The sequence below is a fragment of the Patiria miniata genome, unplaced genomic scaffold (assembly GCF_015706575.1).
Source record: "Patiria miniata isolate m_02_andy unplaced genomic scaffold, ASM1570657v1 HiC_scaffold_14, whole genome shotgun sequence".
NCBI lineage: Eukaryota > Metazoa > Echinodermata > Asteroidea > Valvatida > Asterinidae > Patiria > Patiria miniata.
The window spans coordinates 5,787,584-6,013,784 of record NW_024037052.1 but is presented as its reverse complement, the minus strand read 5'-3'; the positions used below and the strand labels follow the sequence as shown (position 1 = coordinate 6,013,784).

Genomic DNA, 226,201 nt, shown 5'->3' with positions numbered 1-226,201 from the left:
TGCACAAAAACGCAACTGGGGCATTCATGCACCTACGTCTGGGGCTCACTCCAAAAGTTTCAAGTCTGAAGCCTTGCCGATTTGTGCAGCCGATGTTGAGCCTATTCTTCCGCTATCACCAAGTATAGTTTGTCAAAATCCATCCATGTTAAAGGTACCTTTAGACCGCGATCATGAGAGCCATGTCGGCTGGCGCTGACAGCCCTTGCTATGGGACTTACTGCACAAAAACGAAACTGGGGGCATCATCTGCACCTACGTCTGGGCTCACTCCAAAAGTTTCAAGTCTGAAGCCTTGCCGATTTGTCAGCATGTTGGCTTTCATCCGCTATCCACCAGGTATAGTAGTTTGTCAAAATCCATCCATGTTAAGGTACCTTTAGACCGCGACTCATGAGAGCCATGTCGGCTGGCGCTGACAGCCCTGCTATGGGGACTTACTGCACAAAAACGAAACTGGGGGCATCATGCACCTACGTCTGGGGCTCACTCCAAAGTTTCAAGTCTGAAGCCTTGCCGATTTGTCAGCATGTTGGCCTATTCATCCGCTATCCAACAAGGTATAGTTTGTCAAAATCCATCCATGTTAAGGTACCTTTAGACCGCGACTATGAGAGCCATGTCGGCTGGCGCTGACAGCCTTGATGGGACTTACTGCACAAAAACGAAACTGGGGGCATCATGCACCTACGTCTGGGCTCACTCCAAAAGTTCAAGTCTGAAGCCTTGCCGATTTGTCAGCATGTTGGCCTATTCATCCGCTATCCACAAGGTATAGTTTGTCAAAATCCATCCATGTTAAGGTACCTTTAGACCGCGACTCATGAGAGCCATGTCGGCTGGCGCTGACAGCCCTTGCTATGGACTTACTGCACAAAAACGAAACTGGGCATCATGCACCTACGTCTGGGGCTCACTCCAAAAGTTTCAAGTCTGAAGCCTTGCCGATTTGTCAGCATGTTGGCCTATTCATCCGCTATCAACAAGGTATAGTTTGTCAAAAAAATCCATGTGTTAAGGTACCTTTAGACCGCGACTCATGAGAGCCATGTCGGCTGGCGCTGACAGCCCTTGCTATGGGACTTACTGCACAAAAACGAAACTGGGGGCATCATGCACCTACGTCTGGGGCTCACTCCAAAAGTTTCAAGTCTGAAGCCTTGCCGATTTGTCAGCATGTTGGCCTATTCATCCGCTATCCACAAGGTATAGTTTGTCAAAATCCATCTATGTTAAGGTACCTTTAGACCGCGACTCATGAGAGCCATGTCGGCTGGCGCTGACAGCCCTTGCTATGGGACTTACTGCACAAAAACGAAACTGGGGGCATCATGCACCTACGTCTGGGCTCACTCCAAAAGTTTCAAGTCTGAAGCCTTGCCGATTTGTCAGCATGTTGGCCTATTCATCCGCTATCCACCAAGGTATAGTTTGTCAAAATCCATCCATGTAAGGTACCTTTAGACCGCGACTCATGAGACATGTCGGCTGGCGCTGACAGCCCTTGCTATGGGATTACTGCACAAAAAAACGAAACTGGGGGCATCATGCACCTACGTCTGGGGCTCACTCCAAAAGTTTCAAGTCTGAAGCCTTGCCGATTTGTCAGCATGTGGCCTATTCATCCGCTATCCACCAAGTATAGTTTGTCAAAATCCATCCATGTTAAGGTACCTTTAGACCGCGACTCATGAGAGCCATGTCGGCTGGCGCTGACAGCCCTTGCTGGGACTTACTGCACAAAAACGAAACTGGGGGCATCATGCACCTACGTCTGGGGCTCACTCCAAAAGTTTCAAGTCTGAAGCCTTGCCGATTTGTCAGCATGTTGGCCTATTCATCCGCTATCCACCAAGGTATAGTTTGTCAAAATCCATCCATGTTAAGGTACCTTTAGACCGCGACTCATGAGAGCCATGTCGGCTGGCGCTGACAGCCCTTGCTATGGGACTTACTGCACAAAAACGAAACTGGGGCATCATGCACCTACGTCGGGCTCACTCCAAAAGTTTCAAGTCTGAAGCCTTGCCGATTTGTCAGCATGTTGGCCTATTCATCCGCTATCCACCAGGTATAGTTTGTCAAAATCCATCCATGTTAAGGTACCTTTAGACCGCGACTCATGAGAGCCATGTCGGCTGGCGCTGACAGCCCTTGCTATGGGACTTACTGCACAAAAAACGAAACTGGGGGCATCATGCACCTACGTCTGGGGCTCACTCCAAAAGTTTCAAGTCTGAAGCCTTGCCGATTTGTCAGCATGTTGGCCTATTCATCCGCTATCCACCAAGGTATAGTTTGTCAAAATCATCCATGTTAAGGTACTTTAGACCGCGACTCATGAGAGCCATGTCGGCTGGCGCTGACAGCCCTTGCTATGGGACTTACTGCACAAAAACGAAACTGGGGGCATCATGCACCTACGTCTGGGCTCACTCAAAAGTTTCAAGTCTGAAGCCTTGCCGATTTGTCAGCTTGTTGGCCTATTCATCCGCTATCCACAAGGTATAGTTTGTCAAAATCCATCCATGTTAAGGTACCTTTAGACCGCGACTCATGAGAGCCATGTCGGCTGGCGCTGACAGCCCTTGCTATGGACTTACTGCACAAAAACGAAACTGGGGGCATCATGCACCTACGTCTGGGGCTCACTCCAAAAGTTTCAAGTCTGAAGCCTTGCCGATTTGTCAGCATGTTGGCCTATTCATCCGCTATCCACCAAGGTATAGTTTGTCAAAATCCATCCATGTTAAGGTACCTTTAGACCGCGACTCATGAGAGCCATGTCGGCTGGCGCTGACAGCCCTTGCTATGGGACTTACTGCACAAAAACGAAACTGGGGGCATCATGCACCTACGTCTGGGCTCACTCCAAAAGTTTCAAGTCTGAAGCCTTGCCGATTTGTCAGCATGTTGGCCTATTCATCCGCTATCCACCAAGGTATAGTTTGTCAAAATCCATCCATGTTAAGGTACCTTTAGACCGCGACTCATGAGAGCCATGTCGGCTGGCGCTGACAGCCCTTGCTATGGGACTTACTGCACAAAACGAAACTGGGGGCATCATGCACCTACGTCTGGGGCTCACTCCAAAAGTTTCAAGTCTGAAGCCTTGCCGATTTGTCAGCATGTTGGCCTATTCATCCGCTATCCACCAGGGTATAGTTTGTCAAAATCCATCCATGTTAAGGTACCTTTAGACCGCGACTCATGAGAGCCATGTCGGCTGGCGCTGACAGCCCTTGCTATGGGACTTACTGCACAAAAACGAAACTGGGGCATCATGCACCTACGTCTGGGGCTCACTCCAAAAGTTTCAAGTCTGAAGCCTTGCCGATTTGTCAGCATGTTGGCCTATTCATCGCTATCCACCAAGGTATAGTTTGTCAAAATCCATCCATGTTAAGGTACCTTTAGACCGCGACTCATGAGAGCCATGTCGGCTGGCGCTGACAGCCCTTGCTATGGGACTTACTGCACAAAAACGAAACTGGGGGCATCATGCACCTACGTCTGGGGCTCACTCCAAAAGTTTCAAGTCTGAAGCCTTGCGGATTTGTCAGCATGTTGGCCATTCATCCGCTATCCACCAAGGTATAGTTTGTCAAAATCCATCCATGTTAAGGTACCTTTAGACCGCGACTCATGAGAGCCATGTCGGCTGGCGCTGACAGCCCTTGCTATGGGACTTACTGCACAAAAACGAAAACTGGGGCATCATGCACCTACGTCTGGGGCTCACTCCAAAAGTTTCAAGTCTGAAGCCTTGCCGATTTGTCAGCATGTTGGCCTATTCATCCGCTATCCACCAGGGTATAGTTTGTCAAAATCCATCCATGTTAAGGTACCTTTAGACCGCGACTTATGAGAGCCATGTCGGCTGGCGCTGACAGCCCTGCTAGGACTTACTGCACAAAAACGAAACTGGGGGCATCATGCACCTACGTCTGGGGCTCACTCCAAAGTTTCAAGTCTGAAGCCTTGCGATTTGTCAGCATGTTGGCCTATTCATCCGCTATTAACCCATGTATAGTTTGTCAAAATCCATCTATGTTAAGGTACCTTTAGACCGCGACTCATGAGAGCCATGTCGGCTGGCGCTGACAGCCCTTGCTATGGGACTTACTGCACAAAAACGAAACTGGGGGCATCATGCACCTACGTCTGGAGCTCACTCCAAAAGTTTCAAGTCTGAAGCCTTGCCGATTTGTCAGCATGTTGGCCTATTCATCCGCTATCCAACAAGGTATTGTTTGTCAAAATCCATCCATGTTAAGGTACCTTTAGACCGCGACTCATGAGAGCCATGTCGGCTGGCGCTGACAGCCCTTGCTATGGGACTTACTGCACAAAAACGAAACTGGGGGCATCATGCACCTACGTCTGGGGCTCACTCCAAAAGTTTCAAGTCTGAAGCCTTGCCGATTTGTCAGCATGTTGGCCTATTCATCCGCTATCCACCCAGGTATAGTGTTGTCAAAATCCATCCATGTTAAGGTACCTTTAGACCGCGACTCATGAGAGCCATGTCGGCTGGCGCTGACAGCCCTTGCTATGGGACTTACTGCACAAAAAACGAAACTGGGGGCATCATGCACTACGTCTGGGGCTCACTTCAAAAGTTTCAAGTCTGAAGCCTTGCCGATTGTCAGCATGTTGGCCTATTCATCCGCTATCCACCAAGGTATAGTTTGTCAAAATCCATCCATGTTAAGGTACCTTTAGACCGCGACTCATGAGAGCCATGTCGGCTGGCGCTGACAGCCCTGGCTATGGGACTTACTGCACAAAAACGAAACTGGGGGCATCATGCACCTACGTCTGGGGCTCACTCCAAAAGTTTCAAGTCTGAAGCCTTGCCGATTTGTCAGCATGTTACCTATTCATCCGCTATCCACCAAGGTATAGTTTGTCAAAATCCATCCCATGTTAAGGTACCTTTAGACCGCGACTCATGAGAGCCATGTCGGCTGGCGCTGACAGCCCTTGCTATGGGACTTACTGCACAAAACGAAACTGGGGGCATCATGCACCTACGTCTGGGGCTCACTCCAAAGTTTCAAGTCTGAAGCCTTGCCGATTTTCAGCATGTGGACCTATTCATTGCTATCCACCAAGGTATAGTTTGTCAAAATCCATTCATGTTAAGGTACCTTTAGACCGCGACTCATGAGAGCCATGTCGGCTGGCGCTGAAAGCCCTTGCTATGGACTTACTGCACAAAAACGAAACTGGGGGCATCATGCACCTACGTCTGGGGCTCACTCCAAAAGTTTCAAGTCTGAAGCCTTGCGGATTTGTCAGCATGTTGGCCTATTCATCGCTATCAACCCATGTATAGTTGTCAAAATCCATCCATGTTAAGGTACCTTTAGACCGCGACTCATGAGAACCATGTCGGCTGGCGCTGACAGCCCTTGCTATGGGACTTACTGCACAAAAACGAAACTGGGGGCATCATGCACTACGTCTGGGGCTCACTCCAAAAGTTTCAAGTCTGAAGCCTTGCGGATTTGTCAGCATGTTGGCCTATTCATCCGCTTTTAACCACAGGTATAGTTTGTCAAAATCCATCCATGTTAAGGTACCTTTAGACCGCGACTCATGAGAGCCATGTCGGCTGGCGCTGACGACCCTTGCTATGGGACTTACTGCACAAAACGAAACTTGGGGCATCATGCACCTACGTCTGGGGCTCACTCCAAAGTTTCAAGTCTGAAGCCTTGCTGATTTGTCAGCATGTTGGCTATTCATCCCTTTAATCCAGGTATAGTTTTGTCAAAATCCATCCATGTTAAGGTACCTTTAGACCGCGACTCATGAGAGACCATGTCGGCTGGCGCTGACAGCCCTTGCTATGGGATTACTGCACAAAACGAAACTGGGGGCATCATGCACCTACGTCTGGGGCTCACTCCAAAAGTTTCAAGTCTGAAGCCTTGCCGATTTGTCAGCATGTTGGCCTATTCATCCGCTATCCACCAAGGTATAGTTTGTCAAAATCCATCTATGTTAAGGTACCTTTAGACCGCGACTCATGAGAGCCATGTCGGCTGGCGCTGACAGCCCTTGCTATGGGACTTACTGCACAAAAACGAAACTGGGGCATCATGCACCTACGTCTGGGGCTCACTCCAAAAGTTTCAAGTCTGAAGCTTTGCCGATTTGTCAGCATGTTGGCCTATTCATCCGCTATCCAACAAGGTATTTTGTCAAAATCCATCCATGTTAAGGTACCTTTAGACCGCGACACATGAGAGCCATGTCGGCTGGCGCTGACAGCCCTTCTATGGGACTTACTGCACAAAAACGAAAACGGGGCATCATGCACCTACGTCTGGAACTCACTCCAAAAGTTTCAAGTCTGAAGCTTGCAGATTTGTCAGCATGTTGGCCTATTCATCCGCTATCCAACAAGGTATAGTTTGTCAAAATCCATCCATGTTAAGGTACCTTTAGACCGCGACTCATGAGAGCCATGTCGGCTGGCGCTGACAGCCCTTTCTATGGGACTTACTGCACAAAAACGAAACTGGGGGCATCATGCACCACTACGTCTGGGCTCACTCCAAAAGTTTCAAGTCTGAAGCCTTGCCGATTTGTCAGCATGTTGGCCTATTCATCCGCTATCCACCAGGTATAGTTTGTCAAAATCCATCCATGTTAAGGTACCTTTAGACCGCGACTCATGAGAGCCATGTCGGCTGGCGCTGACAGCCCTTGCTATGGGACTTACTGCACAAAAACGAAACTGGGGGCATCATGCACCTACGTCTGGGGCTCACTCCAAAAGTTTCAAGTCTGAAGCCTTGCGGATTTGTCAGCATGTTGGCCTATTCATCCGCTATCAACCCATGTATAGTTTGTCAAAATCCATCATGTTAAGGTACCTTTAGACCGCGACTCATGAGAGCCATGTCGGCTGGCGCTGACAGCCCTTGCTATGGGACTTACTGCACAAAAACGCAACTGGGGGCATCATGCACCTACGTCTGGGGCTCACTCCAAAAGTTTCAAGTCTGAACCTTGCGATTTGTCAGCATGTTGGCTATCATGCTGTCAGTTGCCTATTCATCCGCTATCCACCAAGGTATAGTTTGTCAAAATCCATCCATGTTAAGGTACCTTTAGACCGCGACTCATGAGAGCCATGTCGGCTGGCGCTGACAGCCCTTGCTATGGGACTTACTGCACAAAACGAAACTGGGCATCATGCACCTACGTCTGGGGCTCACTCCAAAAGTTTCAAGTCTGAAGCCTTGCCGATTTGTCAGCATGTTGGCCTATTCATCCGCTATCCACAAGGTATAGTTTGTCAAAATCCATCTATGTTAAGGTACCTTTAGACCGCGACTCATGAGAGCCATGTCGGCTGGCGCTGACAGCCCTTGCTATGGGACTTACTGCACAAAAACGAAACTGGGGGCATCATGCACCTACGTCTGGGGCTCACTCCAAAAGTTTCAAGTCTGAAGCCTTGCCGATTTGTCAGCATGTTGGCCTATTCATCCGCTATCAACCCAGGTATAGTTGTCAAAATCCATCCATGTTAAGGTACCTTTAGACCGCGACTCATGAGAGCCATGTCGGCTGGCGCTGACAGCCCTTGCTATGGGACTTACTGCACAAAAAACGAAACTGGGGCATCATGCACCTACGTCTGGGGCTCACTCCAAAAGTTTCAAGTCTGAAGCCTTGCCGATTTGTCAGCATGTTGGCCTATTCATCCGCTATCCACCAAGGTATAGTTTGTCAAAATCCATCCATGTTAAGGTACCTTTAGACCGCGACTCATGAGAGCCATGTCGGCTGGCGCTGACAGCCCTTGCTATGGGACTTACTGCACAAAAACGAAACTGGGGGCATCATGCACCTACGTCTGGGGCTCACTCCAAAAGTTTCAAGTCTGAAGCCTTGCCGATTTGTCAGCATGTTGGCTATTCATCCGCTATCCACCAAGGTATAGTTTGTCAAAATCCATCCATGTTAAGGTACCTTTAGACCGCGACTCATGAGAGCCATGTCGGCTGGCGCTGAAGCCCTTGCTATGGGACTTACTGCACAAAAACGAAACTGGGGGCATCATGCACCTACGTCTGGGGCTCACTCCAAAAGTTTCAAGTCTGAAGCCTTGCCGATTTGTCAGCATGTTGGCCTATTCATCCGCTATCCACCAAGGTATAGTTTGTCAAAATCCATCCATGTTAAGGTACCTTTAGACCGCGACTCATGAGAGCCATGTCGGCTGGCGCTGACAGCCCTTGCTATGGGACTTACTGCACAAAAACGAAACTGGGGGCATCATGCACCTACGTCTGGGCTCACTCCAAAAGTTTCAAGTCTGAAGCCTTGCCGATTTGTCAGCATGTTGGCCTATTCATCCGCTATCCACCAAGGTATAGTTTGTCAAAATCCATCCATGTTAAGGTACCTTTAGACCGCGACTCATGAGAGCCATGTCGGCTGGCGCTGACAGCCCTTGCTATGGGACTTACTGCACAAAAACGAAACTGGGGGCATCATGCACCTACGTCTGGGGCTCACTCCAAAAGTTTCAAGTCTGAAGCCTTGCCGATTTGTCAGCATGTTGGCCTATTCATCCGCTATCAACCAAGGTATAGTTTGTCAAAATCCATCCATGTTAAGGTACCTTTAGACCGCGACTCATGAGAGCCATGTCGGCTGGCGCTGACAGCCCTTGCTATGGGACTTACTGCACAAAAACGAAACTGGGGGCATCATGCACCTACGTCTGGGGCTCACTCCAAAAGTTTCAAGTCTGAAGCCTTGCCGATTTGTCAGCATGTTGGCCTATTCATCCGCTATCCACCAAGGTATAGTTTGTCAAAATCCATCCATGTTAAGGTACCTTTAGACGCGACTCATGAGAGCCATGTCGGCTGGCGCTGACAGCCCTTGCTATGGACTTACTGCACAAAAACGAAACTGGGGGCATCATGCACCTACGTCTGGGGCTCACTCCAAAAGTTTCAAGTCTGAAGCCTTGCCGATTTGTCAGCATGTTGGCCTATTCATCCGCTATCCACCAAGGTATAGTTTGTCAAAATCCATCCATGTTAAGGTACCTTTAGACCGCGACTCATGAGAGCCATGTCGGCTGGCGCTGACAGCCCTTGCTATGGGACTTACTGCACAAAAACGAAACTGGGGGCATCATGCACCTACGTCTGGGGCTCACTCCAAAAGTTTCAAGTCTGAAGCCTTGCCGATTTGTCAGCATGTTGGCCTATTCATCCGCTATCCACCAGGTATAGTTTGTCAAAATCCATCCATGTTAAGGTACCTTTAGACCGCGACTCATGAGAGCCATGTCGGCTGGCGCTGACAGCCCTTGCTATGGGACTTACTGCACAAAAACGAAACTGGGGGCATCATGCACCTACGTCTGGGGCTCACTCCAAAAGTTTCAAGTCTGAAGCCTTGCCGATTTGTCAGCATGTTGGCCTATTCATCCGCTATCCAACAAGGTATAGTTTGTCAAAATCCATCATGTTAAGGTACCTTTAGACCGCGACTCATGAGAGCCATGTCGGCTGGCGCTGACAGCCTTGCTGGCTATGGGACTTACTGCACAAAAACGAAACTGGGGGCATCATGCACCTACGTCTGGGGCTCACTCCAAAAGTTTCAAGTCTGAAGCCTTGCCGATTTGTCAGCATGTTGGCCTATTCATCCGCTATCCACCAAGGTATAGTTTGTCAAAATCCATCTATGTTAAGGTACCTTTAGACCGCGACTCATGAGAGCCATGTCGGCTGGCGCTGACAGCCCTTGCTATGGGACTTACTGCACAAAAACGAAACTGGGGGCATCATGCACCTACGTCTGGGGCTCACTCCAAAAGTTTCAAGTCTGAAGCCTTGCCGATTTGTCAGCATGTTGGCCTATTCATCCGCTATCCACCAAGGTATAGTTTGTCAAAATCCATCCATGTTAAGGTACCTTTAGACCGCGACTATGAGAGCCATGTCGGCTGGCGCTGACAGCCCTTGCTATGGGACTTACTGCACAAAAACGAAACTGGGGGCATCATGCACCTACGTCTGGGGCTCACTCCAAAAGTTTCAAGTCTGAAGCCTTGCCGATTTGTCAGCATGTTGGCCTATTCATCCGCTATCAACCAGGTATAGTTTGTCAAAATCCATCTATGTTAAGGTACCTTTAGACCGCGACTCATGAGAGCCATGTCGGCTGGCGCTGACAGCCCTTGCTATGGGACTTACTGCACAAAAACGAAACTGGGGGCATCATGCACCTACGTCTGGGGCTCACTCCAAAAGTTTCAAGTCTGAAGCCTTGCCGATTTGTCAGCATGTTGGCCTATTCATCCGCTATCCACCAAGGTATAGTTTGTCAAAATCCATCCATGTTAAGGTACCTTTAGACCGCGACTCATGAGAGCCATGTCGGCTGGCGCTGACAGCCCTTGCTATGGGACTTACTGCACAAAAACGAAACTGGGGGCATCATGCACCTACGTCTGGGGCTCACTCCAAAAGTTTCAAGTCTGAAGCCTTGCGGATTTGTCAGCATGTTGGCCTATTCATCCGCTATCCACCCAGGTATAGTTTGTCAAAATCCATCCATGTTAAGGTACCTTTAGACCGCGACTCATGAGAGCCATGTCGGCTGGCGCTGACAGCCCTTGCTATGGGACTTACTGCACAAAAACGAAACTGGGGGCATCATGCACCTACGTCTGGGGCTCACTCCAAAAGTTTCAAGTCTGAAGCCTTGCCGATTTGTCAGCATGTTGGCCTATTCATCCGCTATCCACCAAGGTATAGTTTGTCAAAATCCATCATGTTAAGGTACCTTTAGACCGCGACTCATGAGAGCCATGTCGGCTGGCGCTGACAGACAGCTAGTGCTATGGACTTACTGCACAAAAACGAAACTGGGGGCATCATGCACCTACGTCTGGGGCTCACTCCAAAAGTTTCAAGTCTGAAGCCTTGCGATTTGTCAGCATGTTGGCCTATTCATCCGCTATCCACCAAGGTATAGTTTGTCAAAATCCATCATGTTAAGGTACCTTTAGACCGCGACTCATGAGAGCCATGTCGGCTGGCGCTGACAGCCCTTGCTATGGGACTTACTGCACAAAAACGAAACTGGGGGCATCATGCACCTACGTCTGGGCTCACTCCAAAAGTTTCAAGTCTGAAGCCTTGCCGATTTGTCAGCATGTTGGCCTATTCATCCGCTATCCACCAAGGTATAGTTTGTCAAAATCCATCATGTTAAGGTACCTTTAGACCGCGACTCATGAGAGCCATGTCGGCTGGCGCTGACAGCCCTTGCTATGGGACTTACTGCACAAAAACGAAACTGGGGGCATCATGCACCTACGTCTGGGGCTCACTCCAAAAGTTTCAAGTCTGAAGCCTTGCCGATTTGTCAGCATGTTGGCCTATTCATCCGCTATCCACCAAGGTATAGTTTGTCAAAATCCATCCATGTTAAGGTACCTTTAGACCGCGACTCATGAGAGCCATGTCGGCTGGCGCTGACAGCCCTTGCTATGGGACTTACTGCACAAAAACGAAACTGGGGCATCATGCACCTACGTCTGGGGCTCACTCCAAAAGTTTCAAGTCTGAAGCCTTGCCGATTTGTCAGCATGTTGGCCTATTCATCCGCTATCCACCAAGGTATAGTTTGTCAAAATCCATCATAAGGTTATCCATCTTAGGTACCTTTAGACCGCGACTCATGAGAGCCATGTCGGCTGGCGCTGACAGCCCTTGCTATGGGACTTACTGCACAAAAACGAAACTGGGGGCATCATGCACCTACGTCTGGGGCTCACTCCAAAAGTTTCAAGTCTGAAGCCTTGCCGATTTGTCAGCATGTTGGCCTATTCATCCGCTATCACCAAGGTATAGTTTGTCAAAATCCATCCATGTTAAGGTACCTTTAGACCGCGACTCATGAGAGCCATGTCGGCTGGCGCTGACAGCCCTTGCTATGGGACTTACTGCACAAAAACGAAACTGGGGGCATCATGCACCTACGTCTGGGGCTCACTCCAAAAGTTTCAAGTCTGAAGCCTTGCCGATTTGTCAGCATGTGGCCTATTCATCCGCTATCCACCAAGGTATATAGTTTGTCAAAATCCATCCATGTTAAGGTACCTTTAGACCGCGACTCATGAGAGCCATGTCGGCTGGCGCTGACAGCCCTTGCTATGGGACTTACTGCACAAAAACGAAACTGGGGGCATCATGCACCTACGTCTGGGGCTCACTCCAAAAGTTTCAAGTCTGAAGCCTTGCCGATTTGTCAGCATGTTGGCCTATTCATCCGCTATCCACCAAGGTATAGTTTGTCAAAATCCATCCATGTTAAGGTACCTTTAGACCGCGACTCATGAGAGCCATGTCGGCTGGCGCTGACAGCCCTTGCTATGGGACTTACTGCACAAAAACGAAACTGGGGGCATCATGCACCTACGTCTGGGGCTCACTCCAAAAGTTTCAAGTCTGAAGCCTTGCCGATTTGTCAGCATGGGCCTATTCATCCGCTATCCACCAAGGTATAGTTTGTCAAAATCCATTCATGTTAAGGTACCTTTAGACCGCGACTCATGAGAGCCATGTCGGCTGGCGCTGACAGCCCTTGCTATGGGACTTACTGCACAAAAACGAAACTGGGGGCATCATGCACCTACGTCTGGGGCTCACTCCAAAAGTTTCAAGTCTGAAGCCTTGCCGATTTGTCAGCATGTTGGCCTATTCATCCGCTATCACCAAGGTATAGTTTGTCAAAATCCATCCATGTTAAGGTACCTTTAGACCGCGACTCATGAGAGCCATGTCGGCTGGCGCTGACAGCCCTTGCTATGGGACTTACTGCACAAAAACGAAACTGGGGGCATCATGCACTACGTCTGGGGCTCACTCCAAAAGTTTCAAGTCTGAAGCCTTGCCGATTTGTCAGCATGTTGGCCTATTCATCCGCTATCACCCAGGTATAGTTTGTCAAAATCCATCCATGTTAAGGTACTTTAGACCGCGACTCATGAGAGCCATGTCGGCTGGCGCTGACAGCCCTTGCTATGGGACTTACTGCACAAAAACGAAACTGGGGGCATCATGCACCTACGTCTGGGGCTCACTCCAAAAGTTTCAAGTCTGAAGCCTTGCCGATTTGTCAGCATGTTGGCCTATTCATCCGCTATCCACCAAGGTATAGTTTGTCAAAATCCATCCATGTTAAGGTACCTTTAGACCGCGACTCATGAGAGCCATGTCGGCTGGCAGCCCTTGCTATGGGACTTACTGCACAAAAACGAACTGGGGGCATCATGCACCTACGTCTGGGGCTCACTCCAAAAGTTTCAAGTCTGAAGCCTTGCCGATTTGTCAGCATGTTGGCCTATTCATCCGCTATCCACCAGGTATAGTTTGTCAAAATCCATCCATGTTAAGGTACCTTTAGACCGCGACTCATGAGAGCCATGTCGGCTGGCGCTGACAGCCTTGCTATGGGACTTACTGCACAAAAACGAAACTGGGGGCATCATGCACCTACGTCTGGGGCTCACTCCAAAAGTTTCAAGTCTGAAGCCTTGCCGATTTGTCAGCATGTTGGCCTATTCATCCGCTATCCACCAAGGTATAGTTTGTCAAAATCCATCCATGTTAAGGTACCTTTAGACCGCGACTCATGAGAGCCATGTCGGCTGGCGCTGACAGCCCTTGCTATGGGACTTACTGCACAAAAACGAAACTGGGGCATCATGCACCTACGTCTGGGGCTCACTCCAAAAGTTTCAAGTCTGAAGCCTTGCCGATTTGTCAGCATGTTGGCCTATTCATCCGCTATCCACCAAGGTATAGTTGTCAAAATCCATCTATGTTAAGGTACCTTTAGACCGCGACTCATGAGAGCCATGTCGGCTGGCGCTGACAGCCCTTGCTATGGGACTTACTGCACAAAAACGAAACTGGGGGCATCATGCACCTACGTCTGGGGCTCACTCCAAAAGTTTCAAGTCTGAAGCCTTGCCGATTTGTCAGCATGTTGGCCTATTCATCCGCTATCCACCAAGGTATAGTTTGTCAAAATCCATCCATGTTAAGGTACCTTTAGACCGCGACTCATGAGAGCCATGTCGGCTGGCGCTGACAGCCCTTGCTATGGGACTTACTGCACAAAAACGAAACTGGGGACATCATGCACCTACGTCTGGGGCTCACTCCAAAAGTTTCAAGTCTGAAGCCTTGCGATTTGTCAGCATGTTGGCCTATTCATCCGCTATCCACCAAGGTATAGTTTGTCAAAATCCATCCATGTTAAGGTACCTTTAGACCGCGACTCATGAGAGCCATGTCGGCTGGCGCTGACAGCCCTTGCTATGGGACTTACTGCACAAAAACGAAACTGGGGCATCATGCACCTACGTCTGGGGCTCACTCCAAAAGTTTCAAGTCTGAAGCCTTGCCGATTTGTCAGCATGTTGGCCTATTCATCCGCTATCCACCAAGGTATAGTTTGTCCAATCCATCATGAGGTACCTTTAGACCGCGACTCATGAGAGCCATGTCGGCTGGCGCTGACAGCCCTTGCTATGGGACTTACTGCACAAAAACGAAACTGGGGCATCATGCACCTACGTCTGGGGCTCACTCCAAAAGTTTCAAGTCTGAAGCCTTGCCGTTTGTCAGCATGTTGGCCTATTCATCCGCTATCCACCAAGGTATAGTTTGTCAAAATCCATCCATGTTAAGGTACCTTTAGACCGCGACTCATGAGAGCCATGTCGGCTGGCGCTGACAGCCCTTGCTATGGGACTTACTGCACAAAAACGAAACTGGGGGCATCATGCACCTACGTCTGGTGCTCACTCCAAAAGTTTCAAGTCTGAAGCCTTGCCGATTTGTCAGCATGTTGGCCTATTCATCCGCTATCCACCAAGGTATAGTTTGTCAAAATCCATCATGTTAAGGTACCTTTAGACCGCGACTCATGAGAGCCATGTCGGCTGGCGCTGACAGCCCTTGCTATGGGACTTACTGCACAAAAACGAAACTGGGGGCATCATGCACCTACGTCTGGGGCTCACTCCAAAAGTTTCAAGTCTGAAGCCTTGCCGATTTGTCAGCATGTTGGCCTATTCATCCGCTATCCACCAAGGTATAGTTTGTCAAAATCCATCCATGTTAAGGTACCTTTAGACCGCGACTCATGAGAGCCATGTCGGCTGGCGCTGACAGCCCTTGCTATGGGACTTACTGCACAAAAACGAAACTGGGGGCATCATGCACCTACGTCTGGGGCTCACTCCAAAAGTTTCAAGTCTGAAGCCTTGCCGATTTGTCAGCATGTTGGCCTATTCATCCGCTATCCACCAAGGTATAGTTTGTCAAAATCCATCATGTTAAGGTACCTTTAGACCGCGACTCATGAGAGCCATGTCGGCTGGCGCTGACAGCCCTTGCTATGGGACTTACTGCACAAAAACGAAACTGGGGGCATCATGCACCTACGTCTGGGCTCACTCCAAAAGTTTCAAGTCTGAAGCCTTGCCGATTTGTCAGCATGTTGGCCTATTCATCCGCTATCCACCAAGGTATAGTTTGTCAAAATCCATCCATGTTAAGGTACCTTTAGACCGCGACTCATGAGAGCCATGTCGGCTGGCGCTGACAGCCCTTGCTATGGGACTTACTGCACAAAAACGAAACTGGGGGCATCATGCACCTACGTCTGGGGCTCACTCCAAAAGTTTCAAGTCTGAAGCCTTGCGATTTGTCAGCATGTTGGCCTATTCATCCGCTATCCACCAAGGTATAGTTTGTCAAAATCCATCCATGTTAAGGTACCTTTAGACCGCGACTCATGAGAGCCATGTCGGCTGGCGCTGACAGCCCTTGCTATGGGACTTACTGCACAAAAACGAAACTGGGGGCATCATGCACCTACGTCTGGGGCTCACTCCAAAAGTTTCAAGTCTGAAGCCTTGCCGATTTGTCAGCATGTTGGCCTATTCATCCGCTATCCACCAAGGTATAGTTGTCAAAATCCATCCATGTTAAGGTACCTTTAGACCGCGACTCATGAGAGCCATGTCGGCTGGCGCTGACAGCCCTTGCTATGGGACTTACTGCACAAAAACGAAACTGGGGCATCATGCACCTACGTCTGGGCTCACTCCAAAAGTTTCAAGTCTGAAGCCTTGCCGATTTGTCAGCATGTTGGCCTATTCATCCGCTATCCACCAAGGTATAGTTTGTCAAAATCCATCCATGTTAAGGTACCTTTAGACCGCGACTCATGAGAGCCATGTCGGCTGGCGCTGACAGCCCTTGCTATGGGACTTACTGCACAAAAACGAAACTGGGGGCATCATGCACCTACGTCTGGGGCTCACTCCAAAAGTTTCAAGTCTGAAGCCTTGCCGATTTGTCAGCATGTTGGCCTATTCATCCGCTATCCACCAAGGTATAGTTTGTCAAAATCCATCCATGTTAAGGTACCTTTAGACCGCGACTCATGAGAGCCATGTCGGCTGGCGCTGACAGCCCTTGCTATGGGACTTACTGCACAAAAACGAAACTGGGGGCATCATGCACCTACGTCTGGGGCTCACTCCAAAAGTTTCAAGTCTGAAGCCTTGCCGATTTGTCAGCATGTTGGCCTATTCATCCGCTATCCACCAAGGTATAGTTTGTCAAAATCCATCCATGTTAAGGTACCTTTAGACCGCGACTCATGAGAGCCATGTCGGCTGGCGCTGACAGCCCTTGCTATGGGACTTACTGCACAAAAACGAAACTGGGGGCATCATGCACCTACGTCTGGGGCTCACTCCAAAAGTTTCAAGTCTGAAGCCTTGCCGATTTGTCAGCATGTTGGCCTATTCATCCGCTATCCACCAAGGTATAGTTTGTCAAAATCCATCCATGTTAAGGTACCTTTAGACCGCGACTCATGAGAGCCATGTCGGCTGGCGCTGACAGCCCTTGCTATGGGACTTACTGCACAAAAACGAAACTGGGGCATCATGCACCTACGTCTGGGGCTCACTCCAAAAGTTTCAAGTCTGAAGCCTTGCCGATTTGTCAGCATGTTGGCCTATTCATCCGCTATCCACCAGGTATAGTTTGTCAAAATCCATCCATGTTAAGGTACCTTTAGACCGCGACTCATGAGAGCCATGTCGGCTGGCGCTGACAGCCCTTGCTATGGGACTTACTGCACAAAAACGAAACTGGGGGCATCATGCACCTACGTCTGGGGCTCACTCCAAAAGTTTCAAGTCTGAAGCCTTGCCGATTTGTCAGCATGTTGGCCTATTCATCCGCTATCCACCAAGGTATAGTTTGTCAAAATCCATCCATGTTAAGGTACCTTTAGACCGCGACTCATGAGAGCCATGTCGGCTGGCGCTGACAGCCCTTGCTATGGGACTTACTGCACAAAAACGAAACTGGGGGCATCATGCACCTACGTCTGGGCTCACTCCAAAAGTTTCAAGTCTGAAGCCTTCGATTTGTCAGCATGTTGGCCTATTCATCCGCTATCCACCAAGGTATAGTTTGTCAAAATCCATCCATGTTAAGGTACCTTTAGACCGCGACTCATGAGAGCCATGTCGGCTGGCGCTGACAGCCCTTGCTATGGGACTTACTGCACAAAAACGAAACTGGGGGCATCATGCACCTACGTCTGGGGCTCACTCCAAAAGTTTCAAGTCTGAAGCCTTGCCGATTTGTCAGCATGTTGGCCTATTCATCCGCTATCCACCAAGGTATAGTTTGTCAAAATCCATCCATGTTAAGGTACCTTTAGACCGCGACTCATGAGAGCCATGTCGGCTGGCGCTGACAGCCCTTGCTATGGGACTTACTGCACAAAAACGAAACTGGGGGCATCATGCACCTACGTCTGGGGCTCACTCCAAAAGTTTCAAGTCTGAAGCCTTGCCGATTTGTCAGCATGTTGGCCTATTCATCCGCTATCCACCAAGGTATAGTTTGTCAAAATCCATCCATGTTAAGGTACCTTTAGACCGCGACTCATGAGAGCCATGTCGGCTGGCGCTGACAGCCCTTGCTATGGGACTTACTGCACAAAAACGAAACTGGGGGCATCATGCACCTACGTCTGGGCTCACTCCAAAAGTTTCAAGTCTGAAGCCTTGCCGATTTGTCAGCATGTTGGCCTATTCATCCGCTATCCACCAAGGTATAGTTTGTCAAAATCCATCCATGTTAAGGTACCTTTAGACCGCGACTCATGAGAGCCATGTCGGCTGGCGCTGACAGCCCTTGCTATGGGACTTACTGCACAAAAACGAAAGGGGGCATCATGCACCTACGTCTGGGGCTCACTCCAAAAGTTTCAAGTCTGAAGCCTTGCCGATTTGTCAGCATGTTGGCCTATTCATCCGCTATCACCAAGGTATAGTTTGTCAAAATCCATCCATGTTAAGGTACCTTTAGACCGCGACTCATGAGAGCCATGTCGGCTGGCGCTGACAGCCCTTGCTATGGGACTTACTGCACAAAAACGAAACTGGGGGCATCATGCACCTACGTCTGGGGCTCACTCCAAAAGTTTCAAGTCTGAAGCCTTGCCGATTTGTCAGCATGTTGGCCTATTCATCCGCTATCCACCAAGGTATAGTTTGTCAAAATCCATCCATGTTAAGGTACCTTTAGACCGCGACTCATGAGAGCCATGTCGGCTGGCGCTGACAGCCCTTGCTATGGGACTTACTGCACAAAAACGAAACTGGGGGCATCATGCACCTACGTCTGGGGCTCACTCCAAAAGTTTCAAGTCTGAAGCCTTGCGATTTGTCAGCATGTTGGCCTATTCATCCGCTATCCACCAAGGTATAGTTTGTCAAAATCCATCCATGTTAAGGTACCTTTAGACCGCGACTCATGAGAGCCATGTCGGCTGGCGCTGACAGCCCTTGCTATGGGACTTACTGCACAAAAACGAAACTGGGGCATCATGCACCTACGTCTGGGGCTCACTCCAAAAGTTTCAAGTCTGAAGCCTTGCCGATTTGTCAGCATGTTGCCTATTCATCCGCTATCCACCAAGGTATAGTTTGTCAAAATCCATCCATGTTAAGGTACCTTTAGACCGCGACTCATGAGAGCCATGTCGGCTGGCGCTGACAGCCCTTGCTATGGGACTTACTGCACAAAAACGAAACTGGGGGCATCATGCACCTACGTCTGGGCTCACTCCAAAAGTTTCAAGTCTGAAGCCTTGCCGATTTGTCAGCATGTTGGCCTATTCATCCGCTATCCACCAAGGTATAGTTTGTCAAAATCCATCCATGTTAAGGTACCTTTAGACCGCGACTCATGAGAGCCATGTCGGCTGGCGCTGACAGCCCTTGCTATGGGACTTACTGCACAAAAACGAAACTGGGGGCATCATGCACCTACGTCTGGGCTCACTCCAAAAGTTTCAAGTCTGAAGCCTTGCCATTTGTCAGCATGTTGGCCTATTCATCCGCTATCCACCAAGGTATAGTTTGTCAAAATCCATCCATGTTAAGGTACCTTTAGACCGCGACTCATGAGAGCCATGTCGGCTGGCGCTGACAGCCCTTGCTATGGGACTTACTGCACAAAAACGAAACTGGGGGCATCATGCACCTACGTCTGGGGCTCACTCCAAAAGTTTCAAGTCTGAAGCCTTGCCGATTTGTCAGCATGTTGGCCTATTCATCCGCTATCCACCAAGGTATAGTTTGTCAAAATCCATCCATGTTAAGGTACCTTTAGACCGCGACTCATGAGAGCCATGTCGGCTGGCGCTGACAGCCCTTGCTATGGGACTTACTGCACAAAAACGAAACTGGGGCATCATGCACCTACGTCTGGGGCTCACCAAAAGTTTCAAGTCTGAAGCCTTGCCGATTTGTCAGCATGTTGGCCTATTCATCCGCTATCCACCAAGGTATAGTTTGTCAAAATCCATCCATGTTAAGGTACCTTTAGACCGCGACTCATGAGAGCCATGTCGGCTGGCGCTGACAGCCCTTGCTATGGGACTTACTGCACAAAAACGAAACTGGGGGCATCATGCACCTACGTCTGGGGCTCACTCCAAAAGTTTCAAGTCTGAAGCCTTGCGATTTGTCAGCATGTTGGCCTATTCATCCGCTATCCACCAAGGTATAGTTTGTCAAAATCCATCCATGTTAAGGTACCTTTAGACCGCGACTCATGAGAGCCATGTCGGCTGGCGCTGACAGCCCTTGCTATGGGACTTACTGCACAAAAACGAAACTGGGGGCATCATGCACCTACGTCTGGGGCTCACTCCAAAAGTTTCAAGTCTGAAGCCTTGCAGATTTGTCAGCATGTTGGCCTATTCATCCGCTATCCACCAAGGTATAGTTTGTCAAAATCCATCCATGTTAAGGTACCTTTAGACCGCGACTCATGAGAGCCATGTCGGCTGGCGCTGACAGCCCTTGCTATGGGACTTACTGCACAAAAACGAAACTGGGGGCATCATGCACCTACGTCTGGGGCTCACTCCAAAAGTTTCAAGTCTGAAGCCTTGCCGATTTGTCAGCATGTTGGCCTATTCATCCGCTATCCACCAAGGTATAGTTTGTCAAAATCCATCCATGTTAAGGTACCTTTAGACCGCGACTCATGAGAGCCATGTCGGCTGGCGCTGACAGCCCTTGCTATGGGACTTACTGCACAAAAACGAAACTGGGGGCATCATGCACCTACGTCTGGGGCTCACTCCAAAAGTTTCAAGTCTGAAGCCTTGCCGATTTGTCAGCATGTTGGCCTATTCATCCGCTATCCACCAAGGTATAGTTTGAAAATCCATCCATGTTAAGGTACTTTAGACCGCGACTCATGAGAGCCATGTCGGCTGGCGCTGACAGCCCTTGCTATGGGACTTACTGCACAAAAACGAAACTGGGGCATCATGCACCTACGTCTGGGCTCACTCCAAAAGTTTCAAGTCTGAAGCCTTGCCGATTTGTCAGCATGTTGGCCTATTCATCCGCTATCCACCAAGGTATAGTTTGTCAAAATCCATCCATGTTAAGGTACCTTTAGACCGCGACTCATGAGAGCCATGTCGGCTGGCGCTGACAGCCCTTGCTATGGGACTTACTGCACAAAACGAAACTGGGGGCATCATGCACCTACGTCTGGGGCTCACTCCAAAAGTTTCAAGTCTGAAGCCTTGCCGATTTGTCAGCATGTTGGCCTATTCATCCGCTATCCACCAAGGTATAGTTTGTCAAAATCCATCCATGTTAAGGTACCTTTAGACCGCGACTCATGAGAGCCATGTCGCTGGCGCTGACAGCCCTTGCTATGGACTTATACTGCACAAAAACGAAACTGGGGGCATCATGCACCTACGTCTGGGGCTCACTCCAAAAGTTTCAAGTCTGAAGCCTTGCCGATTTGTCAGCATGTTGGCCTATTCATCCGCTATCCACCAAGGTATAGTTTGTCAAAATCCATCCATGTTAAGGTACCTTTAGACCGCGACTCATGAGAGCCATGTCGGCTGGCGCTGACAGCCCTTGCTATGGGACTTACTGCACAAAAACGAAACTGGGGGCATCATGCACCTACGTCTGGGGCTCACTCCAAAAGTTTCAAGTCTGAAGCCTTGCCGATTTGTCAGCATGTTGGCCTATTCATCCGCTATCCACCAAGGTATAGTTTGTCAAAATCCATCCATGTTAAGGTACCTTTAGACCGCGACTCATGAGAGCCATGTCGGCTGGCGCTGACAGCCCTTGCTATGGGACTTACTGCACAAAAACGAAACTGGGGGCATCATGCACCTACGTCTGGGCTCACTCCAAAAGTTTCAAGTCTGAAGCCTTGCCGATTTGTCAGCATGTTGGCCTATTCATCCGCTATCCACCAAGGTATAGTTTGTCAAAATCCATCCATGTTAAGGTACCTTTAGACCGCGACTCATGAGAGCCATGTCGGCTGGCGCTGACAGCCCTTGCTATGGGACTTACTGCACAAAAACGAAACTGGGGGCATCATGCACCTACGTCTGGGGCTCACTCCAAAAGTTTCAAGTCTGAAGCCTTGCCGATTTGTCAGCATGTTGGCCTATTCATCCGCTATCCACCAAGGTATAGTTTGTCAAAATCCATCCATGTTAAGGTACCTTTAGACCGCGACTCATGAGAGCCATGTCGGCTGGCGCTGACAGCCCTTGCTATGGGACTTACTGCACAAAAACGAAACTGGGGGCATCATGCACCTACGTCTGGGGCTCACTCCAAAAGTTTCAAGTCTGAAGCCTTGCCGATTTGTCAGCATGTTGGCCTATTCATCCGCTATCCACCAAGGTATAGTTTGTCAAAATCCATCTATGTTAAGGTACCTTTAGACCGCGACTCATGAGAGCCATGTCGGCTGGCGCTGACAGCCCTTGCTATTGGACTTACTGCACAAAAACGAAACTGGGGGCATCATGCACCTACGTCTGGGCTCACTCCAAAAGTTTCAAGTCTGAAGCCTTGCCGATTTGTCAGCATGTTGGCCTATTCATCCGCTATCCACCAAGGTATAGTTTGTCAAAATCCATCCATGTTAAGGTACCTTTAGACCGCGACTCATGAGAGCCATGTCGGCTGGCGCTGACAGCCCTTGCTATGGGACTTACTGCACAAAAACGAAACTGGGGGCATCATGCACCTACGTCTGGGGCTCACTCCAAAAGTTTCAAGTCTGAAGCCTTGCCGATTTGTCAGCATGTTGGCCTATTCATCCGCTATCACCAAGGTATAGTTTGTCAAAATCCATCCATGTTAAGGTACCTTTAGACCGCGACTCATGAGAGCCATGTCGGCTGGCGCTGACAGCCCTTGCTATGGGACTTACTGCACAAAAACGAAACTGGGGGCATCATGCACCTACGTCTGGGCTCACTCCAAAAGTTTCAAGTCTGAAGCCTTGCCGATTTGTCAGCATGTTGGCCTATTCATCCGCTATCCACCAAGGTATAGTTTGTCAAAATCCATCCATGTTAAGGTACCTTTAGACCGCGACTCATGAGAGCCATGTCGGCTGGCGCTGACAGCCCTTGCTATGGGACTTACTGCACAAAAACGAAACTGGGGGCATCATGCACCTACGTCTGGGCTCACTCCAAAAGTTTCAAGTCTGAAGCCTTGCGATTTGTCAGCATGTTGGCCTATTCATCCGCTATCCACCAAGGTATAGTTTGTCAAAATCCATCCATGTTAAGGTACCTTTAGACCGCGACTCATGAGAGCCATGTCGGCTGGCGCTGACAGCCCTTGCTATGGGACTTACTGCACAAAAACGAAACTGGGGGCATCATGCACCTACGTCTGGGGCTCACTCCAAAAGTTTCAAGTCTGAAGCCTTGCCGATTTGTCAGCATGTTGGCCTATTCATCCGCTATCCACCAAGGTATAGTTTGTCAAAATCCATCCATGTTAAGGTACCTTTAGACCGCGACTCATGAGAGCCATGTCGGCTGGCGCTGACAGCCCTTGCTATGGGACTTACTGCACAAAAACGAAACTGGGGGCATCATGCACCTACGTGGGGCTCACTCCAAAAGTTTCAAGTCTGAAGCCTTGCCGATTTGTCAGCATGTTGGCCTATTCATCCGCTATCCACCAAGGTATAGTTTGTCAAAATCCATCCATGTTAAGGTACCTTTAGACCGCGACTCATGAGAGCCATGTCGGCTGGCGCTGACAGCCCTTGCTATGGGACTTACTGCACAAAAACGAAACTGGGGGCATCATGCACCTACGTCTGGGCTCACTCCAAAAGTTTCAAGTCTGAAGCCTTGCCGATTTGTCAGCATGTTGGCCTATTCATCCGCTATCCACCAAGGTATAGTTTGTCAAAATCCATCCATGTTAAGGTACCTTTAGACCGCGACTCATGAGAGCCATGTCGGCTGGCGCTGACAGCCCTTGCTATGGGACTTACTGCACAAAAACGAAACTGGGGCATCATGCACCTACGTCTGGGGCTCACTCCAAAAGTTTCAAGTCTGAAGCCTTGCCGATTTGTCAGCATGTTGGCCTATTCATCCGCTATCCACAAGGTATAGTTTGTCAAAATCCATCTATGTTAAGGTACCTTTAGACCGCGACTCATGAGAGCCATGTCGGCTGGCGCTGACAGCCCTTGCTATGGACTTACTGCACAAAAACGAAACTGGGGGCATCATGCACCTACGTCTGGGGCTCACTCCAAAAGTTTCAAGTCTGAAGCCTTGCCGATTTGTCAGCATGTTGGCCTATTCATCCGCTATCCACCAAGGTATAGTTTGTCAAAATCCATCCATGTTAAGGTACCTTTAGACCGCGACTCATGAGAGCCATGTCGGCTGGCGCTGACAGCCCTTGCTATGGGACTTACTGCACAAAAACGAAACTGGGGCATCATGCACCTACGTCTGGGGCTCACTCCAAAAGTTTCAAGTCTGAAGCCTTGCCGATTTGTCAGCATGTTGGCCTATTCATCCGCTATCCACCAAGGTATAGTTTGTCAAAATCCATCCATGTTAAGGTACCTTTAGACCGCGACTCATGAGAGCCATGTCGGCTGGCGCTGACAGCCCTTGCTATGGGACTTACTGCACAAAAACGAAACTGGGGGCATCATGCACCTACGTCTGGGGCTCACTCCAAAAGTTTCAAGTCTGAAGCCTTGCCGATTTGTCAGCATGTTGGCCTATTCATCCGCTATCCACCAAGGTATAGTTTGTCAAAATCCATCCATGTTAAGGTACCTTTAGACCGCGACTCATGAGAGCCATGTCGGCTGGCGCTGACAGCCCTTGCTATGGGACTTACTGCACAAAAACGAAACTGGGGGCATCATGCACCTACGTCTGGGGCTCACTCCAAAAGTTTCAAGTCTGAAGCCTTGCCGATTTGTCAGCTTGTTGGCCTATTCATCCGCTATCCACCAGGTTATAGTTTGTCAAAATCCATCCATGTTAAGGTACCTTTAGACCGCGACTCATGAGAGCCATGTCGGCTGGCGCTGACAGCCCTTGCTAGGGACTTACTGCACAAAAACGAAACTGGGGCATCATGCACCTACGTCTGAAGCTCACTCCAAAAGTTTCAAGTCTGAAGCCTTGCCGATTTGTCAGCTTGTTGGCCTATTCATCCGCTATCCACCAAGCTATAGTTTGTCAAAATCCATCCATGTTAAGGTACCTTTAGACCGCGACACATGAGAGCCATGTCGGCTGGCGCTGACAGCCCTTGCTATGGGACTTACTGCACAAAAACGAAACTGGGGGCATCATGTACCTACGTCTGGGGCTCACTCAAAAGTTTCAAGTCTGAAGCCTTGCCGATTTGTCAGATTGTTGGCCTATTCATCCGCTATCCAACAAGGTATAGTTTGTCAAAATCCATCTATGTAAGGTACCTTTAGACCGCGACACATGAGAGCCATGTCGGCTGGCGCTGACAGCCCTTGCTATGGGACTTACTGCACAAAAACGAAACTGGGGGCATCATGCACCTACGTCTGGGGCTCACTCCAAAAGTTTCAAGTCTGAAGCCTTGCCGATTTGTCAGCTTGTTGGCCTATTCATCCGCTATCCAACAAGCTATAGTTTGTCAAAATCCATCCATGTAAAGGTGCCTTTAGACCGCGACTCATGAGAGCCATGTCGGCTGGCGCTGACAGCCCTTGCTTCGGAACTTACTGCACAAAAACTAAACTGGGGCATCATGTACATACGTCTGGGGCTCACTCCAAAAGTTTCAAGTCTGAAGCCTTGCCGATTTGTCAGCTTTTGCCTATTCATCCGCTATCCAACAAGCTATAGTTTGTCAAAATCCATCCATGTTAAGGTACCTTTAGACCGCGACACATGAGAGCCATGTCGGCTGGCGCTGACAGCCCTTGCTATGGGACTTACTGCACAAAAACGAAACTGGGGGCATCATGTACCTACGTCTGGGGCTCACTCCAAAAGTTTCAAGTCTGAAGCCTTGCCGATTTGTCAGCTTGTTGGCCTATTCATCCGCTATCCAACAAGCTATAGTTTGTCAAAGTCCATCCATGTTAAGGTACCTTTAGACCGCGACACATGAGAGCCATGTCGGCTGGCGCTGACAGCCCTTGCTATGGGACTTACTGCACAAAAACGAAACTGGGGGCATCATGCACCTACGTCTGGGGCTCACTCAAAAAAAATTCCAGTCTGAAGCCTTGCCGATTTGTCAGCTTGTTGGCCTATTCATCCGCTATCCAACAAGTTATAGTTTGTCAAAATCCATCCATGTTAAGGTACCTTTAGACCGAGACACATGAGAGCCATGTCGGCTGGCGCTGACAGCCTTGATTCGGGACTTACTGCACAAAAACGAAACTGGGGCATCATGTACCTACGTCTGGGGCTCACTCCAAAAGTTTCAAGTCTGAAGCCTTGCCGATTTGTCAGCTTGTTGGCCTATTCATCCGCTATCCAACAAGTATAGTTTGTCAAATCCATCCATGTTAAGGTACCTTTAGACCGCGACACATGAGAGCCATGTCGGCTGGCGCTGACAGCCCTTGCTATGGGACTTACTGCACAAAAACGAAACTGGGGCATCATGTACCTACGTCTGGGGCTCACTCCAAAAGTTTCAAGTCTGAAGCCTTGCCGATTTGTCAATATGTTGGCCTATTCATCCGCTATCCACAAGTTATGTTGTCAAAATCCATCATGTTAGGTACCTTTAGACCGCGACACATGAGAGCCATGTCGGCTGGCGCTGACAGCCCTTGCTATGGGACTTACTGCACAAAAACGAAACTGGGGGCATCATGTACCTACGTCTGGAGCTCACTCCAAAAGTTTCAGGTCTGAAGCCTTGCCGATTTGTCAGCTTGTTGGCCTATTCATCCGCTATCCACAAGCTATAGTTTGTCAAAATCCATGTATGTTAAGGTACCTTTAGACCGCGACACATGAGAGCCATGTCGGCTGGCGCTGACAGCCCTTGCTATGGGACTTACTGCACAAAAACGAAACTGGGGGCATCATGTACCTACGTCTGGGGCTCACTCCAAAAGTTTCAAGTCTGAAGCCTTGCCGATTTGTCAGCTTGTTGGGCCTATTCATCCGCTATCCAAAAAGCTATAGTTTTTAAAAATCCATCCATGTTAAGGTACCTTTAGACCGCGACACATGAGAGCCATGTCGGCTGGCGCTGACAGCCCTTGCTATGGGACTTACTGCACAAAAACGAAACTGGGGGCATCATGTACCTACGTCTGGGGCTCACTCCAAAAGTTTCAAGTCTGAAGCCTTGCCGAATTGTCAGCTTGTTGGCCTATTCATCCGCTATCCAACAAGCTATAGTTTGTCAAAATCCATCCATGTTAAGGTACCTTTAGACCGCGACACATGAGAGCCATGTCGGCTGGCGCTGACAGGCCTTGCTATGGGACTTACTGCACAAAAACGAAACTGGGGGCATCATGTACCTACGTCTGAGGCTCACTCCAAAAGTTTCAAGTCTGAAGCCTTGCCGATTTGCCAGCTTGTTGGCCTATTCATCCGCTATCCAACAAGTTATAGTTTGTCAAAATCCATCCAGTTAAGGTACCTTTAGACCGCGACACATGAGAGCCATGTCGGCTGGCGCTGACAGCCCTTGCTATGGGACTTACTGCACAAAAACGAAACTGGGGGCATCATGTACCTACGTCTGGGGCTCACTCCAAAAGTTTCAAGTCTGAAGCCTTGCCGATTTGTCAGCTTGTTGGCCTATTCATCCGCTATCCAACAAGTTATAGTTTGTCAAAATCCATCATGTTAAGGTACCTTTAGACCGCGACACATGAGAGCCATGTCGGCTGGCGCTGACAGCCCTTGCTATGACTTACTGCACAAAAACGAAACTGGGGCATCATGTACCTACGTCTGAGGCTCACTCAAAAGTTTCAAGTCTGAAGCCTTGCCGATTTGTCAGCTTGTTGGCCTATTCATCCGCTATCCAACAAGTTATAGTTTGTCAAAATCCATCCATGTTAAGATACCTTTAGACCGCGACACATGAGAGCCATGTCGGCTGGCGCTGACAGCCCTTGCTATGGGACTTACTGCACAAAACGAAACTGGGGGCATCATGTACCTACGTCTGGGGCTCACTCCAAAAGTTTCAAGTCTGAAGCCTTGCCGATTTGTCAGCTTGTTGGCCTATTCATCCGCTATCCACCAAGCTATAGTTTGTCCAAATCCATCTATGTTAAGGTACCTTTAGACCGCGATACATGAGAGCCATGTCGGCTGGCGCTGACAGCCCTTGCTATGGGACTTTCTGCACAAAAACGAAACTGGGGGCATCATGCACCTACGTCTGGGGCTCACTCCAAAAGTTTCAAGTCTGAAGCCTTGCCGATTTGTCAGCTTGTTGGCATATTCATCCGCTATCCAACAAGCTATAGTTTTCCAAATCCATAGGTTAAAGTACCTTTAGACCGCGACACATGAGAGCCATGTCGACTGGCGCTGACAGCCCTTGCTATGGGACTTACTGCACAAAAACGAAACTGGGGGCATCATGTACCTACGTCTGGAGCTCACTCCAAAAGTTTCAAGTCTGAAGCCTTGCCGATTTGTCAGCTTGTTGGCCTATTCATCCGCTATCAAACAAGCTATAGTTAATCAAATCCATCATGTTAAGGTACCTTTAGACCGCGACACATGAGAGCCTTGTCGGCTGGCGCTGATAGCCCTTGCTATGGGACTTACTGCACAAAACGAAACTGGGGGCATCATGTACCTACGTCTGGGGCTCACTCAAAAGTTTCAAGTCTGAAGCCTTGCCGATTTGTCAGCTTGTTGGCCTGTTCATCCGCTATCCAACAGGTTATGTTGGTCAAAATCCATCCATGTTAAGGTACCTTTAGACCGCGACACATGAGAGCCATGTCGGCTGGCGCTGACAGCCCTTGCTTAGGGACTTACTGCACAAAACCGAAACTGGGGGCATCATGTACCTACGTCTGAAGCTCACACCCAAAAGTTTCAAGTCTGAAGCCTTGCCGATTTGTCAGCTTGTTGGCCTATTCACCGCTATCCAACAAGCTATAGTTTGTCAAAATCCATCCATGTTAAGGTACCTTTAGACCGCTACACATGAGAGCCAGTCGACTGGCGCTGACAGCCCTTGCTATGGGACTTACTGCACAAAAGCGAAACTGGGTGCATTATGTACCTACGTCTGGGGCTCACTCAAAAGTTTCCAGTCTGAAGCCTTGCCGATTTACCAGATTGTTGGCCAATTCATCCGCTATCCAACAAGCTTTAGTTTGTCAAAATCCATTATGTAAGGTACCTTTAGACCGTGACACATGAGAGCCATGTCGACTGGCGCTGACAGCCCTTGCTATGGGACTTTCTGCACAAAAACGAAACTGGGGGCATCATGTTCCTACGTCTGGGGCTCACTCCAAAAGTTTACAGTCTGAAGCCTTGCCGATTTGTCAGCTTGTTGGTCTATTCATCCGCTATCTAACAAGCTATAGTTTGTCAAAATCCATCCATGTAAAGGTGCCTTTAGACCACGACACATAAGAGCCATGTCGGCTGGCGCTGACAGCCCTTGCTTCGGAACTTACTGCACAAAAACTAAACTGGGGGCATAATGTACATACGTCTGGGGCTCACTCCAAAAGTTTCAAGTTTGAAGCCTTGCCAATTTATCAGCTTTTTGACTATTTCATCCGCTATCCAACAAGCTATAGTTTTTAAAAATCCATCCATGTTAAGGTACCTTTAGACCGCTACACATGAGAGCCAGGTCGACTGGCGCTGACAGCCCTTGCTATGGGACTTACTGCACAAAAGCGAAACTGGGTGCATTATGTACCTACGTCTGGGGCTCACTCCAACAGTTTCAAGTCTGAAGCCTTGCCGATTTGTCAGCTTGTTGGCCTATTCATCCGCTATCTAACAAGCTATAGTTTGTCAAAGTCCATTTATGTTAAGGTACCTTTAGACCGCGACACATGAGAGCCATGTCGACAGGTGCTGACAGCCCTTGCTATGGGACTTACTGCACAAAAACGAAACTGGGAGCATCATGCACCTACGTCTGGGGCTCACTCAAAAAAAATTCCAGTCTGAAGCCTTGCCGATTTGTCAGCTTGTTGGCCAATTCGTCCGCTATCCAACAAGTTATAGTTTGTCAAAATCCATCCATGTAAATGTGCCTTTAGACCGAGACACATGAGAGCCATGTTGACTGGCGCTGACAGCTCTTGATTCGGAACTTACTGCACAAAAACTAAACTGGGGGCATAATGTACATACGTCTGGGGGCTCACTGCAAAAGTTTCAAGTCTGAAGCCTTGCCGATTTGTCAGCTTGTTGGCCAATTCATCCGCTATCCAACAAGCTATAGTTTGTCAAAATCCATCTATGTTAAGGTACCTTTAGACCGCTACACATGAGAGCCAGGTCGACTGGCGCTGACAGCCCTTGCTATGGGACTTACTGCACAAAAACGAATCTGGGAGCATCATGTTCCTTCGTCTGGGGCTCACTCCAAAAGTTTCAAGTCTGAAGCCTTGCCGATTTGTCAATTTGTTGGCCTATTCATCTGCTATTCAACAAGTTACACTTTGTCAAAATCCTCTATGTTAGGTACCTTTAGACAGCGACACATAAGAGCCATGTCGGCTGGCGCTGACACCCCTTGCTTCGTGACTTATTGCATAAAAACGAAACTGGGGGCATCATGTACATACGTCTGGAGCTCACTCCAAAAGTTTCAAGTCTAAAGCCTTGCCGATATGTCAGCTTGTTGGCCTATTCATCCGCTATCCAACAAGCTATAGTTTGTCAAAATCCATGTATGTTAAGGTACCTTTAGACCGAGACACATGAGAGCCATGTCGGCTAGCGCTGACAGCCCTTGCTATGGGACTTACTGCACAAAAACGAAACTGGGGGCATCATGTACCTACGTCTGGAGCTCACTCCAAAAGTTTCAAGTCTGAAGCCTTGCCGATTTGTCAGCTTGTTGGCCTATTCACCCGCTATCAAACAAGCTATAGTTAATCAAATCCATTCATGTTAAGGTACCTTTAGACCGCGACACATGAGAGCCTTGTCGGCTGCCGCTGACAGCCCTTGCTATGGGACTTACTGCACAAAAACGAAACTGGGGGCATCATGTACCTACGTCTGGGGCTCACTCCAAAAGTTTCAAGTCTGAAGCCTTGCCGATTTGTCAGCTTGTGGGCCTGTTCATCCGCTATCCAACAGGTTATGTTGGTCAAAATCCATCCATGTAAAGGTACCTTTAGACCGCGACACATGAGAGCCATGTCGGCTGGCGCTGACAGCCCTTGCTTAGGGACTTACTGCACAAAACCGAAACTGGGGGCATCATGTACCTACGTCTGAGGCTCACACCAATAGTTTCAAGTCTGAAGCCTTGCCGATTTGTTAGCTTGTTGGCCTATTCGTCTGCTATCCAACAAGTTATAGTTAGTCAAAATCCATTCATGTTAAGGTACCTTTAGTCCGCGACACATAAGAGCCATGTCGGCTGGCGCTGACAGCCCTTGCTATGGAAACTTACTGAACAAAACGAAACTGGGGGCATAATGTACCTACGTCTGCGGCTCACTCCAAAAGTTTCAAGTCTGAAGCCTTGCCGATTTGTCAGCTTGTTGGCCAATTCGTCCGCTATCCAACAAGCTAGAGTTTGTCAAAATTCAATCATGTTAAGGTACCTTTAGACCGCGACACATGAGAGCCATGTCGACTTGCGCTGACAGCCCTTGCTATGAGACTTACTGCACAAAAACGAAACTGGGGGCATCATGTACATACGTCTGGGGCTCACTCCAAAAGTTTCAAGTCTGAAGCCTTGCCGATTTGCCAGCATGTTGGCCTTTTCATCCGCTTTCCAACATGTTATAGTTTGTCCATATCCATCCAGGTTAAGGTACCTTCAGATCGCGACACATAAGAGCCACGTCGGCTTGCGCTGAGAGGCCTTGCTATGGGACTTACTGCACAAAAAAAGAAACTGGGGGCATCATGTACCTACATCTGACACTCACCCCAAAAGTTTCCAGTCTGAAGCCTAGCAAGATTTGTCAGCTTGTTGGCCTAAATATCCGCTATCCAACAAGCTATAGTTTGTCAAAATTCGTCTATGTTAAGGTACCTTTAGACCGCAACTCATGAGAGCCATGTCAGCTGGCGCTGACAGCCCTTGCTATGGAAACGTACTGAACAAAACGAAACTGGGGGCATAATGTATCTACGTCTGCAGCTCACTCCGAAAGTTTCAAGTCTGAAGCCTTGCCGAATTGTCAGCTTGTTGGCCTATTCATCCGCTATCCAACAAGCTATAGTTTGTCAAAATCCATGTATGTTAAGGTACCTTTAGACCGAGACACATGAGAGCCATGTCGGCTAGCGCTGACAGCCCTTGCTATGGGACTTACTGCACAAAAACGAAACTGGGGGCATCATGTACCTACGTCTGGAGCTCACTCCAAAAGTTTCAAGTCTGAAGCCTTGCCGATTTGTCAGCTTGTTGGCCTATTCGTCCGCTATCCAACAAGCTATAGTTTGTCAAAATCCATTCATGTTAAGGTACCTTTAGACCGCGACACATGAGAACCATGTCGGCTGGCGCTGTCAGCCCTTGCTATGGGACTTACTGCACAAAAACGAAACTGGAGGCATCATGTACCTACGTCTGGGGCTCACTCCAAAAGTTTCAAGTCTGAAGCTTTGCCGATTTGTCAGCTTGTTGGCGTATTCATCCGCTATCCAAAAAGCTATAGTTTTTAAAAATCCATCCATGTTAAGGTACCTTTAGACAGCGACACATGAGAGTCATGTCGACTGGCGCGGACAGCCCTTGCTATGGGACTTAATGCATAAAAACGAAACTGGGGGCATCATGTACCTACGTCTGGGGCTCACTGCAGAAGTTTCAGGTCTGAAGCCTTGCCGAATTGTCAGCTTGTTGGCCTATTAATCCGCTATCCAACAAGCTATAGTTTGTCAAAATCAATTGATGTTAAGGTACCTTTAGACCGCGACACATGAGAGCCATGTCGGCTGGCGCTGACAGGCCTTGATATAGGACTTACTGCACAAAAACGAAACTGGGGGCATCATGTACCTACATCTGAGACTCACTCCAAAAGTTTCAAGTCTGACGCCTTGCAGATTTGCCAGCTTGTTGGCCTATTCATCCGCTTTCCAACATGTTATAGTTTGTCCACATCCATCCAGGTTAAGGTACCTTTAAACCGCGATACATGAGAGCCATGTCGGCTTGCCCTGACAGGCCTTGCTATGGGACTTACTGCACAAAAAAAAGAAACTGGGGGCATCATGTACCTACATCTGAGACTCACCCCAAAAGTTTCAAGTCTAAAGGCTTGCCGATTTGCCAGCTTGTTGGCCTATCCATCCGCTTTCCAACAAGTTATAGTTTGTCCACATCCATTCAGGTTAAGGTACCTTTAGACCGCGATACATGAGAGCCATGTCGGCTGCCGCTGAGAGGCCTTGCTATTGGACTTACTGCACAAAAACGAAACTGGGGGCATCATGTACCTACATCTGAGTCTCACTCAAATAGTTTCAAGTCTGAAGCCTTGCCGATTTGCCATATTGTTGGCCTATTCATCCGCTTTCCAACATGTTATAGTTTGTCCACATCCATCCAGGTTAAGATACCTTTAGACCGCGATACATGAGAGCCATGTCGGCTGGCGCTGACAGGCCTTGCTATGGGACTTACTGCACAAATACGAAACTGGGGGCATCATGTACCTACATCTCAGACTCACTCGAAAAGTTTCAAGTCCGAAGCCTTGCCGATTTGCCAGCTTGTTGACCTATTCAGTCGCTTTCCCACAAGCTATAGTTTGTCCAAATCCATCTAGGATAAGGTACCTTTAGACCGCGATACATGAGAGCCATGTCGGCTGGCGCTGACAAGCCTTGCTATGGGACTTTCTGCACTAAAACGAAACTGGAGGCATCATATACCTACATCTGAGGCTCACTCCAAAAGTTTCAAGTCTGAAGCCTTGCCGATTGCCAGCATGTTGGCATACTCATCGGCTTTCCAACAAGCTATACTTTTCCAAATCCATAGGTTAAAGTAAGTTTAGACCGCGATACATGAGAGCCATGTCGGCTGGCGCTGACAAGCCTTCCTATGGGACTTACTGCACAACAACGAAACTGGGGGCATCATGTACCTACATCTGAGGCTCACTCCAAAACTTTCAAATCTGAAGCCTTGCCGATTTGCCAGCTTGTTGGCCTATTCATCCGCTTTCCAACAAGTTATAGTTTGTCCACATCCATTTAGGTTAAGGTACCTTTAAACCGCGATACATGAGAGCCATGTCGGCTGGCGCTGACAGGCCTTGCTATGGGACTTTCTGCACAAAAACGAAACTGGGGGCATCATTTCATCCGCTTTCCAACAAGTTATAGTTTGTCCACATCCATCTAGGTTAAGGTACCTTCAGACCGCGATACATGAGAGCCATGTCGGCTGGCGCCGACAGGCCTTGCTATGGGACTTTCTGCACAAAAACGAAACTGGGGGCATCATGTACCTACATCTTAGGCTCACTCCAAATGTTTCAAGTATGAAGCCTTGCCGATTTTTTAGCTTGTTGGCCTATTCATCTGCTTTCCAACAAGCTATAGTTTGTCCAAATCCATCCAGGTTAACCCTGCGCAGCGTTTACAAAAAAAAGTTTTAGACTACGATACATGAGAGCCATGTGGTTTTGCGCTGACAGGCCTTGCTACGGGATTTACTGCACAATAGCAAAACTAGTGGCATCAGGTACTACATCTGACGTTTTCTCCAAAAGTTTCAAGTCTACAGCCTCGCCGATTTGCATGCTTGTTGGCCTATTCATCCGCTTTCCAACAGTATAAAGTTTGTCCAGAACCATCTATGTTAAGGTAACTTTAGACTACGATACATGAGAGCCATGCTGGTTGGCGGTGACAGGCCTTACTATGGGATTTACTGGACAAAAACGAAATTAGTGGCATCAGGTACTACATCTGACGTTTTCTCCAAAGGTTTCAAATCTAGAGCCTTGCCGATTTCCATGCGGGTTGGCCTATTCATCCTCTTTCCAACAGTATAAAGTTTGTCCAGAACCAGGTACCTTTAGACTGCGATACATTAGAGCCATCCGGGTTGGCGGTGACAGGCCTTACTATGGGATTTACTGGACAAAAACGAAACTAGTGGAATCAGGTACTACATCTGACGTTTTCTCCAAACGTTTCAAGTCTAGAGCCTTGCCGATTTGCATGCAGGTTGGCCTATTCATCTGCTTTCCAACAGTATAAATGTTGTCCAGAACAATCCATGTTAAGGTACCTTTAGACTGCGATACATGAGAGCCATGCGGGTTGGCGCTAACATGCCTTGCTGTGGGATTTACTGCACTAAAAGGAAATTATTGGCATCAGGTAATACATCTGACGTTTTCTCCAAAAGTTTCAAGTCTACAGCCTCGCAGATTTGCATGCTTGTTGGCCTATTCATCCACTTTCCAACAATATAAAGTTTGTCCAGAACCTACCATGTTAAGGTACATTTAGACTGCGATACATGAGAGCCATGCTGGTTGGCGCTGACAGGCCTTGCTACGGGATTTACCGCACAAAAGCGAAACTAGTGGCATCAGGTATTACATCTGACGTTTTCTCCAAAAGTTTTAAGTCTAGAGCTTTGCCGATTTGCATGCTTGTTGGCCTATTCATCCACTTTCCAACAATATAAAGTTTGTCCAGAACCTACCATGTTAAGGTACATTTAGACTGCGATACATGAGAGCCATGCTGGTTGGCGCTGACAGGCCTTGCTACGGGATTTACCGCACAAAAGCGAAACTAGTGGCATCAGGTATTACATCTGACGTTTTCTCCAAAAGTTTTAAGTCTAGAGCTTTGCCGATTTGCATGCTTGTTGGCCTATTCATCTGCTTTCCAACAGTATAAAGTTTGTCCAGAACAATCCATGTTAAGGTACCTTTAGACTGCGATACATGAGAGCCATGTGGGTTGGCGCTGACAGGCCTTGTTGTGGTATTTACTGCACAAAAAAGAAACTAGAGGCATCAGGTACTACATCTGACGTTTTCTCCACAAGTTTCAAGTCCAGAGCCTTGCCGATTTTCATGCGGGTTGGCCTATTCATCCGCTTTTTAACAGTATAAAGTTTGTCTGGAACTATTTATGTAAAGGTACCTTTAGACTGCAATACATGAGAGCCAGGTGGTTTTGCGCAGACGGGCCTTGCTACGGGATTTACTGCACAAAAGCAAAACTAGTGGCATCAGGTACTACATCTGACGTTTTCTCTAAAAGTTTGAAGTCTACAGCTTCGCCGATTTGCATGCTTGTTGGCCTATTCATCGGCTTTCCAACAGTATAAAGTTTGTCCAGAACCATCCATGTTAAGGTACCTTTAGACTGCGATACATGAGAGCCACGCGGGTTGGCGCTGACAGGCCTTGCTATGGGATTTACTGCACAAAAACGAAACCAGTGGCATCATGTACTACGTCTGACGTTTACTCCAAAAGTTTCAGGTCTAGAACCTTGCCGATTTGCCAGCATGTTGGCCTATTCATCAGCTTTCCAACAGTATAAAGTTTGTCCAGAACCATCCATGTTAAGATACCTTTAGACTGCGATACATGAGAGCCTTGCGGGTTGGCGCTGACAGGCCTTGCTATGGGATTTACTGCACAAAAACGAAACCAGTGGCATCATGTACTACGTCTGACGTTTCCTCTAAAAGTTTCAGGTCTAGAACCTTGCCGATTTGCCAGCGTGTTGGCCTATTCATTAGCTTTCCAACAGTATAAAGTTTGTCCAGAACCATCCATGTTAAGGTACTTTTAGACTGCGATGCATGAGAGCCACGCGGGTTGGCGCTGACAGGCCTTGCTACGGGATTTACTGCACAAAAACGAAACCAGTGGCATCATGTACTACGTCTGACGTTTTCTCTAAAAGTTTCAGGTCTAGAACCTTGCCGATTTGCCAGCATGTTGGCCTATTCATCAGTTTTGCAACAGTATAAAGTTTGTCCAGAACCATCCACGTTAAGGTACCTTTAGACTGCGATACATGAGAGCCTTGCGGGTTGGCGCTGACAGGCCTTGCTATGGGATTTACTGCACAAAAACGAAACCAGTGGCATCATGTACAACATCTGACGTTTTCTCCGAAAGTTTCAAGTCAAGAACCTTGCCGATTTGCCAGCATGTTGGCCTATTCATCAGCTTTCCAACAGTATAAAGTTTGTCCAGAACAATCCATGTTAAGGTACCTTTAGACTGCGATACATGAGAGCCTTGCGGGTTGGCGCTGACAGGCCTTGCTATGGGATTTACTGCACAAAAACGAAACCAGTGGCATCATGTACGACATCTGACGTTTTCTCCAAAAGTTTCAAGTCTGGAGCCTTGCCGATTTGACAGCGTGTTTGCCTATTCATCAGCTTCCAACAGTATAAAGTTCGTTCAGAACCATCCATGTTAGATTGCGATACATGAGAGCCATGCGGGTTGGCGCTGAAAGGCCTTGCTATGGGATTTACTGCACAAAAGCGAAACAAGTGGCATCATGTTCAACAATTAAGAGGTCAAAAAAAATTATACATGGTAGGCCAGTTCTACATTGTTCCATTCTCGGAGACATTCTTTATAAGGAATTCACATGTGAGCATTCCATACCTCCACAAAAATCCAAAAATTCGCCTCAGACAACAGCAGAGGGACAAAAATCAATACCCTGAGTCATGTTAACAAGAACATTACACTTGGCTACAGAAAATAGATTTTTGAAGCTCATTAAGCTAGTTGATTTTAGCGTGCAAAATTTGGACAAACTTGGGGTGACCTCCCAGTTGGATCATGCTGACAAGAAAATATATATTTGGCTACAGCAAATAGATTTTTAAAACTCAGAGCTAGTTGATTTTAGCATGCAAAATAAGGACGAACTTGGTGTAATACCTTTAGTCAAGCCGACAATAACATTTGGTTGTAGAACATAAATATTTTAATCGCAGACCATGTTCGATTTAGCATGCAAATGAGGGGCAAGCCGGGGTCCGGTAATACCTGAAGTTATTTTGACAAAATCATTACGATTGGTGACAGAAAATAAACATTTGAAGCTCAGAGCCAAATAACGTTAGCTTGTAAAGCAGGAGCAAACCTATATTACCCTATATGAAATTGAATGTTACAGAGTTGGTGAATTTGAATCCAAAATATTTTGAAGTAGCCGGGAAAACCTTTACCTTGAGTTATGTTCACAGGAACGTTACATTTGGCTACAGAAAATAAATTGGGGAAAACACGGAGTAGTACCTCGAGTCATGTTGACAATATCATTACATTTTGCTACAAAAAAATATATGATTATTTGAAGCTCAGAGCCCATTAATGTTGCATGCAAATGATGAGCGAACCTCGGTCATCTGGAGTAATAAATAAATAAAGAAATACATTTGGGGGAAACACGGGGTTATATACCTCGAGTCATGTTGATAAAAAATTACATTTGGCTACCAAAAATAAATTTTGGGGCAAATTCGGAGTAATACCTTGAGTCATGTTGACAATATTATTACATTTGGCTACCAAAAAAAGTACTTGAAGCTCTGAGACAGACAATGTTTGCATGCAAAGGAAAAGCAAATTTTGGGCGAATGTTGATGGGAACATTACATTAGGCTCCAAAAAATTACATATTTCTAGGGGCAAACTCGGGGTGAAACCTTGAGTCATGTTTACAGATCATTACATTTGGCAACAGGAAATAGATTTGTACCCCTAGCAAACTCTTAAGTAGGAAAAAGGGACTACATGTCTTCATTCTTCTATTCTTAGAGACATTCTTGGAGACACAGGTGATAATTCATTTTACTTCCAAAGAAATACCCTTCAATTCACGTGGGGGGGGGGGGGCGGAACCATATTTCAATAGGGGGCGCTGTTCAAATTCGATGATTATTAACACTAGATTACAGAATGGTGTACCGTCTTTTGAACAGGCAAACATTATACCAGTATAACTTTTTGTGGGTGTCACAGCGAGGGGGGGGGGGTTCGACTTATTTTTTAAGAATTTGTATGGAAAAAAAATTGGCAGAGTTGGGGGGGGGGGGTGTATAATTTATTTGGAAGTAAAAGGAATGGAAAGATTCCCATATTTGGCCATCACTTGTCACCCTGTGCACAAACCCTATGAGACTGGTCTGAAAAAGTGTTTTCTCAGTAAATACTTTAATATTTTCCCTGCTAAATTTGAGTTTTTAGGAAATTATTATCACTTTTTGATGGCTGACAGGTCACTGAGGGGTAAAATTAGTGATGGCCAGATATGGGAATCTTTCCAAAGGAATCATCACCTGTGAATTCCTCGCAATTAGAAAAAAAATGTTGCAACCTGACGCCCCTTTTTTCCTTCATATATCATCTCAATGAAGGTCAGTCATACACAATCGCGGAAGTGGCGTCAGGTTGCAACATTTTTTCCGAACCGATTTCTTTAAAGCAGTATACCAGCTTAGACTTTTAAAATAAACACAAAATCTTGTCAATATGGAAAGAATGTTGCAACCCGACGCTACGTTTTTATTCATATAATATCATCTCAATGAAGGTCAGTCATTGCAAAAATGACGATAAGACATTAATCTGGGACTGAGAAACATTTCCAATTTTGTTAAAAAATACTTCGAAAATTTTCTTGACTCTCCATAGACTTTGTACACAACCGCCGAAGTAGCGTCAGGTTGCAACATTCTTTCCCAATTATGTCCTGCAAATATGTAAAACTGCCTTTATGGTTTTCACTTACCTCGCATTAATCTTTGACTTACCAAATGTCGAATTATTAACTTGTCAAGCACAGACATTCACCATCGCCCAGATCACTCGACATATTCCACAGCAGTTAAACAAGAGATCTATGACTCTTTGAGTTGGAGTTATTCCTCATCCCCTTCAGAATTCAACTATTGTGTCCATTTCAGTTCCGTGGAAATTAAAGAGTTCAGTTTTTCAAGTGTTCCTCGCTCTTTGAAACAGAATGCACAGTTTGTTGCAGGCAAGCCCACTACAGAGTTCGGGATTCTGGCAGTTTGGTTTATTTTCTACATAGTTTGCTAAAACTCCAGTTATTTTGCCACAAAGTTTGCTTAAAAGTTCAGGTCATATTTCTGTTTCCATCCAAGATTCACTCGCGTAAATTCCGTGGACAGGTCCGACAACGTCGTCGTATCTACGGCAGCAACAGCATGGAACCCGGGCGTCGCTGAAAGCTACAATGCATATGATCCGTCTGCGAGGCTGTCTCTCCCGTGTACACATGTTGAAATGCGGCGTCTCTCCGGCGGCAGAAATACCTCACTTAAGTCCACGACTCGATACTGACGTTTCACACATATTGTTCCCTTCGAGTGTTTTGTGCATTATAAGAAACCACAATAAGATGTCATTTTTGTGGACAAAAGACGAGTGCCAGCCATACGTTCCGGATTTTGAGCACATCATTTTTAACTTGGCTCACGCCCAATCGCAGAAACAGCTGACAGGAAATGAAAAGGCTAGGTATGCATTTTCAACAATGTCGAGACGTACAGACGTTTTCATTCGCGGATGGATTTTACTGCTAAATGTGACGAACTTAATAATTGTAACACTGATTTAACACAATTTTAACCTTTCATACTCTTCAATGAAAAAGGTCCAATTATTTGATTGCTTTTGACAAAACAAATATTCTGTTTTTTTTTTTTTTTTTTTTATAAAATAGCCTGACCTATTTTCTTAAACGTGGAGAGATATCTAGATGCGAGAGGTCACGAGAAGGTCACGCGCTCCGCGTCCGAGAGCGGCTCCTATTGGTTTGAAGTGGAACAATAATCGCTTTGATTCACAGGTGCGGACTGCGCTTGTTTACATGGTTTTTTTTTTCATTTTTTAAAATCCGGCTTCGTTCAGGTTCGGTTTCCATCTGCCTCTGGCTTCAGAATTATAGGTTTATGTAGAGAAATGGAAAATTAATCTGAAAACTTTGCCTGATCAGTTGTAACAGATTATTGACGAACCCCAGAGGATCCAAAACTTTTTTTCGAGGTGGGGATGGTAGGATTGTGGTGGTGGTGCTTTGGGGGTAAGGGGGGGGGGGGCTGGACCTCATTAGATGCTAGGGACATTCTTTAGAAACTAATTACCTAGAGTTTAACCAATTTGAGAAAACAAAGGAAGTGTATCTAGATCTTTTCTGGTCCTTAGTGGACTGTTGGATTCGTTACAATAGCAACCTCGTCCCCTCGTCCCATCATGCGTAGCGCGCTAGCTGCATGCGAAGGTCAATCTGTACTTCCTTCACAAGATTCTGTGAAGCTCATCAGCCCTTACCAGCACCCTGTTTGCAGGGCGGGGGGTACGAGCGAAGACGAATTGATGCTGTTTTTACCCCAGACACCGCATACAAAAACAAACGCTAATGTAACACACATGCAGGCACCAGACTATTCCTCATTTGCATACGTGTTCAAAAATCTTGCTCATGCAAATGATCCAATACCAGGGCGAGAGAGCAGGTAGTGGTGGGCGCATACTGCTCGACACCCTGGGGACGAGGTTGTTACAATAGGACATTTGTCATTTTCTATTTTGAATTGTGTAACTTCCCTAAAACAGCATTCGGGACTTGATTATCGCATGTATTGGTTGCTTAATTTTCCGGTAATTATAAATGTTCCGGCGTGACTTGCCTAAAAACTTGCCTACATCATTCATATTATACATTCATAAAGAAAAAACATAACATGGCGGAATCTTCTGACAGAATTCTATCAATTCAAAGTATTTAATTGGTGTACAATGTACGTGGAACATAACACATAACGTGGAACATAACACATAACAGAATAATTACAATGTATTTGTTTTACTGTTACAATGCATTTATTTATCATAGGAATTAAGTCTCGTTTAACTATACAATGTAATATAACAACTCTTCTTTACTACGATGTGCCAGTTGTAATGGTAGTCATCCCTGATGGATTTTAAAACAGGAGGGTGTTTCACATAAAGAATTTGTTGATAATTGTTGTTAGTTTATTAGTTTGATATATGTAATGTATAGATGAAAAAAAATCATACATTTCTTATTAAATCTTTTGATTGTTCAATATCAACTTTACAAGGGTAACCCTGACGGGGAAACTTTTAATCGATCAATGGCTAAACAAAGAAAACTGACTAAGGTGAATTAGAACCTCCAACCTTCTCAATGCTGAACCTGTGCTCTACCTTTATGCAACCCATTTATAGCAGTGTAACCATTTGTAAATGTTAATATTTATAAAGTTTAACAAAGAAAGCTGACTGAAGTTGGATTTGAACCTGTGACTCCGGATTACCATACCAACAATGCAACGTTGCAGGTTCAAGGGTGGCATCGGCGGCTAGTGTGTAAAGCACTTGCCTCTCACCATTGTGGCCCGGGCTCGATTCCCGGCTCGGACCATATGCAAGTAGAGTTGTGCTTTGATTCTCTCCTGTGCCACAAGAGTTTTTCTCTGGGCTCTCCACTTTTCATCCCTGTGCTAATATCAACACTTTCGATATCTAGCTGTGCTCTGTGGTCAGACATGGTTTGTATGGCGGCAGCCTAAGGTGCCTTTAAATGCCTTCTGCTCGACCACGTTGTAGCCACGTCCTTTGCAATTTAGCTTTTCAGCTGCAAGTAAGGATGATTAGGCGCCCTCCCCCCCCCTCCCCCCCCCCCCACCACCAAAAGTCCCACTCCAGTCAATTTCTTTGTTCAACCTTACAACTATTATGAACATGTATAATGCACCTAGTCAGTTTCCCTGTGTGTTTTTCATGACCTGTAATTTCTTTTTCCTTGGGCTTCATTAACAGATATGATATATTAATAGAATATCATAAACAAAACTGAGAACAAATCCAAAAGCAAACTTTTTATATGTTTTTTTTTATAAATGACATCCCTAATTTCCAACCAAAAAAATAAAATAGTTTCTCAAGAAAATGATAAATAAACCAATCTTGGTTATCATTCAGCAACAAACATCACAAATCCACAAAAGCATTTGTAACTGTGTGCAGTGTTTCTATCAAGGATGAAATGATTTAACACTAAAATAATTATGGCAATTATTTGAAAGCATAAGTATAAACTGATGAACAAGTTTCCAAATAAAAGTGACAAGTTCGAAGAAAAATAGCACAAAGCCAAAAGTATCCTGAACAACCTGGGCATGGGTAGGTTTTGAGCTACAAATAGGACTAAAGCACATAAAGTACAGCAATTAAAAGCATGTACCAAAATATAAACCAAGTTTCTTCAAACAAGGTTCTTGCTTGAGCAGTACGATAGTAGATACATGTATGCAAGAGGGTGACACACCATACACAAAACTGCTCACACAAAATGATTGAACAAAATCAATTGTGAGCTGTCACACCAGTACGATCAGAATGAATTTATAGTACAAAATTTGGCAGAGCACATTTGTACAGATAAATACAGTACACGTGAATGGTCCATATGTTTGATGTCGACCCTTATCTCATCCTCTTAAAATGTAACTGAGCACAATGTTCATCTGCAATCCTGATACTACGTGAGATATGCATAACACAGGTACATCACCACGCATGTGACAAACATGCCTCCAAAGAGAATCCACTTGTCCTGTGCAGTCCTCTTCTCAATGAGTCGCATGACGGTATTACTCAGTCCCAAAACATTGGCTACATCGAGGATTTTCCTTTGGGTGCCCTGCCAGAGTATAACAAAGTTGTATACAATTAACCTCGTTTTCCAATTCCATACTTCAATTTGATTGAAAAATTACTTCACGTGGGCATAATTTCTCTTGAATATTTACATGTAAGTATGGACTCCAGGGGCCGATTTCACAAAAGTCATCTTATCTTGCGACTCATCTTAGGACTTAAGACGAGTCCCTACTCTAAGATCGATCTTAGTTGAGACGCGCCCTAATACCGATTTCACTAAACCCATCTAAAGTACATGTATCTATTTGATTGCTGTTTCATGTTTGATTTTACCGTTGGACGAAAGAGTCTTTGAAAAGAAACGGGCAACACCAACTCAATAGAGCATGAACTTTCACCAGAAATAGTACTCAACTCAATCAATTTCACACGCAAGATAGTTCTACACAAGATACAATCAAGTCGTTCTCGCTCCCTGTTTCATCACTCTATTTTAAAAAAGTCGACTAGGTGTCGGCGTTTAATCAAATTTTGGAAATAAGCTATTTTTATTAAAACTATACCTACATGTACGTATCAGAAATCTTTTCAAATCTGTTTCTACAGCGGTTTTCTTCCTCGAAACTATAACCCTGGGCCGATACTCGTCTCTAACGGCAATGATTTCCAGACGATATACAAATTATAATACCCCGGCATTAATGACATTAGACCACCCTTGAACAGACCTGAAGTTAAGACGAGTTCAGCTGCGTTTCTAAGCAGTTAGGATGTGTTGAACGTGTCTTAACATGCTTAAGTTTGGTGAAATCGATCCTAGGACGAGTCGCGAGTTAAGGCAAGTTACCCTTCCAAAGACGCGTCTGAGCGTTTTCAGTACCTCACTGGTACCCCACAACATTTACAAAGGGAAAGTTTTTGGGGGGGGGGGAGGGGGAACCACTGGTAAGGGCATTTAAACGCAGTGCTGACAGGACCTGACATTCACCCCAAGATGGAGAGGCTATTTTAGCAGTGCATAATGGGATTATAAGTTGACGTCAGTTTGTAGATATTTCAGTTTCTTTGGTTTGAGGTATCAAGGACTTGGCAGTTTTACATTTCCGCCTGTCCCAACTTTGAAATGGATAGCACACACTTCTCACCAAAAGGGCAGAACAATGAGAGAAACAAAAGAACTTCTTAGTGTGTGTTCAGAGGGAGGGTGCAGTCTCAAGCCCAAACAAAAAGATAGAATTTTTGAAAATCAATGACTTATTATTAAAACTGCACACGTGATTAGGCCACAAACTGTACACCAAACATTGTTCAGATAAAATCCTAAACATTCTTAAATCCTAAATCCTAAACGTAATTACCTTTAAGAGTCCCCTTTGATTTCGTAGGTTCTCGATAGTAGCCGCACCTGCCCCAATTAAATCGTCCATTCCTCGATGGGCATCATGAAGCGATGAATTATGACTTAGCTCTTGGTCGATCAGAACTGAAGTATTGTCATCCTGGAAAATGCAATGTATAATATACATGGAGAACATTTGATACGGGGACTTTTCTGTTTAGCCCTGCGCAGACAAAAAAATATTTGCCACAACAGACCGGCATTTTGGGATCCCTTGACTTAAAGGTACTGTATACCATTAACAAACAGTCAAATAACAAAACTTATCTTCAAGCAAACTTGAATCCTCGATCCTGATTGGTCGATCCATGGCAACAAGCCGTGCTACATATAACCATACCGCACGGCCACGGTCCATACCGCACTCCGCGTATTGTGCTATTCTAAGCCTACGTGATGCGATTAGTGCTGCACAATTCACTGTGAATTCAAAAGTTGCGCGTAGGTTACACAGCATGCGTGTTCCAACTTTACTGTGCGTCAAGTTTGCTTGAAGATAAATTCGTTATCGCGCTCGTGGAACACGGAAAATGTAGTGCGTCTGTGTCCCACATACTTCGGCCTCGTGGTATGTGGGACACAGACGCACTACATTATACCGTGTTCCACTCGCGCTCGCAAGATAACTAATATAAGCCAGTTCTGTATTTCAACTGCGTATGCGCACAAAGATAAAGGTCATGGGTCGTTCAAGATAATAGAATGCTCATCGAAGGCGCGTGAACGCGCAAGGAGACGTTCGCACGACGCTCATATGTTAATTACGAGCAGAATGGGCATGCGCATAACTTCGCGTAACGTCGTATCAGCCATGTCAGCAATTTTATCCTGAATGACCTCTGACCTGAACTACTGCATCGAGATACCAAACTGGCTTTTTGGTACAGCACACATACATGTATGTAGGTGCAACATGTGCATCTATGTCACCACACAGCAAAACAAAATGCTCAATTACTGATTGTCCACTTTTATTTTGGGCGTATCACTTTCAATAAAGCACCTTCATCGAATATAAATGCAAATATGAAAATAGATGTATATACATGTATGCCGTACACAATTTAGAGTTTTGCCTAAAGTTGTGCACAAACATGAATGGGCCCAGCAGGCTACATTGCGTACAGCAAGTTAGTGCTAGAAAGTAATATCCATGATAAAGCTCTATGGTTTTCATTCATCAATTTGAAGTCTCTAACATATTTTTGTATATACTCGCGGGCTAGTCCGAGTTACTAGGACTCTACAAATTATCTTTTGGTAATGATTGGCGAGTCCAAGGACGAATCAAAATCCCAAACCATCAGATGTTACCCAAAAACAGACCCCAAAGCACCAAATACGCCACCTCGGGATCCGGTAGAGATCAGGATTTAAGATGGTGGTACTTAGGTTAACGTCGCGCTATGATACCTACGTTCGGTCGGACAATTTTCTAAAGCGGGGACATTATCTTCTTTTCAGCATGTGCCAGCCATGCAGAGTGACCGCAGTACTACATGTACCAAGGTATCATCATGATACACGCGCCCTCTATGGCTGGTGCACGCTGGAAAGAAGATAATGTCCCCTCTTTAGAAAATGGTCGAACCAAACTTATATCAAAACGCAACATACATGTATCGCAAGTCGATGCTAAATTGAATCACAACAACAGCAAGATGGCGACTGCAAGCACAATTTGAACGGGAAATTTCTCTTGTCTTCCAAACAGTAAATTTAAGTACCACCATCTTAATCCCCGGATCCCAAGGTGGCATATTTGACACTTTGGGTCTGTTTTGGAGGTAAAATCGGATGGTTTTGGTTGGCAATGAGTGTGCGATGATGTGTTATTGCAGCTCAGGACTGATTCGCCCTCGGACTCTACTATCGCCAGATCATGACAAAATGTTACAAAAGGCAATTTGTTGCTCCTAGTTACTCTGACTAGTCATTTGCACGGGCTCCATATCTTACATTGGCTACAAATCGTCTTGTGAGTAGTTCGTCTCTGTCCTTCAACTCCTGTTCGTGCATGTATCGGCGGTGCTGGATGTTTCTCAATGCTGCTTGCAGATGTTGACAGTCATACTTCAACTGCTCTAATCGTCTGAAACAAAAGACCCAATAAATCTATTTCTGTGGCACTGAACCAGGGAAGGAGAATTTATTTTTTGGTTCATTTATGCTTATTTGTATATTTTGTAAACGAGACAGTGACAAGACTAAAACTGGACTTTGATTACAGGGCCCAATTTCATGGCACTGCTTTACAGTAAGCAGAAAAGTTGTGCTTAATATAGCTGGAAACAGTGCTAACCTTGAGCACTATTTCATGGAATAGATGTGCTTACGGTTGCACGTGCACAGTGATTTCTACTGTTACGTCAGGGATTTAAGCAATTTTTCATCTGGCATTTTAGCATGCTTTTGCTGACATGCTTACTGCTTACGGTCTCCATGAAATAGATGAAGGCTCTGCTAGCAGAAAATTATGTGCTTAGCAGCGCCAAGAAATTGTGCCCAGGTTTATTTGCTGCTACACTTTGTGGAATCACAGTCTTCTGAGATGAGACAAAGAGAAAAATCTTGAAGATGCAGGTTCAAATCCTACGCCAGTCAGTTTCTTTAGATGTCCGACCTTGAAGTGATTGAACCTACATGAAGTCAGTGCCCATTCGTGGTTAAATGGAAGATACATTTTGTTTATTTACAGTGAATGATGAAATGAACTTACAGTCTGGCATTCTGTTTCCGTGTGGCCGGTTCTTTGTTGACAAGGATGTCAAGTCTCTCCAAGTTACTAACAATTTGGTCGATCATTGCTTGCACTTCATTCTCTGCCACTTCAAATACAAATGATCAAGAAGTATCATGGTAAGAGTACAGTCTGTCTTTGAACTAAAATGGCTCAAAATGTTGGTGTTTATCTCCAGTTCTTTGGCATGACAAAAATTAAAATTCAGTACACTCTGGCTAAGACGGCACTCTCGAGACCAGAGAATTTGTGACGACTTACACGAATGTCGGTTTCTGTTGCAAGTCGTCATTTTGCCGACTTACACAAATACACAAATTGAATCACGGAGTGAAATCATGCAAACAAGATTCATGGCTAAAATTCAAAGGCTTTGATTTACCCTGGTTTATTTCTACATCCATGGTTGATTCCAGCAAATATATCCTCAATGTTTATCATCACAAACAGGTTGTGGTATTGATCACAGAAAGTCATGCATGTACATGTACGTACGTACGAAGCAAGGACGGCGCGCGCCGGCTAGCGTTAACAGTGGTATGATATACAGATCGCTTGCATACTGTACGTCCATGTAGTGTACATTGTGCACATATGTACGTACGTGTACAGTCACGAATTAAATGTGTGCATGGTACTGGTACAATAAGGGGACCCCCAAAATGAACAGAGCGCATGCGTGCAGTCGAGAGGGGGTACTGGTATTGATGTGCTATCGGGAAAACTCCTTTTTGATCACGCACGTGTAAGCGAACGATGCACACAATGTACACTGCTGGCCGATGCATCAATCACGGGCCGTGCCATTGATAAACAGATGTCAGTTAGCAGTGTGTGGGACATTTCACTCGACACTTCTTGCAAACCGCAGAGCACGATGCCGACTTATAAAGAGGAATTTTTGTGGTTTTGAGGAAATGGGACTGAAAGTAACACGCCGCCATAGGCGAAATGGCGGCTTACAAAGGCCGTCTTAGAAATGAAAATGTCAATGGAAATGCATTAGAGACAATCGGGACTTTCGTCAGACGGCCGATTTAAGCGATATGACGGTTTATACAATGTTGGTTTAGCCGGAGTTTACTGTTGTTTTCTTCCCTTTTGAACAGAAATTTTCCCGTGTGGCTCTGTCCGAATTAATGGAAGTGGCTGCAGCCACATTCCATTGACCCGTATGTTATTTCCAGCCATAGCCAGATAATTCAGACACAGCCATTCACACACAGAGGTCATGATCACGTGACCTCTAAAAAACAACAGTTTATGTATGTCCGGATGTATCAACGAGTATTTTGTGAAATGGTACAAGACCCACTGCGGCTACATTGTCCTTGCGCACTAGCGCCTGTATCGTAGCCACTGCGCAATGCGGTCTGTACCATTTCACAAAACAAGTTTTTGTACAGGTCATGTGATCGTGACCTCTGTGTGCGAATGGTCCCATCTAAATCATCTGACTATGGCTGGAAATAACAAACAGGTGAACGGAAAGTGGGTGCAGCCGCTTCCATTAATTCAGACACGGCTCTTTCGTTCCAACATGGAGACAGACTGTGCAGTACCGTGATTGTGGAAACTGGCCAAATTCCATCGATTTGCAGCTCCAAAAATGATCGGGAGTACCATTGAAGCCCCAGTAGTTTGTCTTTGACTTGTTAAGAAGCAAGTAGGTGCCTTAAAAGGTATTTTTGTCAAGTTTTTGCCGTGATTTTGGCAACTGTTTTGAGCTGGGTGTTCGTGAAAATACTGGATGACAGTTATTTCGATTTGCTGTCTTTGGGGAGCTAGAACAACCGACCAAAGACAAAATTTGGGGGGAAAAAAGAGTTCTAGCACCCCAGTTAGTTACTGGGTCTTAGTCAGATGTTGAACAGAAGTCACATGGCACACATCCAAGTACTTCAAGACACATTTTAACTAAGATTTTGTCACTTACAGTACTTTTTCTCTTGGGAAGCCTGCTCAACTCGAGATAGGCCATTCTGCACCTCATGAAGCAGCCTGCATGATGAGACACACATTTCAGACAAATTTATCCAGGAATTAAAACTTGCGATGAACATTTCATCTGAAACTGTTGCAAAATTAATTTGAGACTGGTATGAGTCTGGTCTGCACTAACAAAAAGAACTTAAAACTTAACCCTAACTCCCTAGGGGGTGTGCAAAATCGTAATGAAATTGGACGATTCAGGACTGTTAGGGCTATAAAACTGTTTAACTTAAAATGTAGCAATACATGTACATGTAGGCCATTCTGCACCTCATGAAGCAGCCTGCATGATGAGACACACATTTCAGACAAATTTATCCAGGAATTAAAACTTGCGATGAACATTTCATCTGAAACTGTTGCAAAATTAATTTGAGACTGGTATGAGTCTGGTCTGCACTAACAAAAAGAACTTAAAACTTAACCCTAACTCCCTAGGGGGTGTGCAAAATCGTAATGAAATTGGACGATTCAGGACTGTTAGGGCTATAAAACTGTTTAACTTAAAATGTAGCAATACTATGTATTCTTTGTAAAGGGGCAGACCTACATGTACATGTAGTAATCATAAGAACCTGTATTATTATTACAAGCTTTGGCTGACCTCCCTATACTATTATTCCCAGTTCTGATGTTTTCTTCGTATGTTACTGGCCATATTACAAATGTAGTATGGTATGGAAATAAACCAGCAACCTGACACCTGAAACATACTAAATCATATGATGAATAGGCAGCAAAAAAATCAACAACTGCATGTACATACATGTACATGTACATGAGGGCTCAAGAATATAAAAGACAAGTCACACATGAACATATTATCACACAAGTAACTTAAGTCTTTGTTGTTGTTGTTGGGGTTTTTTTGGGGGGGGGGGGGCAAGTTCCTGGTCTCAAGATGTTACTCACTTGTTTGTTTCATGGTACAACTTCTCCATTTCTTTTCTTAGGGTGGGCACTGATGTTTTCCAGTCTAAGTTAAATGTCTCTCTGTGCTGTAAAATTTAAACAGTATAGCGTTTGTGAAATATCATCATTAAAACACACCTTTTCAGAGTTTTCAGTATTATCAGTTATGAAAATACAGTAACACTTTTTCACTTTGTACTTGCTGCTATGGAGGCTGCATGTACATTGTACTTAATACATGTACCTGGTTAACAACCAGGAAAAAGTTCTCTAGATATCTATTTTTCGTGTGATTGTTAGTGGAGTGCATTAACCTGTAGCGCGGGAACCAGGTACCGTATTTAAGTAAAACACAGGTGCCCGCAAACTTTAACGCTACAATTGGAGACAAATGTTGGGGCTACATTGTACGTACACATGTTGTAACAGTTCCCGTCGTACTGGCAAATGGAACTGCAGTAGCTTGAAATATCCATCGCACTACACTCATGACAATTGATTTCTACTGGCAAATCTCCCACTGCCATGAGCCTAGTGAGCTGGATATTTCAAGCTGCTGTTAGTGTGACAGTTCCAGATCACTTTTTATACAAACCGCTGTACACCTACTAATGTTCAGAGTTTCTGTGTCCGAGTGACGTCATTTCATAGTAAAATTCCTCCTCTTCAAGTTAAAACCAAATATGTCCAAACAGACTCAACTAGTTAACCCTAACTCCTGGGGCTCTTTTACTAGAAAGTATCCTGAATCCACCAAAATCCACCAATTTTGTCATGCAAAAATTGCTGGTATCCTGAATCCATCAGAATCCCCCAGTGTAGATTCTGGAGGTATCCTGAATCCGCCAGAATCCACCAGCAAAAGTCTTGATGGATTCTGGCGGATTCAGGATACCATGGTGGCATAAAAAAAAATACAGCATGTTTTTCCATAGAGTCTTCAAAATCCATCACCTAAATTTCTGGTGGATTTTGACGGATTCAGGATACCATGCTCGCATGAAAATTGTGATGTGTGTTGTTGCATAGAATCCGTCAAAATACACCAATGCATGGCGACCCCAGCATGGATCAGTACCGAAGTGAATACGTCTCGCGCACAAAATTTGTGTGAAAGACATAGCGCATGTTTCAGCCCGTAAACCATAGATATAGAATGAAAAGACTAGATCGGCAGCGCGTCCACACGCGCCCAGTCACTGTGCGATAAATCTCTGCCATTTTGGTTGTCTCTCATAGACGCGCAACAAATGAACGTAAAGTAATGGAGCTAAATGTATCTTTCCTCCAGCACGTGACCTACATGTAGCTCAACATGCGCTAAGCAAGAAATGCGCACCGAGTATTTACGCGATGCGCACACATAATTATTAGCGATGCACATGGTGTTCTTTGCGCGTAAACGGCGTTGCGTTCGTCACGTTTTCGCGCATTATTTGTATCTTTCCTCCAGCAAGTGACCCTCCATGCAAGTCCACCCAGTACATGTGTGTACATGTTTGTACAGTACGTGACAGACTTGGCAGGGCTAGTGCCAGCAGTATTTACTTGACCACAAACATTGCAAAAGAGTTAAACTGTTGAGATCCTGAATCCATCAAAGTCCCCCAATAGCTCAAAATGGAGGTATCCTGAATCCATCAAAATCCGCCAGTTCCGCTAGGCTTCGAATCCTGAGTCCATCAAAATCCCCCAGTTTGTTCAATATGGAGGTATCCTGAATCCGCCGAAATCCCCCAAAACAGGGGGGTAGATTTTGATGGATTTAGGTACGTTAGGGTTAGGAAATAAATCATGGCTTTTGAAAAGACTGAACCCGACAGTTGGGGATCACTTTCAACAGTTGAGGATCACGTATGCAGCGCCACCTACTACATGCAATTCATCATTCACGGCACGCTCAGCGCGCGTCGTGTGTCACACCTGCCATGCATGTATTATGTAATACAGACCGCACACAAAACAAAACCCATGCATCGTGTGCATGGGTGATCCGCAACTGTCTCACGTGGGGATAAAAATCTGTCGGCGAATACGGCAATTACGTTAAATCAAACACCATTGTAATTTTACTCTGTGACACTTGAAATCATTCCCTCACAAGAAAGCCTCATTTTTACTATTATGGTCAAGAAAAACCTATTAAAGTTGACTACGTAGCGGAGGAAACCAGAATATTGCCTCTCGGCTAGGGGTGTAAATTTACGGGTAGTACAGGAACCGGGTACCCAATTGAAAAAAAATATGGGTACCCGGGTACCCCTTAAAGAAATCTAAGCCAAAAATTCAAATTTGGGAAGTTGCTCTTCAGATTGTTCATAAAGCTCCGCATGAAAATACTACCACACTGGTGCGGCAATATGGCTAGAAAAGACGTATACAGTGAGCTCTTTAGCTACATGTATGTGGCGAAAACTGCAACTTGTGCAAGCATCATAAAACGTGACACTGGTTTTGGTTTTCCGTGTATCCTGTTTTTCATTTTGAAATTGTCCCACTGACATTTGAAGCATTTCTTTTTCATTGACTGAGAAGTTACTAAGTAATATGTAAAGTTGGTTACGGGTACTCGATTCCATAATCTGGAACCGGTTCCTGACATTAACCCTTACCCTACTAGACCCTCCAACGCATGCCAATATGTGCCTCAAGAAAATCTCCTATGTTTTTTGCATGGCCCTCCAATATCTGCCATGTCATTTCAAGGGTAACTGGACAGGCACTCCAATACATGCCACAGAGAACAATGAGAGTCCTCTGATAACAAAGTGAGTGCCCCCAGCTGGTCAGTATCAGGCACCCTCCAGGGCCTCCAACTCCTGCCAATTGGAGCCTTCACTGCTACATCAAAGTATCCTCCAATAAACTGCAGCTGGAGGGCATTGGCATAACCAACTGACATGCAGTAAACTACCCTCAGAGAGTAAGGGTTAATGGTTGGGTACTCGGGTACCCGGTTCCGATGCACAGCCCTACTCTCGGCGCTTCTTTTCACAGGTCAGTTTACAAATTGTGCAGATATTTCGCCGAACTGGATCGATCAGTGAGGGTAATGTTTAAGCGATTTACACAATTTCTTTTTTTTCCAACAATTGTAAAATGATGTAAAAAAAAAAAAAAAGGTTACACTTGCATTAAATTCTTATTTAATCAAGTAATCGGGATCGGAATTGTAGATGATCCGGTGTAGTGTGAATATCCGAGTCCATAAATATGGACTCATTGGTCGGGTAGCCGCAAGTACAATTATAATATTTTTAGGATCATATCCGTGAGAAGAGTGACCTGTCACGTGCGAGGGATTAATCAATAATAAGGAAAAGGAGTCAGATTTTCAATCCTAGGAGTCCAATTTTCATATGACACCGGAACTGTCGCACTCACTACTACTTACATGTAGTAGGCCTACTAGTACTAGTAGTATGCTAAAGTTCTCAGCATGCATCAGTTACACTACACTATTAACGGCAATCGTGAAGTGTAGGGCCCCTGTTTTGTTTTGATCAAATTAGAGTCAAAATTTTTTTTATTGCTCAAAAATCACCTTTGCTCAGACTTCTCTCAATTCACCCGTTTTGCAATTTTGAACAGATCCTTGGTATAGAAATCACAATTTTCCTGCGCGGTTTGTGCCTTGCGATTCAGCGCGCCGTGCATGCTCACGGTACATCGCACGGCCAGTGATTGCCATCTTTATTTTCGGGTCGCATGTTGTCGCCGCGCTGTCATCGTCATTTTACCCCCAAATTTCCCTCAAAAAATCAAAACCCTGCCCTCTATCTATGACATACCAGTCATGCCTGTATTTTGAGAATGTCGCCAACTAGTTTGGTATGGCAGGTCCAATAATTTTAAAGTGGATTTTGTTCCCTTATACTATAGGAACCGGACCCTACACTTCACGATCGCCCTCTAGGCCTACACCTGACACTGAGTTAGTGCTAACACTATCAGTAACACTTAACATGACTTAAAGCTATAGTCCATCATTTGCAGCCATCCGAAAAGTAATTGGCGTAATTATTGTTGAAAAACAAACTTGGTTGAAAGATATTAAGGGGACTAAACTCCCTGTGAAATTATTCTTTCTGGGAAGCTGTCATTTTGAAGTAGGCCCTAATCAACGAAAGAAGGCATTTCCAACGGTGATTCTTAAGAAGCACCGTAGGAAAATTTAAATTAGTAGTTCGTTTTGTTATTCAGCGCAGCGCGCACAAGTATTGGAACGACGCACACACGCGCGCGGTTGTTAGAATTCGTCAGATCAGTGCGCGACGTCGCGTATAGCTGCAATTCAAGATTCAGTAACTTTTGATTTGAAATTGAGATCTTAGAATGCTGTTTTTCTCGGAATATACGGGTCGCACTAAAAAGCGTCAACACAGCGTCAACACATGACAGAAGCGTCAACACATCCAAAACATATCCAAAACACATTCTGAATTGACAAAAAAGGTATATAATTGTAAAGCATACATGTAGAATAAAAGAGAATTTCCATTGGATTGAGTTTCCATTTTGTTGTTAAAAATATAGTATTTTCACGCGAAAAAATGACCTTTAACTTGCTCGGCCGTTGTCCGCCATCTTGACTTCGCACAAAGCTTGGACTACACCATTTCAAGTAGGGGTGTGTAGGTAATGACATTATCTTATCATAAACAACAGTGCATTCTGATCTGTGAGAGACTGAGGGACTGAGGTTTATTGTACAACGCTATCACCCTTTAGCATAATGGAATGGTCTGCACTGCCACTGAGGCAGCCGATCTCAGAGCGGCACGGAGAGCCAATTTTCTTGAACTGAAAATCGCAATTTTCAGACGTTTAACCTATTGAATTTAAGCCAAAATCTTGTTTCTGTCCACACTCTATGGGTTACATACTGCTTGTGTCAATTTTAATGCATTTTGGATGTGTTGACGCTGTGTTGACGCTGTGTTGACGCTTTGGAGTGTGTTGACGCTGTGTTGACGCTTTTTAGTATGACCGGAATATACAGCTGAAGCTGAGCTGAAACTTCATCAGGTTAGTTGTTCAGTATCCTTCATTAGATTTTGAACACGTTTGTTGCTTCAAACGAACAAAATGCACTAATTACAAATGATGGACTGTAGCTTAGTTTAATCATGATCTTCATCGATAAATTTCCACGAACACAAATTACCGTTCGGATGTGGCCGGCCAAATAACGTCTACTAAGATTAGTCCCAGGCTCAGTAACGAAATCAGTTGTTGCAATGTTTCTCACATTCCATTTTGCTCATAATCTACTTTGAACTAGTAGTAGTAGTAAAGTCAAAGAGAATGAAAAAAACCCTGCCAGATTGTACACTCCTCTGATGACTCTGGCAGTGCATGCCCATCGGATACACGTAATAATTAACATAGCGCCCTCAAGTGACAGTGAGGGCGAGACACATGACAGTGGCACCAATTTTATTGATGATCGTGATGATATGTGTAGGCTACTGACAGAACCGTGAACTTTGGAGCGAGGGCCGATAATAAGTTAATAAGTTTTGTATTTAATCATGTTGTCTAGGGTTTTAGTATAGATTCAGTCCTTGCATTCGGTCCAACTGCGGTATAAACATGATAAACTGTGATAAATTTTCAAGATAAATAAATATACCTTTGATTTCTTTTTGTCCTCATCCGTGCAGTCTTGTCATGGCAGTAGCACCTAGGCCTATTTTAGTATTTATATTTGGCATGTAATTCTTTGGTGGGCATATTTTTTGGCATTGAGACTATTGTTAACTTGAACAGGTGAGCAGTGGGTTGAAAGAAACTCGAACCAATTTCTGTAAGGGGTGACTGGGAAGTAGGCCTATATAGTTCTCTGACGGAGAGAAGCCTTGCTGAGATTAGAAGTTCTAATTCTAGAAGTAACTGGGAAGTAAGCCGTTTTGAACTCCAGCTTAACAATAACATGCTCATCAGGAATTCACATGAAACATGTGAATTCCTGATGAGCTTTTTCAGCTGGAGTTACTCAAGCTAAGACTAACTGGAGTGTTATAATCCACAGTCTTGAGACCCATGAAAGTGGCATTGTGAACATTATATTTATATGGCCACGGCTCATGCATTGTCGTGGTTGTCGATGTCATGCATATAACGTACCGCTGTCTTCCAGACACTTCAATCAGTTTTGACCGGCAGCTTCAACTTAGTTCTGCACGACGTGTGCATCCAAAATGTACTCTAAAAACACATTTTTCCTAATTTTTTTTTCGCATTTCCAGAGCTTCCTGGATTCCCCTTGGGTGAAATCACAAGGTGAGGTGAAAATTGATGTGTTAGGGGGCAGGTAAGTTGGTGCTCCTGTATGGATTTTTTTTAATAGTAGTTTTGAAAACCAAAAGGAATGTTGTGGAAGAGGGCAGGGGTTTCGAATATGGTAGTCGTGTGTAGTTTAACGTCCCTCCCCCACCCCCACCCTTTCCATATACATGATATAATTATAAGAGAACAGACACTTTATGTTACTTGGAATAACATTTGTTTATTATGTGTTTGGACAGTTCGCTATATAGTCCCATGTTGAATTTCTTCTAACTTGAACTTGTGGAAAGAGGGTCAGGTTTTGATTGATCATGTTTAATATGAACGGAACGTGATAAACAGAGAGATATCCTAAACTACACGATTACCTCCGTTATTTAACGGGAACTTTTAGGGGGGAAGAATGATGAAGAAGATGACAAAATATGATGACCATCCCCTAGTCCGAAAATTTGGGACTCTCAATACTGTGTATGAGAGTCCCAAAACTTAAGGTATCCATATCGTGCAAAACTTTGTGCTGCATGATAAAACCAGTGTGAATCAAATTTGCAAGCTTCTTACTCACTACAGTTTCTTCAATAATCCCCGAAACTTCTGCCTAGGAAAGTTGCTGTTGTGAGCATTGCATCACCAAAATTTCAGCTTTTAATTCTAATTTTGCAGAGAGTTATCGAAATCCATACGTGAGACATCACATTGATGTGTACTGCAATGCACTGTGCAAAAAGACTCCTCAGCTATATAACATTTCCATCGTGTAAATAAAACAGCGCCCTCTTGTTGATCTGAGTGAATGCAAAATGTTTCATTTTTTAGCAGAGGGCGCTATGTTCATTTGGCCATTGATTAAAAAACAAGTAAGCTGCAAGGCTCTTCCTACACCTACCCAGAATACATTGGGAATCACACACCCATTTCCAGAGCATGGAGATTGACGTGGATGGTTTTTGAACTGCCAAAACCTTGCCTTAAAATTGGATTTAAGGTCTCAAATTTTGCAGGTGACATGCTTGCAACTATAGCATTTTGATGTATTGTTGTGTGGGCATTAATTAGCCAAATGGTGAGTAAAAAAACGTCAGTAGTAATTTTGCACGTTTTTATGCACTCACGGTCCCAGTCTGACCATCCCCATGACTAGCTCAATAACGTGTAGCTCAAATACTGGATTTCCTCCGCATGTGAGCCACAACACTACACTATTTGAGGGGAAAAGTTGATTTTCAGAAAATCAAAATCCAGACTGTTTTTTTTTTCACCCAAGTTGATGTGACCTTTGATTTTCCCTACATGTAGTTATTAACCATGTTAACAGGTACATGTAGGACCCCTGTAACAATATGGACATGATGCAGGAAGTCCAGTATTGAGCCACATTATATTGGGGCTACCCAGCCACGACGCTCCACAAATGCACCAAATTATGATCGTTTGCATGGCATATGCTGTAGAATCACATTTTCTGCCATGTCTTTGTCTGCCAACAGATAAGGTTTAAGTTATGCCTAACAAAAAAGTTAAAAAGAAGATTACTTTAAGGTTGCAGATGTCGTTTTTTATAACTTTTTTTTGTTTTACATTTTGCCACTACATGTAGTAATAGCCGTTGAATAAGCAGAGATGGAAGACACAAGTGAAGTCAGAGCAAAGCATCGCTTCGACGAGAACAAGCTGCACGCATTCTTGAGGAGAAACGTGCCAGGATTTCCTCAAAGTTCAACTCCACTCCATGTGCGGCAGTTTACGTGAGTTAAACTTTCACTTCAAAATGATAAATTATAAGTTTACAATACCCATACGCATCCCATAAATGTATACAATAAAGATTTATGTACTGTACATAATGTACATTACAAAATGCGCTACCCCTGTTGACAAATTTAAGCCGTATTGTTATCTAGTATTTCTTGGAAGATGAATCTAAATGGTGGGGATGAAAGGTACAATACATGTATAACGATTTTTGATGCATAAAAGCTGGTCCTAGCTCGTAGATAGTAAATATGAGAAACTTGTACATTGATTTCATGACAATTTATCAAAAGCAAATTATCGCTCAGTGTATATATGCATATGCATGGGGTACAGAACAACCCCCCCCCCTCCCCCAGAGACTTATTTAGAACAATTTAAACTTAAAAACATTGAATTTTCTTTTGCTGTGATATAGGTCTGGTCAGTCGAACCCTACTTTCTACCTAGCCAAGGATGGCTGTGAGTATGTCATGCGCAAGAAACCGCCGGGCACATTGCTGAAAGGAGCTCACCAGGTAGTTTATAATGAACATAACTTTTGACAGTGCCTCACTTTGTGATAAACACAAGAGATAAATATGCTGAAGTTTATGAGGATAGTGGTATCTGCGAAGCCTCATAGTTATTATAAAGTGGAACAAAGAAATTGACTGGAGGGTGATTTGAACCTGCAACCTCCGGATTATCATACTGGTTTTCTACCAACTGAGCTTTCCAACCCTATGTTGGCGGTTTTCCGGGCTTTTCACAACCCGGCCTGCATCTGGGTACCGTAAAGTCAGCTTGCCCAATTTCTGGATGCCACCGTTTTTAAATTTCGGACTAAATTTCACGACACTGAAGTTGTTAACAAAGCTTCAATAGCTAGCATTATTAAGGTGAAAGTACCAGTACTCACGTTTGGAAATGAATGAATTTGAAGTTTGTCAGCAAAGACTTATGGCAACACTGCATGAGGATAGTTGAGGGAAACATGGAAGTGCGCCACGTTAGGGGACTCCACTTAACTGGCACCTAGTCAGTTTTCCGTTGTGGTTTATGTCATTAAATCAAATAGCACTAAGGGGCCGTTCACAATTATCAACATTTTCACAAGTGTACAAAGAGTACACTTTTTCAAGACCCCCCCCCCCTCCCCCCTAAAAGTGTACGAAATTTTTTTTTTTTTTTTTCACACAAGTCTATATATAGACACTTGCATGTGATTTAAAGGGTTTTTATAACTTTTGTAGATCAAGTTTTTGTACTATACATGTACATGTACATACAGTACATTTTCATGTACATGTACATGTACGTGTGTAGGACAATGCTGCGCATGCTGCACACAATACGTTCATGGGATGCAATGCGGGGCCTGGCGCGGGGCGCGACCGGCTCGGCTGTGGCGACGGGCGAGAAAACAGATCGACATTTAAAAAAAAAAAAAGCGTTAGGCGGGCATTAACGGGCGAAAAAACATATCGACATTTAAAAAAAAAAAAAAGCGTACGGCGGCCATTAACCCCCTCCCCTCCAGCGTACGGTTTGTACGCACGTGAAAATGTTGATAATTGTGAACTGCCCCTAAAAAAATGAATGAATATCTTATTTTTCTATGCTGTTGTTAGGTTGACCGTGAGTACCGAGTCCAGCAGGCCCTACACAGAGCCAACTTCCCTGTACCCACGCCTCTAGCTTACTGCAGTGATGCATCGGTCATTGGTACTGACTTCTACGTGATGTCGTTTGTGAAGGTTTGTAAACGCTGCACGGAATCCTCTACATAACAAAATTAAATCAGGACAATCAATTAAGAAAATAATAAGAAGGTGTTTATGATGTGTGCACCATGACATGACGTGGGGCGCTGTGGTCCAATGGTTATGGTGTTCGACTCGTGTGCCGTGGTACACGGGTTCGAGTCCTGACCGTGGGAACATGGTGCTTGTGCTCTTGAGCAAGGCACTTTACCATTATTGCTTCGTCCTTCGGATGGGACGTTAAGCCGTAGGTCCCGTGTGTTGTGTAATGCACGTTAAAGAACCCAGTAACACTTTGTCGCTAAGAGAAGGGGTTTGCCCCGATGTTTCTGGCAGTGGCAGCAATTATGCGCCGCAGCACCTTGTAAACCCTTTTAAGGTGCAACATAATGGGTCTCATAAAGTTCATATACTTCATTTACCTGGCTTGGTTGCATTCTCCCCAGCGCTTTGTATCCTCTGGCAAAAAGCGCTATATAAATACAGTTATTATTATTATTATTATTATGACAGAATGCCTCACATGGTGAAAAAAAAATTTGATAAATTATAACTCAAAATAGCCACACACAAAAATGAAAAAATATATAAAAATACTTTAATAGTGGCGTTTTACCATTGGATCTGAATTTTTGTTAGGTGAGGTTGTTTCTAGTGTTCCAACAGGAAAAAGGGCGTTTCAGTTATTCCCTTGGACCTATATTCAAGTACGCAACTTTTCCTCGGATCAGTCGATTTCCTTGTTTTTCACCTCACACTTATGCCATTAAAAATTGGAAAAACACTGTATAAAATCTTGAACTGCTTGGAATTTCCTCTTTCTTAGGGTTACTTCCCAGCACACCTGTAATCGCAGCATAGGGTTGTAATACACTACACTGAGTTGAGTTGAGCAGGGATAATAAAATGGATAATGGCCACACTGAGAGAACCTGTTTGGTTGATATGTGCCCTGTATAAAATAGTACTTGTGTTTTAGGGTAATGATATCTTTATATTGCATTCTTGAAGGGTCGTATATTCCGAGATGTCACCCTGCCTAACATGAGTCCATCCGAACGCAAGCAGATCTACAATGCCATGAATTCTACCTTAGCTCACCTGCACAGCTTGGACTGGAAGCAGCTCGGTCTGCAGGGCTTTGGCAAAGAGGGCAACTATTGTGGACGTCAGGTACAGTGTGCTTTACCATTGACTGTGCAAATCCTGGAGTTGTAGAGTTATGAATTTTATATTTAAGATTTTACCAGCCTACCCCAGCAAGCTTTGTGATCGAGTGGAAAGACGTCTGCACCTGTGAGCAGAAAGTCTTGGGTTCGAGCCCCAACTGAGCAAGCTTGTGAATTAATCCTCCTGGTGGGAAGTCGATATTCAGAACAATATGTAAAACCCTTTAAAATCATGCAGGTCAGTTTCAGGTGAAGGGACATGAAATGTTTATTAAGTACATGTAACTGTGTCACACAGAGAGTCACTGCACACACACAAAAACCAGAATTGTGGAGAGCAGTGAAGTGTGATCGAATCTGCCTGCTTGTCCTGAGCTCAACCCCACAAATGAATTGTGCAGGGTTTTGAAGTGCTATCCATACTCCACCATGACGAAAACGGCCCTCTTAAGAAAGTTGCTTGTTTCAGGCACCATTTTGGACCTCTGTGGGGCTCCTTAAGTAAACAAACTCTGATCCCCAGTCTACTGTCCCACATAAATCACTTGAAGGTTAAATGAACTACCACCTGTTATTAGCCACACTGCTTTCTGGAACTGCAAGTTTGGGGACGAGAGTCAGCACAAACGGCCACAGTGAAAAGATCGTTCTCGGCCATTTATTCACCGATTTTCACAGTTCAAAATATAAAATAAGTCAACATTTAAGGTACATCATTATGATAATACTTTTATCGGCAGACAGATTGATTTCAGCAACAAAGTATTATGCTTGAAATCTTGATATGATGACAAACATCAAATAATGTAGGGTCTATGGTCATGTAGCCATGAAACACCATGTCACATGGTTTCTGTCGACAGATAAACACCTGGGCCAGACAATTTCAGGGTGCCACTAAGTTAGCCTCTTTACCAGACGACCCCACAGCTAAGCAGCTACATGAGTGGTTAGTAGACAACAAACCAACGGCTGAGGAAAAGACTACCATTGTCCATGGAGACTTCAGGCTTGACAACATGATCTTCCACCCAACACTGGTGAGGAATTACATTTGTTGGCGTTTTTTGTTTTTTGGTGTTTTTTTTGTGATTTTTTGTTTTTTGTAAAAAACAAAACCCAAAATTTCATTTTATTTGAGATCCCGTCAGAGGAGCTCTGTATTTTATTATTATGCGAAAATGAGCAAATATGATAAAAAAATTGTGGCCTATGATAAGTTTATATAGAGGAAAGACATCTATCCGCTCCGTTCACAAGTACACCCTCACCGGCAAAGAGAGTACAGTTGGGGGTGACCGACCGACGCCATCTTGCCTGACTGCAATTCATTTGCCGCTAAGCGCGGCCACTGCGTGTACATAGAACAAATCCCCTGGTGTACGTGCATCACACAGAAGAAACGGTGCGCATCAACCAGCGAAATGTCCCGCCCATGGGACGTCGTTGCTAGGTAAAAGGGCGCTCTTTTTTCGGCGCAAGGAGCCCATCCACATCATTACATTTTTTCCCTGATTTCAGCCCAAGGTTATCGCCGTCTTAGACTGGGAGTTATCAACTCTCGGTGAGCCACTGACTGATCTTGCGTATGCTTGCATGCAATATCACTACCCTGAGGAGATGCCTATTCAGCTTATGAACCCTAAACGTGAGTATCTGTTGTTCCTAAGTCATTTTCTGGAGATAATATCAATTCGTGCGTACTTCACACTTTACTTGCGTGAGCCAGTGGTGTTGAGTGCTCGCATGAAGTGTGTCCCTCCAAAGGAAAATTTAAAAGTGGTCGAAAGGCGCCATCTACTGTGCATGGGCAAGCTCCATTGTCCATTCTTACATTAGGCCCCCCCCCCCTCCCCCCCTTAAAAAAAATGTTGTGTTTCCAGTAACCCGACCGGACATAGAGTCGGCGATGATTTTTTTTAAATTTTTTTTTTTACCAACATTTACCAGTTGACCAGTGGCCGTTGTGACTCACGTTGAGAATGTTGGTTAAATTCTCCATTATTCTTAAGAATCATCAACCTTAAATATATTTTTATATTAATTGAAGCAAGTGTTTGTGTGTCAGTGTCAATAGCCTTCGTGGCACAAATGAAATAAGTCAGGAATTCCTCCATGGTGAAATGAAGACGGGCACTAGCAGTTGCTCTCTACACCAGAGAAACAATCTTAGCATTTTGGAGTTTTACGGGCATATTTTAGCCACTTGCTCCCCATTAATTTCGGAGCCCTGATAAAAGTATAAAAAGTCATTCTTAGGACATTCTATATCTTTATATTACAATTTAAAACATACCTCAGTGGAAATACATGTATGCAAAGACTGGCATTGATGCACAGGTACATACAACATTAACCCTTACCCTACTTGACCCTCCAACGCATGCCAATATGTGCCTCAAGAAAATCTCCTATGTTTTTTGCATGGCCCTCCAATATCTGCCATGTCATTTCAAGGGTAACTGGACAGGCACTCCAATACATGCCACAGAGAACAATGAGAGTCCTCTGATAACAAAGTGAGTGCCCCCAGCTGGTCAGTATCAGGCACCCTCCAGGGCCTCCAACTCCTGCCAATTGGAGCCTTCACTGTCAAGATAGTTTATCTGCCAATATACTGCAGCTGGAGGGCATTGGCATAACCAACTGACATGCAGTAAACTACCCTCAGAGAGTAAGGGTTAAAAAACAAAATTCTCAAAAAATAATAAAATCTCGACCAACCGACCCTTAATTGTTTTGGCGATATTGCTGGAAACCCAACATTTATTTTTTTTTGGCAAAATGTAAGAAATGCAATGCTGCAATGTTTATTCTCACCTGAATGTGCTCATTACAGAGGAGGTTTTCTCCCCACTGGAGAGGGTTCCCGGGATCCCCAGGGAGGTAGACTACATCATGGCGTACTGCCAGCGCAGAGGCCATCCCTACCCCCTCCCGCACTGGCACTTCTATCTGGGCCTTTGTCTCTTCAAGATGGCTTCCATTTGCCAAGTATGACTTACTATGTTTGAAAGACATTCTAGTTTGTAAAGAACATCCTCAATTTGTTTTTTCTTTTCTTTTTAAGTGTGAACCCTGAACATGAAATAATTGGATTGAAACTTGTCAGTTTTAAAATTTGATAAGTCACAAGCTTTTAAATAAAAAAAATGCCCCAAAATAACTTTACAGAAGGGGATAACAGAGTGATGGAGCAGTGATAAACATGTGGGTTAAAACCGCATAGGGGCCTGGCCGCAGAGGATGGCCCAAGCCGAAGGCGAGGGCTATTATCGGTGACGGGGCCCTTAACCGGTTTTAAACATCACGTTTAAAACACGTGGAGCGCAGGGTCTCACGGCCAGTTTTAAACATCAGTGTTTTAACACTGACTGGTGTTTAAAGGTATAGTCCATCATTGGTAATTTGTGCATTTTGTTCGTTTGAAGCAACAAAAGTGCTCGAGATCTAAAGAAAGGTGCTGAACAACTAACCTAATGAAGTTTCAGCTCAGCTTAACCCTAAAGGGGCCGGGTTATTTTGACCATCTCTCAGCCGGGGGGCGGATTCCGCCCCCCCCTAAGATCTCGGCCATCGAGTGACGAAAAATTTTGAAACTCAGCACATGCATAGAGCAACTCTTCCTAAACATGCCCAAGAAATTTCATGACTATAGGTCAAAGGGTTTTGGAATTATGGCTAATTAATTATTCATATGTATGAATGGCAATTCTGCTCGGCGTACACGACGTATATGCGAAAAATCAGTTTTCACGGCGCGTAGCGCCGGAAAAGTTTTCGCTACGGGCCAACCCGTGGTCCGATTTTTATGTTTTTGGTATCAAAAGATGCGCAAAGCCCGAGGCTAAAAAGTCATAACAGCTCGGGTCGCGAAAAAATTTTTTTTAGAAGCTATCGCGGAAAATGTTGAGGGGGGGGGGCGGATTCCGCCCCCCCGGCCCCTTTAGGGTTAATTCAGCTGTATATTTTGAGAAAAACAACATTACAGGTTCTTGATTTCAAATCAAATGTTGCTGAATCATGTTTTGAATTGGGCCTGAATTCAGCGTCCGAGACACGTTCTCACTGAGCTGATTGCAGCTACGCGATGTCGCGCACTGATCCGACGAATTATAGCAACTGCTCGCACGTGTGCGTCATGCCAACGCCAGCCCGCGCTTCGCCGAATAAAAAAAACGAACTACAGTCAAACCTGTACAGAAAGACCGCTGAAGGGAAACAATAAAAGCGGTCTTTATAGACAGGTGGTCTCTCTGTACAGGTTGGAAATATTTGCCCTCCCTTTGGCTTCCCTAACTTAATGCGGGGGGTCATTACAGTCTAAACCTGCCTTATCCAAAAGTACAGTCAAACCTGTACAGAAAGACCGCTGAAGGGAAACAATAAAAGCGGTCTTTATAGACAGGTGGTCTCTCTGTACAGGTTGGAAATATTTGCCCTCCCTTTGGCTTCCCTAACTTAATGCGGGGGGTCATTACAGTCTAAACCTGCCTTATCCAAAAGTACATGTATGTTCTTCTTTCTTTTAGTTATTTGTTTAAAACATAACTACACTGTTTTTCTTTTAAACAAAATAATGAAATTAAAAGTCATAAATGTGAATGATTTCAAAAAGTGTTTATTATTTTATGTTAATATTATGTGAGAATCAGCTGTACTGGAGCAGCAATACCTGCACAACCACAAGTAAAAGTAGGGTCCTACAAGAAAGGGGAAGTTTCTCTTTCCGAGATTCTCAACGATCACACGATCAACTTAAGTTATGACCTCCATTTTCATTTGAAGTGAAAGCTAACTTCAATAATACCTTCCAGGATTCGGGCTTGAAGAATTTGGAGCCATATTCTTTCTTTTTCAAAAGCAATATTGGAACAAACTCGCTTTATAAATGACAGGGCAGATGCAATCTACGCGATGTTGTGTAAACACAATGTGCAAAATTGCACATGCTGGCAAACTTGCTGAAAAGCTCAAAGGTCGATCAAGAGCACAAACAAATTTAAATCTTTTTTTCACGATTTAAAAATAAAGTTGATCAATAAACTTGACAACAAAAATACTTGAGTATGTTGTTGGTTTTTGTTTTTCAGAAAACTTGTAAACGAATTTTAATTTAATTTATTTTAATGATAACAAAAGTATGTGAGTGGACGAGACTGATACTGATAGGTCACAAGTCATGCACATGCCTAGTGCATTTTGTTGAATGGAGCTCAGCTATCCAAGCTGCTGCACTGACAATAGGGGCATTGTTGATGCGACCACAGACCCAGATTAAGCTTGAAAATGTCCTGGAAATCCTGTGGTTGAGTTACTAATCCTCTGAAGTGGTTTATGTGGCTCTTGCTTTTTCTTTTGAGTAAGGAATCAACCATTGTACAGAAACAAGTGGGCATTTTGTGGTCGCTTTTCATGGCTTGCGGTCGTTCTGTACAGACTTAAGCATTCCTAGGGAAGCAAAATGTGCAGTCGCTGGTCGCGTTAAGCAGGTGGTCTTTCTATACAGGACTTAAGTAATGGGATTTGTCAGCGGGGACTTTTAAATGGTCGTTACGGACAGGTGGTCTTTCTGTACAGTGGGTCGCTAAGGCAGGTTTGACTGTACTAACGGAAATTTCCAACTGTGCCGTTGGAAAGGCCTTTTTTCGTTGATTTCTTCAAAATGACAGCTTGCCAGAAAGGATAATTTCACAGGGAGTTTAGTCCCCTTACTATCTTTCAACCAAGTATGTTTTACCACAGTAATTACGTCAGTTACTTTGGATAGCTGCAGATGATGGACCATAGCTTTAAAGGCAGTTTAAGACCACCATCGTGATAGGCTTTCGACCAATACCAATGGGTAAACTGTCTCTGGTAGTTATGAACCTGTGAATTCTGATTTCAATTCTTATTAAGTTTTTTTAATAATGTTTTGGTACTTACAGTTGCTCCATTATTTCATTTCAGGGGGTGTATTGTCGTGCCCTTCTTGGTAATGCAAGTTCTGAGTTTGCTAGCAATTATAAGGAAATTGTCAACTTGATGCTAGGCGTGGGACTAGAACAGATCAAAAGGTAAATACACAAACTTGTTTTCCAAATTTTAAAAACAAATTTCAAAACAATAAACACAATAACCAGCTTAGAATAAACACTGTATGCTGCACGGTAGTTCACCCAGACTGTTGAACAGCACGTGCATAGTTCTCACATATTAATCATAGTACTTCTCCCAACCTTAAAGAAAAGTTTTCCTACCCTTAATTTTGCCACCACTTCGGAATTCCCCCCCCCCCCCGGCCTCCCCCTCCCCCCCCCCCCCCCCCCCGGCCTCCCCCTCCCCCTCCCCCCTCCCCCCCCCCCCTCCCCTGGCCTCCCCCTCCCCTGGCCTCCCCCTCCGATAAAAATCTTGTATAATATCCCATTTCAATTACTGTTGGATCAACAGACTGGTACCGGAGGGCCAGTTTACAATCTTCTTTGTACCTGACTCATGACTCACTGAGTCTCTTGTAAAGTATCTCACCGACTGATTGTCACTTGTGAATAAGACTAGTTACCTATCTCACTGACTGACTGTCACTTGTGAATAAGACTGGTTACCTATCTCACTGACTGACTGTCACTTGTGACACTGGTCTGGGAGCAGCTTACAAAGCTGCCTGTTTATCTCCAGCACTAGTCTTGGTTCCAAGACGTCCTTAGCTGTGCGATGTTTTAGTAAGCACAGGTTATTGGACTGGGCAGTGATTCACTGAAGCAGGAGCCCTTTACACACACGCCAACAGTCCGCAAAGTACTTCTTCGGAGTGTGCATTTGCATGCGTGCGTGACATAAGCATGTCTGGTTTCTGTACTTACATGTACTGCAGTTTTTCAATCCAGGCATGTTCAGCTTGCAAGCGAGCCTACATGCGTCATGGATAGAAAATGCCCACCATGTGGACAAAGCGATAAATTTGGCAGCAAAGAAACTGAGCCTTTGAAGGCTAAATATCAGTGCCTTTCATCAATTTGGATGTGGGCATGATTCGACCAAACAGTACGGTTGACCCGTCAGCACCTAGTGCCATCGATTGCACGTGTATGTACGGTATGTCGAACTACCCCGTTAAGAACGTCTTGCACCAAGTCAACTACAGCACATTTGCATTAGTCTGGCGTTGCTTGTTTTTGTGTACTTTCATGATACATGAGTAGGCAATAAGTCAGGTCTTCATAAAACAGGATTTTCAATTCAATTACTTTACCAGCACAGCATATATTCTACAAACTTTGTAGCCTTTGAATCAATTGAATGGAATTTTGTGTGCTTCAAACCAGCATTACCAGGCATACCTTGCCTTGTTACCTTTACACAGGGCTGAAGTAACTGGCAGTCAGACGTCCTCTATCATTCTGGAGATGAAACCAGTGCTGGAATCTCAACCGATATCGGAGAGAGCGAGCCAGATTCTGCAGAAAGTCAAAGACTTTATCAAGAATGAGATCCTACCTGCTGAAGAAGTAAATGTGATGATGTTTCATTAGCACAGAGCACTCTCAATCTGATTGCAGTGCAAGGCTTGAAATATTCTCATGATGGCTGGACCAAGTCCAGTGACCTAGGCCACTGATTTAACATTAAAGCTTTCCTCTATATGAATAATAATTGTAATGCTTATACAGGGTGGATTAAAAAGAATGAAACTGAGATATTATTGCTAATTGGAACAGAAGTAGGGCACATGTGAATCAAAGGGAGATATCCTCTGTTAGGGTTGAATCTCCTCTTTAAAATGACACCCTGATCATGTCCTTACATTCACAGTTGACTGAGCAATGACCAATTTTACGAAAGGGTCTATTTAGAGAATTGCGCCACTTTTCATGGTGAAATCTTTTTTTTTTTTCCACCTGCCTTGATGGCAACCATGGCCTTTCACTCTGTGACAAATGACACCACAAAAACCACAATTGAAAAGTGGCGCAATTCTCTAAATAGACCCTTTCGTAAAATTGGTCACTGCTCAGTCAACAGTGAATGTAAGGACATGATCAGGGTGTCATTTTAAAGAGGAGATTCAACCCTAACAGATGATATCTCCCTTTGATTCACATGTGCTCTACTTCTGTTCCAATTAGCAATAATATCTGGGTTTTTTTTTTTATCCACCCTGTATAGTGCTTGCCATCATTTCAAAAATCTCAAAGCGCTTTACAATTACTACCATGTTCATCAGGCCATAAGACCATGCGGCAGCTGATATCAGCGCACATTCTGTCTCTACCCTCACAAGTACCCATTCATACTCATGGGTGGAGAGAGACAATTGTAGTTAAGTGTCTTGCCCAAGGGCACAAACACCATGTTCCTGGTAGGGTTCAAACCCAGGTGCCATTGTACATAAGTCAAACAGTATGACCACTGGACCATGGCATTCTACGGACTCTCTTGCCAGTATTGGTCTTGAACCCTGTAAGTCCTGTATCATCCCAAACTGCACTGACTGTTACTTCCTGCGCCACCCGACTGTATGGTTTTATGGTTTCATCAGAGATTAAATACAATGTAATACAATGTATTACAGGTGCTAAGGGTTTAACTTGATATTTATCTTGGATCTTAGATGTACTTTAAGCAGGTGCAGAGTGCTGATACCATCTGGTGCGTGCCACCCATCATGGAAGAGCTCAAGGCCAAAGCCAAGGCTCAGGGACTATGGAACCTGTTCCTGCCAGCCCAGAGTGGCCTAGGCCAGCTGGAGTATGCCTTCATGGCGGAGGCTATGGGACAGTCACCCATCGGCTCAGAACCCTTCAACTGCAGTGCGCCAGGCATGTACTGTTAAGCTAGACGCATAATAAGTGTTACTGTATATGGACTCAATGCACGAAATGTAAATACATTTGTTGCGATTTGCGACCACTTCCCAGAGTGCCAGTGGGAGGGACGCACCTGTTTGCGCGTTTGTGGTGCAAAGTACCCACAGGTAATTTTATGCTGAATTTGCACGAACGTCTTCTCATGAGTGCCTGGTGCCATGGGCACCTGGTCCTGGTCTCCCCTAACTCTCCATTTGTAACCATTGAGGGGGTACTTGTGCACGGAGTCCGTATTGGCCATAGTGTTTTGCCTCAGGTTGCCATTTGTTTTGAGGATGGTAAAATGGATATGGATGGATATAATGCACACACATATCCACCAACTATGTGCTCAATGCATGGTGCATCATCGTTATTATTACCCCTGCTCATTGGACCAATGAAAACATGCCAAAGATCATCTCGGCTCCCAGGGGAGTATACAGCTTGATGCTGCTGCATAGGCGCAACCGGCTTTAAATCAAACACAACTACCTCTAGTATCTGCCCTCAATGGGACCCATTTTCCCCTGAGTGGGGAGACACCATTGATCTCCATTAATAAGACTAGATAGGTCACAGCGCCTTCCATTTTGTGCACACACGCGTAGTCATCGGTGAGGGTTTGAAAGTTTGAAATGCGTTCACACACGCGTTTTCCGAATCTTCACCGCGCGCAAGTGTACGCTTGTCCTACCCAGTCTTTATGGAAATCAATGGGAGACACGTTGAGTGCAAAGTGTCTTGCACAAGAACACACACACTACAACCCTAGTCTGGTTATTATTGACTACAAAACTTTGTGGGCAAAATATCCGCTTCTCACGCCATCAAGTCTTGAACAACTCGTGAACACACACACCCAGTCTGTAAAGAACTCAATGTGAAATTTCAGGACCCATCCTTACAAGTATCAGCTGCTGTAAATAACTCAGCTGCTGTAAAGTAACTAAGATTAGCTCAAGTTGACCTGCACAGGAGATGACATGTTGTATCAACTCAATGTCAATTCCTCATTATTCCACTTTATGACGGTAATAGATTACTCATTAAAAGAATTCAACAATTCAAAATTGGACTTTTGGAAACATATTTGATCACATCCATCATTGTATTAAAGTGAAATATTCATTTCCCGCGGTTCGCAGTATAGCGGGAAATATTTGTATTAGAGTTTCGGACAATGCATAGTGTGCATTACGAAGCCAGGAGGTATTATATAATAGGGCGTTGGCAGTAAGGTTTAATAGAGAGGTATTGTGACAATGAAGTCAGTTCTAGCGAGCACTCCATAGTGACAACACTATTTTCGAAATAACGTTTATAGAAACATATTTGGAAAAAAGATTATTTGTGGCAACATAATATAATACAAGGTGAAGTCCAACACCTTCACGGAGGAGAGCGTTGAATGTTGTTGGGCACAGGTTTTCAGAGCATTTTAACAATTTTATCTCTGTTTTTTCCTGGACGTCGCGTTCTCCGATGATGTGTTATCTAAATCATGCATAATACAACATGGTATATTTAAGATGTGAGACTAATTGGTATTCTAAAGTCTTGATAATGGGTTTAATGTGACCAAACTTGCAATTTCATTTTGGTATTAGAGTGCAAACTGTCAACTTGTTCATTTTGTTAATGGTCCAAAAGGATCTAGTCATTGGAAGGGCAAACAGGCTTTGCCCATTTTGTTAATTGTTAATTTTTAATGTATAATTTTGTTATCGGAGGGCAAACAATCTTTGCCATCAGCAATAAACTGCGGGAACAGGCGGCGCTCAAAGTGCTCTGCTTTCGCCTAATATAAAATATGTGTTATATTAAGTGTGATTTATGTCATTAGTATAGATAAGACGAGTTAATATTGTATGCTTTACTTGAAAAGCATATTTTTCCAAACATTAATCGTACCTAATTGACTTCTTTTGTTTTTAGATACTGGCAACATGGAGGTCTTGCATTTGTATGGGAGCCCAGAGCAGAAGACAACCTGGCTGCAACCTTTGCTGGATGGGAAGATACGCTCCTGCTATTGCATGACAGGTATGTGAGTAGTCGTAACAAGTTTTTGAAACCGGGACAGAATGGTTTTGATCGATGTCTCGTTCAAAAGCAATTAACTTTGGTATTTCTAGAAAAACAGCAATGTTTTAGAAATCATAAAAAAATAGCATGGCCAGTACATATGATTAACAGTGGAATATTGTAGCATTGGAAGGTATTTTTCATAAATGCATAGTACCAGAACACCTCCATTTCAGCACTAATCCGCAGAATTTTTGCTTGCAGCTATAAAGCATATTTGTAATTACGGTAAAATCTTGGGGTGGTGGGGGGTGAAAAAGACTGAAAGGTGACCATCGCATGATCATTTGTTTCTTTAGAGCCAGCCGTTGCGTCAAGCGATGCCACCAATATGGAATGCTCCATCGTGAGAGAAGGGGACAGCTATGTCATCAATGGCAGGAAGTGGTGGAGTAGCGGTAAGTCGATTGTTGCAATGAATTTCAAAATGAAGGGAATAATAGTTTGCTCCAACACACTATTATTTCCTTTCATAAATACATTTTTGGTCAAAAACTTTAAAAAGTCGAAGTATTGACGAAATTCTGACTTAGGTTTGTTCAACAATTTACTCCATGGTCAGGCCACTGATGTGCGCATCGCACTCGCGTGGTTTTCTCAAAGTTTTGTTCTCCGTATATGGAGATCATAATCAGCTGTTCTAAAGCACCTGTTTATAGGCGCATGCAGCCCGTACTGCGTACATGTGGCACGGAGAGTTTCAAAAGTCATTAACCTTTGTGTAAACCGCAGTTTAAGACCAACTATGTGATGGGCTCTCGACCAGTAGGAATTGGTAAACTGTCACGATATTTATGAATTAAACTTAAGTGGTTATAAGGCACAAAGAAAAAGAAAAAAGCTGTTCCAAAAGCTCTCATGATGTTTCATATGATCCATGTCTTTATTAGGTGCTGGTGATCCCCGTTGTAAGGTAGCCATCTTGATGGGATTGACTCCCAACAAGGATAAATCCAGGTAGGTTCGCAAATTGAGCACTTGCTGTTTTCAATGTTTATTTATTTCTGCACTGTCCACCATCATTTGCTATCAATGTATTACAGTGGAACTCTGCTATAACGAACACAGCAGGATCCACAGAAATTGTTGGTAATAGGGATCATTCGGTTTAGCGATTTTAAGCTGCCGGTGTTCCGGTACTCATTTTTCATTAAATAGCGCCCTTCACAACTTCACCCTGCAGGAAGCTTTGGTAGTTACTGAAAGACGACGTTGAACACGTGCCGACTATTGAATTATGTAATTGCAGTGCTATTGTATATGATTACCCGTAAAGAGCTAAACCCAATGTATACACCGGATGCATGAAAAGACTTTCAGTGAATAGCCATTCTGAATCATTTGAATGTAGATTCAGAATGGGACCAGCTTTGCTACGCTAGATCTCATATCAACTGATGCAGCCATTTGAACTGCACACAGAAGTGAAGATTTTATTGTAGTTGCGCAATTATTCAGATGTGCTTTGCGTTAGACTGTAAACATACAAATGATTTCAACTTTCTTCAATAGACCCTTTACATTCAGCAGACATCTTGAGGGTTTTTTAATTCAGTTTAAGTAAATGCATATCCCTGTGGAACAAAAGCATACCTTCAAGATGGCTAAAATGAAAAGGATAAATAAGAAACATTTGATGACTGATAAGATCTCTTTTAATTGGTTTAAATTTTTTTTTAGGCACCAGCAGCACAGCATGATTGTAGTCCCAATGGATCTGCCCGGTGTTAAGAAGATCAGACCACTAATGGTGTTTGGTAGTCCAGGTACATGTATAGACTAATGTTTTGCAAACCCAACCCAAAACTGACCCGACCCAAAACCGCCTTCGGTTCGGGTCTGGTCGGGCTGGGTTGGTTTTTCTATCATTTCAGTCGGGTCAGGTCGGTTTTTGCGTTTGCCATTTTCAGGTCGGGTCGGTTCGGTTAAGCCATCTTGTGCAAAACCCGAAGTTAACCACAGTTTGGAAATTCACACATTGCAATATTGCAGAGTTAGTGTGCCCGGTACAACCATTGCAATCCACCACTCAAATGTGATTGTGGTACATGTATGCGGTCTATCACGCACAGTCTATAACGTGTAGGCCAAACAGTAGGTAACATATGAGTCTTCATAGTACTGTATTCATATACGGTGTGATTCTTTACCGAGAGACAACAATTTTCATGCGGCGTGGCTATATAAGTTCAGGCACAAAAAGCGGACACAGTTGTCCTAGCCAGATATTCGGTTGTTTTTTTTTCGGGTCGGATCAGTTTCGGGTTGGTTCAGGTCCATGTTCCTTGAATTTTAGTCGGGTCGGAGTTCAGATCGGTTTCGTTTCGGATTAGCTCAATATCTATAATGCATAGGGTCAGTTTGGCCTGGTCAACCTGACCCGATGCACATCAATAGTATAGATTAATCCGGCCAACAACAATTGAAGTCTTTACTGGGTGGGAACTACATGAAGGCACACATGCATGTCACATGCGATATTTTGTTATATCTTGTGCGCGGCTACTGTAATTTCATTGGTCTAGGACGGCCACGTGTCTGGACAATAAAGACGCATGTCACACACTGAAGGTGATATCGTAATGCCTTCATTGCACGCATTGCACGCTCGTGTGGAACCTGCCGGCGTGCTAGCTTTGCGCATTAATGAGAACTGCAACGTCAAATGCTCAGTCTCATGTCTGGCAGGACATCAAAACCTTTAGTTATTAAAGGTTACATCGCAGTGATTAATTTATTTCTCACAGTAAGTTTATACAACCATATATCCTTTTGAGTTATTGACACGATATAACAAAATTATAAGATGGAATTTTGCGTCGGGGTGATATAAATCAAATTAGGTTTTGCCCTTCACCAATGTTTAAACACTGTATGCTCAGTGTGTTACCTCCCGAGTGAAAGTTGGAAAAAATCACTCGGGTGGGACTTGAACCCACGACCTCCTGCTTTCTAGTGCAGATGTCTTACCACTCGACCACTGAGCTAACGGGATCGGTTGGCTGGTTTGAATCGGATGTACATAGCAGCAGGTACCGCATAAACTATTATAAGATGGAATTTTTGCGTCGGGGTGATATAAATCAAATTAGGTTTTGCCCTTTACCGACGTTTCAACGTCGGTGAAGGGCAAAACCTAATTTGATTTAACAAAACAATTGTTGACTGCTGTGATGTGGGGTATGCCGTTTTTAACCCCCTCGGGGCGCATAGCACCCTCGGCTTCACCTGGGGTTCCAGATATCATGCTCAAAGTCAGGATGCTGTGTGATGCAAGCCTTAGAAATTCATCAGGCATTGATGCAGAGGACGCAGCTTTCAAATAAAAAATTCTATGATTGTAATAATTTTCAATAACACATGTTCTTTTGTTCGCAGATGCCCCTCACGGCCACTTTGAGGTTGAATTTACCAACGTGCGCGTGCCGGCCACCAATATGATTCTTGGCGAGGGGCGTGGCTTCGAGATTGCCCAGGGGCGTTTAGGTCCCGGCCGTATCCACCACTGCATGCGCGCCATCGGTCTGGCTGAGAGAGCACAGCAGATGATGTGTGACCGTGCCATTAAGAGAAAGGCGTTTGGAAAAGAGCTCGCCAGAATGGTAAGAAACGAAGGCAGTTAATGACTCGCCAAAAACACTTTTATTTTTTTTTTTTATTATTATTATTTATTATCAAACCCTTGCGACCAGATGGCCGAATTGCGGTTTAATGTACAATAAAATGATTTTGAAAAGTTAAAATAACAGTTAAAATCACAGTAGTCATTACATTAGAAATATATACTTTAGAAATACATTAGAAATTTTACCATTTCTAATTTTACATTAGAAATATATAAACTTCAAAGGCATGTATAGGAACATTGGTTATTAAAACGGACCTATCAACTTTATGAGAACAAAACTTGCTGAAAGTGAAGAAGGACCAATATCAAGTGCCCATTGAAATTATTTTGCCTGATGAAGATATCGTTAGAAGAAAACAAAAACTGAAAATGTGACCCCTTCCACAAACAAGGTATTATGTCACAAAAAAAGAGTGAAATTGACGTATAGACATGGTTGGATAGCCCACAATGTATGCTTTCATTTCGTATATGATAGAGCTTCATAGCTTTCACCCATGTGGAGATATGAGGTATTTGCATGTTAAGTACTTCCTTGGAGTTCGAATTACACCACTGAGAAAACAGGCTTCGAAATACCTGTAGCTGGCTCTGTTGTAGATTTGGGCGCGATGCACTCAAAATTGTAGTTTTTTCCCACTTCATTCATCGAAATCAACATTTCTGTGAATGAACCCTAAATCTTTAGGTATTAAAGATGTCATTCATAACAAAAGAGGAAAATCAGATTTTGAAGAAATTTTCGAGGGCATTACACGATAATGCACAGCGTGTGTGGAGCGGGTCACAAATGGTTTTAAAGAATGTGCCGGTGGGCTTGTAATGGCACTTTAAGCACATAATTTTTTCATCAGTGCAGAGTTCCTTGGTTAGCAGAGCTATGACATTGGGCCCAGGCGTCTTTTGTTACAAACAGCTTCTTCATTCCATGCCACTAAACTCTAGCCCTTCTTTATGCCATCCTGCTTCTGTAGGGTGTTGTTCAACACCAGATAGCTGAATGTCGTCTGGAGATAGACCAGGCCAGATTGCTGACTCTCAAGGCGGCTCATACCATCGACAAGTACGGGACCAAGAAAGCTCGCAAACAGGCAAGTTTGTCTATCTACCTTTACATAGGGAATTATTTTTAGAACAGCTTCAGTATGGTCTCCGTGCGCGAACAAGAGGGAGCGTTTGTTCAACACTTTCAAGGGCCCCGTGGTTTGGACACACTGTGTGTGCGTACTGGTCCCCACGCGTATAGCGCGAATTAAAGTATGCACAACTTATTTTATGCTGAATGTGCACATAGCATCTTCTGGTGAGCAGCAGCCGTCATCAGCAGTGTGTTTGAATGTCTCGCCCAATGGTCTCCCCCAACTCTCTCTTTCTTACAGTCGAGGGGGTAGTTATGCACGGGGTCCATACAGTGTATGCAAAAGTACTCACATGACTACCCATAATCAAAAGCTCATATACCGAGACCACATTGCCAAGATTTTCTGGCCTAATTTGTACGCCACCACCTTGTATTTTAATATACTAACACTAGTAACAGACTCCACATACTACTAGACTACAAAAGTAATTCCAGTGAGAGCCATCTAATAAATAATTTGGAAAAAGTTGCAGGGAAAACTTTGCCAGTATCCAAAAGAAACTCTGGGTACTTCAGGGAATCTTGCGAGAAAACCTTGATAGTAGCCATGTGTAGTCTTTGGAAAGTTTCATTGGCCCAATGATCAGGGGTAATAATAATGTAAAGTGCTTTGATCTTAGTTAAAAGCGCTGTTTAAGTACCCGTTATCATCATTCTTAATTGATTGAACAGAAATGATTACATGGCAAGTCCCCGATGTTGCTCACTGACAAACAGCAGCCAATTTTCCATGAGAACTTTGGAAAGGACTGCTAATTTTTGCGGGCCTCAGAGAAGGCTGGCCTTCAGTTCTCTGCGTACCATCTGACAAAGTTATTGACTTACTGACTCCCTGACTCACTGTGACTTGTGAGCTGGGCAGTGCTATCGTGTAGGAATACCAGTGAGTGGGTTAAATTCAGCCCATTGTGTTGAGCAGATGCATGAAAAGAAGCTTCCAGTCAAAAGCCAATCTGAGTCAATTGAAAAGAATTCTGTGCACTCTGGGACCAATTGTACTATTAAAGCTTGCCTTGTCTTGGTGTTATAAACTTTTTTGTTTTTGCCCCTATTTCTGTGACCAGGTGGCCATGATTAAAGTCGTAGCTCCACGTATGCTGACCCGCGTCATCGATCAAGCCATTCAGATCCACGGAGGTGGTGGAGTCTGCCAGGATTTCCCCCTCGCTGCCTTCTACGCCGGGGCCCGTAGCCTGCGACTCGCCGACGGACCCGATGAGGTCCATCTGACCAGCATTGGTCTGCAGGAGCTCAAGGAGCAAGCGCTTAAATCCAATCTCTAAGCAGCTTGGTAGGGAGGTGTACATGTGCGGTCACTGTTAGACCAGCCTGGTATTTTTCTCGGAATTTGAATATTTGAATCATTTTGTAAACTTTGAATGAAAGTATTACAGTCAGCATATGCAATGGTCGGGGTTATGGCACCCTCAAAAACTAAATCTCAAATTGAATTTTGATTTGATACATCAGATAAGATACAAACTTTCTAATTTCTTTTCTAAGTTTGAGAGTCAACCGAACTCGGATATTACAGCATCTCATAATTAAGTTATCAATTTTCTAATGAAAACCTTGTTCAACAAATTAGGCACATGTTATTCTGTGCCACACCGCGCAGCATGCGCTAATCTCAATATAAGGATATTTTTATTACTGTCCGCGAGAGGCACATACCATAAACATAGCTAGAGGCGTGTTTCACAAAACATGAATAAAATTGTTGGAAATATATAATTTTTGACTTGCTTTGACTTTCTGCCCGAAAAGGTATTTTATAAATCACTCTTTGCTGAATTTAAAGGGAATATACATCATTTGCTTTTGCTGTAATTTTCAGAAATGGATGGAATTGGGGGGTTGGAAATATATAGCAAATATAGTTACAATTACTTTTTTGAGGTTTTGGGTTCGAAAATGCTATAAAAACCAAGAAAAACGATCATTTTCCTGTAGTCTGGTTCCCTAAACTCCATATAAGAAGAAACAGAGCAGTTTACATACATTGGGGAATTGTAAGGTCAGGGAACCAGTCTAGCTGGCTTGTACCCGTTCATAGGTGTGTAATCGATTGCAAACAAGTGCGATGGTCAATTGGGGCCAGTATTTGAAAAAAAGCCAGTTTTTCCAATGCTGATCGGCCGATCAGCGTTGGAAATTGATACAAAAATACCACTTTTCTTGAATATGACAGTATACCAGGTGCCATGATTTTACAGGATGCTTTACACTGTCATTCACTAACAGTCCAGCAAGGTATTTCAAAATGATTTGGTAGTTTTATTTTTTGATGTTTGCAAATGTTGTATTTTCCCTTTAATGAGATGTCTTCTCGGCAAGTCTATTAAGTATGAACTCTCAGTCTAGCTTCTAGTCTTAATTTTGCACATGAGGGAAGTTTCCAGTAGTTCTGTTCATTCCTGTAGTTCTGTTTATTATTTCCATCTTACTTCATTTTGTTCCGTGTACTTTATAAAATGTGAACGCAACCTACATGGCTGATGGTATTTCTTTCACAAGATGAATGTAGTTGTAGCTCCAAATCATGTTGAATCAAGCATCCTGTGTTGCTAATCTGTTTGTATAATTCTTATCATGCTCTTTTCGGAGTCACAAATTATCGTTTATAGATGTTTATCTTGGAAATAAAATATTCAAGTGAAAAGAAAAAACAAAAACAAAAACAAAAAACAAAAAGAAAGAAAAAAACAACAATAAAATGAAACGTATTATTTTAATAAAATTTTTCCTTGAAACATTGTCGTATTTTCCATAGATGTATATTGTTATGAAATAATTGTTCATAAATAGAAACATTAATGAATGCTTCAGAATCTCACACACAAAACTAAAATGAAATGTTATGGTACTCTCTAGGTTTATACTAGTCCCTAACAGTTTTTGCTCTCAATTTTTAATGAATCATTTTGAAACTGGTATTGGTGCAGTAGTGTGAGTTTGGCCTACTTATAATGATAACAGTTGCAATAAGGTAATGAATGCTAGCATATTTTAGTTTCTGGCATTGTTAATATCATGCACTTTGATTGCATCAGCGAGAACAGTTGAATATATTTCCATTTATAGTATGTTTTCTTTACTTTCGTAGCCGTCACCCACCTTCAATCATTCGCACTTTTGATACATTGACCTCTTTTTTCTTAAGTTGCAGAATACCTATTGGTTAGTAGTGCATTACCTCATACAATTATGGTATTGATGTTTATTAATTTCTGGGGGATGTATTAAAAATGTTAAATTGTGGGTCCCTAACTTGTGAGAATTGGAGGACCTGACGCAAATTGTGGCGCCAAATATTCTCTTAAATTTGATGCGTAATACCTGATAGCAAGCACTGATCTACGAGTTACTCGTAATCTTACGCATTGAATTATTTAAAAATGTGTTATGAAATGTACAAATCGGAGAAATTTTTATTTTTGAATTGAATAAATTTTAAAAATTGAAGACAAAAGTGCGATTTGTGTATGTTGTTTCATGCCTTTACGGTACCTGCCATGATTTCTTTAAGAGAAAAGAAACCAAGGAAGGCAAAGTAAATCAGATGAAAATTTGTCAGTTGCCGCCCTACAAAGTGTATCCAGGCACAAGTTTACCATTTTATCACAAGACAATGCAAGCCTTGTAAAGCTGTTCGCCGAATGCACAAACGGTTATTCAATGGTTCACGCTACTCACTGGAAGTCTTTTCGTGCATCTGGTCCACACAGTGGGCCGGATTTAGCCCACCCAATGGTGTTATGGGGTAATCCTCATGATATGACTGCTCATGTCATAGTGACAGTCAGTCAATCAGCCAGTCAGTCAGCCAGGTAGTCGGAGATATGTGTACAAAGAGGACACTAAGCTGGCCCTCTGGGACCAGCCAAAAAAATGTAAATGAGTTTGAGAATCTCAAATAGTGGACTGCAAAAATGGTCGATTTTTCTTAATTTAATTGGGCTTTCGTCGACAGGCCCATCGACAAGGGTGTGCCTGGTGGGGCCGGGCCCCCCTTGGCGAGCAATTCCCCCCCCCCCCCTCCTCCCCATTGGCAAAAGCCATACATGTGTTTTTTTTAATTATTTTATATAGTAGTGGGCCCCCCTAGTTGGTTTCTATGCCCCCCCCCCCCCCCCCCATGATGCTTAGGGCTGGCGACGGCGCGCGTCGACTGGGCAAGCATTGGCAATTGCCAGATATTGGTTTTTCCACAGTATTTAGCTATAGCACGCAAGGCAATGTCATGATCACCTCTGCTCGTAAGGCATAGGCCTACAGAACAGATTAGTTCTAAAGCCCATTTCCCTCGGTAGTGAAGCTCGATAGATGCTTTAAGTTCCGCGCAAGCGGCTTAAAATCTAGGGTTGCTGAATACTTGCAATATGTAATCTGACTAACGGAGGAAAAAATGAGGGATGCCCAATGATGTATCCATCATTCCATATTACCCAATAGGCACAGTAGGCGCCGTGCCTAGGGCTTAAGAAACATTTGGGGGCTTACGAAAAATTTGGGGGCCTACGAAAATACCGCAGTGTGCCATAACTGACGCTCAACATGTATGCATTTGCCCTACGTATAAAATGTACGTGTTAAGTCTGTCGTTCTGAGGCACGGTGCCAACCATGGACGTCGATCGGTGTGGGGGAAATTGATAAAGAGCGTCCCAGTATAATTTGGTGTCCAGCCCCCCCCCCCCCCCCCTCGAATGTCCACGGCCGGGCAACCTCGTCTCCAGGGTGTCGAGCAGTACGCGCCCACCACTACCTGCTCTCTCACCCTGGTATTGGATCATTTGCATGTGCAAGATTTTTGAACACGTATGCAAATTAGGAGTAGTCTGGTGCCTACCTGTAGGTTACATTTGCGTTTGTTTTTGTATGCGGTGTCTGGGGTAAAAACAGGATCAATTCGTCGCAGTGCGAGCATGGCGTGAGTTACGAAAACATGATTTCATCTTAATTAAACTGTTACAATCTTAACGAGACAACATGCAATATCACATTTCATATTAATATTAACAAATGAAAAGGAAATGAATATTTTCGAGAAGGCGTGGACGAATGATCGCGAAAACACGTAGGCCTACTGCACGTTGTGAATAACAACACCAAGTACACTATATTAATCCATTTCTAGCCAATTGCAGTATCGAATCAGGATGCAGGAAGGAAGTTTCCTATCCTGGGTTTACTATTGGAAACAACGTTGGGAATAAAGTAAGCATGATGGGGACGAGGTTGATGGCCGGGCAATTTGGGCGTTTCATGTGCCACCAAGAGTTCGCCACGGAGAGTTCATTTTTCCTAGTGCATTGTGGGAGATGCTTGACAAATTTGCAGCGCGGGACATTTGAAATTGTTAGTTTTTTTCCGGTCAGTAGTTTCGTAAGCGTATTATTCGAGTACAAATTTGCCTTTTTCTTTTCTTTGTATCAATATGGTGTTTTTAGTAAGGCGGCAGAACGCTATACCCGAATTTATAACCACTTAGCTAAAGTTGTTTAATGACAATCATTCAAATGGGCCCTGTTTTGTCGACCGTAATTTGAAAAACTGACTCTCCATAGCAAACTCATGGTGGCGTACTGCATTGTGAATCACCCGAATTTCATGATTTAGGTTATCCCCCCCCCCCCCCCCCCCCACTCGCCAGCACAGATTTACGCCACTGGACGTCATTGCACTTGCGTGGTCACGATTCTAATCTTGCCACCGGCTGACGTTAATGTGACATTGTATTATAAAGGCATCATTCCCTAGACTTAGCGTAAGTAGAAGAATAGATGAAGTTTTCCAAGCTGGCTAAGGAAGCTGAATTAGAATCAGACAAACAACATTCCCTCGCAAAAATTTGTAAACGGGTCAATAGTTTGATATAAATATAATGAGGTAGGCGAAACTTGCTAGAATTTCTCTCAATTATAGTGACATGTCAGTGCCGGCCGAAAGACGCGCGACGCGAAACAAAAATTAATGAGACAGAATAAGGATGAGCTTGGTAAGGTTAATTGCTCGTAGTGACTCTGAATAGTCAACTGCTCGGTACATAAGAATGATTGTAGAAAAGAGTTACGTAACCGCATTCATGTGTATAGCACGATGCTGATGCATCTTTCGTGCAGCTATAAAACACAAAGTAACTCTCCCACTGCGGAAATAAGGATTTTATGTTTTAAACGCAAATAGAAAGCACGTACTGAAACAGCCTAGCTGTTAAGCTGTCTGACAGCGGACCCAGGGTTAGGGGTTCGAATCCGCCTGGTGTCATTTTTTGGTTTTCGATGCCCTCGGTTCTGTCATTTAAGAGTATTAATTTCCCGTCGTCATTTACCAACAGCAGTTAGCTCGGTCGGTCGGTAAGCTGACTCACAAGTTGGGACTGTCTGCGAAGTCCAGGTTGGCATCTGCGTATAGGTACGGGGTTCTTTTGCTGACTCGGCAGCAAGGCTTAGGGTGCCACCTCGTTTCCTCCCTTTATGGTGCCTGACTTTCGAGTTACATGGATGGACAGGGAAGGAGGTGTGGTGGGCCGGGTACCGAGTCCCGGAAGAGTTCTATATGGAAGTCGGTAAGGGGCTCATTGAGTTAGGGTCATAAGTCCGACTCCTGAAGACTTGGCCATCGCCACATAACTTTTTGTTTTATTTTTTTTCTTTTCTATCGGAGGACAATTGCAAGAATGATTAATTTGTTATATTGAGAGCTAGTACTGTTATCGTTCGAAATTAATTGTTAAAATTGCTCGAAAATACAAAATTCAATCCAGCTATAATGTTTTTATTTCATTGTAGCAAAACTGCATGTACATGTTCAGTACCTTTGCGCATACCTTGTTCAGGCCTGTTCCCTGATCCCAGACTGCAGGAGGGGGGTCTTCAAATCCTATGGTGGATTTTTTTTTATATTTTTATATTTTTATATACACAGCTGCAGCTGTTAACCCCCGTATAAGCGACTTCGCGCGGCAGCTTGTGCCGACATGACAGAATGTACAATCTTTTGACATGGGTTTCAGAACCGGATTTTAGCTTCGCGGAGTTTTGAGCAGCGGTGTTTATTATTTACATTCTCCACTTTGTTCTTATTCCCTCTTCCTTTCCCCTTCCTTGTCTTTTCTTCGGAACACTAGTGCCTAGGGCATACGAAACACTGAATCCAGGCCTCTATCATTCCACGGTGATTTATCTCGGAAATGCGAGAACAGGGGGTGTCATTTTGTAGTCCCTGCATGGAGCCAATGCCATGTGATGGCACTGCTTCACCGTTAGCAGAAAAATTGTACTTACTACAGCAGAAACAAATAGCACTATTTCACGGATGTGCGCGCTAGGATATTTCAAATGGAAATCGCGTGCTCACAAGCGCCATGAAATCTGGCCCTGGCCAAATTTCACATTTTTTCTTTCACGATCACCCCTCGCTGAAACAAATATATAATTGTCACTTGTTTATTAGCTTTGCACCCAGATGATGAAGGCTTTCTGAAGCACCTTAATGAAATCTGCCGTCTTCTCTGCTGCCAGACACTGATTAATGAGACAGGAGGGCGGCAAATGTGGGCACGCCACAAGATGTCATGCGAACATACAAAGGTTCTCATAAACTTGTCACTGACGAGCTTCACTTAATGAAATCCTGTGAAGAATTGTCCCCACCCGGTTGGGGAAAATTCTTCACAGGAGTTACTGTCGCATTTATTTAAGTGTCAGTATAAGTTTTCGGATTTTCTGCTCAAGCTTTCATTCGTGTTCTATTTTCTAAACACCTCACGTCTTGTTCGTTTGTTATATCCATTTCTTTCCCTTGTACGGCTATTGAAAATAATCATGATTCCGTTTCCCTGAGTTGGGTAGCTGAATCCTGAATTTATTGTTACCTAATTACCTGAAGATTGAAAGCCATGTATTTTGTAGTCACTAGCCATTTGTGGAATAGGCTCAAAATGTCCTGATTGGTCAAGAGTTACAATAACTGCTACAGAAAGATCAATTAAAAAAAAAACAGTTTAAGGATGAATGAGCTGTACAACGTTTAACGTTTGGTCTTTGTTCTAAAAAAAAAAAAAAAGCGTATTTAGGGCCTACGAGATTGAAAGTTTTAAAATTTCAATCGGAAAATCAAGTGAATATCACGGATTGATCCCCAATGAAAACATTAATTCAAGGGCAGTGGTGTAAAACGCAAGGAAGTTGGGTTACTCTATTTGTAGTACGCTTAAGGCCAAAAAATGTCTTCGGTTTCTGGTATGGAGCTTGCCCCATAAAAGGTGCGGCGACGCGGCTTTCTAAAAAAATTTCCCTTCAAATGTCGGCTGATGACTTGCAAATGGTGCCCGACTAAATTTAGTGCAAAATGTATGGGAGCCGAGAGAGGCCACATAAAGCTTATACTCGATCGTAACCCCATCTAAAAACACGTTAAATATTGTGCCGCAGCAGGATTCCAGTCAAACCAGTGATTTTGGCAGTTTTGAGACATCATCTTACATTGAAAAAAAACCTTTTTAATTATGCCGACGGGCATGGCTACGGTGACGCGCGCGCAGACCAGAAACTAGCCTTTCGCCAAGGCCATCGTGGCTAAGAGCGGCGGAGCTGCGAAAACACGTAGCGACTGGAGCAAAGATTAAGTCAGCACGCACGAGTGGCGAAGCCACGAGGCCTTTTCTAACTCGATTTTGTTGAATTATTCATATTTTTATGCAAATAAGTAGAGTGCTGAAAGGTTAACCAATCACAATGCGGATTTTGCCTATAGTTGCTTCCATTTGTGAAAGAAGGGTAGTAATGGAAAACGTGAGAGGAAATAACTATAAGTTCGCCGCTTTGTCTAATGCTGGCAAGTTAAGCCACGATGGCCTTGGTGAAAGGCTAACCAGAAACTGGAGCCATTTTTGGCCTACTGTAGTAAAGTCTAGTAGACTAATAGGCCTGAACAATATTCATATTGTCAAAATGTTAACGGTACATGTATTTGCATTTTTTGTAGCGTTTGGCACCTTTCAAACTGTTCGGTCCGCACACGTTTCGTTGATACTGGGTTGTAAGCATTCAGTTTTAAAATTAATTAATGGTCGGTTCAAACACTATATACATGTACATTCCCTTTTATTTTAGGCTCGACCGGGTAAGACTAATGTGTGTTCGACATTGACTAGGGGTAGCACATTTTAAGTCTACGGATGATAGAGACCACATTTTGTGTGTTAACATGAACTTGTTTTGAATTGAAAAAAATCCACAAAATATAGAAAGGAATTACGGCATTCCTCCCCTTTGCTTTGACTGCGTTTAATTATTCAGTAAAACTCGTAATGTGATACTAAAGGCTGCTGCGGGTGACAGACAAAACAGAACACGAGACAAGGTAGGGTGTTAAACACAACGTCAAAGGGTTAATAAAACAGAGCATACACTTCATTCAAGTCCGATATGAAATTATGTGCGTGTAGCCTAAGCAAGTCGACGGACGTACAGATGAAAATCGCCCCATTCATCAGGGCTGGGCTGAGTATGCCCGGCCTTGTCACGGTATTAATATCTCACGTGGTTGTACATGGCAATGTTTACTCTAGGTTACCTAAGCAGGTACACTCAACAATTATGGTTTCCCTTGACAATAATGGAAGTTCCTGTTATTGTTAAATATTATCAAAATTACGTATCGTGTGTCGTATTATGCCTATCATATTCCAGAATGAGCATAGCAGCTAGGTTACAGTGTGCAGATGGCACTTGAGCATCATTTTCTTAAACTATGGGACATTTGATTGGTTATAAAGAATTAAAAGCTGCGTTTTGTGTTTTCCAAATATTTAGGCTCGGGGGGGGGGGGGGGGGGGGGGGGGGCAGGCCTCCAGCCGGGCCCGTACAAGGGCGGATCCAGAACACATTTTTTGGGGGGAGGCCACAAAAAAAATTGGTCCCCAAAAAAGTGGGCCCAAAATATTACGGCGTGGGGTTCGGGGCCCGTTTAAGGGGCCCGACATTTTTTTTTTGCATTCCTTGATGCTCTGTGGTGCGATCTGAGGCAACTTAAATTAACCAATTTTTTTTGTTGAGGAAAAGTTGGTGGTGTACACAGTGCCTGCCTTTATTGCGACGTAAATGAGTTGGGTTTTTTTTTTTTGGGGGGGGGGAGCCCCCCCCCCCCCGATCCACCCTTGGGCCCGTAGGGCGGTGCGTTAGGCCTCCCCAAATTATGCAAATGAGAATGAGGCCTATACCATACCGGTAGGCCTATATCGGTGGCCCCCATCTGCGGAAGTTCAGTTGTTTGGATGTTGATGCACGGTATAAACTGAGCGTCGAGATTCTTATTCCTCGGTATACGTATTGTAAGCGCGCCTCAAGGAAATACGATGCTTTTTAATTAATTTCATGTAAAGGATAATAGATTACATGATACGTCACTGAAATACTTTGTTTTGACTGAACATCCCAAGCCGGGGTATAATATTATCTGCATTCTTTGCGCTCTTAAAAAAAAACAATCCGTATCGACATGGTCGCCCTTTAATCGATATGCGATCGCGACAAATCCCTCGCCCTATTCTGCCGCGGTAACGCACATGACGACTCATCAGACTATATTTTCCCATCAGAACGGCGCGACCAGCGCGAAAGAAAAACATTCATTTGAGATATTGCCAACAAAGCTAGAGGCAGCCTCGACGGGCACTTACATGTAGTGTAGAGATAACGGTATGCTAGATCGTTCTTTTTGTGTTTTTTAATCAAGATTGCGTGCGTTTCCTGGGTAAGCATTTGCAATCCTGAACTGCATCGTTTCGAATTTAAGCTATAGGCCTATGAAAAGAGCAGGTTTGCTTGGGAGTATAATCGCACGTGAACAGACTCATGGACATTGCCGTTGAACTACCAAAGGAATGTGTCGGGGCATTCGAACCTAGTTTGTACAGAGGAAAGGACGCGCTCTTTGAACATCTGTCCAAGGTAAGGCTATATACATGCAGATAGTTCTAATCGATATGTCTGCTATATATTTTCACCATGAGGGTTTCAACTACGGTCATGTTGCTTTAATTTTTAAAATGCCTATATTCTTGCAAATTAAACTTAACAGTCCTTTACCTCAAATGTCACTATGATTTTTCAAACACTCTAGAATCTGACGCGCGTGTAATCAAGTCTACACTGTGAAAACATTGGACTTTAAAAACACACCAGGTGTGTTTTTAAAGTAAGTCATGTTCGCTGTGAATGCAGTGCAGTTTGTTGGGAAGTGCACAGTGAGGAAGACTGAAGGAGATGTTTGGTCGAGCAGGGCACATGAACTCAGAGCTGTGATCGAATCTGTCACAAGTCAGTATACACTATAATTTGAAATCTCAGGTCAAAAGTAACAGGGGATGAACTTTGACGAAGGATGTGGGCTTTGTCGAAGCATACTGGAGAGCTAACTGCTTGACTGGACAGAAAACTTACCATTGACTTGTGGCGACATGTGAATGTGATGACTTGTGATGACTTGATCAAAACTCTGTCAGGGATTTTCAAAAAGATTCACGAAGACGTATATATGTGAATAATACATTTGTTATTAGAATGGCTAAAAATAATTCACTTACAAGGAAAATAAACATCCAAATACGTTATACAAGCCCCCTTCCTTTACGTGTATAATGGAAGGGTTGCAACATATTATTGTGCCCACTTTACGTCAGCTTCCTGCCCTGTTTAAGATTTTAAGTGCATTAGGGGACACAAGTAGATCATGTGTTTAGTGGGGATTCTGGAGAGCCCTGTAGCCGTAGTCAACGTCTTGGAGCATGGAAATGTTCGGAACATGGATATATAGCCTACACTCGCATCTCTCCTTGGTGGAACTAACCAAGGCTATGGCTTGTGGCGGGCTTTCTTCGCTCTGTTTCTTGCTCCATGATGCTCCTGGCGACTTAGGAAATTTCGTTAGCTTAAGTAGATTATGGAGCACAAACCTTCAACATGCTTCATTTGTTCCACAGGGCCTAGAAGGAAAATGATCGTTTCCATTAAAGCGCACAATGTAGGCCTTTATCGATATCAAGATATTTTTTAAATATCGTTTTTGTTGCTTGTACGCATTTCTGGTTACGGCACTTCAAATGTTAACTTCAACATTTACAAAGTATTGTTCTTGTCAAATGAGCTGCTCCTTCGTAAAAGATTTTTGAATAACAAATGAAAAGGTACACTATGGCTTTGCCATGCTGTTCGCTTAATATAGGCCTAATCACAGTTAAATGTACATATCACACCAACGACTGTTTCAGGTCTGATTTGTTGCCTGTAGAAAGGGTAGGACCATTTTGTTTTCTCAACTGATTTTCCTTATCCAACCGGTACAATTTATTTGTCATGTTCTGCATTGGTATATTAATAGTATTCACCGGGTAGTATTCGAACGAAACCTGTTACGTCAAAGCAATGCAACGTGCGTCATCTCAAAGATTAAAAGGTTTGTGATTGTTAACATGCTGAAAGTGTCTTAAACAGGCCTCCGTACATCATAAGAAAACCTACAACTATTATTTTACGATTGACAGATTTATCCTTCAATTTTACTACAATATTTACAAGGAAGTTGAAAAAAATCCTCATCACTGAATTTTTTGGGATGGTTTATTTAATTATTGTTGGCCCCACTAATCATTCGTCAGAGGTGGAACTCTTTTATTACAATCTGACTTCTCGATGATAATGTGCAACATTAATGAGTACCTGTACTTGAGATATGCTCATTAACCCCCAAAATATCGATTCAGCATTGGTGATTTTTTTCTCGATAATCTGTAACAAACGATCGGCTGGATGGATATTATGATTAAAATACTAAACATATTCTGATCTTGAACATTATCATTTGGGCCTTCAGTTGCCCCACTTACTGCGTCTACCAAACTATCAATAGGAATTTTTTACATAAAATGAAGGTCCGCTCAGTATTATATACATTTTATTTTAACTTCACGTGATTTATATATCATACGGTTAAGTCGAGTTTATGTCAAAGTAAATTTATTGAGGAATTTTTGTGCAATATGGTTTGTTACTATTTGCATAGAGTGTACGATTTGTTTTTGTATCGTTGGTGACAACACACAAAGAGGGCAGTACATGTATTAGGCCAAATAAAAAAAAAACATGTTTAGCATCCTGCCTTTTTGAAAAAAAGGAAGCGGGAGGCTCTTTTTTTAATTCCCCGCCCCCCTCCAAAATGGCCGCCCAACCGGGCATTTTTTTCAAGATGGCCGCCATTTTTTTAAAATGGCCGCCATTGGACTCAGGAAATGACATACCTGCTTTATTTATATAGGGCTAGATGCAACAGATATGAGGCCAAAATGACGTCACTGTTGAAAATTTATCATTTTTTTCCCGGTTTAATAACAAAGGAGGTGGCCTCCAAAAAAGGAAGCCGGCGGGGACGCTAAACATGTTTTTGTTTTTTTCATTTGGCCTTAAGCAAAGTTTTTTTCTGAAGACTAAGGCCCGTGTACATTTAGATGAGATATTTCTGGAAAGTGCGTCTATATAGTCTCATGAATGTGTGTACAGAACTTAACCGGAGGGTGGTATATTCTTCAAAGATAGGTCCAATTTTGAATCTGCAACAAACACAATTTTGGACTTCTTCAGCATATAATTTGGGGAAGTTTAAGTGTAATTTTGAAGATCGTCCCTTGGATTTATATGCTAGAAAAAAACTGCCTGTCAGTTGGAATCACGGCACATAAATGTCATATCTCTGTTTTTTAATGAAACTTTTGAAGTATTAATGATGATAACCATTGATGAATATTTGCCTAATTGCTGCAACAGATTGTTGCAATACAAATGTCACTGTGAATTAATTTGTGACCGACGTATGTGGCTTTATAATTTAATAACCATATACATTCTCCCAGGCCCCAATTTCCCCGTGGTATTATACAGAAGGTCACGGGACAGCTTCACAGCAAACGTGCGAGTCACGTTCAGTAAAGACAACATCGTTAATACATGCACACGGCTACTGCGTCCTCAACAGTAGACGTGCATATATGGGAAATATTTGCTGAGAACCGTCGCAGCAATTATTGACATTAATTGATTATATACCAAGGGCCAGTTTCATATGGATCTGCCAATCACAAAGTTGGTTCAGTTAAAAAAAAAAGCTAAGCAAAACAAGGTGAGCCAAATATTTTGCGATGTACGTGGCTTGTGATTGGCTCTCGGCTGATTGTGCTTAAGGCATAATTTGCTAACTGATTTTTGTTTTTGTTCAGTGACAGCACCATGAATTTTGGGCCTGGTATTCACTGCATAAGCCTATGCGATGTGCAGATTTGGTTGAACGTTCACAACCCATATCTCTTGCTATGGAATATAAAAACAAAAAATGTGGTGTAAGTATCAAATTCAAGCTATGGAATGACATAATTTGTACATTTATTAGACACCGCATGACGTACTTCAGAGCATGTATAGAAGTGCCTTATTAATTTTGCGTTAACTTTAGGTGCTTCCCAGTTCGTCGTCAGTAGACAATTGATGAACGATCTCTTCGGTCTGTTTATCACTCGATTTGAACAGATGCAAACTGCAATGAGCTGATGAATCCCATTTGCTCAAATTAATGAAGATTTATTCGACAACAAGTGCACAGAGGATTACTCGCACAATGCTGTTTGCTTGACCCGAAAACAAGAAGTCTGTTGAACCAATCGCTTGAAGGGATCTCTTGCGATTCACACGCATTTGACAAAGGGTTTTAATAACTACATGTGTATCATTATAGAATGTATACTTTGTGTACCCCATTTCTTGCCTACCCCATTAAGTCAAGATAGCTTGATCCTTCGTTTTCGCGTACACCGCTTGAAATAAAAGAACAAAGGCTGGTTACAACTGATAAATTAGTTACCAACGGATAATGTATCACCAACCGATAATGTCACATAAATTGACCGATACTGTATCACCAACCGATAATGTAACACAAAATTGAAAAATGTACTACACTATCAGCCAATTCAGTGTTGTTGCATTATCGGTCTTAACCAATGATGTAACAACAATTAACTGATAGTGTAGTAACATTTACTACGGTATCCGTCATTTTTGTTACTTTATGGGTTAGTGATATAATATCGGTCAATTTGCGTGACATTATCGGTTGGTGATACGTTAGCAGTTGGTTACTACATTATTAGTTGTAACAAGGCTCCATGTGCGCGAACGCAGTATGGCGATGATGGCTACTCTGACGTCACGAACATGCCAAATCAATTTCAATTCCAAATCAATGACATTTTAATCGCGTTGACTTTGTGTACATAAAGGTCAACCCCAGACAAGTTATTCGCGATATGCGATCCCCCTGCAGCTATAGAAGAGGCCCCCTTAAAGTAAATTGCATTATTCATTGGGCTCATCGCGGGGAAAGGCAGCGCACTGGGGGCAAGATGGATCAAGTATACTTGCCTGGCTGCCGGCTTGTTGATTGCGGGTAATCTACGGTTAGGATTTGCCGGCGTCTAGCTCATCAATTCAACGGAACGCGAGAGTGCCCGGAACTGACTCGCCCTACGTGTGTTTATAGCCCGGCTGGCTTCGCTAGTTTGACATTTCAATTCCGTGTTTATTGCCAGAAAATTGGATTTGTTGCGCTGATGCTTTGGAGGGAAACTGTGTCAACAAGACCCTGGAAGATGAGGTCTCTGGACTCGCTTTAATTTCCGTTTTACGATATACAAGTTTTGTAATGACAAGCTAGAATTATCAGATTGCCGGAAGGCCCATGGACCGCGTATCTCAGTCATTGTATCATAAAGGGACCAAGGGCGGATCCAGAGCACAATTTTTTTTGGGGGGGGGCCAAAAAAATTTTGGTCCCCCAAAAAAGTAGGTCCAAAAAATTACGGCGTGGGGTTCGGGGCCCGCTTAAGGGCCCCGAAAATTTTTTGGATTCTAGATGCTCTGTGGTGCGATCTGAGGCAATTTCTGACCACTTTAACCAATGTATTTTTTGATGGTGGTGTACTCATTGCCTGCCTTTATTGCGATGTCACATAAAAAAAAAAAATGGTTTCGTTTTTTTTTGGGGGGGGGGCCATGACCCCCTTTGCCCCCCCCCCCCCTGGATCCGCCCTTGAAAGGGACCTATAGTGTATGCTCTAATTATCCACTGTCCACACCGTGAAAAAAAGCCAAGATACGGGCTTTTGTTGAAAATCAAAATAAGACGTTAAATGAGAATCACGAGAATCATTGAGGGCTGGATTTTGCGGAAGCACCATGTATCTTCTTGTTGTGTGTGTAGTGTGTGTACAGTTCTTACAAAAACTAGTTTCGATGTGTGCTTGTTTCCTTGGAATCTAACGGAGCATTTTGCCCTAAAGTTCAAGTTAACCGAATGTTATTTTTAGAAACACACAACTCGGCAAGAGAAACGGGAAAAGATGTACATAGTACAAGTACCACAAATCATTCGTATCAGTGTGTACACTGCTTAAGTATCGGTAACTGTCGTATAGTACAGACTTATGTTGAGGGTCAACTTATAGGAGTAATAAAGTTGCAGTTTTCTCCTAAAAGTTATTAAAGCAGCCCTACACTGTCCATGTTACGATTACAATCATTCCCACATCTCCAATTTAGGGGAGTTGAGCTGCGTTGTAGAAATAAAAAAAAATGTGTCTCTTCAAAACCGTTCACAACTGTAATTATGTACCACGCACGTTTTCATATAATTATTTTGAACTACATTTCTAGGCTGATTTTAGCGCTTATAATTTTAGGCACTTTCCCTTTGATATTGCGTCTGAGTTAATCGTTTCGAGAGCCATATATTATAGTCGAAGAGTTGTCCCCAAAACGGAGTGACTCTAAAGGCACAGTGCATGTTGTTATATAGCTACCGGGTGAGTCAAAAAGAAAGTGACCTAAATTAAAAATAATACTTTACAAAATGTGGCTCTCTCCATTTAATAAAAAATATTATTGACTAAAAACTGTGAAAAAATGTTAGGTAATTTGCGTACAATGTTCACAGTTTATGTCTATTTTCATACACACATCACAAAATTTAGCTATCCATCAATGAACATTTACCGTATTGGAACAAGGGCATTTTTCTGTCATTAGCTTCATGAATGAACAAAAATTTACACAGGAAAACAGACACAAATCGATATTATTTCAGAAAAAAATGCCTCATATTCAAAACACCAAATCTGACGGTAAACAAAATGATGTTTCAGTCTTTACACAATTATAAAAATAATTTGTATATGAATAGCTGTGTGTAATCTCTGGTTTTTACCCAGCTCAATAGCTTCAAATGGCATTCAATGGACAGCTGGAAAATGGATTATTTTAGTAAAATATGCATAACTTCCCATAGCATGGATCAATAACAAGTAATTGCTTTTTCTTTTCAAATGAGTAAAAACAAAACATGCTCGTTGAATATATGCTTCGTTGATGTGTCAAATTTAATTGGGCTTTTTTCAAAGGGAACCTATTTAATCCAGGTCACTTTCTTTTTTGACTCACTGTATACCTATGCATTTAAGATGATATATATAGGGCCGTTTTTTTCACACGGTCAGTCTTTAAAGTCTACTTCTACTTCTATGCAGCTACTCGTTTACAGCCTTTCCAGCAGCTTAACGAGGACTCAAATGGTGAACACTTGTGCAAGGTGCTCTGGTATGTAGAACGTTGGTGCAAGCAAAAAGTCAGCTCCTATGATTTGGGCGCTGATGGCTCCCTTGAACTGCTCCACAGTGGGCAGCTCAATGATGTTTTTGGGGGAGCGCATCCCAGTCCCACAATGTTCCTAGAAAGAAGCTTTGCCTGTAGTTGTCGGAACGGGAGCTGAGTCGCATGAATCTGTGTTGATGTTGTTGCCGTGTCGTACGGAGTCTTGGTTGGATGTAGTCTGGGATTGATAAAGCTGTTTAATTATTGACAGCTTCGTAGTCCATGATAAAGCGGGCTTGCCTACGCCTCTCCTCCAATAGTGGGAGCCCTAGATCTTCTCTCATTCTGGTAACGCTGGCATCACAATGGTAGTTTCCGCATATATAGCGCACTGCCCTTCTCTTAATTATTTTCGAGATGGTCAATTTAACTTTGTCTGTAGGGATCCCAGGTGATGGAGGCGTATATTCCAGTTGCGACCTTACCAAAGAAGTGTAGGCCTGTTGTTTGATGTGTGATAATCATTTGCTGATGTTCCTTCTTAAAAAATCCCAGTGTTCTCCCTGCTTTAGCTGTCATTGTTCGACGACAAGTTTGCCTAAATATATTTTCATAAGCCCCGTCCCTCGGAAAACAAATCCAGAAAGTGCAAGATGGCAAATTAGACTTTATTTGCACGTGTTTCTTGACAAGGAGTGTTCCCCGATTGTCCCTAATCTGATATGAACTATGACCCTTTGAGGAGGTAATTTTGCTCAACATCTACTTCTGGCAATCTCATTCGAATACACTTTCGGCATGTACCTCCGAATTTTTGGTACAATGTTTCCCGAATGAATTAATAATTTGAGTGTTAAACCAAATGTACGGAATAATGTTGTATCCCCTTTTAACTTTTTGTTGAGAGTGATATCATTAGATTTTTTAAAGGTTTAATATCGATGTTAAAGGAAAATAATTGACATGTAAGCATCGCAGGGATCGTCTGCTCGAGTATGATGATGTATGGGCGCAAATACTTGCCCAACTCGCTCATGAGAAGCCTGCGTTTAAGTCCACATCGTTGCCTTGTGTACACACAAACCCATTTCCAAAGGCACGGCAAAAACAATAAGGGCAATGGCTGAACGGCTGCCATTCAACTCTTCCACTGGCAATCTGAACGAGTTGAAATTAAGGCAAGCTTTTACATCTCCAGTGCAGCGCCTTGATTTAGACAAACACAGTTTATTGTAGGGGAAAAAAAGGCAAACTATAACAAACAAAAAAAGGGGAAAAACATTTTTGGCGCGAAAAAAACGATAATATTAAAAACAAAAAACCCTTTGTAAGCTTAGTAACTAGGCCTACATGCCAGCGAACTAATTCAACCGGGCCATGAATTCGAAACCAGTAATTCCTCAAAATCACGTGATATTTTAGAATTATTGGTTATATTATGGTGATAATCAGCAAGTTCATGAATATCTTATACGTTTAATACGAAATGATATTACACATTGGAAAGAGAATTTAAAAGTAGAATATTAACATCCACACAACCATCCTTTAGAAATTTGCAATTTTGTTGCTATTCTTGCGAGAACGAACCTCGGGGGTCAAACTTTTTACACTTAAAAATCGAGCCGTTTGGGTGCTACTCGCGATCCCAGTCGCACATGTTCCACCACCCAACCTTACACTTACATACTTGTGGGGAAGAGCTTTATTCCCACCTTTGGTTATACCCGATATATACCGTACACTGAATCGTCTGACCTCATGGACACGGGGGCAACGTCCAAGAAGGAGACATATTTACGGCTGTCCGCCGCCGCGCCAGAGGTAAACAACCAGAGACTTTATTCGTCTTTTCTTAGGAACAGTACGATGTTAGGTTAGTTTCCTTTCAACCAGACCTTTGAAATAGGATACAAGGACAAGCAAATGATGTTATAAACATAACAATATCGGTGTTTTCAGGACTATGTTCCCCTTTAAGTCCTGCAGATGTAAAAAAAAAAAAAAAAGATTTTCTAGTCATGGACAGAATCTCTTGTTCATTAATAAAGCTTTGACGCGTATTTCTTAACCCGCTTTTGATTGAATAGTGTGTATATTCCTTGTGATATTGCAAGGAATAAATTTGCCGGATTTGATAATGGAACGCTATTGAACGCTGATTTTTAATATTCCTTTTAATGTGTCTATTTTTGTCTGATGAGACCAACCCCAACGGTTGTGTACCGTGAGTGAATCTCGATAAATGAAAACAAACAGGTCTCAGAGCAAGTCTCAAACAAACTAAGTGTACATGGGGTATACTGCCGGGCATACTCTTTCGAGGGAAAAATTCCTCCTTCATGGGGAACCGTGCATCACACGCTGTGGATTAAAATACAATTTCAATCGATTGAATTATGTAATTTACAGACTACATCCAAACTGCATGAACTACTGGGTTGTTTTTGTGTTTGTTTTTCTCGAGCATCCAAGAGCTTCACAAAACAACATGTCCTCAGTACTGGCTGAGTCGGTGATGGAGTATTGTGTTCATTATTGACCCCTTGGGAATCAGACGAGACGCGATTTGCTCCATTATGTCCCAGCTCTGTCTCTTGCCCTTTAGAGAAGCATCGAGCTAGAGTTGCCGAAAATTAATGCGGAGTCCACTTCCCAAGCTCCCGTGACATTTTCGATGCTAGCCCGGGCTTGGCTGGAGGAGAGCGTCTACACGCGGATCAAGTAAACATTATGCTGCATTATATCCCGGTCACTCGTTTGGAATTTAGCTGCCTTAAGACAAAACCGGCCAAGTCACACTGTATACACACCCTCAGCCAACAGACGGAGATATTTCAACCCACCGTCTGAATGAGTTATTGAAAGCAATGACGATAACTCATTGACTAAAATAAATTGTCAGCGATACGTGTGGGGTGGGGGTGAGGTGTGGTGGGGATGGGGGTGGATGGGGTAGGCACATTTCAATTGGAGTGGGTAGGAGTTGCCTTTATCTTGTTATTCCCTGCTGTTTACACCACAGAGAGAGATTGTAGCGGCCTGTCCTGTGAAAAACATGCGTAAGGAACAGTTATAAACGTTGACATCTCGGGGTGTTTTTTGGCTCAGAAAAGAAATTATTCTTTTGTTTCCCTGGTATTTACATAAAAATTCACTATGTTCTACTGATTGTGATAAACAGAACAATAGCTGTCCTTCTGCTGTATAAATGACGAGCCCTATTAACGGGCGATTGTGTGTTGTCGCATGTGCTGTAACCATGACAACGAGTGCCTTATGACATTATCAATCATGTAATGTAGCAGCGTGTACTGAATATGCAATTGCCTAAATGGATTTCCAGAAAATAATGCATAACATGGGCTAATAACTGTATTCAAAGATTTGTAGATCTGCTTGAAACCTTGGAATTGACAGAGAGCTCTTTTCTTCTTTTTTTTAATGAAAGTTCCAGGTTAGGGCTTACCATAAAAATTACACCTAGCTGTCGAGGTATATGACGGTTCGTATAAAGAGAATGCTGAATGTGGGACTCACAGCTCACGACAAGCCTTGGACGTGCGAAACTTGTAGTGTCCACGCAATGTTCAGAAGATCATAATTTTGTTGTTCATTCTCTATCAGTATTATTTCACAACACATTCTCATTCTCCATCTATAATATTTAATAATAACAGCTATCTGGAATCTCGAATTCGCAGTGCCTATAGACTAAACACTGTCGAAAATCAAACCAATTTTATGCGCGGCATGTATCGTCGCCTCGCCTTTTTGTTGTCCAAAGATGCATTTCGTTGTGCATAATGCACACGGCAACTTTAAGTCATTCTATATTTGGGAAGGAAAAGCCTTTTCTTGTGCGTCAAAAATATCAGTAAAGCCTTTCCTTTAAAGGATTATTGCTTTTTTTTTAAGTACTAAAAAATCCGTACCAGCATCTATTTCTGCGTAAGCAGGTGTCCATTGAGGGTCATGTATGCCTCAGCGGTCAAAATTGATTTTCCAACGAGTCGCATTTTCAGTAAACAATCGACTCCCCTTTTAAGTATGACGTGCGATCGGTTTTTCGTCTTGAACGATGTCAAGAAAAAAAATCATCCGTCGCAAGATGAATGATGCTGGAGCTGTATCCAGCCACCCGTTCCGACCGAGAGGAAATTCTGAACGGATGTAGCAATTCGTGCATGAAATAGGTTGCTGAGTGAAAGAAAATAATAGACAGTTATAGGGCTTTGGGCAGAAAATCGTTCAAGGTGAGCGTGGGATGTGTGAGGCACTATCTACGATAGTCAGTTTGAAATTACAGCTAATCATATAAAATTTCTTGTACATGTGCGTGGTTCCTTATGGGGTAGAAAACACAATAGAATATTAGACCCCACAAGGAAGTCTTCAGAAATTTGTCTGCCCCATAAGGAAAATGCTAAGGAGTTTGAAATGTCAATAGGAACAAAGGAGGACAAAAGAAGGGAAACAAAGGTCTTGCCCACAAGTATAAATTATGTATGTAATTGTAAGGCTGTGTGCTTAATATTTGTGTGTAGTATTGCGGGAAACAGCTGCACAGAATTAAGTGGCGTGATGTATTAGATATTCAAATATGGGCTAAGGAGCATCATTTACAAAAAGGAGTAATGCAAATTAGAATTCGCCCCTAAAGTCCTAACGAAATGACTCCTTTGTACATGACGAATCTTTTCACAACACTAAACAGATTCGTGAAACAAGACAATTTTTTAAACATAGGATTGAAAGTCCCTTTCGCCAAAAAGGAATGCTACATGTATGCCAGAAGTTTCGCTATATATATGCGTGATGCGATATGGAATAATTTGCCCGAACAACTGAAAACTGTACATGAAAATCAGAATTATAAGTTATCAGTTAGTGATATGTCCGCCAATAACACAACTAGTTCAAAAATGCGTTGATCTACGGAGTTATAAACTTGGTTGCTACGCGGGGTGTTGTAGAAGCGTACTGTCCGTTAGACTGACAGAGGCCTAACCAACGTTTGAATTCCCAGTAGGTCGGGAAACATTGTCTTCTTTTTTCTTTTTAATCAGTTCATCTTCCACAAACATATATTCACAGCAGGAATCAGGAAGCAGCGTTTCTGTTTCAAATCATGGCGTTGCCATATGTCTTACGATTCTCCTGAACCAGAAGGTAATCGTACATGTATTACAAATTATTTTGTTGGAATGAGAGTTGCTGTGTGCTTTGACGTAACACTCAATACTTTGTCGTTATTTTTCGAAACTTCCCTCCCTTAACGAAATTTGCTCGGCAACAGTTCCTGTTCATCAATTCCATGAAACACGTACTGGTTTTCCCCTCTCTATTAGTATGTGGCATATTCGGGGCATCAGCTGTTGACGCCTCGGAGAAAATTACCGCGTCGGGCAGTCACATGCGCTGACACGACAGCGTCATTACTGCATATTATACATATTTCATGGGAGGTTTCCAGACTTCATGCTGTATACTGCTCCTAGCCCATGCATACATATAACCACAGGCGACAACGTGTTGCATTGGATTGTTCGTCTGCCCATGTTTTGGCGCCAACTCCTTCACTGCGAGTTTGACGCAGTAAAAAAATGTATGACTGCAAACGTATTCCGTATATATGGGCTGTCGACATGCACTGCTCCTGAACGTGGAGTGAATTCTTGAGGTAAAAAAGGAAACTGTGTCTTTCCGATTCTGTGACAGTATCTTTTTTTTAGTGCCTCGGTAACACCTCTACTCAAGCACTAAAAAAACAAAGAAATCAAAGCTTCGTCATTGTGCCGTTTTGCGACTGCTATTATCGCCACAGGCCCATGTAAAATCGCGCTGTACTTTTGTGCTGAACATTGTTATTATGACCTTTATGCAAACTACTATTAATTGGATCTGTACATTTGGACAAAATGAAAGAAGCAAATGAATAGAAGGGAAAGAAAATATAACATGGGATGTAATCAAGTAAAAGTAGAAAGATATGTTTTCCCGTGTTGATGGCAAACGTCAGCAGTTCAGTTTCATTGGAAAAGGAGGCTCTCAAGCATCATGACACACGAGCCCGGATGTTTGCACTCCGTCAGTACACCGATGTATTTACCCTTGTGGTGTATTTGTTTCAGCGTCAGAGCCTAGATAATCAGCAAGTTCATGAATATCTTATACAGTTTGAGCTATTGCTCTGTCAGGCACAACGATCCGTGCATGTAAGCAACAAGGGACAGGTTGTTTTTCTTTACCAAACATCGGCTCGGGCTCTGGTTCGGCTTCACGAGATTCAGCAGATCCAGAACCAAATGGATGCAACCTCGTTCTCATGCTCTGCCTCCAACCTTGAGACAATAATATAGCTCCATCTTGCTTCCTGTATTTTGATTCGATCCAGCAATCACAAGTAATGGATTTGTATCGAATGAAAGCCTTTAAGACAGAGATTCGCAGATAACCTGCAACTTTTAAATTGGTCAGTTCATTTCTTGAAGAACGCGGGCAGTACATCGTTAAATGCTTCTCAATTATAGTGGAGCAGTAGATGTAGCCGAATTCGCAGACTAGTCCGGAGACCAGTCCGAGGTTTGGCAAGTCCCCGTTTGTTCGCTACATGGTTAAGGCCGCGTCCGAATGTCTTGACTACGGCTATAGCAACAACGCATGTCTGTGGGAAAGGGCTACAGATGCTTCCATACGCACATGTGCGATTGTCGGCCGTAGCCAAGTGATACGGACTCGGCCAACATAAGGTTCTTGCACCGCATAGAAGAAAGACGATTGAGGTATTAGGGAAGTGTTGAAGTCTCTGTAAATCCTGAGCAAGACAGCCCTCATCTCTTTTGGCTGGCGGTGTGGGCCTCTTGAGGTTTGCCGTGCCTCGCACTCGACTTGACATGATCTCTTGATTTCCCCGGGCCAACCCCTTATTATTAGAGCAGGCGAGTCTCTCCAGTTAACGTGCATGCCTTTTTTGGTACCAAAAACTGACTGGTGTATAGTCACAGACTCCCGTATCTCCCTTTCCCCTATAGCAATGTGCATCGGTTCATCGGAAATTGAACGTTTTCATGTTATTGTTGCCATCGATTTGCAAGATTGAAAATTGCAATGTTTTTTACACGGAATTTATTCATTGCTTCTGAAATGAGGCCGGTCATCAGGAAGCAAAATGGATTTTTTTTTTAAATAGGGGATTGCACATGTTGTACCTCCTAAACAATGTTCCCGGATTTCTTGAATTCACGTAAAAACTCGCAGGTTTTGAGGTCCACTTGCAGGCTCTGTATGCTGTGTTTAATTTAACACAGAACAGAACACGCAACCTTACAGATGGGAGTTATGGGGTACTTGTATTGCTCTCCCTTTAACCCTCTTCTTTGGAATTTCTCTTCTGCCATACCGTTTTTAAAAGGCCGTGGGGTACCATTGTAGCTCTCGTACAAGCTTGTTGTACCATACAAGTATGGTCGTCTGTCCCTCCAGTGTTGTTTTGACTATACGAACGGTATTGCACCAGTCTGTACCGTAGTGTTAGACTGACAAATTCATTGTTTGAGAAACGTTCAGGTGACGTATTTCCAAACATTTTATTATTTGGAATTGGAGCCTGGAAACAATTTAATGTGGAGAAATATCATGTCTTGAGTTTTGCCATTTTTTTCACGTAAAACGTGCAAGTGATATCGACTTGTAACGTCAGTACGGAAGTAGATTCGCTCTTGTAAGATGTTTACATTTTGCTTTCTGGATCGTCGGATACAGGAAGTGAATGACATTTAGATCTTAGATTATACTCTTCTTCACATGGTGATTGATGTAAATACCGTAAACCTAGTGTGATAATTCCCAAAGGATACTTTGCCGACTTATTAAAATTCAGGAGCATATTCAAATAAGTGGCATTTGCATGCGCAAAAAAACAAATTAAAATCACTTGTCTTTTTAGTCACATTGTCTCCATAATAACAATAGTAAATCTTTCTGAGTAAATAACAGTTAATCAGTCAGAGCTCTTGATAAAATGTTAATTAAAAACTCAAGTTATTGTCCTGTGTTTACCCTCTTTTTAATAACACCTCCGGGGAGCATAGTCATATATACATGTACTCTTCGAGATTAGATGACAGTCGCGGTGGCGAAGCCAATTTTCTTAAAAAGACTCCTCGTCTTGGGATTTTCTGATAAGAAAAGCTTCTCCTCTGGACATTTTTTTCACCTTCCCTATTGGAAGATTAGAGTTGTCATTCTCATGTCTAAATTCCTTGGCGCCGCGAGGAAAGACGACGGCAGAAAACGGCAACTGTATGCTTTTCGATGGATTTAGCGTAGATAAGGTGTTAAATTTTAATTATGGTTTTGGATTTCACTGGCTTCACTTTGAATGAAAGCAGTTATACTCATTATGATGTCCGACATTAAATAATTATGTCATTAGCTTGAAGTTGGTTTTATCTTATTTTGGTGGGTTGGAAGACCCGTGGCACTGTCTTATAATTGTCTTATTTTTTTCTTTATACAAAACAAGGCCAGGCAAATAACCTAGTGAAATCAACCTAGTGAAACGTGTCCCAGAGCCAACACAATTGTATTTAATTATTCAGAATGGTTTTTAATTAACTGGAAGTCTTGTTTTGCATCTGTTTACACAATGGGCCGGATGTAGCCCTTTTGTTGACGTGTAACGTCCGATGGGATTTTGCAAAATTTTCCTCCGTGTGACCCAGACCTTTGAGTAAAGGTAACTATACAATCGAATACATGAAATGTTAAATCTAGCCGGCGAATGTGCACCTTTTAAAGTAGCAGAAACCAGTCTTTCTTTCAACCCAACTTTGAGCACATACTGGCTAAGTATCATGGCATGTGGTCTTAAAGTACCAGCATTTACAAACTAGGGCCAAATTTTGCATTTTTTTCATATTTTGTGCCGTTTTGATACTTTTCAGTTTTCTGATCGTGTCCCGGTTTCCTGTTTGTACGAGGTTATTTTGGTTCGGACTTTTAGTTGCATGCGGGTCTCGATTACAGATCTTTTATTGAGTCAGCTCGTTAATTAAATCGTTACGTCTGACGAGATCTATATAACCTATTTGTGGAGAATTAATGAGCTATACGGACGTCAGAGAATCAAAGTGTTGCGTGCTCTAGTCCAAATATAGGGCCTTTATCTTTTACTCCTTGATAATGTGACGACTTCTTTCAACTGAAATCGTCAGACGGCATGTTGAGCTCGAACATGCAGATTGGGCGCAAATTACACGGTGTGAACGGCTCTATCTTGAAACCAGACACGTCCTAAGGATTGGCGACACAAGCCCCTCAGACTCTCGCCTCACGTTGGCATGCCCTTCACTGCAGATGTATACGTGACCCCTAACATAGAACCATTTCAATATCACTTGTCTTTCGTCCCAATGCGGCCTGCATCTTTCCCGTCGTGACATCTTGGAGCTTGCTGGATATAGGGTGTCGTGTAAATTCTTGGTACGAGAGCATACGTGCCGTTTTACCTCGTGCAAGACGATGTTTGTACACGCGTGTCACAGGCCACGAGCACATTATGATATTTATTTCAGAATAAACAAAGCCACGTTTTCATAAATCCAGTTTGGTAAATAGACAAAGCAGCTGCTACAGTCGAGTCAGCTGTCGAGAGGAACTCGGCGTTTCATTTCTAATAGTTTCTGTACGTGTGTGATCGAAATGTTTGGTATACTTGGTGTATGCGTGTCAGTTGGTGTTTTTTTTTATATATAATATACTGTATATCTGTATGGGAGCATGTTCATGTGTATGCTTGCATGAGGAACGTACTATGCTCAGTTAACTATTTCTTAGGGCTTTCCTTGCAATGTGTTGATATACAGAATATAGTTTCACGTAGTCTGTAAGGCAAACGATGCACTCGATGATATACCACCCTAAAAGAATGCTGGTGAACCCATGACTTACCGTGGTTGCCTGATTTTATTGTACATTTCATCAGTGCACTTGCATAATTTTTATTGCATTTTATGACTGCAAATGCTTTTTATGATTCCACGACATACAATACTTCAAAATAATTTTAGTGTTGGCCTTTTTCAACATGATGATATTGCGGAGTTGTTTTTTTTTGTTTGTTTTTTGGAACCAGAGATAGGCCTAAGCTGCCTGCAGACGGCTGTTTTGAAATAGAACGATAGTTCTGTGTGAATTAAACATTATGCATGTATACAAGCCATAACTTGCGAGGACCTTTAACATCTTGTTATCGTGAACGAGTTCTGTTGATTTGTGATTGCAATATATTTTTCCAAAACTTGACTGATATTATAAAGACTTTTTTTAAATTCTTTGATTTCAAATTAAAGACCATTTTAGCCGACGTTTGCATAAAGATATAGCTAAATGGCATTTCGGTAAATAAGGACAAAGTATACCAAAACAGGAGCATTGTATTTGGTACAACTAAAACTGCATAATGTGTTCTGTATATCTGAAATACAGATGTCCAATTCCAATAGAAAGGATCCATTTTTGTAGCCCATTGCTACATTGCTTTCATTTTGTCTACAATTATAATCATATTTAACGGACAGTTCCACATAATACGCCGTGGGCTCGAACGGAGACAACACTACGGAATGTGGCGCAGGATTCAGATATTTTGCCCTGTATAGTATTCTACAAATCTCTGCCAATAAAAAAAATATTAATCAGATCACGGGCCATGCCGGCAACAAACGGTGAAACTGTAACACGAGGTCAGGCGAGGATTATTTATTGAATCAATTCCATTGATTGTATCAAGAAGATGCCTTAATCCGTGTGAACTTGGCGAGAATGTGCTGGAAGGTATAGACATGGCAATCCACGCTGAAAACAGCCAGCTGTTTGGTGGGTGTCTCTCCCCCCCCCCCTCAATTTCCAGGCACTGCAAACTTGAATGGTTTGGACATTACAGCAGCTGTTATTCCTATATTTTTCATTTGACCAAGAGACATTGTTCTTGTGATTTATTTTTAGCTCGAATGGTTTCACGAGTAGATCAGAACAGAATTTGGAATATTGTTGTGTTCAGGAATTCACTGTGTAATAATGTTTATAATTATTTGCATGTTTGAACTTGTCTGTTCCTTATCCAGTATTGTTTTAATAGTGTGAGGTAGTTGCAATGTTGAGATTCACTGCCAGCTTCAATGTGCTGTCAATAATCAATAATCATATCAAATGGTAATCAATCAACCTCGTTTTCAGGGTCTAGGCCTAATTCATTTCAACCTTGGACTCAAAAGGAGACACAGGGAGGTTATCTGCCGCATATGTTCTGATTGAGTACCACAATAACAAGCATGTATGGTGATTTCACTTTTCAACATGTGGGACTATTGCGTGTCTTAGTTTGATTGATTATCTACAAACAGGCCCGTCGCCAGCCCTGAGCGTCGGGGGGGGGGGGGGGGGCATAGTACCAACTAGGGGGCCCACTACCATAAAAATACAAAAATACACATCTATGGCTTTTGCCGGTTGGGGGGGGGGCAATTGCTCGCCAAGGGGGGCCCAGCCCCACCAGCCCCCCCCCCCCCCCCCCCTTTGGCGACGGGCCTGTCTACAAATATTACCAAAATATGAGCAATCTATCTAAATGTGTCCTAAATATAATCGTGTATTGGTGATTTTTTGTGTGCCTGTTTCGACGTATGTCCGGCATCTTCCGCCCCCCCCCCCCCCCCCCAGCAACTCTGCCTTCTCCATTACTTTAGTGTAATCGGGGAGGGATGGGTGTACTCAAAAGTCTGCAATCTTGCACAACAGGCATGCTCAATCTGGCCTTCTTATACCCATATGTGCGCTTCTTATGGTTGCATGCCAGTAAATAGGCCCGAAATTGCCTCCGCCGACCAAATCACGATTTGCATGCCCTCGGGTATTAACTGCGTGACGAGTGTGTGTTGTGTGGTCAAGAATATGAAATAGAGGTTTCATGCTACAACTTATGTCCAATTCCTCCCCCTGCCCCCCTCCAAAAACAAACAAACAAACAAACCGTACACAGCGAACTATTCATGCCAAACTTCTCGACAATGTTGTTGACATGGGATTTGTTGTAGATACCTTCTTTTTGGCCAACGAATTACTTAACCTTTGCCCCATCTATAGAATGAGTTTTTCAAACATTATGTCAAGTGCATTAAATGTTCCCTACAAATATGTGAAGAAGCATTGAAAATATCTTTTAGCAAGCTTTTGTTGCAAGGAATATGCACGTGTACAATAAAAACACACACACCAAGAAACACTTCTAAAATGGCCGCTGGATGCCCAAGGTTCTTTCCAATGCGGATCATTTGCCTGAAATAATGAAGTATTCAATCGTCTTCACTGAACTCTTGTTTTGACGGCGCCGCAGGAGAGCCAAATTTGAAGACTTTATGCCCGTGAACACGGCCAACAAAGGCGGTCACAAAGCCTTGACAAATTAATGCACACTGTAAGCCGTTTGTGATTTATGCATGTTTAAGTATATGATCCGAACTGCTGTCGTCAGTTCTTTTTTATCTGTCTTTGTAAATTCTTTTTTGGTCCATGTGCCATAAGCACCGAGCGGGATGATCGCAATCAGCCCTCGGGATGTTTAGCAATTTCCCCCCTGGAGGTGTTGATGAGAAGAAGAGAGATGATGATGTCTTGATGAGACCGCCATCAATCAGTAGACAACCCCGTTCTCCCCTTGGAGACCAATTTTCCACACACGTGGACCAAATAATCTAGAGACGGAAGCCTCGTCTGAATTCAACAAGTCATTAGAATCCTCGTGTAGCACCAAAGTTCTTCGTCAGTGTGTTTTTCCCCCCGAGGGTTTGGGTTTTTTAAAAGGATATACCAAAGTTCGCTCTGTCATGATCAGCGCAGTGTCAACACCCAGTGTTGAATCCGTTCGCGCCGTGTAGTGTTCGCACGTCATTGCTGGAAATGACTTGCAAGCTTTTCTCATTAGTGCACAAGCTGTTCACTCGAACGTTACTGGTCTGTAAAAAAGTGAACTCAGACAGATATCATGACATGGCGCGCAAAATAGAAACAGTTGCGAAAGTTTAGATGCTTAAATCTTTGATGTTGAAAAAGGCAGCCCCCACTTGTAAAACTCAGGCCTGCGCCTTATTTGCTAAGATAGTGACTCTAATATTTTACGTGTAAGTTTAGATGCTTAACAATTGGTTAGAATCTATCCAGCACCCTCCCCTCCCCCCCCCCCTTAAAAAATATCATGGCCTCAGAGAGCGCAATTAGCGACTCGTAAAATGTATATATTAACATGATACGTATGCCTATGCCTACATTTTGGAAACGTCTGTTCTTGGGCACATTATTGAAACAAGTGGTTAAAGCTGTGTGCAACACCGAAGCAACGCAGGCCCTAGCCCTCTGCCGATTTTTTTCCGATTAACTCAACTTTGAGAGGGCAGATTGACAGGACTCGAACAGAATTGAATTGAATTGATTCTGGAACAACACAGCTGTCACTTGAAACAATGTCCCCGTTTCTATAACACTAAACTTGGGGAAGTGAGGAGATAATTTTAATAGCCAAGTTATATTTCTTATTAGTCTTACAAGCGGTTGTGGTACCGAGTGACACTAGAGGGCGGTATACTATGTCGTGACAGGTCTATGCGTCTGACTGTGGATTGGCCACAAGGACTTTATCAAGTGTACTTCAGTTATTCACAACTTAATAATTCTTTGTTTTTCTATGTGCTTACTTGCAGAACAAAACTGCTAAACCTTCAGTAGGCAACGCGATGTTTTGAACAAAGACTCAGCTCAGACTCAGCTTTTCTTCCTCTACTTCAGTTTTCACTGGCCGTGGCTGGTTGATTTAATTGGTTGAGGATGGCTACCGCCATGGAACCCATGGCCGACAGTGACGAGGACCTGCTCAATGACCTTCGACCGAAGTCCCCATACGGCGAACCGCTGGGCAAATTCCACTTGACCACGGAGTGGCCGCAGCCCCTGCCGCGGTCCCGCCACGCCCGCCGGCCTCGAGCCGACGCCCGCTACCGCACGCAGCCGGTCACTTTCGACGAGATAAGGGAAGTGGACGAGGATGCCAGCCAGGCCAGCAGGCCGTCCCAGGAGCTGCTGGGCCCGCGGACGGCTGACCCCACTGCCGCGGCTGCTGCCGATGAAAGCAATGACCAGTGGCGAAGGATCTCGGAACTCAAGTGCCCAATTAAGCTGGAGGCGCTGAATGCAGCCATCGAGAAGATTATGAAGAAGCCGAGCCCGGCTGCTGCTGCTGAGGCCGCAGAGAGCGACAAACTGACCCACATTCACAAAAGGCCGGATGCGGCAGAAACAGTTTGATGAAAACTATCTCGAGACGGTCTGCCTTCGTGTCATTATTACGAGGCCAGAGAGTCATGAATCTCATATTTCTTCACAATGTATATTGTTGCTATCATAAGCGTTTTGTGGCGCCCCTCCAAATTTCACAGGAGTGTGTGCTGATCGGAGTATAGTCTATGGAATAATCCCTTTACACAGCAAGGGTCTATGATATGCGAGCAGATTCGGCGATTAATTGTGCAAACAAGACTGCGTCTTGACCTCGAGTTTCTGACCATTAATTGAGCGGGTGCCTTTTATATCGGGTCTTTGGTAACCCGTTGGTGTGTTCCAAAAACATGGCATCTAAATAGACCAATCATCAGCTAGGTCAACATTTTTGATCGAAATGACATCATAATTTGTAAAGTCAACTCTGATTGGCTGGCGCGCGGTGTTAGACATATCAGACGTTCGACCGTCACGGTGGCCTGCACACGTGAATGTCATCCTCGGACTAATGGGATATCGTACCAGCGAACTTCTTGCAATGACCGAGATTGGTGGTCAACAGAGGGCGCTACTTGTAAAAGCAAACCGTCAAGTCAGTTCAGTGGCGTAACCAGTAGGGGCGCCCTTTACTAACAGTGACCTCAAGTTTGTGGGATGTGTGAACGTGGGCGATATTGTGCCACCATGAACAGATAGTGCCCATGATCGTCCGCTTTGAACAGCTTATAGGGTTACGAGGTTCAAAAATTTCGTCGGCGAATTTTAACTCTTTCATCAGCACATGTACACTTCGTGAGCTTGAAAAGAATCACGCTAAATATGCTTTGAATTGCTGGCGGCTATGAATTACCGGGGTAATATGTTGATACTTTTGGGATGAGGCCAAAAAAAAAGTCTCCGGTTTCTGGTATGGAGCTTGCCCAAAAAGTGGTGCGGCGACGCGGCTTTTTTTTTTTTTACCTGATTGTTTTGCTTCAAATGTGGGCTGATGACTGCAAATGGTGCCCGACTAAACTTAGTGCAAATATATGGAAGTCCAGAGAGGCCACATAAAGCTTATTCTCGACCATAACCGATCTAAAAACACGTTAAAATTGTGCAGCAGCAGGATTTCATTCAAACCAGTCAGTTTGGCGGTTTTGAGACATCATATTTCATTGAATTTTTTTTCTTTCATTTTGCCAACGCGCATGGCTACGGCGACGCGCGCGCATACCAGTAACCGGAGACTTTTTTGGGGGGCCTTAGGTAGACATTAAGAAACATGAGATTGACTGAACATGTGATTGAAAACAGCAAACAGTGGGAGATGGTCAATCAAATAATAATTGACAGGACTTCTTGCTTGTTTCTAGAGTAAACTTTTGAATTAATTATTGTCATCATCATGCCGATTTTAGGGCCAAATCTTATATTCAATTATCTCCATATTATTATACTGAGGTCCATGCGACAATTCTCGAAGCATTAGTATCCGAAATATAGACCAATCATAGCATTCTTTTTCTGTTAACGGCCCCCCCCCCCCAATGGCGAAAGCATTGCGTTTACTTAGCGTCGGTCATTGTCAGGAAAGCTAATCTGATTACGTACTAAGACGCTGTAACAGAGCATTGAAATTCGTGATCCCCCCAAAACATGGCCTTTTGAACGTTGTGTTTCTCAGAAAATTTGCTTGGTATAATTGAAATGTTACATTTTAACTGAAGAGGAAATCCTAAACTTCATGTCAGTGAAAAAAATCGCCGTCGTCCATGCCGAAACGTCAATACTGGTTACTGTCCTGCAAATCTGGAAGAAATCGTTCGAAAACTTCCCCAAGTGTATGTTTTATCCTAATTTCTAGGAATTTACCCTAGTTGTTATTTCACGAGTAGTTGAACACTTATATTATCTAAGTATACTCCGAATCTGTTGTTGCGGACGTTAGTGTTACACTTTGAACCATCTCTAAGGAAAATTTCGAAGATAATGAAAAAAATTATTTGCCGACCCAACCCATGTGCATTGTTTCGGCCCGGTACACAATGATTAAGGGCATATTAGCATATTCATTAGCGTCACTCGGCGTGATTTGGCGTGGGTATCGGTATCGACCAATGTAAGCCGGCAAAAAGGGTGATATTTGTTAATGAACAACTCGTGAAGGAGGCTTTTATGCAATTGTTTACTACACACCGTAATGGATAGGAACCTCGGCTTGAAAAGATTGATATATATTGCGCACGCCAGTGTTACAATTTTCAAAATTTCAAAAAAAGTAATCAACATATCACAACGACTTTAGCACATTACTTGGATCATTATAGGGGAAATAATTCCTGATGTTGCATGAAGATACGGTCTTCCAAACGGGAGAAATTGGTTTTCAAAGATTTCACCCGCCAACGTGAAATGTAGTTTCATTCAAAATAAAGTGTTACGTAACCTTTAGAAATCGCCCTTCGCAATCATATGGCTCTGTTAAAGATGATCCTTCATGGGGCAGTTGCTTTGTACAATATCTGGCACTTAATGTGCAGTAATGCGCCTCGAAATGGTCCTTTGAACATTTCTAAAAACCGCTCGAGCGATGTGAGCCTGGGTGTAATGTGCACGCAACATTTCCCTCAAGAGTTAACAGGAGTGATATGCCAATAACAGCGAGAATAAGGGAAATAATGCAGAGCAAACGGTGGAGAGATTTCGTCAGCAAACTCGGCGGCCTTTTTATTAGTACGTTTTAATCCTTTTTTTTTCTTAGTGCGCTACACGTGCCCTCATTAGTCTGGCCCCCTGACCAGATGTTACTCACGTCTCACAATAGATGATAGGTCAGGTATAAATCTGAACACAGACTCAAAATGGCAGGCCAGTTAAGTCTGATATTGGCCGTCGCGTGGGACTGTACAAAATGACAAATGACGTATAGGGGTGAAACTAATTTATAATAATTAAATCTAAATGTATCTAAATATTTCTAAATATAGGCCCCTATCTCTATATAAAAAGTAGTCATTGAGACATCTGGATGAGCAGACATATATGACTCTCTGTCTAACATCCCCTTATCTACACAAAAAAGGGAGACGGATTGTGGGCAAGCCGAGCTGAATACAAACTGAAGATAGAACGGATGGCCTTTGACCTTGTTCATAATGTTATTTCATAAGGGCGCTGTACAAAAATGGCCCTATTTCATGGCTCTGCTTACCATTGCCGAAAAATCCCTGCTTACCGTAGCAGAAAGTTCCGTAAGCGTATTTCACGGTTTACTGAGAAATGTTGGCATCTGCGCATGCGTACATCCCGTAACTAAGGAGTCTGTGATTACAGGGTTTAAGCACAGAAGTTGTCCGCTAGCGCGGTTTGCACAAAATGGTGATCGTAAGCACGACAATCTGTGGTTAACAGAGCCATGAAATTGGGCACTGATCTGCTTGCTCTGTAAAAGGCGTGCAACACGAATTTCTGATGAATTTCAAAACAGTTTTTGAAACAAAGTTAACACCTTTTTATTAACTTATAGATGTTGGGGTCTTTTAGGTTTTAATCTGGGCCAAGGATTGATACATTAATCGAACCAAACTGATCGTAATGAAGATTTTGACGAATCACATGTGTTAATTAGTTTGTTCACCAGGGGCTGGGAGGTCTAACTTTGACATGTACAGTATGAAATAGTAATTATCGATGACAATGGCAAGAAAGATGCATTTTCGAATAAAACATTCATTGTTGTGTATATCCTAGTCACTGAGTTTTGCAATAATCCCAATGATTAATTGTTTGATTCTCGTTCACCACAAACAAGTTTACTGATTTCCACATGAGTAGAATCATGCATCCAGAACCCGCAGACTCACACGTGCTTAATTCCAGTGTATTTCAACAGCTTCTTTCCGAAAATAAGAAAACACATATTGTAGTGTGCATGGGCTTGGATATTTCTCATTTGATAAATTGCGCACCTGATCACCCAAAGAATATTCAGCTCAAATTTAGTAATGGTTCCTTTGGCCCCCCAAAAAGTCTCCGGTTTCTGGTATGGAGCTTGCCCAAAAAGTGGTGCGGCGACGCGGCTTTTTTTTTTTTTTTACCTGATTGTTTTGCTTCAAATGTCGGCTGATGACTGCAAATGGTGCCCGACTAAACCTAGTGCAAATATATGGGAGTCCAGAGAGGCCACATAAAACTTATTCTCGACCATAACCCAATCTAAAAACACGTTAAAATTGTGCAGCAGCAGGATTCCAGTCAAACCAGTCAGTTTGGCGGTTTTGAGACATCATCTTTCATTGAAAAAAAACTTTTTCATTTTGCCGACGCGCATGGCTACGGCGACGCGCGCGCATACCAGAAACCGGAGACTTTTTTTTGGCCTTATTTACCGTTGAGCACCATAATGTCATTTCAAAGGAAAATCCAGATTTGGTGTCGAGAAACGATTCATATGAATTCAAATCATGATCATTTAAAATAAAGTACAGGGCGAGTCAAAAAGAAGACATCTTGACTAATAAAAACATTCTTCAAAAGCGCTCAAATTTGACACAACAATGTACGTCGTAAAAGAGCATGTCCTTCCACTCATCTAAAAATCGAATAACTGGAACTGATCCATTCTGTCCAAAGATGCATAGTTTTTTAGCCGCTATTTTATTTCTCCATGGTCAATGTTTAACTTGATTAAATGGCAGTGAATACCTTGATAGACTATAACGGAACAAGTAAAATTATCTTTCGATTTACTTAGAGTTATTTGCCTAAACATTTTGGCACGCTTGCCATAAAACGGGGCACGCTGGCCCCTCCTTGCCATGCTTGGCATCACTGGGCCCACAACCTTGGCACGATTGCCAACCATTCACTAGCCCCACCAGAACAAATGGGTGCTAGCCAAAGTGTTTTTTAGTTTTGTCACGTGACTTGAATATACGTGACATTAATAAATTGGAAAAGCACCCCGAATTGGTCCACCGCTCGTACATACTGTCGGCATGCCCCATCAGTACAAATGGGTGCTTGGCGTACTGTTTTTACGAAGCACTAAACACAACCTGTTAAATGTTTAACGTCCAAATTCCAAGTCTTACTTCAGAACTAATTACCCAACTTGTTTATTTAGTTTGCATTGAGGCACTGCCCGTCGCTCCCGGGACCTTACTGCCATTTATAAATTTGTAAAATATGGCGGATGAAGGGGAGGAGGTGGGTTTATTTTTGATGTAGCGGTCTCAAAAAGCTAAGCCGAACTGGCCTTTCTTGCCCCATATTATGCACCTAGCGCGTCAGTGGGCGTGCGTGAACTTATTACATTTGTATCAACTTAGAAAACATCAATAGTTATGCCCAAAACATCGTTTTTGGCTTCATGCCATCAAGGGGCGGCTAACTGCAATTAGGACAATCGATATGTTTACTTTTGTTTATACTTTTCCTACACCATAGCAACCAACTGATAAAAGAAAGTGTAGGACTCAACTGTGCGTTTGTGGAGAATAATGTATTTTATCTTTCAGTGATAAAATGAAATATGAGTTGTGTGGGATTTTTTAATCGACCGTATACCTGAAAAAAAATTAAAATACGTTTCGATGCCTTTACAGAAAAGAAAAGTTTGTAAAAGACCATACATTTATTAAACCACTGATTAGATGTTACAGCAATTTAGACTACAGCTAAAGTCAATTGTGTGGACGTCTATTGTTTTCGAGTCTAATATGACGATTTAACACTGTATTTGTTTCTCCAACTAATTGCTTCGTAAAGTTATCAAGAACTAATCAAACGAAATTATTTGAATATAGGCCTAGAAGGATCTGCAAACTCCCGCATGACCCTCCACTACACTCTTCCTCTGAGTATCGAGCCTACGTTGTGTATATATCCAACTTTGGGTAAAAACTTTCATCCAAAGATGATCGCCTCTAAAAGTAATGAAGCCCATCGCCATTTTGAACCCAAAAAAACCCCACTCCACTGCAGAATAGAGCAGTTTAAGGGTCCAATTTCATCCAAATTTCGCAAAGACACAATCTCACAGTCCGAATCACGGCTCCAACCATAGTTTTTACAGACCATCATGTTCATGGCCCACAACATGTTTCACATCAGAAACAATTGAGGTCATGCAAACCGTGATTTTACTGGCGCATGTAATTTTGGGGCTAACATGCCTGCACCTATACAATCCTCTGGTCAAAACGTCCTACATACTGTTGAATAAAATTCTGAAGTGCTCAGGGACGGCGGACACTTTGAAAACGCTTAGAATTTGTATTCTCCACAACAAAAGACATGTAAGTCAGGCGATCCATCAGATGAAGGATATCAAGGAGACGACAGTTACTCGAACGTCTCTGTCCATTCATCCTACGGGATCTTCCAGACAGTTCAGTCCCTGTACGGGGAGCCTGTAAGCTACGCTCGCCGATGTGACCATGAGCACTTGAGCTTTAATAAATGTAATCAGAAAATATCGCTTATTTTTTTATTTATGCGCCTTCAGAGTCAGTCATAACTAATATACATTGACCAACAGTTCGACTTGTAACACGCGTTTGTTTAAGCAATGTGTCAAGTATATTTTCATTTCATTCATTTATTCATTTCTGTTTTGTTGTTAAAAAAGATGGTAGATTGTTAAGCATTACATACATGTAAACAGTAAAGCTTGAACGGATAAAAAACAAACAATAATAGTAGTCCCCGCGTATAATACGCGTCCCCGCGTATTTTCAACGGGCGTGGACTTAGACCTAGCTCTATAGACGATTGATTGTGTCATGTTGTCAAATGTCCCCTTTCCGGCTCGTGCACGAAACTTTACCCGAAACCATTTGTTTCTGTAGCTCCACTTCGCATGTCTGTCATCACGCGAGGAGCCAGGCGCGAGTAAGCCGGGGGGGGGGGGGGGGGGGGGGGGGAGTAATCGACCACACTCTCAGCGAACAATTGCACGGTATGTATACACGCTTACTGGAAATACACACAGACACAAAATCACACAGTCCGTTCTCAAAAGGTTGCAAGTTAAAAGTTACCTTAGGAGAACAGTCGAGAATACCTTGCGCTAGAAGGCAGCCGTCGGCTGTGATATCTGTAAAACTTCACCTACGAACTTGGACGCGAGAGCGCGTGCCAACGCACGACAAGTTTACTGTTCGATTCATACCCGCTCCAATTCAAGTTTACCTACTCCAATTAAACAACCGCGAAAAACTCAAGCAGGCAAACAATAATAAACGGCCATACCAAGAGAACAATAATGTTAATTGAAGATTAACTGCTGCTGACGAAACAAAGCAAAATATATAGACTTTTTTTGTATAACAAACTCGCGACGTCACGATTTGTCAATTGTTGCAATCATCATAGCTTAAAGAGGTAGACTCTTCTGAACGTCAGGACTTCATCAACTGTTGTACATTACTCTTTCTATCGGTGGTAAGTAGGCCTAAACTGACATGTTACGAGGAGTCACAGTTTCCTTGGCCGTGGCGGTCCTCTTGGTGTCGGGGGGCTTTCGCGGCCTGGTCTCGGCGCAGAGGGACAGTCAAGCTTCGCTGGAGCTTGTGGACGGGGGCTACGTGAATCTGCTGATCGGCATCAGTGACAGGGTTCCCAACAATCCAGCTCTGCTAGACCGCATAAAGTTAATCTTCACTGAAGGCTCCAAATTCCTGTTTCAGGCTACCAGGTAAGTTGAAGTGAGGATTTTTTTTCGTATAAATGTTCAAGAGAAATAAGAATTATTTTCTTCTTAATCTGTTTTTTTGCTTTTGTTTTAATTTCTTTGCTTTTATTCTGCCCATCTACACATTTCTTTGCATACTTTACTATTTTGAGTGTCTTCAGCCCTGTAAAAGACGACTTCCATTTAAAACAAAACTCGCGAATTCGCTTGGGTAAAAGCGATCGTCAGAATGAATCAGTTTATTAGGTTGTTGATGTCATGGAATTCGCTTCGCTTTCGTGTGGTATGAACTGGCCTATACAAACGACAAAGTATACAAACGTCAAAAATATATTTGTTTTTTAATGGATAAAAATTATTAAGTATCTTCCGTATGCCGCCATTACCGCGTGCATATATTATGTGAAAGAACTTACAAAGTCGGTGCTGAGGAATGTCAAACGTTTTCTAAGTTTATTTACACGTGCTTTTTGCGTGTGGCACATTGAAAAATAGATTTACATTGATTTGATAATTTCCTACCATTGCATTAGTTATGAATTTCCAATGAGACATCGAACGACGAATCGGCCCACGACAAGTATAATCATCCAATTAATGAATTTAAGTGAGAGGAAACGACGCAAAAGTAGCAGATATTCCGATAAAACGTAGGACTTGTAGTGCAACCAAGTCGGCCTGGCTGCACGTATACCTTTTATGAACGTGGAGCAATTTCGCAAACTGGCCCGGCGATTATCTCGTTGATCGGCGGACCAAGCGAATGCAAAATTAACATAGATAATGTATGAGCTGATACGTCACTAGATATGACTATTTAAAGCATTTCGCTCAAAACTTTCTGAATTGGAGTGCACCATTTTAAAACTGTATAAAGGCCTGCAAAAACAGACAAGCAAAGTTATTTGTTATAGGACATTACATTCCTTTAAATTTCGTTCGGAAAAGGAAATCGAATAGTTACTCCCAAATCATTTGCGCACATAGCTAGCTGCAAAACTCTGACGGACAATAGTCTGAGACAGACAAACCAGTTGTTGTTGAGTTTTGACAGTGAAATTAATCTGGTCTGCAATGCAACAATTTTTCCTTAACGAACAGATCAAGTAGGGGTTGAAATCGCACAAGGCTTGTTGTTTGCTTTTTCTTTGAGTCGATTTTATTGGTCCTTTAAGGTGAGGTTAACGTGTAAAGAACTATCAATTGTTTTAGAGTAAAATGGTATATGGTTCAGGCGCGGATCCAGAGGGGGTTTTGGGGGGTCAAACCCCCCAGCTCTGTCAAAAAAAAACATCTCATACAAATTCCTATAAAAAAAAGTCGAACCCCCCCCCCCCCCCTGCTGTGACACCCCAAAAAAATTATACTGGTGTAATGTCCAACACCATTCTGTAATGAGTGTTAATAATCGTCGAATTTGAACAGCGCCCCCTATTGCAATTGGTACCAGCCCCCCCCCCCCCCCCCTCCCCCAGTTTTTTATTTTACGGAGGACAAGTGTCCGGAGAAAAACACGTGTGAACATTTTCAGATTTTTTTTGGCTGATTAAAACCCCCCCTGCGAAAATTCCTGGATTCGCCCCTGTGGTTTTGAGATGTTGAAATGAAGTTTCTTTTTCATTTAAAAGTGTCAGCTATCTTCTCCAGACAAACGCAGCACTTTGTCTCAATGCTTATTTATACAATATTACACATGTTAAACCACAATACCACAGGTGTGGACTTGAACGATTTTGCGCTTACTGGTTATATTAGAGAATCCACGAATAACGGCGATCGAAATGTAAATTGGGATGTTAAAGGTACTGACACAACAATGAATCACTTAAGAAATTACAATTTACGACTGCGAAATATCAACAATTCTAACAACTTCTGGTGCTGAATTATGAATATGGAGATTCACATTTTCGATTTAAAAACAAAAGCACCAAAATTACAAATACAAAGATGTTTACCAGGTAAACATTTTTACAAACTGATAGCAGGAAAGTGTTTCGAATTGTGTTAACTCGGTAACACATTTTGTAGATCAGGCAATTATCCACACAGAGGCAATTGTAGGCTACCTTTGTCCCAATGCCTGAAATTGAAAACTTGGTCCCATATTGTCATAACTCTGTCAACAATTATCAGATTTGGACGTTTGATGTCTCATTTTAAAGTGGAAAAGCGTGTCTTTCAAACCCTATCTATATTATCTGTGTTGGTTACACATTCTACTCCTAGCATTCCCTAATATTTTGATTGAATTTTTGATTTACATATTGTACATCTGTCTCCTTTGGTAACAAATAATCATGGACTCAATTGAAAGCGATTTTGCAACATTTTTTCCTCATTCACTTCGATAGTACATTTTGCAATTTTTTCTTCTCAAGCGTTCTACAGCCAATTCCTTGTCCTGTCAAATTGGACACAGCACACCTCTGTTTTTGGCAAAATTATAGCAACTTAAAAGGAATGGAAATTCATGTATTTGTCTCACAAGGCGAAAAAATAATTGCACAAAAAGTCGTAAAAACGAAACTAATATAGATTTTTGAATCACAGAAACAAATAACGGAAAAGCACATCGGCATTATTTTGGGGCACGTAATGTGTTGTTCTGTTCGCAGAGGAAAATTCAGGGACAGTCCCGTGTTCAATTTGCACAACAGATAGGTTCAGAATACATGGCCAAGGTTGCGCTCTTTCACCCCCTCTGATAAATAATCCCAGGCAGAAAGGGTTTGTATGTGCACCTGTTGCAAAGTTCGTACGATTTCAGATACTTATAGTGTACAGCAGAATATGATTCGGCCTAAGTTCCTACTGGCAACTCACGTGATGTGAAATAATGATCCCGCAAGTTCATGTGCCCAGGCTCCTTTTGGCTGATACTATCTGTTTGTTCAGTTCCTATATTTTATGGTTTCACCTCCACTTTCTGAGAAGCAGTTACAATCAGTACAGTCCTAGTCTAAAACCAAATCACTTTACTGTTAGTGATTTTAACATTTTTAAGCAGAGTCTGCAATATTTATATTCATATCTAATTGAACTCTTTCATTGAAGTTTTAAAGAAGTGAACCTGTCTGTACTATTAAATTGTTTAAAACAAATTCCTATATTGTCGTGTGAATGGAATGTTTGTCTTACACCCATATGGATAATCTTATCAAAAGAACCATACTGGCATTGTCTGATCTTTAAAGCACTCGCTTCTTAAAAGTGGCACAAGAGTTTTTTTTTTTTTTTTTGCTTTGCGGTTATTCAAACATATCTCTAGATAAACAAAAGCAATCTTAATTAAACAAACGGTATTCTCAAGCTAAATCTGTAACCTTGAAGATCTTGTAAACATTTGCAGCAGTAAATTCCGGTTGTAAATTGGCGAAAATGGCGGGGTTTCCATGCACCATTATTAAAGAGAAATATTTTTTCTACCAAGGCGTTATTGAAAAAGAACATGAATGCCTTTATCATAACGGTAAGGAAAATATTGGAACCTTATTACCCCTCTATCGAGTTTATTATGTTGAGGTTTATAAAAACTGATTTTTAAGCAAGGCGGCCCTTTTTTAGATTAATAGCCTCCATTACGGCTACAGAGAACACCATACCCTTTTTAAAAAACATATTATGCATCGAACACGCTCAGTTGTTAGATTCAGTACTCGAATTCTAAGTAAGCAGCAAGCCGAGCTGTCAGTGTTAAGCCATTGTATGACATAAAGCCCCTGTCACACCTTTGCGTATCCTAATTCCTTATAAGTTCCTTATCAAACATTTTCAATACGCAGCCGTACGCTCAATTAACGTCGAAATGTTTTGATCACTTTGACTTATGTGCTACGCACATCTAGCGTACAAGTAACGAATTCAGCGCATCCATTGCGTATGAGATGTATATGAGTTCCGTTTGCAGTACACAAACATTATTTTTCGAACTGCGAATAGGTCAGTATGTAGTGCGCATGCCGAGCGTATTCCGGACGCACCCGACTTATGCCGACCTCATGCTTGACGCACTTCTGAGCGTATTTAAAACTTATGACCTGCGTAACAGCGTACGCAGCGTAGTTTTGTGCATGCCCAAAACTATCCTGCGTACTGGGCCGTACCATGCGTATGCCTGCGTACATAAAACCTACACAAAACGATAGAGATGCATATGAGGTGCGTATAGTGCGTACGACTGCGTATGAAAAAAATGTCAATGCGCAACTCATAAGGAATTAAGATACGCTCAGAAGTGCGTCAAGCATGAGGTCGACCCGAACTTTTGCGTATCCTAATTCCTTATGAGTTCCTTATCAATTTTTTTTCAATACGCAGCCGTACGCTCAAACGTCGACATTTTTTGATTACTTTGACTTATGTGCGACGGCACATCTAGCGTACAAGTAACGAATTCATCGCATCCATTGCGTATGAGATGCGTATGAGTTGCGTATGCAGTGCACAAGTACGCTATCTGTGCGTTTCTCATAAGTTACGAATAAGTACAATGCGCTGCTCGCTCGCAGGACGAGCGGTACTAATTCGTGCAATACGTAGGCATTCGCTATGAGTTCGTTCAGCGTGCGTTGTATCTGCGCTGCAAGTACGCTATGTATACGTCCAATACAGGCGGCTCATATGCTGACGAGGTGCGTCACGAACACATAGCGTACTCGTAACGCACTCGACCGATGCGGGACCGATGCGCTGCGTATTTATAACTTATGACCTGCGTAACAGCGTACGCAGCATAGTTTTTTGCATGCCAAAAACTATCCGGCGTATTGGGCCGTACCATGCGTATATCTGCGTACATAAAACCTACACAAAACGATAGAGATGCATATGAAGTGCGTATTGTGCGTACGACTGCGTATGAAAAAAATGTCAATGCGCAACTTATAAGAAATTAGGATACGCAGAAGTGTGACAGGGCCCTTAGGGACCTCCTCACATTTAAGCTGTGGCAGGAGCTGCTACATGTCACTTGTCGGTCGGTCGGTCCGTCGGTCAGTCTGTCTGTCTGTCCCCGGACAATTGACCAAAAATAATTGACTAATTAACCAAATATTAATGCCATGCAGTCGTTATAAAATGCACTCTTGCCGACGGTTGTCGAAACACCGGTTTTGTTCCGATCGATGCGATCTGGGTTGCGCTCGGTCTGTATTTTATAGCGCAAACGTGTACGTCAAATATCCTATAGTGCCGTAGGCGCTGTACACGCCATACAATAACGCGCCCTCATGCGTCACATACATGTTATTTACACGTACATGTTATTTTTATGTGATGCAGCTGACTTTTGCACCACATGTATGCACATAATACGCGTGTTGTACAATGTACAGGTGCGCGCATTGTAATACCGCACCCAAGTGGAACGCTCGCTTTTTGTTGCTTTGGAAAGATGTAAACTAAGTGATTTTTGTGATTTCTTGATTTCTTTTTTTTTTTTTTTTGAGGTACCGACTTAAAGTAATTCCAACTTGAGTCAAGTCTTCAGTCGGATGTTCGTTTGGGGAAAACAATCGCGCTCAGGCCGCAACTTGCCACGAGCCGTCCCACGCGCCCTCGAGGCCTCCCAGGCGAAAAATCACGCTGCGCTAATCTGTCCCCGAAAATTGAGCAAAATAAGTCTTTCATATAATACTGCGTGTTTTTTTGCACGTATTATAGCACGCTGAATACAACGTTACTACAACATTTTTGGACATTATCTTGTCTCCATTTACAAATTGTCATGAATAACTTCACGAATTTCTTACACTGAACAATTTTTGCGAAGTATTTAAATTAATTCGTTTGGTTTGGTTGTGAAAATTAAAATTTGGTATATTATGGGAAACTAAGGGGGCGCGTTTTTGGTAAATATTCCGAGGACAATATATCCATCTATTATAGGTTTTCCCGGACAATTTGGAAAATGTGTACATGAATTTGTAAAAGAAGCATTCGTTTTCGTGCGAAATAGAATGAACGTTCCAAATTCCTGTTTCTATTTAACAAATGATAGTTCTATTTCCACTGAGGTGCAATTCAGTCGTAAAAAATAGCGTACGATTTCCCGAATGTGCACTGAATTTGGTGAATTAACATTTCATTTTAGCGCGAAATCGGGAAGGCACATCCGCAATCCTGTTTTCCTTTTAATTTACCATCAATCTATTTCGCTTAATGTGCAGCCATTTTCCCACGCAGCGTTATTAAACGTATGCCTGGTAAGCATTGGAATTAATTAATGTGTTCACAAAAGTAACATATATATGAGGAATGTTTGATTAAATGTTTGAATGTTTGAATATTCATGATGATTGAACTGAACCATGCGGTGTAGTCTTTTGAAACATACCAACTGTTGTAATAAATTCAATATAAAAACCTAAGCTGAAGGCAATCGTTCTTATTTTGCTCAGCATTTGCCACAATCGCATCATTGCAACCAAGCTATCGAAATGATAAAATGAGAGAGAACTTTAAGAAATGCAGAAAGACATTAAAATACAGATAAGACAAAGAACCAACCAAAAAGTCCCCAGATCCGATGTAACATGCCACGTGATGTTTCCCTTTACCGTCCAAATGATAATAGCCTGCAAGATTATTTTGATGGATTTTATTTTCGTAAGATTTATATCTTTTTAACATTTCTTTTGCCTATTTCAATAGGCCTTTGTGTATAAGAACAAACACATGATCAAATAGGCCTACAATACATTGATTAATTAATTAATCAATCAAAGCTCTATCGTGATTTGTATAGGTCTGTATACTTTCTTTAATTGAATGCACAATATGTGAATTCAAATTATAACAAATGAACAAGAACGTTCAATTTAGCCCTTGTCACAATTGGATTTTCTGCCAATTGGATTGCACATTCGTAATACTCGGCAACGCATCCTTCAAACCGAAAGCTCACGTATTTGTAATCCTTTAAATGAAACGTTATGCACAATTATTTATTTGAATGATGCAAAATGAAATCGAAAGCTAGTTATTGCGAAAATGAAACCAGGATATACGTCGCTCTCAAAAACAAATTCCAATGCACATTTTCCAAAATTGTCCGATAAAACCTATATTTTGACGGTGTTCCTTTTCAGGAAGCGTGTCTACTTCAAAGACATTCACATCCTGGTTCCGGAGAGTTGGGAAGACTCGGCAGAGTATTCCAGCGTAACTTGGCAGCGCTTCGACCAACGTGACGTCCTCGTCGACAGACATTCAGGAGACGTTCCGTTTGTGCGCGGTTTAAAAGAGTGTGGGGGATCCGGGCAATATATCCATCTAACGCCAAAATACTTCCTATCGCAGGACTCTGAAAGCCGCTTTGGACCTTATGGAAAGGTGATTTGTTTTTCTTATTACAATTGTGATTTTTTTTCTTTTTTGATTCTTTGTTAAGGTTACTTCGCTTTGGGGGTATTTCCTCGCTTAATTTACATAAAGAGCGATTTGAAGCGTTGCATGTTCGACAATAAACATTGGTCTAAACCTTTAGAGAAGTTTGAGGATATGCTTGGGAGTAACTCTCTATTATGGAGAGGTTCTATAAAGAAGAACCAGAGATGCTGACTCGACGTTTCGGTCAGTTTGCTCAGATCGTCACGCATTTGCATATTATTAAGGGAATAAAAGTGTATCTCACAGTGCATCAAACGTGACAGCACATGTCCAAGGCTTTGAATGGCTAAGCCGTCTATTAATTTTGAGTGAAGTTTTCATAAAATTAAAAATGTCGTGATATCCGAGAACTGGATCTGAGGTTAAACCCAGCCGGGTTGGGATTGTTCACAACGTGGAGTCGTTATTGGTATCCAATGAAAGTTGGGTGACTACCGGTATACCCGATTGTTGGTCGCGCGTAATTAAAGGTGTCTACGTTTAAGAGGCAAGACACTCAATTAACAGATATAGTCTTTTGATATTGGCAGTATTGTTTGTTGAATTTCTATATAAACATGTAAATTTCAAGAAAGAACTAGTAAAAGGACATGGGTATTGTAATAGAATGGTACCATTAACTTTGTCATTTTGTGTCGCGTTATAGGTTTGAAAAGGTGTTACACAAGTGCTGTAATTTGCGTTTTGCAGTTTACAGCAATACACTGAAAAACAAATTACGGTGAAGGCACCGCCAACCAAAAAAAACCGTAAAATTACGGTCAGTTACGGATTTCCTAAAATCCAATGACCGTAATTTCAATACGAATTTTCCGTTAATTTAACGGTAATTTGCCGTAAAGTAATGGAATACAAAGTGGTGTGGCGTCGGGGCTTTGTGCAGGGGTAGGCAGGAGATAGGTTCCAGTTACGGCAGCTGGGAGTACGTTTTACAGCTTAAGAGTGGTTTTCATATCATTTTAGGTAAAATTATTTTTAAGTTGTCACAAAACTTGTATATGTAAGCTATTGTGTAATTTTCAATTACAACTTTTTACTGATTCCGCAGAAAGGGGTCGACCTATTGCTGGTCAACACCGCATGATGAGCGGCTTGGCTTTTCGAATCCTGCAATATCACAGCCGTATTACAGCTTTAACAGCATACTGATCAGCTGTGTATTAAACACGTAGTGAACCTTGCATGTATGCACTACCTGTGTATAATACAAATCACAGCTTTTCTAAGGGCAGCTTTTCGGTTGTAAAAGTTTAAAAGGGGGAGAGGAAATGAGTACAAAAGCATTGCGAATCCCAGCCTGCATCAGCAGCCAAATAATTGCGAAGGCGAAGCGAAGCAAAGCTATTCCGATAACGTACTTAGACGCTGTAACAGAGCAGTGAAATCCACAAACCCCAAAAACATGGCCTTTCGAACGTTGTGTTTCTCAGAAAATATGCTCAGTATGATTGAAATGTTAAATTATAACGGAAGAAAAATTCTAAACTTCATTTCAGTGAAAAAATCGCCGTCATCGATTCCGAAACGTCAATCATGGTTACTGGGAAAGCTGACTTTCAAGTCAGGAGGAAATCGTTCGAAAACGTTCCAAAATATATGTACTTATCAAAATTATTAGGATTCTACTCAGTTGTTATTTCACGAGTAGTTGAACACTTATATCATCTAAGAATATTCCGAATTTCAGTTTAATCTGTTACAATTTGAACTATCTCCAAGGAAAATCTCGAAGACGATTTTTTTCCGACCTTACTAACGTGCACGGTTTTCATAACGCCGTAGGCGCTACGGTTGACCAATTTCGGCCCGGCAGCACAATGACACAGGGTACATTAGCAAATTCATTAGCGCCACCTGGCGCGTGGGTCTCGGTATCGACCAATGGAAGCCGGCAAAAAGGGTGATATTTATTAACTATTTAACTCGTGAAGGAGGCTTTTATGCACATTTTTACTACAAACCATAATGGATAGGAACATTACTAATATTCAGTGAGGCTTGAAAAGATTTAAAGATATTGCAAACGCCTGCAGTGTTGCAACTTTCAAAAATGCACTTAGCCAGGCCTATTTTCCAATTTCAACGAAAAGTAATGAACAACGATTTTTAGCACATTGGATCATTTATAAGGGAACTAAACATGGAAATTTGCATGAAGATACGGTCTCCCAAACGGGAGAAATTATTTTTCAAAGATTGCGCCCGCCTGTGTGAACATGTCTGTGTCCATGTAGTTTCATTCAAAATGAAGTGCAACGTAGCCTTTGGAAATCGCCCTTCGCAACCACATGGCTATCAGGGCACCAACTTTTACGGGAAATTCACGTAGCACGTTCTTTCTTGTGACGGTTCGAGCAATAACGGCAATAAACCATAACAATTACGGGAAATGGACAGCGTTTTTACGGGTTTTGCTGTAGGCCCTGTCGTTGACAATTTTATACAGAAACTTTTTCCCGTCGTTACTTTCAACTAAATTACTATTTATTTCAATTCCTAATTACTGTTTACAGTTAATTACCCACGAATGGGCGCACTACCGGTGGGGTGTGTTTGACGAATACCCGTATCCGAAAGATGTTCAATTCTACGCTCATTCCAATGGGAATATCGAGGCTGTCAGGTGTGTCCTAAAAATAACGGGTAAGTCTAAGCGTTCCTTACAAAATTTTACGGCGAGTATCTGAATATTGAAGACTTTAGCTGAGTAGATAATCAGGAACATGAACTAACTATTTACACTTTTCCTTTATTATTATTTGCTCCCGGAAATCACTGGGCGTGCAGTCTATGAATACATACGGCAAAATGAACACTTGTTAATTATTTATTCACCCAGTAATTGAACAAGACCAGCCAAGTCTTAAAAGATGGTCCCGAGCCACTTTGGTCTATAAGGTCTTGGTAGTCATTTGAGCCAATGTTGGGGCCAAGGTGGGGGTTAAGCAAGTTAAATCACAAGTGCCGATCAGTCAGAATCACAATTGAGGGCATCTCAGACCACCACCAACCCCCCCCCCCCCTCCCTCATGGCTGTCTATGATACTTTCGCGGTACAATAGTATCACAATACAAACAATACGATACGATATACACCACGATGCATAACTTCACTTGTCACTGGAATCAGTGAATTTCGTTTTAAAAAATACTAACGATACTTTCGCGATGCAATACGTATCATGCGTACAAAACCATGATACATATATCGTGAACTTCACTTGTCACTGCAATCGGTGAATTTCATTTTTAAAAATACTATATTAATGATACTTTTGCGGTACAATACGTATCACAATACAGAGAATACGATACGATATACACCACTATACATATATCGTGAACTTCAGTTGTCGCTGCAATTGGTGAATTTCATTTTAAAAAAAAACTAATGATCTCTCTAATTTCAATTTACCTCACATGCACAGGTCGTCGGGTGCTCCCAAACAAGCCAAATGAGTGCCAGGAAGACGAAAACGGGCTGCCTGAGCCTGCATGTCAGTTTTGGGATGACCGCCGCGGTACAGATTACACCGGCTCCCTCATGTACAAGCAGTTCTTACCCGCGGTAACAAATCAAGTTCTCTTCTTTTTAATGGACCACTGAAGATGAATTTGTTGTAATGTTTTAATGACAGTTTCGGATATGAACTCCTAAACTACTTAATAGCTTTGGCTATGTAAATCACACAACACCGTTTGGCAACAAAGCCCAGTTGTTGTTACAATCATATCCCGACTTATTAAGCAAATTATGTTCGACATTTTGGCCGTTTTGAAATCCAAGATTGCCTCCATATGGTCGATTGGAAAAAACAAGTTTCCAATTAAATTTGAACTTAATAGGAAAGTAAAACTATCAAACAGACATTTCTTCTTTTGCAAAAAAAAAAAAAAGAAACATGATCCCAAAAGTATATTTCGGCCCAAGGTACAGTGTGAAAAAAAAAACAGATTGGGTAAAACACCATTTGGCAATGTTGTTTGTATGAATACATTGGCATAAAGTGACTTTATTGTTGGTTAACTATATTAATTGAAAATAATTTGCCTTAGAATTTCGGCAGTTTGTATGTTGACCAGCATTGGAGGACAAAATATAAACCCATTTGCTTAATGTTTGTTCCACAGTAAGGCATGTAATATGTAGATATGTTATTGCCAATGTTACTGCCAATATTAGCAGCCTTTCTACGGGTCCTATCTTGGATCCGATTATCTCCCTTGAAAAAGCACCATTTGAAAACTTGAATGTCCTTAATCCACGAGAAAGAGAGTTGCAGTCCTGCATGGACACAAGGTGTTGGACAATTTTCACCGTCGGAATCGGCTAAAATCTGCTATGCAAATCATGACCTGAAACCTTCTGCCGAACCTGAGATTTCAAAATTGGCTCCAAAATTGGTTTAATTTTTGATTTATTAAAATCAACATAGGCCTAGGCTTTAACCTCCAACTTATAATGGCAATATAAACGTTTCTTTTTAAAAATGAACCACTTTATATAGGGTTGTGCGTTTTATTAAAATAAATTTTTTTAAACACTGTGTCCTCCCATCTCCAAACATTTGAAATTGATCATTTTCAAGTATTGAGAGTGTTCCGTTATTATGTCAACAACGCTGTCCTTCTATTTTGATTTACACTATCTTCTTCCCATAGAAATTTTATAAGCTTTATTTTAATTTCTGAGGAACAGCCTTAGGCCTAACGTTCTTATGAAACTTTTCCGAATTAAGGTTTCCACCTTTTGTGAGAAAGCGGCCAACGGGACGCCGGAGGGGAACGTGCACAACAGGGAAGCACCCAACAGGCAAAACCGTTTGTGTAACGGGAAAAGCATATGGGAGGTACGCTTATAACGAAATAAGTATAGAACATTTCGGGTCCCAGTTTCATGGTTCTACGTCAGACATACTTCTGCCCTTAAGGGCCCAGTACATTCACACTGTGCTTTGAATGCTTGCATCATTATCTCAATACGCTCAAGCACAGAATCACAGGGGTATTGCTTATCCGTGAATTACGGGAGTATTTAATATTAGTAACGTGCTGTAGTATTAGGCCTCCGCCTAGAAATTTATGCTGGAAAAATACCACCTCGCCCCCCCCCCCCCGCGACGCCCATGTCATAAACCCAATGTTTTTAGTTTTGAATACATACTAACGCTTTTTGGCAACAATTAAACGTTTTAGCACATAGCCTAAAAGAGCCAGTTAAGTGTTGCATCTGCACGACGGGATCAAAACACAATAGCAAAGGATATCCACTGTCGTTTAAGTGTCGTCAAGAAGCTCAGTTGAATTGTGCGTCTTTTTTTAATTCTCTTTGGTTAAAAAAAAGGTTATGCTCAAACATAGCGACTTTGCTTCGGGGAACAGCGAGAACGACATTAACGTCGAAACCGTGCCTGAATTTACTGTGGTCAAGAAGCGACCAAGCCACATCGTTCTGGTCGTAGATACCTCTGGTAGCATGCGGGGACAAAAACTACTTCAGCTCAAACAGGTATAAAATAATCATATCTTAATCTCCCAATCCTTTTAAAATTGTAAGGTACAACATTGTGAAAAAAGTCTCTCCCTTCAACTTTCTCGTACGTACCGGTACGACTCAACTCGTAGGTACGCCCGGGAATCATGGCTCGTACGTACGCCTTATAACTCGTACTTACGACTTATAACTCGTAAGTACACCTGATAATGTCCGTACGACTTACGAACTGTAACTCGCACGCACGACTTATATCTTGTTCGTATGAGTTACAAATCTTACCTGCGACTTATGAATTGTAACTCGTAAGTACGACTTAATATCACGTACGATACGACTTATATCGAGAACGTACGACTTAATTATGAATTGTAACTCGTACGTACGATTGAGGTTGTACACGAATGACTTAAGCCGACCTCACGTCGACCTTGCGACTGACTTTACAAGATCAAGCTGCGTCTGAACTACGACCGTCAGGAACAACTCAGTCGCCGATTTTGTGCGACCTGAGTGTAACTGCGACGATATTAAGACAATCAGCATCAGTTGGCGCTCAAAAAAATCACCAGTTGCAGAACTTCTGCGACGTGCTCCGCGACAATCACACGATTTCTCAGTTTTGCGATCTGAGTGTTATTGTTCTGCTTGATGCCAACGGTTCCGTCGTGGCGCGAGAAAATCGCGGGTCGACCTAAGGCCGGCTTTAAACAAATTTTAAATTACGTGCCATACGCAACAACTAGTGCATTCGGCACTTTCTAGTCTTTATATTGAAGCATTTAATTCATTATTTTAAAGTTTTCTTTGTGGTTCATTTGCGCATTTAATTCAGTTAAAAAGTAGCAACGTCACAATTTACTGATCGCAGTTACTGGCCAAGTATTACTATTATTGCTATTGTTATTGTCATTCTTTCAAATTATGTAATAACAAACTCATAAAGAATTAGGGAATGCCGCAGTTTTTGATTTCCATTGTCAACATTAACCTACTTCTAAATATACCCGATAAACATGTTTTTCTAAATGTACGTGCTCACTGTTTTCACGTTTTTCACTTATGCCCGGCGCCCCAGATACCCTTGAGGGAAAGTAGTGGTTATTATTTTATTTAATGTATTTTTTGTAAGAGGCTGCCGTGATTTGTATGTTATTTCTCATTTTCTACCCTTAAAATAAAAGGGCTGTGCATCAAAACTGTAATTCGATCGGATTCAGTCATTGTGTTTTAATTTGTGTAAAAACTCAAAATATGAGTTATATGCGAAGATAAGGGCCTGAACAAAAAGACTGAAACAAATCTGTGTGCTGCAAGGGTCCTAACATAAAGAAATATAGTGATGCACAAGTTTTATTCCTTTAATGATTTCCTGGTTTATTGCGTTCAAATAATCAGATCATTGAAACTCCAGATAATTGGATCTTTCATTCTTAAGGATCATCATTTACATGAGTGAATACATTTAAATAATAAGAGTTAAGTGAATAGAAATATGTGCACTGGCCGTGGTGATGAGTATTTAGTGCAAGGGTTGATCCAAAACCAAACTTTTTGGGGGGGGGGCAAATGTTTGAGAATTTGTTCATGTAATCTGTAGGGGGTGATAAGGAGGTGGGTTAAAGATGTGGCGTTTTGGGCAAATCAAAAAAGAAAGTTGAAAATAAAAGCATTTTTGTTTGCAGCCACATACTTTTTAATTCAGTGCTCAATACAATTTTTCCTTGCAATCGCTCAGGATTACAGCTTAAGTTTTCTCCTAAACGGTATATGGTATATGAACTTGTAATTTTCAACATATATCAATCCTCATCCATAGTGGTGTATGCATATTACTCTGACGTCATGATAACGTCATCGGGTGTCAAGTTTAGCTGGAAAAAAACTACCAAATACTTTCACCTATAACTATAAAACAAAAAAATCATTGATGTTTGTATTCTGTAATCAGATAGACCATTAATTGATAAACATATTTTGTCGTGTACGTGAACTCACTTGACCTTTTCTTCCGGGTCTACCGGAATATCAAAGGTATATAGGTGAATTCAAAAGGAAGACTTTAGCCTGAAATCAAAACGAAAGCAAACTTTCTTCCAAACGGTTTGCGGTATGATCATAAACCTAGTGTGAACTTAAACCATGGTACGAAAATGTTATAAATTTTGTTACGCCATGATAACGCCATCGGGTATCAAATTACAAGCGAGTTAAGGGCAAATTTTGACAAAATAGTTTGTGCTATATCTTTGAACTTAATAAAGTATTGTATTCGTTTTTTCGTGATGTTGTAGACTATGCCGTGAAAAATATTTCTTGTCCACGGATACAAAACCGCTTGACCTGCACTTCCGGTGTTACCTGAAGTGCAATAAAAACAGCATATAACTCAAAAGCGGGAGCATTTTACTACACACATATAAAGTATGAAAGTGTTAAGTGGGGAATGTCAAACGCAAAACACAGTGTGATGACGTCATCATTTGAAAGGGCGCCCCTAGCGGCACATTAAATAGTGTTTGCTTTCTTTAATTTGAAAGCCATCCGTTAAAATTTAACCAAATCGCCCCTTGATATTTTCTGATTAACCACGGATAACTTGGCAAGGATTTAAATTCATGACGTCATCAGACCGGAAGTTTCGTTAAGGAGAATTTGAAAAGGAACATATTTTGAATTGAATTCTATCATTTGATCCCTGTCATATCTTCGTAGTCCAAATAATGATATCCATTGCAATGTTCACCTTTGGATCTCTGACACCGTGACGTCATCAAACCGGAAGTAAGGTGTTATTAATACGTCATCAAACCGGAAGTTAGGTGTTGTTAGTACAAACAATTATATTTCCCATATTTTCATACGTTATTTTAACTTCACAATGAAAATTTATCCTCTCCGAACTTAATGTATGCACTTACCGTTTTAACTTATGACGCCATCAAACCAGAAATTACTTTTTTGCGTACATAGAATGTTTACTGAAACATCCCCAGGATCCGCGCCTGTTGACGTTCCGTCCCATTTCGTTCTGTTCCGTTACCACCATTAGTTACGAATGATTTCACTGGCATTGAGGCCGATTCATACTTCACATGAAATTTTTTGGGCAATTATATAGTTTCAACCTAAATTGCTATTCCTGCGAAAGAAAGTAAACATTTTAAAAGGGAAATCACAAAAGGCTGCCGATATTTAGTTGTGGAATAAATACTTTTCGATTCGTTTGGAGGAAATATCGGCAACCTTCTCGTGGTCTTCTCTGTAATCCCGAACTTGTTTCTGGGGACTACTGCCGATGACACGAAACCAAACCAAACGTAGGATGGAAACTCAGGTCCGCCGCCCCGAGCGGGCGGCAGCTGTCGTCGAAGGCGAGGGTGCCGCGATACTGCAGTTGAACGTCGAGGGTCTCACCACCGCCAAACTTACCATCATCGAACAGCTTGCATATACCAACAAAGCCTCTGTTATTTTGCTGCAAGAAACACACTGTGAAACGACGGAGAAACTAACAATTCCCGAATTCACACTAGCTGCATACATCTTGAACAAACACCGCGGCCTCGCCACCTTTGTCAGACAGGACACAGAGTGGTCCTTGGAGGCACAATCCGCAGATGACTCCGAACTGGAATGGCTGGCCGTGAAGGCTCAGGATGTAACTATCATTAACGTGTACAAGCCACCCCCAACACGCCTGACCAAAGCATCCCTACCAGCGGTCACTCACCCCTGCATCTGCGCCGGCGATTTCAACTGCCACCACACTGAATGGGGTTACTCCAGATCCAACAATGACGGAACTTGTCTTGTAGAATGGGCATCTGCCAACAACCTGACTCTTCTATACAACCCAAAGGAGCCCGCTAGCTTCCACTCTGCCCGGTGGAATTCAGGTTCGAACCCAGACCTAGCTTTTGCTAGCAGCACAAAAGTCCAACCACCCCTGGTTCGTCGAATGCTGGAGAAATTCGTAAGGTCCCAACACCGACCATCACTCGCCACACCGGTACCACTCGTTGCTCCTACCTCAAGCAAACCAGTGAGACGATGGAACTTTCGAAAAGCTGACTGGGACAGGTTCAAATTGCTCACCAACCAAGCCAACCAGAACCTCCCACCACCGGACAGCACAGACCTGGATACCTCATACAAGGCATACTGTAACATGCTCACCAACGCAGCCAAGCAGTCAGTCCCCCGTGTATACCAGAGGAACTACATCCCATGCTGGGACGAAGAATGCCAGAAGTTGTACGAAGATCACACAGCAGCTACATCCAAAGAGGGATCTGATGCCACAGCCAACATCCTGATGAAGCGCCTGGATGAGAAACGCCAAGATCGTTGGACAGAGAGAGTTGAATCCATTGACTTCACACACTCCAGCCGAAAAGCCTGGCACACGATCAACCGCCTCACGGGAAGGAACACATCTAAACCTGACAAATGCCCCGTGAGTGCTAATGCAATAGCATCGCAACTACTTCAGAATGGTCGTTTACCAACCCAGACCGAGACTTCTCAAGACAGGTCGGAAAGGAAGTTGCTGAGCTATGGAAGGTTGACGGTGGTGACGTGAACATCACCAACCCCTTCACCACAGAAGAACTGGTCGAAGCACTGAAGTCAATGAAGGCGGGTAAGGCCCCAGGACCAGACGATATCCACCCAGAGTTCCTCTTACATGCAGGAGATGCTGCAACCGAGGGGTTACGTTGGTACTTGTCCACCTCGATGGAAAGATGCAAAATCCCCAAAATCTGGCGCAAGGCAACTGTCATCGCCCTCCCAAAACCTAACAAGCCCAGGGACGACCCTAAAAGCAACAGGCCTATTTTACTCCTGTGTGTTCCATACAAGCTGCTTGAAAGGATGATTCACGGACGCATCAATCCCATCATTTATCCCCAGCTGCCCCGAGAACAGGCTGGCTTCCGCAAAGGACGATCCACCGTGGATCAGGTTACCCTGCTCACTCAGGACATCGAGGATTGCTTCGAGGCCAAAGAGACAGCTGGCGCTGTACTCTAGACCTGACCGCCGCGTATGACACTGTATGGCACCGTGGGTTGACTTTAAAACTTCTACGGATGCTGCCAGACAGACAGATGGTACACTTTATTGTGGAGCTGATCTCTAACCGCAGCTTCGTGCTCAAGACCAGCGACGGGCAACAAAGTAGACCACGCCGGCTCAAAAATGGCGATCCACAGGGATCCGTCCTGGCTCCAATGCTGTTCAACGTGTACATCCATGACCTCCCTGATACATTCTCTAAGAAGTACGGATATGCCGACGACCTGGCCATCCTGACAACACACAGAGAGCGGAAGATGATTGAAAGCATCCTGAGCCAGGACATGAGCACCTTGGCCCTATACCTGAGACAGTGGCGACTGAAGCTGAGTGAGGGTAAGACAGTCTCTACAGCCTTCCATCTGAACAACAAGGAAGCAAAACGTGAGCTGGATGTGTACATCAACAAGAGGCGCTTGGACTTCCAGACAACAACCACATATCTTGGTGTCAAGCTGGATAGGACACTCTTCTACCGACAACATCTTGCCGGACTCCGAGACAAGGTCATGGCACGCAGTGCTCTCATCCGTAAACTCGTGGGCACAAGATGGGGAGCAAGTCCATCAACACTCCGCACCTCTGCCCTGGCACTTGTGTACGCGCCAGCTGAGTATTGCGCACCAGCATGGAGTAGGAGCAGACACACCAGCCTGGTAGATGTGAGCCTTAACTGCACCCTGCGCACAATCACTGGATGCTTACAATTTACACCAGTTGAGCAGCTCCCTGTGCTTGCAGGCATCTCACCAGCTGAGCTCCGTAGGCAGGCAGCAAGCATGGCGCTGGCCCGACGCGCCATGGATCCAGATCACCTCCTCCACCAAGCTATCAGCAGGGAACAGACACAACCCAGACTCAAATCCCGGCGCCCCAAATCCCGGCGCCCCTTTGCCTCAAGTGGAAAGGATCTATTGTCAACTATCCAACCCACAGAGTCAAAGGCCCACTGGATGGCCAGGATGTGGACACAGAAGTGGCAGTCATCCCCTAACCATCTGCATAGATACATTCCTGTACCATCCAGAAGTTGCCCAGGATCTGATCGCCCACGACAGGCATGGGTTAAACTAAACAGGCTCCGCACCGGAATCGGGCGTTTCAATGCTGACATGTGGAGGTGGGGCCTATCCCAGAGCCCAGCTTGCGAATGTGGAGCGGAGCAGCAGACTGCTGACCACATCATCTCCGAGTGCCCCCTCTATCGCCCCCCAAATGAGTACCAAGGCCTGATCGATGTTGATGTTGATGCAGCAACCCGAGAGTGGCTTCTCAGCAAGCACCCAGAGATCTATAAACTACCTCTTTGTTTTGGTTTTCACACGCAAGAAGAAGAAGATTCATTTCGTTTTAATTGCGACCCGACAACAATTAAGGAGAATAATTTTGTTCTGTGCCAAAGCAAATCAACATACATGTATATTTCTTTCCAGAGGGTTACAGACGCCCAGAGAAGAACAATGGTGTGTCAATACAAAGTGTATGTCAATTGCAAAAGACGTTAGGCGAATAAAACGCGAATGTGTTGAAGAACCATTGGAGAGCAACTTCAAAGTAACTGGTGTCCCTCCATTTCCTCACGTTAAAAAAATTCTTCTCGCTTTTGTTTTAACGTCAACTCTGAATTGGGCTAAATTTATTGACATTGGTGTATTTCTTGTCTGCTATCATCTGCTATTCTTTCCAGATGTTACAGCCTTCAGTTCGTTTTGTATGTTGTATCTTCAACAATTGCACTATTTTCGTCCCTTGGTGTTTCGCAGGCATCCGCAAGGCTTGTCACTGAAATTCTGGAGGATGGAGAGATGTTAGGCCTTGTTGCATTTGCGGGAAGCAGTCGTATCGTATCACCACTTCGAACCCTCAATGACGTGAATCGAGATTCACTCCTCGTGGGCATCAACAGTCTTGTTGCCGATGGATCGACTAGCATTGGAGCAGGTAGGCTTATCCATTGCAAAATAATTGTTTATTCCATTTTAAAAGGCATTCATAAATACCTCAGACAGTTTAGCCATTCCTATTGGTCGAGAGCCCGTCACGTGGCCGGTATTAAACGGATGATAAAGACATGGCTAGCTGGTCTTAAACACTTTTCCAGTGTCACAATAAAATGTGGACTCCTAAAAATCCAGTGCCTCTTATCGTTTCATTGGTTGAACGTTCACAATCCTCACGTAGGCATGCGCAACACTACCAGGGAGTTAGAATTTTATAGTTCTAAATTCAAAACGAAACGCGCCAGGTGCGTTCTGCGCGACATCGCATAGAACATGATACGCGCGCGTCAATCTCCATAAAAGGGTTGTTTTCATCTTACTCGCCAGCTGAACACTCCATTATTTTGCAGGAGGGATGATTCAAAAAGCATAAAGTGAATTTGTTGAACAAAATCGAGATGTTTTGAACGAATTATATGATTTTTTTTTACCGAAAAGGTATTTATGAATGGGAATAAATATGTACTCCGTCGGTATTTATCACTCTGTTTAATACCACTTAGAGTCTGGGTGCTGATAATTACCCTCGCCTCCGGCTCGGGTAATTATCAGCACCCAGACTCTAAGTGGTATTAAACAGAGTGATAAAAACCTCCGGAGCACACATTTATTCCCTTATTAAAGAAGCCCCTCAAGAAGTATTGAACGTATAACTTCTGCTCATTTTCTTGTCGGTTAATGTTACAAGTTCCAAATTTCAAATTCATCGTATACTATAATAAATCCAATGTCTCCCCCCCCCAAAAAAAAAAAATGCAAAGAAGCAAGACTGTTATAAAGACCAGTGGGACTAAATCACAAGTGAAAGTCATTTCAGTTAAAGTCAGTGAGATATAATAGGTATACCATATACAATGTGAACACTTTAGGTTGGCCCTTCTCTCTAAGACCACCATGTGTGCTGATTGGCCCTGTGTTACCAACTTAACCACTGTACCAGGCTGAAGCTAAATACAGGATTTCAGGCCGGGACTTCAGACCAGATTGGGCAATTTTCAAACCGTAGGGGTTGCACTTATACCGCCCATGATTTGAGGCACAGGGTGACGTATCTTAAGTGTCCCTGTACCCTGTAGACAGTATAGAGGTGCACACCTGTAAATAGGCCTTAACCCATCCGCTGAGCTCATTACTAAAAGATATACCCTCAACAAATATTCTATATTAGAGAGTTCTGAGAGCCATACAATTGGGGAATTAAAGAGATATGGCAATGAACCTCTGGCCCGGACATGGGGCTTCAAATTCTGAGGATTGTGGATGCAATTAGGCTCGAAAGTGGCGCTATTTTGCCATGTTATGATCGTTCATCAAGATGGCTACTTTTCCGCTTTAGGAAATAGGAGAATTTCTCGAAAGAGTCAACAGTCAACCCACCAAAAATTGAAAAGAAAATTAAAGATGACATGTTAATCATCATTTTTCTGTGCAGTTTAAATACCTGTGAGACTTTTGAGTATTTAAACAAGAATTTGAAGTATGGGTATAAATAGCACTGGTGTCTATGTGAATTTTATTACAGGGGTGCAAAATGGCTGCGCGCCGCGCTCATGAATAAAAGTTACAAACTTAAAATATTCTGCATTAGAGAGTTCTGAGAGCCTTACAATTGGGGAATTAAAAAGAACCTCCGGCCAAGTCTTGGGGCTTCCAATTCTGAGCCTTTCAAATGCAATTAAGCTCAAAAGTGGCGCTGTTTTACCATATTGTGGAGGGACCGTTTTTCAAGATGGCTACTTTTCCTATTTTTTTGACAAAAATAGGGTCTTCTTCTATGGTCGGAACTTATCGAAAGTTTTATGGTCAACCCACCAAAAATTGAAAAGAAAGTTAAAGATGACATGTTGATCATCATTTTTCTGTGCAGCTTAAATACCTTCAAATCTCAGCTTAAATATTAAAAAGAAGTTTACGTATGGGCATTAAGCACTGGCGTCTATGGGAATGTTAATACAGGGGTGCATCCCTTGACTATGATTTTACCTGACACATGCCCTTGTAGGCCTAGATATCTGAAATCCTGAGATCCGGGAACAAAAATAATGACCGACTAAAAAGAGGGGGTTCGCAGCACGTCGCATATATCTAGCTTCATAATCTAATCAAACCGAACATGTAATTTTCACAAATGCATTTGAAATTTTCTTGGCTTTTTAGGAATCAGACAAGGTATCCAGGTATTGCAGGGTGTTTCAGGGAATAGGGAAGATGCTGCAGGAGGAAAGATCATAGTAGTCACAGACGGTGGAGAGAATAGGAGCCCGTATATTGCAGATGTTCTACCATTGGTAAGTTAGGGCGAGAATACGGGCGATTCCCAATAATGCGCCTCCAAGAGTTTGCAACGCGTTGGCCAATCACAATGCGCGAAATCAGTCGACCTTTTCCAAACGCGCATTGGGTCGACAGATTTTGCGCATTGTGATTGGCCAACGCGTTGCAAACTCTTGGAGGCGCACTATTGGGAATCGCCCGTATTATAGTGACTTTTTTATTCGGTCATTCAGCGGAATATGCGAGCATTTAGACGAGTATTTGAACATTCAGCCGAATATCTAAAAAAAAATCCTAATTGATTATTGGCCTATGAAAATGTGAGAGGTCTCGAGAAGATGAAGAAAAATGCTTAAATGTCCTTGTTTTCTTTTGTCAAATACCACATTTTGTTGACAGTCACAATTACTTTAATTGACTTTATGCAAGCAAGATTTCAGTTTCCGTGAAGAATATTAGGTCTTGCTTCTTCAAAAGTCTTCTTCAAAAGTGAGCTCATTTGTTAATTTTCGACAGGCCACGCGCAAATTCCGAATGGCAGCAAATTTAAATTTCTGATTAGCGCATGCAATAATTTAGACTTGTAAAACTTTACTCACTCTTGTAAAACTCGATCAGCTTGCTTCGACTTTCGAATGTTAGAATTTTCCATTTTTAAAATATTCTTATTGTGATCATATATCTCGATAATCATGGTCATAATTACGACAAAATGTAAACATGGTTGGATTTAAATAGTTTTGATAGTTATTTAGATTTGCCATAATTCTGCAAGGTCGGATCCACGGGGGCCAAAGGGGGCCATGCCCCCCCCCCCAAAAAAAAAAGGAAACCAATTTTTTTTTTATGTGACGTCGCAATAAAGGCAGGCAATGAGTACGCCACCATCTTTTCCTCAAAAAACATTGGTTAAAGTGGTCAGAAATTGCCTCAGATCGCACCACAGAGCATCTAGAATCCAAATTTTTCAGGGCCGCGAACCCAACGCCGTAATTTTTTTGACCCACTTTTTGAGGAACCAAAATGGGTTTTTTTGGCCCCCCCCCCAACTGTGTTTTGGATCCGCCCTTGTAATTCTGTTTCCATCCTTTGCTGTTCACAGGCCGGAAGTACATACACGTTTTTGTATCGATATCACTTCTACATTGTCAAGCATTTCTATGATGAGTTATGCAGCTACAGCTCGCAACAGAGATTCATCTTTTTTTCATTTAATACATCTTTTCTTCTCCCATCGATGACTTCTTTGTAATTTTCGTTTTCAGGTGAATGGTCTAGGCGCAACTATAGACACAATTGCCCTTGGTTCACAGGCTTCACAACACCTTGAGATGTTATCGACCTCCACTGGTGGCACGGCCTACTCACTCGAGGAGGAATCAAGCTCACTCAGTGATGTTTTTAGCAAATCATCTACAACGGAAAATTGTAAGGACAAAAAGTTTTACGGTAGTAAAGTGATAATTTTGTCAGTGACTTTTGTTATCCCCGTAGTGTCAGTGCTGCATTCTTTGATCCCTTAGACACATGTTTAACAGAGTAAGATCTAATTTGAATCTGAAAAACATATAAACAACAAATTAAGTAAATGTTAAAGAACAGCAATCGCACAAGCGGCGGTTCGAAATGAATTCCGAAAGAAAAAACATAAAGGAAAAGTATTTAATTTCTTACTAAACACATTTAATTTCTTTTTAGCCGTTACATCAGTGCCGATCACCTTGTATTCAGAGTTCATCCAAATTCCAGAGGGTCAAAATTTCACCGGCGCCGTCTACATAGACCCCTCGATCGGTCGTGATACCCAATTCGTATTCGGGCACAGCCAACCAGGCAGCATAGCAGTGCGTATGACGGGCCCAAATACGACCCTGATAACGGAGGGCTCGCCCGAGTATGACGCAAATTCTGCTTTCCAGCGAATCCGCATCGCTATCCCGGGTGATGCACAGGTATGTGGTCAAAGTACTTCCCAAAATGCTGTGAACTATGATAGGGAAACCGTGTAGTTTGACCATATAGACACCGACGCCACTGGAAGGGAGAGCAAAAATTCCAGAAGACTTGTTAGTTGGCAAAATCGTGGCACCGTCAGCAAAGGCCAAGTTCGGGCAAGGCCCATTAGTCGACTAGTGGTTGATTTGTGACGTACCTTACGCCTACGCACTAATAGCAACGTGTGAACGTCTCTAGTCGATCGCTGGTCAAAATGTCATTGCAAAACGTCTGGATCCTGGCTCCCTGCTGTACTTTTTGAATGCGCGCGGCTATGGTTACCAGCGATGCAACCAGCCCCAGTAGGCTGGTTCCAAATAGTCGACTAGCGTAGTCAACCACCGTCGACTAGACAAAGTTCGGGCAAGCGTTAGTCGAACTATGGTTAACCATTGGTCAACTATAGTCGTTGCGCGAACTTGCCCAAATATGGATGGTGTCGAGTCCCGTCTGCAATGAACAGCGCCCCCTTAGGGCCCTGTGCCAAATAATGTTCAGCACCCTTCGCCTCCCCATCATAGACAAATTTCAAATTGGCACTGAAACAGTAGGGCCTCAGTGTTGTCGTTTGTTGGGAAGATTTAAAAAGAAAACTCCTCATTGCCATACAGTGGCTTCGGACCGAGTGCCTCCAATTTGAAATTCGCCCATATCACATAACGTTGGTGTATAGAATAAAGTTCGTTTCATCTCCGATAGAGCCTCCACGTGTGCGGTAGAGCCTCCACGATGAGGGATTAAAATCAAGTACACAATAGTCCTAGCGAAAGATGGAATTCCAAACCTACGGGTAAGGCCCCCATCACACCAAACTAGTTCTCACTACGTTCTTAAAATCCCCCCCCCCCCCCGGTCCTAGAATAATCATAAAATAGGTTGTGGTCGGGGTAGTTTGGCCCGATGATGTCTATAATACGACCCCAGTTCGTTCATGAACAGTCCTCAAAACGTCCATCTCGTCTGTGCCCCGTCCACAGTCAGTTCATATCAAATTCTGATCGGGTAAATTTGCCGCTTCCAAGCGGTCCAAGCCCGTCCATAGTCAGTTTAAATCCGTTCTTAACTAGTTCTACCTGGTTCCAACTAGTTTATAACCCGACCACCCCGTTCAGAGACAGTTCAACTCGTCCTAATCTCGTTCTTTGTCCGTTCGAACGCGCTCCTAGTGCGTGTACAATCCCGTCCTGGCTCGAGGGCTATAAAAACCCGGCGCGTTCTTCCCATTCCTCATTCCCGTTCGACGCTTCAAGATGTGAAGATCAAGACATTCAGTTGCCTCATGTGTTTCATTATGCCGCCAAAAAAGTGACAGAAAGACTGGCCGTAGGAAAGCAGCCATTAGTTTTGTTCTACCCAAAGATCCTCAAGCCCCAGCTCCTCTGAAGGCCAGTCAGAAAAGGCCCAAGTTGAGCCTCCTGAGCCTGTCTCTGGACCCTGTAGATTTCCACACTCTGCCTCAGTAGATGGTGGAGAGCTGCAGCAGAAGTCCCTGAAGAAAACCAGAACTTACACCCATCTCATACTCATCCCTGAGCAAGAAGAAGCCATGGTAGAATGGCTCAAGGCCAATGAAGCCCTCTATAACACTAAAATGTCCCCAAAAATCCTTTTTTTGTGCATAAAACTGCCATAAAATATTATTTTATTCAAATGTAATTTACGTGAAAAAATGTTTTTAAGCTTCTATGACATGAACTTGCTAAAAACAAAAGTGGTCAATGCCTTGTGGGTTGCATCAAAAGAATCATGAGCATGATAAGTAGCTCAAATATGTGAATATGTTATATGTCAAACATTTTGTATGTATTACTTAAGAGACATGTAATACAATAAATATATATTGACCTTGATTTATTCTTGTTTTATTCTTTTCAAATACAAAGTTACATATCAACATGATTATCAGACTATTTTCTACTTTGATTAAATTGGAATAAACTTGATTTCCCTCTATAGAATATAGGAAAATGCCCATTTTTGTGGATCCATTCACATGTGAAGTAATAGTGACTCATTTGGCCTCTATATTAAATAACATAATCATCATTTTCCTTGCCTATTTATTTCAAATAGCAGTTTAACTAAATAAAAATAAAAAATTATAAACAGTCTTTACCTAAAATAAAACATCAAGCATTGTTCTTTCATCATCCTCTTTATGGCACTCATCCATCAATTATCCTGCCCTGCCATGGCACACGTCCTGCTGGGCTGTTGAAGTAATCTCTTAAATAATCCCTTTGTCTCTTGGCCAAAACTGTGTCCCGGTTTCCTCCCTGTGGAACGTCCAAGTCTGGCAGGTTGGCATCTTGTCTCCAAGCACCAGGGATGAGGTTGTGTTCACCATCTTCAGCACTTAGTTGAATGTTCTGAATGGCTGGGTTTCGGAGACGGATAAAGTTGTGAAGGCACACACAAGTTTCAACTATGATCTGTACATTCACTGGCATCTGTTGCATTGTTGACAAGAGGACTTTCCATCGCTGGGCCATAATGCTAAAGGCATTTTCGACCACACACCTGGCTCTAGAGATCCTGTAGTTGGCAATCATTTCTTCTCTTGTCAGGTGAAGGCCTGAGTATGGCTTCAAGAGGTACGGGCGAAGGCCAAAAGCGTCATCTCCCAGCATGAAATAGGGAAAATCCTGGACATCATTTGGCAAGGGTGAAGGTGGAGGGAGTTCAATGGAGCCATCTTCTCAGCATTCTTTTAGTTCTGACTTGTTGTAGATCTGGGCATCAGACTGGCTTCCCAAACCACCAACATCTATCCACATAAATGTGTAATCCGCATCTACCAGAGCCATTAAGAGTATTCAGAAGCCTTTGTAGTTGTGATACGTGATTCCAGTCTTAGGAGGCTTTCTGATGGCAATATGTTTCCCATCCAGGGCACCGCAGGCGTGTGTGACATTCCAGCGCATCATGAACTCCTCAGCAACTTCTTTCCAAGTGTCTCTGTCAACAGGGCAGGTGATGACATCATTCTTGAGCTCCATCACCACGGCATGACAGACTTCTTTCACCAACAAGCATAATTGTGTTTCTTGCTACCCGGAAATCATATTGCAGGGTTGCATAGAAATATCCTGCTGCCAGATGACGCAGTGTGATGGCAAGCTTCATCCCCGGTTCCTGAGCCCTCCTGTAATTGGATTCTTGTTTTTGAATGAAGGGGGTGATGAGTTCAAGAAGTTCGTCAAACATGGGTGGGGTGATTTTCAAGAAATTGTAGAAGGACTCTTGATCATCCAAGCGGATCGAGCTCCTCCATTAACTGATGATAATGTCCCACGGCTATTCTCCTCTCAGGTTTCAGCCAGTTCCTCACCCAGTAGGTTCTTGCCTTTCTCCTTCTTCTTCCTTGCTCTACCATCTCATTGTACTCTTGCTCTGCTTCCAACAGAAGCTGCATGAAACCAACATTCAACAGGTTAAAAGCTGCAAATTTATCCATGGTTCTGTTCAAAAATTTCCTTGGAAAATCTGGAAGTCAATAACAGATGTGCACTGCAAGAGATCTCGAGCCAAATGATGAACCAGTGAGGAAATATCCTGTATTTATACCCTATCTTGTCCGAACGTACTGCAGACGGGGTGGAGGTAGTAAGAACTGGGTGATGAACGACAGAAACGTATTCAAAACGAGTAAAACTTACTGGGAACTACTAGGAACATATAGAAACATGTAGAAACGTGTTGCCAACTCATTCAAAACGTGTGAATTTGTTTTGAATGTACTAAGGATGTAGTGCGGTCGAGTTGTGACTGTTTGCCAACGGATCCGGTCGATCTACAAACTGACTCGGTCGTACTGCTAATTGATGCTCGACCACCATGACCACGTCACGTTGTAACACGTCCCTAGTAGGATCGAAGTACGGCAACCCAGTTCGTAGTACGTCCGTCTCGTTTTAAGTACGTTGTCACGCCGTCTAATTTCAGGACGGGGAGAATTTTGAACAGGCTCAAGTTCTAGAGCACCCTTCCCGTCCAAGCCAGTCCGAGCCCGTCCATGAAGTTCTTAAACAGGTCGTAAACAGTTGCTACTACGTTTACTCCGTTCGCACACAGTTTGAGCCCGTTTTGGCGACATTTTCCAGAACGTAGTGAGAACTAGCTTGGTGTGATGGGGGTATACTCATAACTATCATGAGTAATGCTCTGATCTTGTAATAGTCACTATTAAACTTCAGGTCGGCCGATGGCACTTTGAGGTCAGCAACAATCCTCAAGGTGTGGAGAAGGTGACCGTGTTGGTCCAGAGTCACGCCCGGGAGAACCAGGAGCCCATCCTAATCGAGTCAGACTGGGGGCACGGGACTGTCGTTCCACCACAAATACAAGCCCTCTACGTGTCCGTGGGGCAAGGTAAAATCGCACAGCTGTAATCAAGTTTTGTCACAAGTCATCACAAGTTGTCAAAAATAATCACACTTTATTGTGATAATTTCTGAAAACTTGTCACAAGTCATCAGTAATGACTTGTGCACAAGTCATCGCAAGTCATCGCAAGCCATCGCAAGTTATCACCCGGCCTTGTATGTAAAAACGTTTAAAACGTTAAAGATAATTCATCAGCCAGGGCTTGCGAAACAACATGAATGTCAATATTGTAGTTTGATTAAAGACTGGACACGGTCTCCTGCAGTGGAACCGACTGTTTTATTAACAAACTTTACATTTCTTCAGCCCGTTGGACTTTAGTCATCGGTTGAGGTAATGTAGAGGGACTCGGTTGATGTGATTGTTGCACACAAAATTAACTGGTTAAACATTCAACGAGTCCGAAACAGTCTCAAATAAATAAATAAATAAATAAATGAAAAAGTCACTTTATAATGTTCCTTAACCCTACAGAACCGGCTATATAACTTTCACTTTTTAATGAATCCTTGCATACTTGCATTGTATTATTCAGGATATACACCAGTTGTTGACGCCGACGTCAGAGCTGTTGTTGACCTCCCCTGCGGAAACGGAAAAGAGACAATGACTCTGCACCCTAAGGATGATGGGATAGGTGCTGACATCACGAAGGATGATGGCGTGTACTCGTCGTATTTCACCGAGTTCTGTGGCAAGGGTAGATACAGTGTCAATGTGAGAAATGCATTTTTACTATCCAGTAAAAAAAAATGTGAACGGAACAATAGTATATTTTTCACAAAGCAATTTCAAGTTTTGCAGTGATATTCTTGCAATTAAAGCTGTATATTTCTTGAAAGTACCAACAATGCTACAAGTAGAAGGCATTGGCAGAAAATCTCAGCTATGGTTGACGCCTCTGTCACCAGTACATTTGCAAAGATTTCCCACCACACAGGCATCTAAGATTCTGGAATTTCGGATTAAAGCTTCATGCAATAATAATATTACAAAGTAATAAACATGTCTTGCGTTAAAAAACAACAACTGAATTACACATGTGAACATTCGATCTTTGAAAATATATACTATTTAAAATAAAATATGATCAAGTATAAAAAGAACTCAACCTTAAAATATATATATACACTTATAATCTCATACGGTGACGGGTTGTGCTTACTTTTGTGGCATTAGGGCGGCCACCGTCTTTATGGCGACATTTTGCCGGTCGTCATAACACAAAAGTACTAGATAGCCACAATACTAGATAGCGCAAAATGGCTTCTGCGTGTGCTCTTGGTCCAAAACGTTAAAAAAAAAAAAAAAAATTTGGGTCGGATAAGGTAAAATTGGGTTAGGTCACATTAAAGTTTTTAAAATTGTGTACACATGTCTATGCATTGGAGCGGTCGCCCGAATATAATTATCTATTAATAAGTATATATTGAAATTCAGTCTAAGCTTGGTTAAAAGTTGCGGGAGTGTGCTGTCAGCGAACCGTTTTGTGCGACACTTGCAATGATCGTACTTCTGAGTATATCTTAAATTAAAAGAGTTTTTTTTCTTTGAGGTGGTAACTAATCTTTGGACACATTTCATTTGACGGGGCAAAATTTCTACGAATTTTCTGTCGTTTTTACTGAAGTGATGTGTCGAGGTTGCAGAAGTTTAAAGCATTATCATAACTTATGTAACTTTTGCCGAGTATGATTTGGCACATGCCAATTTCGCATAAATTAGTAATATAATAATAGGAATCTCAAAGTCCATGCACGCAACCCTTAGCACATCCAGCCCGTGAAATAATGTGTAAGGTTAACACTGTCTCCGATTGAGTTAGAACACATTGTTTTTTTCTTTATCTGTTCATTAATTGACGCCGGGTCTGAAGTCTAACCAGCCCTGTTTTCATGGATTCTAGATTGAGGTCATCAACGACGGTCAGGCGACCTCTGTGGCATTCGGTAGCATAATTGGTTTAGGCGCCGCGATCAACCCAGAATCTACCGGGGATGACTCCCAGTATCCGCCCGAGCCGGAGCTCCGAAGCACGGGCGAATTCAGGCGCGTCAGCATCGGTGGCAGCTTCAAATGTGAGGAATCGAACAATTGCAGCCGTGAGAACTTTCACAATTTATGATCGTTTTATTCTTTGAAAAATGTTTGGCTTATTTTGGTTCCCTTTGGGTTGTGATAAACGTGTCTATATAACCTTACATTTGTTAGTACATGATACCGAGCAGAAGAAACTAATTCAGACAGCACTTATTTCCAAAGTTCTTGAGAGAACACTCGACAGTGCCAAGTAAACTTGAACCTGTTCATATGAATCAGATTAAGTCAAGAAAATTTATAACATGACTGTTTGTCCTTGAACAAGACACTTCACTGTATTTAAAAGCGTATATGATTGTTGAAAAGTGTGCATAAATTGATAAGAATCGAGGCCTCCACTGCAGTTGTGGATCAATTAAGTTGTACAGCGTTCCAGAGCAGGGTAACCTTTTAGCAAATTCACTTCATGAAATATGTAACCCAACCGAACAAAATGACTCACCTGTCACCAGAAGGCTTTTGTGTAACTTGCCTTTTTTTAATCATGAACTAAAAAAAATCAATAGATGTCACTCTACGTGATGTATCTAAAAAGGAAGAGAAACAGACGCCGTTTTAAAATATTTTACTCGGTGTGAAAACTAGTGAATGAAACAGATGCCCTGAAGACCTCAAAGCAATGAATAGAGATACTGATGTTGGATACAGTAACTTTTTGTGAACATAATTGTACATGTATCTATATCAGCGAGTACTGGACACTTTCACCCATTGAAACTCGTTATCATATGCTGTTTTACAGGAAGCATTGACATGTATCCCCCAGCCCGTATAACTGACTTGATGGCGACCAATGTTGATCCTAACACCAAACAGATTAAGCTGACTTTCACCGCACCGGGAGACGATCTGTCCACGGGCAAAGGTATTTGTAATAATCCATTCGTGCTGCTTAGTTATACATTAATGTACATCAATTGGAAATACATGCAGCGATAAATGTATCCTGTTAGGTTATTCTTTAACCATTGCCAACTTTTACGTGATACTTTTGTTTGTATTCATTTATGTGAATTGGAAGAGTCTAGCATGCTCAGTGGTCCAGTGGTGTAATCTACATTTGTAAGCAGGAGTTTAGGTGTTTGAGGGTTGTTTGTGTTTTTTTTTTCGATTTTTTTTTTTTAGCAAATTAAAACAAAGGTTACTCATTTTTAAATTAGAATGTAATTTCTTTACAAATTTCGAATTATTTGCAGCTTAGCAATGATTCCCTTCACACATACATGTCGACTGGTTCCCGCACAGTATCGATAATATGAAGAAAACAAAATGTTTTAATTAACCATGAAACTTCGTTAAGAGAGAGATTTTGTTTTGAAGAGCAAGGACACAATATTTTAAGAGGTTCCTATGATTTTTGTCTTGGCAGTCTCGTATTACGTCATCGTGATGTCACGAAACGTATCCGATATTTACGACAACTTTGACGGTGTGCCAGAGGTACCGTTGGATAGCTTTGTGGAAGGTAACATCACGGAGACGAAGGATGCCGGCGAAATAGAGGTCTTCGTGGTTCGAGTGACAGAGACCGGTAAGGAACAATCTACTCTGGTCAACTTTCTGTCTATGGACGGTTTTGGACCTCCAACTCTGAAAAACAAGCGTATATACTATAAAACATTTACATCGACAAACTATAAAGCAAAAGGAGTCTAACTCAGTTTATGAAAGGGACATTCATTTTATGAACTGTATTACTGTAGATAAAATTAGTTTTTGCCTGGATTCAGAGATTTTCAACATTCCGATATTTAAGGCGTTGGGCTTTATACTTTACACTTAATATGTATACTCTCTTATACTTTATACTTTATACTTTATACTTTACACTTTGTAATTTATACTTAATGCGGCAAAACAGTTTAGTTTAAAATTCGACCCGAAATCCGGATCAGAATAGATCAGACCCTTTTCCTGGTCCAAACGACGCGTCTCTACATTTCCGTGCTCATCGGACCGGGGAAGGTCACATTTTGACTCAGAAAAATGTGTCTTTTTGACGCAAAATCGTCGTTTTGATCAAACAGTGTCATCAATATGACTAGTACTCGGATTTGAATTTGGTCTGGGAGTTAAAGAGTGCCCTGAAAATTAAGACACGTGGTTGGCCGGGTGAGTGGGTTGGTGTTTCAAGAAAAAAAGTTTAAAGAGATAAATGATAAAATGTAAAAAAACATTATGTAACAGTTAAGAATGGCATCATGACTTGTTTGTAGTCTCTTGATTTTGACCAAATTGAAAGCCCATATGTTCCCATAATGCAGACTGAATGTTTGTTGGCGCAGACTGTAATATCTATTTATATGTAAATTGTGGGACTACTTTATTTAATATCCTTGCGCACAGGATCTGGCTTGCCCCTATATAAAGGGCCACGTGAGAAAATTAAATTTGTTGAGTTTTGTAACACCTATCGGCCGGTATTCTTGTTTCGTTCTTTGCGTTCATTCATTTATTACTACTACTACGATACAACATTTGGCGACGAGGATTGACGACCACACCCATGGCGACTGCGAACTCCCTAACTCAACCCTCCCCATTCCTACAAGAAGCGGGAGAACCGGCGGTAATTTGGAAACAGTGGGTTTCAAATTTTGAAAATTACCTACTTGCGATAGGTGGTGATGAGTTTTCACCGAAGAGAAAGAAAGCAATCCTACTTCACTGTCTCGGTGTGGAGGCACAGAGAGTCTTCACAACCCTTCCCCGGAGTACAGAAAGCCCACCACCAGGTACGAATGACTACATGCATGCGGTTCAAGTTCTTCAAGAACATTTCCAGCCAGCGGTAAATGTGGTAGCTGAAAGGTACAATTTCAGACAACGAGCACAACGTTCAGGTGAATCCATAGATAATTTTCTTTGTGCTCTTCGAGAACTTTCGAAAACGTGTGATTTCGGGGCAATGACAGACGAATTGATAAGAGATCAAGTAGTTGAAAAAACGAACAGCCCAAAAATCCGCGAGAGGTTACTCATGGAAAAGGAACTCACCCTACAAAAAGCCGTGGACATGGCGCGACGCTTTGAAAAAGCAATGCAAGAGGCCAAAAATCTTACAGAGACGAATGGTCAAGCAGACCGGGTCAACAAAGTCAGCAAATTCCACAGCCATTCCACGAAGTCCAAACCTCCAAATTCCCGTGTTCAACCAGACGTGTCCAGTAAACGAACTTTTTGCTACCGCTGCGGTTCTCAAGCACACCTAGCGAACGACAGGGCGTGTCCAGCAAGAGAAAGGGAATGCAACGTATGTCACAAAGTGGGACACTTTGGCAAGGTATGCAGACAAAAACAAGGAGGAACGGACACACGAGCACATGCAAGTTCTACTCGACGTCGTCAGAAAAAGACTGGAGTATTTCAAGTCCGAGACGATTCCTGTTCATCAGCAGAATCTAGTGATGAAGACATCCATGTGTTAGCGACCGACATGCCGGGTAACAAAACTGATTCAGTAGTCTGCAACGTCGACATCAACGGAGTACAAGTGCCGCTTATGGTCGACACTGGTTCGGGTGTGAGTATCCTGACAAAGAACACGTTCGACAAGTACTTTCTACCGGAGGCGTTACAGAAACCTCCCCCTGAACAGAAACTGTTGTCATTTACGCAACATACGATCAAGATTCTTGGGTATTTTGAATGTACATTTTCATACAAGGACACTACTTTTGTTACGAACTTATATGTTGTTGAATCAGGTACTGACATCTTAGGCAGAGATCTTGTGAAAGCCTTGCATATTAATATTGATGGTTCCACTTTGTCATGTAGCACCGTAGACTTAGGTGAAGAAACTAGTGTAAATTTACCTGAAAATGTACACAAATTTGAGAAGCTGTTCAATGGTCAGGATGAATTACAGCCAGTGTCTGGATTTGTCCACAAAATCAAGGTTAATGAGAAAGTACAACCAGTAAGTCAAAAACTACGTAGATTACCGTTTAGTGTTAGAGACAAAGTTTCAGAAGAGTTGAAAAAACTTAAGAAACAAGGTATCATTGAGAAAATTGATTCGGCTGAATGGGTTTCACCAATTGTAGTTTCATGGAAGAAAAGTGGTAAATTACGACTCTGTGTTGATTTACGAAAGGTAAATGAAGCAATAATACCTGATAAATACCCACTTCCAAAAATTGATGAAATACTTAGTGAGTTGAGAAACGCATCTGTATTTAGTCAATTAGACTTACAATCAGCTTACCATCAACTCCTTTTGCATAAGGATTCTAGAAGCTTGACTGCATTCATCACACATGACGGTTTATTTCAGTATAAAAGAGTGTGTTTTGGATTATCATCAGCACCATCAGCATTTCAGAAAATGATGAGCACTATGTTAAGTGGCTTAAAAGGTGTACAGAGTTACTTGGATGATTTAATCATCTACGGTAAAGATCAAGCTGAACACGATGCAAATTTACAAGCAGTTCTTGAGAGATTAGAGAAGTATGGTGTCAAGCTGAATAAGGACAAGTGTTTGTTCTCAAAGGCTAGCTTAAAGTTTCTGGGTCACACTGTAAGCGCAACAGGAATTCAAGTTGATGATAAGTACTATGGAATCACTAATGCCTCAGTACCTCATGACACGAAAAGTCTGAGATCGTTCCTAGGCTTAGCTGGGTATTTTTCAAAGTACATTCCTCAGTTTGCCACGGTAGTGGAGCCCTTAAGAGCGTTGCTAAGAAACGATCAAAAATTTGTTTGGTCTAAAGAAGCACAGCGAAGCATGGATGAGTTGAAAAGCCAAATCACAGGTAGTCCAATACTCGCGATGTATGATCCTGATCTAGATGTTACTCTTACAACAGACGCATCAGCGTATGGATTAGGCGCGGTACTCACTCAAGTGAAAAACGGTCAGGAAGTCACAATTGAATGTGCAAGCCGCACATTGTCGAGCGCTGAAAGAAATTACTCTGTTGGAGAACGAGAAGCATTAGCTTGCGTCTGGGCATGTGAAAAATTCCATATTCACCTTTGGGGTCGAAAATTCACAATGGTTACTGACCATCAAGCTCTGGTTACCTTGCTGAAAAAAGGTTCAGATCGCCAATCAATGCGCATTGCACGTTGGTCCGCAAGATTGATGAAGTATAATTATGATCTTAAGTTCAAAAGAGGTCAAGAAAACAAAGTAGCAGACGCACTATCAAGACTACCAGTTCCTGCTGAGCCACAAGACTTTGACTCGGATGACACAGTTATTTGTCAAATTGCACTTGAAAATATGTGTAAATGTGTTTCCATTCAGAAATTACAAAACTGTACAAAAGAAGATGAAGTATTGAGAGAAGTTAGAAAATACATTCATGCTGGTTGGCCTAACAAGTTACGTAATATGAATCCTGAACTTCACTATCAAAGATGAATTAACAGTATGCGATGATGTTGTCATGAGAAATGACAGAATTGTAGTTCCTAAGGAATTAAGGGGTTTAATGCTCAAATTAGCTCATGAATCTCATCAGGGTATGACACGCACTAAACAACGGTTGCGAGAATTGTATTGGTGGCCAGGTATGGATACACAAGTTGAACACATTGTTAAATCCTGTGTAACGTGTCAATTCAATGACAAGAGTGTAAAACAAACAGCCGCCCCAATGAAACCAATTCCCTACCCTGAGAGTGCATGGAGTAAACTTGGAATAGATATCGTAGGGCCATTTCAAAAGGGACCAATAGAATGTAAATACGCTATAACACTTGTAGATTATTATAGCAAATGGCCAGAAGTGTGTTTTACATCGAATGTAACAACTAAATCTGTGACTACATTTCTGAAGACAGTTTTCAGTAGAGAGGGTTACCCAGATGAAATAATCAGTGATAATGGTGTACAATTTACCTCTGCTGAATTTAACAACTTTCTAGATGAAAGAGGCATAAGGCATTGCTATACATCGTTGTATTATCCACAAAGCAATGGAGCAGTTGAAAGGTTCAATGGGGTTTTGAAAAACGCTATCCAAAATGCTGTGAACAAAAACAAGCCATGGAAATCTACAGTGTATGAATACTTAACTGTTTATAGGGCTACACCACATGCCACAACAGGTGTTGCTCCTAGTGTTCTTATACATGGTAGGCATATGCGAACAAAATTAAATATCTTGGGTTTGAGAATGCTGGTTCCAAAATTAGATGATGTCCAAACAAAGGTCCGTGGAAGAGTACTGGAAAAACAGTTCAAGTACAAACAGTATGGAGACAAAAAGAAAAATGTCAAAATCGTTAAGTTCCAAATTGGAGACTTGGTTAGAGTGAAGAAACCAGGATTTGTAGTAAAAGGTGACAGGAAATATTCTGATCCAATCCAGATTATCAAGAAAATCAGTCCATATACCTATGTTACTAGTGATAACAGAAGATGGAACGTAAGCAAACTCATCAGGGCTAGACAAACGGATCACTATGATCCCTCTCTTCACTTTGAGTTGGAAGAAAATGATCACCCGGTTGTTCAGACAAATAACACAGGACCTACCACACCACACAAACAGTTAAGATGCAGTGAAAGAGTGAAGCAAAAGCCAAAATGGACCAAGGATTATCTGATGTATTAAGTAGTTTTGTATTTAGTTATTTAATATCTATAAGTCACTTCAAAGATTTGAATGCATGAAGTTTAGTTTTTATGACATATAACTCAATCAAGTGTTACAATGGCACAGTTGTAAAACTACCCAGATACTTTTCAATATATTGCATAAAACGTAATTTGGTTTTGGGTTAAGTATAATGTAAGGAATATTTTGAAAACAATTTAAATCATTTATTATGATCAAACTTTAAAACAACAAAATTGGAAATAAGTTTATAATACAGGACTTTTATTTTAAACAGTTAAATGATTTGTGCGCACCTTTTCTTTTTGACGTGACGGGGAAATGTAATATCTATTTATATGTAAATTGTGGGACTACTTTATTTAATATCCTTGCGCACAGGATCTGGCTTGCCCCTATATAAAGGGCCACGTGAGAAAATAAAATTTGTTGAGTTTTGTAACACCTATCGGCCGGTATTCTTGTTTCGTTCTTTGCGTTCATTCATTTATTACTAATACTACGATACAACACAGACCTAACTACTTTGAGTAAAGTTTATGATTCAAGTGAGTGAAGTTATAAACTGGGTTGGAAAAGTAATATTGAATCTCAAATTCCTTGCTATCCCTGACGAAAACAGGCCTGACATATCTAATAAATACCCCCCTCCCTGCATGGATACGCCATGAACAGTTTTCATTAACAATACTCATGCCGTTGATGTATCTTTTTGGCCGCTGCAGGTACGTTCAGCTACGCCTTCGCCGTTGTGGCCATAGACGATGATGGAAACCGGGGTGAGCCATCTAACGTTGTCACCTCATCAGCCCGTGAGAGACGGCCAGTACCACCGTCGACGGTTTCACCGTCGGCAGTGTCACCGTCGGCAGTACAACCGTCGGCAGTACAACCGTCGGGAGTCTCCTTAGGGCTGGTCATTGGCTGCTCGCTCGGTGGCGCTGTCATCCTAATCCTGGTGGTGATCATCGCCGTGTTTGTACGCCGCAGAAGACGTCAGGCGAAAAAAAGGGAGACTGGCCCCCGAGCCCCCCACATCAATAGTAGTCCGGAGGATGGAATAGACAATGAAACATACATAAACTAGAGGTTCGCGTGTGTTTAGTTACAAACGCAGAGTGGTCGGACTGGCATATATTTCACTCTCATAAACTTTACAACAATAATCAATTGAAAATGTTTAAACATTTTCTACCTGCCGCTATAGAGGGCGTTCTAACAATTTATTACGTCAACTGTAATTTTATTTATAAAGTAAAACCTAGCCAGGGACGAAAATCGTTGAAAGCTAGTTTTCTTTTCCATTAAACATTGTCAGAACAAATGACCTCGAAACTTATCCTTTTCAGTACAATCACAAGTTATTTTGTTTAAAAAGTACACTTTTAACGGTGTGATAAACTTCAGTATACAATTTATGTACACGTACAAGTTATTTCTGGTTGGATGACGTCATCAGTAAAAAAAAAAAGGGGGGGAAGTGAATTCCGATTTTGTTCATAGAGAATTAATGTTCATTGGAAGTTGAAATCATTTAAAATAGGTAACTAAAGTGAATGTACAGTATATATTATCGTTTTCAAATTCTCCCTAAAGTAACTTCCGGTCCGATGACGTCATGATTTTGAAACCTTGCAAAGTTCTGTAGTTAATCAAAGAATATAAAGTGGCGATTTGGTAAATTTGAGCGGATAGTTTAAGATAAAAATACATACGGTATTCCATGTGCCGCTGGGGGCGCTCTTCGGATGATGACGTCATTACACTGTTGTTTTGGTGCTTGGGATTCCGCACAAAACACAATCATAATTTATAAGTCTGTATAAAATGATTCCGCTTTCGAGTTATATTCAGTTTTATTGCACTTCCGGTAACACCGGAAGAAAAGGTCAAGCGGTTTTGTGTCCGGGAACAAGAGATGTTTCTCCATAGTCTACAACCTCACGAAATAATGAAAACGATATTCTATTGAGTTCAAAAAATGTAGCTAAAACTATGTTGTTAAATTTTGCCCTGAGATCACTTGTTATTTGATACCCAATGACGTCATGATGACGTTACAGCATAACACCTTCGTATTGGGTTCAAAGTTTATATTAGGTTTTAGTAGCACCACATCAACTGTTTTAAAGATATCTTGTTTTCTTTTTTATTTTAGGCTTATTTCTATATTTTGAATTCATCGAACTTTGACCTTCCGGTTGCCCCGGAAGAAAAGGTCAAACGACTTGGACTTTTTAATGTTTATCAAGATATATATATCAAAAATGTTTATCAAGATATGGTCCATCAGATTGAAAAGTATGAACGTTATCGTTCGTTTTATTCATGAGTTATTAATGACGGAAATGTCATATTTTGAACAAAAATCGCCTGTAATTTGATACCCGATGACGTCATCGTGACGTTAGAGTAATATGCACCACTCGGGATGAGGGTCGATATATGTTGAAAGTTACGGAAAAAACGCGGAGACTTCTTGTCCGGAAAAAAGAAGGCCCAAACAAAGAAGATTTATCAGAACAATTCTAGACACTGGTCTGGTTGTGCCCGACCACTCAATGATATAATAAGATAAGATATAAGTACATGTACTTCGCTATAGGAGCGCAAACAAGTAGGCCTACACCCCCTCTCTGTGTCCCGGCACGTCCACATGACTCTCCAAATTAAAATAAAACAAAAACAATACAAAAGCCTCTTTTTTTGGCACACAAAGCCCATAATACACTGGTAAAAATGCTGCACCAAATGGTTTCAACTGGTGTTTGGATTTGAGCTTCGCTCGAATCGTCTCACAACTGGATGATTGGTTAATTTTTTAACAAACAATACAATCAAAAAATGTTCTTTCCAAATCTTGCATGTTGTACAAACGCTCTGAAGAGCAGACCTTTCACAATTTGTTTTTCAGTTTTGGGGTTAATGTTGAATGAGCATCATAATGATTTGTTATATATTATATTATATACGAACATCGTTTTTGTTTTATACACAGACTTAAGTCATTACATATGTTATTAAAAGTGAAATGGCTAAAAATTAGGGAATCTATCGATTAAAAAAATCAAACACGATATTATTGAAAGATTAAAAAGGGATAATTTCTTAATTTTTTTTTCATGATAATGACCTTATTGCTAGTATAAGATACAAAGATTTACTCATCAGAAAGTAGAAATACTAAAAATATAAAAGATGGCGTTTATGATACTTATGCATTCAAACGATACAACCAGTTCGTTTAAATATTGTTCACGTTCACCTGACGTCAAGTACAAAATCACTAGATATTTTTCTGAAAATTGTAATCTGTAAGCTTTATAATTAGCATATTTCGTACATTATTAAAGTTCCTGTTTTATTCCGAAAATGAAAAGTGTAAAACAAAGCTTTGCGTTGATATCGATATAATGCTGTACATATTGCAGTTGTTGTGTATACAGGCTTACTTTTGGAAAGCTTGTGATGCAAAGTGTTTTGGAGACGGAGGTAGTGATGCCTAATTTGTTTGTGATGTAAGTAGATACATTAGAAAAATGCTATTTGGAGTGATTGGGTTTATTTGGAAAATACAAAAGAGTTTACCCATTCCAAATAGCGACTTACTGTTGTTTCCAGGGATTTTCAACTAGGCTATAAAAAAATTGTAGTTTTTGATTTGATGACAATTTTTTCTATTTTACTCAGCGAGTTGTGTTTTTTGCTTGTATCCGAAAAAAATATTAAAGATTTTGATATTTTTAGTAGGCAACTGTAGGCAACTATACAGATACAGCTGGAATGACTGATGAGCTGGACAAGGGCGGATCGGGGGGGGGGGGGGGCAACCGGGGCCATGCCCTTCATGGTTGCTTCCATTTCTCCGCGAGAAACATAGCTCGATTGTTTTTCACTGATGTAACTGCTTTTCAAACAATGCAGTCACAATGCAATAGGCGATTTCGATAAAGTTGTGATAACCGTTCTAGCGAAATGAGCTGGGTGTAAATTGTGCACTGGACGGTTAAACATTTCCCTCTTCTCCATGAGTTAGTAGGAGTGATATGCCGAACACAATCATGTAGGCATCGTTTTTCAAAATGGCGATGTGCCACAGTACTACTTTTAGGGGTGATCATCTTTGGAAGGAATTTTTTCCCCAAAGTCATCAAATTTACCACCCAAAACTTGAACAAAAAACAAAAGATGACGAAATAAGCTTTAATTTGAGGGGTATCTCTAACACCTTGGAGAGTAGTGAGTATTTTTAATAATTTCTGGAAGTACTTGTTATTATCATTGAGGTCTATGGGAGTTGATTTACAGGTCTGCACCCTGTAGAATTGTCAAGATGGACGCCGCCACGCATGCGCTTTATATGCTGCGACAGTGGTTTTTCATTGGGCGGGACCTTTGGGGACACCATCAATTCAAAGGGGTCAACAAGGGCGGTTCCGCAACAAATGCTCCCAAACTTTAAGGGGACTGATAGGCCAACAGCCGATTACAACCGTTTACAGCAATTGGGGGGGGGGGGGGGGGGGGGAAGCGGGGTGATTGGGGGTCGGAAGGAGCTAGAACTCAATTAACGCCCGGTGGGGGCGCCCTATAGCAGGGCAGGCGCATACAGAGGGCATATATTCAGGCCTATATGAGTTATGGATCCTACCTCTTGCGTGCAAGTGGTTTGTAGTGAAATAGCAACAGTTCTGGTATATTAGCCTATACCGCCATGATGCGCTTTATATGTCGCGGCGGTGTTTGTTGGGGTGTTTGTTTGTTTGTTTGTTGTTGTTTTTCCAGTGGACGGCACCTGGGGGGCACCATCATTTCAAAGGGGTCAACAATCGTGGTTCCGCAACAAACGCTCCCAAATTGGGCCTGATAGGCCATCTCCCAATTACAGCGATTTCGAAAGGGGGTGATTTGGGGGTTGAGTTATGGTAGGCATGAGTAATGGATCCTACATCTTACCGTACAAGAGGTATTTTTTTGGGGGGGGGATAGCAACAACTCTAGTGTACATAAAAGGGTGCAGACCAGTAAAGTAGGCCCATAATAATATTGCCTACGCGGAACAAATCACGATTTGTATGCCCTCAAATTCCTTGCTATAAGAATTTGAATTTGAGATTCGGATAAAATTGGGCCACCCCTATTAATGGTCTATGCAATGGAGCGCAGGCATCAATTTTCAAAATGGCGATGGGCCACAGTACCACTTTTAGTAGGGGTGATCATCTTTGGATGGAATCTTCTCCCAAAAGAGAAATAAGCTTTCATTTGACGGGTGTCTCAAACACCTTGGAGAAATGTAAATATTTTGAATATTGTTTTGGAAGTACGCGGAAATAAAGGTCTGCACCCTGATACCGGCCCGAGAGCGTGGATTGTTAAAAAAAAATTTAAAAGACTTATGACGTAGGGTCAACCTAATTGAAATATCTAAATGTATCTAAATATATTAATGTAGGCCCCTATTTCTGTTTATATAACCGACATACATATCTTTGTCATTTGATTGGTGGAACTCACATCACGTGACATTCGTTATTGCTCCCATTAACGCCACGGCTCAAAAAGTACTATCCGCCCATGGGGAATGGAAAATATTATTCAACAGTTAGGATCATGACGCGGTATTTGTGTGCAAATGCATGCTGGTGTGCACGTTCAGCGTTGCGCGTAGCGCGTATTGTTCCAAAGAGCCAGTGCTACAGCGTTGGGTTCAAAAAATTTCATGAAGGGGTGGTTTGGAAGAGAGAAATACATTTTCCTCCAGTTTTGTATTGAAATAAAAGTTCAAATATATCAAATGACAAGGATCTATATGTCATTTATATAAAACAAATATTGAGTGGCTTAAAATTGTGAAATGGGAGGAATATTATCGCTCGGTAAAATCTGGACTTGTCCAGTTCACTCGGCTTCGCCTCGTGAAATGGAAAAGTCCAAATTTTACCTTGCGATAATCATGGCGATAATATTCCTCCCATTTCACGCTGAGCCACTCAATATTTGCATAATAACAAACAAGCAGTCATTGGGATATTTGATGATGAGACATTAGCCTATCAGTCTAGCATAACGTCCCAATCTAGAAAGGCAATGGATTGTGGGCAAGCCGAGCTGAGTACGCACTGACGATAGAACGGTGTAGGGTGCAGTGAACTAATTTATGTGAGAATTTCTATGCCAGCTGATAAGCATAAAAAGTGCCCCCCCCCCCACAACTTCTTTTGAAAAGAGAGACCGTTGGGCTTACAAAAGGGTGGAATTGTGTAAATATAGTTGAGGATGAACTCCCTAGTTCCTGGGCCTCCATCTAAGAGCAGATTTGAAAAAAAAATCACGGTTGAAAAATGGGTCCTATTTGCCTGAGAAAGTGGATGGCTGCATTCAGTCTTTGAAAGTAACACCTTTCAAAAGGTGATTATGTTTTGTTGTGAATATTTAAAAATGTAATTGGCTAACCCACCATAAATTGAAAAGAAATAGGCAGACGAAGGTCAAGAAAATAATTTAATTTTTGTTTGAAAAAACCCAGTGATGTCGACTCGCATATTATTTGGCCCTGAACTTTGTTGATTTTACGCTGTCTTCAATGGGGCTTGAATTGGTTCAGTGCACCCAGAATGTATAGATGACCTTTGACCTTGCACATTATGTTATTTCGTGAGGGCGCTGTGCAAGCTGTTCCGTTTCCTCTCAATTTCTCAAAAGGTACCGGTACGCATCACTAACTTCTGATGAATTCAAAACAGCTTTTTAAACAAATTTAACACATTTTTATTGACTTACAGGTGTTGGGATCTTTTAGGTCTCGGTCTCAGCCAAGAATAGTACAATTTTAGAACCAAATTTATCCGAATGAAGATTTGACGAATCTTTTGATGTGTGGTTTGTTCACCAGGGAAGGTCTAACTTTGACGTGTACAGTATGAAATATAAACCACCAATGAAAATGCGATCATCCAATGATTAAGTTGACTGAGATGTCCACATGAATAGAATCATCATCCGGAATCTGCAGTCTAAAACTACTATGAAAAAAAAAACACAATGTAGTGTGCAGAGATGGGCTTGGATGATATAATTCTCATTTGATATTTGTGGACATGATCACCCGAAAGATTATTCAGTTCGAAATTAGTAGTAATGGTTCTTAATTTGCTTGCGGTTGAGCATCATAATGTCATTAAAAGGAAAATCCAGATTTAGGGTTGAAAAACAATGTTCTCCTGCAGTTCATGAACTCAAATGATAATCATTTTAAATAAATGACATGGTGAGTCAAAAAGAAAGTGACTTGTATAAATGATTTTTTTCTTCTTCAAAGGCAACCAGATTTGATACACCGATGTAGTCGTCAAAAAAGAGCATGTTCTTCCACTCATCTCAAAAATAGAGTGACTGGAACAGTGATCCATTCTATCAGACGTTGTGTTACTAAAATAGGTTATTTTTTATAGCTGTGCATGGTACGCTATTGGAAGCTATTGAGCCGAGTTGGAATTATAGATTAAACACGTGCATTCAAATGCACAATATGTGATTTTAATCGAGTCAAGACTGGAACATTATTTCTACAGTCAGATTTTGTGTTTTGAATATGAGGAACAAGTCAACTATTTTCGCACGTTTTCGTTCATTCATAGAGGTGAGAAAATGTTTCATTGTATTTAATGGGTAATCATCAGCTCGTAGAACGGTAAGTGATCAATGGTGGGCAACTGAATTTATGTGATCTGTTGATTAAAACTTGGGAATAGAGTATGCAAATTACGTGAAATTTGCAATAGCACGTAGGCACACTTTATCACTATGTTATTTTTTATGAAATGGAGCGAGCCACATGTTTTTAAAAAAAATCTTTTTCTTATTTACCGGGTCACTTATTTTTTTTTACTCACCCTGAGGAAGTGAAGACCGAAATCATTATGTCATTGGTTCTTTCCTACAAATTTGCAACACAAATGCCAATGTTCAGAGCAATGTTATTTTTGCCTTAATGATCATGGGGTTTAGTGACAATGAAGTTGTTTGTTTTCATATTTTATTCCGCAAACTACACTCCCTCATTCTGAACATATAAAACAAATTGACTTAAAGTGCAGGATGTGAGTCATAATTAGTTCAAAACATCAGAAATGTATTTTTTTGTTCGTTTAACCGACTGTATGTACCTAAATAGAACAATTGAATAATACGCCTTGATCATGGCCGTCGCAAGGATTTGTTCCAGAGGGGGTCAATTAAAGCACATTATTTCAAAAAATACTTGTATTTTCTCTAGCATATTCCCAATTTGTCATTTTTTCGATGGTGGTGATAGATGACCTGGGGCATGACAACCACGTGGCTGGGACAATATAAAACAAAATAATGTGGAAGCGATTTTAACCACACTGAATCTAACGAAGGTTTGCAGGATGTGAGTCATAATTAGTTCAAAACATTGGAAATGTATTTTTTGTTCGTTTAACCGACTGTATGTACCTAAATAGAACAATTGAATAATACGCCTTGATCATGGCCGTCGCAAGGATTTGTTCCAGAGGGGGTCAATTAAAGCACATTATTTCAAAAAATACTTGTACTTTCTCTAGCATATTCCCAATTTGTCATTTTTTTTATGGTGGTGATAGATGACCTGGGGCATGACAACCACGTGGCTGGGACAATATAAAACAAAGAAATGTGGAAGCGATTTTAACCACACTGAATCTAACGAAGGTTTGCAGGATGTGAGTCATAATTAGTTCAAAACATTGGAAATGTATTTTTTGTTCGTTTAACCGACTGTATGTACCTAAATAGAACAATTGAATAATACGCCTTGGTCATGCACTCTAAAAAAGAAGTGTGAATTTATGTTGTGTAAAACTGTTGTGTAAAAAGATTGTGTCATTTCTGCCCAATATTGAGCAAAATGAAAATTTCGCTTGTAACTCCTACTTGTGTCAAATGTGTTACACATGTAACGGATAAAATAATACCCAACATTGACTACAAGTCCCGGCAGCACAGGCAAAAAGTTAAAATAATGGTATTATTACCCAAGTGATGGGTTAAAGAAACTGGATTTACCCCACCACTGTGTTAACAATTATTTCATTGTACACGTCGAAGAGTAGAATTTACCACGACATTAGTAAAATGTTACCACTGTGTGGGGTAAACTGACGCACGTGACAACGTTTACCCAATATTGTGCACGCGTCATCACTCATGTACAAAATGGCCGCCGCTTGTGAGACCTTCAATAATTTGGGGATTTTGAAGACGTGATTTCTTTGTTTCAGGTAAGTCAGTGAAATGAATTTCAGTGTTGTTTCGTCCAAATGCGATGCTGATGTATGAGGATTAATATCGGGGAGATTGGAGAAGTGACATGCTTATTATTTAGACATTTATTTGCAACTTGGACGTCACGGCTCTGCCAACCACGATTCCATGCACATGATGCATGCGTTTCATGTACCGCATAGTGAGTGTTCTCAGTTCTAGAAACACGGAGTAAAGTGACCTACATTTGGGGAATTGTTTTGAATGAGTTGATTGAGGAAATTCTAACAACCCTGCCCATCATTTAGCCCACGTTCCTCGTAATAGTCCTCATGCATCAGCACCATATTGGGGGAAATATCATCTTATTCATTTTACTGACTTTCCAACCCAGGACTCGGTTATTGAAATCCCTCGCAATTGCTGTCTCTAGCATGCAATTCACATTGCAGAGTTCAAAGTTGAATAAAACCGCAAGGATCAATAACAAAGGTACACAACAACTAATTTAAAAACCACCCAAGTGATGGGTAAATTTAGAACCCAACAGTGCAGGGTAAAAATTAGAACCCAATATCTGGGTAAGAAACTGACACAACACCTGGGTAAAAAGAGGGTTGGGTAAAGTTTACCCAATAACTGAGTAAAAAGGGAACATGGTCGTCACATGGGTAAACTTTCTTACCCAACTTTGTTGTGCAAACACTTAACACAATTATGGGTACAAGTTACACTGAAATGGGTACACTTCTACACTTTAGCTGTTGTGTAAAAAAAAGTACACAAGTTGACGACCATGTTCCCTTTTTACTCTCGAAAAGGTAGTAATTTTACCCAATATTGAGCAACTATTTTTTAGAGTGTGGCCGTCGCAAGGATTTTGTTCCAGAGGGGGTCAATTAAAGCACATTATTTCAAAAAAATACTTGTACTTTCTCTAGCATATTCCCAATTTGTCATTTTTCGATGGTGGGCAAGGGGACATTTCCCTCCCCACCCCCACTGACACACCTGCGGACGCCCATGTTGTTAAATGTGCAGCAAGATGACTTCGCACCTCTGTTTTTCTTTTCTTTTTCTCTCCTTTTTTCCTTTGGGTCCCTTTTTTTCCTTCTTTCTTTCTTTCTTTTCCGGGGGGAGCACCCCTTTGCCCCCTCCTGGCGACGCCAATGGCCTTGATGCCGTAGCAGGAAAGACTAGCTTGATTAAGACCAAACATACAAATAGCTTTTACGTCCAATTTGACTATGGCTTCAGTCAGCTGTGTGTGCAAGTTTATTCTTTCGTCGTCAAATATAGGGAGTACTCTGTTTCTCCAACTAATGTGCCTCGTAACATTATCGTTCACAGTATACAGGGAGCATATATAGCAGGATCTACAACCTTCCAAAAATCTCACAGGCGTTGTTCTAAATTGTCACGTAGATCATGGGTTCACGACCCGTCACAATTCCGATAACCATTGGATCGGAAACAGTATAAGGGCGTGACATGGAACATGCAGTTTATAGTTTTCCAGTAGAATGACAATACATGGAAATATCCTGATAACAGAACTGTAAACATCCGTTGCCAACAGCAATTGATGGCATGTGATCACTTGCAAAAACTCAAAAACGAAACTGCAAAAATATTACGAAATAGCCCACTTGATTGTAAGTTTATAACAGCATGAAACATTCCGTGAAATCGTTGAACCCTTTATGCTGTCATTTTCAAGAAGAGAAGAATTTTGGTTAGGACCTAACAATCCCTGAGAACAACATTCTTCTCACGGCACTCGACTCGAGCACTCCCTGTGACCTATGGGTTCTATGCATGACATATTCCGCGAGCTGCACTTAGACGGTTGAAAATGAAGGGCGTTATTTCCCCCGTGTTTTTCCAGCACCAGTGGACAGAAAACATTGAACAACTCAGTCAAACGATGTCTGCTATAAAATATTAGCTCTTAAATCGGAAATTACGACAAATGCAAATAATATCCATTCTACCTTTTATCCCATCCGATGTTCTCCCAAAATATCGGCTAGGACTGTTTTGTCCTAAACTTGATTGTGAATAGGAAATGGACCTAAATGACAATAATATACGTTTTTGTCTGATTGGAATTAATAATGCGGATAAACATTATTCTTTGCATGGAGGTCTCTGCACGTCAACGATATTAAAGGGCGGTAAGAAAAAAATTGAAATGGAAGGAAAGAATCATGAAACTGCTTTCCTAGATCGAGTACTTCACACAGTCCATTTAGAAAACTCACTGCATGTGCTGGTATAGGTCAGTACACTTTGGATGGCATCTTTTGGTGTTTTTCGCGTCTTATTACACATGTTTGGGTGAAGGCTGAGCAGACAAACCATTATTGCCTGTGTTGAAAAAAAGATTCTATTGGGCTTTCGGTATAGCATAATTGCAAGTCAATTTGTTTATCAAGTCAACTTGGGCACTGATATTTGTATTGAGCCCTATAACCTACTTTGTGCAATTGTTTCATTGATTTTTATTTCATGATGTGCTTTTCATGGTATTTGCCATATTTTTGGGAAAGCAATCTCTTTCCTGTGGTGGTTCTCGGGCATTATTTGGAAAACATCTGATACTGCAGGATTGTCTATTTAAACAGAATTATGATTCGTTATTTGGTACAATAAGCAGGAACTCATTACAGGAACTCTGAGTGTAATATACAATATTAAAGCAGAATTACCTTGTATCTGTGTGTGAGCCCTGTCATAAGAACCGTTCATTTTCCTGCTTAACAAGGAAAAATGAGACAAGAATTCATAGAATTGTTGTTCTATTGTTGTTCTGGATCACGATACAGCTGTGATTATTCACCCTCTGGTGTTAAAAGAAAACTTGAAAGTCAATAGAGTTGAGTATCAATGAGTATTTAAAGGATTTTACATAAAATGTCTCTAGGGAGTGAATTATGTATGGGCTTAAGAACAGCTGCGTTATGCGTACAAAAACAAGTAGGCCCAAAAGTACCGAAATGTCAAAGCTATGAGTACATAATGTTTAACATGCAGTGAATGCTCTAATTTCCCAAAATCCCACTGGTTTGCTTAATCAACTATGCTAAGCTAATTTTGCTATAGCTGAAAAAAGTGTATTTTGGTAGTTGTCATTTTTCCAACAGACTTAGGGTATACTAAGAGTATTTTGGGTATTTTTTGTCAGTTTCATTTGGTACTTCTAATATTTCAATTACTTTTTTATTTCTTCCAAATACTGTTAATCATGTTCAATTCATCCCTTAGTTGCGATTCATGATTGATTCAATAAACCATTTTGAATGAATGAATGAATGAATGAATAAATACATCATATATGTTGCAAAAAGAAGGAAACCCACTCTTTTGACAACAATTTTCACCTGTTGAGCATATTTCAAAAGAAATTTAATAGTATTAAAATATTGATATTTAAACATCAGTGATGAAAACAATGATTGAAAATGCATATTTTGTCTCTGAGATATGGTAGTTTAAAAATTTCACGTGCCAAACCTGTTTGCCCACGGACGGTTTTATTCCATCTGCTTGACTGAGCTCCGGAGCCCCCCTTGATTTACATGTGGACAACAGTGATTTTGGTGACTTGCATTCAAATTAGCAAACTCACACTCTTCTTGCAAATTTTCCAACATGTATGGTAGAAGAGCCATACTTCACTACATTATAAAAGAAAAGTTCAAATAAGTTAAATAAGTTGGTTAAACTTCCAGTCAAAAGTGCGTTTCCTTCTTTTTGCACGACCCTGTATTTGTATCCCGTAGCAAAAACGTCACATCTTTATACACACAATGCGCAGGTATTCAGGCTGGCTATATGATGCTTGCATAAATTGATTACTTATAACTGTTAATATCACTTTTCAGTATTTCTATTTTCCATTGTAAGTTTCTTATTTTGTTTTCATTCCTAAACAACACAAATGTTCACACATTGTTCTGTCAACTCTGGAGAAAGTCCTTTTGTGGCTTGAGTTGATCGTCTTTTGGTAGGCAGGCTATATTAAGGCTGTTACCACATATCCGGTTCCATTGAACGGGGAAAGTTTAATAGGTCTATTTTTGATTTTCGAAAGTATGATGTCATCCGGTCATGATTATGTGCGCGATGCGATTTCGCTCATTGTGTGAACGAATTCAGCGAATCGTTTGGTAGGGCAAAATATCATTTCACGTTAAAAGTGTGCAGGGAAAGGTACTCGGTTGGCCACAAATCAAGCTGTATACGCTCTCAATTGGAAACAAGTTCACCATCTCCTCCGGAGAGCAGTCGAGAATACCGTGTGCTTGGAGGCAGCCGTTGGCTGTGATTCGTAAAACCTCAACTACGAACTTCAAACGCGAAGCACGAGAACTTGGACGTGAGAGCAGGTGCCACACGCATAGCAAGTTTACCCTGGTGACGAGAACCACAAGTAGGCTACCCTCTCCAATTAAAAGCCGCGAAAAGCCCAATCAGGCAAACGATAAAACACGGCTACAACTCATAGATGTTAATGGTCTGACTTAAAACTGTTGACGAGACAGCACAAAACAGATTATTTTGTGGACGAAACTTGCAGACGTCACGAATCGTCAAGTGACATGTTACGAGGAGTCGCAGTTGCCTTGGCCGTGACGGTCCTCTGGGTGTCGGGGGGCTTTCGCGGCCTGGTCTCGGCGCAGAGGGACAGTCGAGCTTCGCTGGAGCTTGTGGACGGGGGCTACGTGAATCTGCTGATCGGCATCAGTGACAGGGTTCCCAACAATCCAGCTCTGCTAGACCGCATAATGTTTGTCTTCACCGAAGCTTCCAAATTCCTGTTTCAAGCTACCAAGTAAGTTGAAGCATTGAGCAAGGAAACCTTTTTTTCCGCAAAGATTTTAAGAATTAGTCTTCAAGAAAAATATCTTTTCTGACTACTTATCAAATCTCTCTTTCGTTATTTTTTTTCTTTTGTTTTTGTCCAATTACACATTTATTTGTAGCCCATTATTATCTTGAGTGTCCCTCTGCCCCCACAATGGCCGACTTCCAGTAATTTATAAAAAAAAATTGGCTTAGGTAAAATTTATCGTCACAATGAAACTTCGGAATGTTCACGACTTTGAAGATATATGTATACCCATAATGAAACCACGTTTGCTTTTCATGCATTTTGTTCGCTATGTTTCTAGTAATAAAACCACTCAATTGAACTCCAAACAAGAATGTTACCCGTTGAAGCTCAGTGTACTCCTTACGAGAAACTGAAAAACCACGCACCACCTTTTGATCACAAAACACGATTTCGTTAATAGCACTAATTATCCCCCAAATCGTTCAGTGACTGATCATTGGAAATCAACTACATTTCTTGAAAAAAAATTTCAAAAAGACAGCAAACCTGACGAGCTATTTAGAATCAGTACGATCTTTAACCCAAGTAGTTTTTTTGATAAAATATAATATATGAAACTTTGTGAAATTCCCATAATTATGTAGTCTATGCACAGCAAGAGTCTATGATCAGGGGCGTAAATTCCGGGGGGGGGGGCCAGACACACACACTTTTTGACCAGGCGGGATGGGCTATTTAATCATTCCTCCCCCTCCTCAATCTTTCGTGATGAGAAAAAATGCGAATTTCGAGGTATTTTTCGAAGATCCCAACAACCAAAATTTGTTCAAAAGCACTGAAAAGTGGACTCCGAGAAACAAAGTACAAAAGCTTTTGAAATGCGCGATTATACATATTGATATTCATCTATATCCTGAAAAGCGCCCCATTTGTGTAATGGGTGTCCAGCCCGCCCCCCCCCCCTTCGAATCTTTACGGCCGGGTATTTTTGGGTTTTGGTCATCCCCCATTCCCCCCCCCCCCCACCCCACCCCACTCACCGGCACGGATTTACGCCACTGTCTATGATAAATTATGCGAGCAGATTAGAAAAACAAGACTGCGTCTTGACCTCGAGATTTTGACCATCTAGTGAGCGCCTTTTATCGGGTATTCCGTAACCCATTGCCGTATTACAAAATCCATGCATGCAAATTGACCAATCAACAGCTTTGTCCACATTTTTTTGATCGAATGACGCCACAGTTTGTTAAGACTAATTCGATTGGCTGGAGCGCGGGGTCGCATACAATTTACACGATAGACGTTAATTCGCACGGTGGCTCTATACGTGAATGTCTGATCATGCTTACACTATATAGCTGAAATGTTGTGTAGCGTAAAATGTTGCGGAACTCGCCCAATGAATTGTGGCGTAAGTGGACTTAGGCCCTACGCCACAGACAGTTTTAATAATTATAATTATATGTGTGCATGCGCATAAATGGTCTTGAGGCAATAATTTTATGCGAAAGCGGTCCATTGAAAATGTACAAGGGGTTTGCTTTTTTGTGAGAAAAGCCTCTAAAATCGTTATATGTAATAATGTTTTTGTTGCACGGCAATTTGGTGGTTGGTACCCCCAATCACACAGGTATTTTTTATTCACTCTAGCGGAAAAGTGGCCTGCTAATTTCCTTCGGCCTCATTGCGCACGGGAGGAAAGCAATTTATTAAGTCTTTATTTTGTGCATACAAAAAAAGACTTAGGCTGCATGGTATTACCTTTGACGATTTTAGAGGCTTCTCTGAAGAAGGAAAAAACGACAAATCTTTGAACAATTTAGAAATAATGACTAGAATGTTTGTACCATTGAACATTTTCAATGGACCGCTTTACCTTCTTGCCTCAAGGTCCACACATGCATAAATTATCATTTATTATAGTGAAAAGGTCAATTGCGTATTAAAAGTCGTGAAATTGGAAGCTGCAGACAGCAGACGCACCATACCACCGCACACGCATCGTATGCATAATTACCGTATTGTGTCAGTGTGTTGGTACCGCGCTGAAACAGTTCCCTTATATATAGTTGTATAGTACCTGGTGGCCTAACACTTCAGGGAAACGTACGTTTCCTCTTTATTGTTTTTCTTCTGGAAATTTTAGTGTTTTATACATTATGTTAAAAGCGATTGTGCAACATGTTGTTTCCTTTAATCACTTCGACACTACATTTTACATATTTCCTTATCAGGCATTCTGTAGCCATTTCCTTGTCCTCTGTCAAATTGGACACATTAAACCTTCTTCTTTGTTTAAATTAAGGCAAGAAAAGAGATTCATGTATTCCAAATTTGTCTCACAAGGTTAAAAAAAAACATTGCTCAATGTCGAAAAAACAAAAGTGATATAGAATTGTGGATCACAAAAACGGACGACAGACTAAAAAAACATATAGATAATGTTTGAGGGATCACGTAATGTGTTGTTCTGTTTGCGGAGAAAATACAGGGACATGCCCGTTTTCTATTGCACAACAGACCTCAGGTTCAGAATACAAGGCCAAATTTGTGCGCGCTCTTTCATGCTCTATACTTAAAGGTACAGTAGACCATTTGCAGCTATCCAAATTGACAAGTAATCGACCAAATTATTGTCAAAAAGCTTACTTGGTTTAAAGATAGTAACAGGGGGCGGCGGAACCGGGGGGGCTGGGGGGCACTCCCCCCCCCCCCCCCCCATTTTCCCAGGCCAACAAAAGTGCCCCTCTCGTGGTCATAATGTGCCCCCTCGAGATGAAAATAAAACTCCCCCTCAAACGCACACATGAAAGCAATATGATCGCGCTTAAAAATGTTCTCTCTTGTGCGAAAGTGCAGGCTCAATAACACAAATACCCAATGTGCATTCACCAGATTGTGCTCCTCTCGAGATGGAAAACTGCCCCTCGAAAGCACAATAGTGCCCCGCTCTCAACATTAACACTGTGCTCCTCTCACGATGGAAAATTGACCGGTAAAAAAGAATAGTGCCTTCACACGAATAAAATGGTCATACTGGCCATCGAAGCAACAGCCCCTCTAAAAACAAATGGTCCCTTTGCATATGCCTAACTAGTCAAATTCAAGGGCGGACCCAGAGAGGTTACTGCTGGGCATGTGCCGGAGGCCGAAGGGCTCTCTCAAGTGAAAACTTACCTTATTTGAGAACAATCAACTATATTGAGACTATTGCAGGAATAGACACTGTAATTTTTGAGTAAGGGAATTAAGATTTTTTTTAAATAATTTTTAACTCAAACATTTTTAAAAGGGTATATCAATGTTATGTTGTTCCGGGTATCATGTATTCCCTGCAATATGAAAGAAAATAATTTCACAATTGTCTCCTTTTTCACACCGACTGAAGGTGCCCTTTTTTCTGAGGAAGTGCCCCTTTTTGGTGATGTCCCCCAGTTTGAACTGCGTTCCGCTGCCGCTGGATAGTAATGACACTAAACTCCCTGTAAAATGATTCCTTCTGTCATGCTGTCATTTTGAAGAAAATCAAAGGGCCGGGGTCAGCATGGTGTATGTTCGAACAGACTGAGACAATGTAAATGATGTTATGCAAACTGCGTTGGAAACCATCCAATCGAAATTTTGAAACTATCGAAATCTTTCATGAAAATTTATGAGTCAATTCACAAAACTGGCCCCCTCTTTCTGGATAACATGTATCACGTTTCCCGATCGGAATAGACATTGCTTATTTACCTTCCAAAAGCGTCCTGTCTTTTGTGTCATGTTGATATAAAATAAAATCCGGCAGTTTTTCAATTTATTTCCTGTACGATGCCTGTAGAGATAAACATGCGTGGAGTATGCGAGCTCGGAGGTACTAATCAAATTGCGGTAGGCGGGAAGTGGTTTCTGTACGATGAGCTGAACTTTGCTATTCATTGATAAGGTTGTGACCTAAACATCCACTGAAAAAAAGTAGGTAGATTTTCCAATAAACTTCAAGCTGATTTAGGCCTGTATGATAATTTCTTAACACCCAGTCCCCAAAAGGAAAACATTCACTCCTGATTGACGATTGCTGCGCACGTTCACTTTATGATGTGAGGGCCACTTGTTTATGTTTATTTTAATGCGCTTATCCTTATTTTGATCCCGTACAAGGTTTTACAATTTTGCGGTGGAAATATTGTTCTTCGAATTCTTTTTGCCTTTGCAGCAGTGGAATGGGAACCAGACAATGGAACTTCAATTTAAAGAGTAATCTTAAATGTATATATTGCCGAAAATGTGATAGATCCTCCAGATGTGTGGATTCTTCTCTTGTCTGAACTCTAGTAAAAATGTATACTTATAGTCTGCTGACTGTGAGGTTCATTACCGTTTGATAACATTAACAAGAGAGGGATGATTTTGTCTACTAAGGTGTTGTTAGAAAATGAATTGAAGGCTTTTGTCATTTAAGTACTGCGTCGAGAGTCTAGGTAAAAACTTGAAATGATACTTAGCTTGTTACGGACTAATATCGTGGTATTAAACAAGGGGAAGAATATTAGCAAACTCCATCTATTTGATGGTTCCTTTCAGGAAGCGTGCCTACTTTAAAGACATTCACATCCTGGTTCCGGAGAGTTGGGAAGACTCGGCAGAGTATTCCATCGTTACTTGGCAGCGCTTCGACCAAAGTGACGTCCTCGTCGACTTCTCGGGAGCGAATAAGACAAACCTTCCGTACACGAACAGATCAACACCGTACACGAACAAGGCAACACCATGCGGAGAACCCGGGCAATTCATTCATCTAACTCCGGAATACATACTATCGCAGAGTATTGCAAACCCCTATGGACCTTATGACAAGGTGGGGGGAGGTTCTTAGGCCAAAAAAAAAAGTCTCCGGTTTCTGGTATGGAGCTTGCCCAAAAAGTGGTGCGGCGACGCGGCTTTTTTTTTTTTTTACCTGATTGTTTTGCTTCAAATGTCGGCTGATGACTGCAAATGGTGCCCGACTAAACTTAGTGCAAATATATGGGAGTCCAGAGAGGCCACATAAAGCTTATTATCGACCATAGCCCAATCTAAAAACACGTTAAAATTGTGCAGCAGCAGGATTCTAGTCAAACCAGTGAGTTTGGCGGTTTTGAGACATCATCTTACATTGAAAAAAAAACTTTTTCATTTTGCCGACGCGCATGGCTACGGCGACGCGCGCGCATACCAGAAACTGGAGACTTTTTTTGTGGCCTTATCATAATTACGATATTTTTCCCCTTCATCTTAAAAAAAAAACCTTTGTTAAATTTACTTCGATATTTGGGTAGTTGCTCACTGGATAGTCCTTTTTTGACACATTTTACATAAAGTGCGATTTGAAGCGTTATGGTGGAGAGTAGACCGGTATAGGCCTACGCATTTGGAAAAGGTTGAAGAGTAGAAAAATCTATATTAAAAGGGAGTGGTTCTACAAAGAAGAACCAGAGGTGTTCAGTCGACGTTCCGGTCAGTTTGCTACGACCGTCACACATTTGCACGTTATTTAGGAAATAAAAGTATGAGTAGCTAATCTTGCAACATATCCGACGTGACAGTCCCTAAACTCAATGGACAGCTCAATTGAAATGGCTATAAGTCGTTTTGGGTCAAGTTGTCACCAAGTTAAGAATGTGGCGATGTATAGGGTCTGAGGTTGAACCCAGCCGGGATATAGTTCTTCTTGTGTTCTTGAACATGACAGTTCGTTGCAATGGCTTCCAACGTGAAGGTCATTATTGGTATCCAATGAAAGTTTGTTGAGCTGCACACGATTGTCGGTCGCGAGTAAATAAAGGTGTCTACGATTAAAAAAAGAAGGCAAGACTCTAACTGAACAAATATAAGTCCTTTAAAATTGAAGATATTTTTTGCTGTTTTTCTTCTTCTCTTTCTATTTCTTTTAACTTTTTAAAAAGTTGTCTTTCATCTTTCAAGTGTGACAAAGTAAAAAGAAATGGATATTGAATGACTCCGTCAACTTTGTCATTTATACGTCCGATAACCGGCCGCCGCGCGAGGGCGTTATCACGACCAACCAATATCGCCCACGAGCCTGTCAGAACAACGTCTAGGGTAGCAGACCAGTAAATAAACTTCCATAGACCCCAATGGTAAATGCTCCCACTTCAAAAATTCGGGAAAAATACTCACAACTCTCCAAGGTGTTCGAGACACACATCAAATTAAAGCTTATTTCATCATCTTTCATTTTCTTTTCAATTTTTGGGGGATCAACTGATGACTTTTAGGAGAAATTTCCATCTGAAGATGATCAACCCTGAAAATAGTCCTGAAGCCCATCGCCATTTTGAAAAACGATGCCTACACTCCATTGCAAAGTAGAGCGCTTTTAGGGTCCAAATTACATCAAAATTACACAGAACTGCAAGCTCCCAGTCCTGTGCACGGTTTCCACCCATATTTTTTACAAACCCTCAAGTTCATGGCCCACAGCATGCTCAAATACCGAAGATTTTGAGGGCATTCAAATCGTGATTTGGCCGGCGCAGGCAATTTCGGACCGATTTACTGGTCTGCACCCCTAAAGCACTTGCTATTGGTTGTGTAATGCGCGCGCAACTGTTTGGCCTAATATATGTAGCGCGCAATTTGAAAAATTCATAAGCAGTTCCGAAGCAAACTCTCAAATTTCTTCCAGTAGGTTAAAAAGGTGCAGCAAGACTTTTGTGCAGTTTCACTGGTCAGCTCTTTTGTCGTGTGTAGTATGTGTGGGACTGAAAATGGACCGCAATTGCCTGCAGAAGTCGCGCATGCCCACTTATTTCCCCCATTTTTCAGGGGGAGATTTTAGCAAGTGCTCTAGACGTTGTTCTGACAGGTTAGTGGGCGATATTGGTTGGTCGTGATAGCGCCCTCGCGCGGCGGCCGGTTATCGCGGCGGCGCGGCGGGCTATCGCGCACAAACAATAATAACGTCTAGCCTCTAGACTAGCCGCCGGCACCATCCCAACTGGGACCCTGCTCTGCCAAACAACGGCCGGGGAGGAGTTACCATCAAGATGACCATAGAGCCGCGGTTGACAACATGGATTTAGGCAAAGGAGTAGGCAAAGAACGGATGGGGAGACATAATTTCACGTCAAGTATAAAAGTTAAACAAAGTTAAAAGTGGCAAATTTTAATAGTATCAAATATGTTAGACCTGGGCAGCTCTATAATACATTAAGTAATATACATGTACATGGACCAACAGCTAGTTCGACTAGTAACGCAGTTTTGCTGAGCAATGTGTTGATAAGTAGATTTCTGTAGCCCGCTGTCCGCACGGGTCATAATTTGGTTAAGTTGACAACAGTCTCCGTGAAGTTGACAACCGTCTCCGTTAGTTTTATAAAAAAAAAAAAAGTCCCGGAGCGAACACGGCTTTAGTGTGAATTACTGATGGGTCCAACTTCGCGGGCGCACTCATGATGTTTTTTATTTACCTTTGATGTGAACAATAATTCACCGTTCGGCCTATGTGTACACAAAAACAATGTGGGGTACCAACGAAATTAGAGGACGGTTCTTGCGCCGAAGTATGCACCAAATTCTTACAGCTTTGGACTGCGTTATGTTTTACAGTGAATGCTCTAGTTTCTCAAAATCTGGTTTGTCAAAAATCTATTAGCTATTTTTATGACATAGCTAAAAGAAATTGCTGTATTTATCCCGTAGCATTTATTTACCCTTACATAAAGCTGTATTAATCCCGCATTGTATTTATCCCGTATACTGCTGTATCTATCCTGTAGTGAAAGCGTCACATCCTTATACACACATGCACAGTTGCCCGTAATGTATACTGGCTTTATTATGCATGCATCGACTGATTAATTAAATGTTGCCATCACTTTTTAATAATTTTATTTTTTTGTAAACTGTAATGCTTCTTTCTTTTTCTTCTTCTTCTTCTTTTTTTTTCATAACAACTGCTTATTTGTAGTTCACTGTAGCTTAGTCTCAAAGTCAGGAAAAATGCTTTCCAAAAATAGAAAATGTGTCTGAAAATCTCGTTTCATGGTGACGGAAGTTATTGAAAAAAAAAATATCGGTGCGTGTTCCATTGTGCACTTTTAACTAACAGTGAAGATGAACCACTATATTTTAGTTACACAGGATGTCTAAAAAAAAAGATACCCATTATTAAATGTAAATGCTCAGACGTCCATGAATATGACGTAATGAACTTAATATCATTGGGTAGAGGACATCCGGTGTTTTTTTTTCTATAATAGCCTCTTTCTTTCTGAATTATTCAGTACATTTCCGACAACTTCATTTAAAAATGGGTATCCTTTTTTAGACAGCCTGTAGAACTAGCTAGAAATCTTGGCTTCCATTCTACCATACCACTGTGCTTTACATGCAGTCTACAACTTCCGTACAACGTCCGGTGACACGGTCTCACTTCTCCGGCGTGCTAGCTTCTCCGGGTGGATTCGGCGGATAATTGAGCACGTTACAGTGCACGTTACATGAGCACGATTCATGCTCATGTGTCCACTGTGCTTACTTTTCCTAGGGCTGTTGAAGTCTACCAAGCCCATTAATAACACAGTGAAGGGCACCCAAGAATGTGTTATGTAACACTTCATGTGAGTCAAGTCATTCCGTGGTCTTGCAAGCATTCTGATTTGTGTTCCGAGCGTCATGCATGTGTGTGTGTTCATGGAACCATGGAGCAAGGAAAACGTGCTCCATGATGGAACGAACTCCTTGGTCCGTGTTCCTTGCTCGTTCGTGGTCCATTTTGTCTTTATTATTGCAACCATGGCTTAAAATAAACGTGCATTTCAAGTCTTTTTTGTTATTGGGAGTTAATAGTGGATTGGACTGATACCCTGTAACCATTCATACAAATAAGATCTTACGTGCACAAGTACAACCCCGAGGAATTCGGCACACTAATACAGTGACGAAAATGTACACTACTGCGCAATTTTGTGCATGCGTGTTGAAGCGAAATTTTCCTTTTGGAGAAGCTAGCACGCCGGAGAAGCGAGACCGTGACACCGGTTCGCGATTTTTTTTTTCCATACCACATACCACATACTATAGAATTATGCTGGGAGGCCCTATATATGCAATAAAATAACGTTTAAAATTACCACATCGATCGTGTCACTGCTGTAGTGTCATGGATACTACATTGGATTACAAACCCGATGGTGTGAGTTCGATTACCATTGGATGCTATCTTTTTAAATTTCTTCTTCTTTACTTCTTTTTTTTTCTCTTAAAAATGTTTGATAGTCATTTTGGAACATTTTTTATGTTACCAATATGTGGTTTGGAGGATTTTTTTTGAATAAGTCCGAGAACCTGACTTGTAACTCAAAGTGCTTCAATATACGCCCAACTGAAAGCGAATACGTGGTGTGGAAAAAAATCGCGTCCGGTTCGCTAGCGATGTCGTGCTCGATTAAATAATGTTCCCATAATAGGCCGGTTGAGGGAAAATTCTTTGGGAACTTTTTTTTCTCAGAAACGTTTTGGAAATCCAGGCCAAATCAATCCAAACAAAACTAATAACCTTTCAAGGCGAGCCCTTGGTCTACCTAATCTGTTGCGCACATTCTTTTGTTAACCCTGGACAAAGGCCTTTTGTGGCTTGGTTTGGTCATCTAAGGCTCTATACCAGTAGGCTCTATACCAGTAGCAATAACAGACAGATCTAAAGATCGCGGGGAAAGTTTATAATAGGTCTACTTTTGGAAGTATGATGTCATCACCCACTCTGAATATGTACCAGCTTGCGCATGATAATATCGACCGATGTGTATACAGAGAGCTCAGTGAACCATTCACGGTACAGGCTTGCTGGGAACACACGCTCAGACACGATCACGCAGTAAGTTACAACTTACAAGTTAAATGTCTTCTCTGGAGAACAGTCCAGAATACCTTGTTGTGGAAGACAGCCGTCGGCTGTGATATCTGTAAAACCTATACGAACTTGGACACGAGAGCGCGTGCCAAACGCATGACAAGTTTACCGTGGCGACGAAAACCACAAGTCAAGTTTACCCACTCCAATTAAACAGCTGTGAAAAAATCAAGACAGGCAAACAATAATAAACGGCCATACCAATAAATTAATGGTCTAACTAAACAAACTTGCAGTCGTCACGATTTCTGAACTTTCGCACTCATTATAGTTTGAAGAGGCAGACTCTTTTGAACGTCAGGACTTCAACAACTTTTGTTCATTTTGAAGGCTTATTCATCGGTGGTAAGTAGGCCTAAAGTGACATGTTACGAGGAGTTACTGTTGCCTTGGCCGTGACGGTCCTCTGGGTGTCGGGGGGCTTTCGCGGCCTGGTCTCGGCGGAGAGGGACAGCCGAGCTTCGCTAGAGCTTGTGGATGGGGGCTACGTGAATCTGCTGATCGGAATAAGCGACAGGGTTCCTAGCAATCCAGCCCTGCTAGACCGCATAAAGTTCGTCTTCACCGAAGCTTCCAAATTCCTGTTTCAAGCTACCAAGTAAGTTGAAGCGTTGGGCAAGGAAAAATCCCTTTCCCGTATATAGATTTCAGTCATTTGTCTTCAAGGGAAATATCAATTCGTTTCTTCTGAAGTTGTGAATCTCTGCTGGTTTTTTTCTCGTTTCTTTTCAGTTTGTCCGTCTACACATTTCTTTGTATCTCCATTTAATATCTTGAGTGTCTTTCAGCCCTGTAAGGGCGACTTCCATTTAAAATCAAAAAGCGAATTCGCTTGGGTCAAAGCGATCGTCACAATAAACTTTGGATGTTGCTGTCATTGAATTCGATTCGCTTTCGTGTGGTGTGAACTGGCCTAAAGTATAAACGACGAAAAACTATTTTCTGTAATGGAGGAAACGTATCCTCCATATGCCGCCATTGCTGCATGCAAATAATGTGAAAGAAAAACCACAAAATCGGGGCTGAGAAATCTCGGGGGAAAAATGATCGGCGGAACAAGGAGCCTGTTAAAGCCATAAAAAGAAAAGATCACTTTATCCGGGAATATTTTTTAAAGAAACACATTATGTTCATGCATTATACATTGTTAAAATTGTGACTCCCAAAAGCCTTCGTGCACAAGCAACAAAGTGGCTGTTAATGCGTACTCTCTAAATTCCAACGGACAATAGTCTGAGACGACAAACAAGTTGTTGTTTACAGTTAGGACCTCGAGGGTCTGCAATGCAACAATAACTCCTTAACAAACAGACCATCAAGAGGCAGTTGAAAACACACAACAAGGTTTGCTGTTTGCTTTTTTTGTTATATAGTCATGGTCTTCTATGGGTTGAGGTTAAATTAGCCCCATAAATGTGGCCTATTTACTGGACTGCCTCCGTAAACATAGGCCACACATCCACATGTACAAAAATCGTGTTGACTTTGCCAAATTTTGATTTTCACATTTAGGCTTACTTTGTAGGGTTTTTTTTGCTTTAGAAGCATTCTCACCCTCTATATAGGCTAATCAGAAAGTGCTGCCTTTTTCAGATGTATATTTTTCGTGAAATTTCCAGATTCATTTTTACACGTTTGCGTATCAAAATTTCAACATGAAATTTCACAAAAATTAGACATCTGAAAAAGGCAGCACTTTCTGACTAGCCTATAAAGAGGGTGAGTATGCTTCTAAAGCAAAACAATCCTACAAACTAAGCCTAAATGTGAAAATCAAAATTTGGCAAAGTCGACACGATTTTTGTACATGTGGATGTGTGGCCTATGTTTACGGAGGCAGTCCAGTAAATAGGCCACATTTATGGGGCTAAGGTTAAATGTGGTCCAATGGTTACAGTGTTCGACTCGTGTGCCGTGGTGCATGGGTTCGAATCCTGACTGTGGGAACATGGTGCTTGTGCTACTGAGCAAGGCACTTTACCATTATTGCTTCGTCCTTCGGATGGGACGTAAAGCCGTAGGTCCCGTGTGTTGTGTAATGCACGTTAAAGAACCCAGTAACACATCGCTAAGAGAAGGGGTTTGCCCCGGTGTTTCTGGCAGTGGCTGCAATGTGCGCCGCAGCATCTTGTAAACCATTATAAGGTGCTACAATGGGTCTCATCATAAACTTTATTTACCTTTCTTTAATAATTGACATAATTTCCAGCGCCTTGAGTACCAAATTGTTGGTAGATACGTGCGCTATATAAGACTCCGTTATTATTATTATTAAATACAAAAACTATAAATTTGTGAGGGTTAAATTGTCTATAAGCAGGGGCGCATCACGATTTCAGGAAACGGGGCTGGGCTGGGGGTGGGGGTATATAAAGGGGGGTTGACTCAAAGGTGTGTCGAAAGCACGCACGGCTGGGAGTGAAAGACGGGACCGCGGCATGCCCCCCCCCTCCCCTTGGAAAATATAGGCCACAATGAAAAAAAATTCTGCATTCTAAGGTAATTCAAGAATTCACTGAGGAACATTTAGCATTCCATTTATTGTTTTTACTACTTTCATAACATTAGTATAATCAGCGGCTGAACAGGGTAACACCCACCCCTCTAGAAATCCGCTACTGATAAGGTTTTGAAGTGTTAAAGCGGAGTTTCTCTTATTTGACTGAAATTTTCAGGTAAGTGCATCGGCTCTCGCCAGGCTCCAGACGCGTAATGCAGCCCGTAGCCTTTCACCAAGGCCGTCGTGGCTTAACTTGCCAAGCGGCGAAAACGCGAAGCGACTGGAGATGGAGACCACACACGCGAGTGGCGAAGCCACGAGGGCCTTTTCTAACTTGTCGAGAAACTCTTATGGTTTTCTTTATAATCTCAATTTTTGCTACCCCAAAAGGGTAGCAAAATTCCAACCAATCATCGGCCTTTTAGTGCGTGTGTGGCTACTACCCGGACGCGTCGACGTGCCCGGATGCTTGCACAAAATTTAAAAACAAAAAATGCGAGTCTAGTTTTCCACGAGATCGTGGAAAAAATTTTACTTATAAAAGTATTTCAAGAAATTATTTGAGTGTATGAACTTATTTTTCTTCTGAACTTACATTAATTTGCTGGTGCGAATAGTCACGCTCCCAAAAACTAGCTTTTAAAAGTACTATCACAAAGACAGTTTACCGTATGTATCCAAAATATCTGCATGTGTCTATTAAAACAAGCCCATTTTAGACATGCAGATAAAATTAAATGTCCACTTACAAGTGCCACATGAAATGTTCTCCAAAAGTAGTATAAATGCGTACAACCTCAAAGCTTACGAATTTCACTTTTGCCACAAATTGAAAGATCAAATTTCCCCAAAAGTTCAGTATAAACACGCGATCATTCCTTTCTGTTTTTTATTTAATTGACCACGATGAGCATTTTACACATTTGTGTTGATGTATTGCTTTCGTTTCCGCATAACAAGTATCGGGAAGGCTCGAGCTCGAGCAAGCGCAGCATCATGTGCATTTCTTAATAACAATTTCGTAAATGACTAAAAAAAAATCAGTTTAGATTTTAGTTGGAGGCCGGGGGTCACGCCATCATTTTCAAACGGGGACAAGGCCAATTACGTTTTCCTTACTCACCCTTCTTTTAAAAATGGAAGTGACTAGGCAAAATCCGCGTTGTGGTTGGTTAACCTTCAGCACTCTTCTTATTTGCATAAAAACTATGAATAATTCAAGAAAATCAAGTAGGGAAAGACCTCGTGGCTTTGCCACTCGTGCGTGCTGACTTAATCTTTACTCCAGTCGCTTCGGGTCTTCGCAACTCCGCCGCTCTAAGCCACGATGGCCTGGGCGAAAGGCTATGCAGCCCGTTGCCTCGATGCTTGTATGCATGTGTATTTATTTAACTCATGTTGTTAAACAGAAACACCATCAGTGCTGATTGAACGATAGTGACACTTACTATTTTGCACTTGCTGGTTTTATTAGAGATTCCACGAATGCCAGCGATCGAAACGGAATTACAGCGCCCCAATTTAGCTCTGTTTGAATATTTTATCGGCCGTTTATTATTCCAAGACCTTTCAAAAGACAAGAAAACATTTAAGGACACAACACTTTCGGCGACTTGCTGGGTGGAGTTCACCTTTTAGATTTAAATTGTCCTTTGTACACATTAAAATAAGTTTCTCGAAAAAGAGCGAATGCTCTCTAAATTCCAAAGAGTGAATTTAGGGACTAGACGTTCTAGTCCCTGCTTTCCGACTGTGGGATTGAATCTTCACTCTCGAATGGAGTGAATTTTCACTCTTTGGAATTTAGAGAGTGTGCATAGTTTACGAAGCCAGTTTCGTTTTTAGCAAGCTGAGCTTAGCACATGATTCGGATATTCGAACTTCCGTCAACCCAGTACAATATTCCATTCAGTTTCGCATTTGCAGCGCAGGGCAATTATTTCGATGATTTGTACTTGGGCTATCCGTATTCAGTAGCAAAAGGCTGTGCTGTCGGTCCAGGCAGAAACCTTAGGTTTAACAACTATTTCAGCACCGGAATCTGCCATGATTTTGGATATTTTACCGTCGTAAATTATCTTTTCTTTGGTGATTCGTTGACGTACCAGTACATGGCAGCAGGCCTAAGCCATTGAGCAAACTTTTTTTCAATTGTTTTCAATCAGCAATTTTTTTGGTTCACAATTTGAACACATAACCGCTAAACCGACTAGTGCCTTCCTGAAATAACATCACAGCAACATCGCCTTCGGTTGTCCGGAAAAGCATGGACAATTCAATGTTAAAAAATGTACCTTTCAATAAAATTAACCAAAACGGGATGTCAAATAGTTTTCATACATTTTAGAGGAGTAGAAAGTCGCAAAAATGTGTTCCTAAGAAAAATTCATCTCATGGACCCTTTGAGAAATGACTTTTCCCTTGCCGTCGTCGCGCCAGAATCAGTGTCAAGTCCTGGCCTTGTTTTCTTAAGTCCCGGGTTAGCTCGGAAATGAACGAGCAGTACCAAGCAAGATGGAGTTTATGTCCATACTTTAAGCCTCCTATGGTTTACTGGTACTGTACCATGTATATGGGTTCAAAAACTGAAACCCCTATAAATGTACTTCACAAACGACTGAGTGAAGTTATGATAATGGAGATCTGCAAGTCACGCCGTTTTCGCCACACTGCAGTCGATCTCCATATGGAGCTAGATTTATTGAAAACCTTTCTTTGGAACTGAAAGGCGTAGGCGGACAGTGCAATTGTACATGTATGGCAGACTATGAAATGAACAAAGTAGGCTTTCTTCAATCTAAAATATACGTCAACAAACTCTGACCAAGTTGATTCTCACTTACAAAAAAAACACGCGTAATGGGAAAATCAGTCAGACAATATCAGTGGTTTTTATCGGTGAACTTTCCCCTAGAAGCTGACGAGAGACGTGGACAATGAACATCCGGTGTATTCAATTTCAAAACGTCAATTCTTTGATTTACTTTTAATAGATACATGCATCATCGTGGACTCCAATAGTTTCTTTTCTTTATATGGTCATGGTAAAATTTTGTCATTTATACTAACATGGCTACATGTATATGTTAAAAAGCGATTGTGCAACATGTATTTCCTCAATCACTTTGACATAAAGATAAAGGGCCAAAGCATGTTTGCATAATTTCCTTCATAAGCGTTCAACAGCCATTTCTTTGTTGCAAAAACGAAACAGAAATTGTTTTAAATCACAGAAACCGAAGTTGAAAAGCACATCGACATGATTTGGGGGACACGTAATGTATTGTTCCGTTCGCAGAAGAAAATACAGGGACAGGCCCGTGTTCAATTGCACAACAATAATGAGTCGGATTCAGAACACAAGGCCAAGTTTGTTTGCGCACTTTCATGCTCCGCTTAACTCGACGGACTCCATTCCCTCGACGGTGTAGCTATATTCATCCGCGGGTCCTCACTATACTATATGTTAACCCCCTCCGGTAAATAATCTGAGATATAATTGTTTTGTTCATGCACCTATTGCAAAGTTCGCACGATCTCAAATGTTTCAATACCAAAATAATGTTCATTTATACACTCAACCAAAACAATTAGAAATTCCCCCTCCCATACTTTTTTTGTCTAACTCAAAAACTACTGAGCACCTCTCGCTCAACCAGTACAGAAATTCCTTCGCAATCCAGCCATACGCTCTATTTGGCCCACAACAGTGATAATGTGTACGAATTTATGCAATTTATGACAAATGATACCAAAAACAGTTGCACTGATGTATACGTTTACCTTGTTGTTCACACTCACCTTGCACGTATAAAAAAGTGCAACTTTCTTTTCGGTACCACTTGTCATAAATTGCATAATTTCGTGCACATTATCACTGTTTTTGGGCCAAACAAAGAGTATGGCTGGATTGTTAAGGAATTTCTGCACTGATCAGTCGTAATTTGAGCAAGATGTTCACAGTAGTTTTTTAGTTAGACAAAAAAGTATTAGGCCTAAGGGGGTTTTCTTTTTTGGTTGAGTGTATGCTCATTGCTCATAACATAGTCTCAGCCTCTTACTCAAAAACCACTATGCCTAAAGTTCAGAGTCTGTTAGAAACATTATGTGTCCAGCTAGACTCTTTTTATATACATGTTAGTTAAGTTCCTTTATTTCATGGTCGAAGTACCACAGAGCATAAACAGATTTTAGTAGCAAAGTACCTTTTATTAACTCACCTCCCCTTGTTAAATTTGGTATCGAAAAGTATACATGTACTTCCATATTTAGTCAAATATCAGTCTGGCTCTTTGATAATCAAATTGTGTAAGTAATTGAATGGACAGGTGTCAGTTGAGCGGTTTCTATTATTAGTTCCGAATTTGGCGCAAACGATGCGTCATCGTGAAATAATAATAACTCGTACAATGCAGCATTTCTGTGTATTTAAAACGTCATGCAAAACTCGAAGTGCAAATAAAAGGAAGTGTCAGTTGGTTTTCCCCTAAGGCCTAATTTTTGTTCATGATGATTTTTTTTAAAGTGAAATTTACGATAAAGCTTCCCGTTTAACAACAGGAAGAAAAGAGGAATTAAGTTGCAAGGCGTTGTTGGTAAATAAAATTAAGGCTTTTGGCAATTTGGTAATGAAAACTTATATAGTAGAACCTTATTACCCCTCTATCGAGTTTATTAAAAAAAAAAAAACCTGAACTGATGTCAATTTGAAACCATATGTGAGACGGCCCTCCTGTTCATTACTGTAGGAATTTTTACTTTATAGCTTTCATCATAGGCAACACAGAACATCATACTGTTCCGTAAAAAAAATGTGTTACTTTGAATATGTTTTGGTGTTAGATTCAATAGAAATCGTTCAAATAAGCAGCCATGCCGAGGCTGTCATAGTCATTGTATAACATTGGGGACCACATCATTTTTAAGCTCTATATGTCAGCTTCTACATGTCACTCGGTCGGTCGGTCTGTCCCCGGAAAATTGACCTAAATTAATTGACTAATTGACCAAATTCCATGCCGTGGTCATGAAATGCACTCTTGAGAACGGTTTTCGAAACATCGATTTTGTTTCGATTGATGCGCATGCGCGTTTTGTTTTGGGGTGGTTTTTTTGGCATTTGTCCGTCCCTGAAAATTAAACAAAATAAGCCTGATAATTTAAAAAAAAAAAACGTATACACTGTACATGAACATGTAGCTACCAACTGTTAATTTTGGGGGGAAAAATCAATTAAATGTTTCACAAACATAGTTTGTAAGAATTCGGAAGAAAATGTTTATGAAAAGTTTGTGGAGGCAAAATATGTGCAGTAATGTTATAGTCACGTTGTATTCATCACGTATCGCTATAAATCTAGGTGTACATCTGAAGTATGGTGTTCCATATGTGCCATCGCCATCGCTTTTTTGCGTCTGTTAAACGCATGCATGATCATGTGCATGTATCCCAAGAATAACCTAACAATTTGTTATCAACATGCTTTTTTTGGTTAAAGATCGTTCTGCTATATAACACGCCGTGATTATTCCGCCTGGCTTGCTGTCATTTAAAAGAAATCAAGAAATGTAGTGGAACCCAGACGATCAGCCAATTGAATGATCGTTGAAAATAAAGAGTTACATTTACAAAAAGCTTGTGCATGGTTTTTCACAGGCAGCGTGCCTACTTCAAAGACATTCATATCCTGGTTCCGGAGAGTTGGGAAGACTCGACGGAGTATTCCAGCGTAGAGTGGCAGCGCTTCGACCAAAGTGACGTCATCGTCGACTTCTCCAGTGACGGACAGACAAACAACAACCGTCCGTACACGAACAAAGCAACCCCGTGCGGAGAACCCGGACAATATATTCATCTCACTCCGGACTACATACTCTCGCAGAGTACTGCACAGCCCTTTGGACCTTATGACAAGGTGATTTTTTTTTTGTTATCACATATTTCTGTACAATTTTTTTAAAATAATTTCTGTGTTTAATGCACTTCGATTTTTGGGTAGTTGCTCACTGGATAGTCCTAAGGTTTTTTTTAAATAATGTACATAAAGTGTGATTTGAAGCTTTACATTGTATACCGGTATAGAGAAGGCCTACGCCTTCGGAGAAGTTTGAGAACACTGTGAGTAACTCTCTATATGGAGGGAGTGATTCTATAAGAAGAACCAAAGAGTTGTTCTAAGAAGAACCAAAGGTGTTCAGTCGGCGTTTCAGTCAGCTTGCTCTGACCGTCACACATTTGCACATTATTTAGAGAATGAAAGTGTGAGTCTTACGTGGCAACCACGTGGCAACTCCGGGCCAATTGGGATGGCTAAGCCGTGTTTAAGGTATATTTTGAGTGGCAAGTTGTCATTTTTAAGAATGTCGTGATGTCTGAGCACAAAGTATGAGGTTGAACCCAGCCGGGATGTACATGTACATGTTGTTCCTCTTGTGTTCTTGAGCAGGATAATTCGTTAATTGATTCCAACCTGAAGGTCATTGTTGGTATCCTTTGAAACTTTGGTGAATAGTATACCATTAGCGCTCGCGAGTAATTAATTGTCTCTACGTTAAGACACTTAATTCACAAATAGCCTAGAAGACTTTTGATTTGAAGATATCCTTTGTTGTATTTCGTCTGTGTTTTTTTTTTCGTTTTTCAAGATGTCTAATTTCACAGGAGAAATAGTAAAAGAAAAAGGATATTGAATTGGAGAATACCGTTAACTTTGTCATTTTGTGTCGCAAAACAGATCAAGGTGTTATACAAGTCCTGTGAAATGCGTTAGAATTATTCTCACATTTTACAGTTAAAGCAGTACTGTGCTATTGTGTACAATTTTATACAGAAACTTGCTCCTCCATTTTTTGCAACTATTAATAACAATTAATTTCAATTTACAAATACTGCGCACAGACTCTTACCCACGAATGGGCGCACTACCGGTGGGGTGTGTTTGACGAATACCCGCTTCAGAACGGAGCTCATTTCTACGCTGCTTCCAATGGGGATATTGAGGCTGTCAGGTGTGTCTTAAAAATAACGGGTAAGTCGAAGCGTTCCTAACATTCACAGCAATTATCTGAATATTGAAGATTTTCCTGCGTAGATAATCAAGCACATGACCTAACTACAGACATAATTTACTTCATTATCATTTGCTCCCAGTAATCACTGGGCGTGCATGTAATGGATGGCACTGGAAGGTCCAGTTGATATTAACTTAACAATGAATGACGAATGACAAGTCACATATCTGTATAACAGTAACATAGTACGAGCTTTAATCACGGTTTAATCTTCATAAAACAAAACAAACAATAACAAATACTAATCAAGATTGCTAAAATTAAACAATGTAATATCAGTCCAGTCAGTGGTAAATTAGCTAGTAACATGTCCGAGTCTAGTCTTAGCCCAAGACGCTAGTGATCGATAGTGGATCGTGCACAGTGCGCCTAATGACACAACAATTAGACCAGCGCGCCTACTCGCACTAACGTCTTGGCCATTCGTATCAGCGGTTTAACTTTTTCTTTATTTTCTCCCTACGCTTTCCTAGGGAACCAATGTGTGGGTTCCATCTACAATGTTCGTGTGTTAAAATCCACACACATTTTTTCATGTCTCTTTTACACACATTTCCCCCAATAAACTACACAAAATATAGTAATTATCCAACAACATAACTAAGGCCAAAAAAGAAAAGTCTCCAGTTTCTGGTATGCGCGCGCGTCGCCGTAGCCATGCGCGTCGGCAAAATGAAAAAAGTTTTTTTTTCAATGAAAGATGATGTCTCAAAACCGCCAAACTCACTGGTTTGACTGGAATCCTGCTACTGCACAATTTTAACGTGTTTTTAGATGGGGTTATGATCGAGAATAAGCTTTATGTGGCCTCTCTGGACTCCCATATATTTGCACTAAGTTTAGTCGGGCACCATTTGCAGTCATCAGCCGACATTTGAAGCAAAAAGTCAGGTGAAAAAAAAAAAGCCGCGTCGCCGCACCACTTTTTGGACAAGCTCCATACCAGAAACCGGAGACTTATTTTTTTTTGGCCTAAATGAGCTTGTTTTTTTAAATGTCTTAATATCAAAATATGTAGAATTAAAAACACTTACGACTTTGGGCTGTCCTAATGCATCAAATTCCTGTCAAAACATGTGACCCACAAATGTGACGTTTATCTAAACGTATGGACATACTGCCTGTGCTAACGGTGATACGCAATAGGGCCCTCTTTTAGCAAAAGAATGCATATGTGAAAGAAAATTTCACCTAATTAGCATGTAGCACATTACAAAAACGAAGCATTCTGACCTAACAGTGCAGTCTTGAATACAATGTGCCTTGACTTGCTCCATGATTTCATCGGCAAAATGAGTACTTGTCAATTATGTATTCACCCATCAATTGGAACGAGACCAACCAAGTCTGTTGAAGCTGGTCTCGGGCCACTTTGGTCTATGAGGTCTAAGTAGTCATCAGAGCCAAATTTTGGGGCCAAGGTGAGGCAAGTCTAATTACAACTGACAATCAGTCAGTGACTCAGGAACAAAGAGCCTCTCGGAACAGCCCCCCCCCCCCCCAAAAAAAATAATAACCCCACTTTTTTTCTACAGCCTGGATGTCTACGATACTATTTTCGCGGTACAATACGCGATACAAAGGACACGATACGATATGCACCAGCATGCATAATGTCCTGAACTTCAGTTGTCGCTGCAATCGGTGAATTTCATTTTCAGCTGCGGTTGAGAAGCTCAACAAGTCATCATGTCTCTCTGTTATTTGGTTCGTGGGTTAGTTGGTTAGTTATAACAAACTCAGCAACAGCCTTGCATGGCTATAAATCACCTCGTCTCCCAGTCTATACGTCTCCCTCGTCTCTCCCTCGTCTATACATGTGTATGTCAACTGCTCCCTAAGGCCCGCCCGGGCCCTCTGTTGTTCGCTTTAATGGGTCTCCACTGACCGCCTACCAGTTTATGCAGTCCTGAAAAATTGGGTCACGAGCTAGTCAAAAACCTGATGTTTGTACTGAAAACACTACTTCCAGAAATTACACGGCACAATCACGTCACACACTTAACACAATTGCGTTGACCCGCAGCTTCCGATATCATTTCGACCTTGTTTTAAATAGTTTTGGCTTATAAGAATTCAATTTACCTCACATCCACAGGTGGTCGGGTGCTCCCAAACACGCCAAACGCACCTTGCCAGGTAGACGAAACCGGGCTGCCTGAGCCTGCATGCCGGTTTCGGGATGACTTCGACGGTACAGATTACACCGGCTCCCTCATGTACAAGCAGTTCTTACCCGCGGTAATAAAACGAGCTCTCTTCCCTTCAATGGACCACTGAAAATGGATTTTTTTGTCAAATTCATTCAGATATGAAACTCATAAATTGCTTAATAGCTTTGGCTTTGCAATCATATTCCCCGTTTTTAAGCAAATTATGTTCGACACCAAGGCAAAGATTGCGTACATTAGTACATGTATCTTGCAGATGAGAGGTTCAGTGATTATGTCAACAACTCTGTCGTTCTATTCTGATTTACATCTTCTTTCCCTGGAGATTTCATACGCTTTATTATAATTTCTGTGTAACAGGCTTAACATTCTCATGAAACTTTTACGAATTTAGATTTCCACGTTTTGTGAGAACGCGGCCAACGGGGTACCGGAGGGGAACGAGCACAACAGGGAAGCACCCAACTTGCAAAACACAGAGTGCCAAGGCAAAAGCATATGGGAGGTACGTTTAAAGGGTACCAATTGCATGGCTCTGATCATGGAGCTATAAATAGCTCCATGCTCTGATTGAGGCATGCACTTATGTGCAACGCTCTGTGCTTGAATGCTTGCACAGAAATTGTGCAGATATCCATGTCCCAATTATAAGCGCATGGTGGCAAGCACAGATCAACTAATGCGGGAGGTATTCTAGAATAGTAACTGGATTTGCAGGCGGACAAGCTGAAAGTTGTTGCTAAACCCGTGAAATGCGCTTACCGTTGCCAAGAGAGTGTTCTGTTTTTGGCGGAGATTCGCATAGGGTTAGAACGTGCTGTTACACTGGACCTAGAAGTAAGTGCTGACAAAACTACACTCTAAATTTAACCCAGTGTTCAACTTTTGAATATATCATAAACGCTTTTTGGCAAAAAGGTCATGCGCCAACATCGCGACTTTGCTGCGGGTAAGGGCGAGAACGACGTCAACGGGTTCGGCGGGGGCGAGGAGGAGTTTGACGGCGAGCCCGTGCCTGAATTCACGGTGGTCAAGAAACGATCCAGCCGCATCGTTCTGGTTGTAGATACATCTGGCAGCATGAGTGGGCAGAGATTGCGTCAGCTCAAACAGGTATAAAATGACACCATCTCGCAGTCACTTATGAATTATGAATTGACTCGGTGAAGTATTGAGTGATAAATTGATGCATACACTTTAGTTCCAGAGCTGTGAAGGCCTACTTAAAAGTGTATCTTAGTCTGTTTTCTGCAGCAAATTTCTTCTCTATTTTTTTCTTTGTCAGGTCGCTTCTCACCATTAGAAATGAGATCACGGGCATTGAGGCCGGCTCACATTTCACGCGCATTTTCGGGCAAGGCGAATTTTGGAGTTTCAACCACCCCCCCCACCCAAAAATGTTTTTATTGCTATTCCAACGAACAAAAATTGAATGGAAACTCAAAAGAAAAAAATGCCCATACTTATAGTTATGGAATAAAATAACAGTTTCGATTCATTTCGATATACTTGCGACAATAATTAGGGCGAATCTTTTTGTGCATTCTTAGATGCACAAAAGCAACCCAACATTAAAAACCTTCAATGAGGGTTGCAGACGCCCAGAGAAGAGAACAATCGTGTCAAAATAGAAAAACAATTGCAAAACACGTTATGAGAATCAAAATCGAATGTGTTGAAGAGCCATTGTTCGGTCTTCAATTTCTCACGTTATGAAATTTGTTTCGCTTTTGTTCTATCGTGAACTCCGAATTGGCCCCAAATTTTCCCACATTAGTTTGTTTCTTGTCAGCTTTCTTCTGTTCTTCTTTCTAGACGGTGCAATCTCGAGTTGGTCTTTATATGTCGTAAATTTAGTTATTGCATTAAACATGTTGCTGTTTTCTTCCCGTGGTGTCTTGCAGGCAGCCGAAAGACTGATTACTGGAATTCTGGTGGAAGGAGAGATGCTTGGCCTTGTTGAATTTGCCAAAATGAGTGACATCTTGTCAGAGCTTCGAACCCTCAATGACGCGAACAGAGAGACACTCCTCTCAGAAATCAAGAGTCTTACTGCCGTTGGGGCGACTAGTATTGGAGCAGGTAGGCTACTCCATTGTGAAACAATTGTTTATTCCATTTAAAAGGCATTAAACAGTGTGTCCCTGAAAAAGCGGGCCCGGACATATCAGCTGCCATAATTAAAACAAATATTCATGAGATTAAATTTTGTTTGTGTTTTTTTTTCATGCTGTTGATGTTGTTTATTGCCCGTGGAAAAATAAACTGAATTGACCGAACACTTTAAAAGCCATGACTAGAAACGTAAGAGCTCCATAAAATTGAAATGTACACTTTTTGCGGCATTAGCTTGTTCTTGTTGTAAAGTAGTGGAGAGAGGGAGACCACGAACCTGTATCACACTCGAACACGTTCCACATGCAGACAAGAACAGACTATGTCTTTATTTCATAACACATGTATTTCTAATGTTCATAAATAAAATCGGATTCCGATAAAATTAAATTTGCCCCTTCAATATAATATTTCAACAGTGACATTCATTAAAAAGCCGCGAAATTCTGCACTATGAAAGTTTGATTGTTGTCGTGAAAATGTGTAAAATTTTATGTCGATTTTTTAAAGCGCTTACGTGTCTAGTCATAGCTTCAAAAGTGTTGAATCAACCCAGTGTATTTCTTCACAGACAATAAACAACATCAACAGCATGGAAAAACAAAACAAAATTTAGTCTGACATTAGATATTATGGCCGCTGATTTGTCCGGGCCCGCTTTTTTTTCTGAAACACACAGTATAGAAGCCCCTCCATAGAGGTAGTCAACTTATTCTTGGACTGCTCATTTAAAGCAAACCTTTTGCTGGAGACTATGAATTCCATAAGAATGTATTTTATGGAATTCATCAGACTATTGTTTCAAGTCCCAAGTTTAAAGTTCATTGCATTACTATAGGAATACCAATACCAAAAAACCCAAAAGAAATACGACTAAGCAAGCCTATAGTAAAGCTGGACCTAGACCAGACGAAGCCACAAATGACATTTAATCAGTGGGACAGATGCAATGAGAACACTAGGCTGGCCCTCTGTGAGCAGCATCTTTGCTGATCATCCCTTCTTTGACCCATGTGGTTCTTCATTGAACATCTTCCCTTTCGTAAGATAAGCATCTTCCCTTGTGGATGCTTTGAGATTAGGTCAACAAATTATCGGGATTTTTTAACCACTTTTAACCATTTTTTTTTGTGGAGGAGAAGATGGTGGTGTACGCAGTCTGCCTTTATTGCGACGTCACTTTAAAAAAAAATGGGCTCATTTTTCGGGGGAGCGGGGCATGGCCCCCGTTGGCCACCCCTTGATCCGCTCTTGATTCTACGGCTTTTTATTGTCAGACTGTGGAACAAATTGCTTGCTTCTCCTGTGAACTATCATCCGAAAATCAAGTGAAGGGAAGGGTCACTTTGGGTTTTGATGTGTTGTGAGCATGTACTATCGGTGATGAGGGCAAGCGACCTCTGTGCCTGTCTTTGTTCCTTAGTTTAGTAGTACATGTAGTTTATTTTTATGGTGGCGTTTGGCCTTGTGTTGAGCAACTTCCACCAGAATAGTATTTATTACGAATAACCGAACTACTTCACCTGACCGAACGCAACTACCCAGTCTAATCAATTTTCAAACTATTTTTTTTTAATAATGTCTGAATACAATGTATTTGTTCATTGCTTTGTTAGGGATTATAAATGGTCTGCAGGTATTGCAGGGTGGTTCGGAGAACAGTGAAGACGCCGCAGGAGGAAAGATCATAGTAATCACAGATGGTGAAGAGAATAGGGCCCCGTTCATTAGAGATGTCCTTCCCATGGTGAGTTGTGATAAAGATGATAGTGGTGAAGATGATAAGTGACGATGGTGGTGGTGGTGATTGTGTTGACTGTTATGATGATCTTGATCATGATGACGTTGACGGTGTTAATTTTGGCGATATGGCAAAGCCTCAACATGGTCCAAAAGTTATGCTGGTCCGAAACTTTCGGACCATGTTGAGGCCTTGCGATATCGCCAAACGTATCACCGCCAACGTCATCACGATCTAGATCATCATCACAATCAATACAACCGCCACCCTGACCGTAGTCACTTATCATTATCAAGTTCTTTTACAGCCGTGAAATGAAGTTTCAAAGTTTAATTGTTTATACAATGCAAGATCAAAGGAGTATTTAACATTTGTTGGTGCAATTACAGTTTGATTGAAATAATTAGCTTGGTCGTTGAAATTGCTAAGTTCATATTCTGCATTTTGTTTCCATCGATAGCTGTACACAGGACGGACGAACATACTCTACTCGTATCGATATCACTTTTACATTGTAAACATTGTGGTGAGTTATACACACAATTGACAATAGAGCTTCATCTATAGAGTTCGACTTCAAATTCTTGAATAGGGTGTCTTTTAAAAATTGTAAGCAATTGTTCTCCTTCCGTTAATGGTGTATTCATTTCCTTTTAGGTTAATGGTTCAGGCGTAACTATAGACACTATTGCTCTTGGTCCGGATGCTTCACCACACTTAGAACTGCTGTCGACCACCACTGGTGGCACGGCCTACTTGCTCGAGGACAAATCAGGTTTACTCAGTGATGTTTTTAGCAAATCGTCCACAACAGAAAAAGGTAATAATATCAATGACTTTCGTTATCCTCGTACTGTCAGTGGGTACCCATTGGTCCCGGCCCTTAAACGCGTGGTCTACAGATTAAGAATTCATTTGAATCCTAAAACATATCTAAACATTGATTTTGGACGATTCTTAAGAACAGCGATCTCAATTTTAGTGATTTGGAATGAATTCTGAACGGAAATTAAAAGAAACATACTTTCCCATTATTATTTTTTTCTCATTTTTTTCTAGCCATAACGTCCGTGCCGATCACCTTGTATTCAGAGTTCATCCAAATCCCAGTAGGTCAAAATTTCACTGACGCCGTCTACATAGACTCCTCGATCGGTCGTGATACCCAATTCGTATTTGGCTACAGCCACCAGGACGGCATAGCAGTGCGTATGACTAGACCAAATAAGACCCTGATAACGGCGGGCTCGCCAGAGTACGACACCAACTCGGATTTCAAGCGAATCCGGATCGCTATCCCTGGTGATGCGCAGGTAGGTCGTCAAAGTACTTCCCAGAAACGCTTTGAATTAAAATGGGGTATATAATCAATCGTTTTAGTATTTTGTAGACACCGTCGCAACTAGAGGGGGAGAGTGACAATTCCAGAAGTCTTTTTATTATGTTGGTAAAAACGTGGTGGCACCGTCAGCAAATAATGGCAACATAGTGCCACGTGGTGTCAGGTGGTGTCCAGTCCCGTCTGCAATGAACAGCGACCCCATGTGCCCAACAATGTTCACACCCCTCCCCTCCCCATCGTTGACAAATTCAAATTGGCACTGAAACCAAGGGGACCAGTGCTGTCTTTTGTTGAGAGCATTTGAACAGAAAAGCTCCTCAATGTCATGCAATGGCTTAGCACCGAGTGCATCAGTTCTATTCCAATTTGAAATACGTCTAAATCATAAAACTGTAAAAAATAAAGCTCTTGAAACGATGGCCGGTAGAGCCTCCACGACGAGGGATTAAAAGTCGGAATTCCACAACTTTACACGCCTAGCAATCTTGTAACAGTCCCGAAGTGAATGATCTATTGTTAAACTACAGGTTGGTCTGTGGACATTTGAGATCCGCAACAAGCGCCGGGAAGTGGAGAACGTGACCGTGTTGGTCCAGAGCTACGCCCGGGAGAACCAGGAGCCCATCCTTATCCAGTCATACTGGAGGCACACGACTGTCGTTCCACCACAAATACAAGCCCTCTACGTGTCCGTAGGGCAAGGTAAAATGTCAGATCTGTAATCAAGTCATCACAGCTTATCACAAGTTATCGCAAGCCATCGCAAGTTATCATCCGGCCATACGTCGAGTGAAAGACATTCCTTTGTCGTTGCACATCCCCTGGTACTTGTGATCTGCCTTGTGATTTGACTTATGATTTGACTTATGATTCATACTCGATTGCATTACTACACAACATAATAAAGGTCATTTTCCACCAATTTCATATTGAAGGTAAATTCATTGGTCAAGGTCTGCCAAACAAACTATGTGAATTACAATAATATGAAACACTACAACTGAATGCCAATTGTACTTTGATTAAGGACTGTAAACGATCTCCTGTAACCGACTGTTTTATCAAGGAACAGAACTGTGATTTTTTTTTGCTTTTCTTAGAATTTTTTGGCTTGTTGAGTGTTTAACCAATTTGTGTGCAACAATCACATTAGCTGCGTCTCTTTCCCTCAGGCGATGAAAAAAAGTCCAACGGCTGAAGTAATTTATGCTTTGTTTAATAACAGCCAGAACTGGCTAATTGAGCTTTCACGTTATTTAATGCTTGCATATATTGCTTTTTTAAATTCAGGTTATACGTCAGTTGTTGACGCCGACGTCAGAGCTTTTGTTGACCTCCCCTGCGGAAACGGAAATGAGACAGTGACCTTGCACCCTAAGGATGATGGGATAGGTGCTGACATCACGAAGGATGATGGCGTGTACTCATCGTATTTCACCGAGTTCTGTGGCGAGGGAAGATACGGTGTCAATGTGAGACAATTTTACTATTCAGTCAAAAAACACAGCATAAACAAGGTTTTTTCATATTTAATAATGCAATTTAAAGTCTTGCAGTGCTATCCTTGCAATGCTAAGCTACATGTTTCTTCAAAGTACCAAAACAAAAAGCGAATAGAAGGCATTGACAGTTAAAATCTCAAGGCTTTTGGGATCTCAGCTATGGTTGACACCTCCATCATCAATACATTTGCAAAGGTTCCCCATAACACAGCCATCTGAGACTCTTGAGATTTCAGATTATTAAAGCCGTCAGGAATTCCAGTCTTCCTTGTTCATCCTCATCCACATTCTTTCAGAAATAGTGCCAGAAGGAGTCAATTATAAGCTCAAGCATGTACTCACCATGCTTACTTAAAAAAAACACGCAAGCAAATGAGCGAAAAGTAAAGAAGAAACTTCATCTCACGAAGCAACAATGGAAATTTCAGAAGCCGTTATCCGATCTCAAAATGAGATCAGGACACAATTTCATGGGACTGCTAATTTGTCAATTTACAATATAATATAGCCGTTGTCTTTTATAAGGAGACTTATCAGTAAAACCACAGCAACAAATTGGCACCAGATCTCTAGTCTTATACGAACCCTGTTTTCATCGATTCTAGATCGAGGTCATTAATGACGGTATGGTGACGTCTGTGGCATCCGGTAGCATCATTGGTGCGGGCGCCGCGATCAACCCGGAGTCTACCGGGGATGACTCCCAGCCCGAGCCTGAGCACCGAAGCACGGGTGATTTCAGGCGCGTCAGCATCGGTGGCAGTTTCAAATGTGAGGGATCGAACATTTGCAACGGTGAGAACTTTGACAAGTTGTGAAAGTAAACATTGAAATGTGTTTGGCTTATCTTGGTTCCTTTGGGCTCAGATAAATGTGTCTATAACCTTACATACATATCCGAGCAAAAGAAACTAATTAAGACAGCGCTTATTTTCGAAAGTACTGGAGAGAACACTCTGCTGCGTTGAGTAAACTTTGCCCATATGAATCAAATTAAGTCAGGGAACTTTCATGTAGATGTATGTCCTTGGGCAAGACACTTCGACACAATGACTTCTCATCCCTCCCCCTCGTGGGAAGTGGATACCACCGAGAGTGATACTACAGGCTATTTGGCAGTACAGAAGATTGTTGGAAAGTGTGCTGAAATTGCTGAGAAAAGAGGCCTCCACTGCAGTTGTGGATCAAGTTGCCCACCGTTCAAGAGCATGCTCATCGTTTTAGCAAATTCACCACATTAAATATGTGACCCACCCCCAAAAGAGGAGTCACAAGTCGCCAGAAGGCGTTGGTGTAACTTGCTTTTATTTGAAACCATGAACTATCAAAATCAATAGGAAAATGTCATTCTGCGTGAAGTATCACTATGCTTCTCCGTGTGCAACTATATAGTGAGTGAAAAGAAGATGTCAAAGAATCTTAGAGCAAGAAACTTAGGATTTTATTGGGTACAGTCAGATTTTGTGAACATACCTGTACAATGTATATCAGCGATTGCAGGACACCTTCACCTATTGAAACTCGTTAATTGTGTTTCTCTGTTTTACAGGAAGCATTGACATGTATCCCCCAGCCCGTATAACTGACTTGATGGCGACCAATGTTGATCCTAACACCAAACAGATTAAGCTGACTTTCACCGCACCAGGAGACGATCTATCCACGGGCAAAGGTATTTGTAATAATCCATTAATGCTGCTAAGCCATAGATTCTAGAAAACATTGATTGGAAAATACAGCGATAAATGCATCATGTTAGGCTATTTCCAGTCATTGACTATTTTTACGTAATGCACTTCCTTTATTCGTTTTATGTGAACTGTACAAGTCTATTAGCTCGGTGGTCGAGTGGTGTACTTAGTGCATCAATAAGCAGGATTTTCTTGGTCCGAGTTTTTGTCATTTTTTTTTACTTTTCTAGCAATAGGCTGCAAAAGTTATTCACTTTTGAATTATATTCGAATTATATGCGGCAAATCAGTAATTCGCGTCTCACACGTACACTGGTCCCGCCCCGCGTCGATAATGTGACGACCTGGAACTAGTAAACTCGCACGGTGAATCTGTAGACGCACATAAGTAGAAAAAAAACCCTTTTTTTGGATAACCCAAAAAGTTCGTTGGGAGAGAAACAAAAAAACATCACAACTTTGTGTTAAAGAGCACGGATAGAACATTTAAAGGGATTCGTGTTGATTTCTTTTTCCTGGCAGCCTCATATTACGTCATCGTGATGTCACGAAGTGTCTCCGACATTTACGACAACTTTGACGGTGTGCCAGAGGTGCCATTGGATAGCTTTGTGGAAGGTAATGTCACGCTGACAAAGGATGCCGGCGAAACCGAGGTCTTCGTGATTCGAGTGACAGAGACCGGTAAGGGAACAATCTACTCCGATAAACTTGCTTTCTAACTACACTTATGGAGGGTTTTGGGCCTCCAACTCTGAAAAAAAAGTCTAGATATAAACTATTAAAAAACTATATAAAGGCCTGTATTGTCTCGGTCCTGTACCAATAATGAAAGCCCATGTTCCCATAATTATGTTCTGCCCACCATAAAGACTGCAAATCAATAGCATGGGCGTCGCCATTAGGAGTTTTTCTTAGAGGGGGCCAAATCACATTTTTCCCCAAAATCCCTATAATTTCCAGCACTTTCCCGATTTATCATTTTTCGAGGGTGGGTAGGGACATTTGCCCCCCCCCCCCCTAACAACAATATTACTTCGCTCCTTTCCAACTGGGTTGGAAAGGTAATACTTAAACTCAAATTCCTTGCAATCTCTGAAGAAAACAGATCTGACATACCCGCTGAAGTTGCCCCCCCCCCCCCGATAGCCATGCACAGGGAATAGATTTTAGCAACAATTAGGCCTACTGTCTATTTTGTATCTGTTTGTCCGCTGCAGGTGCTTTCAGCTACTCCTTCGCCGTTGTGGCCATAGACGATGATGGAAACCGAGGTGAGCCGTCCAACGTTGTCACGTCATCAGCCCGCGATAGACGGCCAGTACCACCGTCGGGAGTCTCCTTGGGGCTGGTCGTCGGTTGCACGCTGAGTGGCGCTGTCCTCCTGATCCTGGTGCTGATAGCTGCGGTGTATGTATGCCGCAGGAGACGGCAAGCGGGAGAAAAGGGTAATCCTGAGGTTGGAATGGTCAATGGGGGCACCACCGCGGGCAATATGTATGCCGACAACAATGTTGGGATGGAAAGCCACCGCCCTGTTCCCGCACCAAGCGCCCAGCCGATGCCACCCAGTGGCCCTCTGAAACCACCCAATTCCCCATGGAGGCCAACTAGTGCCCCGCTGAAGCCACCCGTTGTCCCACTGAAGCCACCCACTTCTCTGATGAGGCCACCCAGTGCCCCACTGGGCTCCCCATCCAGTTCCCCACAGAGGCCAACTAGTGCGGCCCCGCTGAAGCCACCCGTTGTTCCACTGAAGCCACCCGCTTCTCCGATGAGGCCACCCAGTGCCCCACTGGGCTCCCCACCCAGTTCCCCACTGAGGCCAACTAGTGCCCCGCTTAAGCCACCCGTTGTCCCACTGAAGCCACCCACTTCTCCGATGAGGCCACCCAGTGCCCTACTGAAGCCACCCAGTTCCCCGCTGCCCACAGATAACCCTGAAGGCAACCTGTACGAGGGAGTCATCAGCCGCCGACACAAAGATCCCAACTGGGACCCGACTCTGCCAAACAACAGCGAGGGGGGTGGGGCTAACATCCAGACAGGTCACGTGGCCAACACTCGGGCCGCGTTTGACAACATTGGTTTCTTGAAGTAGACAGGGTATTAAATCTGTCAGACAAGGAATTGATATAGGGTGGAGATAATCTCATGTCAGGTAAATTTCAACAATTGAGTAAAACGTGGCAAATAAAATAGCAGGTTCAAATTTGTTACATCCGGGCAGCTCCATAAATAAATGTGTTAAGTAATCTTACAACGGTGTACATGTATAGCAAAGAGATATGAGATACAGTGTAGCTCTTACTGTCTTAGGCCACATTGGGCCATTTAGTGTTCCTGCAAGCAACTCATAAAAGAGGTGAGGATGGAATGTATAACTTAATGTACTGAGAATTAGATTGGCTTAATTGATAACGTATGCAAGCGTCTAGAAATTGCTGTAGTGTATACATTGTAACAGTCTCATCCTTTGGTTAGGGGAGGATTCCCATTTAAAGAAGCGGTACCACGAGGTACAGGGTATAAATAATTTCATAAGATGATTGGCTAATTTGTTAAACAATCCAATCAAAACTTGTTCGTTAAAAAAAGCATGCATGTTGTACAAACGCTGTGAATAGCAGACCTTATCACATTTTTTTCGTGTTTGGGGTTAATGTTGAATGAACATCATAATGATTTGTAGATGTTATAATATGTATACTTATAAGCATCGTAAGTTGTTTTCTGCATAGACTTATGTCATTTATACATACATGTATGTAAAACGCGAATTGGCTAAAATTTGGGATTTTATCAATTTTATTTAAATGGTTATTTGTGAAATGACCTGAATGGTAGCATGACTTTGAAACAAAAGTCGCAAAAGATATTATTTAAAGCTTCAAAAAGTGATAGATTTCGTTTATTTTTCATAATAATGACTTCATTGCTATAGTGAAAGATTTCAAAAATGTACTTATCATAAAGTGGCATTAACTCTTAACAGATAAAAGACGGCGTTCTTTGATACTTCCGCATTCAAACGATGTTGTGATACAGCCAGTCTGTTTCATTATTTCTCACTTTCACCTGACGCCAATCAAGTACCAAATCACTATATTATTTCTTAAAAAGGGTGATTAGTAATCTTTATAATTGCCTCATTTCATACATTGTTAAAGTTCTTTTTTTATGCCGAATATGAAAAGCGTACAACACAGCTTTGTGTTGATATAGATATAATGCTGTACATATTGCAGTTGCTGTGATGTCGAGGCTCAATTCATTTTCAAGTCTGAAATAGTCCAGTTCGTATATATGTGTATTTTTGTATTCAGTTTTATGTTATGCTTTTTAATTGGTGTTCTCTTATAATTAGCCTTCACTTACAGTATAGAAGAAGCTTCTGATTGCGGATTGATTGGATAAATATAAACAGTAGGCTTACTGTTGGGAAGCTTATGAATATAGTCTTGATATGCTTAGAAGTTCCCGCCATTTTTGTAGTACTATTGTAGAGAAAAGATCAAAACGTCCAAAAGATCCAAAAATCTTCCAGATCCTACCTCTGTAACCGTCTTAGAAAAATAATCCTTCCGTGCACTATATGAACAGAAAAACGTTCTCGTATATAGATTGATCTTCAAACGCCGTGTGATACTTGCATTGGTACAAGGTAGTGTTATGTAGTCAGAGGTAATATTGTGATGTGGCAGATACAATAAAAAGTTGGTATTTGGAGTGATTGGGTTAAGTTGGAAAATACAAAAGAGTTTACCCATTCCAAATAGCGGCTTCCTGTTGTGTCCAGACTATTTCAGCTTGGATAATTGTATTGTTTTTAATTTGATTATAAATTTTATATTTTACTCAGAGTGCAGCGTGAACATAACTTGCTGGCGAGTTGTGTTTTTTGCTTGTATCGAAATATTAAAGGTTTTATATGATATATTTTGTTGTCACTGTTTTCGTCTGCCTGTGCTCTTTTTAAACAATTTTTTTAGGAATTTCAAGTGAACATGTAAGTTTGTAGCCATAGAAAAAGTAAAGCCTCTTGTTACAAGACAACACCACCCAACACAATTTCCTGCATCTCCCTCAAATTACCATACTTAATTACCGTTAGTGCACCCGTGCTTATTCTTCGGATAGAATGAATTCTAAGCATGGTTAGAGTTTGCTATCCTGTAAGATACTTTTGCAAAGTGCCGGCAAATACCTAGTCTGAGTATCACCCGTTGTCCAAAGCAGCCCTCTGAAAAAATACTCCTGATTGTGATACATCATGAAGGATTATTGGACGGAATTTCAATTAAATTTAATTAGTAAATCGTGATTTATCACCCGAACCGTAGAGTATTTTTGTCATGTACGATGGCATTCATCCGGAAAAGTATTTTTCAGGTTAAACACATTAAGTTATTTCTAAATTCTCATCAAATTAAATTTCCAAATGTTGCACTAGTTAATAACTTCTGGACGAGTTTCAGTATAATACATTTGGTATTTCACAAGCTATTGCTATAAACAACAAGAGGTTTGTTGTATTGAGCGTCGTCTCATTCGGATTGTTGTTCATGGTAAAAACACTAGGTTGTTTCGGTCATATTATTATTATTTATTTTTTTGGACGAGTTCTTGTGAAATTATACTGGCGATCGTGACACATTATGAACAACTACTCGACGAAATATGGAGTTAAAACATTCAGTATTTGCTGAGATATTGCCCGAACCACGAGTGTCTTCTTTTTACTTAATACTATATTTATTAGTCTTGACGCTGTGTAGTCAGTAGTTACCGCAGTGTATGTGGCGCGCCCTCTTTTGAAATAATAAAGCATTAAAGCGCTTAGTACATTCGTCTCCGTGCGAGAAAACGCTTGGTACATTTGTCTCCGTGCGAGAAAAAAAAAGACAGAAAAGTGTAGATGGAAAAAGTGTTTGAGTAAACGACCTAGTCAAAAAAGTGAAACAAAAGAACTTCTTTGGAATTTCTTGGGTTATTGCAAACAATTTTTCGTGAACGTTGCTTTCTTCGGATTTTATTTTTCACGTTTAAACACTAAATTGTTTCGATCTCATTTTCGTTCTTGTTGGACGAATTCCCATGGAAATATACTCCTGAATGTGATACATCATGAAGAACTATCGAACAGAATTTCAATTAAATTTAATCAGTAAATTCTGATTTATCGTTTGAACCATAGAGTATTTTTACGATGATATTCATTCGGAATAGATTTTTCACTTTTAACACAATTAGTTTTTTCGCTCACATTATGCATAATGACTTAGATGTTAATACCACATTACTCTAACTTTAAGCAGAAAGTTACCTTACAACCACTTACCTATTTTAAGTAATAGCAATGCTATTATTCACAAATTTAGCTCTGAAATACTCTAACAAATCCCCCATCCCCCAAAAACAAGAGAACAAAATCAGCAAAATGAATTATAACCATGGGCGTTAACCCCAGATTTACAAATATAAATATCCCTTTTCCCTTTGGAGCCGGGGGTCATTCCCATAAAACAAAAATTGTAACTTAAAAAACACCCATTCAAGCCGTTTTGCTCAACGGCTTTAAAGGGCGCCCTTACTTGAGAATGATACCACCCACAGCCCTGTTCTGCCTCCGCATTTTCCCCCTACACTGGCTCAAGACGAAATGTGTTCTTAACTAGTTTTAAGACAGGTTTTGGACTGCGTTTCCCAAAAAAAAAAAAAAAAAAAAAAAAATTATCAATCGCCCTCTTGTGTTGGCTCAAGAAAAACTAAACGAAGACATAGAGTACCGCCCGATCATCATTTTAGCTAAATTCTAAGAAAATCGGATGAGGCATAAAGAAATAACAATGGGGGCTCTGGATAGGCCAATGCAAACCAGCGACTGTGTCAATCTTTAACCCGACTGTTCGTCTTATCTCATCTCTATTAACCATCCGTTCCATCCGCAGTGATTGTCAAATGAATCAAAGCGCAAGCGGAGACGGCAAGCTCCCTGCTGGGTCTCGACCTACATCGTGTTTTCTCGTTGCAGGATCTCGTATCGCACGGCCGGGAGGATTCCCTTCCGGAAGGCCACATCCAGCAGCTTCTTTTCGTTCTTGATCATCGGGTACTCACGGACGGCCCACTTGAGGTAGAGCAGGAAGTCCTTCCAGTCCACCTGGCCTTCCGCGTCCATGCCGATAGCCCACAGACCCCGCCTGGTATCGGAGAACTTGTAGCTGGCGAAGTAAGGCGCCATGAAGCCGTTGTAGAAGGCGTAGATATCCAACATGTTGTCCTCTTGCACCTTGCTCTTGATGTGCCAGGAGTCCCACGTGATCTTGACGTCAGCGATGAGGTTGTTTGCGTTGGGCTCGTTCGCCTCCATCTTGGCTACGGCAGCTTTCATGGCCGGGGTGAGGGCGCCACCACTGCGGTCGAAGAGCATAGCCAGGCCAGCCTCGCTCATACACTCCTCCTCCCTGTTGAGTATAGGCGACAAAGATTTTTTTTTTTTATCGCTTAATAATCTATTTGGATTATGTCGAACCCTATACCCGCAGGAACTCTAACCAACATGCCTCAAAATGTTAAGCTAGAAAATGAAAACATTTCAGCGGTCCACATTCGACGCATTATACGCAATCATTATTATACGCAGTCTTTATGGTGTACGTTGAGGTACAAAATGGACGTGATAATTATGGTCAACACCAAATCTCGGTTTTTCACATTATAATTATGTAATCAATAGCTCTATCAGTCAGTCAGTGACCGAGTCAGATGAAAACAAACTAGTCTCCTACCAGCTTATTTTCAACAAATGGGCTGAACCTAACGATGTTCATCAAGGACCAGACACAGAGATAAACTACTGATGGAGTTCGGGCGGAAATTTCCACTTCTTTACTTAATTTCTAAGGATCTTCTTCATTATCAATATTTATGGGTAATCTTACCTATTGAGATCTTCCAACATGTATTTCTTCATCATGTAAACGCGTTCGATGGTGAACTCCGGGTTGGCACCATATAGGCCGATCAGTCGACTGCGTATGGCCTCTTCAGGCGTGAGTGCAGTGATGCGTACGGGACCATGCTCCCCAAAGAAGCTGGTCAGATCGAACTCGTTGTTGTTCAGATCGAAGACGACATCCACGGCCCTGGCGCCGTAGATGGGCTGCTTGGTGGGTGGGTCTTGCCCCGTAGTAATCCGTGTCACGTTGATAGCGGCCTGCCGCAGGTATGTGCAGTTGTACCTGTCTAGGACCTTCTTGTTGCCTAGGCGGATCAGGTTTGTCAGCGTGACACAGGACGAGGCGTTGCCCATGTTAGCGTTCTCTGTGCAGATGCTACCCCAGATCCCGTTAGCGCCGCTCATCAGAACCTAGGAAACGACGGGGAAATACAATCATTTTACTATCATTCAAACATAGGTTGATGGAGATGAAGTTGGAAGAACATTTGATGTGCCGTGAAACTGTTTCATCTTTTGTAAGCAATGTCGGTTGCTAACTCATTAGTGAGGTCATCACCTACTTTTTATTTCTGGCTTTGTCGCGACCTCAGGAACAGCGGTTTGCAGCAATGGAATTGGTATAGGTATATACATTAAACCAAGAACAACAGTTTTTAGTGTGAATAGTTTTAAAACCAAACCTCGACGTTACTCAGCTGACCTGGAGCGCTGTCGCGTCGCAGTATCCATATTTCTCGTGAACATGGACCAGCAAGTCGGCCTCCCACTTGTTGTCCATCATGACCTTGCGGATGTACTTGGCGAAGATGCCGCACTCCTCTGGAACCGACGTACCCCTGGGCTCCTCGAACAGGAGGCCGAAGGGCCGCACCCACTCCGGCAGCTGGGCCAGGTACTCCACGGTCCGAAAGACCCTCTCTGGATTGTAGGACATGGCGTCCGGTAGATCTCGGAAGTTAACCAACACCTGTTTCAAAAAGTGAAAGTTGACCCTGAACTCAGTGCAGGAACCATAGGTAGTCTACTCTTCGCTGGTCCCCAACGCCCCATCCAATGGCGCTGGTGACCACTAATCCCTTTCATAAAAAGATCTTGTGAAGAAAAAGCAAAACGTCACAATGCACTGAGGATAGCTCACTTGCCATAATTTATCACTGTAATATGAATAAAAATGGGAAAGCTATAGTGTTTTGCCTTTTGCCAAAGTCATACACGAACACCATTGTCAATTTCATTGCTATCATTTTATGTTTCGCTGGTTTTAATTTTTTTTTGTTTACCTTGACCCTTGGGTGCAATCGGTCGTGGCACCAGACGATCCATTTTCCCAGCAAAGCGCACATGTCGTCAATGGGGAACCTGTCGAAGTCGTAGGTGACGTCACTCAGATCCAACTCGAAGATGACGTTATACAGACCCACCTCCGCCATCTTCAAAAGGCCAGTGGGAACAGACTCAGTGTCGGGGATTTTGTTTTTCGTACCTGAGGGAAGAAGAAATGAAAAATGAAGACATACAGAGTCGATGACCTTTTGCACAATGCAGCGACTATTCATTCTAGCTAGATAGTTCAAAGGATCACTAACGAGAGCGTTCCTTGTAACTCTGTCAAACTTTTTTTAAAAATGTTAGCAATGTTGGTAATCGCACAGGACATAAACGTAAGTACTTCATGTGGATCTCAAGGTCTTGGATCTCAACATCTTGAATGGCACCTCTAGAGGTCGTGAGTTCGGATGTCGCGAAACGGTTCTTGTCTTGTTTTGAGGCCGGAAGATGACTGTGGTCGTTTCCGGAACAGTTGGTTGGTCCAGCTAACAGAGTTGTGCGTCGTGGGGCCATAGCCGAAGGGCGTGTCGCCGGGGAAAACGGCACAAATGGTCAAGTCTACGGTCAGTCCATGCAGCAACCGTGCTGGAAATCGCATCGTGCACCTTGAAAACGGTCACAGGCAAAGCACGGCCAGGTCAGCATTAAATTACAGAAGTACATATACAAGCTATTTTCGGTGATTTTTTTTCTTTCTTTCTTCCAAAAAGTTAACTCAGATACATCCATAACTAACAGTTTATACCATGCTTCCTGAAAATTTAGTTTACCTTCCGTGACTTCACAAAGAGCGAACAAGCCGCTGCGGTCTTCGCCCCGTTCGCATAGTTGCTGGATGAACACTTCGTCGCCACTGGTCATGTGCACGAAGCAAGCCACAATGATATTCTTGATTCCCAGTTTCTTCACCTCTCGGTAGATCTTCCATTTGGTCTCCGGGGTCTGTCCCTGCAATTTGCCAACGGTGCTCTCCCGGATCGAGTTGTCCAACACGAAGATGTCGAGGTCCCGTAGGACGTCGTACTTCTTCGTCTCCTGAGCTATCTCCGTTTTGAAGGCCCTCACCATGTCCCTGTGGGTTTTAGAAGACGCCATGGTTTCCTGTGTAACGAGCGAGTTTCCACTGGAGCTGTGTATGTTTATGGGTCTTCGACTCTAATTACAGGACCCCGGAAACGTCGTTTCATCTTTGTATCTTTCCCTAGATATATTACTCGATGAATACAGTGACCTCCGAGCTCCATGCACAACTTTTTGTCGAGCTTAACAACTAGTCAAGGATTAAAAACCCCTGGTTAGGCCCCCCAAAAAAGTCTCCGGTTTCTGGTATGGAGCTTGCCCCAAAAGTGGTGCGGCGACGCGGCTTTTTTTTTTTACCTGTTTTTTTTTTTATTTTTTTGGCTTCAAATGTCGGCTGATGACTGCAAATGGTGCCTGACTAAACTTAGTGCAAATATATGGGAGTCCAGAGAGGCCACATAAAGCTTATTATCGATCTAACCCCATCTAAAAACACGTTAAAATTGTGCAGCAGCAGGATTCCAGTTAAACCAGTGAGTTTGGCGGTTTTGAGACATCATCTTGTATTGAAAAAAAAACTTTTTCATTTTGCCGACGCGCATGGCTACGGCGACGCGCGCGCATACCAGAAACCGGAGACTTTTTTTTTTGGCCTTATATCCTTGCATTATCGGTAAATAAACCATGCATTCATTTACTAGACACTCACTTTCATCAGTCATTTTCGTCAGACATCCTTGATTCTTTTTGTAAAACTTTTTTTGTAAACGGATTTTTATAAATTTATGTATATTATACACAATTGCATAAATATCCAATGAAATCGTCTTCTATTACAATTCACAGTGCTCGATACATCTCTGTAGAGCTATAATCATGCAATAAATTCAGAATATGAGCTAATCAAACTTTGGCACATGCCAAAGTTTTTATTAGCTCATATTCTGAATTTATTGCACAATCGCATAAATATATATATATAAAGGCAGCCCGAAGGCAGACTGAACAACTCCCTGCAGGTCTCCACCACACCAACAGGATTCACCTCCCGAGCAAGGAACCTCCTCAACAGAATTAGAACTGATGTAGGTCGCTTTTACGCCTGATGCACGTTTGGAACCTCTCCGACACTGCGACATGCCACTTCGGTGAATATGAACCTCAGACGGCGGACCACTTTGTGGACCAGTGCCCCATCCTCCGACTTATAGCCGGCTGGGACTTCTTGAAGGTGTTGAACGAGGAAGCAATAATCTTGCTTCGCCTTGCCAACTTTACAACCTGAGCCGCCCCACCGTATAGTCTATGGAATAGCCGCTTGCATACAAGCGTCTTTGATATTCGTGCAGGATTCGGCGATTAATTATGCAAAAACAAGACTGCGTCTTGGCCTCAAGATTCTGCCATTCAGCGGGCGCCTTCTATCGGGTCTTGCGTAACCCGTTCTTGTATTACAAAAACATGGCAGCCCAGCCAATCAACAGCTTAGTCCACATTTCTAATCGAAATGACGTCACAATATCTGAAGTCGACTCTGATTGGCTGGAAGGTGGGATCGCATAAAAGTGCATGCTCGGATATGTCAGACGTTCGGATTGTGGCTCTGCACACAGTGTCTGATCTTCAGACTACCCCCACCGTACCACATGAAAGAAGGCAAGCACAGCAAAGCCGCATCGGCGGTTGAGGGGGCTATCAAAAAACGAGTGCCCACCGTCAGGGTACAGCCCTGTAAATAGATTCCCGATCCCATAGACATCAATGATAAATAGGCCTACCCCAAATCCAAATGACACTCATCAAATTAAATCGTGATTGACCTCTGTCACATTCTGATCAATTTGTGTGCGTTAACTATGACTTTTTCACTCCAAAGATGACCAACCCTCAAAAGCAGTCCTTAAGTCCATCCCAAATTTTTAATAATGATCCACCCAATCTCATGCAAACCAGAGCTACTTTCCGGTCCAAATGTTCTCCGAAATTTAAGCTCCAAGTCCAGATCAGTCCTTGAACCCGTATTTACTTACACAATTAAGTGCAACTCTCTTTCCAGGAAAAAAATTAGGGTGTACAAAATGGGGATTCAGTTTTGGGCCTATTTGCTGCTCTGCAACCGTCAATTGCGCTTATAATGTCAACATTTCTCCGTGCCAGTAAACATCAGGCCCGGAATTGCCTATATACGCCGGCCGAATCACAATTTGCATGCCCTCAAATTCTCCGTTATTAGAGCATTTTGTGGGCCATGAACTTTAGGGTTGGTGTAAAAGGAGGAGGATGAAAGCTATGCATAGGACATCGAGTTTGTATTTCTGTTCAATTTGTTTATATTTTGCAATGGAGCGCAGGCATCATTTTTCAACATGGCGATGGGATTCAGGACTATGTTTTAGGGGTGATCACCACTGAATGGAAATTTCTCCCAAAAGTCATCGGATTACCCTCCCCCCCCCCCCCCCCCAAAAAGATGAACAGAAACGTTTATTTACTGGCCTACAAACATAGATTCTGCTTTTCCGAGGACCAGTGGTCATCCCGACTGGCGCGCACAGAATGAAAGTGCATTGTTCATGGTGAGCTACCCAAAAATGCTTTGCAGAGCCTGCAGAAGATCTGGAAGGATCAGGGCGCCCTTAAATTTGATGAGTGGTAGGGAACGAGCGCACAAAAGCGAGAAGAGCCGTATCAGAGCCGTAGCGCCCCCTACCGATGAAGCTATTCTGTGCTTGCAAGGGTCCGGGCCGCGCCGGAAATTTACGGACCAGGACAAAATAGATTGTAGGCCCTACTTCAGATTCTGTTGGTTTTAGGCAAAATGGTGTACAGGCGTTCCTGGCGTTACCTACGCTTTCCAGAAATCGAAACCTAAATGAAAATATTGATGTTTATGAACCGTAAGATATTGACTTTTAGCAGAAGTTTCTTTCAGGGTAGCTACCCCTAAATTGTAATCAAGGAATTGAGCGATTGCATTTAGCAGCCATCTTTGGGGTGTGTTTTGTTTTGTTAATTCATTAACAATGAATGCACAAGAGATCTACTCATGCGTTTCCTCCAAGATGGCGGCAGTGCAAACGATCTGTTATTGCACATGTATATATAATTTCTGTGCAAAAAAAACCTGCAATGAATTTATTGTCAGCGTCACCATATCAGTTCTGACATCGCAGTATTAACTGCTATGTCCCCAGCCCCCGCAGTTTAATATGCAGACTACCGACATGTACAATAGTTGATGTGAACGTGACTTGTTCAAAATATATATTAATCTCCCTTTCCTAACACTGAAAGAACCCATGCATCGAATTGTATAGCTACATGCACAATAAGAGTTTGCACAAGAGAAGAGGTTGCTTTCTGAGGTCAGAGACCAGTTTTTGATGAAAGTGATCATGAGAGACCAGTGAATGACCAGTCTGCTCACTGAGGCAAGGACACAACCAGGGATATAATCCTTGACTGGCAAGGCCGGTTGAAAAGTACTTTATGGGGCTGTCAGAATTTGACAAAACTTAATTTATGAAGCGTTATTGGTATAAAGAATTGTATTTCTAGGAAACTATTTCTGAAAAATAAAATAAATGTTCAAAGGAAAGATATTTTTCTGCACGTTTGTCTTCTCTGTTTGCCTTTCTTTATAAATTGAAATAACCTGAGAGATAGTTTCAATCTTTTTGTAGGGAAAGACCATTTTTTTATGACTATTATTACAACGAAATACTGTACTAACATTGTATATCTGACTTTTTATTGCCTTTTTTACCCTACAAATAATAGAGTGTCATAGATATTCGTTAAAGGGAATATACATCATTTGCTTTTGCTGTAATTTTCAGAAATGGATGGAATTGGGGGGTTGGAAATATATAGCAAATATAGTAACACTGACTTTTTTGAGGTTTTGGGTTCGAAAATGCTATAAAAACCAAGAAAAACAATGATTTTCCTGTAGTCTGGTTCCCTGACTCCATATAAGAACAAACAGAGCAGTTTACATACATTGGGGAATTGTAAGGTCAGGGAACCAGTCTAGCTGGCTTGTACCCGTTCATAGGTGTGTAATCGATTGCAAACAAGTGCGATGGTCAATTGGGGCCAGTATTTGAAATAAAGTCAGTTTTTTCCGACGCTGGTCGGCCGACCAGCATTGGAACAAAAATACCCGACTTTTTTTTGACACAAAAATACCACTTTTCTTGAAAATGACAGTATACCAGGTGCCATGATTTTACAGGATGCTTTACACTGTCATTCACTAACAGTCCAGCAAGGTATTTTAAAATGATTTGGTAGTTTTATTTTTTGATGTTTGCAAATGTTGTATTTTCCTTTAATGTCCAGAATCTCATGAAGCCCTTCTTGCGCCAAACGTCAGCTGGTTGGTAAGGCTAATTAACGATGTCTGTCGCCCGATTTACGGAGAATTAATTTTTCTTAATTCATTGCATATTTATGACATTTTAATATATAATTATACACAATACAATGTATTTTTGAAATACCGACATGTTATTAGCATATTGATCAGATAAGAGACAGCGGTGCGCAGTTGCCAGGCGATCCAATTAAAACTGATATATTGATGTATTTATCTCCCCTGTAATTATAATTGGATGATACATTGTTCGCCATATTTGATGAATACCTGGAACATTCCATTTCCTCTTTTGGGGGACCGGATGGTGGATTGATAGCAGTCCCCTTGTACTTTGCGGCATGGTGTGGTGTTACTTTTTATATGACTCATTATTTCTCTGTATCGAGAACACAGGTCGGATTATCATGCGTGTAATTAGTTCACCTCTTTAAAGGTTATAATTTTTTACAACTTGCCCTTATTGCGTGCATGGATTATTAATCAATCAGCTATATCTGGATGCACAAAAGACTTTAAAGGTATCATTTGCTTTTAGGACATTTTGAGCAACAAAATTGCTCAAAATACTAAGTAGGGTGCACAACTTGTAGACGTTTCAGATTAGTGGATACTACATTTTGAGAAAATAGAGAAAGCGTGTGCACAATTAGATTCCGTGTTTAAAAAATATTTTTAAAAATGTGCCAACGGCACATTTTCTTAACGCACCTTCAGTGATTGTTTTCTTCCGAATGATTCCATTTTAGGTGGAATAATTTCACAGGGTATTTGGTCCCATCTTCACTTTGAGCAATGACGTTCTCGTTAAATCGGTAGGTGTACGTTTCTGGGTAACTGCAAATTCCTATACGTGCCTTTCAGCCAGTCAATATCGGTAACAAATTATCATAGCTTTGCAGCAATATACTTAAATGTCCTTTTCCAAAAAAAAAATACCTGGTCTATTTCGCGAAAGTCTGAAAAATCAATCTGAACATGAAAGATTATGGCGTGACATTTCAGAAGTATCTTAATTAGGCCTTTTATTCTTTTTCTATTTTTTATTTATTGGGCTAGCTTATACTTTTTACCGGTCATCTCGCTCAGAGCGTGTCCAAGTTTTTGAGCAAGAGGTATTTTGGAGGTTTTCAAAAACCCATAAACTTTTTGAAATAGACGATCTATTATCTATTTCGTGAAAACTGGTAGATTGGAAGGAGGAATGGTGAAAACAGTATGTTGACTTGATGTTAAAGAACTGTTGGCAAAACTGCTGCAAGTGTAGATATGTTTGGTTGCACAATACATCAATGTCTCCAGTCATTTAGGTAGAAAGTACCAAATTCCATTTGGTAATGATCTCCGGCTGACAGTTGGATCTCGTCATTGTGGATGACAAGAGCGCTTTCATCTGCCAAGAGTCGATCGCTGTTGAGTCATTCAAATTTCTGGAGGTATACACAGAAGTGCATAATGCTTGTCAACATATGGACCGCATATAAAGATACACTGCATTGGCGATATAACGATTCAGTTGCCAATGCAAGCATACTATAGGCCTACTTTGCGTATTTCTAAATCGAGGTGCATTAACTTTGTCACTTGGAATAGAGGTTTTTAATGTAGGTTTTAGTTTTACGTGTGTCAAGACTATACTAATTTTCATGTAATGCATGACATGGAAATTGATGCATGATCATTAAAGCTAGTTACCCTTCATATCTGGTTTATTAAAGTTCGCGATGACGGCTTGAAATGATAATATCATTCGCTTTTCATACATTTTGTTCGTTTACAATAATAATAACACTCAAAATCCAAAACAGAATGCCAAATATTAAAATGTTGAAAAACTGTGCATAACCTTGGATCACGAAACATGACTTCATCCATAGCACTCTTTATTTCACGACCTTTAATCCAAGCTTTGGATAATAATTCGGTTGGTTACTTTTGAAATAAATGCAAATGTTCCTATACATGCAATACTATCTGTCGGAGAAAAACAAGTGTTGAGTTGATCAAACCTGGATCCTTTTCTCAGAAAATATATAGTAAAAAGACAATATTCCGTCGAGAAAGTCGAAGAGAATGGAAACAGGCTGATAAGCTTGTAGTGTACTAAAAAAGTCCCTTGTCCCCTGATGCGAAGTTCACTGTTGCATCAACCATTCACGGTCATCAGCACGTCACAAGTATTATAGGCAGATGGTTTATTCATGAAGTGCAGATGATGCACGTTCCGGAAGCTAGTTGATAGACTTGCACTTGTTCTAACCGCACCGCTCCAATACACAGACCTCACTTTCCTGTCAAAACCATTGAAAAATTCATGGCTAGTGTGATACTCCGGGTGGACTGCTCGTTGGTCCAGCACGATTGGATATACAACGGCCATTTTGTGTAGGAGAAGAGATGGTTAAACCAAAGACATCTGAGCAACAGAGATAGGGATCGGAATATTTTCACCGGCCATTCCAAGTAGGCAGTACCCACGGTGACCGTTTTATCCAATTTTCGGCTAACTTTGACAGATTTTTGGTTTAAAAAAAACGGGTTTGACAGAAAATTTGACAGAATGGATTTTTTTTTGGCAGATTTCTGGCAGAATTCTGCAAAAACGGGTATTTGAAAGAAAAGCAAAGCAAATTTGAAAAAAAAATTGTAAATTTGTTTAAAAAGCTTCAATCTTGTCAAACAAACCCTTGCGTAATGGAACAGGTTGGCTGGTCGAAGTGCTGAGGTTCACTGGGACCGGACTTTGTCGTGACGCAACCGTGTTGTCTGAAATCTACGCAATTTCATAACATCTTTATGTGACTACAGATTGTTTATAATGTAATTGAAACCTAAATTAAGGCAATATTAGAACATCTGCGTGTGATTTTAAGTGTTTATATTGTATTTCGAGTAATTGTGGGGAATTTGGCAGATTTTTGATGAATCTGACAGATTTTTGAATTGCATTATTTTGGCAGAATTTGGCAATGACCTTACGGTCACCCTGGCAGTACCATAGTCTATGTAATAGACCATGGCGAAACCTTAGTTAGACCGGAGACTGGGCTCCGTGGACAACGGGTGATACTCAGACTTAGTCGGCAGGGGAATCCGACCTAAACTCGAGCAAGATTACGAATGGGCCGAGCCATTTTCAGAAATCGGTTCTGTCATGTTCTCAGACGAAATGTATTTGGAGAGAAATACATCAGTGACATAATGCGAACGGAACCGCTGCAAAGACGCCATTTTCTGGATACACTCAGTACAAATATCACGTTCATTTAGGTAGTTTAGCAACTTTACTTTCAATGTAAAAATAAATTGTAAACATGCCATTTTGCATGCTCAAAATACGGTTCGTTTTGGGATGGAGCAGGTTATCGCCCGTTATAGCTGTGTGAGGGCGCCCTACATATACCTTAACCCACGTGCGCGGCCAGCCATGTCTTCTGGTGAGCATCTGAAAGTCTTCCAGCTTTAAATTGTCGCGGTGGTTCTCGTGAAACAACTTGAAAAATATGCAAGCCAAAGGCTGCACAAAAATCTGCTAACTATGATTATCGATGTTCACACTTGCATGTTGTTTCACTTTTTTTCAGATTTGATGGAAACTGGATTGTAAAATTCGATTTGAAAATGATATTTTTCAACCAATAAGTTTAGCAAGCGTGCATTATGTTTTGGTTGTTTTTTTAACCACAAAAGTTGCTCTGTATTCAACTTGGTTTTAAACCTAATCGGATATAGATGATACGAAGCGTCAACAAGCATCGAGTACATAGCTGCATTAGAAACTACAGTACCATACTTGATATAATGAGCGCGTCGCTTAAAAATAAGAGGAAGGTGCCATGCGGCTTGCAATGACCACGGAGACAATAATGTTATACGCCACACATCTCATCATCATCATACAAATCATAAACAGCTGTTCCGCTGATTTGAGAGCCCCGAGTGACTGCTAGGTACAAAATATAGATGGGAGCCCGGTGCTCGGGTGGGTAAATTGGAAATGTGATACAGAGTCTATAGGAGGATGGATGCCAGTATGTCTGCAGTGACTTCTGATATGCTTGTTGACTTCAATGGCAAGGCGAGCATTTATCTATGTAGCATTATAGGACTACAAGAACTTGGTAATGCATATCATCAACACTGGAGTTTCAAAAAAGAAGAACATAGAAATGAAATTCAGCCCGTATCGATGCGATTGTAGGCTTATTCGTAATACGTACATTTTTTTTGGTTAACTCTGATGCAACTGATAACTGGACAAACAAACGAAGGATTTGACAAATTTAACAGACGCCGCAATACTGGGCATGGATGACCATCATGGATCAAGGATACAGCAAACTAGATAAATATTTTCCCCATGAGAAGTATTTAATTAACTGCCATGCAATGTATTTTGTTTAAAGTAATCCTTGAAAAGGCATCTCTGTGTTCCGTTTAACCTAATTTTCAATTTTCGGTTTGCCATTTTCAAGGGTAGTTTGGTGCCTATTTGGTTTTTATGCTTATGCGAATTTTTATATGGGCAAATGTGATGTCATTTCAGGCAGAAACCGTAATGTTACAGCTATTTCAGCACCAAAAGTTGCCAGAATTTTGGATATTTTGCTCTTGTATTTTTTTCTTTTATGATTCGTTATAGTGTCAGTATACATGGCAGTAAGCCAATGACCAAACTTCCAAGTTCTCTCATGTTTTCAATGAACAAATGTTTGGGTTCATAATTTGAACAGGATACCCCTAAACTGAAGAGTGTCTTCCTGAAATGACATCACAGCAACAGCGCCCTCAGTTGGCCGAAAAAGCATGGAGAATTTTATATGTTGAAAGAAGTGCACTTTTCAATAAAATTAACCAAAAAGGGATGTCAAACAGTTTCCATACATTTAAAAGGGGTGGAAAGTTGCAAAAGGGGTTCCTAAGAAAAAGTCATCTCACTAACTCTTTAATTGAAACATAAACAAAGATAAGTTTAATGGGAATACATGTATCAAACGTACACAACACATAAGTACCTTACGCATCTGGATAAAAATCTGTTAAGAGCAAATGATGAGAAATTGATGCTAACAGGATCACCATTAGGCATTTCTGCGCTGTCGTCTCTGGTTTTTCTACACCATTAGCTGACGAGTGGCTCAATAAGAATTCCGTTGCCAGGCGACCCTATCAACAGGCTCACTTACCGCCTGAGGTTGCACCTGAACCCTTCTGCATGGTCCACATCTGTTAGGAGGTTCGGCTGTATCAGATCTTGGACGTGGCGTGGGACTTTCTGAACCAAGACACCCGAGACCGGCAGAATGCGTCTAGCGGCCAAAAAACAACACCATATACTTGCAAGGTGGATGCTCGATTTGGTTCAGTTGTCTTCCACCACAAGAAAACTGGAATTATCTTCTGAAAAACTAAGACATCACTTCAAAACTAACAAGTGCACAGAATGGCAATGGAAGCTTTAGAAATTTAATAATAACCTTTCTATGAGAAATACAACAAGTTCTACAGGAAAACAACATTGCGATCATGTGTGCAATCCTAAAATGAAAATTCAAAAAAGCTCTTTTGAAATATGGGAAGTTACAAAATGTGCAATTTGTTTAGCATTATTTTATTTCAACCTTGGCTTGAAATCTGCAAAAGCTCAGCTTTGTGGCAAGGGAAAGGTGTTAAAGATATTAAAGCGGCCGTATTAAGTTTTGTTGAATAACTTCAGATAACCTTTAAGCTATAGTCACTGATGACTGATGAGTGTGGGAACTTTTCTTCTTGCGATTAATGATATAAATAATCTGTAAGTAATCAAACCTTTGGTACAATCGCAGCATTATTATTATAGAAAAATCTTGGCTATACATCGTGCTGATCGACCTTGTCAAGGGAGTCGTAGACAGCCCTCGATGATCAATGAGGTTAGCTGGTCCATGGCTGGTCTTGTAAACCAAGCCCCGTGCCCGTGGTGTTGCTGCCAAATATAAAATGATATTGGACCTGGTCGACGTCATGCGTGTTCTTATATTAAGCAGAATGAATGCATGGATGTCTGCTGGGCTTGTTGTGCATATTGTTTTGCACCAGAATCGTTATACATAGGCCCCAACCCAAGAAAGAAACGCAATTGGCTTAGAAATATCAGATCTATGACTTCCGAAATCTGATCAGGGAATCGATCAGCTCTTTCTTCCCACATAAGAAAAGACACGTAAGCAGTGATACATTAATTGTCATGTTGTCAGGATACAAATTAAACAAAGAGGGCAGTAGCACATACAAATATTGAGATCTCGATATGAGTAGCAATCTCAACAGTTGCAAAACGGCGCAAAACGACCGAATAACTTGACATCGCTTTAATATAGTCCGAAGTGTCAATTAAGCATCATGCCTTGCAATTTGACAAAGTAGTTCAGGGGTCGCTTGAGTTGCAAAACGCTTACCAGTAATTAAATTTCCATATATATATATATAGGCACCAAGTTTTAATAATCGGGAAAAATAATTCAACTATCAAAGTTGATCGCGACATAATATGCCACACTTGCCCTCTTTCACTTGCTTTTCAATTTTTACGGTTAAACGATGACTTTTGGATGAAACACCCCCCCCCCCTCCAAACATCACCCCTATCCTGAAACCCATCGCCATTTTGAAAATGATCCCTCCATTCCAATGCAAAATAGACTGACTTTCGAATCCAATTTCACCCAAATTCCTCAGAAAAACAAGTAGTTGAACCCCAAAGCAGTTTTGCCGGCCTATGACTGGTACATTCCCTTTAATAAACCACATACGCGTCTCTGTCTACGAATCCAGGCTTCTGGGCCTTTCGGGCTAGCGCTCCTGCAATGAATATGGGTCACATGACGAGAAGAACTCAAAATAAACATCTCTATTTCGCCTGCGGTGTTGGAATAGTGACCTTGGGAAAAACCAGGCAAGTCCAACTGCAAGACCTTTAAAGGGAAGCACTGTTGTCGTGATTCTAACGGACGTTAAACTTAAAGCTATTATTTACTTTTCGTGCATTTTGTTCGTTTCCAATAATTACAACTCAAAATCCAAAGCGAAAAGGTAAAAAAACCTAGCCTGTTTAACTAAGTTTTAGCTTTTCGAGAACTAAAGTGTAAAACCATACACAAGCAATCAGGAAATACGTTTTCGTCAACTTAAAAAAAAAAGTGCTATAGATCTAGCCTAAAGCATTTTTTTTCTTCTAAAAATCAGTCAATTTATTGACTGATCGTTGGGAATCACCTACACTGATTGTGTTGATTCCTTCTAAATGACAGCACAGGATAATTTCATGGGGTGTTTAGTGCCAGCAGGCCTAAGTCGTCAATCCAATTAAGCTTTTTGGTAATAATTCGTTAGGTTTCTTTTGGGATAAATGCAAAGTAATGATCCTACATGCCTCACAGAGAAAGATATATTTTATCAGTCTTCATTGTTATTTTAAAAGCTAAATCAGCATTTTATGTGCCCAATGTCTTGAAACCGAAGATTGCGAGATTCTCCTTCACGAAAAACTACGGTTGCAATTCAGATTTCAAACAGATAGATGTGTACAAAGAGGACGCTAGGCGATATAGGCTGGCCCTCTATGACCAGAAAAAAAAAATGTGAATTTATTTTACAGCGCAGCTAGAAGTTGTCTTGCAAAAGAAGATGAAACAACGATGATAGATCGCATCATATAGCCTCTGTCATTATTACGTGCATGTTTCAAGATGTTATGTTACAGCATGACTTACAGCTACCACAGTTTCTTTCACAAGACTGAGATGACATACCAAACCATTACTTTTTCAATTTAATATTTTCCCGGGGGCCACAATGACAATGTACGACAAAACAACCATGCATCATGACACTGTCCTACTTCCACGGTTCTGCTAACACGATCGCACAGTGTGGTCTGCAGCCAGCCGTATTTACGAGTGTTAGACACAATAACGTAAACAGGACCCTGGATGTTGTCTAGTTCCTGTAAATTCCGCTTATGCACACTGTGCATGTGCTGGCCCACACACATGCATATACACGACTGTAGTAATTCGCAGCATGTTTTGCCAGTCATTAAATGTCAACATTACGACAACATGACATAAAACACTTAACATGCAGTGCACGACATGCTTAATTGAAACAATTGACTGGTCACAGCCTTTCGCAAATTACATTTTTTAGGATCCGATGGGGTACGGCTAGGGGTAGGTGAAGATTTTGTTTAGTTTCAAATTTCTCATTGTTGTAGGTTACATGCAGTTTATGACACATGTGAAATCTTTGTCTTAAGCATGTCTTACAAGCAAGGGACTGTAATTTTTTTTGGTCAAGAACCCTTCAAATATTATGGGCTAAGTTGTTCTGCTTAATACAGCTTTTACTTTTCTAAAATTCCAACTGCGCAAGTGCACATCAAGATGAGACAATTGATACTTTGGGTGGGATGTACACACAAAAAAGCTAATGTGGCAATTAACTAGTTTAATGGGGCACTGTTCATCAAAATCTGCAGTCTGTTTTCGCACCTTGCACAGGGACAAACAAACGTAATGATATACGTATATATGCGCCGTCTAATACTTGGAGAAAACACTTCTCCTATGTCGTCCTCGGGCGGGATCTCCTACGGTGACTCCAGTCTTCTTTATCATGTACAGGCTGCCAGCTCTGCCGTGCTCTCCACCCAGAGATCTCAACAAGTTGTCCTACAGGGTGAAAATTCATCTTCCGTTCATGTAACATCTGGTGTCCCGCAAGGTACGGTCTTAGGCCCATTACTATTTCTGCTATACGTGAATGACATCTCAAATGGAATTACATCGAAAGTACGTCTATTTGCAGACGACTGTATCCTTTACATACAGATAGACAACATCAACGATAGCCAGGATCTTCAAAATGATATTGACCACCTCTGCACATGGGAACAACGATGGCAAATGAAGTTCAACAAGTCTAAATGTTACACCATGCAAACTACCCACAAAAAGAAGCCAATTCTAGCAGATTACAAGCTGAGGGATATGACAATACAAGCTGTAACCAACCACACTTACTTAGGAGTCGGAATCAACAACAAATTAAGCTGGGCAACTCATATTCAAAGTATCACCGCAAAAGCTAACCAAATCCTAGGACTGCTACGTAGAAATCTGTACAGCTGTTCTTCTGAATTAAAAGCGAGGGCTTATAAAACACTAGTCAGACCTCGTCTAGAGTACTGTTCATCAATCTGGGATCCCCATCATAAGGAACATAAATTACAGCTGGAAGGGGTTCAACGACGATCTGCCAGATTTGTCCTCAACAACAACACAAAGAGGGAGAGCGTCACCAAAATGCTGTCCCAACTGGAATGGGAGCCCTTGGATCATCGTAGAGCTGCCCAGAGATTGACCCTCCTCTACAAATCTGTCAACAAAATCGTTGCCATCATTACGGACTCATACCAGGCCAAACCTAACCATTCTACAAGACAACAGGCAGCAATCTCTTTCATCAAACCATCCGCCCATAAAGATTGCTACAAGTTCTCATTATTCCCAAGAACTTTTGCAGAATGGAATAAATTACCACCGGAAATACGTCAAGCACCAAGCATTGCAATTTTCAAGTCGAAACTTCAATCTCTTAACATAGGTGATATCATCAGGGGTGCCCACTTCATGTAAATATCTGCTCAGTCACCTCGCGCCTGCATATTACATCCCTGCTGAGGAGATTATGCAGTATTCCACCAGAACCAGAACCAGAACCCCAGCATCCCTCTCGGACACCGACGTAGCTCGTACTCTGTCCTCACCTCAGCTTGGCCCTGTGCGTCAGTTCCCACCATAGCACCTGCCGGCTTGCCCGGCAGCTCAGGATGCCTGTGGCAGTGTCCTGCCCATCCGCCTGTATGCGATCATCTTCTCTTCTGTTAATAGGGACGAGTGATCTCTCCAGTCGAAGTCGAGCACCTTCCTCAACATTCAGTGGTGTAACATCTGTCGAGGGACTTCTGGAGGGTCGGGGTTAGGGTCCAACAGTCACAACAGCTAGCAGGATGGATTCCACTGCGGCCCGGATGAAACTGAGCTTGACATCTCTTGACATGTTGAGCTCCATACGGTTTTCATTCCGTTTAGAGCGTTCCAGCAAGGCCCATCTGATTGCGGATGTCTTGCTCGGAGGACGGTTGACCCATGACTCCAGATACTTGACGTCCTTGACTTTGTTGAGGGGGTGGCCCTTTAGAGTGGTCAGAAATGCGTGGTCTGGGACATTGTAATCGCCTCTGTCTTCGTGGCATTCATCGCCCAGTGTCTTCGTGACATTGAGTGAGAGTCCCACCCGGCTACATTCCATCTCCACAAGCGTCAAAAGCTCTTGTGCTTAGGAGGTGGTGTCAGAGAGGAGACTGATGTCATCAGCAGTGGCTACTGCAGGGTAGTGGCTAGTGACCTCCTTGGTGTCAGTGTTAAACCAAGCTCCACCTCGTGTCCGCTGATAGCTCGTTGGAGGGCGAAGTCACGCGTAGAGGATCTGTCAGGACTCCTAGCAGCTAGCCGGTGGTTGAAGACTTATCCGCCTGGCAGCGGAGAGAGGGATCTATATGGTGCTCTCAGACTTTAGGCGCTACTTTAAAAACGTGGTCGTTGAGCTCACCGGTGAGTTCTTCCGCCCTGACCGTTGACTTCAACACGGAGGACCTCCGCCGGTCCGCCCTGTGATGTCGTGTTACCATCACTGCTCGTAACCCTGCGTTCGGAACCCTAACCAGGTGTTACCAACCGAGTCAGTTGGACCTGGGACTCCGTAAGGTCAGGGACGACCACCCAGAGGTAGTCAGATATACGCAACTACCCTATAGGCCTACTACCAACAGTTTTGACAGCAATCATGGCGTCCTTGACAAGGATGTCAACTTTAATTCCCCATTAGTGTCAATGTCAGCTCAGCTACAAGAGAATTGTATCCCTGGGTCGGGCTGTTCGTAAAATATCCCTGCCTGCCTACCGCCCCCTCCCATCATTCCCTCACAACCTGCCAACAGAATCAAACAACATTCGGAATAAAAATGTACTATTAATTATTCAGATCACCATAGAGCCAACAACTTGAATTTGCCTAGATTTTCAAGCTCGCTTGACTCTATGGGGTTATCAAATATCGAGCTATGAAAATCAGCACTGGGAGGTTTTAAACAAGAAACCATTCTTGGGGAAAATGGTTTTGCTAGAGTTCATGCCTCTTGTAATCGAGTTGCCAACCACAAGTTACCACAAGGAATTCGACAATTAAAATAATCTTTGTAGTTTTCTATTAGTACAATAGTTATTAACTTTAAATGTGCCATCGACAAAAAAGCGGCCCATGTTTAGTTATATAAGTTACAATATCGAATCAGAGTCTGCCAAACAATAATTCCGTTCTCGCGGGACAGCGGATCTCTGTGCGCCCAAAACAATGCCTTGTTTTTCAGAGGGGTGCAGACGTCCAAAAAGGATGAAAGGAGGGGTTTGGTTTTTTTTTTTATAAAACATACAAAACAAGTTGAAAATTTATTAGAAAACAAAGTCGAATTTGTTAACGAGCACGTGGAACGCAACTTTTTAGCGAAATTTGGAATATTCAGCCGAAGGAATGTTATATTGCAAGCTATAAACCAACAATCAACATCCGTGTAAAAAGTGGTCATAATAAAAATCAATAAAAATATTAGTCATATCAGCCCTTGTCAAACTGTTGAAGAGGTCATACATGAAGCACACACCAGCAACGAGTCCCGTGGGGTATCGTGGGTGGAAAGTCAAGAGTGTTTTTGTCAGTTTGAAAGGGGAAAACTTAGTCAGTTTACCGGCCTACGCACGCAGGTGTTTGTGTGGGAGTTATGTGGGAACAAGTCCCAGTGGTGGTGAAACTTGGCAGCAGTTTTTATTGGTAGTCTCTAGGGGGTACATGACTTTGCTGCAAGTCCGCTTGTATTTGATAATTATCGGCCGTTTTTGATTGATATTGGGTGACAGCCCAAAACGGGAAAAAAACACGACTTGTGATTGTGTTGAGAGGGGCCTTCGTTCAACACCACCCCCGAAAAAGGGAAAATAAAAAAATACACCATTTAAAATCAACAAAGCAAAACGGGAGGTAAAAACACTATTTAATAATCAACGAACAAAAACAGGACTTTCTATCATTGAAATAATTGTTTGGAAAGAATTGCATGTTAGTTTCCAGGGTAGTGTTTGTAGACATTTTCTTTCTTCACGATTACCAGACTACCGGAATAAATACATGTATTAAATTGACGGATAAAAAGCGATTCATCATTTCAAATACTGTGAAAACCATTTTTCTCAGTGAGACCTTGCCCATATCATTATTAATTGCATCGTAATCATGGGCGTCGCCAGGATTTTATCTAGAGGGGCCAAAGCTCTCAAAATCATTGTACTTTCTCTAGCATCATTCTCAATTTATCAATTTTTTTAGGTTGAACGGGCCCAGGACCTTAATTCCCCCCCCCCCCCCATTGCCTCCTCCCCCCCCCCCCCCCCCCCCGACGCCCACGATCGTAATTCCTTTCAAATCCTTATTTTTCTCTGGGCTAAACTGTTACCATGTTGATAAGGAAAACGGTAAAGCACAACAATTCAGTAACTGGGCACTATTAACAAAAAAAAACATGCGGAAGAACATGTACGCCCTCATCACAGAGGGGGATACATAAGTATGGGTTAAGGGGGATGATGTTATGCGTGTGTTTGTGAATGACAGTTAGTGACATATTTTTACTGATGGGGGTGGCAAACTCGTTCGTGTTACTACCCAGTGCATGGTATAACAAGGGGGAAGCCTCCCCACCCCCACCCCCAACCCCCACCCCTGCTCGAGACCTGGATCCATTTTATTGTTTCAAACCCATTGAATGCCCCTCCTATATGCCTGAGCTCCTTTGTGCACCCCCCCCCCCCCAATCCTCCACAAATTGGACCCTAGTTATACCCCTCTGCCATTTAAAAATAGCCAAAGTCTCGATCGAAGCTTCAGAGTTTGGGGCTCGTTAACTCAGTGCTGTCCTTGCTCCCCGCTAGACGAAACGTTCGGTCAATTACGATGCTTGTTGACATACGTAATGACTTCGTGTTGAGTGCGGTTCTTGTGGCTTTTCACCACATTTCTAAAATACAACAATATCTGGTATTATTACCCCGACACAAATTGTAAACAGGCTCTTTCGGCGTCCCTATGCCTCCCTCGTATGCCCGTATTAGTTTGGTAAAGGAAGGGACATTGTATAGTACATTAAAGATGCATAATAAGCTGTGCTCTTCCAAATGTGAATTTTTTTTCTCCTAACAAATTTTCAATTTTCAACGAAACAAAACTATAACTATTCACTTTGTGCACAAATAACCCGCCCTGCGCGAGCCAAATTATTGTCTGGCAGCCAATATTTCCAATTTTGTTGAGAAATAATTCAATAACTGAACGTCTTGTTGTTGTTTTGGGGGTTTTTTTTGTTCAATGTCCCATTCAAATCGAATAACAATTATATTGCTAGGAAAATAGCAATTGAATAAAACAAGTCTATTTTTCGAGGTGAAACTCGAAAATAGCACAATACATCTTTAACAGCTTAATATCTGTCAGTGTGGGTTATTTTTTCCTCAAAATCCTAGAGTCGTATCGACGCAACTTCATTTCAGAACCATACGTGAGTTTTTAAATCTTAAAACAAAACGGAAAGACTCGAAACTCTGGTTCACTTTTTAGTATTTGATGGATGATATAGAGCCGAACTCAGGGGTGCCCGAAATGAAGCCGATGTTT

At 42.1% G+C, this 226,201-nt stretch overlaps 7 protein-coding genes across 13 annotated transcripts; 5 read left to right on the top strand and 2 right to left on the bottom strand.

Annotated features, from left to right (window-relative positions):
* Positions 1-41,911: 41,911 nt before the first annotated feature.
* Positions 41,912-56,263, bottom strand: LOC119721966 (Golgi SNAP receptor complex member 2-like). The gene is made up of 7 exons (XM_038191932.1): positions 56,061-56,263; positions 50,894-50,979; positions 49,926-49,990; positions 47,969-48,077; positions 47,209-47,341; positions 45,209-45,349; positions 41,912-43,890 (listed from the first exon to the last, which is right to left on the bottom strand). Exons 2-7 carry the CDS (start codon positions 50,920-50,922, stop codon positions 43,729-43,731), a joined length of 639 nt encoding a protein of 212 aa, XP_038047860.1. The 5' UTR covers positions 50,923-50,979; positions 56,061-56,263; the 3' UTR covers positions 41,912-43,728.
* A 52-nt stretch (positions 56,264-56,315) lies between these two features.
* On the top strand, positions 56,316-79,040 carry LOC119721964 (acyl-CoA dehydrogenase family member 11-like). Of its 7 annotated transcripts, none has more exons than XM_038191926.1 (19): positions 56,316-56,404; positions 57,145-57,178; positions 58,791-58,932; positions 59,358-59,457; positions 60,553-60,678; positions 61,696-61,857; positions 62,717-62,893; positions 63,375-63,501; positions 64,693-64,847; positions 67,806-67,912; positions 69,199-69,343; positions 70,447-70,654; positions 72,620-72,727; positions 73,069-73,167; positions 73,660-73,726; positions 74,450-74,535; positions 76,148-76,371; positions 77,372-77,488; positions 78,603-79,040. In XM_038191926.1, exons 3-19 carry the CDS (start codon positions 58,808-58,810, stop codon positions 78,819-78,821), a joined length of 2,352 nt encoding a protein of 783 aa, XP_038047854.1. In that variant the 5' UTR covers positions 56,316-56,404; positions 57,145-57,178; positions 58,791-58,807; the 3' UTR covers positions 78,822-79,040. The 7 variants fall into 7 exon arrangements, with proteins under 7 accessions (XP_038047854.1, XP_038047852.1, XP_038047856.1 ...); XM_038191924.1 differs by having other exon boundaries at positions 58,785-58,932; XM_038191928.1 differs by having other exon boundaries at positions 57,145-57,209.
* Positions 79,041-88,148: 9,108 nt separating this feature from the next.
* Positions 88,149-110,500, top strand: LOC119721963. The gene is made up of 2 exons (XM_038191923.1): positions 88,149-88,495; positions 108,991-110,500. The coding sequence occupies exon 2, from the start codon at positions 109,115-109,117 to the stop codon at positions 109,589-109,591; it is 477 nt and encodes a 158-aa protein (XP_038047851.1). The 5' UTR covers positions 88,149-88,495; positions 108,991-109,114; the 3' UTR covers positions 109,592-110,500.
* A 6,334-nt stretch (positions 110,501-116,834) lies between these two features.
* Positions 116,835-155,708, top strand: LOC119721962 (calcium-activated chloride channel regulator 3A-1-like). Its single transcript, XM_038191922.1, has 16 exons — positions 116,835-117,245; positions 124,334-124,577; positions 127,148-127,277; positions 128,063-128,202; positions 129,374-129,484; positions 129,979-130,143; positions 136,974-137,151; positions 139,368-139,498; positions 140,750-140,912; positions 141,183-141,436; positions 145,676-145,850; positions 146,401-146,582; positions 147,772-147,967; positions 148,708-148,830; positions 149,335-149,496; positions 155,269-155,708. Exons 1-16 carry the CDS (start codon positions 117,013-117,015, stop codon positions 155,628-155,630), a joined length of 2,949 nt encoding a protein of 982 aa, XP_038047850.1. The 5' UTR covers positions 116,835-117,012; the 3' UTR covers positions 155,631-155,708.
* Positions 155,709-167,991: 12,283 nt separating this feature from the next.
* On the top strand, positions 167,992-173,543 carry LOC119721762 (calcium-activated chloride channel regulator family member 3-like). The gene is made up of 2 exons (XM_038191723.1): positions 167,992-168,650; positions 173,223-173,543. Exons 1-2 carry the CDS (start codon positions 168,418-168,420, stop codon positions 173,512-173,514), a joined length of 525 nt encoding a protein of 174 aa, XP_038047651.1. The 5' UTR covers positions 167,992-168,417; the 3' UTR covers positions 173,515-173,543.
* A 4,909-nt stretch (positions 173,544-178,452) lies between these two features.
* Positions 178,453-202,628, top strand: LOC119721961 (calcium-activated chloride channel regulator 3A-1-like). Its single transcript, XM_038191921.1, has 16 exons — positions 178,453-179,155; positions 186,713-186,971; positions 187,955-188,084; positions 190,226-190,368; positions 190,693-190,803; positions 191,217-191,411; positions 192,203-192,380; positions 194,030-194,160; positions 194,812-194,974; positions 195,214-195,467; positions 196,024-196,198; positions 196,787-196,968; positions 197,604-197,793; positions 198,548-198,670; positions 199,212-199,373; positions 199,910-202,628. Exons 1-16 carry the CDS (start codon positions 178,923-178,925, stop codon positions 200,788-200,790), a joined length of 3,510 nt encoding a protein of 1,169 aa, XP_038047849.1. The 5' UTR covers positions 178,453-178,922; the 3' UTR covers positions 200,791-202,628.
* Positions 202,629-203,725: 1,097 nt separating this feature from the next.
* LOC119721761 lies at positions 203,726-208,186 on the bottom strand. Its single transcript, XM_038191722.1, has 5 exons — positions 207,753-208,186; positions 206,934-207,136; positions 206,354-206,620; positions 205,634-206,061; positions 203,726-205,156 (listed from the first exon to the last, which is right to left on the bottom strand). The coding sequence occupies exons 1-5, from the start codon at positions 208,075-208,077 to the stop codon at positions 204,700-204,702; spliced, it is 1,680 nt and encodes a 559-aa protein (XP_038047650.1). The 5' UTR covers positions 208,078-208,186; the 3' UTR covers positions 203,726-204,699.
* Positions 208,187-226,201: the final 18,015 nt, after the last annotated feature.

Excerpts from the sequence above, each read along its gene's own strand:
- LOC119721962 (XM_038191922.1), top strand. The coding sequence starts at position 117,013 with ATGTTACGAGGAGTCACAGTTTCCTTGGCCGTGGCGGTCCTCTTGGTG. Across the intron at positions 140,913-141,182 it reads ATCATCTACAACGGAAAATT|CCGTTACATCAGTGCCGATC; the intron begins GTAAGGACAAAA and ends ATTTCTTTTTAG. Across the intron at positions 145,851-146,400 it reads CTACGTGTCCGTGGGGCAAG|GATATACACCAGTTGTTGAC; the intron begins GTAAAATCGCAC and ends TGTATTATTCAG.
- LOC119721963 (XM_038191923.1), top strand. The coding sequence starts at position 109,115 with ATGGCTACCGCCATGGAACCCATGGCCGACAGTGACGAGGACCTGCTC.
- LOC119721961 (XM_038191921.1), top strand. The coding sequence starts at position 178,923 with ATGTTACGAGGAGTTACTGTTGCCTTGGCCGTGACGGTCCTCTGGGTG. Across the intron at positions 179,156-186,712 it reads TTCCTGTTTCAAGCTACCAA|GCAGCGTGCCTACTTCAAAG; the intron begins GTAAGTTGAAGC and ends GGTTTTTCACAG. Across the intron at positions 197,794-198,547 it reads GGGATCGAACATTTGCAACG|GAAGCATTGACATGTATCCC; the intron begins GTGAGAACTTTG and ends TCTGTTTTACAG.
- LOC119721761 (XM_038191722.1), bottom strand. The coding sequence starts at position 208,077 with ATGGCGTCTTCTAAAACCCACAGGGACATGGTGAGGGCCTTCAAAACG. Across the intron at positions 206,621-206,933 it reads GATTGCACCCAAGGGTCAAG|GTGTTGGTTAACTTCCGAGA; the intron begins GTAAACAAAAAA and ends TTTTTGAAACAG. Across the intron at positions 205,157-205,633 it reads ATGTTGGAAGATCTCAATAG|GGAGGAGGAGTGTATGAGCG; the intron begins GTAAGATTACCC and ends TATACTCAACAG.
- LOC119721762 (XM_038191723.1), top strand. The coding sequence starts at position 168,418 with ATGTTACGAGGAGTCGCAGTTGCCTTGGCCGTGACGGTCCTCTGGGTG. Across the intron at positions 168,651-173,222 it reads TTCCTGTTTCAAGCTACCAA|GAAGCGTGCCTACTTTAAAG; the intron begins GTAAGTTGAAGC and ends GGTTCCTTTCAG.
- LOC119721966 (XM_038191932.1), bottom strand. The coding sequence starts at position 50,922 with ATGGAGAAGTTGTACCATGAAACAAACAA. Across the intron at positions 48,078-49,925 it reads TTCCCAAGAGAAAAAGTACT|TGGCAGAGAATGAAGTGCAA; the intron begins GTAAGTGACAAA and ends TTGTATTTGAAG. Across the intron at positions 47,342-47,968 it reads CGGAAACAGAATGCCAGACT|ACGATTAGAGCAGTTGAAGT; the intron begins GTAAGTTCATTT and ends CTTTTGTTTCAG.
- LOC119721964 (XM_038191926.1), top strand. The coding sequence starts at position 58,808 with ATGGAAGACACAAGTGAAGTCAGAGCAAAGCATCGCTTCGACGAGAAC. Across the intron at positions 70,655-72,619 it reads CTTCAACTGCAGTGCGCCAG|ATACTGGCAACATGGAGGTC; the intron begins GCATGTACTGTT and ends TTTTGTTTTTAG. Across the intron at positions 74,536-76,147 it reads AATGGTGTTTGGTAGTCCAG|ATGCCCCTCACGGCCACTTT; the intron begins GTACATGTATAG and ends TTTTGTTCGCAG.